The sequence below is a fragment of the Oncorhynchus masou genome, chromosome 16 (genome assembly GCF_036934945.1).
Source record: "Oncorhynchus masou masou isolate Uvic2021 chromosome 16, UVic_Omas_1.1, whole genome shotgun sequence".
Lineage (NCBI taxonomy): Eukaryota > Metazoa > Chordata > Actinopteri > Salmoniformes > Salmonidae > Oncorhynchus > Oncorhynchus masou.
In genome coordinates, this window is record NC_088227.1 from 7,678,498 (window position 1) to 7,930,603 (window position 252,106).

The following is a 252,106-nucleotide window of genomic DNA, read 5'->3' on the forward strand; positions in this document are numbered from 1 at the left end:
GTGTGTTTAACTAACTTTCCAGCGAGCCTTGCGGTGTGGACTAACTAAGTCTCGATAGCTAGCTGTATACTCAAAGCAAAACTTTCCTTTTGATCAGTACTCAACACCATCGACAGGAGCTGAGGCCCCAAGTTTTGCAGTGTTAACCTTACTGTTCGCTTGAGAACAGTTCAGTAGGAAGACTTTGAGTGAACATAGTGAGCATAGTCTCTTCCGCAAGGAAGAGGCGAGAATGACCAGTGGGCGGGCGAGTGGCGCCTTATAAGGAGACCTGTCTGTCTCCAACAGACATTGTGTGATTGCTCGCCTGATCACTGGGCTCAAAGAACCAAAGTATTTGAAAAGTATTTGAAATTAAACCTGCTTTTCAAATGCATTTAAGCTTATCCAAAGCCTAATTTCAACCAAAACCTGGAAAGGTATATCCTACAAAAAAAAAGACTTTACAAAATGTAATGAGGGTGTTTTTATAATGTAATGATAATAACAATTCAAGTGCTCACACATAACAGAGACTCATATCTTTGGTAGAAGCACCAAATAGTGTTTTTAGGGCCCCATGAATGGCTGAAAATCAAGTTGATTAAGATTTTCCTCCTATCAATAGCCCATCATCAGCTGTTGGAATATCAAAACTGACCAGCGGATCAGTAGTATTTCACTCTATTATGGTTAGCTTTGACCAGAAAGATCAGTGAACACAAACGTTGGTCAATAGAGAGCTACAGATCACAGGGTTTTGTTCTAGCCCCGCACTAAGTTAGGTAATTAATTTCAATAAGATCATGAAGTTGATTGGTTGAATCAGGTGGGCAGGAGATGACATGGTAGGCTATCTGCCAGAGCCTACTGTGAGTATACAGTATGTGGTTCAGTGCTGGGCTGCCCCTCCACAATGTTTGGCCTCTGAGGTCCCTCTCAGGGCCCGCTCCTCCTTTAGGTTAGCCTCCTTTAACTCCTCTCTGGCTCTCTGCAGCAGTTCTGGGCACAGCAGCACATCCAGTGCTGTCATGGCCAGGGCCTTGGCCGCCCGCAGGGTGTAGAACTGAGCTTTATCATCACCTAGACGATGTATTCAGAGACACACACAAGTAAGCCTATGTGAAAAATGTTTGAATACCAGTCAAAAGTTTGGACACACCTACTCATTGCAGGGCTTTTCTTTATGTGTACTATTTTCTACATTGTAGGATAATAGTGAAGACATCAAAACTATGAAATAACACATATGGAATCATGTAGTAACCAAAAAAGTGTTAAACAAATCAAAATATATTTTATATTTGAGATCCTTCAAAGTAACCACACTTTGCCTTGATGACAGCTTTACACACTCTTGGCATTCTCTCAACCAGCTTCATGAGGTAGCCACCTGGAATGCATTTCAAATAACAGGTGTGCTTGTTAAAAGTTAATTTGTGGAATTTCTTCCCTTCTTCATGCATTTGAGCCAATCAGTTGTGTTGTGACAAGGTGGGGGGTGGGGGTATATATAGAATTTAGCCCTATTTGGTAAAATACCAAGTCCATTTTATGGCAAGAACAGTTCAAAAAAGCAAAGAGAAATGACAATTGATCATTACTTCAAGGCGTGAAGTCAATCTGGAAAATTTAAAGAACTTTGAAAGTTTCTTCAAGTGCAGTCGCAAAAACCATCAAGCACTCCGATGAACGGCTCTCATGAGGACCGCCACAGGAAAAGAAGACCCAGAGTTACCTCTGCTGCAGAGGATAAATTCATTAGAGTTACAAGCCTCAGAAATTGCAGCTCAAATAAATGCTTCACAAATTCAAGTAACAGACACTCTTTGCATCAAGATTGTTACACACTTTTTTGGTTACTACATGATTCCATATGTGTAATTTCATTGTTTTGATGTCTTCACTATGATTCTAAAATGTAGAAAAAAGTACAAATAAAGAAAAACCATTGGTGTCCAAACTTTTGACTGGTACTGTACCTATATTTTCACTGGACAGCTACTGTTAGACAGGGGTAGGCAAACCTGTTTTGGCTTTTTCATTATGGGGTATTGTGTATAGATTGATGAGGGGAAAAAACAATGTATTCAATTTTAGAATAAGGCTGTAATGTAACAAAATGTGGAAAAAGTCAAGGGGTCTGAATACTTTCCGAATGCACCGTGTCTACTGTGTTTCTAATTGATTCCAGGTGTATGACAAAGACATACCAGCAGCTACGGTGTATTCCTCTGTGTGGTTGAGAGCATCTGAGCCAATGTAAAAGTAAGGGTGGATTCCGGGAACAATAAAAGACACATTGCCAAAGTCCGTGGAGCCTGTGGAGACAAACAATCAAAGGTCTTTCATTCTACATTACAGTATTACAGTTTCATTGCAAGAACATTTCCTTCTTGTATTTCCAATGACCACAATACGGCCTGTGGAAAGCACAGTGAGGGATGCACCATTGAGTTGCTGTCTTACCAGAGGTGTTTTTGAGGACATCTTCATCTGTAGTGAATTCCATCCCCAAAGCCTTGCCGTTTACCTCATACAACCCATGCAGGGTGGGATTCCGCAGGACATTGTGAAAGGTATTCCTTGCGAACTCCAGTTCAACCTTTTAAAAAAATATATATTTTTGGTGAATCGCTTTGGATCAGGGTTAGGGTCCATTTGGAATTTCTGTATTGAATTATATTCAACTCATTGGCCCAACAGGAATCAGAATTTGAATATCCTGTAAAAGTAACTGCCTCTTTACTGCCGCATCATGTCCCCTAATCTTTTGAATGGGCTTGATGACTATATTAGCAAATTCGTGAAAAACGCAGTCATTGATATACAGTGCCTTCGGAAAGTATTCACAATTCCCTACTTTTTTCTATATTTTGTTGTGTTACAGCCTGCATTTTTAAATGGATTTTTATTGAGATTGTGCCTCTGGTCTACACACAATACCCCATAATGTCAAAGTGGAATTTGGTTTGTAGAGAAATTTTGAAATTAATGTAAAAAAATGTAACTTAATAATCTTGTGTCAATAAGTATTCAAACTCTTTGTTATGGCCAGCTTAAATAAGTTCAGGAGTAAAAATGTGCTTAACATATCGCATAATGAGTTGCATGGTCTCATTCCGTGTTCAATAAGTCCAGAGCATCTTATCTGAGTTTGACAGTCGTTTCACTGACTTTGCATCACTTGAGCCTATTGCCACTTATATGTGCTTTCCATTTGGCACAGACATAAATGTGGAAGTCATTGCCTCCAAAATCTGATCACATGTTCAGTCGGACACAACTATAGCAGAAACTGAAATTCTCACCCTCCAAAATGACATTAAGCTGAACTCCAGGGCAACCACTGAGATGAAGGAAGAGTTCTGGAAGCTACTGCTAGAGAAGTATCCAAACATAAGAAGATGTGCTCTCAACTTAACAGCCCCTTTTGGATCAACCTACCTCTGTGAGTCTGCATTTTCTCACATTAAGTACAGATCTACTATGACTGATGACCACTTTGTGGCCTGCATGAGACTTGCAACAAGTTGCTACAGCCTTGACAATGAAAAACTACTAGTATCCACCCAATGCCAAAAGTAACACTAAGGTAGGAAATTAAATTAGTTGCACTTATTTGTGGAAAACATGTTATTGGTCCACATTATATTTGGGTATCAAATAGCAGCAGGTCCATGCTCAGTGGTGTGTTGCGTTTGATACATGTTGTTGGTTGGTTTAGATTTAGAGACTGGTAGATCTCATCAGACTGACAAATGAAAAAGTAGATCTCACATCAAAGAAGGTTGGGTACACCTGCTCTACAGAATAAAAATATTCCAAAACATGCATCCTGTTTGCAACAAGGCACTTAAGTAATACTGCAAAAAATGTGGTAACGAAATGAATAGAAAGCGGTATGATTGGGGCAAATCCAACACAACACATCACTGAGTACCACTCTTCATATTTTCAAGCATGGTCGTGGCTGCATCATGTTATGGGTATGTTTGTCATCGGCAAGGGCTAGGGAGTTTTTTGGGATAAAAAGGAACTGAATACAGGCAAAATCCTAGAGGAAAACCTGGTTCAGTCTGCTTTCCAACAGAGACTGGGAGACAAATTAATCTTTCAGAAGGACAATAACCTAAAATAAATCTACACTGGAGTTGCTTACAAAGACGATATAGAATGTTCCTAAGTGACCTAGTTACAGTTAACATAAATCGGCTTGAAAATCAAGACTTGAAAATGGCTGTTTAGCAATGATATTCAAAATAACTTGACATAGCTTGATTTTTTTTAAAGAATAATGGACAAATATTGTACAACCCAGGTGTGCAAAGCTCTTACTTACCTAAAAAGACTCACATCTGTAATCGCCGCCAAAGGTGCATCTACAACAAAGTATTGACTCAGGGGTGTGAATACTTCTGTAAATTAGATATTTCTGTATTTCTATTTTCAATAAATTTGATAGAATTTATAAAAACATGTTTTCACTTTGTGATTATGGGGTATTGTCTGTAGATGGGTGAGAAAACTAAAATATTTAACCAATTTTGAATTCAGGCTTTAACACAACAAAATGTGGAATAAGTTAAGGAATATAAATACTTTCTGAAGGCACAATTATATTTGTGTTTGTGGATATCATTCAAAAAGCCTACACCAGTTAAAAGACTAGGAAAATGATGCATCACTTGCTTAGCATATTAGCATCACTTGCATATTGAATTTGAATTGAAGGAAGTAGAATTTAATTCAAACCAATTCAAAGAAATCAATGGAGACATGAAACATGAGTCTCAATTTTTTTTTCAAACATTTTGCCAAAAGCATCTGCCACTTATTACTGCAAAGAATATAATGTTTGTTTTTTTACCATGATGTGTTAGGTTGCACCCTTCAATTATAGAGTGTTTGATCTAACGCATTCTGGGAAATTATTTTTCCCCATAATATTTTATAACATGTAAGTGAATTATGAATTATTACAGACAACCTACAAAATGTTCTTAGAATTTTTCCAGAGGACTGTAATTATTTAAATAGACTTTAGGATGAGTTTTAAATATGAAATGTTTCAAGAACATGTTAAACATAGTATTGGTAACCATACATGATGTCAAAATAAACATGTGCCTAATGATGTATGCAATAAATTATCCATTTTAATTTCAATGAATTTCATTGTCTTAAATTCTACTTCCTTTCAATCAAATTCAATCAAAAAAATGCTGCTTCCTGTGGAGTGAGGCCAATTAGAATGTAATTAAAATTCAAGAATTTAATTTTAATTATAGACTAATTCATAACTCAATTCAGAATTTAATTAATTTTCCTACTCTGGAAAATTATGTTGAGGAAATTTGTTTGTTAAATATAACAATAATTTGTGTGACACGCAAAAAGAAGTTATTCACATATTTCTCTTAAATTATTATTTTTCCTCTTTGTGGTGATTTTGTCATTGTGCTTACTTCACAGCCAGTTGCCATGGCAGCGGCTCTAAAACACATCTCAGCCTTGGCCTTGATGGTGGGCAAGTCTTTACGTAAGGGAGTTCGGAGATAGTACTCCAGCTCTGTGTAGGCAGGGATGATGTTGGGTTTCACCCCTCCATGCTTGATGATACCTGCACAGGACCACACAAGGAAGCAGTGTAGAACTATATTTGGTAAATGTTTGCTGCATAGAGTTTGCAGGCCTCCCATTCCTTCTGCGTAGAGTTTAAAATGGCTCTGAAGTTGTTATTGTGGAAATAAATATTGCTCTTGAGGACAAGATCAGGAGGAACATACAGTACGTGTTTATGTTAACTGAGCTGTCCCTCACCGTGGATTCTCCAGTCTGGCTTGAGTTCCTGTCTGAGCACTGAAAGGTTATTGTAGGCAAGGACAGCAGCGTCCAGCGCGTTGACCCCTTCCCAGGGATAGGCTGCAGCATGAGATGCCTTGCCATGGTATCTCACTATGAGACTGGAAATAGAAAAATTGTGCCAAAACGTTGGTCTTTACCCATAAAATATTGGGAGCATATTTAGAGTGTGTGACTATCTGAATATATATTTTTTTTTTTACACAAGTTTACTATTCTATTAGTCAGTACCACTTACAACATTTTTGAGTGCGTATCAACTTATGCCTTTCACTGGTAATGAAACAAGAAACCAGACCTAGGCCTCAGAGTCATGACGTTGGTCTGGTTTATTCTGAGATTCATCAGCGGTATCTCACATGTTGCAACTGGTCTGACTGCAGCCTGAAATAGCACTGCAATGCAGCTAGGGGCCCCAGTACAGAGTTCATGCATATTTTACAAGAGGTTCTCTGCCAACAATGGATTGCACTCTACAACATGGATCTCTACCTAATATGTTTTCCGTTCTAGCAGCCATTAACTATGACAAGTGGGATTATGAAAGATTGCGTACGTTTCCCAAATGTACCCTTTTAGTAGTGCGCTATAAAAGGAATGTGGTGCCATCGGGTGCCACAAAAATACAATTAGACTGTTGTGTGTGAGCCCTTGAAATAACCTTACTCGTGTTCAGCCACATCTGGCAGCCAGGCAGCATCCTCCTGTGAGGGATGAGCCATGAATACCACGTCCATGCCATCAAACGCTCTCTCCCTTATCAGGTCGATTTTACCCCCTCCATTCTCTTCTGCTGGGGTTCCCAACACTGTCACCTGTGGAGGAAGAGTTGGCTGGTCAATGTGTCCAGAGCATTAGCTTCATGCAAATCCTATTTTACAATGCACTCAAGAATGATGCTTCAGGTTATTGTTGGATGTGTAAGGGAGGTTACCCTAGAGTTGGGGGTTTCAGTGAGGTGGCAACAATGCAGAGCTGATTTTCTTTCCCAGCGTGAGGCTTTTATTTGCATGTGGAGATAACAGCCAGCTATATTTATAGGCAATTATTTTTTATAAAGACTTCCTCATATGCGTTCTCCTGTTCTATTGGTTTTCTTTCCACGTTCTTTCATTGTCAAGCAGCCAAAGGCATTATCCTACTCATATTTGCAACCCACGATAGTTGTTGTATCTTCAAATCCCTCCTCTTTCTAACAGATATTTCCATATCTGTCGATGAAACCGCTTGCATGTGCGGTGCGCATTTTAGAACATGTTTTCCCGCAAATTGCATTTTTGAACATTTACGTTTAGGCCTACTGCCGTGTGTACATTGTTGCGCCTAAAATGTGAATAAATAATAGTTTATCAACATTATTTGTTCTATCAGCCCTATTAATTGATACAGCATATACCTCCACTACACTACATTGATGCGTATCAGTGGAGATTAAGAAGTGAGTTTACACAACGCCCACTGAAAAATAAGTGGGTATACAGTGTATAACTGCATATACCCTCCACTACACCAGTGACAGCATGGTGAGTACATAATAATAAACATCATGGCAGCCTATTTTGACTCACTTTAATATACACTCAATGGCCAGTTTATTAGATACACCCATCTATACTGAACAAAAATATAAATGCAACATGTAAAGTGTCAAAAGATCCCCAAAATGTTCCATATGTACAAAAAGCTTATTTCTCCAATTTTGTGCACAAATTTGTTTACATCCCTGTTAGTGAGCATTTAGCCAAGATAATCCTCCCACATGACGTGTGGCATATAAAGAAGCTGATTAAACAGCATGATCATTACACAGCCGCCAACCACGCGTAACCACACCAGCCCAGGACCTCCACATATGGCTTCTTCACCGGCGGGATCGTCTAAGACCAGCCACACGGACAGCTGATGAAACTGAGGAGTATTTGTCTGTAATAAAGCCATTTTGTAGGGAAGAACTTATTCTGATTGGCTGGGCCTTGCTCCCCAGTGGGTGGGCCTATGCCCTCCCAGACCCACCCATGGCTACGCCCCTGCCCGGTCATGTGAAATTGATTGGATATTTTGTGTTTGACGCACCATTCTCTTGTAAACCTTAGACACAGTTTTGCTTGACAAACCCAGGAAGCCCGCCAGTTTCTGAGATCCTGGAGCTGGCGCGCCTGGCACAGACGATCATACCATGCTCAAAGTCGCTTTGGTCACTTGTTGTGCCCATTCTAGTGTTCAACCAAACAGTAACTGAATGGCTTGATGTCTGTCTGTCTGCCTGCTTTAGCAAGTCACGGCCACTTGACTCAATGTCTGTCGGAACAAACCATTTTCGTGAACGTTTGAGTAGCTAATAAACTGGCCACTGAGTGTACATTATATAACACACTCAGTACCGTTTCTTTACAATAAATATGTTAAATGACTAACAGCAGACTCCCAGGAGGAGAACATGCACCCTCGGGCAGAGGTGGCACCACAGGTCCCAGGGTGGTGGGGCAAAAAAAAACGTGGCCCAGAGTTTTTCCTGATCTGGTATACATCCAGACCCTATCAGGTATAAAAGATTGATAGGACCAGAGTTTTTCTAATCAGAGCACATTGTTTAAAAAAAACCTCCTGACCCTAGGGAGGATGAAAACCCTGAATTATATTTCAAAACTAGACTAAGGGGGGGGGGGTTCCTTTACACAGAGAACCGGACAATAGAACTCACAGGGCTGAGCTTGCATTATGCAGGTTAACATCTTGTGGGAACAAGGCCTGTAGCATATGCAGCTGCGGTTGTAATCAGTAGCCTACAGTTGATCACAGTAGACTACAGTTGATCAGACTGAAAAATCACCATGTTTCCATCACATATTTTTTTAATTTAACTAGGCAAGCCAGTTAAGAACAAATTCTTATTTACAATGACGGACGACTCTGGGCCAATTGTGCGTTGCCCAATCAGGCCGGATAGGATTCAGCTTGGATTCGAACCAAGGTCTGTAGTGACGCCTCTTGCACTAAGATGCAGTGCCGTAGACTGCTGCGCCACTCGGGTGCCCCATGCAGCATGTCAGATCGGTAATGTTTAGCTGTAGGCTGATGCAACATTTCTGTGAAGAGTTTGCGCTTGTGTAACTCTGGCGGGAGTGAGGTGTTTTCACTTTTGCTTTATTCACGGCCGGGGAATTTATCTGAGGTCGTGCAACCCGATACAATTCATGGTTGCTGCGTTCACGTCGTTAGAACATAGCAGGGTGAAATGTAGGTGCAACTCGATATGATATGTGCCTCTGTTCACGACAGGGGAACTGAGCAGGAGTTAACGACTTCAGTGAAACTCCACGTGATTATTGCATTCATATTTTCTGGTGTTGCACTTGCATTCAGTAGTGTCTAAGAGTCACGTGATTATATGAAGAAAGGACACAGATGGTTCCTGATGTGAGAGATTCACTGTGGTGTTAAACAGAACAACTGGTGCTGTGAGATTAGGATATCAGGACCTGTAAAGCAAAGGATCGCAATATATGGGGAAATGGGATGGCTGCAGTTTTGTCGTTATGAGAACATGATGAATGGAATGCTAAGGCATAAATGTACTAAAGTGTGTATTCTTCTTATTCTCTCCTTTTGCTGTAGGCTTATCAATGTTATGTATTATGTCATGCTTTCTGTTTTGTGTGTTCCCCGGAAATATCGCTGCTGTAGCTAATGAGGATCCTAATAAAATACTAAACACTCAAATGAACACGAGGTAAGTGGAGAGCGTGCTTTGCGGCCGGCTCGCACGACCTGTTATGTCGGTGAGACACACAGACCTTGTTTCCAATATGGACTGCTAAATTGTGCAAGAGTTGACAAACCATGAAGCAAAACAGTAGGCATACTTTCTCATTCTTGTTAACGCTTTTGAATCAACATTTTCATGAAACTGTGAGCATGCACGTAAAATATATCTTCAAATATTTTACCTGTACAGGGACGGGGAAATCGGGTGTGTGTTCTACCAAAGCTTTTAATCCGATGGCTGCAGCGGCTCCTATTTCCGCAATGAGGTTATGGCCACATGCATGTCCAATGCCTGGCAGTGCGTCATATTCACTCAAGAAACCAACATTTATGACATTATTGTTCTCCTTGCCACCGACAGGTCCCCATATGGCACGGAATGCTGTCTCGAGTTTAAAATGACTGTCCACAGTCCATCCCTTCTCCTCTGAGAAAAATGTAACTAACCTGTCGTGGGACTTTCTTTCTTCATATGCGAGTTCTGGGCAACTCCATATGTCTTTACTAAGACAATGAAGCCTGTCCTTGGCTTCGTCGATACAACTGCCAACTTTTTGTTTTAGCTCCAGGAGCGTATCTGTAGCGTGCTGAGCCATTTATAACGAGTCGACTGAGTCGGCACTGGACTGCAGACAGTAGGGAATCTTCATTTGCTCAGATTGACTGGAGTGACGACTGCATTTCAACACATTTTGGCATGGTGCATTGAAAACAATGTGCTGTTTTATAATGCTATTCTATACATTTTGTAATGAGGCTAAGTCAAAATGCTGCCGTTTTAAAGCACATTTTCTGCAATTATACAGTTTTTGCCATGGGGCAGAGATTTTTTTGTTGCTATTTTATAGCGCATCTCGTGCTTTAGTTCACATTTTGCCATGAGGCTGGGAGAAAATGTGGCAGTTTTAAAGTTAATTTCCTGCTAGTCTACACCTTTTGCTATCATATCTGCCCCCCCCCCCAAAAAAATAGCTCTATAGTCGTGGCCATAAGTTTTGAGAGTGCCACAAATATTAATTTTCACAGAGTTTGCTGCTTCAGTGACTTCAGATATTTTTGTCAGATGTTACTATGGAATACTGAAGTATAATTACAAGCATTTCATAAGTGTCAAAGGTTTTTATTGACAATTACATGAAGTTGATGCAAAGAGTCAATATTTGCAGCATTGACCCTTCTTTTTCAAGGCCTCTGCAATCCTCCTTGGCATGCTGTCAATTAACTTCTGGGCCACATCCTGACTGATGGCAGCCCATTCTTGCATAATCAATGCTTGGATTTTGTCAGAATTTGTGGGGTTTTGTTTGTCCACCTGCCTCTTGAGGATTGACCACAAGTTCTCAATGGGATTAAGGTCTGGGGGGTTTCCTGGCCTTGGACCCAAAATATCAATGATCATTTGTTCCCCGAGCCATTTAGTTATCACTTTGCCTTATGGCAAGGTGCTCCATCATGCTGGAAAATGCATTGTTCATCACCAAACTGTTCCTGGATGGTTGGGAGAAGTTGCTCTCAGAGGATGTGTTGGTACCATTCTTTGTTCTTGGGCAAAATTGTTAGTGAGCCCACTCCCTTGGCTGAGAAGCAACCCCACACCTGAATGGTCTCAGGATGCTTTACTGTTGGCATGACACAGGACTGATGGTAGAGCTCACCTTGTCTTCTCCGGACAAGCTTTTTTCCGGATGCCCCAAACAATCGGAAAGGGGATTCATCAGAGAAAATGACTTTACCCAGTCCTCAGCAGTCTAATCCCTGTACCTTTGGCAGAATATCAGTCTGTCCCTGATGTTTTTCCTGGAGAGAAGTGGCATCTTTGCTGCCCTTCTTGACACCAGGCCATCCTCCAAAAGTTTTCGCCTCACTGTGCATGCAGATGCACTCACACCTGCCTGCTGCCATTCCTGAGCAAGCTCTGTACTGGTGGTGCCCTGATCCCGCAGCTGAATCAATTTTAGGAGACAGTCCTGGCGCTTGTTGGACTTTCTTGGGTGCCCTGGAGCCTCCTTCACAACAATTGAACCCCTCTCCTTGAAGTTCTTGATGATCTGATAAACGGTTGATTTAGGTGCAATCCTACTGGCAGCAATATCCTTGCCTGTGAAGCCCTTTTTGCGAAAAGCAATGACGGCACGTGTTTCCTTGCAGGTAACCATGGTTGACAGAGGAAGACCAATGATTCCAAGCACCACCCTCCTCTTGAAGCTTCCAGTCTGTTATTCAAACTCAATCAGCATGACAGAGTGATCTCCAGCCTTGTCCTTGTCAACACTCACACCTGTGTTAACGAGATAATCACTAACATGTCAGCTGGTACACAAATGTAGTGACTTTTTCTTTTTGGGGGGGGAAATTCAGTTCATTTGCATGGCAAAGAGGGACCTGCAATTAATTGCAATTAATCTGATAACTCTTTAAAACATTCTGGAGTACATGTAAATTGCCATCATACAAACTGAGGCAGCAAAATGTATATTTGTGTCATTCTCAAAACTTTTGGCCACGACTATGTGCCAGATCAAATGTTCTTCAGGCTGAGTAAACATGTTGGATAATGATATGGTCAGAGGAGGCACTCTCATCCATTTACTTCAGTCTAGAACAGCAATTCAGATACATTCAGCCTGGTTGAATTAAACAAGGTTAGTTGCACTGTTCAAAATGGGCACACTGCATTACATTGTCACTAGTTTATTTTTCACTGTTGTGTAACTTATCCTCAACCACTACCATTAATACTGAAACTAGAGTACTACTCATTCTCTGATGTTGTATACAGATGTAGGATCTTCATTTGTGCAGGTTTGCTACAGCAGGAAAATAATGCTGCAGCAACAGGAAATGTGAATTATAATTAATGGACATTTTGTAAGGGTTGATACATTTTCATAAGGAAAAATCAAGTCTAAAATTTCAAAGTGGAAATTAAACTTCAGAAGCCTTTTTAAGCCTAAAAAAAAAAGAAAAAACACATTTAAAAATTTACTGCCTTGGAGGAAAGTTCTCTTGCAACAGGGTGATCTGATTAAGAGCCTACATCTGTAATATAAATTAGATTAATATAACACAGATGTAGTGTAATAAACCCATACATTTATGGAAGACTGACTGGCATTAAGAAGTTTTTGCCATCAGCCTTTTCAACCGAGACATTTCTGGTGAGAAACAGACATACAACATATTGGGGGTAGACAATATTTTAATGTCAATTTAGATATTAAATGCACCCCAAAAAATGTTTTTTCCCTAACTACCATGTGTGTGTGGGGGGGGGGGTTTAAAAAACATGAATACAAATTTAGTGACTGGACTAAAATCACTTTTCTTTTAACAATTGCAACAACATGAGTCGATCTTCAGTACAGTAATACAATTTCATCCTTGTGACATCACTAAGAGGCAAGGAACACGAACTAGCAGCTGCCTGGCTCCAGAGGTCAAATCACCTATCTTGGTCAATGAGAGAAGATTTGAAATAGACAAGATGGCGGCATACACACTGATTTAAATTTAATAACGGCACACTTTCTAAATTCAAACAAACTCCCTGCAACTAGACATGGATGTTTAGAAGACACTGTTTGTCAGGAATTGAGGAAGTGTCGCCACGTTAAGGTTGGTCAAAAATTCTCTGTGTTACGCCAAACAGTACCTAATCTGTAACAGCTAATGGACCATCAGGATCTTATCACATTAGTCCGTTACAATCTGTTAGCTAGGGTCAAAGGTGTTACATAATAATCAAGATCACTTCGGGTAAATATAATTCTGTGCTTTAGATGGGAAAATGAAAAACAAGAAATAAAAACACAAAGCATTTAAAAAAACAAAAACAGAAATGAGTCAGTGCTAGAGATTTAAAAGAATAAGCACTCAGTGCTGAATGTCTTTTCTGCAGCAGCAGTTGTCCTCTTCAAAGGGAATCACTGATTCTGAGACTTTCACATTGCCACTCTTCTTAATCTCGCCCACCCAGCCAGCTCAATCGGCCGTTGAGCTGGCAAGATTACTTTTGTATTACAGGACGAAAATGTGTACTGTAGTACAGGAGTTGTGAAACAATCTTCCTTCTAGAGAATTCTGTCCTCTACAGTGCTTTCAGGGCAATAGCAGCCACAACAGGTGGGGTGAGGTTCACAGAACCCCAAACCGTCACAACTCTATGCTCGCCGCTATGGGGACCCATGTTTTGTTATTCAGTCTTGTGCAAATTTGTAAAATGTTTTCTTATGTTCAATGCCCCTTAAAATGGGCAATGCAGCCCATTATTTACAGTAAAAAAGTGCACCAGTTCATGGTGGACATATTTTGGGCTTCAGTAACAAAACTATACTTTCTGTTAAAATAACATGAAAAAGTCATTACATGTTTACAGAAGTTCATTAAAAATCAAATAAAAACAAGCCTGCTTGCTCAAAACTATGTGAAATTGTATTACAGATCAAAAACTCATTACATTCGGTTGCTGTTAAGTTATCGGTCCAGTTTTTCAGTGCCAAATGTGTTGTCATTGAACGGGTATAGAAGGATCGTTCCAGCTTTTCCATCCATTGTGATCATGGTTTATCTTGAACCTTCAGCAAAGACTTCAAATGAAAAGTCATTTTCTCACGGCTGTGGTCGGAATGTTGGGGGACAGTTTCACCAACCCAGTGACTGGGTGGTTTGGGCAGGACACTTGGAGACGGGGGCTCGCTGAATTTAGCTCCAGCATAGATCTTCTCTCCGTCTTTGAGCTCCTCCTCGGGTACAAGCTCAGCTGGGGATACATTCACGATCTTGGCACTGTCAGCTGAGTTGAAGGACTTCTTCTCCTCTCGACAGAGGAGCTGGAAGGTAGCAGAGGGTGGCTTCTGGTGGCAACTGCTGTGGTTTTTCATTACTGAGAGAGCATTGCCAGGTGCATTAGAATGCCTACCCCTATGGCTCCGGGTGTTCAGATTCTGGGCATCTTGATTGTGTCTATTGAGGTTGTGGACAGACTGGCCTGCTGGTCCTGTGGCTCTCTCCACTCTCCCACTTTTTGACTTCAGTAGCTGGGAGGAAAGAAAAACTAAATTACAATCTCACAAGGGTCAAAACCATTCTAACACTTATGCAAATTGATTGCTAAGAAGAACACTTGAGGAAAGAAACAATTGCCAGTTACATCTAATTTGTTTTTTTTGTGTCAATGCCTTTTGCTAACATCTCAGGAAATGGCACATCGCCAGCATATTGAAATCCTTCAAAACAAGTAACCTAAATACCTCTAACACGTCTATTCTGGTCAAAAATGTTTTTAAACAGTGTACAATGTGAACCTTATTCCTATAGGTCCACTGGTAATAATACCAGTGCCCGATTCCAAACATGTACACGCCGTTAGAAGTGGAGTTAACGTACGTCATTTTTTCCATTCAAAGTTGGCAGGCAGTCTCGTTTGACTCTGCCTAGTTGTCATTCATAATCACTCTGGTACGTTAACCTTGTGAGTGCACTACATTAGAACGGGGTCGCTGGTTGAATATCAGTGTAAATATGCAAACGTTGAGTTTTTAGCCGTCAAAAATAAAGTAGGGGAAGGACTCCATCCCACTGCTTCAAGCGAATTTGTGTAATGTTTACACTATGAATGGTGGTTAATGGATACAAAGCGGCATACTATTTCATTAAGAATAAACAAATAAAACGACATACAAATGTACACGCACAGAATAAGAACGAAAACAATCTCGTTCTCAAATAAACTCAATTGTATACCTCTTTCTTTGTTCCCTGTTTAAGATTGTGAAGGGTCAACGCAGTCGCCTGGGTCCGGTTGGTCGCGAACTCGGCACTCTGCACTGGGGATTTCGAAACTGCGACATTGTTGTCTGTCAGGTGCATGGGGTTGATCCTCATCGGTTTTTGCTGGTGTGTCCGCTGTAACCCCAACGTTGTCGAACGCAATTTTCTCCCACCTTTCTTCAACATTGCTTGCTTTGGTTTGCTTAGGCTGGCCCCGACATGGTGGGATGTCAAAACGGATGGCTTATTGTTTTTAATAGGGTGACTTAGTGATTCGCCCAACATGACTTCAAAGTCCCGTGAAGGTGGCGAGGGAGGACACATCGACGAAATTAGAGAACTTTTGAAAAATAGTCAGGCAGCGTTAAGTTATTTACCTTACCACTTCGCCATCAACAGCTATAACATTAGTCTCTAGCTCGTCGCTGGCGGAACTGAAGTCTGTCCAAAAACCTCTCTGCAGTGTTTTTGATAATACATTGAAGACGAGTTCAACGATGTTGATGGCGTAGCTAGTTTCCCAATTCTATGCGAGGTTTTAGAAGACTCGAGATGGCGAAGAAGCGATGGACATCGCGCATGACAACTTCCTAACTATACCCGCTACTCGCAAACCCCCGGATGTAGGTAGCCTCCACCATTTTAATTGGATAATGCAGGAGAAGCACGAAATTGCAGACATCCCACGTTGGAAATTATTTAACGTATGTTGTCATTCATTCTCATGATGGGTACTTTCCGAGCCTGGGGATATCTATCTGACTGGCCGCCTGCCTCTCTGTATGTCAATGTAACACAGCAATATAATCATTTTCATTACACATAGAGATGTTTTCCAGACACACATGATTGTTTTATTCGTGTGTCTGTCCTCTGAGCCAGGCAGCCAGCACTGTTTTAGTATTCAGATCCCACCGAGGGAGGACATACAAGCTGTTGCTGAGCTCTTGTACATCTGCTTGCCTGGTTGGATCCAGCAGCATCAAATCCGCTAGGCAACAGCTGCTGCCTGTGTTGCTGGGCGGGGGGAATGTCTCATCACATGAGCAGACCCTCTGTGATTGGTCATTCTGATCAACATTTTTTTCCATCAAATTTTCTTTTCACACGTACATACACAAATATTATACAATGAGTGTTAAGATGTGGTGGTCTGATGTACACTCATAGTATAGTAGACAGCTGTCCTGGTCACATTTCCCCTAAATTAAATGGAATTAAAATTAATCCTACATGTTTCAAGCAGACCACCATAGTCCCTATGCCCAAGGAAGCGAAGGTAACCTGCCAAAATGATTACCGCCCCGTAGCACTCACGTCGGTAGCCATGAAGTGCTTTGAAAGGCTGCTTATGGCTCTAAACAGCATCCTCCCAGATACCCTAGACCCACTCTAATTTGCATACTGCCTCAATAGATCCACAGATGATGCAATCTGAATCATACTCCACACTGCCCTTTCCCACCTGGACAAAAGGAACATTGACTACAGCTCAGTGTTCAACACCATAGTGCCCATGAAGCTCATTACTAAGCTAAGGACCCTGGGACTAAGCACCTCCCACCGCAACTGGATCCTGGACTTCCTGGTGGGCCACTCCCAGGTGGTAAGGGTAGGCAACAACACGTCGGCCACGCTAATTCTCAACACTGGGGCCCCTCAGGGGTGTGTACTTAGTCCCACCCTGTACATCCCTGTTCACCTACGATTGCGTGGCCAAACAAGACTCCAACACCATCATTAAGTTTGCTGATGACACAACAGTGGTAAGCCTGATCACCGACAACGATGAGACAGCCTATAGGAAGGAGGTCAGAGAACTGTCAGTGTGGTTCCAGGACAACAACCTCTCCCTCAATGTGAGCAAGACAAATGAGCTGATCGTGGACTACAGGAAAAGGCGGGCGGAAAAGGCGGGCCGAACAGGCCCCCATTCTCATCAACGGGGCTGTAGTGGAGCGGGTCGAGAGTTTCAAGTTCCTTGGTGTCCACATCACCAACGAACTATCATGGTCCAAACGCACCAAGACAGTCATGAAGAGGGCACGACAAAACCTTTTCCTCAGGAGACTGAAAAGATTTGGCATGGGTCCTCAGATCCTCAAAAAGTTCTACAGCTGCACCATCGAGAGAATCCTGACCGGTTGCATCCCCGCCTAGTATGGCAACTGCTCGGCATCTGACCGTAGGCGCTAGAGAGGGTAGTGTGTACGGCCCAGTACATCACCGGGGTCAATCTTCCTGCCATCCAGGACCTATATAATAGGCGGTGTCAGAGGAAAGCCCATAAAATTGTCAGAGACTCCAGTCACCCAAGTCATAGACTGTTTTCTCTGCTACCTGCATGGCAAGCGGTACCGGAGCGCCAAATCCAGGACCAAAAGGCTCCTTAACAGCTTCTACCCCAAAGCCAGAAGACTGCTGAGCAATTAATCAAATGGCTACCGGACTATTACATTGACCCCGCTCCATTTGTTTTGTACACTGCTGCTACTCTCTTTTTATTATCTATGCATAGTCACTTCACCCCTACCTACATGTACACATTACCTCAACTAACCTGTACCACCGCACACTGACTCAGTACTGGTACCCCCTGTATATAGCCTCGTAATTGTTATGTTATTGTGTTCATTTTTTATTATTTTTGAATTTTTAACTTTAGTTTTTTGGTAAATATTTTCGGCGCATGTGACAAAGTTTGATTTGATTTTGATATGCACAACCACACTATTGCACTCAGGTGAGCAACATTACATGATCAGACATGGCTACATCTATGCCTGTCATGAGCTAGGTCATGAGGGATATGGGCAGGATATCTTATTTACATTGTATAATTTATGTGTTGAATGGATCAGATATTGTATTGGAATCCCTTTTGTATCTACAGTATATGGTAACATCAGACCAATAATATATAATTAATATTCAAATTCATACATATGATATGAAGGATTGCATGGAGAGCTGAATGGATGAGGCATGTAGAGATCCTAAAACGGAGAAAGGTTCTCCCTTTGTTGGAAAGTAGTTGGTTGACATTGTTTCAGATTGAGTGGAAAGAAAGAGCAATGAAGAGACACATTTCAATCTTCATAATACAACTATATTGTGTCTTAGAAGCAATACATGATGACAGACCATCCCACCTGTTTTGTTGTGTCCCGAGAAGCCAAATCTAACTAATGTAGCAACATTTGTTAATATATGTCTGTGCAGTGGTGGACCCAATTGTCATACTTGAGTAAAAGTGGGATGACCAGGGATGTTCTCTTGATAAATGCGTGAATTTGAAATGTTTTCTGTCCTGCTAAGCATTCAAAATGTAACTAGTACTTTTGGGTGTCAGGGAAAATGTATGGAGTAAAAAATACATGATTTTCTTCGGGAATGTAATGAATTAAAAGTAAAAGTAGTCAAAAATATAAATAGTAAAGTAAAGTACAGATTTGAAAAAAACGACTTAAGTAGTACTTTAAACTATTTTTACGTAAGTACTTTACACCACTGTGTTTGTGTCATATTTTATTGCGGTTGTACAATTTCATCATTTACAAAATATTCTTCCACACATTAAACAACGAGGAGTTTTGGGGTTAGTCTACCACCTAATGGTTATTTTAAGTAACTGCCATCTAATGGCAAAACAGCGCGGTGCACACTGGGAGAAATTGAGAATTAGATTTTAGTTCGTTCATGGACATTTATTTGGGTTCTTGAGAAAACGGAGAATTACCTCGACATTTGGACATTGAGCAACCGTGAGTAAAAAACTACACGTGGATAAATGTTCGTATTCCTGTATTAGACCATAAGGACTGGGTTAGGCCCTACATCTAACAAAATCAACCTCATTTTCAAGGCCCCAAATCCGCAGAGCATTGGCGCCCGAGAGCTCGCGGTGAAGGGTGATCACCCAGGAAACGTTACACCGATGTTCAGCTGACGGACTTGCTGTGGCTAACGTTAGCTACATCCTCCGTTTGTGAAATTACCGTAGCCACTCTTGGGCAAAATGTCACACACTGGGCCTCCCCCTCGATGGAGGAATTGTCCTAGAAGAGGACAACCTGTAGCAGGTGAGTTGCGAAAGCTTGTTGTGTTGCTACAACGTTGGCTAACGTTAGTAGCCACAATACTGGTGTTGTGGCGCACAAGCTACCTAGCTAACATTAACTGTCTCACGTTGTATTTACACAAGTCAACGATTCAGACCTTTTCAAGGCCTTTCGTTTGATCTACTAAGTATGTACTGGACGAGAACCACGCGTTACCTTAGACTAGAGACCAAATCCCTATGCTAACACTGTTAGCTAACGTTTTGTTAGCCCTTGTAGGCTAGTAAATTACATCACGTGTCACAACAAACCAGCATACGCATGTATTCATGTTAAAATGACTTGCCCAACAAGAAAAACTGACTAAACATGAAGCTAAAGTAAACAATAATGGTCGGTGTTTCTATAGCTACCCCAGCAAAAAAAGGTGTGTGGTTTTGTATTTAGGATTAGCCAGCCAGATTAGGCTACATGAAACGTCACATGCCATTCGTTTAGAATCATAAAAATGAATCATGCTTCTAGAAACCACATCTTCACAAGACGAGAGATGGGTCATAGTAACTGTTAAACTTGACAATGCTATTTTCATCATATGTAATGTATACGGACATAACTCACATGCTCATAATAAGACCCCTTTACCCAATTTAGCAGGGAAAATACAGGATTTAAGCAACAAATACTCAGAGGCTTTTCTAATTATTTCAGGGGATTTTAATGAAACACCTGATTCATCTGCTGATCGTTTTCCTCCTAGAACGAGTCAAAACCCTCAAAATAGTAACATTATCATTACATTATGCAAGGATCTCTGTGTTGAGGATGCCTGGTATTATTTCAACCCTGATGCTAAGGGTTTTACCTGGACCAACAAAACTGTCACGTAAATCTAGAATAGATTTATTCCTAATTTCCCCTTTTTTGTTACAGTTTGTTATAATGTATATCACTAGTTGGCTCCCATTTCTGATCATCACTTGATTTTCCTGAATTTACAAGCTACTAAAAAATCAAAAGTTACTCGGATATTGGAAATGAAACAACACACTTCTTAAAGATACTACTCTCATTGAAAACATCATCATTAGCTAAAGATATTTTTGCAAGAAAATACTTGGGTCATGGAAGTAGATGGGAATTTTTCAAATATGAAGTCAGAGTGGTAGCCATTAAACGCACCAAAGAGCTGATGCACTTCAAGAACCTTAGAGAAAAGGAGATGATGAACAAGCTTGACAATTCTCTAAAGAAAGAAAATCTATCTGAAGAAGAGGAGTCTGTATTCAAGTCTTTACAACTAGAATCTGCCAAAGGGTGCCTTTGTAAAGACAAGAGCAAAATGTATTGAAGAGGGGGAAAGAAACACTAGTTACTTTTTTGCACTTGAAAAGAGAAACTACAAGAGAAAATCTTTTACTGCACTCAAAATTAAATGTTTTATGCAAAGATCCCATTACAATATCTTAATTTGTCAATTCCTTTTATGAAAACCTTTACAGCTCTCAGTTTCAGGAAGATGGTTGTGAAAGCTACATATGCCACATACAGAATTATGTCCCTGTAATTGAGGATGATTTCCACTCAGTTTGTGATTCACCTGTGTCAATTGAAGAAATTAGAGAGGCTCTGAATTCAATGAAAAAAGGGAAATCACCCTGATGGCCTGTCAGTTGAATTCTATAGACAGTTTTGGGAGTTACTAGAATACCCGATTTTCAATATGTTTCAAGATTGCATTAAAAATGGGGAAATGGTCTCCACTATGAAACGGGGCCTTATTTCATTGATTCCAATGCCCGATAAAGACCCTTCTCTCATTGACAATTGGAGACCAATTACTTTATTAAATGTTGATTACAAATGGATTGCTCTGCTTTATGCCAAAAGATTACAGAAAGGAATAAATACCATTTATAAATTAGACTCAAACAGGATTTATGAAGGGCCGTCACATAAACTCTAACATTCGTTTAGTCTTGGACCTTATATATTATTCAGATGCAATTGACTCAGTTGTCCTATTTTTGGACTTCTGTAAAGCCTTTGACACAATTGAACATTAATTTCTCTCTAGGTCTCTTAAACTTTTTGGATTTGGTGGAAAAATGTTATTAAAGTAATTTGCATGTCTTACAAAGATATAAATAGTTCTGTGCTACTAAACCTTAATATTTCCAAAAGATTCAGTATCAACAGAAGTGTATTACATGGATGCCCAATTTCCCCATTTTTATTCATTTTGGTTGTAGAACTTCTATCTCTAGATATTCTGAATAATGCAAATTTGTGTCGTTTAACCATTTTTAACAAAGAAATCAAAATGTCCCAACTGGCTGATGATACTACTCTTTTCTTAAGAGACAAAGACCAGGTCGCCCATGCCCTTAATGCTATAACTGCATTTTATATTGCATCATTCAGGATTAATATGTTTCTAAATGTGAAATCTTATATTTATTTGACTCTGATGATGAAGAAATATAAAATATTCCTGTAAAGGACTGTGTTTAAATATTTAGGAATACATCTGTAAAAACAATTTAGTCAGACATTTAAATTTCTCTCCTAAAATTAAGAGAACTAAAAATATATTTAATAATTGGCTACAAAGAGATCTTTCTATTCTTGGGAGAGTACTTCTGTCCAAGGCAGAGGGACTATCGTTTTGTGTACACCTCATTATCGTTATGTGTAAATCCAGATACTTGTAAAGAGATCAATAAGTCCTTTCTTGACTTAATCTGGAAAAATAAGTCTCACAAACTGAAGAATCAGTCCTTTCTAACCAAAGAGCTGAAGGCGGTCTAGAAGTGTTGGATTTTGTTGACATAAATAACACTTTCAAGATAAACTGGTTGAAAAAAATGTTTGATCAATACTGATTCAATATGGTATTTCATTCCAAATAATGTGTTTAATAAATTGGGAGGTCTTCAATTGTTACTGAAATGTAATTATAGTCCTGAAAGATTACCTGCCAAATTGGCTAGGTTTCACCAACAAGCTTTAATGGCCTGGAAAATATGTTCCCTGTACAATTTTTCCCCACATAAAGGTCTTTTGTGGAATAATTCAGACATAACTGTAAGGAATAAGTAATTGTTCTACCCCAGCTTGCATGAGGAATATTGACTTTGTTCTTGATATTTTCTACAACGATGGTAATATTCTCACATATGAACAATTTATAACATTGAAAGAGTTTCCAATACCTTTCAGAGAGTTTATTTCTGTGATCAAAGCCGTTCCCAGTGGTCTAACTACACTAATGAAAACTCATCTTAGCTTTGGTAATGATCACAAAGTTTATCCAGAACTCAGATTGGAAGGTGTGGTCTTACTTGAGAGAGCTTGTTGTAATAAATATATATAAGACACATTTCTCATTCACAAAACCAACTTACACCGAGAGGAAAGTTTTTCTGGAACACGCTTATTCCTGACATTGGCTGGAAAAATGCATGGTTAAGGCCTTACAAATACTGTATACCAAACAAAGTTATGGAAGTGCACTTCAACATTTTACACAAGATATATCCATGTAATTCTATGATATCCAAATTTGTGGCTATAGATGATATCTGCATTTTCTGTGAAAAAGGTGAGAATTTGTCTCAGTTGTTCTTTGAATGTAAATGTGTGTCAGAATTTTGGGATAACCTTGCAAAATACTTATTTACCATTATGAACAATGCCTATGTTTTTGACATGAAAGATATAATATCTTACTATTGCAATGACAACAAGACCACTGAAATTATTGTACATTTTTTATTCTTGTTGCCAAATACTTCATACACAAACAAAAATTCCAAATTTCTATACCAAAATTACACATTTTTCTGATTGAATTCAACTATCTAATTAAAACATTAACGCTAGTGAATAACAACAAGAATAACATTTTCCTTAATCATTATAGTAAGATTTTTTTCAGAGTGAATACAATTGCACTAAAAATGTTTATTTTTTGTATGTATTTTCTTGTTAATACCTGTGTTTTGTTAGACATGTTTGATGTAGCAATGTAAGTTGATTTTTGTATTATAAAAAATAAAATATCATGCTTACTAGGGGCACTCCTTTTTATGTTTTATTTAATGCAAATTGGCCATTAACGACATATGTGAAACACAGGGCAGTGAGTGTAGATACATGAGTGGTACTGTTTTCATGGTGTCTGCATATGTTGTGACCTGTCTGCAACCCCTCTTACTTTCACTGTCTCACCAGGTAAATTCCTGCCAATGAAAACTATGTTGGGCCCCAAGTATGATGACAAAGTGCCAGAAGAGAACCGGTTTCATCCAAGCATGCTTTCCCAGTATTTAAAGAGTCTAAAGGTATGTCTTTCCTGATCTTGAAATGTGTTTATTAGTAATTTGTCTCGGCTTGGGAAAATATACTGTAACGACCCTGGGTTTATAAGAGCGGATATCGAGTCTGCCGCTTGAGCATGCTTTTGGGGCACGGTGTGCTGAACTTGGGGCTGGAAGGTTAAAAGTTCGAGACATGCTCCCTGCCTGTTTCATTACATTGGTGTTAGAAGTGATCGGACTTTCCATCCATGAACGTGCGTGTGCATGGCCAGTGAGTCCATTCCTATCAGACATTGAGACGCAAACTAGTGCGAGGCCGTGCTCTTTGAAAAGAGGGAGTTGTGTCGCGACTCCGGGTTTATAAGCGCAGATATCGACTCTGCTGCTTGAGCCTGCTTTTGAGGCACAGTCGATGGCGCGCTGGACTTTCGGCTTGAAGGTTGAGGGTTCGAGACCTGCTCCCTGCCTACTTCATGACAATACATTTGTGCTCAATTCATCACTGTAGTCTAACCTGTTTTGTGTCTTCTCTAGGTTAAAATGGGTTTGCTTGTTGATCTAACAAACACTACTCGCTTCTATGACCGCAACGAGATCGAAAAAGAGGGTGTTAAATATGTGAAGCTTCAGTGCAAAGGGTATGTATGAGTGACCTGTTTTTAAAACTCAAGATTAATTGTCTATGTTTACACATACAAATGCCACGAGCTCAAAATAATGTTATAATGTCTTGATTGAATATGTTGTGATGAGTTCCTTCCTTGTTTAGCCATGGAGAGTGTCCTTCAGCGGAGACCACTGCGATGTTCATCAGACTATGTGAGAACTTCATGGAGAAGACTCCAACTGAGTTAATAGGTAAGGAATGTTTGTACTGGACCTGTACATTTCTTCTGCGTTGTCAGACAATGTCCCAGGGTCTGGCGTGTTCTTCATGTGGAAAAACATGTTATTTTAGAAAAAAATGTTTGTGTCGTTTTGGTAAGAGTTGTGAGGTGTAATTAATTTACGTTTTAACCTGGTGCAACAATATCCCGAAGAACAGAAGTCTCCTCTTTGGGGGCGTTGTATTATAGCATATGCCTTCATATCACTACAAAACAGAATTTCAAAGTAAGAGTAGGTCCAAGTTTGTACACTAGGGGGAGCCAGGAAATAACTACCAACAATTTCTCATCTTATCAGTCACCTTCTCTTCCCAATATTCTTTCAGCTCTTTATGATATGATGCATTTTGTGTTTGTAAATACTATAAAACAGGTTCGCAAAATGTTAAAAGTAATCCGATCTAGGTCCTCCCGAGTTGGCGCTGTGGGTTCGGTCCCAGGCTGTGTCACATCCCAGGCTGTGTGTCATTAGCCAGGCGTTGCCCGGTTAGGTGAGGGTTTGGTTGGTGGGGTCTTTACTTGACTCATCGCACTCTAGCGACTCCTTGTGGTGGGCCGGGCCCCAGCAGCCAGACTTCTGGCGTTAGTTGGACTGTTTCCTCTGACACATTGGTGCGGCTGGCTTCCGGGTTAAGCAGGTGGTTGTTAAGAAGTGCATGTTTTGCATGTTTCAACTATCACAAACAGATGTTTAAATGATTCTCCTGATGTCTAAATTGTTGCACTGCACTGTTCCCATGGACACTATGGCCGTGTCTGAAATCTCGCTTACTATTTATTTACACTGCAAAATGTGTACCAATTGTACTACATACTATTTAGATCGTACTGTTTAGTGATTAAGAGTGTTGGGCCAGTAACCGAAAGGTTGCTGGTTTGAATACCCGTGGTAACTAGGTGAAAACTCTGTCGATTAGCCCTTGAGCAAGGCACTTAAATGACAAATCTAAATGTAGTGTAGTAAAAAACGAATACAGTAAGCAACAAATATCAGCATACTAGGATAATCCTACTGAGAATGCGTAATCTAGTGTGCCATTAAGTTAATTCCTGCCACTCGTTCATTTTGGTACAGTGCGTCTCCTCCGCTGATTATAAGCTGTTGTCAGACACACGTGGGTCTCTAAAGACGATTCCCTTCCTCAGTAGTGTGCAGCAAATTCTAATGGATGAAAAGCCGAAAGGAGTATGACATCCTGGCATTTATAGCATACTACATTTAAAATATTTCACATATTATAAGTCTTTATGTTTTTCGGATACCCAAAATGCGTACTATTTAGAATGCAAGTACGGGTATTCAGACATGGCGTCTTTTGGCAAAGCTCTGTCCAAGGCTACTGGAGCACCGAGGTGTACTTCCAAGCTGTGACCAGCAGGGGGCTCTGTGGCACTCTGTTGTGGCCTCTGGTAGTGCAGTTCTACAGCAACCTGTGTTCCGGCTGCTCGCCCCTCAGTGCCGTGTTGTAAATGAAATTGTTGGAACCCCAGGGTAGAATATATGAATGTCATTATAAAAATGTCGTCTGTCGGCCACCCATTGATATTTATCTGTTCTCTCTGGTATTAATGCAGACGTTGAAATTAGACAGCAGGACTGGTGAATGTAACCCTATTTTTTTTGGGGGGGGGGGGGTAGATCAGCTATGAAATTAGCAGACAAATTTATCATCAAATAACATTTCCTTGCATCATTCCTCCTCAAATAAAAATCCTCATCGTTACCGGAGACTTCATCTCCATTTCCATCTTCCCCTTTAAAGTTGATAGAAACCGCTGAATAACAATGGCCCGAGGGAGATGCTTCACAGACTGACAAGGCCTAGAGTCTAAAATCCAACCTGTCCCCCCCCCCAAATCACATATAAATGCTGATAGATGCTCTGGCACTGACATAAGTTTTAAAGAGTGAAGATTTTGTTTGCCCCTATTATACTTCCCTGCTTTGAAAAATAAATTAACCGATTCCCTGTGTGCCCTGGCTGTTTCTCTGTCCTTCACCCCTCCCTTAACGTTAGATCGGGCCTGCCGTTCGTATTCGCAAAGCGACTCAGTGTAAGAATGCTGATCTAGGATCAGGTTCTCCCTGTCCGGTCATTATCTAAAAAAGGCTTAAACGGATCCTAGATCAGCACTTCTACTCTGAAATGCTTTATGAATACGGGACCTTTGTGTATGTAGCACAAACTCCATAAACCCCCCCCCCAAAATGGTAATTAAGTATGTTAAAAAGCTGTTTTTCTGTGTTGAAATGGTGTGGGCGTACCCCAACAACAGAATGGTCTGGGTATATACCGGTCATTCAAAATATTTATGCAAGTAGACCGCTGAATGGCCAGCTCATCTTTCTCTAGAGCTCTTATTTGCAAGCTGGTCCTCCTCAAGAAGATGACATCATGTTCTGTTTGATGAGGGGATATTTGTAAGTTGTTTTTTTCCCCCATGCAATTTATGCTTTGGCCATAAATGTGTTTTGACCCCTTTCTGTGTTTGCAAACGTTGCCGCGCAAGGGCAATGCTCGCAAGTTGGTGGCAGAACACGGAAGGGGATCTTATAGGATACCAGCATAAAAAGATCATGAGTGCGTATCACACTGCTTTTGTATTATAATTGGATTTTAAGGCTTGTATGAATGTACTGCTTAATATAATGTTTGGTCATTGAAAATCAACTGCTTTATACTTTAAAAACAAACACTTCAAATAGGTTTTTTACAGCCTATTTTCAATTAGCATTCTAGCTAACAACTACTGCATCCCACATTTTTATTTGTGAAAAGGTCACAACCAAATATAATCTTAGCGACTGTTCAAGAAAGAATCAAAACTGTGTAAGCGTATCAGAACCCCAAAAAGGCATTTTGTTTAGAAGTAATGCAAACGTAAATCTAGGGTGTGTTGAATGGGCGCAGATGACGATGGCTTTGTTACGGCAGCCAGGAGTCGCACGCATCTCTGCGTGACGTCAGTGTGTTGTGTACTGGAACGAGGTCTATAGGACGAGTCAACATTATTTGGATGTGAGTTACAAAATATGACCTTTTTAAAAGTGAGATTTTCAATGGGCAGTTACCTTAAAACCCCTTAGAGTCGATTGACGCACATTATACAAAATCTCCAATATCCATTAGTTTAAGCTAGAGAGATCTGCTGATGTCTCACTTCTGCATCTTTAGTGAAAGGTGGCAGAGCTAGAGCAGTGTTTGTCAGTCTGTGAGACATCCCGAAAATCGATCTTCTCATGATTTAATAAAATCTATGCTAGTGTAGAGAGTTGTGCCTACCCCAAGAAAGGTGTTAAATATGTAAATAAAACAACAAATATATCTCCTAGAAATTAGACACTTTTTTTTTATGACCTTTTGTTTTGCCATTCTATGAATGTTATTCAATGCGTTTCAATGGGATTTGGTACTAAAGGCCAAATTGAATATTTTATCAATTGAATCAATAAAGTTTTTTTTTTTTTTAAATGATCCATGGTATGACCATCCCCCACCTAGAGAAGCATCACCCAGCAGACAGTTAGGGGTCTCAGACCCAGTGGGGATTATGCGTCGCCAGGCCACCAGTTCCACCACCTCCTGTCTTGACATATAGGATTCACGTCATGCATGTAATAAGATGGTTAGAAAGTGACAGGGTTATTGGACTGCCTCATTTGCGTTTTGTTGAATACAAGTGTGTGTGTGTGTGTGTGCGCGCGCACACCAATTGTAGTGACAGATGGGCACTTTGCTTTATTGACATGTGCAGTGTCTTTCTGTCTTCTCCCACAGGTGTCCACTGCACGCACGGCTTCAACCGGACAGGCTTTCTGATCTGTGCTTACCTGGTGGAGAAGTTGGACTGGAGGTAAGGCCTAGCCATCCCGATCAATCAACACCCCACAGAACTGTGTTTATCACACATGACTTCTGTGTATCTCACTGCCAAATCACATGTTCACATATTCCAACATTGACCACACAACCAACACAATTCCCAGAGTGGTTTGGCTTGCATCACTTCTGTGTGTTCAGGATGGACCCCTACAGTCCCCTTAGGGGTGGAGCCATGCTGCTGTGGATGCAGACTTAAGCCTTGTGGTTGACCGGGTTGGGTTCTATCAGAGACTTCTATTACAACTATTTCTACCTGCACAAACCATATGATAAGCGCCAATACAAAACTGGCCACTTCATTGAAACAGCTCTGCAATAGAAGTCTCTGAGTTCTATATACAGTACCAGTCAAAAGTTAGGACACGCTGACTCATTCAAGCTTTTTCTTTCTTTTTTAAAAATGTCTACATTGTAGAATAATAGTGAAGACATCAAAACTATGAAATAACACATGGAATCATGTAGTAACCAAAAAAGTGTTAAACAAATGAAAATATATTTTAGATTCCACAAAGTAGCCACCCCTTGCCTTGATGTCCCAAATGTAATGTCACAAGGAGGGATGCTGTCAGTGTCAATAAAGTAGCGCTTGGGGAAAGACAGGCTCCCAGGCTGGTGGTGAGGAGTCAACTCCACACCTGACACCAGAGGTGCTGAATCATTTACTGCAGCGGAAAAGAAAGGCAGGGGATGATTGTGTCTTTAGGCAGGAAGAGAATGTGTATTTGTAAATGGGTCTAGGAAAGGTTAGCGGAATCTGTAAATTCCCTTGGGCTCAGTGTTGGAGGTATAGGCAGGATGAGGATGAACAACCTCATTCCCCCCCTCCCCCATTTCCTCTGGTTAAATAGTCCCACAGTACACACAGACAGAGGGAGTCTGAGATGTGCATCAGTTCTGGTTCTGGATGACAATATCACATGTGGTTGATATTTCCTTTCTCACACTGTCAGCCACACAATCAGTCAGCAGACATACAATAACTACTCTGCTACTTAGCAGCGATCTGATCAGATACGTTTGTTGAAGGATTTTTGACAGGGTTGGCCACTGGTCAGATAGGACTGTTGAGCTGAGACGTCTAGTACACTGATGGCTCATTGACGTCCTGTCTCTGAGGTCTGCTGTGAGGCTAGAGCGCCTGACTGATGTTTTTTTTGGGGGGGTAAACAATTGTTTTTATTGGATCAAGGTGATGTGGTGGCAACCAACGCTGAACAATAAGTTTTTTGGCAGCTGTCAGCGCAGCCAGCCAAACCTTGCATTGTTTCTCATTCAGCTGCGTACCGCAAGGCCCTACCGTGCGACCATTTTACTTGCATATGCGTCTAAATGTTTTGCTGTGCGACCTGAAATATTAATTGAGGAGCATTAGTGCGCCTAGAAAAATGAAGCATTCTAACTTTAATACTTCCAAATATTTTTAATTGTGCTCCTGAATTTCTTTGAGTGCGCCTTCATTTTTCTACTTAGGTGCCCACGTGCTCCTTGTAACACATTTTTAAAAAGCTCAGCGTAGAGCCCTGTACCTGAATCATCATTAAGTAGAAGAGGAATTGGTTCAAGGGGCACAGTTTTCACAATCATGTCAGACTGAATAGGTTACACTTTTCAAATCTCATGACAATCCAGGGCCTGACTAATGCTCTGTTGTGTTTCTCTGTTTGTCTCTTGATGTGGGTCAGTGTCGAGGCGGCAGTGGCTGCTTTCGCCCAGGCCCGTGCCCCTGGGATCTACAAAGGCGACTACCTTAAGGAGCTCTTCCGTCGCTATGGAGACGTTGAAGATGCACCCGCCGCCCCCGCGCTGCCAGAGTGGTGCTTCGACGACGACGACGGCGGCCAGGACGACGATGGCAACGTGATTGGCCAAGAGTCTCAGTCGGGTCCCTCCTCTGAGTCGGCGCCGGGGAAACGGAGGAAGGAGAGACTAAAATTTGTGAGACTCAGACTGACTGAGAAAAGAGGGCACTGGGGAAATGGGCTGTTTCCAAGTAGAGAGGGTGTGTCCCTAATGGTAAACTAACCCCTATATAGGAATTGCCATTTGGGATGCAGTCTGAGAGTGACCGAGCACTGGGGAAATGGGCTGTAGCTTAGGAGCTGAGAGAGGATATCCATTGGTTCTGCTCCAGATGACACATAGGTCATGTGGTGTGACTGAGAGCCACGTGGGACCCTCTGATATTGGCGCTCTCCAAATGTACATCATATGCCTCTTAACTCGGTACAAGAGGAGACTCCTCTGAAGTGATACAAACAAGGGCAAATTTGCTTAAATCCCCAGAAAGATATAAAAAAAGATACGGGGCCCTCATCTATTTTTCAACCTGCATCCCAAATGGCACTCCTATTTAGTGAACTACTTTGGACGAAGGCACATAGAGCTCTGGTCGGAAGTAGTGCACTATTATAGGGAATAGGATGCCATTTGGGACATAGTCTGTCACATACCCAATGAGTGCACCACACCATGGAATGATGGCATTAGATAACAGAAAATCTTCCCCTAATGTAATTTCTTGGCTGTTTCCCCGAGCTGTTAGGATTGTGTGTTTTGAATAGGACGTCAATGTATTTTTTTAATGTCTTCTACCAAATGTCCAAGTCCCAACCTGTTGTGTGCTCTCTCTTTCTCAGGGTGCTATATTCGTGGAGGGGGTCACAGTGAAAGGCGTCACACAGGTCACCACACAGCCTAAATTGGCCGAGATCCAACGGAAGTGTCAGGAGTTTGCGGAATGGGAAAAGTGAGGATTCTTTCTCTCTACTGATCTCTTTCTCAATCTCTCTCTCTTTGTCATATATTCCCTTCTCGTAGCACTGTGTGTGTGTGTGTGTGTGTGTGTGACTCACTCTTACTGGAGATTTTTATAGGCTTTGTACTATTATAGGCGTCCGCATGCTTCCCATCCAAAACAGTTTGTGCATATTTTTTTCTGTGTATTTTTAGTATATATATATTTACTTACCCCTTTTTCTCCCCAATTTTGTGGTATCCAATTGGTAGTTAGTCTTGTCCTATTGCTGCAACTCCTGTACGGACTCGGGAGAGGCAACGGTAGAGAACCGGTGCGTCCTCCGAAACACAACCCAACCAAGCCGCAGTGCTTGTTGACACAATGCTCACTTAACCCGGAAGGCAGCCGCCCCCAATGTGTCGGAGGAAACACCGTACACCTGGCGACCGTGTCAGCTTGCACTGCGCCCAGGCCGCCACAGGAGTCGCTAGAGTGCGATGGGACAAGGATATCCCGGCCGGCCAAACCCTCCCATAACCCAGACGATGCTGGGCCAATTGTGCGCCGCCCCATGTCTCCTGGTCGGCTGCGACAGACCCTGGACACAAACCAATTTGTGCATATTTTGTGACGTTTTTGTTCGTTTTGGTCTTCAAGGGTTTTTTCGGCTGTTTGTGCACTCACCATTTTTTCTTGTGGCATGCCGAAGGGTGGTAGCCGAAGTCTATGGCCCTTCGTTGGTGATTGGTCAACAGTAAGGATTCTTCAATTAAGTGTTTGTCATTCAATGAGACTCGTTTTCATTCAATTGAGAATTACTGAACCAAACATCTTAGCTGGAAGTAAAATTGTGCGGCTAAGTCCGCGGAACAAAATAACTCAAGAAATCAAATATATTTTTTATAATCTTAGATGAATTTGGACTTTTTTGATGAAGTGTACACTGGCTACGGTGTCTTGAGGGCGAGACTACTATTGCCCCTGTTTGTCTCGTTTTTCAAGATAAGGTCTTAAGGGAGTATGTGAGGCACAGACATTCACTTCGCCAAGCTGAATTCTGCTAGGAGCAAACCGAACCTAGTATGCAGACGCCTTAAGCGGTACAAGGGTAGGAAATGACTGTTCTGCCGTAGGTGTCTTTTTTCTTTACTGGCGATATGGAGGAATTGTGGTGTTTCAGCTCTACAGCATCATGTCTCATATAAGAGTAAGAGAGGAGTTTCATGTAAGAGTTTTATAAAGCCGTCTGAATTTCCAATCGCTGATGTTCTCACCAGGACATTGTTGATAAAAAGGGTATTTTGTGTGTGTTCTAGGTCCGGGTTTCCAGGTGCTCAGCCCGTGTCCATGGACAGGCGGAACCTTCGCTTTCTGGAACAGAATCCCTACAAGGTCAGCTGGAAGGCCGACGGCACACGGTGAGTCCCTGTCCTCTCTCCTCCTATATGACCACAAAGGGCTCACAACAGGTGGGTTAACACACTTGTAGAATTCCTATCCAACTGTGCTTCACTGGAGGACTTGAATATGAATCAATTTGTGCAGTGGATTTGGCTATTTAGCTGTTTTCTCTCCTCTCCCTGGTATTTAGCTTCTAGTCCTCACTGACAATATGCAGGAATATTATAGTGTGCAGCACATGCCTTTTTATATGGCAGTATCTGACTGGGCACTCGGCACTGATCCCCTGGCTTCATTTATCATTCATTTTCCTGGCCTTTTAGTCAGGGCTGTGAGCTGAATACTAACATTGTTCCCGTACACTGCAAACATGGATTTTAATCGTCTTCGATTAGTCCAGTGCACTTGAGCGGCAGCGCTACTCTGTTTGTGTGGAGGTTGGCTTTAATTGCAGATTGGCTGGATGGAGGAATCCACAGGAGTACCCAGGGGCTGTGGTTGTCTCCCACAAATCTCCTTCCCACTGGAATAAGACTCCCAACAGACTAACACAGATCATCTTTCCAATCACTTTTCAGTGTGAATTGTTTTGCCTTCCCATACCCTGGAGGCCAGCGTCCTGTCCAGGGGCTGTACTTGTTTTTAGCATTCTGGCGGCCTGTGCTGAAACACTTCCTCTCTTGATACGCTGGTGAATATTTCATGAAGCAATGCAGTGAATTTGAGAAATTTGACATATCAGTGCTTTCATTTCCTGAGGGAGGGAGTGAGGTGAGTGGTCAGTGGAGACCTGGCACCCATCCAAGGAACTACCATGTCCAACCAGCTCTCTTCAGCTACCAACCCTTGGTCAATGTCACTGATGGGGGTCCTTGGCGCTCTGGGTCTTTTCGAAGAAAGGCCCCAGACGCTCGTACTTATATAAGTGAGAAGAATCAGGCCTGCCTCAATCATTTAGGGGCAATTTCCTTCGTCGGTACAAAGGCGGTCCATAGGCTGATGGCAGGCCGTGCTTAGAGCAGATTTAGGTTTTCCAGAGCCGAGATGGGTTTCCCATCTAAAACTCCTGTCTGTGTCCCAAATGGCACACTATTCCCTACATAGTGTGCTACTTTTGACCAGGGCCCATAGGGCTAGTGAATTATATAGGGAATAGGGTGCCATTTGGGACGCAGGCCCCATGTGCTGTTCAGATAAATGAGAGTAACTTGTTTTCTCCTGAGGGCCCAGCCAGGCCTTTTTATTCAATTTGCAACTGCTCGCCTGTGGGGGAACCACTGCCTTCCCGCCCACTGCCTTCCCACCCACTGCCTTCCCGCCCACTGCCTGCTTGCCTTTCAGCTTTCCTCCAACCACTTCTTACAATGTTCCTTCATCTTATTGCCACTTTAATGCATCTCCAATCGCTTATTGTACAGGAGATGAAACAAGCTCACTCTATGGCTTTTTGCTTATCTGTTTCCCCTGGCCTGCATTCCAAAGTACATTATGAATGAGCCCTTGTGGGTTGGAAGCCATGGTAAATGTTCAAATTGTTGCTCTGTAGTTTTTGTTGTTGTAATATCAATTGGGATTGAGTCGTGCCAGTTCATTCATGCATGACCGAGTAGCGTCATCATGAACAGGTCCCAGTCGTTGTTTAAATGCCCAGTTGGAAGGGAAGCAAAGATAATGGAAGTGAAAGTAGTGGGAAGTCATTGAATAAATGCAAGTCTGTCAGAAACTGACGTTCAGCTGTCCTTTGCTGGAGCAAATTGAGCCCTTCACACCAGATAAAGATGTCTTATCACACAATGCACAGTACTGCTCCATCAGTACACCAATAACAGGGCTTAGAGATATCGAAGCAATGATACTTCCTGAGATTTGCCTTCGGGGATTGCTTTCTGGCTGATGCAGCTGTCTTTCTTTTTTGAGTTTACTTAACCTTTTAACATGCTGTCTGGTATCTATCCAGGTTACAGCTCAATGCTACAAGCACTCTGAGACTCCATTCTCCCCATCCCTCAGAGCTTCTCATCACTCAGCAAGAGACCTCTTACCTTAGGTGTATTCATTAGTTGGAAATCTGTTGCTGAACCGTTTACTGTTTGCCGTAGGAAGTAAATGGAATGAAACTGGGAGGGACCTACCTGAATTTTTTTCAAATAAACTCTTGTCTTTGTTGCAAAAAAAAAATCTGTTTGAAGTAAACTGATGTAATCAGACTAATGAATACACCCCTTGACATCTCTTACAGAAGGTGTGGGCAACCCTGGTCTTGGAGTACCGCAGGCACTTCATATTTTTGTTTTAACTGACCTGGAAGACCAGGTGTGTTGAATTAAGGCAATCACTTAACTGGTCAATTGACCAGGGGTGGTGCCCACTTTGGAACATAATCCTGTAGTACCTGTGGCACTCCAAGACCAGTTTTTCCTACCCCTGTCTAACAGTAACTGTCCAGTGAATATATGTGTACAGTACCAGTCAAAAGTTTGGACATCTACTCATTCAAGGATTTTTCTTTATTTGTACTTTTCTTTTTTCTTTTTTTTATAATAGTGAAGACATCTAAACTGAAATAACACATGGAATCATGTAGTCACCAAAAAGGTGTGGAATTTCTTTACTTAATGTGTTTGAGCCAATCAGTTCTTGTGACAAGGTAGGGGGGTATACAGAAGATATCCATATTATGGCAAGACCAGCTCAAATAAGCAAAGAGAAACGACAGTCCATCATTACTTTAAGACATGAAGGTCAGTCAATCTGGAAAATGTCAAGAACTTTGAAAGTTTATTCAAGTGCATTCTCAAAAAACATCAAGTGCTATGATGAAACTGGCTCTCATGAGGACCGCCACAGGAAAGGAAGACCCAAAGTTACCTCTGCTGCAGAGGATAAGTTCATTAGAGTTACCAGCCTCAGAAATTACAGCCCGAATAAATGCTTCACAGAGTTCAAATAATAGACACCTCAACGTCAACTGTTCAGAGGAGACTGCGTGACTAAGGCCTTCATGGTCAAATTGCAGCAAAGAAATCACAACTAAAGGACACCAATAAGAAGAGACTTGCTTGGGCCAAGAAACACAAGCAATGTGTAGACCGGTGGAAATCTGTCCTTTTGATCTGATGTGCCCAAATTTGAGATTTTTGGTTCGAACCGCTGTGTCTTTGTGAGACGCAGAGTAGGTGAACGGATGAACACTGCATGTGTGGTTCCCACCTTGAAGCTTGGAAGAGGAGGTGTAGGGGGTGCTTTGCTGGTGACACTGTCAGTGATTTTATTTAGAATTCAAGGCACACTTAACCAGCATGGCTTCCACAGCATTCTGTAGCGACACACCATCCCATCTAGTTTGCCCTTAGTTTTTCAACAGGAAAATGACCCAACACACCTTCAGCCTGTGTAAGGGTTATTTGACCAAGAAGGAGAGTGATGGAGTGCTGCATCACATGACCAATTAAGATGGTTTGGGATGAGTCGGACCGCCGAGTGAAGGAAAAGCAGCCAACAAGTGCTCAGCATACGTGGGAACTCCTTCGACTGTTGGAAATGCATTCCAGGTGAAGCTGGTTGAGAGAATGCCAAGAGTGTGCAAAGCTGTCATCATGGTAAAGTGTGGCTATTTGAAGAGTCTCAAATCTAAAATATATTTTGATTTGTTTAACACTTTCTTTTGGTTAATACATGTTTCCATATGTGTTATTTCATAGTTTTGATGTTTTCTCTATTCTACAATGTTGAAGATATAAAAAATAAAGAAGAAGCCTTGAATAAATAGGTCAACTTTTGTGTGTGTGTGGGTGGGGGGTTAAGCATTCATTTTAAGAAAACACTCAGTAAAACCCCACCTCCTAAACTTGATTTGGAAACAACTTTTCCTTTAAACATCGTGTCATCCAGTAGCTTTTTCCTTTTTCTCCCCCAAATTCTCTGGTGGGGAGAAGGAGACTAGGGAGGGCTCAGGACTGCACACTGCACAAGCTGGTTAGAAATCCACAGCCAATGTTAGTTGTATAGGCTTTTGTCCATTTTGCTATCTCGCAAGTCACTTCCATTTCAAATGATGTGGTTTGTAGGAGACTGCTGGCTGTTTAGAAGCAGTTATCAAGCTAACGTTAGTCGGCATGTTAATGATACCTATCGTGGCTAGCCAACAAGAATAAAGATCCTCCACACAACAACCATCTCTCCTTTCCTTCTATTTTTAATCCTATGGTTTGTAGCTAAAAGTTGGATGTCAACAGGACACCTAGTTAGCTGTTGTTGACTGATCAAGGAAGCACCAGTTCGTTAGCTAGCTTAGCTGTTAGGGGCACTCATTATTTGCAAACACAGTATTTGTTGTGTTTAGTGAGTCTGCCAGATCAGAGGCATTTAGGGATGACTACGCGTGAAATTGATAGGTGCGTGAATTGGACCATATTGCTGTCCTGCCTGAGCATTTGAAATGTAACAAGCGCTTTTGGGCGTATGTTGAAAATGTATGGGAGTGAAAATTACATGTTGTGGAGTAAAGTTGTCAAATATAAATAGTAAAGTATAGATACTACTTTAAATATTTTTACTTAGTTACTTTACACCACTAGTTTTGATGTATCTTTTGTTGCAATTACTGTTTTTGTGGGGGCAGGTCTCCAGATATTTTTTTCACAAATGCATTTAAAAAAAAAAACGTTCTTCACAGTAGACCAACAGACTTACAAAAAAAAAAATAAGACAGCCAAACCCATTCCTAAAAGTTCCACCGACATGGTCTGCCACGTGGCATAAGTAATAACTGTGTGCACTGCATACAATTTCATGCTTATAATAGGCCCTGAAGCCTTCTGAAGTCTTCTGAAATATACGGCTCTGTGTAATAGAGCTTAAATAATTCCAAATCGAAAGGAGGAGTGAATCATTTTATGGGGCATTCAAAGGAGCTAAACTCTGTACCTGTGCAGTTTTGGAGGGAATGGCATAGGGGTGAACACCCCAGTAACCCAATAGGAGCTCATCATTAGCAACTCGGAAGAGTCTCACCGCAAGTTGCTTGTCCAATATCAAAAGTAGAACCCTGCTGCAAATAAAGCTCAACTTCCGCACAGAAAAACTCACCTGGTGACGTCCGACTCAGCGTCTTCTTAAGTTTACGTTCCCTCTAGCAACCACCAGCCTTCCTCCTTTTTGTTTTGACAGCTTTTAGAGACGAGAATACATCAGTTAGATTATGCTCCGCTGCCTCAGCTAAACTGACATTTTAATGGCTTAGTGGGTTTTTCTCACTTTTTTTTCTTCCTATTTTTCTCCAGTGTGCTAAGCTGACAACAGTAATGCCGTAGTCATTGTTCCTTTAGGCCTACATCTTATTCTTCTATTTCTATCCAGGTAGTGTGGAAGGTTCACACTGAGTTGAATGTTGGACATTGGTTTGGGATGCGTGCAGAGCATATGGGATTATTCAGCAAGTTATTTTTTATTTTTTTGTGTATATTTGCATGATTAGCTGTCTCTTCTTTGGCGGCGGTAGAGCTCAGGTAATGAGTACCGCTGCTCTTGTCACTGGAGGATGATTGACATTTTTAGGTCTCACGATGATTAAATGAAATTGCGCCTATTTTGTCAATCGGGGACATTTTTGTTCCGACAGATCGTGTCCGGATATCTTCTATTGTTTGTGGGGATGAAAAATGGGGCCCATTTGGAAGCCCACTAAGTGGTCATGGGCAATTTCACAACATTTTCAGGGCCATTCATATAGCTAGAAGTTGTAAAAGCTCCATTTGTAGCAAGGGATTTTTTTTTTTAAATGTGAGAGGTTGTTGTCAGATAAGGGAAATATTTATTTCAGAGACATGCTTTGCTGGTTTTCCTGTGTTTTTGTTTGCAATTTTTCTTTCACCTCACACAGTTTAATATACTAATATATGCTATTTAGCAGACACTTTTATCCAAAACTACTTATGGTAATGCTTAAATTTTTTCATTGGTGACCCCATAACCTCGTTTGAAGCCCCAACCTCTATTAACTGAGCCACAGGACCACCAGTTTGATGTGTTTGCCTGTTTAGCAAATAACAAGTTCAATATGTGAATTGTGTGTCTGTCAGGTGCGATAAACACGCAGGTGCTGAATAAGGAGCATTGATGATATTGATTCACCCCCCCTCCTCCCTGGGCCTGGTTAAATGTCCTCTCGAATTAACGATGGTGATGTTCAACTACATAAAGCCTGAAAAGCAGCACCTCTCTGATCGCCTCCTCTCTCAGGATGCTTCCCACATGACGTCCTATTCTCGATATAGTGCACTTCTTTTGACCAGAGCCCAATGAGCCATGGTCAAAATGGTGCACGATAAAGGGAAAAGGGTGTCATTTGGGACAGATGGACGCACCCTGGGTCAATTGCTTGTGTGGCGGCGTTGGAGGCGTTCGCTGAGCTGCATATGCTCCCGTGCTATGATGATGAGATTAAAAACTAATCTCCACCACCTTCGGCCATAATTAATCACCAGAACGGTTTCGTAATAATTAATAAGTGTCCACATTACTGAAATATGAGCCCTCAATGCCAGAAGCAGTTAGAGCTGGGAAATTATTGCCACATGTTGGCGATACTATTTAATTGGAATTTCAAGGATGCTCACGCATATTTCTTCAGGAAGGAGATTTACTGATTGATTGCCAAGGTGCAGTTTGATCTTATCTTCCCCAGGCCCCTCACGGATTATGCAATGAATTCCTGACTCTTATCTCAGTCATTACGTATCCCGCATGCTGCCTAGCAGGGCACATTTTAGCTGCTGTATTGGAAATGTGTCTCTGGACTCAAGCTGGTCCTGCACGATTGGTCAGCAGGAGTGACGGACCGCTGAGGGGGGTCTGAGTAGTTTGGGACATAGTGGTCTTGGTGGATGGGGTTCTCCTGGCTGTCAGCGATGGTTTGATCCTTGTCCTGATCCAAGGGTTGGAGAAGAGGGAGAGTGACACTAATCAATGTGGTCCCTGGGTCTCCATTATCTCAGCCCAACAGTGGACAAGAGCTTAACTCCTCTTTTCTCCTTCCTCGCACCCCCTTCTCTACCCTAGCCACAGTCATTTTCTCAAAATGAGCAATCAATGGGACTGATGGTGTTTAGTAAAAAAGAAAGAACTGATGGTGTAAGGCGTTGGATTAGATTGTATCTCTAGGCTTGCTATTGAAGGAGACTTCAACACTGGTTGTTTATCTAATATTGGCAGTTATTATGCTATGCCTCTCACTAACTTTTTATTGTGTTGATCTGACAGATTTTCAATATTCAGATGTAGGATCTTAATTTGAAATATGAAGCTAGAATCCTTAATAGAAACAATAACAAAGCGGTCACCCCCACCTCCCAGTTTTGGTAAAAAGCCTGTCCCCCCCCAAAAAAAATGTTGGTTCGACCAAGAGTCATCTTTTAAATGTGTATTTTTCCATATATAGACACATCCCATGTGTTTTAATCAAATCAACTATATTCACTGAGCTTGTCTGATGCTTTTAAGAGAACCGTTTGATTTAAATAATTAAGACACGCACACACAAGCAACTAGAGAGAGTCCGACCGCAATTGATTTGATTGTGCCGGGGCTGGCTCAGACTAGCTGCGCTGTGTTAAAAAAAAATGTTTTATTTTTATTTATTTATATTTTATTTTTTACAGCGAGTGACTGTGTGACCAGCACCAGTTCACTCCCTCTTCCTTGCTGCACAGAACATCAACAGTGTTTATTGCGCTGTCTGTGTTGCTGAAGCTGCAACATACTTAGACATTTCGGACTAAAAAATTGTTACCGAAATCCTTCATTTGTTTAGGAAAAACATTCCCTCAACCCTCACCCTCTTTATGTGACACATGAATGCATCGCATGCACGTGACCAATAGGGCCTGACCTATGGCACATCACAATCGCATCAATAAATTGGTTATAACAAACTCTGAACACCGTGACACTTGTGGCAGCAAAATGGATGCAGTGAACTTGGTTGCACAGGAAGTGAAGGGGAAGTCAGATGTGTGGGATACATTTGACTAGCTGTGGGAAATACCGGAGATCAAGAAAAGGAAGGTAAGGAGCACTGTTCCAAACAGGTGCTGTTAGATTACAATATCATTTTCCTGACCCTTTGGAACAATTTGAACAACACTAAATAAATGATAAAGCGTATCAGAGAGTGTTGTAAAGCTTTTTTTTGTAAAGCCTTTATTACAGCAAAGAACCAAAACGGTCACTTTCATTCGTGAATGCAATTTCTGAAATGGAACCGTTTAGGCCTATTGTTTACGTAAATCTTTTTATGGTCGCTTTGTCATTTTATTGACTTGAATGACTCATATGCTGTGATGACATGAACAAATAAATTGTTGATTGATACAGTAGCATCATATATATATATATATATATATAGTGTATTGTACATTCGGAAAGTATGCAGACCCATTGACGTGTTCCGCATTTACATCCGTATTCGAAAATCTACGTTTTTCCCCCCTCATCAATCTACACACAAAGTAAAAACAGGTCATTGGAATTTTTTGCAAATGTATTAAAAATTCAAAACTTTGACATTTACATAAGTATTCAGACCCTTTGGCAGCGATTACAGCCTCAAGTCTTCTTGGGTATGACGCTACAAGCTTGGCACAGCTGTATTTGGGGAGTTTCTCCCATTCTTCTCTGCAGATCCCCTCAAGCTATGTCAGGTTGGATGGGGAGCATCGCTGCACAGGTATTTTCATGTCTCTTCAGAGATGTTTGATCTTGTTCAAGTCCGGGCCCTGGCTGGGCCACTCAGGGACATTGAGAGACTTGTCCCGAAGCCACTCCTGCGTTGTCTTGACTGTGGGCTTTGGGTTGATGTCATGTTGGAAGGTGAACCTTTGCTCCAGTCCCGGCTGTTGAAAAACGACCCCACAGCATGATGCTGCCACCACCATGCTTCACCGTAGATGGTACCAGGTTTCTGGGGCTGCTGTCGCTCAGGCCTCAGCCGAAACAATGGCCGTTTGTGCATCATTAGGATCAAAGCGCTGGAGAAATAGACAAGGGAGAAAAACTGCCTTTTATAACTTCACTGGAGGACTGGGGCTGCAGGTGGAGAGGGATTTCTGCCAGTATGGATAATAGTTAATTTTGAATTGTAGTAGGGCCTACATTTTGGGGATCCATGATAGTTTGGCACCGGGTATACAGTGTCATTATGATGGCCTGAAAGAGGGAGTGAGAGAGAGAGAGTGGTGGTGGGGGGTGGCTTATCCTTGACTGATGAGGAAGGGCCCTTCAGAGAGTGACAGCAGAGACATGGCTAACTGGCCAATTAGATGGCAGGTGGACCACTTTGGCCCTGCAATAAATGTTTTTTTCCCTCTGTGGGTGTCATCTGCCCACTTCCAAAATATAGCTACACTCAATCTTTTGTTGTTTTTCCAAGAAAATTGGCCCAGTTCAGAGAAAATATAGGGGTGGTGTCTTTTTGAAATTGTACTTGTGTAGGAGAGATTGTCTCGACTCCTCAAACTTCATGTTTTCTGAAGCCATTGTATGCAAGGCCATGCAGAGCTGCATTAAAATCAGTCATTTTCAGTTCACCATAGGGTTCTTTGTCACCTCCCTGACCAAGGCCCTACTTCCCCAATTGCTCAGTTTGGCCGGGCGGCCAGCTCTAGGAAGAGTCTTGGTGGTTCCAAACTTTTCCATTCAAGAATAATCTAAGCCACTGTTCTTGGGGACCCTCAATGCTGCAGAAATGTTATGGTACCCTTCCCCAGATCTGATCCTTGACACAATCCTGTCTCTGAGCTCTACGGACAATTCCTTTGACCTCATGGCTTTGTTTTTGCTCTGATACGCACTGTCAACTGTGGGACCTTTTATATAGACAGGTGTGTGCCTTTCCAAATCATGTCCAATCAATTGAATTTACCACAACTGGACTCCAAGTTGTAGATACATCTCAGGGATGATCAATGGGAACAGGATGCACCTGAGCTCAATTTCGAGTCTCATAGCAAAGGGTCTGAATACTTATGTAAATAAGGTATTTAGAATACATTTGCAAAAAGGTGTAACCTGTTTTCGCTTTGTTATTATGGAGTATTGTTTGTAGATTGAGGATGCACCTGTACACACTGCCCTATCCCATCTGGACAACAGTAATACAGTTGAAGACGGAAGTTTACATACACCTTAGCCAAATACATTTAAAGTCAGTTTTTCACAATTCCTGACATTTAATCCTAAAAATTACCTGTCTTAGGTCAGTTAGGATCACCACTTTATTTTGAGAATGTGAAATGGCAGAATAATAATAGCGCTTTTATTTCTTTCGTCACGTTCCCAGTGGGTCAGAAGTTTAAATACACTCAATTAGTATTTGGTAGCATTGCCTTTAAATTGTATAACTTGGGTAAAATCTTTCGGGTAGCCTTCCACAAGCTTCCCACAATAAGTTGGGTGAATTTTGGCCCATTCCTCCTGACAGAGCTGGTGTAACTGAGTCAGGTTTGTAGGCCTCTTTGCTCGCACATGCTTTTTCAGTTCCACCCACATTTTCTATAGGATTGAGGTCAGGGCTTTGCGATGGCCACTCAAATACCTTGACTTTATTGTCCTTCAGCCATTTTGCAATGACTTTGGAAGTATGCTTGGCATCATTGTCCATTTGGAAGACCTATTTGTGACCAAGCTTTAACTTCCTGACTGATGTCTTGATGTTTCTTCAAAATATCCACTTAATTTTCCTCCCTCATGATGCCATCTATTTTGTGAAGTGCACCAGTACCTCCTGCAGCAAAGCACCCCCACATCATGATGCTGCCACCCCCATGCCTCACGGTTGGGATGGTGTTCTTCGGCTTGCAAGCCTCCCCCTTTTTCCTCCAAACATAACGATGGTCATTATGGCCAAACAGTTCTATTTGTTTGTTTCATCAGACCAGAGGACATTGTCCCCATGTGCAGTTGCAAACCGTAGACTGGCTTTTTTTATGGCGGTTTTTGAGCAGTGACTTCTTCCTTGCTGACCGACCTTTCAGGTTATGTCGATATAGGACTCATTTTACTGTGGATATAACCACGACTGTGGATATACCCACGGCTCCAACTCAGTCAAGTTTGCAGACGACACAACAGTCGTATTCCTGATTACCAACAATGATGAGCACCTACAGGGAGGAGGTGAAGGCCCTGGTGGAGTGGTACCAGGAAAATAACCTCTCCCTCAACGTCAACAAAACGATGGAGATACTTGTTAGATACTACTGCACGGTTGGAGCTTGGAACACAAGCATTTCGCTACACCCGCAATAACATCAGCTAAATATGTCTGTGACAAATAAAATTTGATTTGAAATGGCATAATTTTCCCCAAAAGTAGTGCACTATTTAGGAAGTAAGGACATTTAGGATACAGCCCTAGAGACCTGGGTCGTTCTCACTGCCCAGTATTGATCCCCTCCAGTGGAGTAGAGATGTGGAGGACTATTACAGCTCCACTTTCCAGGGCACACCTGGAACCATTTCAATGTAATGATTAGAATGAGATTATACGTCTGGCCCCGACAGTGTTCTAAAAGCAGTCCGTTTACCTAGATGGGTTGTTCGCATTTTGTAAATGATGTGTGAAAGAGAAGGTCTATAGCCTACATCCCAACCAAGGCTGAAGGCCTTGGGGTAATCATGTGCGCCCGGGCCTAAAATTAACTTTTTGGTCCACCAACCACTGTGGCAGGTTTAGTAGATTTATTTTAAAAAATAAAAATAATAAATAGACCAGACACTCAGATTATATCAGTCAAAATCCACCCCAAACAAATGGATGACCGTGCTTTATTTTTATTTGCAGATAAATTCATTAAAAATCCTACAATGTGATTTTCTGAATTTTTTTTCTTCTTATTTTGTCTATCATAGTTGAAGTGTACCTATGATGAAAATTACAGGCCTCATCTTTTTAAGTGGAAGAACTTGCACAATTGGTGGCTGACTAAATACTTTTTTGCCCCACTGTGTGTATGTGTGTGTGTGTGTGTGTGTGTGTGTGTGTGTGTGTGTATATATACACATTAAATAATCGGCCGATTTAATCGGTAGTGGCTTTTTTGGTCCTCCAATAATCGGTATCGGCGTTGAAAAATCATAATCGGTCGACCTCTAGTTTCCTCCAGCATCTTCACAAGGTCCTTTGCTGTTTTTCTGGGATTGATTTTGCACTTTTCGCACCAAAGTACGCTCATCTCTAGGAGACAGAACACATCTCCTTCCTGAGCGGTGTGACAGCTGCGTGGTCCCATGGTGTATATACTTGTGGTACCTTCAGGCTTTTGGAATTTGCTCCCAAGGATGAACCTTGGGAGCAAATGTCTACAATTTTTCTTCTGAGGTCTCGGTTGATTTCTTTTGATTTTCCCATGATATCAAGCAAAGAGGCACTGAGTTTGAAGGTAGGCCTTGAAATACATCCACAGGTACACTTCCAACTGACTCAAATTATGTCAATTAGCCTATCAGAAGCTTCTAAAGCCATGAGATCATTTTCTGGAATTTTCCAAGCTGTTTAAAGGCACTGTCAACTTAGTGTATGTAAACTTCTGACTCACTGGAATTGTGATACAGATTATTTCACTGTCTGTAAACAATTGTTGGAAAAGTTACTTGTGTCATGCACAAAGTAGATGTCCAAACTGACTTGCCAAAACTCTAGTTTGTTAAAAGAAACTTGTGGAGTGGTTGAAAAACAAGTTTTAATGACCTAAGTGTATGTAAACTTCTGACTTCAGCTGTATCTCTGTCACCACCACCAGTCTCCTCTCCCCCGGAGAGCTGTTCATCTGTCACTGCATTTTAAAATGGGTTCACATCGCCACCCAATAGGCCAGGCCCACCTTTTGTGTTAATTTAGTAGTTTGCATAATAAGCCGGGTGCCATTAGCATTACATGATTGCACTATTGTCATAAAGTGGTGTAATGGGGAGGCAAGCTAATTTGCTCACTGGTTTAGGATGCGTTGATTAGGATACTTAACCTTTTTAGGAATAAAACAGGAAATGATAGAGTTGCTCATTTAAAACATCTTGCTTCACTCAATGCTTGGCATTTGCCGATGGAGAGAGAGAGAGAGAGCGGCGGCCAGTCGGCCTCCTGGAAGCATGTAACTGGATTCGTCGACTCTGTCACGTAATCATTGCAGAGCAGATTCTTTTGTGTGTTGATTGTAAGAGGAAATGTGTGTGCGTGTTTGATCACATCCCCTCAGCTCCCCTTGGGAACCTCCATACCCCTGGAATCAGATCAGGCATTTTCATGTTCTGCTGTTGACTTTAATTTCGTTTCATTTTACGCATAAGTTTTCCTGTTGACTGTAGATTTTTTTCAATTCAATTACCCAAACAGGAGCAATTGGCTTGACAGCTTTTGTTTGCTCTTTGTTCTTTGCCATGCCCCCAATAAAATGGAATCCAATCTGTGATTGCTGAGGTTGTTGGTGCATGTAGCCATTTTTCTATTTCAAACCTCTAACTGAAGGAGATTTTGATGAGCTTTGTGTTCGCACCAGCGTTTTGCCCCATATCTTGACAACACCTCTAGATCAGGACTCGCCAAACTCCGTTCCTGGAGAGCCACCATCCTGTAGGTTTTCGCTTCAACCCTAGTCTAGCACACCTGAATCTAATAATCAGCTGGTTGATAAGCTGAACGAGGTTAGTTCCAACTGGGGTTGGAGCGAAAACCCACAGGAGGTTAGCTCTCCAGGAACAGGGTTGGAGGGCCATGCTCGAGACTCAACAAGAGCAGGTCTTTCCACCTCCAGTCTTCCAGTACCCCCAACGGTACATCTTTTTGTTGTGGTCCCGGGCAAGAACACCTGATTCTACTTGTCAATTAATCACTAAGCCCATGACAATTAAATCAGATGTTTTTGTCTGGGCCTGCAACAAAAATGTGTGCTGTTGGGGGGTACTTGAGGACTGGAGCTAGGAAACACTGAACTAGAGCACTCAGACTTTATCCCCTTCCACTGCCTCTGTATCTTTTACCCAGATACCCCCACCTTAGTGTCTGTGGACTCTTCCATTCTCTGTGTGTCTATGCTATGGGTGATACCATGGGTATCATAGGGGTTGTCCCATCCTTAACATACTGTACGTCCATCCCAAGTCCCCTTTGTCATCACAAACTTCTAATTGGTCTCCACCACCACCACTGTTACCAAACAGACATCCTGTCGGAGGCGGTGAGTAAGTGACTCACTGTCCTCCCTTTTTTAAAGTAAGAGTTTGTCTGAGTGTGAAAGCTGATGTTTGCAGGTATGTAATTCAAGTAAAGCTTTGTGTCCTCCACTTCATCCCTCCATCTGGGTGGTGTGATGGAGGGATCAGACAGTAATCAGGCAGAGGTGTGACAGACTGCTAGCAACATAAGTTGGTCTTCCTCTTCACCACCACATTCCACATCTCTCTCGTGAATCAGCCATTTTAAATATGTAGACTGGAGCAAGAGAGCCTGGGTCCTATCATATTTGCTTAGCAGCTTCTTAAAAAACCCAGAGATGCACTGCAATGTCCTGTCTTTCACTCCTCTCTTTCTTGAGGATATTCTAATTAAACAAAGTTCAAAGCAGTAGGATTATCTGGTGTGGCACTGTGGTGATTTGAATGAGGACCGGTGTGTGTGTGTCCTATTGTGGCATTGAAAAAGTACTGTTCAAGAATCTGCAAGGCCAAAGAGAAGGAGCGAGATAAGGACACCACTCCTCCTGAATGGCTGGATCAGTGGTGTATGTCTTGTAGTGTAGATGTAGTCAAAGAGCTTTCTCAAATTTTCTCAGAATAAAAACATTAATATGCATCCACAGTATCTTGATAAAATGGTGAAGGACTGTGTTTGTACTGCAAGCTTATGTGGTCTTCCTGAGGCCAATGATAGTGCAGTGTATTTCTTAATGCAAACTAAGTCTTGTATCTCACCTGCAAATGCCCAAGGAACTAATTCGGGATTAGTGCCAAAACTTCCTCTATCAGTGAAACAACTCGCCTCGCCACTGCCTGTGAATGTAGCAGCACATTGTGCTATTTGAAGATAGAGCCATGTCTAACTGGAGGCTGGCACATTTGCATTGAAGCAGAGGTGCTTTAGGACATAACATCACAATATATCAGAGCCTGTGATATTTTTTTTGTCATTCAGTTTTGTCAATAGAGGAGAGAATTGGTTTGGAAGTGTCTACGTGCACTGGAATATAATGAGGCTGTTTTTGTAAGTGGAGTTTGAGGTAAGTTTGGAGTTTGATTCTGTGTTGTTCCCCAGATACTCCATTAAAGGTGTAACCATTTCCTGGTTGCAAAAATTATAATAGTTCACTTAATTTCAGTTTGTGACAAAACAAGCAGTTGTTGTGTAGAGAAGTATTGTACCATCTAAACTGCTGTGAAATATATTTTCCATAATTTAAAAATATAGTATTTTCAGCTGTTTGAAGCTGGTGTACAAAACCGAAAGTAAAAGACCCCAAAAACTAAACATAACTGGAAGCATAGAAATATGCACATAGAACTGATCTATCGCTTCTTAGACTTGCTTTCAAGGAGAATGGCAGATCTATAACACCTTTCTATGTGAATTTGCTGGGGTCACCCAAAAAGTTGAATATTTCCGCTTTAAATATTTAACCAATAGCTACCAGGACTATCTGCTTTGACCCTTTTTGCACAAACTTTTTGACTCATCACATACTCTTTGTGAATTTGGTCGGGTTGCCAAAAAGTTATATATTGCAGCATTAACCCAACAAAGTTTTGTTTTTAACTGTAAGAAATGCAGTTGAATCTGCAGCTCGGAGTAATCCAGATGCAGCTGTTTGTCTGCTATAAAATGGCTGTCTGACTTGGTTTTTAATCCATGTAAAAAGCCAATTCCAGTTGGAGTGAAACTTTGCCATCAATTTACAGCATTCAATATGTATACTGCTTCTGCTTTGTTTGTTGAATGTTTGCTACTTACTAGTAAATAGTTGTTAACTTAAAAATGTTAAGTTAACTTATTAAAGAGGGTTTCTTTGCTCTATTTTCCACAGGTATATGATGCTGATAAATGGGAAGAATGAGGTGCACATGATCGACAGAGACAACTCGGTGTTCCACATAGCCAACCTAGAATTCCCTTTTCGGAAAGACCTCCGCGTTCACTTAGCCAACACACTACTTGACGGGGTAAGTCCTTCACTCTGTGTGTGTGTCCTTTATCTTCTCCCCCCCCCCCCCCACAGGTGATGGGGTGGCAGGTAGCCTAGTGGTTAGCCTAGTGGTTAGAGCATAACCAAAAGGTTGCTAGATCGAATCCCAGAGCTGACAAGGTAAAAATCTGTCGTTCTGCCCCTGAACAAGGCAGTTTAACCCACTGTTCCTAGGCCATCATTGTAAATAAGAATTTGTTCTTAACTGACTTGCCAAGTTAAATAAAATAAAAAAGTCTCAGAATGGTGATTCATACTGTCTTTATTCTTCCCGCCCGTTGTCCCCTGCCTGGCCCCATACCCCTATTCATATCGCCCTGCTGCTCCACCTACACATGACTGACAGCAAAAAGTACCTGTTGTCAGCCTCCTTCCACACCAGGAGAACCCTGTGGCTCCTATCAACACCAAGGCCTAGAGGAGAACAGTGAGAGCAGTGAGCCTTTCACCCAGTCCGCCATCACATCCACTTTTACAAGACAGGAGGGGAAACACTGTTTGTAAATCATACCAGAAATACCATAGATTCATCCTCCTTTATCCTGCTCTGTATTGTACTGTACTGCGTAGATGCCTTCCTCCCAGGAGGCTAATTGTTAGTGGCTGTCATGTCTTCACCGTGTAATAACAGGCCATTCCGGGCTACTGGAGTTTTTGTACTAGAGAAGGTGTTCATTCCAAATATAGTGATATTCCCTGTTGGCCCTGGTCAAAGGTAGTGCACTACACAGGGAATAGGGTGCCATTTGGGACTTAGCCAGGTCCCACCACTCCCCAAGCAGCAGGTGCACAAGACACCAGTCATTATCACCCTCCCTAATCGGAACCGGGAGAGAAGAGGCTGAATGCCATTATGCGTCATGTCGGTGTACAATGCCTGGTCTTCTGTGCAGCAGCCCAATTATGTGGGGGGCTTGTTAGAGAGGTGAGTTTGCTTAGCCATCTTCACTTTTCTCTAAGACGGACGTGTCTTTCATGCTCTGAGCAATATTATTCTCAAGCATCTTCGGTAATACAGTGACTGATTGAGATGGTGGGTTGTCTCTTTGCTTGTGCCTTTTGTGCAGGGAACACATTAGCAGGCTTTTGAAGCAGCTCCACTCTGCAGATGTGACAGTCTGTCTAGCCTGTCAAGGCTTCTTGGTGTCCTTTTTGTTATTGTGCCTTTTTTGATGACAGGTGCTAACAGAGTCCATGTCCAGAAAGAACCAGTGGCTGAACCATGACTCAGCTATGCTCAGTTTCCTCCATAGATTATTCATAGAATCTTACTACTTACACAAAATCTGCCTCTGCCACAAGGCTTCTCTTGTGTGTTTGGAATTCATGTCATTGTTTTCAGTGAACTCTACCCAGAGACCTAAAATGTATTTTCATGTTTGCAGATTGATCACAAGCTCTTCTGTGGTAGTGGCTCTGCTGCTAGTCACTTTATCTTATTCATACACCCCCACACACAATACATAACAGTTACTGCCTCAGTGTGCTGCACTGCTGCATGTACAGAGGTCAACTCACAGAGATACAACTATATTCATCCCCCAGAGCAATTCACTCAGTGTTGTCTTTTATTTGTCTGTTTGTACACTCACAATGGAGTAAATATTTTGAGTATGATCTCTTCAAAGGACAAAAACTGGAGTGATATTGTACCATATTAGCTGTAAAGCAGTAGTTCCCTTGATGTTCCTACAGGTAATGTGTCAGAATGGTGATGCGTACTGTATGATGCTTAGCCTACGATATGATACTCATTGGGATATTATTAATATATTTTGTTCTCTCTCGCTCGTTCTCGCACTCTCTCGTTCATTCTCGCTCCTTGCACTATCACTCATTCGCCTGTTCTTGAGATCGCTCGTTCTCGCACTCTCTCTCGTTCATTCTCGCTCCTTCTTGCACTATCACTCATTCGCCTGTTCTTGAGATCGCCCGTTCTCTCACTCGTTCTCGCGCACTCTCGCCGGTTCTCCCGCGCTCTCGCCGGTTCTCTCGCCCGTTCTCGCTCGTTTTCGCGCTCTCTCGTTCGCGCTCGCTCGTCGCTCGTTTTCGCGCTCTCTCGTTCGCGCTCGTTCGTCTCTCGCTCGTTCGTCTCTCGCTCGTTCTCGCTCTCTCGCTCGTTCTCGCTCTCTCGCTCGTTCTCGCTCTCTCGCTCGTTTTCGCGCTCTCGCTCGTTTCGCGCTCTCGCTCGTTTTCGCGCTCTCGCTCGTTCTCGCGCTCTCGCTCGTTCTCGCGCTCTCGCTGGTTCTCGCTGGTTCTCGCGCTCTCGCTGGTTCTCGCGCTCTCGCTGGTTCTCGCGCTCTCGCTGGTTCTCGCGCTCTCGCTGGTTCTCGCGCCCGCTCTCGCCCGCGCCCGTTCTCGCCCGCGCCCGTTCTCGCCCGCTCTCGCCCGCTCGCCCGCCCGCTCTCTCGCCCGCTCGCTCTCGCCCTCGTTCTCGCGCTCGCTCTCGCGCTCGTTCTCGCGTTCGTTCTCGCGCTCTCGCTCGTTCTCTAGCTCGCTCGCTCGCTATAGTTCTCTCTTGCTTCTCACCAGCTCTGAAGTCCCTGATTCTCAACTCCACAATGTTGAATGATGAATGTGTAAATATATTGCTCTCTCTGGTTCTCTCTCTTGTATACACACTACCGTTCAAAAGTTTGGGGTCACTTAGAAATGTCCTCGTTTTTAAAAGAAAAGCATATTTCTTCCATTAAAATAACATCAAACTGAACAGAAATACAATAGACATTGTTAATGTCATACATGACTAATTAAGCTTTAAAACGGCTGATTTAATTTTTTAAATGGAATATCTACATAGGTGTACAGAGGCCCATTATCAGCAACCATCACTCCTGTGTTCCAATGGCATGTTGTGTTAGCTAATCCAAGTTTATCATTTTAAAAGGCTCACAAAGTCCTCAACTGGCAGACACCTAGTTGCATAACGTGGCTGTGAAACCCAGTCATGTGTCAGTTGGGCTTTTCACCAGCTCTGAAGTACTTGATTCTCAACTCCACAATGTTGAATGTGTAAATCTATTTCTGCTGCCGTTTCCCATTCCTCTCCCTGGTACTCATCTCTGATGTGTGCCGCAGTCTGCCGTATGTATCCCACAGGAGACACAGCCAGCCACTTTTTTAAGAGCGCTCAGTTTAAACACCCCCCCCCATCGTTTGATGGGCACTTTCCAGCATGCTCAGCTCCTCTCGCTCCCTGTCTGATTGGACCACAAATTTTGAATTATTTCTCTTAGAATGTGTCTCCCGTACACGGTTTTAGCATTATGCCCCCCCATCTCTCTTTCTCGGCCTCTGTCTCTCGGTGTCTTTCTCCCTCTCGGTTTCTGTCTGTCCTCATCACCCCCTCTGTCTCTTGTTTCCACAGGAGATGATTATCGACAAGGTAAACGGCCAGCCCGTCCCGCGCTACCTGATCTATGACATCATCAAATTCAACGTGAGTAGTGCCATGCCCGTTCAGCAGAGATCTTGTTGCCCATGAAATCACCCTACATCCCTGAAGAGGTGCCAGACCTATCAGGTTGCAGTCAGTACGCTCAGGGTCAGTCAGTCCCCCATAACCACCAGGCCCATTAGCAGCCACTCTGCCCCCTGTTTTGACCTCGCTCTGGTCCCCTGTCTAGTCCACAGTGTCAGTCCCTGGTGATCCTGGTTAAGGACAGAATATAAATAGATCATCAGACCAGGGCTGGGCGTGAGAGAGAAGCCCTGAGATAAACTGTCTGTTGAGTATTTCGCTATCACCATTGTCAGTCCTGCCACTGTTCATGGTGGCAGACAGCAGCCTGTCTGTATGTCAGACTGATTAGTTCTGCCCGAGAGGGGAGAGCAGGAGAGGGGAGCAGCTCAGACTGCCCCCCCCAGACCTCTCGGCTCGCTGGTCAGCCAGATCCATGACACTGTCTGAGACTATCACAGGTGCTACGGTCTGAGGACTGAGCAGCCATTCTGAAATTGCTAAACAAGTTTGCAAAACCATTTTGTATATATCTCCCTCAGACAGCAGTTTGAGTGGCCTCTGACCGCAAGCCTGTTTTATGTTTTGGCGGGCCTGTGACTTTTTGAATGCTTAACTGCATCCGTAAACTACATATTTGTTTTTCTATCTCGCAAGTTCCGTTGTATGGACCAACTTCTGAATACACCCAGCTAAGGATCATTGAGCTTGATTTTCTTCTAAACTGAAACTAATTATTATCAATTTACCGCTAATTAGTTGCGGGGGGGGGATAATTGCCACAGATCAATTTTCTGAGAATATTTGGTATAGAAGTGTAAGACTTCATCCTAAATGGCATCCTGTACCCTACAAAGTGCACTACTTTTTACCAGTGCCCTATGGGCAGTGCAATATATAGGGTAATATTCAGAACGCACCTTGATTATGTATTCTCTGGCTTCATCCTCAGAACTCATTTTCACTGAGCTGTGAGATTGCTGCTGTTTTTTCTCATGAGAAATGTTCTGTATGCTATTTTAAGAGCCCGAGTAAAACAAGGTGGTGGCAGATAGTGTTCCTACAACAGAAGGTTGGTGGATCATTAATTGGGCAGGACGGGCTTGTGGTAATGGATGGAGCGAAATAGTTGGAATGGTATCAAATTCATCAATCGCATGGTTTCCATGTGTTTGATGCCATTACATTTGCTCCGTTCCAGCCATTATTGTGAGCAGTCCTTCACTCAGCAGCCTCCACTGGTTCCTACTGATGTCTAATGAACTTATAGCTAGTGCTGATGCCTAGGGCTGGGCAACATTGCATATATTACACACACACACACACACACACACACACACACACACACACTACCATTGAAACGTTTGGGGTCACTTAGAAATGTCCTTGTTTTTGCAAGAAAAGCAACAACAACAAAAATCCCCCATTTAAAAAAATTCATAAAATAATGATCAGAATTAGTGTAGACATTGTTAATGTTGGGGCGGCAGGGTAGACTAGTGGTTAGAGCGTTGGACTAGTAACCGGAAGGTTGCAAGTTCGAATCCCCGAGCTGACAAGGTACAAATCTGTCGTTCTGCCCCTGAACAGGCAGTTAACCCACTGTTCCTAGGCAGTCATTGAAAATAAGAATTTGTTCTTAACTGACTTGCCTAGTAAAATAAAGGTAAAATAAAAAAAATATTTAAAATATTGTAAATGACTATTATAGCTGGAAACGGAAGATTGTTCATGGAATATCTACATTTATCATCACTCCTGTGTTCCAATGGCACGTTGTGTTAACTAATCCAAGTTTATCATGTTAAAAGGCTCACAAGTCCTCAACTGGCAGCTTCATTAAATAGTACCTGCAAAACACCAGTCTCAATGTCAACAGTGAAGAGACAACTCCGGGATGCTGGCCTTCGAGGCAAAGTTCCTCTGTCCAGGGTCTGTTCTTTTGCCCATCTTTTTCTTTTTATTGGCCAGTCTGAGGTGACTTTTTCTTTGCAACTCTACCTTGAAGGCCAGCATCCCAGGGTCACGTCTTCACTGTTGACTTTGAGGCTTGTGTTTTGCGAGTACTATTTAATGAAGCTGCCAGTTGAGGACTTGTGAGGCGTCTGTTTCTCCTCCTTCTATTCTGGTTAGAGCCAGTCTGCGCTGTTCTGTGAAGGGAATAGAGTACTGTGTTGTACAAGATCTTCAGTTTCTTGGCAATATCTCGCATGGAATAGCCTTTCTCAGAACAAGAATAGACTGATGAGTTTCAAAAGAAAAATGTTTCTGGACATTTTGAGCCTGTAATCGAACTCACAAATGCTGATGCTCCAGATACTCAACTAGTCTAAAGAAGGCCAGTTTTATTGCTGCTTTCATCAGGACAAGAGTTTTCAGATGTAATTGCAAAATGATTTTCTAATGATCAATTAGCTTTTTTTAAATGATAAACTTGGATTAGCTAACACAACGTGCCATTGGAACACAGGAAATCAGCCTGTTCTAGCTACAATACTCCCTGTTCTAGCTACAATACTCATTAACATTGTCTACACTATTTCTGATCAATATGACCCCAAACTTTCGAACGGTTGTTTGTGTGTCACAATATTTTTGTTCACATTTTTGACAGGATGAGAGTATTTTATGTTTTTGAGTAATACAAGTTCTAAATTTGCTTTGAGTTGTGTATGACCCTCGGGTGGCAACACATACATTCTAAGTGTGTTCAGTGGGGCTTTCTCTGTTTTTCCGTCTGTTTTATACTGTTCAGTCACAATTCATCCAAAAGTTGATCTCATTTGATATAATTTCCATGTAGGACTGCACGATATGGGCAAAAAGTATAGGCCTTATTTTTAACCAAATATTGCTATTTGACTTTCGATGTAGCTCAAAACACTAGGGTTAACTGTTGTAATCGTTGAAATATAAATATTATTTTAATTTTACAGTTAGAATGTAAAAGTGGGACCCTTTGAATAGTGTTTGACATGAAAACGAATAAAAATGCCATGGAGGTGTTCATAGAATTAATAATTAGAATACAAGTAGGATCTCTATGGAGGTGTTATTGTGACAGGGTAGGAACCAACGTGTTGGTCAGTGTTTCCCAGGGGAATGGGACCCTATAATCTTTGTCTAACATATTCATGCTTTGCCTATTCATCTGTGATTTAGAACATACTGTTACACAAACGGCATGCTAATTTAGGCCTACGCCAGCGCTGGTATAAGGCTGTGTTTGCTAGCTACGTTTGCTCTGACTCAGTACATTTTATTATAGCCAGCCTACTTGCGATTAGCATTAGCAGCTAACATGATTTATTTTAGCCACAATTTGCTAAGAAAAGACACTAGCTCTTTGCAGACAGTTCTGTACACAAACTAATTGTGTAATTATAGAACACTTGTGGATTTATATTAAGAAGCAAAGTGGAAAGTAACATTGTTGTCGTCAACATGTTGTTGCATCTGCTGCATTGACCATGCAGACTGAAGCGGGAACCATCGGCAAATGATCTTGTGGTCGAGCAACACCAACTGCACTCCTTGAATGACAGGGTGGGTTTGGTGAGGGAGGGAGACCACTGAACTATCGGCGTAAACTATAAAAACAATGTGGTGTATCACATTTAACAAACCAAACATTGAAATGCTGTTTTATAGAAGGTAAAGTAAAAACCCAAACTGGTCCGCGCATCAATACCGGTGCAGTTGAAGTCGGAAGTTTACATACACCTTAGCCAAATACATTTAAACTCAGATTTTCACAGTTCCTGACATTTAATCCTAGGAAAAATTCCCTGTCTTAGGTCAGTTAGGGTCACGACTTTATTTTAAGAATGTGAAATGGCAGAATAATAGTGATTTATTTCAGCTTTAATTTCTTTCATCACATTCCCAGTGGGTCAGAAGTTTACATACACTCAATTAGGATTTGGTAGCATTGCCTTTAAATTGTTTAACTTGGGTCAAACGTTTCAGGTAGCCTTCCACAAGCTTCCCACAATAAGTTGTGTGAATTTTGGCCCATTTCCTCCTGACAGAGCTGGTGTAACTGAGTCAGGTTTGTAGGCTTTCTCAGTTCTGCCCACAAATTTTCAATAGGAATGAGGTCAGGGCTTTGTGACGGCCACTCCAATACCTTGACTTTGTTGTTCTTCGGCCATTTTGCCACAACTTTGGAAGCATGCTTGGGGTCGTTGTCCATTTGGAAGACCCATTTGCGACCAAGCTTTAACTTCCTGAATGATGTCTTGAGATGTTGATTCAATATATTCACATAATTTCCCCCCTCATGATGCCATCTATTTTGTGAAGTGCATCAGTCCCTCCTGCAGCAAAGCACCCCCACAACATGATGCTGCCACCCCCATGCTTCATGGTTAGGATGGTGTTCTTCAGCTTACAAGCCTCCCCCTTTTTCCTCCAAACATAACGATGGTCATTATGGCCATACAGTTAGAAATATTCTCCAAAAGGTACGATCTTTGTCCCCATGTGCAGTTGCAAACCTTAGTCTGGCTTTATTATGGAGGTTTTGGAGTAGTGGCTTCTTCCTTGCCGAGCGGCCTTTCAGGTTATGTCGATATAGGACTTGTTTTACTGTTGATATAGATACTTTTGTACCGGTTTCCTCTAGCATCTTCACAAGGTCCTTTTGCTGCTGTTCTGGGATTGATTTGCACCTTTCACACCAAAGTACGTTCATCTCTAGGAGACAGAACGCATCTCCTTCCTGTGCAGAATGATGGCTGCGTAGTCCCATGGTGTTTGTACTTGCGTACTATTGTTTGTAGAGCTGAACGTGGTACCTTCAGGCATTTGGAATTTGTTCTCAAGGATGATCCAGACTTGTGGAGGCCTACAATTTTTTTTCTGAGGTCTTGGCTGATTTCTTTTGATTTTCCCATGATATCAAGCAAAGAAGCACTGAGTTTGAAGGTAGGTCTTGAAATACAGGTACACCTCCAATTGACTCAAATTATGTCAAGTAGCCTATCAAAGCTTCTAAAGCCATGACATCATTTTCTGGAATTTTCCAAGCTGTTTAAAGGCACAGTCAACTGGGCATGTAAACCTCTGACCCACTAGAATTGTGATACAGTGAATTATATGTGAAATAATCTGTCCGTAAACAATTGTTGGACAAATTACTTGTCATGCACAAAGTAGATGTCCTAACCGACTTGCCAAAACTATAGTTTGTTAACCAGAAATTTGTGGAGTGGTTGAAAAACAAGTTTTAGTGACTCCAACCTAAGTGTATGTAAACTTCCGACTTCTACTGTATAAATTAAAATACAGTATAACCACAAGCCTTAATGATACCTATTGCCTATCTTCATCTTCATATACAAGACGAGCTTAGAGATGAATGATCCGGCAAGAATCAGGCACAGAGGTTAGCAGCACTGCGTGTGTCCCGGAGCCGTCACTAAGTGCTGCAGTATTGATCCCCAGTACCTAGCCCATTATTGGCCTCCTCCATTATCCTAGTCAAGCCGCCCAGACCTGGCTCCACACTGAGAGGACCACCTAGTGTCCTGCCTGCCTGCTGCCCTGTGAGGGTGTTACAATCAATCACCAGTCGCTACTTACTTGTCTGCTTTGCTGCCGGAGTCATTGCTCCTTGTTGGAAGCTCTTTGTTGTAAAAGAGAATGTGTTCTCAATGTCTTATCTAACCTGATTTAAATAAAGGGGAAAATATAAGTAAAAAGACAAGCGATTTTATTTCTATGGATGTTTCCCTTTGACCTTATGTGGTGGCTATAGATCGAGGTTACACAGATTTTGTTGAAGGGTTTGTGCAGTAGGGTTGAGTCGATTTGGTTACATTTACAATTTTTTATTTCTATGGATTGATTTATAGCTCGTGCTTCATTACTTCATTACGGTTCATAACATCAATAGTCATTCTACACAATGCCACAATGCTGATCCATTGTGTATGATTGGTTGCCTCTTGAAAAATGTAATTTCTTGACCCTAACCACCACCTGGAGTCAAGGAAAGAATGTTTCTATTTTATGTTGTTGCCAGGGGTTTTTAAATACGATTTTCTTTTTTTTCCTGGAAAGGTCCTGTCTGTCAACCCCAGAGTTAAACCCTGCCACTCACTGTCAGCCACCAACTGGGGAGGAATCCAAGAGCTGTGTCATGATAAAGACGAAATGTCACAGTAGACTCATCTCCATATTTAATATTTTTCATTTCCTGACAGCGCATCACTGTTTATGCTTAATTGATTTTCTAATGGAAGACATTAAATTGAAGTTAAAAAGCCAATGGCCAAGTGACTTATGTAGTTAACATTATGCTCAGATGAGGTCAGGTGTGCCATTAGGTGTGATAGAAGAAAAAAAATGATGTTCTCATTATACACTGCGTGTGAACGCTGAGTGATACCGTTGATATTAGCCCGGTAGTCCTTATTGCTGTGTCGTGCCTGCTGAGATAACTGTTCTGCATGCGTGTTAAGCCTTGCCATACCTCCTGTCACCCAGAGGCTTCTGTGTGTGTGTCTGGGTCTGTCTGTTCGTGCGTTTGTGTGCTCCCCTGCAGTCACCTTGGAGCGTTAGAGCCAGACTGGCTCTGCTCTGCTGCACACCAGCCTAGGGCCACACTGCTATGGTCTAAGTTTTGACCATGGGGATTTCCAATGCAGAGAGTCTGGTCTTTGTTGTGATGTCACTGATCACTGCCGTCTCCCCATAGTTTGTCAATACTACAAGACATTGGTCTGAGTGGACTGTGCAATTGCGGAGGCAGTGGGGATGGCACAGTCCAACAGTCTGACATTTGCTACTGAAATTGTATATGGTTATATTATAAGAACAATGGTGCAACAAAAATAAAAATATTATTTTATAAGAAAGGTGCTTTCTCCCACGTTGGATAGTGTTCACTGTCCGCAGTTCTGAAACATATCAGTGCACTGTTGTATTGGCACCTTTTCTTAGATGCGTTGCTTTATGTTGCTTTATACATAATAGCAAAGTTAACCAGCATATTGGTGTTGAGAACAATGCGGCGGAGGCAGCAGTGGAGTTAGGAGACGAGAAAACAGCCGTTGCCTTAATTGTCTAAGAATAGTGAGGAGAGAGGAAACCCCAACTTAATTAGGTCTAATCTAGTGATGCACCGATATTTAATATTTTCCTTGCCAAAAGAAAAACCCTATAACCGATATTTATAATTTTAGCGTTCTCCTAAGCATTCTAGTACAATTAAATAGTTAACACACACACATGGACGCAGTGGTCTAAGGCACTGCATCTGAGTGTAAGAGGCATCACTAGAGTCCCTGGTTCGAATCCAGGCTGTATCACATCCGGCCGTGATTGGGAGTCCCATAGTGCCGTGCACAATTGGCCCAGCATCGTCCGGGCCATCATTGTAAATAAGAATTTGTTCTTAACTGACTTGCCTAGTTAAATAAAGGTGACCCACGCACCACACTGACCAAAAAGTTATTTTGTTGGCATTTACGTATGTCCCCATTACCAGTAAAACATTATCAAAACCTATTTGTTTCACTTACTTGCTTTGCTGTTTTGTTGTTAATTTGTTCAGTCGTTTCATTCTCAACCAGGATTTCTATGGAACGCTGTTTGGGTGTTTGCGTGTCCATAAAGATAGATACACGTCAAATCACACTTTGACGTGTCAAATAACACAACATAATCTGTTTCAGTAGCTATAGTTAGCTAGCTAACTGTATAGTTAGGTGTCGTCTAAAATAACCTTCAATTATAAGACCGTTCTTATTTGATTAATGGTGGGCGGACCCATCTATGTGAAGCTAGCCACAATAAGGATTAGCCACAATAGTGGACTTTGAGGTTAGCTGTCAAAACAAAAGTATGGCATAATTATACTATTTGTATTCATTTGCATTACTGTCAATGACACTTTTTTACTTTGAAGGATAACCGCACATACCACTATTGTGCCTAATCCTTATTGTGGCTAGCTTCACAACACATAATCCGGTGCGGTCGATGAAGTTAGCTTTGGGAAACAGGGTTAAGTTGCTGACTAGCTATTTATTTTCATGAACTGAAGTTCAATTTCAATAGGCGAACAACAAGTGGCAACCTAGCTAATACTAACTCACAAGGATTCCGAAATAATTGCTAAGAATAATGAAAATGACTGCAGGTTCTACTGATCATTGTTTTCAGGCTGTTTGTATTGGTGCGAGCGAGGGACCAAGCTAAAGTTAGCTACCCCAGAAGTTGCGGTCGAACAAATTATGCTTTATTACCAACGTGGTATTGTAAATATAATTTGTGTCCGGTGTTTGCTTGTTTGCAGACTTTTTTGTACAGCTTTGACGGTGCTACTGTATCTTTTCTGACTGTGAACGGATCTTTCCCTCTTGTCATTTGTGGGTTAATTATTACATCAAACAGTTTGCTTAAAGCATCAGACAAGCTCAGTGCATATAGTTGAGATTTGATTAAAACGCATAGGATGTGTTTATATATTGGAAAAATATGTTTTAAAATTTTGATTGGTCAAAAGAACAGATGACTCTGTCAACCAAGATTTATTTTTGTCGGGACAGCCCTAGTGAATACACAGCTATAACTGTCCCTACTCCCCAGCGTTCATTGGAAATCTAAAATGCTTTTACGACGTAGATGCCTTTCTCCGACTGTTTTATAATTCTTCCTGCTTTTTTAAAAAGCTTCAGAGCCCACAACAACTGTAAAACACTGGTGAGGTCCCATGGGGAACCTAATCATTACGCTGCTAGTGACAACAGGTCACGACTCAGACCATTTTAATGTGTTTCATCCCAGATTAGCCAAGAGAGTAGCAAAGTTTGAGTCTGTTTTTGTTGTTGCTGCTTCTCTGAATTTCCACTAATTACTGTATTCCCGCTCCTCACTTTTTTTTGTTTGGAAGACATCTTAATTTGTGGTGGTGCACTTCCCTGGTGCATGTTATAGATTTTATGTCCGTGTATGTATAGATTCCTTACAAGTCCCTCTGTTGAATTGCTCGCTAAGAGCTCGTCTATAATGCACTTGATTGTGGCTTGTCTTGTTCTCAACAGGCTTTTCCTTTTCCACACATCATATTTCCTTCATTGTATCAAATCCAATCAAATGTATTTTATATAGCCCTTCGTACATCAGCTGATATCTCAAAGTGCTGTACAGAAACCCAGCCTAAAACCCCAAACAGCAAGCAATGCAGGTGTAGAAGCACGGTGGCTAGGAAAAACTCCCTAGAACGCCAAAACCTAGGAAGAAACCTAGAGAGGAACCAGGCTATGTGGGGTGGCCAGTCCTCTTCTGGCTTTGCCGGGTGGAGATTATAACAGAACATGGCCAAGATGTTCAAATGTTCATAAATGACCAGCATGGTCGAATAATAATAAGGCAGAACAGTTGAAACTGGAGCAGCAGCACGGCCAGGTGGTCTGGAGACAGCAATGAGTCATCATGTCAGGTAGTCCTGGGGCATGGTCCTAGGGCTCAGGTCCTCCAAGAGAGAGAAAGAAAGAGAGAATTAGAGAAAGCACACTTAAATTCACACAGGACACTAAATAGGACAGGAGAAGTACTCCAGATATAACAAACTGACCCTAGCCCCCGACACAAACTACTGCAGCATAAATACTGGAGGCTGAGACAGGAGGGGTCAGGAGACACTGTGGCCCCATCCGAGAACACCCCCGGACAGGGCCAAACAGGAAGTATATAACCCCACCCACTTTGCCAAGGCACAGCCCCCACACCACTCGAGGGATATCTTCAACCACCAACTTACCATCCTGAGACAAGGCTGAGTATAGCCCACAAAGATCTCCGCCATGGCACAACCCAAGGGGGGGCGCCAACCCAGACAGGATGACCACATCAGTGACCACATCACTCAGGTGACGCACCCCTTCCAGGGACGGCATGAGAGAGCCCCAGTAAGCCAGTGACTCAGGGTTAGGGTTAGAGGCAGAGAATCCCAGTGGAAAGAGGGGAACCGGCCAGGCAGAGACGGCAAGGGCGGTTCGTTGCTCCAGAGCCTTTCCGTTCACCTTCCCACTCCTGGGCCAGACTACACTCAATCATATGACCCACTGAAGAGTTGAGTCTTCAGTAAAGACTTAAAGGTTGAGACCGGGTTTGCGTCTCTGACATGGGTAGGCAGACCGTTCCATAAAAATGGAGCTCTATAGGAGAAACCCCTGCCTCCAGCTGTTTGCTTAAAAATTCTAGGGACAATTAGGAGGCCTGCGTCTTGTGACCGTAGCGTACGTGTAGGTATGTACGGCAAGACCAAATCAGAGAGATGGGTAGGAGCAAGCCCATGTAATGCTTTGTAGGTTAGCAGTAAAACCTTGAAATCAGCCCTTGCTTTGACAGGAAGCAAGTGTAGGGAGGCTAGCACTGGAGTAATATGATACAAACATTTGGTTCTAGTCAGGATTCTAGCAGCCGTATTTAGCACTAACTGAAGTTTATTTAGTGCTTTATCCAGTTAGCCGGAAAGTAGAGCATTGCAGTAGTCTAACCTAGAAGTGACAAATGCATGGATGAATTTTTCTGCATAATTTTTGGACAAAGTTTCTGATTTTTGCAATGTTACGTAGATGGAAAAAAGCTCCTAATGAAGCCACTCCTCAGTGTACTGAGGCTATATGATACATTCTTTTGTGGGATGAATTCATTCATTTGTTTTGATTTATTAATTCATTCATTTGTTTTTTATGGGACAGGTCCCAAGACTCTTGTTATAATTTTTTTTTTTTAAATCTATTATTTTCCAATACAAAAAGACAGAGATATGAACATTTACTGTAGTGTTGATTAGAATCACACATTTGGAGGCCCAAACAGAACTTAACTCATATACAGTACCAGTCAAAAGTTTAGATATTTCTACTATTTTCTACATTGTATAATAATAGTGAAGACCTCAAAACTATGAAATAATACATGGAATCATGTACTATCCAAAAAAGTATTTAAAAAAATAAATAAATGATAATAATCTAAATATATTTCATATTTGAGATTCTTCAAAGTAGCCACCCGTTGCCTTGATGACAGCTCTGCACACTCTTGGACTTTACCTGGCATGCTTTTCCAACAGTCTTGAAGGAGTTCCCACATGCTGAGCACTTGTTTGGCTGCTTTTCCCTCAGTCTGCGGTCCAACTCATCCCAAACCATTTCAATTGGGATGAGGTCGGGTGATTGTGGAGGCCAGGTCATCTAATGCAGCACTCCATCACTCTCCTTCTTGGTCAAATAGCCCTTACACAGCCTGGAGGTGTGTTTTGGGTCATTTTTCCTTTTGAAAAACAAATGGTAGTCCCACTAAGCGCAAACTAGATGGGATGGCGTATCGCTGCAGAATACTGTGGTAGCCGTGCTGGTTAAGTGTGCCTTGAATTCTAAATAAATCAAGACCATGTCACCAGCATAGTACCATCACACCTACTCTTCCATGCTTCAAGGTGGGAACCACACATGCGGAGGTCATCCGTTCACTACTCTGCGTCTCACAAAGACACGGCAGTTGGAACCAAAACTCAAAAATTTGGACTCATCAAACCAAAGGACAGATTTCCACTGGTCTAATGTCCATTGCTTGTGTTTCTTGGCCCAAGCAAGACTCTTCTTCTTATTGGTGTCCATTTAGTAGTGTTTTCTTTGCAGCAATTCAAACATGAAGGCCTGATTCACGAAGTCTCCTCTGAACTGTTGATGTGTCTGTTAATTGAACTCTGATGCATTTATTTGGGCTGCAATCTGAGGTGCAGTTAATTGCTGATTTCTGAGGCTGGTAACTCAAATGAACTTATCCTCTGCAGAAGAGGTTACTTTTGCTCTTCCTTTCCTGTGGCGGACCTCATGAGAGCCAGTTTCATCATAGCGCTTGATGGTTTTTGTGACTGCACTTGAAAGTTCTTGAAATTTTCCGTATTGACTGACCTTCATGTCTTTAAAGTAATGATGGACTGTCGTTTCTCTTTACTTTGTCACAACACAACTGATTGACTCAAACACATTAAGAAGGAAAGAAATTCCGCAAATTAACTCTTAAGAAGGCACACCTGTTTAATTGAAGAGTGTGCAAAGCTGTCAAGGCAAATGGTGGCTACTTTGAATAATCTCAAATATAAAATCTTTTTGGATTTAACACTTCTTTTGTTTTGGTTACTACGTGATTCCATAATGGTTGTTTGATAGTTTTATTGTAAAATAAAGAAAAATCCTTGAATGAGTAGTTGTCAACTCTTTACTGGTACCAGTCAAAAGTTTGGACACACCTACTCATTCAAGGGTTTAATCAGCACAGTTCCTAAGTAATTTCAATGCAGTGTTATGACTGAAAGAAGAGTCTTCAACTATAACGTGCTTTTTTGAGATCTCCTGGCAGTGCTGTTGAGGAACTAGAGCAAGCATGCTTGTTTGGGTTTTTTTTTGGACCACAACCCTGCAACATAATTACTGTTGTTCCAACAACAGTCTATTATAAATTGCAATCTGGGTCAGGTGGGCGTAATTTGAAAGCTTGTTGTATGGCCGACATGACTAGCTAAGTTATAACATACAACATTAAAGTCTTAAGCTTTCACAATGCATTTCAGGGACATTTTGGTGTGCATTGAAAGGGGTCATGAGGGCATTCAGGTGCTTGTGCCACTGTTCAGAACAAGTCAGGGTATTTTTATTTATTTTTTAACCTTTATTTAACCAGGCATGTCAGTTATGAACAAATTCTGAAAAACATCCCCACAGACTGATGCTGCCACCCCCATGCTTCACCATAGGGCCAGGTTTTCTCCAGATGTGACGCTTGGCATTTTAGGCCAAAGAGTTCAATCATGGTTTCATCAGACCAGAGTCTTATTTCTCATGGCCTGTGAGTGCTTTAGGTGCCTTTTGGCCAACTCCAAGCAGGCTGTCATGCCTTTTATTGAGGAGTGGCTTCCTTCTGGCCACTGTACCATAAAGGCCTGATTGGTGGAGTGCTGGTTGTCCTTCTGGAATGTTCTTCCATCTCCATTTTCCATCTCTTCCAGCATGGTTTGCCACATCTGTGGATTCATCCAGTTGCAGGGCATAGTAGTCATTTGCTATGCACTCTGTGGTCTGGCACGTTCTGTCCTCAAGAACGCTCTCATTTTATTGGATTAGTGCGTATGGCGTAAAAGCTCAGAGTCAGAATGTAGCTATCACGGACACACAGTGTATGTGTAATGCCAGCAACAATAAGCAATGCACTGCACGCCAATGTGTAGCAGTAGTGTTTCAGAACAAAAGTTTAAAAAATATATATAATACTAATCTTCACAAATGTTCTTTGAAAACCTCATCCATAGAATAATTCACGACATATCCGAGGACCCAAATTTGGGTCGCAACTCACCATTTGAGAATCGCTGGTCTAAGATCCCTCCCGATGTGTTCTCCAATCACAAAAAGTATTTTGTCGTTATCCTTGCAGCGGGATTGAAAAGAGTGGATCCAATATTTTGTATTTAGGAGGATCCAAAATACAGTTGAAGTCGCCGCTCACAATAACATTTGTATCCAATATATTTGTTTTGGACTTTAATACCCTTTGGAAAAATAATGGATCATCGAAGTTGTGACCATATAAATTAACCAAGGTTATTGGTATCCAATTCAGTGTACCAACCGCAATAATATACTGACATTAGGATCTGAAATCAAGGATGAGTAAATAAAAGGAATAGCTACCCTCCTCGCTTTTGCATCAAAATTTGACTGGTATATCTGACCAATCCAGCCGACTTGTAGTTTGGTCCGAGCCATGCCTTTTTAATGAGTGTCCTGAAGAAACACCATGACACCGGACAGTGATTGAAGATGGGGGAGAAAACCTTAACTCTTTTAACGAACTGACCTAAGCCATTACAGTTTCAACGTACTATCTTTATTCCATATGGGGACAGTAGATGGTTATCTTTATGGGGACAGTAGATGGTGATCTATATGGACCTACTCTGTGCCCGGTCACGATGTGCCGTTACTTGTTTTAGAACAAATAGTTTTTGTCATAAAACCAAAAATGTCCCACCATCCTGGAACTTATCATACCACCTGTACTGAAACTAAATATAAAACACAGACACCCCCCCCCCCCATCCCAACCTTAGTTCAATTTGATCTGACTACTGAGTGACTTCCTCCAGCAAAGCACCGCTTGACTATCACACAAACCTTGTGGTGCCTAGACATATAACCTAACTTAACTCCGCATCTATAGATGCTCTGCAAAGCAAAACAAAAAATACATCTTAACTCTCACAGAGATGATGAGTGGGGCTAAACAATGTTATAAACAATAACATCTCACCAATCATAAGTTCCAATGTTCATCGTAATGAGCATCGGCAAGAAATTCAAACACAGTACTGGCCTATATTTGGCCATTTAGCCGTCTGACACGACAGGTTTGGTTCCTCAGCCAGAGAGCTTGCTTGCCAATAACAATTTGGCTTCTTTTGGAGTATCAAACAAGCGCGATGATCCCTCGACTGTCACCTTGAACCTGGCTGGGAAAAGGAATCCATATCGGATGTTGGCTGCCCTGCCTTTTTTGCGCAGCTCATCATAATATTTCAGTTCGTTCCTCACCTCCAAAGTAAGATCTGGGAAGAAGGACACCCTAGCTCCATTATAGTTGAGTGGATCTGCAGGTGTGCGATGAATGGCATTGGTGGTGCGCCCTTGACTGGCTTTGGTGCGGATGATCTGTGTGTGCGATCGGTCAGGATGTGTGTTTTGAAGTTTTCACTCCCCAGCAGTGCCGGTATCATTTACAAATTCAGTGGGCCTCCCTTTCTCTTCCTGTATCCCAAAGGTTTGGATGTTCTGCTATCGTGAATGCGATTTAAGCATTTCCAGGCAGGTTTTCAGCAGAATTTTTTTTTTTTTCTCTCTCTTCAGTTTAACGTTTTGCACTGTTTCTCAATGTCCTGTAGCCTGGCCTCGTGATCGTCTGCTCGACCTCATGCACCTTTCATTCACAGTTCCGGTCATAGTTCCAATATTCTTTGAGATAGCAGCCAACTTTGTGTCTACCTCCTCACTTAATTTGTTTATAGCAACCAGTAGGTTGCTCTGAGTGAGTTCTGAGGGGGAGCTCTTGGGAGCAAGCATCTTCAGCTAACTCCTTGTGGGTCGGCGATATTAGCATTGATTCCTAGTCCGTCTTGTCCAAAGTACCTTGTTTAGTTTTTTTTGTGCCTTTTCATCTTGTCAGATAATGTTTGAATTTATAGGTCGTGAGAGATTAAGATAAATATGCATTTATTTATTTTTTCAAAATTAAGCAGAGCTCTAAAAATCCACATTTATCCCATAGCATGCTTTCTAGTGTTTATTTTTTTTAAACCTTTATTTAACTAGGCAAGTCAGTTAAGAACAAATTCTTATTTTCAATGACGGCCTAGGAACAGTGGGTTAACTGTTCAGGGGCAGAATGACAGATTTGTACCTTGTCAGCTTGGGGATTTGAACTTGCAACCTTCCGGTTACTAGCCTAACGCTCTAACCACTAGGCTACCATGCCGCCCTGGCAGGGTAGCCTAGTGTCCCTTGGGATTAATTAAATTGGGTTATTTAACTTTGTGCATATATTTGTCATGCTTTGTTTAATCTGTCCCTTGTATCATTTTTGGCTTTTCTGGCTGTATGAACAAAATGCCATGGCATTAATTATGTTAATTGACTCCTATTGATCTTTGTACTTTGCCTGGTCAAGTGAATTTGAATGCGCTTTTCAAACTTTCAAAAGGGCTCCCTTTGAATTTCGATTTTAAGAGCACAAATCAAAACGTAAAAGGTAAGGTTGGAGAAACTTGGTATTTCTTAGTCTAGACTATCTCTGGCAGCAGGCATACTGTACCCAGTGAACTGTACCTGAACAGTCTCGAGGACTGCACATGCCCAGAATAACTGTTTTGAATCACTTGTAGCTGTCTCACACACTTCCACCGTGTTCTTCCCCCTATGACACACAGATAGTGTAAAATTGTTTGGCTTTAATACCAGTTGTTGTTCCAGGAACATTACGCTCTGCTTTGAGTTGCTGTGAATTGGTTAGAATTCAATCATCCAGTGACGCTGTGTTGTGAAATGCGCAGGAACTGCTTCAACGAGCCAAAGTCTAGCCCAGGGATGGGCAACTTTGATGAGGGTGGGGCCCAGAAAAATCTAAACTCCCCATGACGGTCCGCGGTGGCTCGCGGGTCTGCGTAACCACATCCATACCCACACATGCAGTCAGAGCCCCCCCCCCCCAAACAAAAGTGATGGCTAGACTGAGTTGTCAATCTAAAAACAATTATCTGACATGGGCTAATTGACTGTCAGTGACTGACATAACAAGATAAAAATCTGTTGATGCACAACCAAATGTTGAAATTGCACCATAAGTTAAGACATCGAGTGAATCCCCCCAAAAATTAAAAATTCTGAAAGCTGCTGTAGTGTAAACACATTCTTAATTGTAATGGAATCGGAAACTTTGAGTCTGAGCATAATTGCACCTTGAGTCTGAGCATAATACATTTGAATTCAAAAAGCAATAAATCTTCTTAAAAGAAAATTACTAAACTCTCGCTTTTCGCTCACGGGGTGTTTACATAATCCCCTCTGCCCACCATCCATTCATAATAGTAGTAATTATATTTGTCTTCACAAAGCCCAACCAAAGTTACTGAAGCCTAGCAGGCAGGCGCGGGAGTCGTGCATCCCAAATGGCACCATATTTCCTATGTTGTGCACTACTTTCGACCAGAACCATATGAGCTCTGGACCAAATTAGTGCACTACATAGGGAATAGGGAGCCATTTGGGACACATTGGTTGTCTTTCGAGGTTGTGTGTGAAGATTTCCAGAGTTGGAGGTGAGCCATGTCACCAAGGCGGCTGCGTTATACGGCTGCTGAAGTGTCTCATTCTCTACAGTTTTATCAAACAGCACTGTAATAAGCCCTCAGAGCAGAACATTTTGAGAAGTGAGGTATTAATCCCTGAGCTGTTTTATAGAAGTTTCAGTTGATGGTCCTCTGTCCCTACACAGTGATGTTCTACTCAGCTATGATTCCTACTAGCACCCAAGAGGCATAGCCTTTACATAACGGTGCAGCATATAAATATACACCAAGTGTACAAAACATTAGGAACACCATCCTAATGTTGAGTTGCACCCCTGTTGTCCTCAGAACAGCCTCAATTCATTGGGGCATGGACTCTACGAAGTGTCGAAAGCGGTCCACGGGGATGCTGGCCCGTGTTGACTCCAATACTTCCCACAGTTGTGTGTAGGTAGCTGGTGGACCATTCTTGATACACACTGGAAACTGTTGAGCGTGAAAAACTCCTGCAACATTTTCAGTTCTTGACACACTTCAAACCGGTGCACCTGGCACCTACTACCATACCCCATTCAAAGGCACTAAAATCTTTAGTCTTGCCCATTCACCCTCTGAATGGCACACATACACAATCCATGTCTCAATTTTCTCAAGGCTTAAAAATCCTTCTTTACTGGTTTGAAGTGGATATAACAGGTGACAAGGGATCGTACAGTAGCATTCACCTGGTCAGACTATACATGTATACTGAGGTAACAGCCTTTATTTTACTACTTGATGGTTCCCCGTAGATTAGCAATGTATTGATTCAGAGTCCCCCGGTGTTGTGTGGCCACTTTATAGATGATGCCGTCACATGCACGAGCGTCCCATGCAGCCGATTGGCTTGCAGAGAGCGTGTTTTCTTCTTGACGGGGTGTAAAGAAGCTTTAAATGTCAACCAGTTGTTACCCGCATGCGTTTTGTTCTTGTGAAATTTCCCGAACATGAAGTGCTAAAGGAAAAATCCATTCCTTCAAAACCCACTCATTCCTATAATTTACATTTGTGAACAAATGTTTAATTTCGTTGTTATAAGGTTGGTAGCAACTTGTGGAAGTCTGTTGCAGCTCAAGTCGACTACAAAACCTACATTGCAAAGCACTCTATGGGCTGGCTAGCTAGCTAGCGAGCAAACGTAGCTGCACACAATAATACCAAAGTCAATATCAGTAGTTAGCTATAACATCGCCTCAACAAACTGCACTGTCAATTTAGGAGTCTACAATCTCACCATGTTCAGTCTGACATTCGCAACATGCAATGCACCCTGGACTGAAGAGGCAGACAAATAGGAGAAATGTGTTAGACCCTCTGTTAAATGACATGTATCATAGTAGGAATATCGTTATGACGTCGGCCAGTATTGAAATCTGACATGTATCATAGATGTTTTCGCAATCTAAAAGTCGTATTCCTATTGACTTGTGTAGTAAGAGCAGCTTTATCAGTCAGTTTTCTGCCTGCGTGAACGGCAATAGCTCAGATAAACATAAAATGATCCAGTGAATCGATAGAACATCGCTCAGAAATGCAAAAAAAACAATATAACCGTCATAATGGGTGACTTTTTACTTTAAGCATTGAGCTGCTCCCCTGGGGCACAAACATATGTATGGCCCTGCAAATGACTCCCTATTTAGTGCACTACTTTCGGCCAGGGCATAGGGCTCTGGTCAAAAGTAGTGCACTATGTTGGGTATAGGTTAAAGTGCTGCAGCTTTATCTCCAACCTTACAGGCTAGCTTCAGGCTTGCATTTCATTATTTCTCAGTTCTGCTGAAAACATTATGTCACAACAATCTTTCTCTGCAAGCTTCTGTCTCTCTCTCTTTCTCTCTGTGGGTCTCTTTTCTTTCTCTCTTTTTCTCTCTTTCATTTGGCTTCTTGGAGTGTAATTTCAGCAAGATCTGAAAAGCCACAATCTGTGTCAATGCTGTTTGCATGTAGGCTAGGCTACATCAAAGCCTTATGAGAAGTCCAAAGAAAGTAGAATACTGTATATGGCTTAGTCTATGATCATGAGGATGATCATAGTGAATGTTGAAAATGATGTATAGGCTGTGCTGCAATTAACGCTCATCAGCCGCCTGTCAGCCCCTCCAGCAGTCCGTTCCTGCTAATGAATGACTGTAGTTGGTGTTTTTTAATGAAGCACATCCAAGCAGATAAGACTGCCACTGGATTGCAAATGAAGGCTGCTATTGTCATTCTGCAGCGCTCTAATCTGATTACTACGTCATTGTTTATTTTCCTTCTATTTCGTTCACTTTAGGGAAAATTATTCTCTGTGCGCTTTTCTTGCTGCAGAATTTTGGTGGCGTTTTGTGTTCTCTTTGCTGTATGAATAACTATGGGCTTTGAAATTTGAATTTGGACTTGACTTGGATTTGACTTCCCGGAACAAGAACTGAGATCAGTGCCTTTCTTGCTGTATGAAGCGATGGTTGAAGACCACTAAAGTGCTGTGCTTATTTTACTAACTGTCAGTCTCGGCTACCTCCACCCTGCCAGACTGGGAAGTGGCTGGGCTGGCTAGGCTGTGGTGAATCGTTGACATAACGATTTGAGCGTGTAGAATAGATTTGTAGTTGTAATAGCGTTGGCTAAGTTGTAACTTAATATTTGTGAGCAATAATTGCATCTGCATTGCTTTAGCTCCCTACCGTGACAAAAGCTTTGTAGATGTGCAAACAGTGATTTGCAAGGAGAGAGGGAGAGAATGAGCTCTTGGAGGTGGATCCTGTTTCTTCTAACCAATCAGATGAAGTTTTCATAGACCACCAAGGCTCGATATTAAGGTTTTTCCGCTTGTCCGTGGCAAGTAAAAAAAATATATATATATATTTTTTAAAGTCAGACGACCAGAATATAGATTTCAGTTGTCCGAATGGATGGTAACAAATCATAATATCAAACGATTACTCCGATCAGAATTGTATCAGGCAGCACACAGCAGGGCAATGCACGGTTGACATTGAGTAAATTGCCTATATTCCTATTGGCTATAGCCTATTTTAATAAATATGTTATTTATACCAAGCAACAGAACAATGTAGACGGAGCTAAGAGTCTCACTAAAGCAGCCAAAATATCCGGTCAGAAAATGTTTTTTTATCTCTCACACACACACACACATATGGCGGATGATCTGTGCCAATAGCCCAAGTTTAATTTTTTTTTTTTTTTATAGTGGACACTCCAGTGTCTTATTGTTATAGACGCCTAAATGTTCTATTGTCTCTCCATTTCATATGAATATGACTTGGCCTACTAAACCACTGGTTCAGTTTAATGCATGCTGGATTACTCCTTTTCATTAAACTGTCCCCCTTTTTTGTGTCAGATGGTCCAACACCATCCTCATACAATTTCTTTAATTTTTATAATCTTAGGTTGTAAACTAATTCTCATTTCTGGAAAAGGCATCAAATAAAGGTTCAAATCCAGGTTGTGTGACATCATTAACCAAAACACAGGTTCCTTATACAGAGAATGGGACGACAGACTTACTTTCGTAAGTATTAATTGATGACCCAGATGGAGGCACGCACTCGTGATATCTGGGCACCAGTCTACATTTTTCTGTTTTTCAAACACTATATACCTCTTGATTATGATTTATACCTGAATTGGGGTAGAGTAACACTGTTGATATCAAACTAGAAGAAGAAACTACTACTGAATAGTAGCACAGGAGACTTCTGAAACCAACTCTTGCCAGCCACCACTAATGTATACAACTCGGAAAGCATTAAGATACTTTCACTAAGCGATTGCCCGAAAACACTTGTTTGAAGTTGAAATCACAGCAGGAGACTTGTACTTTTGAGTTACAGCAGCGCACTGACGATATTCAGAGGAAAAGCAAGGGGTCGAATGGGCCTAAATGAAGGGTCAAATAATACATTTTTTAGAAGGGGTAGGGGCTGTCTGTGACCAACTTTGTGGTCTTGTGGTTAGTGTCTGCCTTGAGATTGGAAGTTTGATCCCCGTCTGAGTTAACCAAAGACTGTAGACCCAATGTGTCTCAGCATGGCACTCAGCATTAAGGAGATGCTGTTCCGGCTCGCACAAGCCAAGGCTCGTGAGACGCTACTTAATTAATTTACTGAAGGGCTGTCTGGCTCTCCTAGGCCTCCAGGTTATGCCGTTATTGGGTCAGTTTGTACTGAGCTGTTTGGTCCCCCAAGACAGGATGGTGCTCGTGGTCAACTGGTAGGTCCACAGGAGATGTTGCAATCCCAGTCCAATATAGTGCGTATCACACAGCTTTTTTGGATCTGCTTGCATAAAGACCAATTTATTGATACTGTTTTAACCCCTATTTAGGATGCTTTTTGTTTGACTGTCCTTGGTACAGCTGTCTTACCCCATTATGTAACTCCAAATAAAACGCTTTGACCCATTGTTTTTGTTGTCATAAGTCGTTGTATTGCTTGTACCGACTGAGCCATATATTTTAAAACATTGTCCTTGCATCCATAGTTTAGATAGCATAGTAGCCCACACATGTATAGTCATTTTTCTCCTAATTGTATTGTCACGGTCTTAGTGTCACTACTTAAAAGGCTTTTGAAAACAATGAACACTATTGGGATGCAAACCAGGTGCTTGAAGGATCTTCTGGGCCTTTCCCAGTCATGGTGGACAAAACGTGCATCTCACCGAATACCACTTCTGAATTGGGTTAGGATATGGTGGTAGTACTTCATGGGAGTTGGTGGTGCAGAGGGCCTAGTAGAAGAGAATGCGGCCATTCTCACTCAGTAGTCTTTTGGAAGCAGGAACAAAGCTTGGTCCCTTTTGGTTCTCACTGGCAAATACTGTGTCCTGCACCCTGATGGTAGGAAGGTGCACAGGTCAAATATTACGATACTAAAACCCATAGACAAATGTCTTGAAACAGAGCAATTACACATAACTTGGGTTAGTGTTGATATTTCATGTTCGACTCACCAATACCAATCTTCCCCAAAGATAGTAAATTAACACATTTTAAGCTTATACCCACAGTGCCTTCGGAAAGTATTCAGACCCCTTGACTTTTTCCACATTTTGTTATGTTACAGCTTTATTCAAAAATTGATTAAATTGTTTCCCCCCCCCCCCCCCGCAAATCTACACACACAATACCCCATAATGACAAAGCAAAAACAGTACTTTGTTGATGCACCTTTAGCAGTGATTACAGCATTGAGTCTTCTTGGGTATGACGCTACAAGCTTGGCTCACCTGTATTTGGGGAGTTTCTCCTATTCTCTGCAAACTCTCTTCAACACTGTCAGATTGGATGGTGAGCGTTGCTGCACAGCCACATACTTCTGTGTATTGATTTTAAGAAAGGCATTGATGTTTATGGTTAGGTACACGTTGGAGCAACGACAGTCCTTTTTCCGCGAATGCGCACTGCACCGATTATATGCAACGCAGGACACGCTAGATAAACTAGTAATATCATCAACCATGTGTTGTTAACTAGTGATTGTTTTTTTTTATAAGAAGTTTAATGCTAGCTAGCAACTTACCTTGGCTTCTTACTGCATTCGCGTAACAGGCAGGCTCCTCGTGGAGTGCAATGAGAGGCAGGTGGTTAGAGCGTTGGACTAGATAACTGTAAGGTTGCAAGATTGAATCCCCGAGTTGACAAGCTAAAAATCTGTCGTTCTGCCCCTGAACAAGGCAGTTAACCCACTGTTCCCAGGCCGTCATTGATAATAAGAACGTGTTCTTAACTGACTTGCCTAGTTAAATAAAAGTATTTTTAAAAATCGTCCAAATCGGTGTGTCCAAAAATACCGATTTCTAATTGTTATGAAAACTTGAAATCGGCCCTAATTAACTGGCCATTCCGATTTAATCGGTCAACCTCTAGTAGGGATGGTGCCAGGTTTCCTCAACGTGATGCTTGGCATTCAGGCCAAATTTCAATCTTGGTTTCATCAGACCAGAGAATCTTGTTTCTCATGGTCTGAGAGTCCTTTAGGTGCCTTTTGGCAAACTCCAAGCAGGCTGTTATGTGCCTTTTTTACTGAGGAGTGGTTTCCGTCTGGCCACTCTACCATAAAGGCCTGATTGGTGGAGTGCTGGTAGTCCTTCTGAAAGGTTCTCCCAACTACACAGAGGAAATCTGGAGCTCTGTCAGAGTGACCATCGAGTTCTTGGTCACCTCCCTGACCAAGGCCCTTCTCCACCGAATGCTCAGTTTGGCAGGCGGCCAGCTGTAGGAAGAGTCTTGGTGGTTCCAAACTTCTTCTCTTTAAGATTGATGGAGGCCACTGTGTTCTTGGCGAATAGAGCCCTTGCTGTGGTACGTATTCAGACAAGAATAAATTCTCAGGTCTGGACAAATACACACGGAAGTAACTAGGGATGGATGTGAAGCTAGCCCGCTAGCCAGAGGTACTTTGTGCCTAAAGGTACTTTCGGCCAGTGCCGAAATTCCTGATGTTCCATCACTGAAAGTAACCTTACTGTACCATCTATAGACCACTTATTTTCCCCCATTTGTTTAAGAAATTCATGCTGATGCGACAAAAGGGGGTATGGTTTACCTATATGATAACTGGAAGACTATGAATGGCTCCGTATCTACCTGGAAGATAATCAGCCTCTGGCTCCGCCTCTCCCGAGTCCGTTCGCTAGTTGCAGGGATGAGACAAGACTGTAACTACAACCAATTGAATACCATGAAATTGGTAGAAAGTTGTGATTTGGACTGGTGCCCTGATATCACTGATGCTCCATGAGTCCCAGTACTGACTTGCCTTTGTAGGTATTAATTGAGGACCCAATTAATGTGAGACATTTTGTTGGCCGTCAGGTCCTCTGCAGCCAGTTCCTGTACCCTCATGGACAGTGTTGTAGCAGAGCTTGAAGAACCTGCCACGGTGTTTGTGGAGAAGCACTGCACCAGTGTCACTGCTCACTCTTGCCTACAGCCTTGCCCATGGCGCGCTGAAGCACTATCCACAAATTCTTGGCCAGGTTGTCCGACAGGCCCTGCACCTTGCCAAAGTAGTTTCGCATGAGGTTAATGTTGTGCATGATCTTGCTGCCCAAGCGACACCGACTGTACATGAGGTCATTCCATGAGCACTCCAGGGTCCTCCGCTTGTGATGGCCCCCCAGCACCTCTGCTTGCTCTATCATTAACGGAGTGTCTGCCACCCTCTCAGGCACATCCCAGGAAGGGAGGAGAAATATTAATAAATATATTAACTGTACATTGTCATATCAAATACAATGCAAGCCATCAATAATAGTTCCCATTCAAGTGTCATTCAATGGTGCAGCGGAACATACCTGAAAATATATATTTATTAATATATACGTTTTCCACAGCTGAGGCTAGCTGACTGTGTTGCATCCCTGCTTATTTGACATCCTTCAGGTTCCTAATGATGTTGATGCTTTGCCTCCAGGCATTGCTGACTTTTGTCAGGGAGTTCTGGATGTCCATCCCGTCTCCCAGGGCATTGTGGAGCTGACGGAGGCCTGAACGGACCCTGTTTAACCCTGTTTAACTGGGAGTGGATTGCATTAATCAAAGGGCAGTAGCTACAGAATGCAGTCAATGTCTAAAGCTAAACAAATGAGTTTCTACCTTCAGTCGTGCTTCTACTAAAACTTCAGATCTAACTGGGTGATCAATATTCATGGGATTTATGTCCGTTTTTTGGTCTTAGCAGATTCATGATTACTTTTCTAATGGTTGTGCTAGCTAGCTATGGCTCCATACAAAATCAAGCTAGCTAGTTAGCTTCAAAATTGTTTGCAAAATAACTTTACCTAATCAATTTTGGAGAACTCTTAATAACAATGACTTTAACAATAGCTTCCAAAAACAATATTACAGAAGAAAAAAGCTTGCTAACTAGCCATAAAAGAATGGCATTTAAACTTACCTGCCATGACAACTAACAGCTTGGCTTCTTTGATGAACAGTCTTTTGGTGGATACAAGTGGTAACCTGGTAATGTATGTCTTGATTGACAGGTGTTTGTGCCAGACAACACGGCCCCTTGTGAGCTGTCACCAACCAACCACTGTAGAGTATACTGGTCTGTGTTAACCTCATCTGATTGGTTAGAAGAAAGAGGTCCCACCTCCAAGAGCTCCTGCTCTCTCTCACTCTCTCTCCTTGCTTGTAAATCTCTGTTTGCACATTTACAAATCTTTTTGTCACATAGGGAGCTAAAGCACTGCCAAAAGTCTAAGGCCGTGAAATTGACATGTACATATGCAATTATTGCTCGCAAATATTAAGTTACCTGTAGGAGAATGTGTTTACAACTACAGATTATTCTTTCATCTTCATAAGTCATCAGTTGCACACTAGCAAATTGTGTGTACAACTACAAATATATTCTACACGTTCAAATCGCTATGTCAATGATTTACCCCCATAAATCATATTCATTAGGGCGCAAAGAAAAACGATTTGGCAAGTTCGGTAGTGTAGTCCATCCCCGTTTCTGTCCGTGTTCAGGGTCATATTCATTAGGCACCAAACGGATGAGAACGGACTGACCGTTTAGTGCCTGACGGAAGATTTGTGATCCCTGAGGTTTGGGAGACATACTGCTGTCAGTCTGAAGTGAACCTATCCTTTTCTCAGAAGCTCTGTGTGAAAAACAGGAGTGGAGGACATTAGACGAGACCCGTTGGCATGGCGACCTCACTAAAACGTTGATTGAATACACAGACACTCATTACCTGTGACTTCTGGCTGCCTTAGCGATGCTCTTTATTTGATGGCCCTGGCTGTAGCTATCCCAAGAGAACTCAACAATCTCAATCTCTCTCTGTCTCCGTCTCATCTTCTCTCTGTCTTTTTGTCTCTCCTTTCTCTCTCTTCAGTTCAGCTCATGATTATTCAGACCTGTACACTGTTGCCATGGCACTGGATTGGCAGCTCGTAACCTTGTCATATCTAGACCAATCTATTGAGAGGAAGATATGAAAGATTGGATTTCGTTTGAAAATATCAACCAAGTAAAAACATCCAAATGCGTTCATATTCACTGTACCATTGAGCTGTGGGGAAGATATTGGCAATCAAAATTGCCTTTGTATTAGCAAGTCAGGTTTTGCATTAGTTCCTTCTCAAATGAATTATAGAAATGCAAAGCCTCACGCTGTGTTCAAAGATGATTAATTTGTTTGTCTGTTTTGTCTTTCAGGGTCAGCCGGTCGGTCAGTGTGATTTCAATATTCGGCTGTTGTGCATAGAGAAAGAGATCATCTCCCCTCGGATGGAGAAGATGAAGACGGGACAGATCGACAAGACAAAGGAGCCCTTCAGTGTCAGGAACAAGCCATTCTTTGACATCCACGCAGCACGAAAGGTAATACACGCATGCATGTGCACAAACTGTGCCAGGGCCAGATCATCACAAGTCTGTGGTGGTCTGACATTCTAGCCGTACATGTTACTAATGCATTATTTAACGTTTCCATCAGTTCAGGGACTCGTCTAAGGCCTAATCAAAACAACAGGATAGATCAACTTTAAATGGCTTCACAGTCGCCCATTTTGTTTTCTCACTTTGAAACAAATATGTATTATTAATCTTGAAGTATGAATGTGCTCTCATAAAAGGTACATTGCGTTTTCTTCCCACGCTGTGCTTTTACTGTAGATTGACTGCTTTTGACTGCCTTCGTACAAAGGGCATTGTAGATTCCTCTGTCACCATTAAAGGAAAAATACATGTGATCAAAGCTTTTTTAATCAGTGAGAATATTCATAAAAACAATAAATCAACAGAAAAAAATGATTAGCCCTGAAAATGGCCTATGTGGCTCCACTATTTACAATCTATAATTGATTATTCACAGATCATGGAGGTATTCTAAGGAGCCTTTATATTAGGAATCCCGGCCTACCTCTATACAGAGTTATTTGTGTTTGCAGATCATGTGCTTCTACTGACAAGGACAGGAGTGTTTTTATTCTCCAAAAGCTATTAAAACTCGACAGCAAGGCCCTGCACCCTCAGTCTCATAATGGGTCCACCGAAGGACATTGCACAAAAAAACTAGATCTACACTGCGCCAGATCAGTGGGAAACTGTAGCTCTGTACGTTCCATTAAATGCCTGATAACAGAGTAGCGGGAGCAAGGGTTTATGGCAGTCTTCACATTTTTCCCACCACTGTTCATATGGCAGGTCTGGTCATGGCGGAAGCATGGAACAGCTCCAGTCCCAGCTCCTATCACTGATCTCTTTGTGCTGGAGCATGTTTTGTCCTGCATGAAATGTTAGCGATGAATGACTGGGTTACCCCCCTGGTAAACCCTGTTCCAACTTCCAACCCCTCCTGTCTGAGGCTTTTATGACAGATTGCCCACTGTCTTGTTAGCAGGATGTAGATTAAGATATTCCAGAAATGAAGTCATTGGAATTACGCCTGCCTCATTCGCTATGTCTTTGTTCCGATGCTGAGGCCATCTGCTCTGCGTACAGCCATATCTCTGTTAGAGACATCATGAAATGGGGGAATAGGAATCTGGTTTATTCATTCGCGGTGGCGCAGCTTTCCACTTTATGGCATGTTTGCCGGAAATTCCTTTTATGCTATTTCAATGAGGCCGAGGCTGTGTGATGGGTTTTCTTCAAGTTTCCATCTCCCCTGAATTAACACTAGAACTGCCATAGACCAACGGCCATTGACATTTGATTGTGTAATAAAAGTAATCCGCAATTAAAGTCTACGTCCTGCTCTTTCCCTGACCTTTCCTAAATGTTTGTATTTTACATTGCTCAATTTGTCTGAATTTAGAAATCACAGAGAAGTATTTAGAGCCCTTTGACCTGCCCTTTGACCTGTTTTCTTTACACCTATTCCCAACGTAACCCTCCAAAACAATGCGCTGTAAGACGTTGGTACCCAGCCAGGCGCTAATGCGTCTATATCTCTCTCCTTACTGAATGAATGAAAGGATGAATAGGTGATAATTGTGCACGTTGGTTAACAATTGAAAATTTAAATTAGGCCCAACCAAATGATGAGGGTGAGCAGGTCGATTTAATTTAGAAAGATAAGTTTCTTATGCCTATTTATCAGCGTTGGCGCTCTTGTTTATAGCACATCATTTGACCGCGATCCTTGCGGATTGATTTCATTCTCTTTTACGTTTTACTTTGTAAAAATAAGATGCTACCTGGACTGTTTTATTTACAATAAATTAGATTAGTAATAGATTTATTGTAAGGGAAAATGAAAACATGCTAAGTGTTGCAGTAGGCCTTTAGAGTAATGCCAAACATATCATTGACTCTATCCGAGTTGATACGCAATGGGAATCAAACGATGCCATCCCACTGAATGAATGATAAATGGATGAATGGGCGATAATTGTGCACAGTACTTCACATTCAAATTTAAATTATGCCTAGCAATGATGAGGGTGAAAAGTGTGATTTAAATTTAGTGCAACAATAGTGTAAGGGAAACTAAAACATGCTACGGGTTGCAGTAGGTCTTTTAGAATAGTGCAACACATATCCTTGACTTTGTCCAAGTTGATAAGCGAGGGGAAACCATGCCTGTCAGCCTGCACAGCCGGCCAATCAGAACTATACCGAAACCTATTTCACACATAAGACGTAGCCTATAGACAGGATGAAATGTACAATAGTCTGATGAGGGACAATATTATCAGTTGTTAAATTGTAAATGAAGAGATGGGCAAATCTTATATTTGACAGGTGCAGGGAAAGAAGCATCAGTTTATCAAATCCTCCTTCAGAGTCACATTTCTATATAGTATCAGAAAGATAATATTTTGCAGTTTCTATGACACTTACCTTTGTCACATATCTCTACAAAATTCAAGAGGTGGAGCTCGATTTCCAAATTTCACTTTTTGCAAGAATATCTGGGCTATCCATGCATTCAGCACATGACCACACTCGCGGCTACATTGCTCTGGCTACTAAGCAAAGACTAGTAACGTAATAAACTTACTTCTGTCCCCTTTTAAATACATTTTATTTCAACAATATTTCTTTAGACTTGCTCAAACTAAATTATGGACTTCTTTGTGATGGACTTGAACTAGTGCTTTTTCGTTTGTACTTGTAGCCTAGACGAACATAAACTAATGAAAATGCTGTTATGTTCCTTGAAATAATAGTTTTTCAGTATTCTGTTACCTAAGACCTTTATAAACACAACCAAATTATTATTCATCAGATAGCATAAATTAAATGTATTTATTTGACTGTTAGACTGTTGATGGGTCATTGGCTTAACTTCTTGACGCTACACATCCCGTTAGCGGGATAATTGTCATCAGCAACCGCTGAATAGCATAGCGCCACAGTCAAATAATATTACAAAAAGTATTAATATTCATGAAATCACAAGTGCAATATTGCAAAACACAGCTTAGCCTTTTGTTAATCCACCTGTCGTCTCAGATTTTGAAATTATGCTTTACAGCGAAAACTTACAAACGCTTGGATTGCTTATCGATAGCATAACATAACATTATGTACACTAAGCATTAAGTAGCTAGGTCACGAAAATCAGAAAAGCAATCAAATTAATTGTTTACCTTTGATCTTCAGATGTTTTCACTCACGAGACTCCCAGTTACACAACAAATGTTCCTTTTTGTTCCATAAAGATTATTTTTATACCCAAAATACCTCCGTTTGTTTGTCGCGTTATGTTCATAAATCCACAGGAAAGAGAGGTCATGACAACGCAGACGTGTATTCCAAATAATTCCATTCCATAATGTCCACAGAAACATGTCAAACGTTTTTTTATAATCAATCCTCGGGTTGTTTTTAAAATATATATTCGATAATATATCAAACGGGTGTGTAGGTTTTTCAAAAACACCGGGAGAAACAATGGCCGCTTTACTCTGTAGCGCAAAACTCTCTCTGAGAGCCCCCACCTATCCACTTACGCAATGTGATCTTTCACGCTCATTTTTCAAAATAAAAGCTTGAAACTATGTCTAAAGACTGTTGACACCTTAGGGAAGCCATAGAAACAATGAATCTGGTTGATATCCCTTTAAATATAGGATAGTCATGCATAGGAACAGAGGTTTCAAATTAAGAGGCACTTCCGGATTGGATTTTCCTCAGGTTTTAGCCTGCAATATCAGTTGTTATATTCACAGACAATATTTTTACAGTTTTGGACACTTTATAGTGTTTTCTATTCTAATATGACAATTATATGCATATTCTAGTTTCTGGGGCTGAGAAATAGGCTGTTTCAAATGGGTACGTTTTTTTTTTAGCCAAAAAATGAAAATACTGCCCCCTACACGCAAAAGGTTAAAGTGTTGAAAATTGGCTTTAGGCCTACATTTTTCACTAGGACTTTTGTAGAGTAAAGGATATGTTTTGTATTATTCTATCTAAACAAATAACTATTGTTATATTTTTACATGGATATATTTCACTAATTTCTTTATGCACTATTTATCAATCGTTGGTTCTTATGTTTGCTCATCACGCGGGTTGATATTAATCTGATGCATATGCTAAATGAGACGCCCGGCAGCGTTCTCTAGCGGTTCTCTTTTCAAATTGGACTATATAGGATTATCTATTTTATTTTGTTTGTGAAATTGTTTTGAATCGGCTGCAATAGCTGGTCTGCTGTTGGAATACAAAGGACTTATAGTTCCTCTGTTTTATTTTATCGTTTTGCCTTTTATTCAGTAAATTGGACGTTGATGGGACTGGTAAATTGACCCCTTGGAGGCAAAAAGTATGTGCTGAGTGGAAGATGAGGCTTTAGATTAGATTTACCTTAGCTCTGGTCTAAGTTAAGGGCCCATTAGCAGACTGGAGTATGGGAGAGGGTTCAGATGGAGAGCCCTCTTGTCATTTGAAATGACTGGCAGTAGATGAGAAAAAGATCTGGGCTTAATGAATAGTGTCACTGAATGCTCTTTACATCAGCTAAATGTGCTCACTCAGTGGGGTTTAATTAAGCTTTGTGCAAGAGCCCACAGTCAGCCCACAGTCAATCACATTTACATTTGAGTCATTTATCAAACACTCTTATCCAGCTCAGTAATAGCTTTTATTAATAGCTTTCCTTATATTTCTCATGCAACAAATACTAACTTACAGTGCATTCAGAAGTATTCATACCCCTTTACTTTATTCACATTTTGTTACAAAGTTGGATTAAAATGGATTTAATTGTCATTTTTTGTACACAATATACACACTGTCAAAGTGGAAGAAAAATTCTAACATTCATCTCCCAGTGTCTGGTGGAAAGCATACTGAACCAGGTTTTCCTCTAGCATTTTGCCTGTGCTTAGCTCTATTCCATTTCTTATTTTTTTTATCCTGAAAAATTCCCTTACCTTAATGATTACAAGCATACCCATAACATAATGCAGCCACCACTATGCTTGAGAATATAAAGTACTCAGTTATGTGTTCAGGGCAAAAAGTGAATTGCTTTGCATTCTAACAGTGTAATTAATCCATTCATATATGCTATCACAAAGATAATCATTTTGTTGTGTTTATGAAGGCTTTGGATAGCATTAGAATACCTATTTTATTTCAAATAACACAAAGCATTTTCACTAGTTTATGTTACTATGGTAGGCTATACATATAAAAAAACACTAAGTCAAGTGTTCAATCAATTTTATTAGTGGAGTGTCTTTTGTTACAACTATGAAACAGAAAGCATATGTGTTGGAACACGGTAACAGCTTTTTAGAACTACAAAATAAAAAAAATACCCCAACCACCAAGACACACAGTCAGCAAGGCGTGTGATCCAATGATGAAACATCAGTAGCCTAAACATCATTATAAATGTCCAGTGGCCTTGATGAATAAAGCAATGATGGCATTATAATATGTGTCGATGTGACAGCAGTCAAAAATAGGCAATTATTGTCAGCTCGTGCTTACATTGTGCATCTTCAGGCAATGGCGTCAGTTGAATTTCATTTATCTGCAGTCCATTGTGCTAACAGTTTACACAAATCTTCGTAACTTTCACTTCCTTGACATACTTTGACATACATTACCTTTTGTTTGGTTGTAGTGCGTAATAGTCTCCAGGCTTTCTCTTTGTGTCCTGTTGTCTTGCCATTCTTCAGCACCGTTGTGGACCACAACGGCTGTGCAGGTGCCTTATTTTGCGCAGAGGGAGGAAGCTCCCATCTCACTTTGTTCATGGTGCCAGCCAGGCTTGTTTTCTTTGCAAGCAACATGTTCGCCAATGACAGTGAAGTGAAGAAATTGGCCATGGTGACATTTGTCCCCTTGTCAATGTCAGATTCCGCAAGCCTCATTACAAGCCTCATCTCCGACACTCGCTAACCTGCTGCCCAATGTGGATCTTTTCCCAGATATTGAAAGCCTTTCAGCATGAACAATTACACGCTCTTACTGTGTAGCCTACTTCAAGTAGGTCAGAGTAGACTGATAAGACTGCTTGGATTTGGTGGACTGATATAGGGTACATACCTTTTTGAGATTATAATTCCAATAGATCAAAACAGTACAATAGCCTGCCCTGTTCTTCTTTCACAATGGGTGATTACCAAATGATGCATTATTTGCTTCCTCACTCAACTCACCCCCCCCCCCCAACCTCATACTTTAGTTAATGTATTTAATTAGTTTAAACATTTACTACTTTAGCGCTTCTAGTGTTAGCCGTACCATTGGTCTCTTGGTGAATATGTGCCGATAGGTGCCCTTCTTTGTGAAGTGTTGAAAACCTCCCTGGTCTTTCTGGTTTAATCTGTTTGAAATTCACTGCTTGACTGAGGTACCTTTTTAAATTATCTGTATGTGTGGGGTACAGAGATGAAGAAGTCATTCAAAAATCTGTTTAAACACTATTATTGCACTTAGTTTAAAGTGACTTGTTAAGCACATTTTTACTCCTTATTTAGGCTTGCGATAACAAAGGTGTTGAATACTTTTTGACTCAAGACATTTAAGCTTTTCATTTTTCATTCATTTGTAAAAAAATATATATATATATATATATATCTGAAAACATCATTCCACTTTGATATTATGGGGTGTTGTGTTTAGGCCAGTGGCCTCTGACTGTATTGCCTGGCTGTATTGGCCCATTGTTGTTTTTGTTGTACCTCAGGACTCATCCAGCCAGTCACAAGTTAATGGATGGTGACGACCACATGACTGCCTTTCTGTATCCCATCATGGTTGCATCACAAATGGCACCCTATTCCCAATTGTGTGCACTACTTATGACCAGGTCCCAGCTCTGGTCAAAAGTAGTGCACTATATAGGGAATAGAGTGCTATTTCAGACCAGGGTTTCCATTAGGAAAATGTGGCGTCGTACATTTGACCGGCAGCATTTTAATATTACCTGCATTGGTTGCGTAACCTGATTAAAACCTCTTAAGGATCCGCCCCTTTTTTTTTAAATGTTTTTGCTTAAAATGACATATCCAATCCTGTAGCTCAGGATATGCATATTCTTGATACCACTTGAGGAAACACTTTGAAGTTTGTAGAAATGTGAAATGAATGTAGGAGAATATAACACATTAGATCTGGTTAAAGATAATACAAAGAAAAAAAATGTTTTTTTAGGACGTTTTTGTACCGTCTTTGAAATGCAAGAGAAAAGCCATGACCTTAGCTCTGGTCTAAACATTTTAAAGGCAATGCTACCAAATACTAATTAGGTGTATGTAATCTTCTGACCCACTGGGAATGTGATGAAAGAAATAAAAGCTGAAATAAATCATTCTCTACTATTATTCTGATATTTCACATTCTTAAAATAAAGTGGTGATCCTAACTGACCTAGGACAGATCATTTTTGCTCTGATTGAATGTCAGGAATTGTGACAAACGGAGTTTAAATGTATTTGGCTAAGGTGTATGTAAACGTCCGACTTCAACTGTATATGGATCAGACAATGTTGGTCAGTGTTGGCAGAGTAGGTTGCCCTGCCATTTTTGTTGTATTAAAAAAGATTCTGCTAATGTCTCCGGTCATATAAGGTTTGGTAGAATTGCATGAAGTGTATTTATCAAAGGCTGACGTTATCCGTTGCAAATTAAGGAGAAGAAATGTAGGCCGTCTGATATAGCCTATAGCCTAGGCCTACTCTATGCCACTACTCGCTGCATTGAACAGTCTTTTTTGCGAGCAGTGATTAAGTTATATTATTAGCCTTTAGGAATCGAAGGCTAGAAGTCTGAAAATGCGAGAATGCTTTGTTATAAAGGTTAATTTTTATGATGATAAATTAGCTTCCCCAAACATGAAACCCACACGCCATGTATGTTAGAGCAACTGTCCACATTTACTTAGGCAGTAAGACAAGTAACAAACAGCACAATCACGAGCCTATGTCAATCTACTGTACTCCATAGTAGGAAAGTTTACCTAAGCTTGTCGGTCTGTGCGAGAAAGAAATAGCCTAATCCAAACAGACTCTGGGACAGTTGTGGGACGATAGATCCTAAATGCATACAACCAGTAGGCCTAGGCTTCATCCCCCAAAATATAAAAAAGCAATGAGGCTCATGCTGCAGATCAGAATTTTAGCATACAATTTAGATAAACTGTTATTGCTTCACATTTTAAGGCAGTAGGCTACATGCGAATGTTCATTCCATAATGCAATTAGCAGGAAAACACCATTTGTGAGGGGTTTCATGTGACAGATGAAAATATCCATTAGACATTTTGAAAGAGGGGACATTGAAGTATGCAACAACTAGCATGGCTTGCTAAAATGACTAGGATTGTGCTTTTGGCTACTGGACAATAAAATACATTTGATTTGAAAACCAACAGAACATGAGAGGAAAAAGGCCACTGGTTTCAGTGGCATATGGAAGTGTTTCTAAAATAATTGCCTGCACGTTTGGTTGTATTTTGCCTAGGCTACTTGGAAGCAAGGTAAGACATGCCTCATATGTAGTAAAACCTTCAGGTTTCAAACAATTAAGGATATGTTTTCAAAATGCATACTGCCTCCAGCTCATTGCAAAGTGGTGTGTGACGCACTGAAGCCTGCCTAGTTGCCTATACACTTGATTGGCGAATGGGAACTGTACTTTAATTACCTGAGAAATAAAACATTAAGCTCTTTTTAATCATGGCCCGCCTAGCACCGCTTGCCTGCCCTCCAGCAGCTCAAGGTGAACATGGTGGGGCCTGGGAGGGAGTCGCAGTCCGGGGATGGAGAAGGAGCGAGTCATGAGGATGGTGGGGGGGGTGTGTGTGCTCAGGAAAGGTGTTCCGTCCTTCCCTTATCTAGGTGGGCTTATGTTAAGCAATTCTAAGGTCTTGTCCAGATTTGCCATTTTTTTATCAGACGTTTTAGACAATGTTCATTGTTTTTGTTTGTTTTCGTGTTCATGAATGTCATTGGAAGGTGTTCTGTCCTTCCCTTATCTAAGTGTATTTAACAAATTCCAAGGTCTGTCCAGATTGCCTTATTTGAATCAGAAGTTTTGGTCTGTGTTTTTTGTGTTTTTGCGTGCAATAATCAAGGCCTTGTCCGGATTGCCATCTTTGAAGTTTTCGAGAATGTTCAGTGTGCCATTTTGTGAACTCAATCATTACAGAAGTGATATGACCTTTTATTTAATGTAATTAAAAATGTTGATGCTGATTAAATCCCTGCTTCCCCTTATCAGTATTCAATTAATAGCAAACTGTAGAAGAGCGTAATCATTCATTCGCTTGTAGCAAACCTAAAGCAAGTAACCTTTCAGAAATGTTTTTCTCCAGCAAATTTGTGTTCTCAGAAAATGATTGTACAAACTTCTCCTGTATTAAAACTTTGAGACTTTGTCTGAAAAATAGGCCAAACACAACCAAAAGAAAATGCGAAGAATGTATTGTTGACACTGCCTTAGAACATTCCATCAATACCACCCCCTCCACACCATACTGCAAGTGCACTCAAACACACCATCCACAATGCTCTGCAACACTGTCCTTGGTAACATCGCAGCAATTACCATGGTTGGATTCAAGGACTACATGCATTCTCTCTTCCCTTCAATGGTGCCTTACAAAGAGAAACATGTTGCTTACCTTCTTTTATAAGGGCGAAGAATTGCCAGATCGATGATTAAAAAGGTGTGTTTACCTCCATTCTTTTGGGAATTAGAAGCTTTCTTCAAGGCCTCGTCTGAAAAAGAATTAAGCAATATGTAATGACGCAGATAAATGAATGTAGTCAATGGTGTATTCTGTGGAGTGCTGAGTGTGTGATTGCCATAACAATATATTTTTTGTCTTTAGTTTGGCACTCCATTACATGCCCTCCAGGCTTAGAGAGAGCTTGTACACTACAGTTAGAGAGAGCCTTGAGCTCACTGAGTGAAGTCAGCAGGTGTCAGTCAATCTTCAGATGTGCTCAGAAAGCCTGGCTCTCGGTGGTGTTCTGAGCTCTTTTCAATGTTTCAGTCAGACACCACCTCGTCAGACAGGCCTCTGCTCAGCCGCCCTCAGCGGATGACTCATAACGCCCTCCTGGTTGCATCCCAAATGGCACCCTATACCCTTTATACCACTTTTGACCAGGGCCCCTAGGGCTCTTATATTGGCGTTAAACCTCTGAAAAAGACAGGCTCTCTCTCTCTGGCCAAAATCTGTCTTGCCTACTACTTACTAAAACTACGTACTAATTGTACTACCTACTATTTAGAACATACATTTTTGTAACAACTAATGCAGTAAGCAACACATACTAGGCTTACCCATCCAGAGAATGCGTAATCTAATGCACAATTGCGTTGATGCCCGACATTATCAGCTATTGTCGAACACGCGTGAGTCTAGAAGGATGATTCTCTTCCCCTAAAGTGTGCAGCAAATTCTACTCTATGAAAATACTAAATTAATATAACATCCTGACATTTAAAATTTTATATGAAGTGAAATTTCAAAAATATCTTATTTTCGCATACCTAACATGCATAGTATTTTGAAGGCAAGTATGGGTATTCGAACATGGCCACGTTCTTTTGACTGTTGCTGTGAGCTCTGTCAGACAGTCGTGTGTGAGGACCTTCGTGTCGGGTGCTTTCTGGGAAATGATGCAACAAGCGTCATTATCCCTATCATTACCTTTTTCATATGTTAGTTGAACGCACGTGACACACCAGACTCGCCACAAGCTCAGCATTACAGAACTTGAGTGTGCATTGGACCCGAAGTGCTAATTTACTGCTGAATTACACCAGACAGAATTAAGTCCTTATTGGTACCTCCGGCTCCCGTTGCATCCCAGATCGCTTTGCAGTTGTGTGAAATTCAGTGTAGTGTTTTCATTCATCATTAAGCTTATAAGCCAGCAACCATCCTGCCTATATGTAGGCTACATATCTACCTCAAATACCTTGTGCCACTGCACATTGATCTGGCACTGGTTCTCCCTGTATATACTGTAGCTTCTTTCTTGTGTATTTTTATTCCTCATAATGTTGTTATATTTTTTACTCTGCATCGTTGGGAAAGCGCTCGTAAGTAAGCATTTCATGGTCAAATCTACACCTGTTGTATTTGGCACGTGACCCAAATATGTTTTATTTAATTTTGATTTTAGGTATCACTTTAGGGCTGGAAGAGTGGAGGGTTCAGGCACTGCTGGGGGATATGTTCAGAGGCATAATGGAAATGAACTCTTTGCTCTTATGTTGGAGGGAGGGATCGGCTCCCTGCCTACACTCATGTCTGCAGTAAGTGGAAGTGCCACTGCCACCACCTTCAATTGAATTTGCAATACAAAATAATCACTCATCTTGAATACTGAACTGTTTGGTATAAAACTCATCCTGAGTCAGCAAGTCTTGGAGAGTCACTGGCCCAAGATCAGTTTTGGATACACACGGTGGCATATCATCACTTTCAGTGATGCTACACTGAACTGACCAAATCAAATATGGCAGTGTGTATACAGCATCTTGCTCATGAATTTCTTTAATTTGATGATGGTTTTATTGAATCCATCCATCAAAGCCAAAAGTCCTCCGCCACAGCTTCATACAATCTAACCTTGTTTGACTCGAGTCCAGCAGGCAGTAAGTAGCCGTTGTTAGCCTTTCCCCATGCTCTCTCATGTCAGCTTGTGTATTTAACAGGGAGGCTTAACCAACTGAGTCTATATTCTTATATAGCAAATGGACTGCCATACCAATTGAGCCACAGGGACCCCATCTTAGGCTGCGTCCCAAATGGCAGTCCAATCCATTTATAGCATTTATAGGGAGTGGAGTGAAAGTTGCAGTTATGGAAAATTGCAGGTATGGAAGAAATGATGAGGCAAAACAGTATCGCAGTGTTATGAATTCTCCCTCTGTATGCTCATGATGTACGTGTCGGGATTCTGTGAAAACCTTGGTGGTTTACTCACAGCCGTCAGATGGCTTTTAATGCTGAACGTGATTTACTGTGCTTTTACTGATACAGTAATAAATAAATAAATCCCCCTCATTGTACGTCTGGATACGTAGTATGTCTCCATATACACTTACAACACTAGAGAAAAAGTTACTTTCGGTTTTGTACACCAGGTTCAAACAGCTGAAAATACAATATTTTTGGTTATTGAAAATGTATTTCACAGTGGTTTAGACGGTACAATGGTTCTCTGAAATTAGGCGATCTATTCAAATTTTTGCAACACGGACACATTTTTGCACCTTTAACTAAACATTTGGCAGTCTTACGGCTTGGGGGTAGAAGCTGTTCAGGATCCTGTTGGTTCCAGACTTGGTGCATCAGTACCGCTTGTCATGCGGTAGCAGAGAGAGCAGTCTATGACATGGGTAGCTGGTGTCTTTGAAAATGTTTCCGCCCTTCCTCTGACTCCACCTGGTATAGAGGTCCTGAATGGCAGGGCTGTACGCCCTACCCTCTGTAGATTAGAGTGAATCTCAGTTTTGCAGTGGGCCTGTGCCACTGAACTACGACCACTATTCTATGGAGAGTTTATCTTGTGTGTCTCTCTATAAGACTGTCCCCTAATCTGACATAGCCAGTGCAGTGCTCTGGAAGCAGCCATTTGGAGCTGCTTTTATGCGCTTCAGAGGAGATTGAGTAATTTGAAAGAGAATAAGGTGTCACTATTCTGTGGTAGATGTGAGCAGCTTGTTTCCATTCCTAAGCTACTGATTTGTGCTCAGTGCAGATATCTCATAAACACCCCCGTTTAACACTTTTTATTTTTTTTTAATACTTAGGTGTGATTTTGTCACTTCAAATGTGAGATTCTCTGAGAAATTCAGTTTTTTATCAGATAGTTAATTCATTAATGTTTTAGGCTGATTCTGCAGTTTCATCTGAGAATGATCCATGATCAATCAGGTCAGGATTAAGAAGGTATTTATTAAGAAGGTGGTGCTGCTGAGTACGGCCGGGGGGAGTTCCCAGAGGTGGGCAGTGCTCCCCTTTTGGAATCAGAGATTTCTGAGTTTTTGAACACATGTAAATACCATTAAAAAAAATGTTTTATAAAAATGTACATAGTGGCACAGTCAGTCCACATGGTGGCACAGCTCCTCTCTTACCTGCGTTGGGGAGAACCCTGCATAATGATATTAATATTTTGAGTGAAAGATTCTCAGGCGATAACAGACCATTTACATGCAACAGCATTTTTATCATATAGACAGTCACACCAGCTGTGGCTCTGAAATGAAATCATAGCCTTTTTGTTAATTGTACATTATTTATTGAATGTGTTATATCAAAATCCTCCAACACTTTCACTACTTAGTTCAGAGGCTGGCTGCCAGAGCAGCTTCCTCTGAGAGAAGGCGGGGCGGGGCAACTAGGAGCAGGGATGTGATCTTGAGTGCGTCCCAAATGGCACCCTACCCCCTACGTAGTGCACTACTTTTGGAATAAGGTTTGTAGGGTGCCCTTGTTTTATCTCTAGAATGTTTGCCAAGCACCATTCCCGGCTCGTTCCCTGTGATTGTTACCTTCACAGCCTTTGTAAAACATGCTTTTATTATATCTGGTACAGCGTAGGAGTTCAGGGTTGATGAGAACCAAGCACTCAGGGACAGATCGTTCAATAAAGCATGGAGGTTGCAGTGGTAGCAAAAAAAATGTTTTTATGGGAAATGGGTGTGAAGAAGAATAGTAAGCTAGGCATTGTAAATACTACAGATTATCAAGCGCCTTACATGACATTATCACCCACCATTGTATAATATCAATATTAAATGGACCAGCAGGATTGTTGATGGTAAGTTCTTCATATGCGATTTGTTGCGAAGGTGTACGCTGATATCAGACCTGTGGTCTGCAGGGAGGGATAGAGAGAGGGAGGTGAAAGAATGCAGGGAGGCCATGCAATTCAGTACTCATCTCTAAAACAAAAGCAATTTCGGTCAAAGGAGTCCATACTAACAAAGGGAAACAGAACCGATAGATCCCAATAAGAACCGTACCATAGAGGCTCAAAATAAGGAAAAACAAAAAAATGTGACTTATTCAACAAAGATCAAGTGTAATATATTAGAATAATAAAGCAAACTGGATGGAATATGGGGGGAAATGCACCAAATTATTTTTTTAATCTTCTGCATAGAAATGCAACCAAAAATAATTTACTGAAACTTGTTACAAGTGACGGAGTCACCTATGATTCACCAAATTATATTTTGAAAGAGGAAGCTAAGTACTTTAAGCATATGTTTTAATTTCTCCTCTAACTGAAGCTAATTGTATGGATTTTTTCCTATTAATAATGCCAAATTAACAGCCGTACAGAAAGACTCATGTGAAAGTACAGAGGAGGAACTTCTTGATGCAATTACAGCCTTTAAGTCTAGGAAAACTCCAGGGCTGGATGGCATACCAGTGGAGGTATACCAAACCTTTTTTGATGTACTCAAAGGACCATTATTAGCATATTTTAACCACTCCTTTGTAAATGGTAGATAATCAGACACTCAACAAGGTCTGATTTCATTATTACTGGAACAGGATACAAGCGGGAAATATAAAGGTTGGAGGCTCTTTACACTTCAGTGTTGTGATGCAAAGAATTCTAGCAAAATATATAGCGCATAGAATTAAAGGTATTGTCGGACATTATTCATTCTAATCAGACAGGTTTTGTACATGGATACATTGGAGATAATATAAAGCAAGTACTGGAAACAATAGAACACTATGATAAATCTGGGAAACTAGGCCTGTTATTAATAGCAGACTTTGAAAGGCTTTTGATAAAGTACGATTGGAGTTTATATATAAAATGCCTGGAACATTTCAATTTTGGAGAATATCTTATAAAATGGGTTAAAATCATGTATAATAACCCTAGGATTAAAATAGTAAATAATGGCTACTTCTCGAACTGTGAAGAGGAGTAAAACAAGGTTGTCTACTATCAGCATATCTATTTATTATGGCCATCAAAATGTTAGCTATTAAAATCAGATCCAACAATAATATCAAGGGATTATAAATACAGGGCTTAAAAACAGAGTTGTCATTGTACGCTGATGAATCATGTTTTCTTTTAAATCCACAACGTGGATCCCTCCACAGCATCATTGTGGATCTAGATAATTATTCTAACCTTTCTGGATTACAACCAATTTATGATAAGTGTACTATATTACCTATTGGATCACAAAAAAATGCTACTTTTACTTTACAATGTAGTTTACCATTAAAATGGTCTGATGGTGTTGTGGATATACAGTACTTGGTATACATATCCCAAAATAAATAAACGATCTCACTCCAATAAATCTTTATAGAAAGTTAACAATAATTCATAAGATCTTGCTACCATGGAAAGGTAAATACCTTTCTATTTGTGGAAAACACTTTAGTCATATCCCAGTTTACCTATTTGCTTATGGTCTTGCCTACACCTTGCGAACAGTTTTAATCATATGAGAAAAACATATTCAATTTTAACGTCAGACAAAATTAAATGGGCCTGTTTATATAATGAATATGAATTCAACGGGCAAATATTATTACATATTAAATCATTAGACCTCTCACTAAAGGCTTCAGTCATTCAAAATATATACATAAATCCAAACTAGTTCTCTAGCAAATTAGTAAGAATGTCTCACCCTGTGTTCAAGAAAGGCCTTTTCCCCTTTATTCAGATAACAACCTCTCACTTTCAGTTACTCATCTCCCAAATATCGCTGTTTTTAAAACAAGCCATAGAAAATGGGTTGCAATTTCAATTTCATCCACCAGAAAGACAGAACAAATAATACAACAAATATTGTGGTAAAACTCAAATATACTAATTGATCAAAATTATATCATAAATTATATCATAAATACGACTGTTGGAGTGCAGCTAACTAAAACATGTCTGCTCTGCCCAAAATTACAACCAACTAGTTGCAACATTACCGCAAAAATGGAAGAGGAAAGTGGAAGGGAGAAAGTAAGGAACTTGTCTGTCGGCCCTTCATTAAAGACCATAATTGGTTAAAGAAAATGTTGATGAATAAAAAGTATATCAGTTTCATTTAAGGACCAAAAATGACAGCTGTGCCATATAGATTGCAATATAGTATGGAAGAGATTTTTGACATACCGATTCCATGGCACATGGTTTATAAACTGATATGCAAAACGATGCCGTATTCAAAACTTTGAATTTTTCCATTTAAATTATAACACAGAATTCTTGCAACCAATCTAATGTTATTTATATGGGGGATGCAGCCTTCACAGCTCTACAGATTCTGTTGCGAGGAGGCAGAATCATTAGGTAATTTGTTTTGGTACTGTCCATATGTAGCTTGTTTTTGGTCACAGGTTCAGGAATTGCTGAAGAATTGCAATATTTACCTGGAGCTAACTGGGCTGATAGCACTACTGGGCATTCTGTAAAGTCATACTCAATCAATTAATAATGTATTACTTTAAGCAACAACAAAAAATATTTTCAATTTACAATCTGTAGAAACCATGAGAATAGAACGGTTCAGAACTTTTGTGAAACATCACAGCACAGTTGAAAGATATATGGCAAATAGAAATCCAATATGGATGGTGTTAAAAGATAGGTGGGAGGGGTTGAATGGAGCTGAAGTTTGGGACTAACAACAAGAACTAATGTAAAACATACATACTGTGCTCGTAAAACGTGCATAGGTTAAAACGGGACTTCTTTAGACTAGTTGAATATCTGGAGCATCAGCATTTGTGGGTTTGGTTACAGGCTCAAAATGTCCAGAAACAAAGAACTTTCTTCTCAAACTCGTCAGTCTATTCTTGTTCTGCGAAACGAAGGCTGTTCCATGCGAGAAATTGCCAAGAAACTGAAGATCTCGAACAACACTGTGTACTACTCCCTTCACAGAACAGCGCAAACTGGCTCTATCCAGAATAGAAAGAGTGGGAGGCCCCGGTGCACAACTAAGCTAGAGGACAAGTACATTATGTCTAGTTTGAAAAACAGACACCTCCCCATTCCTCATCTGGCAGCTTCATTAAATAGTACCCGCAAAACACCAGTCTCAACAGTGAAGAGGAGAGTCCGGGATTCTGGCCTTCTAGGCAGAGTTGCAAAGAAAAAGCCATATCTCAGACTGGCAAAAAGAAAAAAGATTAAGATGGACAAAGAACACAGACACTGGACAGAGGAAGATTGGGAAAAAAGTGTTATGGACGAACACATCTAAGTTTGAGGTGTTCGGATCGCAAAGAAGAACATTCGTGAGACGCAGAAATAATGAAAAGATGCTGGAGGAGTGCTTGACGCCATCTGTCAAGCATGTTGGAGGCAATGTGATGGTCTGGGGGTGCTTTGGTGGGGGTCGAGTGGAAGATTTGTACAGGGTATAAGGGATCTTGAAGAAGGAAGGCTATCACTCCATTTTGCAACACCATGCCATAGTGCCCATCAAGCCAATTCAACTTGTGGGAGGTTCTTCAGGAAGCATGGGGTGAAATCTCTTCAGATTGACAACTAGAAGGCCAAAGGTCTGTAAGGCTGCAAATGGAGGATTCTTTGACGAAAGCAAAGTTTGAAGGACACTATTATTTCAATTAAAAATCATTCTAACCTTGTCAACGTCTTAACTGTATTTCCTTTTCATTTCCTTTTCATTTCATGTATGTTTTCATGGAAACAAGGACATTTCTAAGTGACCCCAAACGTTTGCGAACTGAACAATAAATTAATCATATATTATAACTAGGAAAATATATTTCATTGTATAAAAAATATTAATGCATAAACCAATGGCGTATAAATTCACTTGTAGTTGCAGTGTGGAAGTTGGAGAGGGATAAAGTAACGATTCCTGTGGCCACTGACAACGCTAGAAATATCGTAAATGCAGTTGCACTAGCTGAATTGGGGCCACAGATGGGATGCTTTGCTCATGTTATTAATCTACATCTCAAAAAACTATGTCAGTGAATCCAATCTCTCGCCTCCTAGCCAAGACCAGGAAGGTGGTATCCTTCTTTCATGAAAGCACAACTGCTGCTCATGGTTTCAATACACAACAGGAGATGTTGGAGCTGCCAAACCACAAACTAATCCAGGATGTCCCTACTAGATGGAATTCAATTTAAGGGATGTCAAGACTGCTATCAGAGTTAACCTGGAGCCTAGATATGCTGACCCTGGTGTCCAAGACTTCTGACACAAGATCACCGCTTTGGACCCCCGGTTCAAGTCCCTGCTGCACCTGGATGCTGCTGCTCATCTGAGAGTCTACAATGAACTCACAGCAGAGATTGTGACCAATATACAACAGGTATTTGTATTTATTTTGTTAATATGACATGTATTATTTTATTAATTAGTGATTCAACAATTAATTATGAAGTAATAATTGTAATTGTCATAATAATGTCTGATTTTATATATTTCTAACAGCAAATTATATTTTTAAAGCCACTTCAGAGAGAGTCATTTTCATCTAATTTAATTCTACAGGGTCAAGCCCTCTCCAGAAATGGCAGATGACAGGGGTTGTCCTCCAGAAAAGAAGTCTGCCATGGCTGAGCTTTAAGAGGAGTTGTTCACGACCCAAGAGCAGGGAACCAAGTCAAAGATCAAGGTCGTAGAGGAGCTGGTGACCTCATACAGGGAAGTGGACTGTATTCCCCTGGATGCTGATCCACTAAATGTTGGAAAACCAAAGAGTTAATATACCCTCATGTTGCCATGTTAGCAAGGTGCTACCCGGCTGTGCCTTGGACCTCTGTTCCTAGCGAGAGGGTATTCTCCACAGAGGCTGACATTGTCACAGCAAGCCGATCTGTGCTCACTGCAGATAATGTATATAGACTGATCTTCTTAAAGAAAAACGTGAAAGTCTGAGTTTTAATTTTTAATTGTTTTCAAGTAACCAGTCTCAAGTGGTCCTATTTTGTTTAAGGCACTGACTGCTATGTGACTTAATGTTGATATATGCTGCTGGACTATGCACTCTTGTTGAAGTTCTGTTTTAAATGACTATTTTATTTCATGTTTTAAGGCAGGCACTGCTGTTTTTTGTTGTCCCTTTGTTTCCATATGCTCCTGGGAATTCAAGCTAACCATGTTTACTATTATAATAATGGAAAATCTAAATACAAATGACATATTTCTTACGCATTTATTTTGTCGATGTATCAAAACCATACCGAACCGTGACACCACTGTACCGTACCAAACTGTGAGTTTTGTGAACCGTTTCACAAAAAAATATATGGGTGATTGGAAGTGATGCAGACAATTACATTGATGGAAGCTACAATCTATCTGCAATATTAAAGCTGATCTACCCACACAACAACAAAAAAGATTGCAGGGTGGATGATATGCTCGTTGTTGTTTTAATGTTACTCAGCCCTTCTCCGACCCAACTATGATTCATTACTGTGCCACTATGTGAAATTTAACCTTGACGTTCAATTGTAGGGGAGAAAAATACACTGACTTCCATTCCATCACCATGGCATGAAGATGGGTACTCCATTTTACCTTTTGTCTCTCCGCCGAGTGCAACGCTAGTCATCAGCTACAGTAGTTAATCCCTCCTTCCGCTTGACGTCTCCTGTGGAAGCCTGATAGATCTCCTAATAGGACTGTGTGATTTCATCTTCTCCGCAGGCCTTCCAGGCGAAGGCTTTGTGAATCCTGCCTTAACAGGTTTAGCATGAAAGCCTGGGCTGCGGCCCCCTCTCTGTAGCTTCCAAGCAACCATAGCTCCAAGGGAACTTCCTCTATGGAGGTGGGTGCGTTGGTGGAGGTCTCCCTTGGCTCATCTTTCCTCCACCTCGTGTTCACCTCTCCCTGTCTCCCTCATTCAATCTCTCTCTCAGATGGCTTGGAGATGCATTGGAGGTGGTGGGTGTACTATGGTGTCAAAGAACTGAAAGGGAACTCCAGATAGACCAGTGTGCCGCCTACATAGAGTTGCATCATAAAGACAACAGCAGTTATTTTTTGTCTGGCTGGAAGCAGAATAATTGTGTTCTTTATATGGAAAGTAGAACTTCAGTATGGAACCGGAATGACTCACTATTATTCCATTCCAGGTTGCCCTGATGCTTCTCTTTAGTGGTAATAGTCACTGTCAAGTACTGTTTTGGGTTATCTACTGCCAGCTGAAGGAACCATTACCACTACTTTATCTAATTTTCCAACTGTGGCAATTGGCAGGTCTTCACCACTTAGCCACCGAGCAGCCATTCTGATAGAGGCTTATTTCATTATTTCCCCCTAACACATTCTTTGCATCTTAACGGTGTTTGACATTAGAGAATTTGACTCCCAAAATCAATTGCGCCTCACGATAAAAAAATCTGGCTGGTGCAGGTCTTTTGTGTGTTTAGCTCCATTGTGATGAAACATTGTTTCTAAGTAATAAGCGGATACCTCACATTTCCTACGTGTTGACTGTGCCTCGGCTTAGGCCACTTGTTGACAGCCTCCTAATCTCACCTTTCCGCTCATCTGTGTTGTTCCATGTCATTTCAGCAAGCCATGACACCCACCCTTTCAGATTGTTCTGAAATCGTTTCTGTAATTAGAAACGGTAAGATTAGCATACCTGCAACATTATTTTGTTGAAATATAATTTGATTTGGGAAATTAAGCTAATTGATTGCACCCAAATTGGCATTTTTTTAATTATAGGATTCATATAATATTCAACAAAGATGGTACATAACATCTGATTTGGACATGCATTTTTTTTTACAATGAGTAAGACATGAGGATTCCAAAGAAATGGTTCAAAGCCACCAACCGACTCCCCCTTGCCAATCCCAACCCAACAATGAATATACAATATCAGTTCACTATGTTTGACAAGTAATATGGAGCTACGGCTTGGAGTATTGTTTCTTCATCTTATGTAATGCATTCTCTGTGAACTTTTTTTTTTGTCAGAAATTAGTCATTGAAGTTCAGTTTATGTCCCATCCTGATCCTACATCCTTATATTACCACCTTCTGACCACTAGATGGTGCTGCTCCTGCTATTAGGTGATTTCTTATTTTTTAATCACCCACATTAGAACATTTAATTTTGGTTTCATTAGCCTGTAAGCAGTCTATTGAAAAGGTATGACAGCAACCCATGTTTTGGTTATGTTTACCTGGCCACTGTTTCAAATGCTAACTTTGTAGCATTTGTTGCACAAATCCAATGTAAGTCAATGGTACCTTCAAAACAGTGGCCAGGTAAACAAAATCAAAGCATGGGTTGCTGTCGTACCTTGTCCATAGACTGCTTACAGGCTAAGGAAACCAATATGTCATTTTGTAATTTGGGTGAACTATCCATTTAACATTGAGGGGGTGGGGGGGATTCTTAAAAAATAATAAACTAATAGCAGGAGCAGCACCCTGTAGTGGTCAGAACCTGGTAATGTCAGGATGTAGGATGGGACATAAACCTAACAACTTCAATGACTTTCTCTGAACAGGGAAAAAACCACCAAATTCATTGAGAATGCTTTACATAGGATGAAGAAACAATACTCTGATCCGCAGCTCCATACTACTCGTCAAACAGAACTGATACTGTATACTTGTTTGATGGGTTGGGATCGGCGTGGGGGACCCGTGTGTGTGTGGCTTTTGACCCTTTCTTTGGAATCCTCATGTCTTACTCATTGTTAGAATTTTTGTGTACTACGTTTATTTAATATTATATGAATCCTATAATTTAAAATGGCCAATTTGGGTGCAATCAATTGACTTAATTTAACAGAAATAAAATTATATTTCAACAAAATATTGTTAAAGAAATGCTAATGTTATCTGTTTCTAAGTACAGAAATGATCTCAGAACGATCTGAGATGGTGGGTGTCTCAATCATCTTGTGCTTTTTGAGGTGGAACGACCTCTCTCCTTTCTTCTCATTCCTCCTCCTGACTTCAGAGTGCAGAAGCGCCATCTGAAGTACCTCTGTCTCCTAGCTACAGGCTCTTGTACCATGCACACAGCCTAATCTAAATTAAATGTCAGATTCTGACAATACAGAGAGAAAGACTCTTCATTCTCCATGATTAGACATGATGACTAAGTGTCACTGACTCCAGTCACTCGGCAAGTTTGATACAGTGATGACTGTTCTGTATTAATATGATTGTTGTTATGTTCCTGCCTTGTATAATGCTGTTTGTATTTCAGCTCCGTCTCCTCTCTCTCCTAGTGGATATGATACCTTAACCTGCCTTCTGGCTAATGCAGGACTGTACTTATCGAGGAGCAATGGCATTTTTTGTCCATTATCCCGTTTACCACTCATGTTATAGCACTTATGGCACATGGAGAAAAATAACTCCTGGCTAATTGTTTGTAAACCATTGAGATTGTAAAACTATGGATACGAAAGAGTGGCAAGAAGGACTCTTATGATCTTCCTTTGTTGTTCATCTCTTGGTTGTTTTCATGACTTACGTTGGCATTAATTCACGCTCTGGTTGTTGTAAAGAGACTGCAATGTGACATTTGGAGATATTTTAGCAGCCACGTTGCATTGCTACCACCACCCGTGGTGACATTTTGAAATGTGTCACGCATTTTCGACTGTTTTCAGCATTTGTTCTGTGTTTGAGTAAAATGCTGTTTGCATAGATAATGAGTATATGATGAGCTGCCATGGCAATGAAATTGAACTCCACTTTAATTTATATTTCACTGTTATTTATGGACATGTAAATGTAGTTTGTTCACAACAATGGTAGTGTTTGCATGCAGGGTACTTTGTCTGTCTGACTTGTCTGAAAGAAAGAATCAGTGGTGGGAAATGTACCCTATTTTCATACTTGAGTAAAAGTAAAGATCCCTTAATAGAAAAGGAAAAATAAGTCACCCAGTAAAATACTACTTGAGTAAAAGTCTAAGCATATTTGGTTTTACTTATACTTAAGTAAATGTAATTGCTAAAATATACTTAGAATTTTGATACTTAAGTATTAAATACTTAAAAAAATTATTTGATACACTGCCGATTTTGCAGGTTTTCCTACTTACAAAGCATGTAGAGGTCTGTAATTTTTATCATAGGTACACTTCAATTGTGAGAGACGGGATCTAAAACAAAGATCCTAAAAATCAGATTGTATGATTTTTAAGTAATTCATTTGCATTTTATTGCATGACATAAGTATTTGATCACCTACCAACCAGTAAGAATTCCAGCTCTCACAGACCTATTAGTTTTTCTTTAAGAAGCCCTCCTGTTCTCCACTCATTACCTGTATTAACTGCACCTGTTTGAACCCGTTACCTGTATAAAAGACACCTGTCCACACACTCAATCAAACAGACTCCAACCTCTCCAAAATGGCCACGACCAGTGAGCTTTGTAAGGACATCAGGGATACAATTGTAGACCTGCACAAGGATGGGATGGGCGACAGGACAATAGGCAAGCAGCTTGGTGAGAAGACAACAACTGTTGGCGCAATTATTAGAAAATGGAAGGAGTTCAAGATGACGGGCAATCACCCTCGGTCTGGGGCTCCATGCAAGATCTCACCTCGTGGGGCATCAATGATCATGAGGAAGGTAAGGGATCAGCCCAGAACTACACGGCAGGACCTGGTCAATGACCTGAAGAGAGCTGGGACCACAGTCTCAAAGAAAACCATTAGTAACACACTACGCTCCCATGGATTAAAATCCTGCAGCGCACGCAAGGTCCCCCTGCTCAAGCCAGCGCATGTCCAGGCCCATCTGAAGTTTGCCAATGACCCACTGGATGATCCAGAGGAGGAATGGGAGAAGGTCATGTGGTCTGATGAGACAAAAATAGAGCTTTTTGGTCTAAACTCCACTTGCCGTGTTTGGAGGAAGAAGGATGAGTACAACCCCAAGAACACCATCCCAACCGTGAAGCATGGAGGTGGAAACATCATTCTTTGGGGATGCTTTTCTGCAGAGGGGACAGGACGACTGCACTGTATTAAGGGGAGGATGGATGGGGCCATGTATCGCAAGATCTTGGCCAACAACCTCCTTCCCTCAGTAAGAGCATTGAAGATGGGTCGTGGCTGGGTCTTCCAGCATGACAACGACCCGAAACACACAGCCAGTGCAACTAAGGAGTGGCTCCGTAAGAAGCATCTCAAGGTCCTGGAGTGGCCTAGCCAGTCTCCAGACCTGAACCCAATAGAAAATCTTTGGAGGGAGCTGAAAGTCCGTATTGCCCAGCGAAGCCCCGAAACCTGAAGGATCTGGAGAAGGTCTGTATGGAGGAGTGGCCCAAAATCCCTGCTGCAGTGTGTGCAAACCTGGTCAAGAACTACAGGAAACGTATGATCTCTGTAATTGCAAACAAAGGTTTCTGTACCAAATATTTAAGTTCTGCTTTTCTGATGTATCAAATACATATGTCATGCAATAAAATCCAAATGAATTACTTAAAAATCATACAATGTGATTTTCAGGATTTTTCTTTTAGTCTATCTTTCATAGTTGAAGTGTACATATGATAAAAATTACAGACCTCTACATGCTTTGTAAGTTGGAAAACCTGCAAAATTGGCAGTGTATCAAATACTTGTTCTCCCCACTGTATTAAGCAAACCAGACGGCACCATTTCATTTGGTTAGTTATTTCTTTTTTACGGATAGCCAGGGGCTGTCTCCAACACTCAAAACATAATTTACATATTAAGCATGTGTGTTTAGTAAGTCCGCCAGATCAGAGGCAGTATGGCTGACCAGGGTTGTTCTCTTGATAAGTGTGTGAATTTGAACATTTTTGTCCTTCTACATAAGTGCTTTACACCACTGGAAAGATGAATGAATGAACTGAACTGTGAGTTGAGTTTATTCGTACTTTGAGGCTGATGTACAGTGCCCATATTAATAGCAGATTGGTATTTATTGGGATGACTCATGTACTGCAGGCAGCTCTGTAGGGTAGTCACTAGCTGGCACATTCACAAAGTCATACAATCTTATTTTAAACCTAAACCTAACTTTACGCCGAACATTAACCGCACTGCTAACTTTATGCCTAACTTCAAATTAAGACCGAAAAGCATTTTTTTGTTTTCATGAATGTTTACAATATATTGCACATTTTTACTTTGCCACTGGCCCATCTAGTAGAAATCGCTCTGCCTCCAGGATACGATTCATCCCAATAAACTGCATATTCATATTAATACCCGCTCCCTGATGCCCCTATGCCTAGCTTTGGGCTGTATCTGTCTCTCCCATCTGGCAGCTGTCTGGCTGGCTGCTTGCGTCCCTCCCTTCCTCCTCTAGGCTTTTTACCACAGGGCCCCAGCTTGCTGCTACCTCCGCATCAGGGCCAACATCACTAATAATAATACAGCCAGCCTGCATGTCGCCACAGGCTGCTCCAACTCCGCTCTTTTATATTAGGCCACACAGTGAAACAGCTGATTGTGGATCTTCTACAGATGCACCTTTTGAGAGCCTTCTGTCGAGCAGCATCACCGCCTGGTAAGGCAACTGCACCACCCTCTACCTCATGGCTCTCTAGAGGTTGGTGTGGTCAGCCCAACGCATCACCGGTGGCACACTGCCTGACCTCACAGGACATTTACAGCACTCTGTCCAAGGAAGGCCAAGAAGATCATTAAGGACCTCAGCCACCCGAGCACAGGCTGTTCACTCTGCTACCATCTAGCAGACAGAGACCAAAAGACTGAGAAACAGCTAGAAACAATTAGATTATTATTTTTTTATCAATCTTCACACAATACCCGATAATGACAAAGTAAAAACAGGTTTTTATAATTTTGTTCTAATGTTTTATAAATAAAACTCTGAAATATCACATTTACATAAGTATTCAGACCCTTTAATCAGTACTTTGTTGAAGCACCGTTAGCAGTGATTACAGCATTGAGTCTTCTTGGGTATGACACTACAAGCTTGGCACACCTGTATTTGGGGAGTTTCTCCCATTCTTCTCTGCAAATCCTCTCAAGCTCTGTCAGGTTGGATGGAGAGCGTTGCTGCACAGCTATTTTCAGGCCTCTCCAGAGACGTTAGATTGAGTTCAAGTCCGGGCTCTGGCTGGGCCACTCAAGGACATTTAGAGACTTGTCCCGAAAACACTCCTGCGTTGTCTTGGCTGTGTGCTTACGGTCTGTGTCCTCTTGGAAGGTTAACCTTCACCCCAGTATGAGGTGCTGAGCGCTCTGGAGAATCTCTGCACTTTGCTCCGTTCATCTTTGCATCGACCCTGACTAGTTTCCCAGTCCCTGCCGCTGAAAAACGTCCCCACAGCATGATGCTGCCACCTCCATGCTTCACCGTAGGGATGGTGCCAGGTTTCCTCCAGATGTGGCTCTTGGCAGGCCAATTGTGCGTCGCCCCACGGACCTCCCGATAGCGGCCGGTTACGACAGATCCTGGGCGTGAACCCAGAGTCTCTGGTGGCACAGCTGGCGCTGCCGTACAGCGCCTTTAACCACTGCGCCACTCGGGAGTCCGAATCTTTGTTTCTCATGGGCTGAGAGTCATTTAGGTGCCTTTTGGCAAGTCCAAGAGTGCTGTCATGTGCCTTTTACTGAGGAGTGGCTTCCATCTGGTCACTCTACCATAAAGGCCTGATTTTGGTTGAGTGCTGCAGAAGAACCTTCCAGAAGGACAACCATATCTATCTCCAAAGATGAACTCTGGAGCTCTGTCAGAGTGACCATCGGGTTCTGGTTCACCTCCCTGACCAAGGCCCTTCTCCCCCGATTGCTCAAGTTTGGCCGGGCAGCCAGCTCTAAGAAGAATCTTGGTGGTTCCAAACGTCTTCCATTTAAAAATGGTGGAAGCCACTGTGTTGTTGGGCACCTTCAATGCTGCACAATTTTTTTGGTACCCTTCTCCAGATCTGTCTCATGAGCCCTACGAACAATTCCTTCGACCTCATAGCCTGGTTTTTGTTCTGACATGTGCTGTCAACTGTGGGGCCTTACATAGACAGGTGTGTGCCTTTCCAAATCATCTCCAATTAATTGAATTTACAACAGGTAGACTCCAATCAAGTTGTAGAAACATTCATGAAAACAGGATGTACCTCAGTTCAATTTTGAATCTCAAAGCAAAGGGTCTGAATACTTATGTAAATAAGGTATTTCTGTTCTTTATTTTTTGCAAAAATGTCTAAAACCTGTTTTTGCTTTGTAATTATGGGGAATTGTGTGTATAATAATGCTGTAACACAACAATATGTGGAACAAGTCAAAACGACTTGTAAGTCGCTTTGGACAAAAGCGTCTGCTAAATGGGATATATTATTATTATTATTATAAGAATAAGTCACTGTATCTACTTTAGATTGTGATTTTTTTTTCTTCTTCTTTTTCTTCTATTTGTTGCTAGCCATTCTACTGCACCGTTGGAGCTAGTAACAAAAGCATTTCTCTTCACCTGCTTTAACACATGCAAACCTGTGTCGAGACCAAAACTTTTATTTTAGTTCAAATGTTCTGCAATTGTTGTCACGGTTTTCAACGTGAGACTTAGCAGTATTGTGCAGACTTGGGCTTTGTTGTCAGCCAGTGTCACTTCTGTACTTAGATTCATCCCCACAGTGTTTGATTCAACATGAACTGGGTGCTTCTCATCCTCAGGATACAAAGCCTTAAACTATTAGGTCATATTCCCCACTGCACGATTAATTTTGAGTTTAGGCTATATGCTTACTCTATAATGTACGCCATGGTCAGATTAGTACTTCAAGGTACATTTTACATTCTTACTTAGTCCTCTTTGTTCCTGGAAGAACATAGGGTCTGTACGGAAGATTTCCAATGCAAATTCTGTTGTGACCATAAATCTTAAACTAAACTCTCTGGCCCTGAGCTTTAACGCCTAATTTATACCACTCTAAATGTTCTGCTCTTGGCTGTCTTTATTTGAAGACCATATTCAACTTGCTGATTATGTAGTACAGCTTAATCTCAGATGAATCTAGTTTTTACAGTAGCCTATCGAAGTCTCCTCTCCTGGGGATGCCTCAGCCCATATGGTACTGTAGATTGTCTTTCGCTGAACACCTGTCATCCTTAATCGAGGAGCTGAACAAGCCTCTCTTTTCCTGCCATCATGAGCTTTTATGTTTTTATGTGGTCTGTGATATTTCGGTCATTAACCTAAGCCTAAACTGTCAAATGGTGTGCAACTGTGCATTGATGTTTCCAGCTTGATTGATGTGATATCAATCACTGAGATGAGTGCTTGATACTGATACAGTAACACGATAGACAATACATTGTGCGTTACTGTATATTGATAGCCTCCAGCATAGTTCTACAAGGATTGCTTTTCTATCTTATAATAGAAACCAAATGGCACCCTATACCCTACATAGTGCACTACTTTTGACAAGATGGCCAATAGGGCCCTGGTCAAAAGTAGTGCACTATAAAGGTAATAGGGTGCCATTTGAGGTGCAATTCATGGTTATTTTGTGTGAGCTTATAGGAGGATATAGATGTCATTCTATTAACCAGACTCCAGCTTGTTATTTCCATTCCTTGCTGTACAGTAACTGTCTGTCTGTCCTGTTGCTGATGATATCTCCTGTTGTGTTTTTCCAGCTCCTGGAAGGCAGCTTCACGTCCCAGGTCAGCCATGAAGTCGACGGCCTTATCTTCCAGCCTTGCGGGGTGAGTCTGCCTTAAACACTGTTATTTGTGTCAAAGCACTGGGTTATGTCTACAGGCTAATTGCACAGCAGCACCAAGTTTTCATCGACCTCCCTCTAATAATAAGGCAGCGGGGTAGGACTCCACCTCAGGTTTCTGGAGCAGGTTATTTGTTAGGCTCACTCTTTGTCAGTCACCTCTACCTGCCCTCCTGTCACTGTGAAGGAAGGAATGCCCAAAACTGCACTCACACAGTCCACAGGTCAGACACGTGTGGAACAGCCACTGTCAGCACTGTAAAAGGGTCAAGGTAGGAAGGCCATCTCTGCTTTGTGTTGGTGGGAAATAGCCTTCTCTACCAACACTACTCTTACAATGTTGTGATGATATTATTACAACAGCGGTCCCGGGGAAGATTACCCTTATATGGGGAATGAATCGTGGACTTACATCATCTGCCTCCTTCAAGGAGGGACAGTGTCCCCTATTTGGATAGTTTGCAGAGACGTGTTTTTCTCTGGAGAGATACAACATGGCTCTGTACATAGTAAATTAATTAGCACAACATCACCTCAGATAACCGATAGTGTCTGCACAGCGTAACGGAAGGGGTGGCATTTAGAGAGAGATATGTGGTGGAGGTAAGTAGAATCAGAAGTGGTGTGCAGCTGTGCACACCTGCAGACGTTCAGGTTGATTGGGCGCAGGGAGGCAGAGTGTTTTACATACAAGTTGCTATTCCGATCTGACTCAACGTCTTCTCTCTGATGCTGCACATTGCGCGGCGTGCATCAACCCCGTCTCTTCCAAATACCGTCGGGGTACTACCTTCACAAATTCTCTAATAAAAAATATGCTTTACTCAGTCTGTGCTTTAGTTAGCTGCTACGGTAGGTGTCAAACAAACTATCAAGCAGTGTCTATGTATTTAACTACTTTTCCCTTTCTTGTGTCGAGGGCTGTTTTGCCCTGACCTCCTCTCGGAGTTCTCATTTATTTGCCATCAGGAGCCTTGTCGTCTTCCTTATGTCTGTGTGTTACAATATTGATTTCATATCCCTGGTCCAGCTGTAAATCATTGAGTAGCAACAAGAAAGTGATTGATCATCACTGAAATAGCCAAACCTGGAGATGGGACTATTTGACAAAGACAACACGGATCAATAGACAGGCATAGAAGGGAAGTAAAATACGTAGAACCTTTCCCCTAACTAGGAAATGAGGGTAGATTTGGACTCCAGCTAAAAATCCAACCTGTTTGCCTATATCCCTTGAGATGAATGTTCATTCGATCAGTTGTAAGTTCACAGGTGAAATATTTATATTCCTTCTTTGGGCTGGAGAGAGAGCTTGTCCAGCCATGCACCTGCTAGAAGAAAACAGCTTTTCAACCCCTGTTGTCATTTCCCTATGGGCAAAACAATGGCCATGGCTTTTTATTATGATCCAAGTTGTCAGATTGGATTCTCACTCAAGTGACTGTGCATCAAGGAATCAAGTTTTGCCTCAGTAATAGCACTAGCCATTTAAGTCAGTCTATTTTGTCTGAAAGCAAGCAGCAGCCTGAGATCACTCACCTGGGTTAATTCAGAACTTTCCCCCAGCGTCTACAACTCATTATTTTGGTTTGCACCCCCCCCCCCCCCCCTCGCCGTGAACAGTTTTGGTTTTGCGTCGCTCTGTAATTTTAGAAATAATGATTGAAGAATAAGAAAAGCTCAGTAGCTGTCAGGTAGCAGGAGCCAGTTTCCTGGGTGTGCTGGGCTGGGAATGAAATTAGGCTGCAGAGTGCAGGTTTGGCGCGGCTGCAGCAGCCCTGCACTCCACCGGAACTCAGAGTGGCTGGCTCTCCGACGGGAATAGGCGTCTCTTTCAGGGGAGCTAATTGATGTGTCGTTTTATGTTATTAATATCACAGTGGTAATTTCCTGTTCCCCCATTATAGCCAGGTACATTGGATACTCCCAAATGTCACCTTATTTCCATTATAGTGCACTACCTTTGACCAGGGCGCATAGGACTCAAAAGTAGTCCACTATATAGGGTGCCATTTGTTACGCAGACACCGTGTTTGCCTCTTTCCCACTTGGTTCTTACCCTTCTTGTTCTCCCTCATAACAATTCCATTGATCAATGATCCTCGCATATTTTTTGAACAGTTCTGGCTTGGAAATTCTTCCATTTTCTCAGAAGCCCTTTTTATGATTGGCTTTGGAGCATAAGCCCCACTTTAGGAGTAAGTAGGGGCTGTGTGGAAAATACTAATTACGGTCCATTTTCGGTGTATATCTTTTTGCTATTAAAGTCAGGAGTGTACATTGTTGTAATTTATGGCTGTATTTATTTAAAAAACATGTTAGCTACATTAGGTACTGTGCTGAGAAAGCCTTCGGGCACAATATGTTCCACATTTAAATAAACATAGAATAAAGAATATGTTTGGGAGCCATCATTGACTTTTCGTCTGTAGAAATAGCCCTGCCTGGCTCCCACAATAAGGTTGTGTCCCAAATCGCACCCTATTCCTCACATAGTGCAGTAGTTTTGACCTGAGCCGTATGGGCCCTCTTTAAAAGTAGCTCACTGTGTAGGGAATAGTGTGCCTTTTGGAACACAGCCTAAGCCTCTGTCTGCATACCCAATATTTGTGATGCTTGTTGATTGTTGTAGCCTAGCTGAGGGTCAGAGTGCCCTCTGTGACTGATGGGGTGCACCTGATAAGTTTTCAGCTCTGACTAAGAGGCGGATTGGATGCATACTGGCCTTTTTCGAGGTTTGGACGCTTATGTGGTGGTCTGATGTAGGACTCGAAATGGCCGAGCTGTCTATAGGCTTGCTGGAGGAGAGGCTGCCAGGCCGGATAATGTTGCTGAATGACCTTCCTCCCTCCTCAAACCAACAGCGAAGTTCACAGTGAAGGGGCCGACGTGAGTAAACACTCACTGCTGTCATCATGAAGTGCTTTGTGCGGCTAGTAAAGGACCATATCATCTCCACCTTACCCGATTCACTAGACCATAACAATTCGCATATCGCCCCAACAGATCCACATACCACGCAATCGCCATTGCACTGCTCACTGCCCTATCCTACCTGGACAAGAGAAATACTTACGTAAGAATGCTTTTCATTGACTACAGCTCAGCCTTCCAACGCCATAGTACCCTCCAAGCTCATCACTAATCTCAGGGCCTTGGGTCTGAATTCCTCCCTGTGCAACTAGGTCCTAGACTTCCTGACGGGCCGACCCCAAGTGGTGAAGGTAGGCAACAACACCTCCGCCACGATGATTTGAACACGCAGGCCCCACAGGGGGTGCGTGCTCAGCCCCCTCCTGTACTCCCTGTTCACCCATGACTGTGTAGTCACGCACGTCTCCAACTCAATCATCAAGTTTGCTGACGACACAGTAGTGGGAGGCCTTATTACCAACAACGATAAGACAGCCTACAAGAAGAAGGTGAGAGCCCTGGCGGAGTGGTGTCAGGGAAATACTTTCCCTCAACGTCAACAAAACAAAGGAGCTGATTGTGGACTACAGGAGACAGCAGAGAAAGCACGCCCCCATCCACATCGACAGAGCTATAGTGGAGAGGGTCAAAAGCTTCCAAGTTCCTCGTCGTGCACATCACTAACAATTTGAAATGGTCCCTTCATACAAAGAGCGCAACAACACCTCTTCAACTTCAGGAGGCTGAACAAATTTGGCTTCGCCCCTAAGAACTTCATTAATGTCTACAGATGCGCCATTGAGAGCATCCTTTCGGGCTATATCAATTGCACCGAAAGCGACCACATGGCTCTCCAGAGGGCACACTGCCTGCCCTCCAGGTGTCTACAGCACCCGGTGTCACAGGAAGGCCAAGAAGATCATCAAGGACTTAAGCCACCCGGGCCACGGCTTGTTCACCACGCTACCATTTAAAAGGAGAGTCCGTAGAGGCCAGAGTATGTGAGCTGGAAGTCTCGCTTTCCAACCTCTCCGCTAAAAACCACTCCGCGCTTCCGCTCCAAATTCGCTCCATTCATTAAATTCACAATTTAACCAACATCCATCTATTTTTGTGACTATCTGGACCTACCATTTGGTTTTGAATTATTGAAAGCAAACGATATGGATTTGAATGTAAAATATTTGAATAAACATGAAAAGGTGAATGTAAAAAGCAAACATAATTTCAAATAGGCTACATGTCATATTAAACAGCATATAAAAACTCTTAAATAGGTCAGGAGCCAGACAGGGAGCCTAAGAAAGAACGTAAATTAATTATTTAGGCTCTATTATTTCAAGGATAAAGCCAACAAATAAATGCATTGTGAAGCATTTGCGTGTGCGACACAATAGGCTGGTAGGGGCATAAAGCAATAAGCATTTAAATGACTTTTTCGTTGTATTAAATCATTATAGTCTTTAACTTGCGCATATAGCCTGACTCAGAATTAAATAAAACATTTAACAAAAAATGACTTGGTGCCTTTGGCCAAATTCGTGTTTCTAAAAATGAATTCAGTCTGTGGCTTCAGGCTCATGTGATGGTGCCTGGAGAGCAGGCCAGGAGTGGAGAATATCCTCTCCCATACTTGAGGAGCCACTGGGGATGCTAAACACTTCTTGGGCCACTCTTGCCAAGCTGAGCAGAGATGCAGAGTTGTTTTTATTTATTTAGGTAGGCCTAAAGGTTTTTGGGCAAAATAAGCCAATCAAAATGGAAAGTCCTTGAATATGCTACGCCTATTGGGCCATAATCAATTATGGCCAATTGTATAGAAAATAGAACAATAATGAACTAAACGTTTTAAGAGCTCATATTTTTTGTTTATTATTTTTGCTACAATGGCGAGCATGGTTATCTACCCACCTCATTCCTTGCTTTTAGCATGTTCACGTACTGTAGTAAGTACACCATCATGCTTTCGTGTTACGTGTCTTTTCAGATTCCACAATGATTCTTGAGCTGTTGACACGACAATCACCGCACGCCTTCTCTTGATTTTGGTCGTCATCTTTGTAAGTCACCTTGATTTAGCATCTGTGTGTTTTATCAGTTTCTTTATTAAAATATTTAACTCCATGACAGTAGCTAAAGCAAGGGGGCCATAGGAGCGCACAAGTAGACTACACATGCATGCTGGGCGGGCATGCCCTGAGCTCTTGAAGTGAGTGCTTACTGGAGTGAAATTAGAGCGGGAGCGAACGCCGAAGCACCAGGTTTTGGGAATCTCGCTCCGCGCTCTAGTCAAGTTGGGCACGATCCACCCCAGCTGCTCTCTGCTCACATACTCCGGTGCAAGTGCTTCAAAGCTGGGACGGAGAGACTGAGAAACAGCTTCTATTTCAAGGCCATCAGACTGTTAAACAGTTGCCCTGAACCTCAGTCTCTGTTCTAGCGGCTTACCCCCGATACTCTACCCTGCACCTTAGAGACTGCTGCCCTATAAACACTGGTCACTTTAAAAATGTTTTACGTACTGTTTCCCCCATTTAATATATATACATACTGTATTCTAGTCATGGCTCATCTTACAGTATCTCACTTTTTTTTCTGGGTTGTTTTTTTATTTTATTGTTAGGTATTACTGCACTGTTGGAGCTAGAAACACAAGCATATTGCTTCACCTGCGAAAACATCTGCAATTAATTTTAATATATTGAGAAACATTCAGTTCAGTAGAACTCTTGATAGTTTGTCTTGATGGGCTATTTTGGAGCATCTGTACTGCCTTTGGTGAACAGCCTGCCGTGATTGCTTTTCATCATGTGCGAATCAAACCTGTCAGTGTGTTTTGAAGCTGTGGGCTGTGTGAAAATGTTCAAGACAAGTACAGGAAACAGGGAGACAGCTGTCCATACCATCCATCTTGTCATCAGGTCTCTTTACCTCTCTGTATGTTACTTAATTATCAGTTAAATTTACAAGTTATCACAGCATGATATAAATTGCTTTTCTTATTCAGACTTACCTCACACGTTTAACCAGGGGGCTAATACATATTCCATGTGTTACTGCGTCAAAGCGCCTCTGTTCAAAGAGAGAGAAATGTTTAAGTAGTGCACTATAAAGGGAATAGGGTGCAATTTGAGGTGCAGGGTGTGTTCTCCAATAGTGCTCTGCCTACAGTGGTTCTTCAATTAAAAATTGCATTCATACTGTGGTATAGCATGCGGGACACCGTGGTACAGTATGGTGCATGACCGTGCATGCCGTTATTGCTCGTTCGTACCACCAGACGGGAACTTTGAGCATATCTACTCCATTTATTAATCACGGCATTTGAAGTTGAGCAGAGCTCATCGTACCATGCAATTGTGAATACACTTCATAATTACAATTTCATAAAACATCTGTTAATGCAAGTCTTTCAAAAATATAAATATTTGCACAATATTGTGTGAAATAGTCGGATGGTTAAAGGCCAACATTTGGTCATTTCAAATAAACCTGGTCGTTTCAATTCAAATTTGACTGGTTCCATTCTCTTTTATTTACGTTTATTTTTGTTTTTAAGAATTAATTTTCTTCCTGAAGAACACCAACCTCTCCTTTCATTCAATTTAGTTTTGATCACCAATTAGCTATTATGAGAGCTTTGGCTGACTATTGTCCAATTTAATGGCTCATCAAGGCGTGTACTGTGGCCAATCACTACCATCACTACTATAAGCCCAGTACTGTATTGTAAAAATAAAAACACAGCATCTACAGTAGTAGAAATATATTATTGAATTAGACGAAGTGCAGATGTTGATTAAGCTACTGTACAGTGTCCCTCGCTCTTTTCAATGTATCATTCTCTGCCAATGCGGCCTGGCACGCCGTCAGTGCCACCTGGCTCTGAACCAATGCATCAGCCATTGCCCGTATCTCTGCCCTCAGAGAATGTTTCTCTTTCTGCTTGTCTCTATTCAATGCCCCAAATAACTCTACATCACAGTTTCTGTTAGCCGGTATTAGCCGACTGTTGTCCAATTTTAAAAAATGTAGAAACCAATGAATAAAATTTGCGCCGACCAATTGTCCGTGAGAAGAAGAAACAATCCCATTGCGAAATAATGCTTTTTAGCCTATTCATTGGTGGAAATACCAGTCGCTAGAAATACATTTGACTGATCATGCTTATTGGTCTATAGGTTAATTTGCATAATTTTGTGGAATAAAATTGGCGCGTGTGTACAGTAGATTTGTTATGCATTTTATTTATCAAACGCATACAGATACAGAGCCTTGGAGTAGAAAATATGTCAGACAGCGCCAGAGTTGCTGCTGTAGCATCTTATGGTGCTTCCAAGATAACAGGGAACTGAGAAAAATACATGGTCAAATCATGACATCAGTGATCTTCAGGTTGGAATGTTGGAGCTCTAGAAAGAGGCCTGAGTTCCCAAGTTGGAATTCCAAGTTGGATGACTGGACAAAAAGATTTTTCCCAGTCGGAGCTCGTTTTGTTCCGAGTTCCCATTTCGGAAGTTAGATATTTCCGAGTTCTCAGTTGTTTTGAATGCTGCATCAAGCGGCAATTGAAGGTAGGATTCATCAGCACGTCACACACCACTTTGCAATGTGCTGGAGGCAGTATGCATTTTGAAAGCATCTACACCCCTTCAAATTAGTGGATCCGGCTATTTCAGACACACCCGTTACTTACAGGTCTATATGTATATAATCGAGCACACAGCCATGCAATCTCCATCGACATACACTGGAAGTAGAATGGCCTTGTTGAAAGTCTGAAACGTCTAGGGAGCAACAATGGCTCAGCCGCAAATTGGTAGACAACACAAGCTCACAGAATGGGACCGCTAAGTGCTGAAGCGTGTAAAAATCATCACCACTCACTACTGGGATCGACAGCCGCACAAGAACTATTCGTCGGGAGCTACATGAAACGGGTTTCCATGGCCGAGCTGGTCTGACTCATCCCAAACCATCTCAATTTGGTTGAGGTCGGTGGATTGTGGAGGCAAGCTCATCTGATGCACCACTCTGTCACTCTCCTTGGTAAAATAGCCATTACACAGCCTGGAGGTGTGTTGAGTCATTTCCCTGTTGAAAAACAAATGATTGTCCCACTAAGCCCGAAGCCGATGGGATCACATATCGCTGCAGAATGCTGTGGTAGCCATGCTGGTTAAGTGTGCCTTGAATTTTAAATCCCAGACTGTGTCACCAGCAAAGCACCCCCACACCATAACACCACCTCCTCCATGCTTCACGGTGGGAAATACTCATGCGGAGATCATCCGTTCACCCACACCACGTCTCACGAAGACACAGCGGTTGGAACCAAAAATCTTAAATTTGAACTCCAGACCAAAGGACAAATTACCACCGGTCTAATGTCCATTGCGAGTGTTTCTTGGCCCAAGCATGTCTTTTCTTCTTATTGGTGTCCTTTAGTAGTGGTTTCTTTGCAGCAATTCAACCACGAAGGCCTGATTCATGCAGTCTCTGAACAGTTGATGTTGAGATGTGTCTGTTACTTGAACTCTTTGAAGCATTTATTTGGAATGCAATTTCTGAGGCAGATAACTCTAATGAACCTATCCTCTGCAGCAGAGGTATCCTCTGAAGCAGAGGTCCTCATGAGAGCCAGTTCCATCATTAACGCTTGATGGTTTTTGCGACTGCAATTGAAGGAATGTTCAAAGTTCTTGAAATGTTCCTTATTAACTGACCTTCATGTCTTAAAGTAATGATGGACTGTCGTTTCTCTTTGCTTATTTGAGCTGTTCTTTCCATAATATGGACTTGGTCTTTTACCAAATAGGGCTATATTCTGTATCCCCCCCCCCCCCCTACCTTGTCACAACACAACTGATTGGCTCAAACACAGTAAGAAGGAAAGGAATTCCACAAATTTACTTTTAAGAATGCACACCTGTTAATTGAAATGCATTTCATGTGACTACCTCATGAAGCTGGAAGAGAGAATGCCAAGAGTGTGCAAAGCTGTCATCAAGGCAACAGGTGTCTATTTGTAGACTCTCAAATATAAAATCTATTTTGATTTAACAATAGTAAAAAAAAAAATAGTAAAAAATAAAGAAAAACCCTTGAATGAGTAGGTGTTCTAAAACTTTTGACCGGTAGTGTAGGTCTCCTGATTTTGAACCTGATCAAACTTGTTTGGCATCATCTGAAAACATATATTCCTAGCTCTGCCAAGCCTACAAAACAAAGATCAACTTTTGAATGCCATCAAGACGTTTTGGCTAGACTAACTAACAATACAGCAATGCAACAAATACATTGATGATATCATGGTCTTGGCGCTGGGGGGAAGTGCAACTAAAATCTAGTTGAAGTAAACATCTGCATTTTGTATCATTCTTTATTAAGAAAAACCAAAGAGCTTGATAAACAAATACAGTAGATACTCCTTTCTATTGAATATACTGTATATAAATCATGACCTATTATAAAGTTGATTTGCTTCATTGTTTAAATTAGAAACTGTTGGCCTTATGTTGTCTGTAGACACGGAGGCACAACTTGTGGCAATTGGGGGGAATTTTTCACACACAGGCCAGGCTAATGCGGCTAATTGATTACCGGTATTTTTACTTTGTCACACTATTGTAAAGTGTGAAAAACTATAATACTGTTTGTTTGCCTGGCTGAGTGAATGAGCTGAAATATTCTGAAACTAATGAAGCAAATGAGGCTTGGTCTATTTAGAAGGATATTTTGCAGCATAAAGCTTTATTTGTGATTTGAAAACCGAGAACAGAAGAGATACTAGTTTCAATGGCATATGAGGAAGTGTTTATAAATTAATTCCCTCAAGTTTGAATGGTCTGGTTTTGCTAAGCTATTGAAGCAAGGTAAGAAATTCCTCATAAGGTCTATATGGAGTAAAACGTCCACGTTTCAAACAATTAATGGTTTATATTCTGTTTCAGCTTCATGATTTGAAAGTGGCGCATTATTCCCAACAATTTATAGGCCTACAGCTGAGCTGCCCAACCCTCTTCCTGGAGATCTACTGTCCTGTAGGTTTTCAGTCCATCCCAAATTTAGCATATCTGATTCAGCTAGTTAAGGTCTTGTTGAGCAGCTAATTAGTAGAATCCGGTGTGTTAAATTAGGGTTGGACTGAAAACCCTCAGGACGGTGGATCTCCAGGAAGAGGGTTGGGCAGCCCTGGTTTGCAGTATGCATAGCCAAATCACTGATACCATCCTGTATTTAAGATTCCTGCCCCTCAGCCCTGCCTCTTTTCTTTGCTCGTTGTCTGGAACTTTGTTGAACTGGTATAAATTGCTAGTTGGGCCATGGTGTGGGGGCATTCCAATGAGTTGTGTCCGGGGCTGTTGGAACCCGGATCTGTTGTGTTTATACCCAGCTTAAACTACACATTCTTTCTGATCGTCTTTGACATACGCAGTTTGTCTCCTCTCGCTGCAGCTCGTCTCTATTGAGTTATGATGTGGATTATAATAAATTGACTTATTTTTAGGAGGTAGATGCATTTTTAGTTAGGGCAAATCAGGTCTGTGATTCTGACTTTACGCGAATGCAGCCTGGCACTCCGTCAATGCCGCCTGGCTCCGGATCAATCCATCAGCCGTCGCACGTCTCTGCCCTCAGAGTTTCTCTTTCTGCTGGTCTGCCTTCAATGACTCGATCTTTGAATCTGATCCATCTGCACCAGATGAGCTGAATGTTACTGCCCTGGGCCCCCGATCTTTGCTGTACTGAAGAATTGAAAAAAAAAATCTTTAGAACAGACTAGCTGGGATTGATTAGAATTTGTTTGTAAATTATTATTGTATTTGTGTTTACACTGTTCCAAACGGTCAGAAAAAAGATTGTAATCAAACAGCAACTGTTTGACACATACTGTAATAAGGACGCAGCGCTCGCTCCTCCTACCCTCCTTGATTTCCTTATTATTGTTTTTACTATTATCATTATAGTAATAAGTCATGTCATTATCATTCGTGGGCATGGTAGACTCTATTCTACCTTCGTTCAGAAGACTGACCGCAGCATCTATCTGTAGCCTAAACTGTGGCACAAGTTGGGGGATTTTTCACACCTAGCCAAGCTATTAGACTATCCTTTTGTAAATTAACGGAGGTGTGAATGTTTTGTGCAGAGTCTCTCTCTCTCCTCTCTCACTAGAGTCCTGCATTAAAACAAATGTTGGGTAGTCCCAGAGTTGAACTTGAATAATAATGGCACAATTACACTTGACATGTTGACTGAAGATTTCCACCCCAATTATTTTTAAGAAATTGGAAGAAGTCCGAGTGATGAATGGACTGTTTGAAGTTATTGTTTTAGTAGCTTTATTTGTTGGCTAATTCAGTCTTTCATCGAAGTAATGACTGGAATATTTGTGCAACTTAAATGGGCTAATTCTTTGCAAAATGTTCTTGTTTTAGTATGTTTATTTGTTTTCTAATTTAGGCTTTCATTTATAGACCATACGCAGGCCATATAGGAGTTTAGACCAGTTAGTCCGGATAAGAGTTGAGTAGGCCGATTCAAAATAAATGTAGGGTTTTTTTAAGCCTATATTCAATTCTGGGACTTGATTATTTAGGTTTAAATTAGAAGGCTCTTTCAAAGCAATTTGAGTTGTCAATGTGCCACGTTGCATTTTGAAAATAAAAATAAAAAATATAGAAAAATATATAATTTCCTCCATAGCATGGTTTCTTTTTATCAAAATGTTGAATATACATGCAGACAAATTAAGTCATGCAGGAAAGCGGAATAATAGCCTACTGTCTGGATTCATAAAAACAATTATTCTAAATAAATGTGTTATTTTTGTCATTTCAAGGATCGGCTCTCGGGAACTCATAAGAGGCACTTTTCTTTCTTCAACATAATTCCTTCATTCAGAAGGTTAAACCCATAGGTCTTAAGCCATCAGTAAATTTCAATTAGATTTACCAGGTTCAGTTTTCAGTTTTTTTCACTGCCTATAGCAGAGAGTGATGCCGAGGTAGAAATGTCATGTTTTATGGGATTTTGTTTATACTAATTTCAATCTGTCAGCTCCTCTGACTGGCTAGTATTCACCTAAAAATATGTGTTTATGCAAATCATTAGTTAGCTAGATAGCTATCAAATTAATTGTGCAAAAATATGATGGCTAACATCAGTGGCGCTGACAGATGTGTTTCACTCTATCCCATAAAACATTACATTGCTACCTAGGCTTCAATTAGTTAACACAATTTTAAAGTTTATTAGGAAGTTTAATTATTTTTATTTATTGTTTTACCCCTTTTTCTACCCAATTGTGGTATCCAATTGGCAGTTAATCTTGTTTCATCGCTGCAACCCCCGTACGAACTCAGGAGAGGCGACGGTCGAGGGCCGTGCGTCCTCCAAAATACAACTCAACCAAGCCGCACTGCTTCTTGGTACAATGCCCACTTAACCCAGAAGCCAGCCGCACCAATATGTCGGAGGAAACACCGCATACCTGGCGATCGTATCAGCGCGCACTGCACCCGGCCCGCCACAGTAGTGGTGGCAAGTGCGCGATGGGACAAGGACATCCCGGCCGGCCAAATCCTCCCCTAACCCGGACGACGCCAGGGTCTCCAGGTCGCGGCCGGCTACGACAGATCCTGGACAAACTCAGAATCTAGTGATCTAATCATTGCGATGCAGTGCCTTAGACCACTGCGCCACTCGGGAGGCCCAAAAGTTGAAATCTTAAGTTAGACACTCACAAACAACTTTGGTAGGTAGCTAGCTAGATAGCTTGGTTTCCATTTTCCATCAGATTTTTTTGTAATCCCCCTGATTGGTCATCAACGGTTACTTGTCTTAGAACTCATGTGTTCACCAGAAACGGCTTCTGGTGAACTGTTTGCCACTGGTGGCAATCAATATTGTTGCCACAGACTCAAATGGAACCTCGAGAGAATTGTTTGTCAGAAGAGAAAAAAACTCTGGCGAACTGTTGTGGCAATAAATATTATTGTTGAAAAAGGTCTGCCTCAGATTCACCATTACTGGCAACATTTTCTGACACACTATTTAAATTGCAGCAAATTTGGTTTGCAACAAAATACGTTTTTGTAAAAAAAGGTTTTCACAATGTGCATAAATGAGGCCCATTCTGATGACTTGCCTGTAGGTTTTTTGTCGCTGTAGTCCACTCTTTTTCATTCAGTTTCTTAATTACATCTGCAAAGGAACTCACTTTATATAAACTAGGGCTATCACTCTCTTCACACTTAATTTCAGAATTCATTCTTTGTTGTTTTTTTTAGGGAGGAAACCAAAAGCATAATCAGCGTTCTAACTCCCCCTTGCGATAGTCTGGCGCTATGACGGAAATACGCTGCATCATAAGTTCTACACTTTTAATTGAGGAACCACTTCTCAGTCTACGGTCACCTGCCTCCCCTGTTTATCCTATCACCACTGTTTGCCCTCAGTCTGAAACATCAGCTCCATCAGTGTGTGCATCAATCACCTCCTTTCTCTACAGGTGGCACGGAGAGCCAGGCCCCCTCTTATCCTCCCCCTCATATCTTTGTCACCAGGAAGGATGTCTGTCCGTTCGATGTTAACTGGCTCCCCTGCGGTAATGCTTCCCAGTGGGACTGTTATCTGCAGCCGCTCAGTCGGCTCATAGCACGGCCACTGCCTCAGACACCCCACTGGACCACATATCTATCTGTCACACTGGGGCTACTGACCAGAAGAAAATCAACAGGCCCTACACAGCACCACTAACTGACACCAAGTGTGTGTCCCAAATGGCACCATGTTCCTTCAAACGTGGTGCACTATAGGGAATAGGGTGCTACTTGGGACGTGTCCGATGCCTTGTGTTAATCAGGGATTATGATTTGTGTCTTTTCTATTCTTAGACCAGTCCCTGTCTGTCTCGGATGTAAATTAAATTGTGTTTTGTAATGATTGTGGGATGGGGCTTTCCAAGAAGCACAATCATGCCTGACCTCATTACTGATTATACAGTATGCCATATCAGAGATGGGTATTTTCTTATTTAGACTTTTCTCTCTCATAACTTAGCTTCTTGAGGTGTAGATTGACATAAGCAGATGGTCTGTTCACAATTTATCTGATGTACTGCCAACCATTTGGAGTAAGGTTACTGAGTAAGGTCGTAACGTTGATGTACTGTCGGAAAGATGTGTGTTTTGTTATGTGTGATGTCTTGATGCTAGCTGGTGTGATGTCTTGGTTAGAATCACCTTTATTATTTTACACATACAAAGAATGTGGTGGTCCATGTGAAAGCACATTCTCCTCTTGTGCATGACAAGCAGCCTGTCAAACCTGCTGTTCTCTGGAGGTGCTACTGCAACAACAGTCTGTGCTTCCACTGAAAAGGACACTGCAAAGTACTTGTTTTTGTTTAATTGCTTTAATTTGCTTCAAGCCAACAGTGTGTAGAACCTTAAATGGTTAGAGTGAGACTCTAACAATAAAGCCCTTTTTCTACTTACCCAGAGTTCGATGAACTCGTGGATACCATTTGTATGTCTATTCGTGCAGAAGTTGGAGATAGTTTTGTGAGCCAGACCAGCTTATTTGCCAGAATCTCACACACTATCCCTTTAAGAACAATAAATGTACTTTTAGAAGCTTAACCCCCAGGTGTGGGAGTTTTTTTCATTAGCTTGAACTAAAGCGAGCAGAAGGCAGGGAAGAGTAGTAATTATTACCATGGTGTTATTTACTCAGCGTAGAGGGATACAACCTCTAACTGTGTTAGCCAATTAGGAGACATCCATCAGAACGATAAGCTTAATAATATGCCATTAGCAGACATTTTTACAAAATCAACTTTGTCATATACGCATATGTTTTTGTCTATTTGGGTGGCCCCAGGAATCGAACCCACAATCCTGGCGTTGCAAGCGCCATGCTCAACCAACTGAGCAATACCCCTCCAAACAAACAAATGTCAGGTAGTGTTACCTATGCCCAGTAGAACAGAGCCCCTCACACACACATCCGTGTGTCCCAAATAGCATCCTATTCCATATTGCTCTGGTCAAAAGTAGTGCACTACATAGGGAATAGGGTGCCATTTGGGATGCACACATTTTGACGATGAACAGAGTATTAATGCCAGTCGGTGCTTGGATCTGACTGCTAGATGTCCAGGCAGTAATATAATCACAGCAGTGGTTCTTACTCACTGCTCTTCGGTTATCTTGCCCAACACAGTGTTCTTGGGAAATGTTTCTTTGTGTGGGGGGCATTAACAGAACAGGGTCATCGTCACAGATGGCTAAATAGCAAATGGGCCACCGCTCCAGATGATCTTTGTACAGAGTGTACGAAAACCCATAATACCCCCCCCCCCTTAATAATACTTCATTTCCAATGGAGAAGAAAATAAAATGACGCAAATATATCATGGTGCGGACTCTGGTCCCAATGTGGGAGGGCTGTGGTAGATTGGAGTGATTTATAATGAAATATTGTTACTTGGATATGATTATAGCTAATCTTTCACTCAGTGGATAACAGATGAATTTGGTTTTATAAATGAGCCCGTGCATCCCTTTAAACATCACTTCCTCCTAATACACTCATTCTGCTCATTTTGGGAAAATTGTCCCTGAGATAACTGATAACTGATACTGACACTCCTCCTTTGTCTCTTAAATGATATCATCAATTTAGATGGAATGTTTTCGACTCTGGGCTTATAAATGTATACGTCGGTATCTTTGGGCGGTGGCTGTGGACACTTCTCTGCAGGGTGTTTGTTGCATGATTTATGCTGCACTTAGGTTATGCGTGCGTGCTTGCGTGCATATCTGAGCACTGACAGAGGCGGCTCCTCTCCTGGGAGGGGATTTAGTGGAGGGCTCCCTCCTTTGTCTCTATTCCTCAGCAACACTAACAAAGAGCCTGCCGTGGAGCAAACAAAAAGCTGTTATTCAAAGAAGAGAACTCTCTGTGAATATTACTGTGATGGGAAGGGAGTGATCTCTAAGCAATAGATCGTCATTTGACTTATGCTATATTTGAAATGTACGCTATATAATATCATTCACAATTCAGCCTTGCCATTTCTGCACTTGTGTCAGATGATTGATTATATTGTAATAGCAGAATACAGCTCTGTATCTTTGCTTTGTAGTTGTCTCAAACGGCACTGGGCACCCTGTGTTCTCTATGGGCACCAGGAACACCTCATTCCAGAGTGACACGTCACCAGAGTCCTCTGATGATCCCCCTGACTGTTCCGTCATATTGGCAGTGTGGAGAGGTGATCTTTACATCCCAGCAGGCTAATCGCAGTATAGTGGGCATCACTGGTGCTACTCCTCCACAGTAGGTCCAGATGGCATGAAGAACCGGACAGAAACAGGCCGGAGTATACTCAGCCTTCAGTGCCTTTCCACTGGGCAGCACCACCCTCGTGTTGTCTGTCCTACTATGGCAAACCCACTGATTTCATCGGCAGTGACAGTTGGCTGTTTATATGCAATGTGCGATCGATCACATATATAAATGGAATTGCTAGATGGAGTGCTATGTGTTCACGTCGAGTGTCTGTTTTGCACTTTCATAATGTAGACACTCCTGCGAAACAACAGTAATAAAACATTTTAAAAGTACTTTTCCTTCAGAGAATCAACTCGAAGGTCTCCCAGGAGTCTAGAGTCTCGAGGGGTAAGTTAGTCGCCGTGGTTTTTATTGAGGACAGCATAATTCCTTACCTGTATTCATCTAAATCCTTCGCCCATCCAATGTGTGTGAGGGAAATGTAGGTTCTTCTTAGGTATATCTGTGTTCCTTCTGTTCCTGCTGTTATCATTTGTCTACAGGACACCACTCAAGTATGTCCAATATCTGTTGTCCTAAATCATGTTTGGCATGACAATTAGTGACAGAAGGAATTGGCGTGATTGCGCAAACTGACTGGCACTCAGACTAGTTATAATGGAGATGGCTGTCGTTTTACTGGCTCCTAACCAACTGTGCTGTTTTGTTCGTTTTTGTCACATTGTTTGTAACTCATTTTGTATATAATGTTGCTGTTACCGTCTCTTATGACAGAAAAGTGCTTCTGGACATCAGAACAGTGATTACTCACCTCGAACTGGACAAAGATTTGTTCTTTTAATTAGTCCGACGCGAAGGATATATACTGCTTTTTCTTCACCGTCATCAGTGTGAAGAAAAGATGGAGGAAAAGGGGGAGTTGGGCTGGGGGCCCAGTAATAATTCATCAACGAGTAGGTAAACTACCACTTCCCTCTATTATTGGCCAACGTGCAATCATTGGAAAACAAACTTGAAAACAAACTTAATCTACTAGTAAGACTATCCTACCAACAGGACATTAAAAACGTTAATATTTTACGTTTCACCGAGACGTGGCTGAACAACGACACAGATCATATAGAGCTGGCTGGCTTCTCCGTGTATCGGCAGGGCTGAGGAGCTACTTCTGGTAAGCCATGGGGTCGGAGGGGGAGTGTCTATTTGTCAATCACTGCTGGTGCGCGATGTCTAATATTAAAGAAGTCTCGAGGTATTGCTCGTCTGAGGTTACACTAGACCACACTATCTACCAAGAGAGGTCTCATCTATATTATTTGTTGCCATCTATTTACCACCACAAACTGATGCTGGCACTAAGACCGCTCTCAACTAGCTGTATAAGGCCATAAGCAAACAAGAAAATGCTTGTCCAGAAGCGGCGCTCCTAGTGGCCGGAGCCTTTAACGCAGGCAAACTTAAATCAATTTTTCCTCATTTCTACTAGCATGTCATGTGCAACCAGAGGAAAAAAACTCCTTTACCACCTTTACTCCACACACAGAGATGCACACAAAGCCTCTCCCTCGCCCTCCATTTGGCAAATCTGACCAGGATTTCTGCTTACAAGCGAAAACTAAAGCAGGAAGTACCAGTGACTCGCTCAATAAGGAAGTCGTCAGATGACGCGGATGCTACGCTATAGGACTGTTTTGCTAGCACAGACTGAAATATGTTCCCGGATTCTTCCAATGGCTTTGAGAAGTATACCACCTCAGTCACCGGCTTCATCAATAAGTGCATCGACAAAGTCGTCCCCACAATAATGTACATTTCCCAACCAGAAGCCATGGATTACAGGCAGCAACTGCACTGAGCTAAAGGCTAAAGCTGCATCTTACTAAGAGCGTGACACTAATCCGGGCTGCCCAGTGACGTGAGCCTACCAGACAAGATAAATGCCTTTTATGCTAGCTTCGAGGCAAGCAACACTGAGGCATGCATGAGAGCACCAGCTGTTCCGGACGACTGTGTAATCACGCTCTCCGTAGCCAATGTGAACAAGAACTTTAAACAGGTCAACATTCACAAAGCTGCGGGGCCAGACAGATTACGAGGAAGTGTACTCAATGTATGTGCGGACCAACTGGCAAGTGACTTCACTGACATTTTCAACCTCTCCCTGACAGTCTGTAGTACTTACATGTTTCAAACAGACCACCATAGTCCCTGTGCCCAAGAAACCTGCCTAAATGATTACCGCCCCGTAACACTCACGTTGGTAGCCTTGAAGTGCTTTGAAAGGCTGGTCATGGCTCACATCAACACCATCATGCCGGAAACCCTAAACCCACACCAATTCGCACACCGCCCCAACAGATCCACAGATGATGCAATCTCAAACTCCAGTGGCTTATTTTTCAAATTGTCATGTTTTGTTTCTAAGTGTTTGCACAAGACTGAAGGTTTCCCGCTAGTGAGTAATGGTTAATGTGATTGGATATTAGTTATTTGACTAGGCTACCTGTATTTTACAATTTGTTGTTATTTCGCTCAACACTAGATGGCTTAATTTTATTTTGGCAGTGGAACAAGGCTACTCGGGCGAGGAAGAGAAACTCACCCAAATGTATTTTTTTTTTAAAGGAAAGACAAGTGAATCATGGTTTAATTTGTCATACCCCCGACGGCATTGCGCGTATCCCCACCCCATTTTGGGAATACCTATAGTGCATGAAATGGAGTTTGCAAAAGAAATGGCCACAGGAGTGATGCATATAATCATCATGATATCATTCTGACAGGTAGGCATGGGCCATCTGGGCTACCATCTAGCAGAACACGGTTAAGCCTATCGCATCGCTGTATCTTTCCCGGTCCTTAATTGTTTCAATCCTGTGACGTTTTACTTCATATTATGAGGCATGTCTTACCTTGCTTCAAAGTAGCCTATAGCCAAAATCCCACAATAGAAACATGGAGGCAGTTATTTTTATAACGACTTCCTCATATTGGTTTTCTTTCCACGTTCTTTCATTGTCTAGCAGCCAAAGGCATTATCCTAATCATATTAACAACCCATGATAGTTGTTGCATCTTTAAATCCCCCCTCTTCCTCATGGATATTTCCATCTCTGTCCATGAAACCTCTTGCATGTGCATTTTAGAACAGTGTTTTCCCGCAGATTGCATTTTTGAACATTCACGCATAGGCCTACTGCCGTGTGTACATTGTTGCACCTAAAATGTGAATAAATAATAGTTTATCAACATTTTAAGCTAAACATTCCAATCTATCAGCCCTATTAATTGATACAGCATATACCTCCTCTACACTACTTTGATGCGTATCAGTCGGGATTAAGAAGTGAGTTCACGCAATTCCCACTGAAAAAGGTGTGATTCCTCCTACTATGTAAAGTGCTGTGACTACCTCACTTGGTAGAAAAGCACCATATAAATCCAATCAATTATTAGGTATTGTACACAAATAATAATGATCACGTCTTTCTATTATGCCTAGGAATATTTGGGAACAGATTTCGAAAAATGTAAATCACTTGGAGCTGAGATCCTGTTTTTTTTTACAGTCTTATGTCCAATAATGAACATTAGACAAAAAATATATATATGTATGTATGGGGAACTCTTCCCTAAGCTAAGAGATGGTTGTAATTCTGCATTGATGTAGCAAGGCTATATTGCAAATATCTCCAGAGCAATTTAGAGCTATATTTGTTACGTATGTATTTTACATGTGGTTGTGACTTGAGCTGCAGTCAGACAGAACCTTACAGCCTAGCTGTTGCCACTTCATTCGTATTGATGTAGGCAAATGTTTTTGTAGAGTTGCAGCTGCATAGTGTTAAAGTGCTAAAGTCTGGGGACAAATACACATTGTTAAAATTTGACTCAAGTTTTCTTGCTCGTCAAACATCTCATTCCAAAACCATAGGCATGAATATGGATTTGGTCCCCCTTTGCTGCTATTATAGCCTCCTCTTTTCTGGGAAGGCTTTTCACTAGATTTTGGAACATTTGCTGCAGGGACTTGCTTCCATTCAGCCACGAGCATTAGTGAAGTTGGGCAATTAAGCCTGACTAGCTGTCGGCAATCCAATTCATACCAAAGGTGTTCGATGGAGTTGAGGTCAAGGCTCAAACTGTTGCCACAAAGTTGGAAGTACAGAATGGTCTAGAATGTCCTTGCATGCTATAGCATTAAGATTTCCCTTCACTGGAACTAAGAGGCCTAACCCAAACCATGAAAAATAGACCCAGACCATTATTCCTCCTCCACCAACCTTTACAGTTGGCACTATGCATTGGGGGCAGGTAGCATTCTCCTGGCATCTGCCAAACCCAAATTTGTCAATTGGACTGCCAGATAGTGAAGCGTGATTCATCACTCCAAAGAACACGTTTCCACAACTTGTTTCCAAAGTCCAATAGCGGTGAGCTTTACACCTCTCCAGCCCACACTTGGCATTGCGCATGCTGATCTTAGGCGTGTGTGGCTGCTCGACCATGGAAACCCGTTCATGAAGCTCCAGACGAACAGTTATTGTGCTGGCGTTGCTACCAGAGGCAGTTTGGATCTCGGTAGTGAGTGTTTCACCGAGGACAGATGATTTTTACGAGCTTCAGCTCTCGTCAGTCCCGTTCTGTGAGCTTGTGTGGCCTACCATTTCGCAGCTGAGCCGTTGTTGCTCCTAGACATTTCCACTTCACAATAACAGCAGAGTTGACCGGGGCAGCTCTAGCAGGGCAGACATTTGATGAACTGACTTGTTGGAAAGGTGGCATCCTATGTCGGTGCCACACAAAAGTTATTGAGATCTTCGGTAAGGCCATTCTACTGCCAATATTTGTCTATGGAGATTGCATGGCTGTGTGCTCAATTGTGTACACCTGTCAACAACGGGTGTGGCTGAAAAGCCAAATCCACAAATTTGAAGTGATGTCCATATACTTTTGTGTGTGTGTGTGTGTGTGTGTGTGTGTGTGTGTGTGTGTGTGTGTGTATTTCCCTTTTTTTGTTCAGTTTGGTGAACTATGTGCCCTCCAACAGAATTGCAGAGCCTTTTATACTAGTGATCGGTTCTCATTTTTCTCCACTGACCACGGTACAGAGTTTTCAGAACGAATAATTCACTTTGCTGAGACTTGTATTGCGTTTGTACCTTAATCCTGTTTATCCACCGTACCACATAACTGCCTTTATTGAAGAATGTTCAGAAGAACATATGTTGGTGGGGTGGAAGTCCTTTAAGAGCGCGGTGCCCTGTTTTTCATGCTCTCTGGCAGCCTCTGCTGAATGGCCATTGTGAAGGAAAGCGCTGGTTTAGGGAAGGCCTCCGCCTACGTGCAGCGCTAGATCAGGGACACAGGAAAAACACTGTTCTCTGCTCTATTTTCATTCTCTTTGGACTGAATGAGACAGGCTTTCACTTAAGTGAACCGAAAATTGCAAAAAAAGTTTGCCTCACTGAGCTCCTCTATCAATAAGCTTATTTAATTAAGGTAATGCCTGAATAGCTCAGCACACATGTTGATGGGGGCTTGGCATTGGAGTGTGTGAGCTGGATAACATAGATCAATTGTCATTTTAGTTCCAACAAAGTTCAATCTTCTACAAGTTTTTTTTTTTGTTATTCCTATGTTGAAGATGTGAAGAATATTTGCTGATCTGTTTGTGTGTAATGATGAGCAACCAGTTGACACAATTCTGAATTTGCGCATTCAGTTACTGATTAGCATGCGCCCATTAAAACACTGACTTTTAAAACTACTAAACCCTGCATCTCGATGAGAAATTGAAAAACTGTATGGTTGAGAGGGACGAGGCAAATGGAATTGCAAATAAATCTGTCTGCACAGCCGATTGGCAAACCTACTGTAAATTGAGAAATCGTGACTAAACAAAAATAAAGAGAAACTGTACTATGAATTAATTAATTATATAATGGATGATAGTAAAATGCTTGTGAGTACCTTAAATGAAATTTTGGGCAAAAAGGCTATTCATATATATCCTTCATTGAATCAGATGGTTCATTTATCACAAAACCCTCTGATATTGACAACTACTTGACTGACTTTTTCTTTGGCAAGATTAGCAAACTTACGTATTTCATTCCGACAACAAGCTCTGAACATTCATATCCATGCGTCTGACCAAATAAATGTAGACCAGCATAGTAATTTTGAATTCTGTGAAGTGAGTGTGGAAGAGGTGACAAAAATTTGTGTCCACTAATAATGACAAAGCCCCTGGTACTGACAACTTGGATGGAAAATGACTAAGGATGGTAGAGGACTATATTGCCACTCCTATTTGCCATCTGTTCAATCTAAGCCGATGGGAAAGTGTGTGAGATCAGGCCTGGTGGGAAGGAAAAGTAATTCCGCTGCCCAAGAATAGCAAAGCACCCTTTACTGATTCAAACAGCCGACCGATCAGCCTGCTACCGACCCTACATTAACATTTTGGATTAAAATATAGTTTGAAGGGTCTCCCGGGTGGCGCACAATTGGCCTAGCGTCGTCCGGGTTAGGGAGGGCTTGGCCGGTAGTGATGTCCTTGTCTCATCGCGCACCTGTGGCGGGACGGGCGCAGTGCGCGCTAACCAAGGTTGCCAGGTACACAGTATTTCCTCCGGCACATTGGTGCGGCTGGCTTCCGGGTTGTGCGCTGTGTTAAGAAACAGTGCGGCTGGTTGGGTTGTGTATCGGAGGATGCATGACTTTCAACCTTAGTCTCTCCCGAGCCCGTACGGGAGTTGTAGCGATGAGACAAGGTAGTAGCTACTGCAACAATTGGATACCACAAAATTGGGGAGAAAAAGGGGTAAAAAATATATATATATAGTTTGAAATTGCAGAATGACTTTTTCCACATTTTGTTAATTTACAGCATTATTATATAAAAAAAATCCCTCATCAACCTTCACACAATTATTTACACAAATTATGGGCAAACCACCAATAGTTTGCCCATAATGACTATTACTATTCAGACCCTTTACTTAGTACTTTGTTGAAGCATCTTTGGCAGCGATTACAGCCTTGAGTATGACGCTACAAGCTTGGCACACCTGTATTTGGGTAGCTTCTCCCATTCTTCTCTGCAGATCCTCATCCTCTCAAGCTCTGTCGGGTTGGATGGGGAGTGTCGCTGCACAGCTATTTTCAGGTATCTCCAGAGTTGTTCGATTGGATTCAAGTCCGGAACCTGGCTGGGCCACTTGACATTCAGAGACTTATCCCGAAGCCAATCCTACGTTGTCTTGGCTGTGTGCTTATGGGGCGGCAGGGTAGACTAGTGGTTAGAGCGTTGGACTAGTGACCGGAAGGTTGCAAGTTCAAACCCCCGAGCTGACAAGGTACAAATCTGTCGTTCTGCCCCTGGACAGGCAGTTAACCCACTGTTCCTAGGCCGTCATTGAAAATAAGAATTTGTTCTTAACTGACTTGCCTGGTTAAATAAAGGTAAAAAAAACATTTTAAAAAATGGTTGTTGTCTTGTTGGACGGTGAACCTTCACCCCCAGTTTGAGGTCCTGAGCGCTCTGGAGCAGGTTTTCATCAAGGATGTACTTTGCTCCTCGCTGTACTTTGCTCCTTTCATCTTTCCCTCGATCCTGACTTGTCTCTCAGTCACTGCTGCTGAAAAACATCCCCACAGCATGATGCTGCCACCACCATGCTTCACCGTAGTGATGGTGCCAGGTTTCCTCCAGACGTGACGCTTGACATTCAGGCCAAAGAGTTCAATCTTGGTTTCATCAGACCAGAGAATCTTGTTTCTCATGGTCCGAGAGTCTTTAGGTGCCTTTTGGCAGTCGTGCCTTTTACTGAGGAGTAGCTTCCGTCTGGCCACTCTACCATAAAGGCCTGAAGCCAGGCTTACCAACATTTTTTTAACAACATTTTTTTTTTTTGTTCTTTCGTCTCTGTTTCATAATTTTCCTTCAATTATAAAAAGGCTGAATGTATCTCACTGTAGAAAGCATCCGAGCGAACGAAACGGCGCCCCTCTGTCTCTCTACAAGTTGGCAATTACCTGATTTAGAAAGAATATGACATTGTTGCAGCCCATAGCATTGGATGCAAGGGAAGCCAGCGAACATTGATAAAAAATAAAAAAAAGTATAACAAATGTGCTAATCTGAGCAAGCTCAACTGTGAATGGTCTTGGTTCACAACAAAAAAAGTGTTTGAGTTTCGTGTCACTCCTGTTAAATCGCATTGAGTGCATACGTCATTGACAACTTGAATTGTTGCATCTCGTTGTGGTGTTGTCCTCCGGTGGCTGGCTAGCTAGATATACAATTGGCACTTTCCAAAATTAGCCATGGATGGAGATAGGGATTTGGACTTGTGGTTTTACTTAATTCTCCATGCTGGCAAGTGGTGTACCTCTTGGTGGTGCAAAAAGACACAACACAACTCTAAACAATACATTAATTGCACCATACCACTGCTACTCCTGTCTATCAGTGGAGCCTTGTCTGGCAGTGACAGTTAATTCAGCCTCATTTACTGCCTTCTAAAAAAAACATAGCTGATTTGGCTGACTTGCTTCAACAAATGTGGTTTCTACTGACAATTGAGATGTACAAAGTATGGCATGATGAGGGGACGACAAGCGGATAAGAGGCCATCCGTAATTATGATTAAGACATTAATGAGCGAGCATCGGACGGACATGGTCAATATAACTATTTGTTCAGCACTTTTGAAATGTACAGCGACAGAATTCAGAACATGGACCGTTCTTATTGTGTTCTCCTTGTACACCAAGTCAGAATCGTAGGATAAATAAAAAGGGCATATAAGCAGACATTAAAAGCTCTTACAATATTCAATTATTACATTTCTCAAAAACAGGTTATAGGCTACATGTGCACCATGAAGTCAGAACAGTTGGCGAAATTCAGAGGTGAAAATAGACCAAATTATTAGGGTGAGGCACTAACGGCTTACTACACAACATACTTACTGTAGTATTACTTTCTTAGCTACAGTATACATATCTCCCTGACATATTACATCATTTATGCAGGAGCATACATTACATTTTTGGACTCACCTTGTTGTGCTGTGCTCACTTGAACAGGAAGGTGGCACAGAGGTTCTTCATGGGCAAATTTTGTCATCACACTTTGTCATCAGTCTGGTGTTCTCTGTATTTATTGTGCTTTCAAGACAACTGGGAACTCTGCCCCACCTGCCCTGAATGACGGGTCACCACTGATACTGGCCAATGATTTATTACTGCGATTCTGATCCAACCATTCATTCATACATTGTTGTGCCCCTGGCCTGAGAGAATGGAAGTTCAATATGTAGCTAGATGTAGAAGGCTAACGTTGCCCATAAATGGAAGTTAGGCTAGCGAGGAAACATTTTAGCCAGGTAGCCTAGGACAACAAAAAATAAGTGTGTACTATATGACAGAGTGATAGACCGTTTCATCAATATGAAAGAGAGGGGGATGGCATTGGCGTTTCCCTACAAGTAGGGTGAGTCGACATGTTTTTCTACTTGCATACGCTCACCGAAATCAGAACCATGGTAAGCCGCATCATATTTAGCTTATGTTCATTGGACTGAATTGTTTTTGGTGTCTTAGTTGTCACCGTATTAGCATAAGCACAGGTAATTTGATGTTGGTATTTTATTAGGATCCCCATTAGCTGTTGCAAAAGCAGCAGCTCCTCTTCCTGGGGTCCCACACAAAACATGAAACATAATACAGAACATCAATAGACAAGAACAGCTCAAGGGCAGAACTACATACCTTTTTTTTGTTTTAAAGGCACACGTAGCCTACATGTCAATGCAAACACACAATATCTACTTCAAATAGGAATGTTGAAGTTGAAACAGTGCTGGAATAGTGGAGGAAGCTCCTGTTTTCTTTGTGACTTTTTAACTCTTTGTAACTCTGTGGTTCTAAGTCAATAGTTGTTTAGTGGTCAGAAAATGTCAAAAAAACATTAACTTGACCATGCTGTAGATTGTTTAACTGTCTGTTAAATGCAGTATGCTTTGTGGCCTTCCCCCGAACAGAGGTTGCTATCCGGTTTTGTGGTAAAACAAAGGTGTGGTTGAATTTACTCTGCCCCGCTGTGTCCTCTTATTGTCTCGGCCTTTAGGGCTGTATATATCACGGTCGCAAGGCACATGAATTAACAGTTTATAGAGCAAATAATGCCGTTATCACAACACACAGGTTGTAATATCCATGAACCTATACTGTATAGAGAATCCTAAATATATAAAAAACTAAAAACTGTGCTTAACCCTAAAATAAATATTGTATTGAATAATGGGGCAATTGAGCAAGTTGGGGAGAGTGAACTGCTTGGTGTTACCCTAGATTGTAAACTGAAATGGTCAAAACATATTGATGCAATGGTTACTAAGCTTGTCCTACAGGCTCAAGTTTTATCACACCTGGACTACTGCCCAGTTATATGGTGAAGTGCTGCAAAGTAGGACATAAGGAAATTGCAGTTGGCCTTAAACAGAGCATCACTGCTGGCCCTTAAATGTATCCTGAGGGCTAATATCAAGAGCTTGAGGAAAGATTGACTGCATCACTACTTGTCTTTGCGAGAGGTATTGATGTGTTGAAAGCACCATACTGTCTGTTCAAACGGCTAATGCACAGTTCAGACACCGATACATATCCCAAAGGACATGTCACCAGGGGTCTCTTCACAGTCCATAAGTCCAGGACAGAGGGCTAGGAAACACACAGTACTATATAGAGCCAGGACTAGGTCTGTGGCGGTCATGAAATGTTGTCCGCCGGTTATTGACATGGAAATGTCTGCCGGTCTCACGGAAATTGACTGTTAATTAACATAAACACGTTTAGCATCTCCAGGACTCTGCATACAAACGGCATACAAGCTGCTGATGCGCGTGCCTTTGGAACATTACATTAAGGTATAATGAATACATTTTATATACACCATCACAATAAATCCTTTTTTTTTGTCAGGTCTAAAGAAATAATATCATATGAAGAAAATGTATTTCAGAAGAACAGAATATGAGTTGGCCTACTGTATGTTATCTGGCTATGCTCCATGCCATATGCTGTAGGCTTGTTCAATTAGCTGACAAAATTTGCTTGTAAGTCCCATGGCATTATTTTATATTGTATTATTTTTTAGTAAGAAGAATATAATTGAATTTAGCTGAATAAAATAGAAAGGATATTTTATCCAATTCTGGTGCGCATATGAATGGCTATGTTGACGGCAAAAGTGATAATTTGAAACAGGTCCTATACGCTAGATTTAGAGGTATTTGTCAATTTGACTTGTGAGTGATACAAACCTTAGAATGTCTTTAGAAATAAAAACATATATGGGCTGCGACTACAGGCTATTGGCGATTTCAGAAAGTCGCAAAGAAAGCTTGCGCTCTTGTCCCTTGCCTCAGGCTGCAGAGCTGTTCTCTCAAGTGATCATATTTTTCACCCATCAAGCTATACTTAATTTCATCTTGTCTTTGCAAAATTTCCTAAAACCTGATTCAGATTGAGGCTTTTTTATTTATTTAACAATTTTAGAATAAGTCTGTAACGTAACAAAATGTGGAAAAAGTCAAGGGGTCTGAATACTTTCCAAATGCAATGTATGGGTGGTCACAGGAATCGAACCCAGCACCCTGACGTTATTAGCACCATTCTTTACCAACTGAGTGACATTATTATTATTATTATTATTATGTATTGTTTTATTTATGATGTAGGCTATAGTGGGGCGGCAGGGAAGCCTAGTGGTTAGAGCGTTGGACTAGTAACCGAAAGGTTGCAAGTTCATATCCCCGAGCTGACAAGGTACAAATCTGTCGTTCTGCCCCTGAACAGGCAGTTAACCCACTGTTCCTAGGCCGTCATTGAAAATAAGAATTTGTTCTTAACTGACTTGCCTAGTTAAATAAAGGTAAAATTAAAATAAATAATTAAAAAAATTGTAAATACTCTACTCTAGTTTAATACTGAGGAACTCAGCTTGTGCCATCAAACCCCTACAATTTATCCAGAACGCTGCAGCCTGCCTGAGGTTCAACCTTCCCAAGTTCTCCCATGTCACCCCTACCTCCTTACCCCCTTAATACTCGCGCTAGATTTTTTTTAACTTACCAGCTTTGACCTTGCTGATAGCTACTTTATTGAGGAAACATTTATTTGTTATGGCGAAATGGGATTTGTTTTGGTTTCTGTCTATATATTCCTATACTTCTCCTTTTAAATTCTTGTTGAAATCCTTGTGCCATCCTTTCCCATGGGGATTGGTTTCTTGGAAATCTCTACTGTACATTCTTCCAGGAAATGCTTTCCTTTCCACGTTCTCTCTGGAATGGTGAGAGTGGGTGGAAATGGAGATGGTGGCACTATGATGCCCATGTGATGCCTTCTTCCAGGAAATGCTTTCCTTTCCACGTTCTCTCTGGAATGGTGAGAGTGGGTGGAAATGGAGATGGTGGCACTATGATGCCCATGTGATGCCTTCTTCCAGGAAATGCTTTCCTTTCCACGTTCTCTCTGGAATGGTGAGAGTGGGTGGAAATGGAGATGGTGGCACTATGATGCCCATGTGATGCCTTCTTCCAGGAAATGCTTTCCTTTCCACGTTCTCTCTGGAATGGTGAGAGTGGGTGGAAATGGAGATGGTGGCACTATGATGCCCATGTGATGCCTTCTTCCAGGAAATCCGTGGAGGCATAGTTCTGTTACCGGGCAATCTGACACTTACACCATTGACACATCTGTTCCTGCCCCGTCACACTGTATGGCTTTACATCCTAAATACCACATTCACACTCTTTACACTAGTTGCATATGAGTTAGATTAAATAAATGCCATGTACCGTATGTATGTAAATCTATGTCATGCTAATTTCTATGACAACATGTAGCCTAATCATCAGAACAGAATATATGGCTACTCGTTGTAGACCTCGTCGTAAGACCTAAAAGCAACGTTGAATTTGTACTTCCATTTGCAGCTTTTAATTGGATTCTCCAGAAATTAATTTCTGATTAGTTATGAATTCATGTAGGCTACTCCCGCCCTTTCAATATCTATCTATAAATTGCTCTTGACAAGCTTTCTCTTTTTTAACTACAATATGAGCATCCTATTTTAGACCTGCCATGGAAGCTTAATTATTATCCATTATGTATAACCTGACTACCTTACTACTCATTTTTAAGACAGGATTTTTACCCTAAATTGGAAGTGGAACAAAGTCGATGTTCAAGGTTTTGAGCCATTCCCTGAATAATATGTAATTTTCAGCTCTCCAAATCGATTACGAACAGAGCTTACCTTCAGACATATTGGCTGCCTTTTGAAAAACGTGGTGATTTTCTGAAGGGAGCCGTGTAAAATACTTGGATTTTCAGTCAATTTCTCTTAAGAGTGTGAAGGTACATACTGTACCTCATGTTATTCTGCCTTTTTAGTCATTTGTTCATGGATCAAGAAATCATTGAGATGAGATTGTACTTTATTAATCCCCAAGGTGACATTAGGATGAAAAAAGCTTGCTAATGTTTGAACGTGCCCCAGCACTGAGTGTACAGAATATTATTCTTAATATTGAGTTGCACCCCCTTTTTCCCCACAGCCTGATCGTTACACAGGTGCACCTTGTGCTGGGGGCAACAAAAGCCCACTGGAGTTTTGTCACACAATGCCACAGTGCTACTAAGGAGTATTTCTGCCCAGTCATGGGAAATCCATAGATAAGGGCCTAATGAATTTATTTCAATTGACTGATTTTTCTTCTTCTATGAACTGTAACTCAGTAAAATCTTTGAGATTGTTGCGTTTACATTTTTGTTCAGTAATAAAAGCAATTCAAAACATAGAACACAGACAACAAATAAAAGCTAAATACAGGTGATGTTCTGAGTGCATGCCAGTGTGTTGTGTGTTTGGAATGAATGATCTGACATGTAGCTTCCTCCTTCGTGCGGGTGTAGGGCAGGGGTATACTATTAAATCTGACTGTCTACTGTTGTTTGTTTCCTGCTGTGGTCCTATGTGTATTATGCGTGAAATGTGTGCGCTGTAGTAAGCTTTTCCGTTTGTATGACAATGAATGCCAATCGGATCTAATATCGGTCTCTCTCTTTGTGTGTCTGCAGAAATACAAAGCTGGGCGATGTGATGACATCCTCAAGTGGAAGCCGCCCAGCCTCAACTCTGTAGACTTCCGCCTCAAGATCACCAAAGTCGGAGGAGAAGGGTGAGTCACTGTTGCTAGGGAAACGCTCTGGCTGCGTGATGATTCCACTGCAAGAACAAACCCCCATCTCTTAGACACATGCGTGTAGTTTGAGACATCAAACCCAACCACGTACTATAGTAGTTTTGAGTGAGTGTCAGCTAATCGCTTTGAACCATGTTTTGTCAATTTTAGACATTTCTGATTTGTTTTTGTTTGTATCGTTCTTATTATATAAGATGTTTTTTTCTGTATGAGCTATACCTTGAATCGCCCACAACTACTGACATTATGTTCTGCCACGGGCCCTTATTGAATTCAACTGCAATATCTGCCCAAGACACATTGGTATTTTGTTGCCACTTCCGATAATGAAGACGGAATAGAAGTCAGCAGGCTTTGCCATTGCCTGAACTGCAGACTTCCATTCCTTTCATTGTACATATGAAAGTCCACAAATGAATCGGATGTTTTCCTACTGATAGGCAATTTCCATCTAGCTCTCTTTTACTTTCTCCACCTGTATTAGGTTAGAACACCATATTTATCACCAACAGATTCTCATCTCATCTTGCCAGCCTGCTCCTGAAATGGTGGGAGTTTTTCCCAGAAAATACCTTTTTGATTAAATTGACCCATTATTCTCAGTTCCTCTGTACCTTCTACCTACCCCAGGCACTGCTGTGCTGTACTGTACTTTACTGGGCTGTAAAATGTTTCCTATAGGTCCACAGCTAATACATCAAACGTGCTAAATAAATCATGTTGGGAGTATGCCTGTTTGCTACCTCGTTCCCTCAGCACCTTCCCAGGTACTGCTATGCTCGTCTGTGAGATGAGGTTTCTTAGTTGGTGCTCTAAGTAAGACTCACTGCAGTGCGCACGGCCATTCAGTTCTTTTTTTGTTTTTTTAAGGAGACCAGAATTCCAACCACCTTATTTATTTATTTTCCACAGTAGGTTAGGAAAATCAGAGAGGGAGATGAACACAGAGGGGGATAGACGGGAAAGTGTCTGAGACAGGGCCAAACACTGTCGCGAGCGGGGCATATAGTCCGTCTTTTTCTACATATTTGGACAGATGGATATGTAATGTAATCTTCACTTCAACACTATTGACAGATAAAGGTAACCTAATTTAACAAATTGCACTGAAAGATTATACTTCGCAATCATTTATTAATCAAAAATCAACAGAAAAGCAATTCCATTGTGCGGATAAATGAAGTACCCCCCCCCCCCCCTAGCTTCAATAGCTGGTGTTGCCCCGTTTGGCTGAAATAACTTAATGTAGCCATTTCTTATCACTGTTGATCAGTCTCTTACATCAACTGGGAGGAATTTTTGTCTGCTCTGCTTTACTGTACTGCTAGAAACGTGAGGGCTTTCTTGCATGCACGGCCCGCTTCAATTTCGATAGGATTATTTTTTGAGCCATTCTCTTGTAGCTTGGCTTTTGTTTTGGATCATTGTCCTGTTGGTTCAGCTTCAGCTCTTTTGACAGATGGCCTCACATTATCCTCAAGAATTCTCTGGTACAATATGGAATTCATGGTTGACTCAATGATGGCAAGTTGGCCAGGCCCTCAAGCAGCAAAGCACCCCAAACCATGATGTCACCGCCTCCATGCTTTACTGTTGGTGTGAGGTTCTTCTGTTCAAAGGCAGTTTTTTGTTTTTGCCAAACATGGCGTCTGGCATTGCGGCCAAACAACTCGACCTTTGACTCATCTGTCCAGAGAACATTGTTCCAGTAGTTTTGGTCTGTAGATCCCTTGATGTTACTTCTATGAGCATCTTTCGGTAAGCTTTGGGCTAAATTTGTTGGAATGACGTGTCCTAGGTAGATTGCCAGTGGTCTGGAATTTCCTCCATTTGTAGATGATCTGTCGAGCAGTGGAATTATGTTATTTTAATAGCTTGGAAATGGATTTGCAACCCCTCTTAGACGCATGGGCATCAATAATCTGGGATAGTATGTTGGCATGATGTGTAGCCACACACCCATTTGTTAAAGACCCAACCAGACCAAGTTTCTAATCTTTATGGAAGGCTAGAACCTCGCAAGTTACTCTCTAATGATTTTATAATCATTTGTACCTGTTTTGGTGCACCTGATTCTAATTTTTTCGATTTATGTGATGGTAAAGCTAGGGGTGTACTAACTTTTTCTGCAAAAGTATATTGCGTTTTTGTAAGTAAGTACACACCCTGTTTATTTGAATTACTTAACATGATCTAAGTTTACTTTTTTGTGTGATTCTTTCCAGGGTGTGTACTTACTTTCTCACATGACTGTATTTGTCAGGAGCTAAGACCGTGACAACGAACTCTGGCACACCAATGATTTTATTTCAGCTCGTGAAACATGGGACTAACACTGTACATGTTGCGTTTATATTTTTTTGTTCAGTGTAGTTCTGATAGTGCTGTTAGCTGGCAGAGTAGCGCTCCTCTGTTTCTCCTCAGAGCCCACTAGTGGTGCAGGTCATTAAGTATGTCTTTGTCTCAGTTAGAGAAGACAGAGAAGGAACAAGTGCTTGTTTATCTGCCCACTCCATCCCTCAGCGTGTCTCTGCTCTCTGTGCTACAGAGAAGAAGCAGCTCACAGTCTCACGACTTTCATCACCTCAACTGAAAAACAGGAGGAGAGGCCGAGAGAAAAGGATGTTTTGGTGGAGGGAGGAAAGGAGGATAGAGAGAGAGGGAGCAGGAAAAAGAGGGAGCGTGAGAGAGAGAAGAAGACAGTTAGCGAAATAGACAGCAAGTAATTAAAGGAGTTTTACCATGTGGGGCATGGAAGAAGTAGTGCTTTGGTTTCTGACATGGCGACTTGATTTATGGATTAATCGAGTTCGGTTTCTCTCTGAAGAGGTTACCTCTAATTGGGCCAATAAAACATGTTCTGCATGCGTCATTGTAAATTCAACCAATCGGGGTGAGACCTGACTGCAGTGCAGCCCCTATTAAAGCGATATGTGGATATGAATCACGGCAGCCCAGGTGGACTGGACAGGGCCACTCCACAGGGTGCCAGACAGACGTATTTGATACTGCACCCCATTACAGTGGATTACCTGCTGAATGCTCACAGCTGAATATCAGAAGTCGCAATTAATAAATGTAGGGAGAGAATGCAAAGCAGAATAACATTCCATTAAAAACACTGTGTGAATATGAATTACCAAAGCTGAGGCGGAGTGGACATGCTCCACGGGGGCCAGCCATGTCTGGGCCTGTTCTGACTCTGCCTGGCCTCTGTCATATGGGACACTGGTGTTGTTACACCAACTGACAGGTCTGGGCGGAGTTACAGCCACACACTTGCAATAGAACTCGCCAGCTTGTAGTCCTAAAAACTGGAAATGAGTTACTTCTGGTTCGTTCAGCCATTCCTAGGGGACTATTCATGGGGAAAGAATCGGGTTTTTGTATAAATACCAAAAATAAAGTCTGGGGTTAGTTAACGGGCTTAGCCTACAGGGTCTGTAGTGACGCCTCTAGCGCTGAGATGCAGTGTCTTAGACATTTTTCCAAAACCCCTAAAAATCTCAACTTCCCCCATAGGCTTTGGCCAATGAGGCATGGCGGCATGCCTCATTGGGTTAGTGCCTACAAAAAAACACTGTTGCTATTGCTCTCTATTAACAGGTCTGTTGTCCTTGGAAAAAGCTTAGCTCAAAACTTCCCACCTCAGTACAGTATATGCATGCCAAATGTTCCACCTCGGTAAGCAAAAGGTGAGTAATCTGTGTCCACTTTTATCAGCTACTGAACAGGACTCCAGGGAGAGTAGGCTTGATGGCCCTGCAGGAAAGCAGCTTACAGCAGGCAGGCAGGGGTTAGAGGCTTTAGTTTACGTACCCCCCTCCCAGCCAGCTGCAGTGGCAAGAGAGGAGGCTGAGTCTTAAATGGCACCCTTTTCCCTATCTAGTGCACTACTTTTATGCCCTGGTCAAAAGTAGTCCACTATGTAGGGGAAATACAGTAGCATTTGGGATGCTGCCAGAGATCCATCTGGTTCCATCCTTCAGCATCTAGAAGGAGATCTATCAGGGCAATACATGTTCCTTTGGGACTGTATTCTCTCTGTGAAATGACTGTTGTACATGTCGAACAAGTTATCTGAAATGCACTTGTGGCCCACAGCCCTTGCCGGCAGCTCAGCCCCAGTCCATTTGAAGCTTGTCGGACGCAGGCCGTTTCAATACACTGGAGCTGTATCATTGACTGTGGCTCTCTGTGATTTGGGGATTCAAAAGTAAGTCCTGTTCCCAAATGTGTTTGATTCCATTTGGGTAAGGTAGGCTATAAATGCACGTTATCACCTTTACTCGGTGGATTTTAGGTCGTTTGTACCTCAATTGAGCAATTGTCAAACGTGAAACACTAAGTAACACGGAGTAACCTATTCAGATTGCAGCGGAACGTCAACTTAGCGTCTCGCGTAAAGATCCAGAAATTGAAATGACAGAGGCCACAGGCAGACTGTCATTTCACAGTATCAGCCTTAATGACTGTGATACATTCGGTTATTTTCGGAGCACCATGTCAATAGAATTGTACATTTTGTCATGGTTTACTTTTTTGTCAGTGACGAGGGCTTGGTGAATACACAGCCATGCATTTTAGGAGAGCAAAGTATGCTATTTTAGGAAAGTTGGACGTCGGACAGAGGTTGGGTAAATAAGCGTGTGAGAGACCTTTTGGCGGGCGGGTGTGGTGTGAAACTCTCAGGGTTGCTCTCCAGTTGTTTCCATCAGTTCATGGAAGGCCGGAGGGTTCAATGGCAGTGTTGACGGCTGCTTCCTGCCTGCCCTCTCTTCACCAACGGGTTTTAACAAAGGAAAAGGGAATGGAGAGGCAGGCCCCTCCCCTTAATGTGTGTTCTGCTCACCCAAATCCATGTATACCCAATAGGTGGTCTCCAACAGGATGACCCAACATGGTGGGTGAGATTAAATCCACCCACGGTGGTTTGAACATCAGTTCCGCTAGCCCCCTCTTCTCCGCCGGTGCGTCTCACTGGTTAAGTGATGCTGTCGGGACAAGCAAGAACAGGAAGCCAGTGACAGTATCGTCAGAGACCGTGTTTAGGTCTGGTGGGGGGAGGGTTTGTGTGCGTATAAACTGCAGACGATGGCTGCCCATGGTTATCCTGAAATAAACATGGGCAGCCAGGCTGGGGGGGTTTCATTAAGGCCAGCTGTGGGGTGTGCTCCCTGGAATGAGACCCGAAAAGCACATGGCTACAGGAACAGGGGGGGCAGCGAACCACTTGTTTGGGGACTCACACACACACACAAACCCCTGATAAAGCCACATTACGGTTGATTAACTGCTGAGCACTCACAGCTGGTGATCAGAAATCATCATTAAAATAGCTGACGTAGAGACAGACGGATGATGTATGGAGAGGATGTAAAACCGTTATAACATTCCAGGTAGAAGGTGCTCAGTTTGATGCCTGTGGGTTTTGGGCATAGCTATAATTACCCCCCAGATGTGGCATCGTCACCGTTGTGTGTTTGCACTCAGTACCCTACATGTTGAACCTCCAGATGCTCTGAGAAAAAGGCTACATTCCAAACATCTTTCCTTCCTCCCAATGTCTATACCTGTTCCCTTCACTGAATTGAAAGGAAATGATTGGTATAAGAATGAGTGCACACTTCAGTACAAAGCCGATATTATTGTGACGCACCCAGAGATGGGAGGTGTGATGGTGGATGTTGGCAGCATATCATTCTGTTACTAGCTGGTAATCAGCGGTGTGCAGTAGTAGGCTAACTCTGTTGTCGAGGGAGCCATTGTTCCCTCTCTCTAACGAGCAGAGCGGAGGGTGCTCTGTTGCATTTGACGCTCAGGGTGACCTCAGGGATTCTTGGGGTGTTAATGAAGATGTTTTGTCTTTGCAGGTTGCTTCCCCAGACTGTTGGATTGCTCTACGTCGGCAGCCATGACATGCCCTTTGCACAGATGAAGGTGAGACAAGAAGCTGGATGTGTTGCTAAATTCAACCCAACACCCACACAGAATGCTGTAAGCCCAGGCCATGAAAAAATATCTGCCTAACAATTCCAAGTGAGCCTGCACCATCTATGACCGATCTGTTTGTCAGACACCACCGGCGTTTATGGTGAAAACAGCAGGTACCAGTGAAACGAGAGGAGCCTTTAATGGTGTACACATTGACATACTCCCACATCACCTGCCCAGATAGTGATCAATTTCCCAGGGGAGGGACAGTGTAATGCAACTCAGTCTCATTGTATTATACTTATGTGTGGGTTAATGGCAGTGGTTAAGTTTATCGGGATCCGGCACCTCTCCGTTTTGGACTGTTTCGTATCGGTAGCTCTCCTGGCATGAAAAATTATTTTCACTCTTTGCAATGTAAAACTTCCAATAAAAGCGATCAGTGTAAATTCGAGTTGCTTCTTTTCTAATTCTCCTGCCCCCTAAAAAACGTTAATGTGAAAACATGCTTGATATTCTAAAAATGGATTTGTGTTGGGCCCGCCCGGGTTAATAGTCTGCGCAACATTGTAGCCCAGAGACAGACAACCGCATGGCCGTTAACGTGGTATGAGAGGGAAGGACGCCTGAATCTCTCACAACGAGATTCACTGAAAATAAATAATTCAGAATACTACACCAGGAGTAGACTTATAATTTAGCCACAGAGGATCAATAGCTTATTTTATTTTTTTAAATGGTGTGTAGCCCAATCACGAGGCATGGCCTACAGTCAGGAACGTGCGCAAGTCTGTCTGAACAGCATGCAGCCAAAACAGTCCTTTCGCAAATATTTCAAATACAATCACAGGAGAACACAGGTTGGAAAGAAAATGGCTCCTGCTGAAAAGAGAAGACTAATCTGCCTGTCGGCTACCAAAAATGTGTTATCTTCCAAATAGGCCTATTGAGCGAACAGCACTGTTTTACAAAGTAAAATAAGAGAGCTAAGCTTTTGGCACGAACGCATCTGCCATCACAGGTGAGTGAGCGGCGCGTCATTGGGTGAGTCAGTGAAATTGGAAAGCTGTTTTAGGGCTATAATTTCCTCCTCATATCGTGCAATATGTCTGTCTTCACACACCTAGGCCTAGGCAATTATTGGTGGATTCAAGACATGGTGGTTTTTATTGATCTCAGATATTCTTAGTTTGTCAGTAGCCTGGCATTTTGATCATTTGTGCAGCGTTCAAAAAAGATTCAGTCATGTAAAATGATGTTGAATTGCATGAAATGCGTTTATAAAAGGCCACATTATTCCCGGACCCAAAGCTACAAAAAAAAAACGTTCCCCCATGTTTGAAACTTCTGCAAGCACCTTTACTCTACTGCTCTATGCCACTGCGCAAAATTGATGATACTGCATGCAATGCTTTATTAAAAAGGGGATTTTTCTTCTTTTTTTCATGAGTTCCGGTACCTCAGCTCAGAGCCCCCCTCTCTCCTTCACTTTTTTTTATCCGGCAACTCCAAATTTCCAAATGAAGCACTAGTTAATGGGACACATTTTATGTATGCCTGTTTGCCTCTAGATTGTTTCGGTAATTTCAGACTCAATTCTTTAGTAATTTTATGGAGAATAATTGACATAAAAGATCTTGATTTGATTTGCTTGTTAGGAGTTCTATTTTTGTTCTGTACAGAAGCAACTTCTTATGATTTGCCCGTTTTGTCTTCTTTTAAGGCCCTGGATATTTTCCAAGTAGATAATTGACTGCTTTAATGCAGACAGAAATCAATATACCCTTCAATCTCTCTCCAAAACAAAACCAATTTGCATCTGTTAATAGTTTTCCGTGGAAACAACCGCATCTCCTCTAGTAGCCAGACATTGACCTCACTTAATGGCACAGTGCGAGACTGTTAACACTCTTCCCATTTAAAAGGTGGCTGTGTAGAGGCGTTAAGGCACTGCTGTTGTTCTTAACGGAGTCATGTTGTTTATGAGTCAATCAGTCACAGCTGTGACACTATGATGAAGCACAATATCATTTTTTTCCCCATAGCGGAGTTGCTGGTCCTAAACTCTCCATGATTGGAAGAGGGGGGCATGGAGGACAGATTGACGTAGTTATTATATAGTCCAGTTGAAAACACAGAATAATAGATTGGGGTGATAGTGAGTTTTCCTTTGCACGGAGTCTCCTGGTAGATGGCTGCAGGAGTGAGACCATAATGAAGTGGATTTGGACGGATTAAACACCAAGCGGTGGGGAGACGAGGCAGCCAGCATTTCACACACAACTAGGATGGGATCCCAGCAAACAGGACAGACTCCACTCCCTGCCTGACAAACTTGCCTCCTGCATTGTTATTTGTCAGCTCGCCCCGCTTGCCTTTGTGTAACACATTTCTTCGCCCCTTCTGTCACTCCTCCTGAGTTTAGTCTCTCAGCTATTCTTAGGAAGGGCTGGGGGAAAAATGTGTTTGGTTTGGAAATGGAACCTAATCGACAGATCACGACAGCTAAATGTGTGCGTGTTCTCATTTTAATAACGGCGTACTGCGACTTGGCTCTGAGACACTAGTGATACGGCTAGTGTGAGAGAACGTGTACTCCCTGAGTCTTAAAATGTGTGATTTTGGGTTGATCCCACTTTTTTTTTCAAGGTCATGCTCTCTGTGGTGTGATGTCCACCTGAGCATGTCCCCTCTGTCTCATTCAAACAAACCCACTCTCAACACCCTTTTTTTTCTACACACACACGCACACACAGCTACCTCCCTTCCCTGTTGAGTACCCAGATGCCCTTCTCCAAGAGCAATCGGGCTCTTACTTAGGTCTTGGTCTTGCCAGTCAAGGTGTTGTGCTCCTGGCAGGGCTGCCCACTCCCTTGGCGTCTGCCGCCCCTTCATCTGCTCAGGGGCAGCCTGGCAGCGGGCCCACACCAGTCATCTGAGCCCCACCCAGCTTGGCCCTAGAAGTGTGATCTCTGCCCCACTCTCCCTAGCTTCTTAAACACCACCTCACCCATGTAGATGGATATTAAATCATTGAACAGTCAATATCAGTGGAACTTAAGACCGAAGCGATGAGAGCTTGGTACTGAAGTTTGGCTCATGCGATATCACCTTTGACTTTGCATTAGTAGAAGGTGCCTGTTTAATTTGCTGTTAATGAATCCAGCTCTAAATAGCACAAATGGTAGTTTTTTAAAACAGAATCTAGGTAATTAAGCTCATGACAAGTGGGCAACAGATGACACAAATACCGGTCCTGATATGCAGTGTTCAATTGTACATACAGTGTACACACTGTCAAACTGTTACTGCTGTATAATGTAAGTCCCAATATTGTGACCGGAGGACCAGAATTATTGTAGTCAATAATATACTATAAATGTTGACCTTCTAAACCAACCACCTTGACTCTCCTCTCTCCTTCTATAGGCCTCCAAGGAGCTGAAGCAGTACGACAACAAGATCATTGAGTGCTCCTTTAACAACAACACCTGGGTGTTCATGAGACAGAGGGTAGACAAGAGCTTCCCCAACTCCTACGACACAGCCATGGGTGAGTGAGCAGGGTGTTCCCCAAAATGTTTGCCATACAAAATCAATGCTATTTGGCTGCCAGCTGGTGTTTATTGGACACACTGGGTGAGAGCATGCCTGCCTGTCCTACCTGGCTGCCTGACTGACTGCCTGGCTAGCCCTGGAGCAATCTGTATTAATATCTGCAGCCTCTTTATCTCTGTCTACAATAAGACAATTACTGGGCCTATTAGATTAATGGCTTAAGTTAATCTATATTTCAAACACACATCCTGTCTTACTTTTGTGTGTGTGTGTGCGCGTGTGCATGTGTGTGTTGGTTCTTCTATCCTCGTGAAGACCTGAAGACCTCACGAGTATAGTAAAACAAGAAAGAATGTCCCACATCCCCATGAGAACAAAGGCTATTTTAATCTTAGGGTTGATGGTTACAATTAGGGTAGTGTTTAGGGTTAGTGTTTAGGGTTATGGAAAATATTATTTTGAATGGAAATCAATTTTAGGTCCCTACGAGGATAGAAGAACTGTGTGTGTGCGCCCAAGAGAAAAGAGATTACACTTGCATGTAAGGAGAGCAACTTATTCTCTTTGTATATGTTGTTCATTATTCTGTTTTTCTTTTATTGTAGCAAAGTCCACCGATGGTATACCATACTCTTTCCTTTTGCCTTCTCGGGTTCGACTGTTTGTCGAATGCTTGAATTCTGCCAGCCTTCTAGCTGCAAATGTCAAGGGAGCCTAAACATAGAAAACATATATTTTGACGTTCCTGAAACTCCCTCAAAGGAATCTGAGTATTTTTGGAAGGTTACCGTGTATTAGAGTTGCTGTAATATCGGTTAACCCAGAACTGAAATCCTGTGTACTTGGTCAGTTTCTCGATTGAATTTGTTGTCCAAGCGTGTTTAGAGAAGAGGTAGAACCCGAACGTAGAGCTCCACCCTCTCTCTTTGCAAGTCTATGGACAAAATGCCCCCCGTCCCCTTTCTGAAATTTGAAAGATCCTAAGACGTGCGAAATCGTGATTTGTCCAAATAACCAGTGACAAAAAACCCAAACGGAACTAATGTTGCTCGGTTTCTCAAGCATCCAGTTGTATCATGAAAGATCTATGGTACCATTCATGTTTATGTGGTCTGTCCACGAGAGATGAGAGTTGCTGCTGTACACTTGTGCCCTGGGGTAGGGCATAAAAGGAAAAGGTTTAAAACCACCTGGACTTTTTTGTCTGTGTAGCTGCAGAAACGGCCTGATTTCGAGGTGGACCAAGCCCAGGAAGAGTCCATCATCATGTCTGAGCTAACTTCCTGTCTGTGTCTCTCTCTTCTCTTCCAGCTGTGTGTAACAGCATCAAGTATCCTGTCACGAAAGAAAACCTCTATGAGTTTCTGGACCGCTGTGCCCTGGGAGCCCAAGGACAGAACCGGAAACGCCCCTCTGACCCAGACACGGAGCTCATGCCCCCTCCCGCTCCAAAGAGACCCAACCGGGCTGCACCGTAGAGCACCACACAGCGGGAGTGGGCTGGGCCAGTGTAGAAATGTGTGTATGTGGCTTGCAGAGGAAGGTCCTTCATGGCTACAGCCCCCCCCGCCCCCCGCCCTCGTCCCGTCGCCGTCCCCCTCAGTGACACAGACATTTGGAAAGCCCCTCTTATCTCTGACCATTTGTTTGTCGGCCTCGAAAAGGCTTTCTTAATTAAAGACTTTGATTGAATTGCTTAGAGATCCCCTTAGGTATCCCCATGTAGCACCCCTTCTCACTGTAATTGCTATGGTACTTTAAAAGGATTTAAAAGAAACATAATGTTGAATTTTGATTTTATTTTTTTATTTCCCTTTTCTTAAGGATCTCCCAACTAATCTATTGGTCAACAACAGACGAATTGGTATTATGACTACAGCAGCACCTGACTATGCAGATCTTGTAATTGTTTTGTCTAGCTATTTGTATTTGGGAGGGTGGTAATCAGATGGGAAACAAACAATCATCTGATGCCTCCTCTCCACCCTTTCTTGATCTCCCAACAATGACGTGAAGGAACTCACAAGCACATATTTCAATGTATTGTTTTAGTAGCAAGAGAGGGCTATTCCTCTGACTTATTCTGACACGTTTAATAGTTGACAACATTAGTAACCATGACAGGCATTATCCTCAGTGGGTGTGTAACAAATGCACCGTGCCTCCACGTTGCGTTACCATGCCGTCAGACCCCAGAATAAACTCGGCAACCGCTTGGGAAATGTGATGATAGAAGCACGCCGCTCCTCCTGTGTTTTTCCATTTGTATTTTTCTTCTCTAATGTGTGTAGGACAATATTTCAACCCTTGACCCCAACCCCTGCTTTTGTAACAGCTCCTCCCCTTAAGGACTGCCCTGGTTCATAACAGAATATGACTGGTTTACTGCATTTGTTGTTTGGTTTGATCCATTAAAGCAATACTTGTGAAAAGGGAACATATTTTCATCAGAACTTGTTCATACTCACTTATTTCCTACTGATTACAGACGACTGATTCCATGTTGCTCGATCTTAAAATGAAATAGCATTTGAGGAATATTCCTTTGTGTTTCTGTCTCTCTGTGTGACTGCATGTGTATGATGTTTTGCGTATTTCTGGTCTATTTGGTTGTATTGTTGTCTGCCTAGTGTGTGTGTGTGTGCGTCTGTCTTTCTGAATGTTTCTGTCTGTTTGTGCCCTTCTTGCAGCAGGGGAACAGACAGAGGGGGGTAGATGAGTTGTACTGCCAAGGCACTTTCCCCTCTTGCAACACATGAAAGCTGCTCAATCCTCATCAAAACCACACTACCTTTTGTCTTGTATTCGACTGCCTCAGAGATGTAGTCCTTCACATACAGCTGGAGGCCCACACACACACACGCACATAAATAATCATTAAGAGGCTTGATTTGGAGGTGATTGTGCCATGGACTATAGACTGAGAAAAAAACCAATCAAGTTGCATTTGTCACATGCTTCGTAAACAACAGGTGTAGACTAACAGTGAAATGCTTACTTACCAACAATGTACAATGTTTTCTTTTTTATGAAATAGTGGCACAAGGAATAAATGCATGAATAACGAGTAAAAATAAAATGGGTATAGGCCGTATAGGCAGTACCATGTCGATGTGCAACGATACGAGGTAATTGCCGTAGCTACAGTGGGCCAAAAAAGTATTTAGTTAGCCACCAATTGTGTAAGTTCTCCCACTTAAAAAGATGAGAAAGGCCTGTAATTTTCATCATTGGTACACTTCAACTATGACAGACAAAATGAGAAGAAAAAAATCCAGAAAATCACATTGTAGGATTTTTTATGAATTTATTTGCAAATTATCGTCCTGGTCCCTTTGCAGAAAAACAGCCCCAAAGCATGATGTTTCCACCCCCATGCTTCACAGTAGGTATGGTGTTCTTTGGATGCAACTCAGCATTCTTTGTCCTCCAAACACGATGAGTTGAGTTTTTACCAAAAAGTAATGTGTGTGTGGAGTCTGTATGCATGAGTGCGCGTGTTATTTGTGTGTCCACTACCATTCAAAAGTTTGGGGTCACTTAGACATGTCCTTGTTTTCCATGAAAACATGCATGAAAGGAGTTGCAAAATGAATAGGAAATATAGTCAAGATGTTGACATGGTTATAAATTTTTAATTGAAGTAATTGTGTCCTTCAAACTTTGCTTTCATCAAAGAATCCCCCATTTGCAGCAATTACTGCCTTGCAGACCTTAGGCATTCTAGTTGTCAATTTGTTGATGTAATCTGAAGAGATTTCACCCCATGCTTCCTGAAGCACCTCCCACAAGTTGGATTGGCTTGATGGGCACTTCTTATGTACCATACGGTCAAGCTGCTCCCACAACAGCTCAATGGGGTTGAGATCCGGTGACTGTGTTGGCCACTCCATTATAGACAATACCAGCTGACTGATTCTTCCCTAAATAGTTATTGCATAATTTGGACTTGTGCTTTGGGTCATTGTCTTGTTGTAGGAGGAAATTGGCTCCAATTAAGCGCCGTCCACAGGGTATGGTATGGCGTTGCAAAATGGAGTGGTAGCCTTCCGTCTTCGAGATCCTTTTTACCCAGTACAAATCTCCCACTTTACCGCTACCAAAGCACCCCCAAACCATCACATTGCCTCCACAATGCTTGACAGATGGCGTCAAGCACTCCCCCATCTTTTCATAATTTCTGTGTCTCACGGATGTTCTTTGTGATCCAAACACCACAAACTTAGATTTGTCTGTCCATAACATTTTTTTCCAATCTTCCTCTGTCCAGTGTCTGTGTTATTTTGCCAATCTTAATCTTTTCTTTTTATTGGCCAGTCTGAGATATATGGCTTTTTCTTTGCAACTCTGCATAAAATGCCATTCTCCCAGACACGCCTCTTCACTGTTGATGTTGAGACTTGTGTTTTGTGGGTACTATTTAATGAAGCTGCCAGTTGAGGACTTGAGGCGTCTGTTTCTCAAACTAATGTTCTTGTCCTCTTGCTCAGTTGATCACCAGGGCCTCCTACTCCTCTTTCTGTTCTGGTTAGAGCCAGTTTGCACTGCTCTGTGAAGGGAGTAGTACACAGCGTTGTATGAGATCTTCAGCTTCTGGGCAATTTCTCACATTGAATAGCTTTCATTTCTCAGAACAAGAATAGACTTACGAAGTTATTTGTTTCTGAACATTTTGAGCCTTTAATTGAACCCGCAAATGCTGATGCTCCAGATACTCAACTAGTCTAAAGAAGACCTGATTTTTGCTTTGTTTCTTTAATCAGCACAATTGTTTTCAGCTGTGCTAACATAATTGCAAAATGGTTTTCTGATGTTCAATTAGCCTTTTAAAATTATAAACTGATTAGCTAACACAATGTGCCATTGTAACACAGCGATGGTTGCTGATAATGGGCCTATGTAGATAGTTCGTTAAAAAAACAGCCGTTTCCAGCTACTATAGTCATTTACAACATTAACAATGTCTACACTGTATTCTCTGATCAATTTGATGTTATTTTAAATGGACAGAAAATGTGCTTTTCTTTCAAAAAACAAGTACCCCAAACTATTGATCAATAGTGTGTGTTGGGGTGTCAGTGGAGTATGTGTGAGTGTGTGGTAAAGATAAATGGAATAACTTTATAGAGTCCAGGGTGTGAGAGACCAGTGCAAGAGACCCCAAATAGGGTCATTGCAGGTAGTCCGGGTGGCCATTTGATTAGCTATTTAGCAGACTTGTTTAGCAGTCTTATGGCTTGGGGCTATAAGCTGTTCAGCGTCCTGTTGATTCCAGACTTAGTGCACTGGTACCACTTCAAGACAAATTGTATTTGTCACGTGTGCCGAATACCGCAGGTGTAGTAGATCTTACTGTGAGATGCTGACTTACGAACCCTGTCCCAACAATTCAGAGTTAGAAAGTATGAAAAATGTGCAAAAAATAAAGAAAATATCAAATCTAATTTTATTGGTCACATCGGGTGGTGTAGGTGTCCTGGGGGGCAGGTAGTTTGCCACCGGTGATGCGTTGTGCAGACCTCACTACCCTCTGGAGTGCCTTACAGTTGTGGGCGGAGCAGTTGCCGTACCAGGCGGTGATACAGCCCGACAGGATGCTCTCGATTGTGCATCTGTAAAGGTGTGAGTGTTTTTGGTGACGAGCCAAATTTCTTCAGCCTCCTGTGTGGGTGGACCATTTCAGTTTGTCTGTGATGTGTACGCCGAGGAACTTAACTTTCCACCTTCTCCACTACTGTCCCGTCGATGTGGATAGGGGGGTGCTCCGTCTGCTGTTTCTTGAAGTCCACGATCATCTCCTTTGTTTTGTTGACGTTGCGTTTGAGGTTATTTTCCTGACACCACACCCTGAGAGCCGTCTCGTCGTTGTTGGTAATCAAGCCTACCACTGTAGTGTCGTCTGCAAACTTGATGATTGAGTTGGAGGCGTGCATGGCCACGCAGTCGTGGGTGAACAGGGAGTACAGGAGAGGGCTGAGAACGCACCCTTGTGGGGCCCCAGTGTTGAGGATCAGCGGGGTGGAGATGTTGTTTCCTACCCTCACCAACTGGGGGCGGCCCGTCAGAAAGTCCAGGACCCAGTTGCACAGGGCGGGGTCGAGACCCAGGGTACCGGTGTGGTGGGCCGCTGGTAAACTGTAGTGCGTGTGTTAACTCCAGGGGTGGACGATGATCACACTTGGTTCAGGTATGTGTGTGCCTTTTTGGAATTCTGTAACTCAAACACACACTCATATCCCCACAGGAGAAGAGACCGAATGACAGTTCTGCTCGATATGTATTGTGATCTTGAATATTGCATTTGTTGAGAGTGGTTTGGCATTGGGAAGAAGAACCGTAGTCTTTTATTGTGAGTGTGCATGCGTGCTGTGTGTACAATCATTGTTATTATTTAAAAGGGAGCCCAAATCACGTCTTTGATAAAGCAGGTGAGAGGAGCAAGCAGGTAGCTAATAACAACCTAACTTTGAATATGATTAGAGATGTGAAATGCCCCGTTTAACCGCTCTCCCTAACGTCACAATACATCTGTCTTTGTAGAACTGATTCAACAGGGCGGTTTGCACTAGCTTTAAATCAGTCTGATCTGACCCAATTACCCTCCTGAAATTAAACATTTAATTGCATGTCGGTGGCCATCTGAAAAATGAGTCGGCCCCATTTTGAACCTACTGTACAGTATGACTTTCTCATCAGACAGACTGCAGTGTCACGGCCAGCCGTTCAACTGGCACAGGTAGGTGGAGTAGATCCTGGGCATCAGAATCATAGGCATGGCAGGGCCCTTCTGCTCCTGTCACAATGTCTCGACCTCACGTTTCTATCAGCCCCATGCATTCCTTGGCCCTCAGATGTCTGTCTGGTCTGCCAATGCCCAGCCTGGTTGCCAGTCTGTTTCTGCTCATTTGCCAACTCTTGATGGAATTGTCATGCCAGCTTGACAATCACAATGGAGTAGGCCAGAGCACAAACATGTTCTGGGTCCAGGCTATCCAAGTCCTCCAGTCCAGAACAATCAGTCCTTTGTATCTTTTCTGGCTTTCGTAACATGATGAGCCATACAAATGGGTGGGTGCTCATATTTGTCCTATTTCCCACATGTACAGATGTAGGATCTTAATTTGATCTCCCTGTTGCAGGAAAACTTTCCAGGTTTTTTTTTTTTACTTGTACTATATTCAAAGTTTTAAAAGGCTTTTAAAGTTTGTCATTCCCTCTTAAAAAAATATCCATTAATGTTATCACATAATAATTCACATCTTGTTGCAGCCAAATTTTCCTACTTTGAGAAATTGATCAAATTTAAGATAGTACTTCAGTAGGATCTCATCTGCCTCCTCCTGTGGAACTTCTACATTCTCAACTAACTTCATGCTGAAGAATAGGTATCATGAATCACTCTGATGCCTAGTGTTATGTTCATCAACAACAACATAAAAAAAGCCTTGATTGGTACAGATGCAATTAAACCCTAACGAACGTATTTGCATGGTAAAGAGATTAGCTCTTGATTACACCAACTGTTTAACTACCGGAACGGACATGGTGCGCTGCGATGCAGTCAGTGTCATTTAGAGTATTTGAGATGAGTCTTGGAAAAACATGGACCTAGAACTGAAGACAGACTCTCATATCCATGTCACTTATACACTGGCAAATGAAATGCTCTGAGGGCAATTTGACTGCAAATATTACAGAATGTGCACTCCAAATCAAATATACTGAATCAAAATATAAATGTAAAATGTTGGTCCCATGTTTCATGATTTGAAATAAAATAAATGTTACCCACAAAAAGCTTATTTCTTTACAAAAATGTGTTTACATCCCAGTTCGTCAGCATTTTTCATTTTCCAAGATAATCCATCCACCAGACAGGTGTGTCATATTAAGAAGCTGATTAAACAGCATAATCATTCCACAGGTGCATCTTCTGCCGGGGACAATAAAAGGCAACTCTAAAAGAGAATGCAATTGGCATGCTGACTGCAGGAATGTCCAGCTGCGCAGTTGCCAGAGAATTGAATGTTCATTTCTATACCATAATCCATCGCTGATGTTTTAGAGAATGGGGCAGTGCATCTAACCGGCCTCACAACCGCAGACCATGTGTAACCACACCAGCCCAGGACCACCACATCTGGCTTCTTTACCTTGAGGGATCCCCTGAGACCAGCCACACGGACAGGGGATGAAACTGTGGGTTTGCACAACCAAAGAACTTCTGCACAAACTGTCAGAAACCGTCTCAGGGAAGCTCATCTGCTTCTCTCCGCTGTCTTAACCAGGGTCTTGACCTGTCTGCAGTTTGGCGTCATAACCGACTTCAGTGGGCAAATGCTCACCTTTGATGGCCACTGGCACGCTGGAGAAGTGTGCTCTTCACAGATGAATCCCGGTTTCACTGTAGTGGGCAGATATCTGACAGCGTGTATGGCGTTGAGTGGGCAAGCGGTTTGCCGATGTCAACGTTGTGAACAGAGTGTCCCATGGTGGCAGTGCGGTTATGGTATGGGCAGGCATAAGCTACAGACAACGAACGCAATTGCATTTTATCGATGGCAATTTGAATGCACATACCGTGAGATACCGTGACGATATCCTGACGCCCAGTATCATGCTGTTCATCGTCCGCCATCCCCTCATGTTTCAGCATGATAATGCACGGCTCCATGGCGCAAGGATCTGTACACAATTCCTGAAATTGTCCCAGTTCTTCCATGGCCTGCATACTCACCAGACATGTGACCCATTGAGGATGTTTGGGATGCTCTGGATTGACGTGTACGACAGCGTGTCCCAGTTCCCGCCAACATCCAACAACTTCGCACAGCCATTGAAGGGGAGTGGGACAACGTTCCACAGGCCACAATCAACAGCCTGATCAACTCTATGTGAATGAGATGTCGCGCTGCATGAGGCAAATGGTGGTCACACCAGATACTGACTGGGTTTCTGATCCACGCCCTTATCTTTTATTACTATTTTTATATATGGTATGTGACCAATAGATGCCCACCTGTAGTCCCTGTCATGTGAAATCCATAGATTATGGTCTAATTATTTTTTTTCAATTGGCTGATTTCCTTATTTTCTATTTATTTTTTATTTCACCTTTATTTAACCAGGTAGGCCAGTTGAGAACAAGTTCTCATTTACAACTGCGACCTGGCCAAGATAAAGCAAAGCAGTGTGACACAAACAACAACACAGAGTTACACGTAGAATAAACAAACGTACAGTCCATAACACAATAGAAAAGTCTATATACAGTGTGTGCAAATGAGGTAAGATTCGGGAGGTAAGGCAATAAATAGGCCTTAGTGGCGAAATAATTACAATTGAGCAATTAAACACTGGAGCGAAGATGTGCAGAAGATGAATGTGCAAGTAGAGATACTGGGTGCAAAGGAGCAAGGATGAGATAGTTGGGTGGGCTATTTACAGATTGGCTGCTCTGACTGCTGATGCTTCAAGTTAGTGAGGGAGATATGGCGTCTCCAGCTTCAGTGATTTTTGCAATTCGTTCCAGTCGTTGGCAGCAGAGAACTGGAAGGAAAGGCAGTCAAAGTAGGAATTGGCTTTGGGGGTCATCAGTGAAATAGACCCGCTGGAGCGCGTGCTACGGGTGCATGCTGCTATGGTGACCAGTGAGCTGAGATAAGGCGGGGCTTTACCTAGCAAAGACTTATAGATGACCTGGAGCCAGTGAGTTTCATATTACGAATATGAAGCGAGGGCCAGCCAACGAGAGCATACAGGTCGCAGTGGTGGGTAGTATATGGGGCTTTGGTGACAAAACGGATGGCACTGTGATAGACTGCATCCAATTTGCTGAGTAGAGTATAGGAGGTTATTTTGTAAATGACATCGCCAAAGTCAAGGATCGGTAGGATAGTCAGTTTTACGAGGGTATGGCAGCATGAGTGAAGGATGCTTTGTTGCGAAACAGGAAGCTGATTCTAGATTTAATTTTGGATTGGAGATGTTTAAAATGTGAGTCTGGAAGGAGTTTACAGTCTAACCCAGACACCTAGGTATTTGTAGTTGTCCACATATTCTATGTCAGAACCGTCTAGAGTAGTGATGCTAGACGGGCAGGCAGGTGCGGGCAGCGATCGGTTGAGGAGCATGCATTTAGTTTTAGTTGCATTTAAGAGTAGTTGGAGGCCACGGAAGGAGTGTTGTATGAAGCTCATCTGGAGGTTAGTTAACACGGTGTCCAAAGAAGGGCCAGAGGTATACAGAATGGTGTCGTCTGCATAGAGGTGGATTAGAGAATCACCAGCAGCAAGAGCAACATCATTGATATATATAGAGAAAATAGTCAGTTTGAGAATTGAACCCTGTGGCACCCCCATAGAGACTGTCAGAGGTCCGGACAACAGGCCCTCTGATTTGACACACTGAACTCTGAGATGTAGTTGGTGAACCAGGCGAGGCAGTCATTTGAGAAACCAAGGCTGTTGAGTCTGTCGATAAGAATGCGGTGATTGACAGAGTTGAAAGCCTTGGCCAGGTCGATGAATACGGCTGCACAGTATTGTCTTTTATCGATGGCGGTTATGATATCGTTTAAGACCTTGAGCGTAGCTGAGGGGCACCCATGACCAGCTCGGAAACCAGATTGCATAGCGGAGAAGATACGGTGGGATTCGAAATGGTCGGTGATCTGTTTGTTAACTTGGCTTTCGAGGACCTTAGAAAGGCAGGGTAGGAAGGATATAGGTCTGTAACCGTTTGAGTCTAGAGTATCTCCCCCTTTGAAGAGGGAGATGACCGTGAGAGCTTTGCAATCTTTGGGGATCTCAGACGATACGAAAGAGAGGTTGAACAGGCTAGTAACAGGGGTTGCAACAGTTGTGGCAGATCATTTTAGAAAGAGAGGGTCCAGATTGTCTTGCCCAGCTGATTTGTAGGGGTCCAGATTTTTGCTGCTCTTTCAGAACATCAGCTATCTGAATTTGGGTGAAGGAGAAATGGGGGAGGCTTGGGAAAGTTGCTGTGGGGGGTGAAGAGCTGTTGACTGGGGTAGGGGTAGCCAGGTGGAAAGCATGGCCAGCCGTAGAAAAATGCTTTTTGAAATTCTCCAGTGGTGACAGTGTTTTTCCTAGGTTCAGTGCAGTGGGAAACTGGGAGGAGGTGCCTTTGCAGTGTCCCAGAACTTTTTGGAGTTTGTGCTACAGGATGCAAATTTCTGTTTGAAAAAGCTAGCCTATGCTTTCCTTAACTGCCTGTGAATATTGATTCCTAACTTCCCTGAAAAGTTGCATACATATACAGTGTGGCAAAAAAGTATTTAGTCAGCCACCAATTGTGCAAGTTCTCCCACTTAAAAAGATGAGAGGCCTGTAATTTTCATCATAGGTACACTTCAACTATGACAGACAAAAGTAGAGAAAAAAATCCAGAAAATCACATTGTAGGATTTTTAATGAATTTATTTGCAAATTATGGTGGAAAATAACTTGCACAATTGGTGGCTGACTAAATACCTTTTTGCCCCACTGTATGAACTGTAACTCAGTAAAATCTTTTACATTGTTAAATTGAAATTGTTGCATTTATATTTTTGTTCAGTGTATGTGATGAATAATTAATACTAGCCTCACCCCTCTCCACTGTGTGCTAATATGTTATATTTGCCATGTTACTGGCTGTGTGCTTGTGTACATAGATGTAGCTTTATAGCTATGTGGTTTCAGTAGGTGGCGTTAGCATAATGTTATAGCCAATCCGTGTAGTGATTTGAGATGTCAATTATTGTCTTAATGCGTTTCTAATGGGATGGATGATATGGGTCAGATTGATTGCTGTAGTGTGACTGACAACCACTGTTGATTTGCCTCCGGTCCGCATGGCAAGAGATGATTGACAGGAGAACAGTGTGTTTATAAACTCAGCAAAAAAGGAACCTCCCTTTTTCAGGACCCTGTCTTTCAAAGTTAATTCGTAAAAATCCAAATTTCCTCACAGATCTTCATTGTAAACGGTTTAAACACTGTTCCCCATGCTTGTTCAATGAACCATAAACAATTAATGAACATGCACCTGTGGAAAGGTCATTAAGACACTAACAGCTTACAGACGGTAGGCAATGAAGGTCACAGTTATGTTAACTTAGGACACGAAAGAGACCTTTCTACTGACTCTGAAAAACACCAAACAAAATATTCCCAGGGTCCCTTCTCACCTGCGTGATAATGCCTTAGGCATGCTGCAAGAAGGCATGAGAACTGCAGATGTCGCCAGGACAATAAATTGCAATATCAGCTGATCGTCCTCGCAGTGGCAGGCCACGTGTAACAACACCTGCACAGGATTGGTACATCTGAACATCACATCACACAGGATGGCAACAACAACTGCCCGAGTTACTGACCGAGTTACACCAGGAACGCACAATCCCTCCATCAGTGCTCAGACTGTCCCCAGTAGGCTGAGAGAGGCTGGACTGAGGGCTTGTAGGCCTGTTGTAAGGAAGGTACTCACCAGACATCACCGGCAACAACGTCGCCTATGGGCATAAACCCACCTTCACTGGACCAGACAGGACTGGCAAAAAGTGCTCTTCACTGACGAGTCACGGTTTTGTCTCACCAGGGGTGCTGGGCGGATTTGTGTTAGTTGTCGGAGGAATGAGCGTTACACTGAGGCCTGTACTCTGGAGCAGAATCGATTTGGAGGTGGAGGGTCTGTCAAGGTCTAGGGGGTGTGTCACAGCATCACCGGACTGAGCTTGTTGTCATTGCAGGCAATCTCAACTCTGTTTGTTACAGGGAAGACATCCTCCTCCCTCATGTGGTACCCTTCCTGCAGGCTCATCCTGGCATGACCCTCCAGCATGACAATGCCACCAGCCATACTGCTCATTCTGTGCGTGATTTCTTGCAAGACAGGAATGTCAGTGTTCTGCCATGGCCAGCGAACAGCCCGGATCTCAATCCCATTGATCACGTCTGGACCTGTTGGATCGGCGGGTGAGGGCTAGGGCCATTCCTGCCAGAAGTGTCTGGGACCTGTTGGATCGGAGGGTGAGGGCTAGGGCCATTCCTGCCAGAAGTGTTCGGGAACTTGCAAGGGCCTCGATGGAAGAGTGTGGTAACATCAAGAACTGACAAATCTGGTGCATTCCATGAGGAGTTGATGCATTGCAGTACTTATTGCAGCTGGTGGCCACACCAGATACTGACTGTTACCTTTGATTTTGACCCCCCCCCCTTTGTTCAGGGACACATTATTCAATTTCTGTTAGTCACATGTCTGTGGAACTTGTTTCGTTTGTCTCAGTTGTTGAATCTTGTTATGTTCATACAAATATTTACACATGTTAAGTTGCTGAAAATAAACTTAGTTGACAGTGAGAGGACATTTCTTTTTTTGCTGAGTTTATGTGCTGTTCTATTCATATTCCGGTTAAAAAAACACGTGTTTTGGCACAGGGCAGCTTTAGTGATTTATTGAGGATGGTACAACAGATACTACTTAACTTTTATGCATTATCTCCATTAAATTCCCCCATATTAAATTGCAAAAATTATATAATTTCCTCAAAGTGTTACATTTTGTTATGCTCTAGATGTGTTATGAAAGGGGTGGGGTGTGGTGGTACATCAAAAACAAAAAGTACAGTACTTTCATCCTGCATTTTCTAAAAGACTAATTGATGTATTAGCATGAAAAGAGGTCCCTTTCACTCATTTTAAACTGGGTGTCAAGCGTTTCTCTCTGAACGTGTTCCTGGTGAAGTACCAGAAGGTAGTCATCGTCGCATAGTTTTTCTGTCTTTCTTTTCTGCTGTTTTCTGTGAAAAATGTGATGTAGTGGTTCCAAGTGTGAAATATTTATGTGTACATATGAAACAGCTGTTACTGGACTTGAGAATGAAACTGAAACACACTTATGAGCCTTATTCGGGGGGGTTGTAGAATAAGCTCGTGATTTTACATATGTCCTGCATTAATGCCGGCTCTTAAGTGGCAAAATACTTCTGTGGAGACCTGTGGATAATTATTGCTCTCTTATGTTTACATACTCATATATATATATATATACATATGTTTACAGTGCATTCAGGAAAGTATTCAGACCACTTGACATTTCCCACATTTTGTTACGTTACGTCCTTATTCTAAAACAGATTTTTTTTTATCAATCTACACATAATACCCCATAATGACAAAGCAAAAACAGGTTTTTAGAAATGTGTGCAAATATATAAAATAAAATAACCAATAATGACAAAGCCCCTGGTACTGACAACTTGGATGGAAAATGACTAAGGATGGTAGAGGACTATATTGCCACTCCTATTTGCCATCTGTTCAATCTAAGCCGATGGGAAAGTGTGTGAGATCAGGCCTGGTGGGAAGGAAAAGTAATTCCGCTGCCCAAGAATAGCAAAGCACCCTTTACTGATTCAAACAGCCGACCGATCAGCCTGCTACCGACCCTACATTAACATTTTGGATTTAAAAAAAGTAGTTTGAAATCACAGAATTTCAGCATGCTTATATGGAATGGTGTCTATATACGCTGATGGCTTAACGTTATACAGTGCATTCGGAAAGTATTCAGACCCCTTGACTTTTTCCACATTTTGTTACGTTACAGCATTGTTATATAAAAAAAAATCCCTCATCAACCTTCACACAATACCCCATAATGACTAAGCAAAAACAGTTTAAAAAAAATCATAAACATAAACTGTTATTACATTTACGTATGTATTCAGACCCTTTACTCAGTACTTTGTTGAAGCACTTTTGGCAGCGATTACAGTCTTCTTGGGTATGACACTACAAGCTTGGCACACTTGTATTTGGGTAGTTTCTCCCATTCTTCTCTGCAGATCCTCTCAAGCGTTTTCAGGTTGGATGGGGAGTGTCCCTGCATAGCTATTTTCAGGACTCTCCAGAGATGTTTGTTCGAAGTCCGGACTCTGGCTGACTCAAGGACATTCAGAGACCCGTCCCGAAGCCATTCCTGCGTTGTCTTGGCTGTGTGCTTAGGGTCGTTGTCCTGTTGGCAGGTGAACCTTCACCCCAGTCTGAGGTCCTGAGCTTTCGGGAGCAGGTTTTCATCAAGGATCTCTCTGTACTTTTCTCTGTTCAACTTTCCCTCAATTCTGACTAGTCTCCCAGTCCCAGGCCGCTGAAAAACATCCCCACAGCATGATGCTGCCACCACCATGCTTCACCATAGGGATGGTGCCAGGTTTCCTCCAGACGTGACGCTTGGCATTCAGGCCAGAGAATCTTGTTTCTCATGGTCTGAGAGTCCTTTAGGTGCCTTTTGTCCAAGCGGGCTGTCATGTGCCTTTTACTGAGGAGGGGCTTCCGTCTGGCCACTCTACCATAAAGGCCTGATTAGTGGATTGCTGCAGAGATTATTGAAATTCTGGAAGGTTCTCCCATCTCCACAGAGGAACTCTGGAGCTCTGTCAGAGTGACCATTGGGTTCTTGGTCACTTTCCTGACCAAGGCCCTTCTCCCCCGATTGCTCAGTTTTGCCGGGGGGCCAGCTCTATGTACCCTTCCTCCGATCTGTGCCTCAGCACAATCAAGTCTCGGAGCTCTACGGACAATACCTTCGACCTCATGGATTGGTTTTTGCTCTGACATGCACTGTGGGACCTTACATACACAGGTGTGTGCCTTTCCAAATCATGTCCAATCAATTGAATTTACCACAGTTAGACTACAATCAAGTTATAGCAACATCTTAAAGATGATCAATGGAAACAGGATGCACCTGAGCTCCATTTCGAGTCTCATAACAAAATACATTTTTTGTATACATTTGCACAAAAAAATGAAAAACCTGTTTTCGCTTTGTCGTTATGGGGTTTTGTGTGTATATTGATGAAGGAAAATGTAATTTAATCCATTTTAGAACATAACAAAATCTTGAAAAAGTCAAAGGGTCTGAATACTTTCCGAATGCACTACATGCCTCCTATCTTTATATTGTATACACTATGACAGCAATCCTGAGGAGAGGTAGAATATCTTGCTACATAAAATGGAGAGCTGGGGGGCATTTGTTTCCAATTCCAATCCAACCAAATTCACATTCACAGTTTCAAAATCCCAAATCCCTCTTATGAGCTCTACCTGAGCCAAGGCACACCGAGTCCGGGAGGCACCGTTTCAAATAGACAGCCATTCTTATTGATGTTAATAGTAGTATGCGGCACTGCTTCCAAAGCAGGAATAATAAGAGAGGATGACATCTGTAATGGGACTCTGTAGAGATAAACCAGATATGTGTGCTAATGGCAAAGACCAGCCAATAGGAATGATTAAACAATTAAAAACCTTATAGCCCGGCACAGTAGCATACATATAGAGCTCAGTAATCAGGTGGAGCAATGCCACGTTCATGATGACAAAATACACAGATAACAAGGCATCACTGTGTCAATCCAAAAGCTAATACAGATGGATTCAAATGATATGGATTCAAATGAACTTCTACCACCTCTCATTTGTGTCTTGATTTCTCTGCCCATTACTTGCAGCTGTGTTAATAATTCACTTTTTTTTAAATCAGCTTTTGTTTTCCCTGTCCTGCTTTGGAGCTTTGAGTTTGAGAAAATCTCTTTATTAATATAATGTATCACTATTACATTAGAGGGCTTGTGTACTGCTCTGCTAGAGGAGATGAATGAGATGCTTGAGATGCAGAGTAATAGTTATGTTATTCATGTTACTTCATAGAGATTGCGCCCTATTCCCTTATAGTGCACTACTTTTGTCCAGAGCTCTATGGGCCCTGGTCAAAAGTACTGCACTATATGGATAATAGGGTGCCATTTGGGACACAGACAGTGGGCTTCAACAGGGGCTTGGTAACCAGACGGTTATGTCTTACAGTCAACATACCCATCTCTTTTTCTCCTCCTCCACCCCAGCCTGTGAGCTCAGGGCTACAGCAAACAAGCATAAGCACAGATATTTATTGGAATGTGCGTGTGCACAAAACCTATGACTCACGTTTGGCTTTGGGTCTTGTCTCAGACTGATGTTGTCACTGTGACAGAGTGTGATAGGGTCAATTTTCTCTAGCTCCGCAGCTAAGACAACTGGCTCTGTGTCCACACCGCAAAACATTCCTTACTTACACTGTGACCCAATCTCTATGTCCTCGGGGGGGGGGGTCATTTTTTATAATGTAAAACATCAGGTGAAGTATGAATATTTACACCTTGACATTCTGGGGTATATTACACAAGACATCTATTTTCTTCAGGTCTAAGTCAGAGAGGCTTTCAGGTTACTTTGCACTCATTCACAGGCTTTCCATCTTCAGCAACAAAACCTGGTTGTTGTCCTGTTGGCAGGTGAACCTGTAGATTTTAATTTGTCTGAGCCTAGGAGCCCCACCACTCTTCTGTTAGCAGCCATTGTTATGCGGCAAGACTCTGTGTTGCCTGAGGTTCATCTGATCTCAACAATCACACACTTTGAGAGACAACACTCCGAGTTCCATTTGTCCAACAATGTTTCCTTCTTTTCTTTTCTTTTCAAAGTTGGTATGGTTTTCAAAGCCTCTTGCAAATTTAGATTAACATGTTGAAGGTCGAGGGGAGTATTAGAACAATATCCAACTCTGAATCAAGGTATCAACAGAAAGATTGTTATGTATATGAAATTGTGGACAATGATAGCAGTGATCCGTACAGTATACTGCAAGTCTCTGAGATACTGTGTAATGCTGAGAGTGAAGAGAGACAGATGTTTGAAATTGCCCTCTCTGACTGACATATTTGTAATGATCTATTCCAAGGCTGTGGGGAATTTCCAGTCATGTTTGAGTCGGGGGTTCTTAGGGTGCACGAGAAAAATGAATTTAGAGAGAAAGAGGCATTGTAAAGCCATGTGCAGTGCTTTTGTGTAATTCTGAGCAGAGGCGGCATCAAGCCCTGTGGTTCTGAGTTATGGCATTATGCTATAATAAGGAATTGGACCTTGAATGCCCTGCTATATTGCCCCTACCCACATCAAAGAGCATCCTCGTTCTAACCCAATAGCACAGAAAACATATTACTAGTGCAGCGTCTTTGGTGGTGCTGGTATAATATTTAACGCCAGGTACTGATAAATGTCCCCTGATCATGGGGTATCATGGGAGAGCAGTAACACCTCCCTAAAAAACAACCGATCAGAAAGATGAAAGGAAAATGGAGGAGCCAGGATTTTCTTGAGTACTCGGGGAACACAATCACCTAGTGATTTGAGCTAAAAGAAGATTAGCCAACGGGAACAGAATGCAGTCTGAAAATAATGTCATCATTTGTACAATTACAATTTTTTGGATTCCCAAATTTCAACCTCCGTACACCTCTGATGAATTATAATTTTAGTGGCAAAACAGAATAAAAAAAATCTAAATATGAGTTAAAGTCCAATGGGTATATCCTCTGGCGTGTTGATGTTAATGTGTTGATGTTCTACGTATCCATAGACAGAATGATTTTGCACTGAATGGTGATCGAACATGTTTCCTGTCATATTCATCAAATAATTTTTTACAAAAACATGCACACAACAGAATTCATACCTTGGTGTCTGTGGTAAATGTAAATTTAAAAAACTGTTTTGATAGTGGTTTTCATATACATACCTTGTCCATAATGTCGAGGCCTATAAGATATTTATTGAAGAGGTAAGGGGGGAGGATGGTAAATGTGATCCCCATAACTAATCCCCATATCAAATCAAATGTTATCTGTCGAATACAACCGTAAAATGAGATGCTTACTTACAAGCCCTTAACCAACAATGCAGTTTTAAGAAAAATACATACTAAAAATAAATAAGTACCAAATAATTAAAGAGCATCAGTAAAATAACAATAGCGAGACTACTTTATATTACAGGGGGTACCAGTACAGAGTCTGTGTGTGTGTGTGTGTGTGGGGGGGGGCGGCACCGGTTAGTCGAGGTAATGTAGGTAGAGTTATTAAAGTGAAGATGCATAGATAATAACAGAGAGTAGCAGTGGTGTAAAAGATTTTGATTAGATTAGATGTTCAGAAGTTTTATGGCTTGGGGGTAGAAGCTGTTTAGAAGCCTCTTGGACCAGTACTGCTTGCCGTGCGGTAGCAGAGAGAACAGTCTCTGACAATTTTTAGGGCCTTCCTCTGACACCGCCTGGTATAGAGGTCCTGGATGGCAGGAAGCTTGTCCCCAGTGATGTACTGGGCCATACGCACTAGCCTCTGTAGTGCCTTGCGGTCGGGTTGCTCTCGATGGTGCAGCTGTAGAACCTATTGAGGATCTGAGGACCCATGCCAAATCTTTCCAGTCTCCTGAGGGGGAATAGGTTTTGTCGTGCCCTCTTCACGACTGTCTTTGATGTGCTTGGACCATGTTAGTTTTTTGGTGATGTGGACATCAAGGAACTTGAAGCTCTCAACCTGCTCCACTACAGCCCCATCGATGAGACACAGACACAAAAGTGAGCAGTTCAGTCACCTGCACCCAATACAGCTTGCCTTCAACATATTATTATAGCCTACATATTCTTGCCTCTTTGTTGATTGATATCCATTGAATTGTGTCCATTTTCTGTCTTAATAAGATTTGCACAAATATGAAAAGATAGATGATATCATCATAAAACAATATTAATTTAGATCATACTACAATGGACAAAAATTACCTTAAATTGAGGAGATCTTTACATTGTTCAGTTAAGTTTCTGCACCTGCTGTCCTTTCAAATCCAAATGTGTCATTTGGGCAGTTAGGTTTCTGCAAGAACCCCCATCAACTAAGGAGATTCCTCGATGAACCCCACCTCCTTTGGGGTTCTTGGAATAACCTTTTAGGGGCAATTTTCAGGATTTGAGGATCTTAGAAAAACCCTTGTTGAACCCCTAATGTTTTGAGTGTAGGACATACAACTATTTTACAAGATACTGGACAAACCTATGGAGATATGATGCCATTTGTGCATCATAAATATCACTGTTCATATTGATAAAAATTAAGCTGTCATTTACAAGGCTTTTATGACAGTGTAATCTGCCATTCAGAAATTCCCTCAAGATCGCAAGGGGATTTTCCCTATATGAGCTATTTATTTATTTTATAGATTTGAGTCTCATCACTTCTGCACCATAAACCCTGACACATAGAGTTTAGAGTTTTGAGCCTTAAAGACCATACGCTCCACGCGCTGAGTACTCTCTTGTAGGCAGACAGGTTGCCTCGCACATTAACAATGTTCAAGCATACACCCTAGGTCTGGGATTTCTGAGACGACGCACGCTTTAGTCCCTGTACTGCTTTGTCCCTGTACAGCTTGCTCCTCAATCAACACTTTCCAGAAGCCCCCTGTCATTAGCTAGGTTTCCATCCAATTGGCAACAGATTGTCATGCAAATATTCTAGAACAGCATAAAAACAATATGCGCATTTTCCCACCAGAGATGTGTTCCCATCAAATTCAATTATGCATAAAAGGATGTGCGCGTTGACGTAGTGCACATAAAATACATTTTGCTGTTAAATTCCCATATACCGAATATAAAATACAAGTTAAATGGGTTTCCTTCGCATTTTCAAACCTACTGGTGGTTTTCTCACAACAAAAACGTTATAGCGCATGCCCACTCTGGTATCGGCACGTACGCTCTAGTCAACAGTTTGCAGATACGGTGCGGGTATAGTTTACATGATGAGATTAGTATGAACAAAAGAACGAGATAATTTTTATTTGCAAACCGCAGCCAAGCATCAATGATCATGTCACCATAAAACCCTCGATATTGATTGGAAATGAGCACCAAGCCCATCAACGTACGCTTTCACCACTCAGTGAAGTTCATCATAATAATTTATGTAACCTAATAAACTGCATACGCAATATCATCCAGTGACGACAATTTTACTTTATGTGTTATTATATCAATATTTTGCGCATAAGGCGTTTCCACCGCAATGTCCCGCATAATTAATATATTACCAACATAAAAAGATCCCACCGTGAGGAACAAACAAATTAACTGTCAGCATTTATAAAATTCTACCGAAACTTCCTATTTCCATCACAGCTGTCGTGATCATTTCTATATGGTATGACTTTTATACGGCATGAAACGTGGTTAGCGTGTGTGATGGAAGAACATCAACACCTCATCTGTGGCACTCCTGTCTGGCACCAGAGCTTGGTTGGTCTGTAGTTTGTTTATGCAATGGATGCTGATGTTTTTTGCTGTGCTTCAACCTTAGTGCTTCGATCGTATTCCTCTGCTCAACAGCACCGTCACTATCAGTGCAAAATACAACCACTTCACATTGTACTGAAAGAGTGTTTCCTTGAACATGTTGGATGTCTTTCAGACTTCTGACATAAGACGTCTTGTAATTGGCTCTTATTTTCGGAACATTGCACTCAAAGACTTCCCTGTGAAAAATATATTGTATTTCAGCTCTATAATGCGTTTCGTCCTCGTGTGTGTCGTGCAACCAGTTGTCAGAATCCTCTGTGGTTGTCATGCCAACAACATATTCTAGGCGGTTGGTTGAGTAAGCTTGTGGAGTCAAGTGGTGGAGGGTGTCGACAGATATATACAGTACATGTGGAGAGAGTGAGGAAGAGGTGTAATGGCTGGCGTCGCTCCTCAGACTGGTCTCATAGACTAGACGTAATATAATACATGTATAATCCGGGACATCCAAATTAGTATATTTTACTTTTGGTATGGTTACATAAGATACAGTGCATTCGGAAAGTATTCAGACCCCTTGACGTCTCCCACATTTTCTTTAGGTTACAGCCTTGTTCTAAAATAGATTTTCTTTTAAATATATACAGTGGGGAGAACAAGTATTGATACACTGCCGATTTTTCAGGTTTTCCTACCTACAAAGCATGTAGAGGTCTGTCATTTTTATCATAGGTACACTTCAACTGTGAGAGACAGAATCTAAAACAAAAATCCAGAAAATCACATTGTATGATTAAGTAATTAATTTGTATTTTATTGCATGACATAAGCATTTGATACATCAGAAAAGCATAACTTAATATTTGGTTCAGAAACCTTTGTTTGCAATTACAGAGATCATACGTTTCCTGTAGTTCTTTACCAGGTTTGCACACACTGCAGCAGGGATTTTGGCCCACTCCTCCATACAGACCTTCTCCAGATCCTTCAGGTTTCAGGGCTGTCGCTGGGCAATACGGACTTTCAGCTCCCTCCAAAGATTTTCTATTGGGTTCAGGTCTGGAGACTGGCTAGGCCACTCCAGGACCTTGAGATGCTTCTTACGGAGCCACTCCTTAGTTGCCCTGGCTGTGTGTTTTGGGTCGTTGTCATGCTGGAAGACCCAGCCACGACCCATCTTCAATGCTCTTACTGAGAGAAGGAGGTTGTTGGCCAAGATCTCGCGATACATGGCCCCATCCATCCTCCCCTCAATACGGTGCAGTCGTCCTGTCCCCTTTGCAGAAAAGCATCCCCAAAGAATTATGTTTCCACCTCCATGCTTCACAGTTGGGATGGTGTTCTTGGGGTTGTACTCATCCTTCTTCTTTCTCCAAACACGGCGAGTGGAGTTTAGACCAAAAAGCTCTATTTTTGTCTCATCAGACCACATGACCTTCTCCTATTCCTCCTCTGGATCATCCAGATGGTCATTGGCAAACTTCAGATGGGCCTGGACATGCGTTGGCTTGAGCAGGGGGACCTTGCATGCACTGCAGGATTTTAATCCATGGCAGCGTAGTGTGTTACTAATGGTTTTCTTTGAGACTGTGGTCCCAGCTCTCTTCAGGTCATTGACCAGGTCCTGCCGCGTAGTTCTGGGCTGATCCCTCACCTTCCTCATGATCATTGATGCCCCACAAGGTGAGATCTTGCATGGAGCCCCAGACCGAGGGTGATTGACTGTCATCTTGAACTTCTTCCATTTTCTAATAATTGCGCCAACAGTTGTTGCCTTCTCACCAAGCTGCTTGCCTATTGTCCTGTAGCCCATCCCAGCCTTGTGCAGGTCTACAATTTTATCCCTGATGTCCTTACACAGCTCTCTGGTCTTGGGCATTGTGGGGAGTTTGGAGTCTGTTTGACTGAGTGTGTGGACAGGTGTCTTTTATACAGGTAACGAGTTCAAACAGGTGCAGTTAATTCAGGTAATGAGTGGAGAACAGGAGGGATTCTTAAGGAAAGAAAAACTAACAGGTCTGTGAGAGCTGGAATTCTTACTGGTTGGTAGGTGATCAAATACTTATGTCATGCAAATGAATTACTTAAAAATCATACAATGTGATTTTCTGGATTTTTGTTTTAAATTCCGTCTCTCACAGTTGAAGTGTACCTATGATAAAAATTAGACCTCTACATGCTTTGTAAGTAGGAAAATATGCAACATCGGCAGTGTATCAAATACTTGTTCTCCCCACTGATTGGTGTCCACCTGTGGTAAATTCAATTGATTGATGATTTGGAAAGACACACACCTGTCTATGTAAGGTCCCACAGTTGACAGTGCATATCAGAGCAAAAACCAAGCCAGGAGGTCGAAGGAATTGTCCGTACAGGTCTGAGACAGGATTGTGTAATCATGGAAGAAGGGCCTTGGTCAGGGAAGTGACCAAGAACCCGACTGTCACTCTGGCAGACCTCCAGAGTTCCTCTCTGGAGATGGGAGAACCTTCCATAAGCACAACCATCTCTGCAGCACTCCACCAATCAGGCCTTTATGGCAGAGAGATCAGACGGAAGCCACTCCTCAGTTAACGACACATGACAGCCAAAAGGCACCTAAAGGACTCTCAGACAATGAGAAACAAGATGCTGTGCTCTGATAAAACCAAGAATTAACTCGTTGGCCTGAATGCCAAAAGAGAAACTCCCCAAATACAGGTGTGCCAAGCTTGTGTCATACCCAAGAAGACTCGAGGCTGTAATCATTGCCAAAGGTGTTTCAACAAAGTACTGAGTAAAGGGTCTGAATACCTATGTAAATTTGATATTTCCGTTTTTAATACATTTGTAAAAATGTCCTAAAAACTGTTTTTGCATTGTCATTATGGAGTATTGTGTGTAGATTGATGAGGGGGAAAAACAAATGTAATCAATTTTAGAATACGGCTGTAACGTAACAAAATGTGGAAAAAGTCTAGGGGTTTGAATACTTTCTGAATGCACTTAAGGCAAAACCTGAAAGGAGATTGTTGGGGTGGAGGGGTAGCCGTGTAATGTGAACGTCTAGTAACCCAAAGCTTGTGTATTTGAATCTCATCATGGACCACCTTAGCGTTTTAGCAACTTTGAAACAATTTACTACATTCTAGCTATTTACAATTACTTAGCATATTAGCTAACACTTCCCCTAACTCTTTAATATAACTCCTAACCTTAACCCCTAGGCTGGCTAATGTTAGCCACAACAAATTGGAATTCGTAACATATCATACATTTAGCAAATTAGTAACATATTGTTTGTTTTGCAAATTCATAACATATTGAACATATTGCAATTCGTAGCATATCATACGAATTGTAGTTCATAACATATCATACGAAATGATGATGATGGACATTCACAAGTTAATACATACCATACGAAATGTAACATAAACTACATGACCAAAAGTCTGTGGACACCTGCTCTTCTAACATCTCATTCCAAGATCATGGGCATTAATATGGAGTTGGTCCCCCCTTTGCTGCTATAACAGCCTCCACTCTTCTGGGAAGGCTTTCCACTAGATGTTGGAACATAGCTTCAGGGACTTGCTTCCATTCAGCCAAAAGAGCCTTAGTGAGGTCGGGCACTGATGTTGGGCGATTAGACCTGGCTCGTAGTCGGCGTTCCAATTCATCACAAAGGTGTTCGATAGGGTTGAGGTCAGGGCTCTGTGCAGGCCAGTCATGTTCTTTCATGGACCACCTCCATTCCTGTCATTATTGAAAGAGATCATGATACCTCACATCTCAAAATAGGGCTACTTATGGTTAGATCCCTTACTTCAAAGGCAATTATAGTCAATGAACTAATCACTGATCATAATCTTGATGTGATTGACCTGACTGAAACATGGCTTAAGCCTGATGAATTTACTATGTTAAATGAGGCCTCACCTCCTGGCTACACTAGTGACCATATCCCCCGTGCATCCCGCAAAGGCGGAGGTGTTGCTAACATTTACGATAGCAAATTTCAATTTACAAAAAAATAATGACGTTTTTGTCTTTTGAGCTTCTAGTCATGAAATCTATGCAGCCTACTCAATCACTTTTTATAGCTACTGTTTACAGGCCTCCTGGGCCATATACAGCGTTCCTCACTGAGTTCCCTGAATTCCTATCGGACCTTGTAGTCATAGCAGATAATATTCTAATCTTTGGTGACTTTAATATTCACATGGAAAAGTCCACAGACCCACTCCAAAAGGCTTTCGGAGCCATCATCGACTCAGTGGGTTTTGTCCAACATGCCTCTGGACCCACTCACTGTCACAGTCATACGCTGGACCTAGTTTTGTCCCATGGAATAAATGTTGTGGATCTTAATGTTTTTCCTCATAATCCTGGACTATCGGACCACCATTTTATTACGTTTGCAATTGCAACAAATAATCTGCTCAGACCCCAACCAAGGAACATCAAAAGTCGTGCTATAAATTCACAGACAACACAAAGATTCCTTGATGTCCTTCCAGATTCCCTCTGTTTACCCAAGGACGCCAGAGGACAAAAATCAGTTAACCATCTAACTGAGGAACTCAATTTAACCTTGTGCAATACCCCAAATGCAGTTGCACCCCTAAAAACTAAAAACATTTCTCATAAGAAACTAGCTCCCTGGTACACAGAAAATACCCGAGCTCTGAAGCAAGCTTCCAGAAAATTGGAACGGAAATGGCGCCACACCAAACTGGAAGTCTTCCGACTAGCTTGGAAAGACAGTACCGTGCAGTACCGAAGAGCCCTTACTGCTGCTCGATCATCCTATTTTTCTAACTTAATTGAGGAAAATAAGAACAATCCGAAATTCCTTTTTGATACTGTCGCAAAGCTAACTAAAAAGCAGCATTCCCCAAGAGAGGATGACTTTCACTTTAGCGGTGATAAATTCATGAACTTCTTTGAGGAAAAGATTATGATTATTAGAAAGCAAATTACGGACTCCTCTTTAAATCTGCGTATTTCTTCAAAGCTCAGTTGTCCTGAGTCTGCACAACTCTGCCAGGACCTAGGATCAAGAGAGACGCTCAAGTGTTTTAGTACTATATCTCTTGACACAATGATGAAAATAATCATGGCCTCTAAACCTTCAAGCTGCATACTGGACCCTATTCCAACTAAACTACTGAAAGAGCTGCTTCCTGTGCTTGGCCCTCCTATGTTGAACATAATAAACGGCTCTCTATCCACCGGATGTGTACCAAACTCACTAAAAGTGGCAGTAATAAAGCCTCTCTTGAAAAAGCCAAACCTTGACCCAGAAAATATAAAAAACTATCGGCCTATATCGAATCTTCCATTCCTCTCAAAAATTTTAGAAAAGGCTGTTGCGCAGCAACTCACTGCCTTCCTGAAGACAAACAATGCATGCGAAATGCTTCAGTCTGGTTTTAGACCCCATCATAGCACTGAGACGGCACTTGTGAAGGTGGTAAATGACATTTTAATGTCATCGGACCGAGGCTCTGCATCTGTCCTCGTGCTCCTAGACCTTAGTGCTGCTTTTGATATCATCGATCACCACATTCTTTTGGAGAGATTGGAAACCCAAATTGGTCTACACGGACATGTTCTGGCCTGGTTTAGATCTTATCTGTCGGAAATATATCAGTTTGTCTCTGTGAATGGTTTGTTCTCTGACAAATCAACTGTAAATTTCGGTGTTCCTCAAGGTTCCGTTTTAGGACCACTATTGTTTTCACTGTATATTTTACCTCTTGGGGATGTTATTTGAAAACATAATGTTAACTTTCACTGCTATGCGGATGACACACAGCTGTACATTTCAATGAAACATGGTGAAGCCCCAAAATTGCCCTTGCTAGAAGCATGTGTTTCAGACATAAGGAAGTGGATGGCTGCAAACCTTCTACTTTTAAACTCAGACAAAACAGAGATGCTTGTTCTAGGTCCCAAGAAACAAAGATATCTTCTGTTGAATCTGACAATTAATCTTAATGGTTGTACAGTTGTCTCAAATAAAACTGTGAAGGACCTCGGCGTTACTCTGGACCCTGATCTCTCTTTTGAAGAACATATCAAGACCATTTCAAGGACAGCTTTTTTCCATCTACGTAACATTGCAAAAATCAGATACTTTCTGTCTAAAAATGATGCAGAAAAATTAATCCATGCTTTTGTCACTTCTAGGTTAGACTACTGCAATGCTCTACTTTCCGGCTACCCGGATAAAGCACTAAATAAACTTCAGTTAGTGCTAAATACGGCTGCTAGAATCTTGACTAGAACCAAAAGATTTGATCATATTACTCCAATGCTAGCCTCTCTACACTGGCTTCCTGTCAAAGCAAGGGCTGATTTCAAGGTTTTACTGCTAACCTACAAAGCATTACATGGGATTGCTCCTACCTATCTCTCTGATTTGGTCCTGCCGTACATACCTACACGTACGCTACGGTCACAAGATGCAGGCCTCCTAATTGTCCCTAGAATTTCTAAGCAAACAGCTGGAGGCAGGGCTTTCTCCTATAGAGCTCAATTTTTATGGAACGGTCTGCCTACCCATTTCAGAGACGCAAACTCGGTCTCAACCTTTAAGTCTTTACTGAAGACTCATCTCTTCAGTGGGTCATATGATTGAGTGTAGTCTGGCCCAGGAGTGGGAAGGTGAACGGAAAGGCTCTGGAGCAACGAACCGCCCTTGCTGTTTCTGCCTGGCCGGTTCCCCTCTTTCCACTCGGATTCTCTGCCTCTAACCCTATTACAGGGGCTGAGTCACTGGCTTACTGGGGCTCTCTCATGCCGTCCCTGGAAGGGGTGCGTCACCTGAGTGGGTTGATTCACTGATGTGGTCATCCTGTCTGGGTTGGCGCCCCCCCTTGGGTTGTGCCGTGGCGGAGATCTTTGTGGGCTATACTCAGCCTTGTCTCAGGATGGTAAGTTGGTGGTTGAAGATATCCCTCTAGTGGTGTGGGGGCTGTGCTTTGGCAAAGTGGGTGGGGTTATATCCTTCCTGTTTGGCCCTGTCCGGGGGTGTCCTCGGATGGGGCCACAGTGTCTCCTGACCCCTCCTGTCTCAGCCTCCAGTATTTATGCTGCAGTAGTTTATGTGTCGGGGGGCTAGGGTCAGTTTGTTATATCTGGAGTACTTCTCCTGTCCTATTCGGTGTCCTGTGTGAATCTAAGTGTGCGTTCTCTAATTCTCTCCTTCTCTCTTTCTTTCTCTCTCTCTCTCGGAGGACCTGAGCCCTAGGACCATGCCCCAGGACTACCTGACATGATGACTCCTTGCTGTCCCCAGTCCACCTGGCCGTGCTGCTGCTCCAGTTTCAACTGACCTGAGCCCTAGGACCATGCCCCAGGACTACCTGACATGATGACTCCTTGCTGTCCCCAGTCCACCTGACCGTGCTGCTGCTCCAGTTTCAACTGTTCTGTCTTATTATTATTCGACCATGCTGGTCATTTATGAACATTTGAACATCTTGGCCATGTTCTGTTATAATCTCCACCCGGCACAGCCAGAAGAGGACTGGCCACCCCACATAGCCTGGTTCCTCTCTAGGTTTCTTCCTAGGTTTTGGCCTTTCTAGGGAGTTTTTCCTAGCCACCGTGCTTCTACATCTGCATTGCTTGCTGTTTGGGGTTTTAGGCTGAGTTTCTGTACAGCACTTTGAGATATCAGCTGATGTACGAAGCGCTATATAAATACATTTGATTTGATTTTGATTTGATTTGATTTCACACCGATCTTGACAAACAATTTCTGTATGGACCTTGCTTTGTGCATGGGTGCATTGTCATGCTGAAACAGGTAAGGGCCTTCCCCAAACTGCTGCCGCAAAGTTGAAAGTACAGAATAGAATGTCATTGTATGCTGCAGCATTAAGATTTCCCTTCACTGGAACTAACAGCCGACCATTATTCCTCCTCCACCAAACTTTACAGTTGGCAATATGCATTGGGGCAGGTAGCGTTCTCCTGGCATCGGCCAAACCCAGATTCATCCATCGGACTGCCAGATGGTGAAGCATGATTCATCACTACAGTGAACGTGTTTTCACTGCTCCAGAGTCCATTGGCGGTGAGCTTTATACCACTCCAGCCGACGCTTGGCAATATACATGGTGATCTTAGGCTATTGTGCGGCTGCTCGGCCATGAAAACCCATTTCATGATGTTACAGGTCTGGGTGTAGCTGGTGCAGAGGAGTCAGGCACAGGACAACAGAGATGAGTAATACACATACATTTACTCAAGACTTTCAAATACAAGTCGATCATACCGAGCCCACAATACGGACTGTAAATACAACAAACAAACACACACAAAAACCATTTGGAAAACAGAGGGTTAAATAATGAACATGTATTTGGGGAATTGAAACCAGGTGTGTAAAACAAAGACAAAACAAATGGAAAATGAAAAGTGGATCGGCGATGGCTAGAAGGCCGGTGACGTCGACCGCCGAACATCGCCCGAACAAGGAGAGGGACCGACTTCGCCGGAAGTCGTGACACATGAAGCTCCTGACGAACAGTTCTTGTGCTAAAGTTGCTTCCAGAAGGAGTTTGAAATTCGGTAGTGAGTCTTGCAACCGAGGACAGACGATTTTTGTGTGGTCTACCACTTCACGGCTGAGACGTTGTTGCTCTTAGACATTTCCACTTCACAATAACAGCACTTACAGTTGACCGGGGCAGCTCGAGCAGGGCAGAAATTTGACGAACTCACTTGACAGTGCCACTTGGAAAGTCACTGAACTCTTCGGTAAGGCCATTTTACTGCCAGTGTTTGTCTATGGAGATTGCATGGCTGTGTGCTCAATTTTATACACCTGTCAGCAACGGGTGTGGCTGAATAACCAGATCCACTAATCTGAAGGGGTGTCCACATTCTTTTGTGTGTGTATATATATATATATATATATATATATGTGTATCATACTTAATATAGTATCTCGGATTTACAAAAAGATTAATACGAAATGCTCTGAGGCCACGTTACTCTGCTGCCTGTTAGGGGGTAAGCGAGGGCCTTGCCAAAAGTGGTGCACTGTATAGGGAGTAGGGGGCCTCGGGTCTGTCTGGGACATCTTTACACCTCCACTGCTGTTGTTCCATTGGCAGTTTGGAACTGCCAAGTAGCCATATGGCAAAGGCAATACTCTCCTCTGGTGAGACATGTCTGGCATGAGAGCGGAGGACATGGATGGAGGAATGCAATTAACCATCATACACATACTTTCAACATTGTCTCTTAAACCAATCAATTGATCCCCTTGTATAAGTAAAGACCTGCTTTTTAATAGTTGGTTTCCTGTATCTAACCATTAATGGCACTGACTGAATTTGATATAGGCAGAGCACTGGGATAGACAACAGGCATGGCTTCATTTTGGCTTTGTTTTGTAAAACATAAAAAACATATATATATTCTCTTGTCAATGCAATTGGGAATATTGAAATGACCCCATTTGTCACTTTGACTGAGGATTCATAAAAGTGTGTAAATTAAATTTGTGGAGAGGTTGGGGAAATATGTTTACATGCACTAAGGGTGCATAGTGGTGTTCATTCATCTGCAAATCCAATCAGTTTTAGCTTTAAGCACTAGCTTTAAGCACCAGCTGTCAGAGCAGCTCACAGATCACTGAACCTGTACATAGCCCATCTGTAAACAGCCCATCCATCTACCTACCTCATCCCCATACTGTATTTTTTTATTTATCTTGCTCCTTTGCACCCCAGTATCTCTACTTGCATATTCATCTTCTGCACATCTACCATTCCCGTGTTTAATTTCTATATTGTAATTACTTCGCCACCATGGCCTATTTATTGCCTTAACTCCCTTATTTTACCTCATTTGCACTCCCTGTATATAGACTTTTTGTTTTCTTTTGTTCTACTGTATTATTGACTATGTTTTGTTTATTCCATGTGTAACTCTGTGTTGTTATATGTGTTGAACTGCTATGCTTTATCTTGGCCAGGTCGCAGTGGCAAATGAGAACTTGTTCTCAACTAGCCTACCTGGTTAAATAAAGGTGAAATAAAAAATAAATAATAATAGCATTAATTCAGAAAAGCAGGTAGGCGTTTTGTGGCCATAATGACACCGGGGGGGATTGGTGCATGCAAATAAAATATAAATGATATGTCACGTCATCGCAATTGTACCTTGAAGTTCTTCCGGACACAAACATATACATTTAAAATGCACTTGGCAGGTAAAAATAGGAGATATTGCAGGTTACTTGCATCATTTTACAACCGTTTGAAAATACTAAAGTTGTCTAACAAACACAGCATCTGTACTGTAAAATGACGCAGAGATATTCTGGTGGACTACAGCAAGCTGTTGGATCAATCACAGAGTTGTAGAAACAGTTATTTATCAGGAACTGCATAACTGTAAATATACCATAGCTGAAGTGACTATTTATGGACGCCCCACATATCAGCAATTTGTTCCTTAGTTCTCATAATTTATGCGTAAAACACATGATTAAATTTGAGGAGAAAAAATGGTCATGGTCACCTTTACTGCTTACTGGCAAAACAAGACAGCAATGCATCCATTTGTTACCAACTTAACAAACAAATGATGAAGCGTTTAAAAAAAATCACATTTGACTTGTTAACAAACCCTTTATTAGCATAACGTTTATTATGCTCCACAATGATTGCCACAATCACTGCATTTAATTAACTGTCATTATGGTGTGTTCTGTTCCAGGAAATGTGCTGTTTCACTTGGAAGAGAGGAGTGTGGCAGGTTTCCATGGCTACGTCCCAAATGGCACCCTGTTCCCTATATAGTGCATTACTTTTGACCGGAGCCCTATGGGTCCTGGTCAAAAGTAATGCACTATATAGGGAATACTATGCCATTTTCGACACACAGCCCATGGCCCAGGCTGGGATGGAGGGCTAATATAATTCTCCCCATTAGAGGGAAATCAGGTTGGGGCTGATTATGCAAGCTGCCCGGACAGATCCTGTATGTCAAAGGCTCAGTTAGGCTGAGAGAATGATGAGGTGCTTACTGATGCATTAGGAGGCTGGCACAGTGGAATAAATAAAACTGGGCCTGCCAGTGTAGGCCTCAGCTCCTCCCACACAGAGAGGCTGACTGATCAGGCTGGAGACTGCATAGCAGTGGAACCCTATTCCCCATATATACTGAATAAAAATATAAACGCAACATGTAAAGTGTTGGTCCCATGTTCATGAGCTGAAATTAAATATCCCAGAAATGTTCCATATGCACAAAAACCTTATTTCTATCAAATGTTGTGCACACGTTTGTTTACATCCTTTTTAAAGAGCATTTCTCATTTGCCAAGATAATCCATCCACCTGACAGGTGTGGCATATCAAGACACTGATTAAACAGCATGATCATTACACAGGTGCACCTTGTGCTGGGGACAATAAAAGGCTGCTCTAAAATGTGCAGTTTTGTCACACAACACAATGCAGCATATTTCCACCAGATCTGTTGCCAGAAAATGTCATGTTAATTTCTCTACCATAAGCGGCCTCAAACGTCATTTTAGAGAATTTGGCAGTACGTCCAACCGGCCTTACAACCGCAGACCACGTGTAACCACGCCAGCCCAGGACCTTCACATCCATCTTCTTCACATGCGGCATGGTCTGAGACCAGCCACCAGGACAGTTGATGAAACTGTGGGTTTGCACAACTGAAGAATTTCTGCATAAACTGTCAGAAACAGGGAAGCTCATCTGTTGCTCGTTGTCCTCAACAAGGTCTTGACCAGACTGCATTTCGGGTCGTAACCGACTTCAGTGGGCAAATGCTCACCTTCGATGGCCACTGGCACGCTCGAGAACTGTGCTCTTCATGGATGAGTCCCGGTTTCAGCTGTACCAGACAGATGGCGTTGTGTGGGCAAGCGGTTTGCTGATGTTACCATTGTGGACAGAGTGCCCCATGGTGGCGGTGGGGTTATGGTATGGGCAGGCATAAGCTACGGACAACAAACACAATTGCATTTTATCGATGGCAATTTGAATGCACAGAGATACCGTGACAAGATCCTGAGGCCCATTGTCATGCCATTCATCTGCCGCCATCACCTAATATTTCAGCATGATAATGCACGGGCAGCCCCATGTCACAATGATCTGTACACAATTCCTGGAAGCTGAAAATGTCCCAGTTCTTCCATTGCCTGCATACTCACCAGACATGTCACCCATTGAGCATGTTTGGGATGCTCTTGATCGACGTGTACGACAGTGTGTCCAGTTCCAGCCAATATCTGGTTTTCTGATCCACGCCCCTACTTTTCTTTAACGGTATCTGTGACCAACAGATGCATATTTGCACTCCCAGTCATGTGAAATCCATAGATTAGGAAATAATGAATGTATTGCAATTGACTGATTTACTTATATAAACTGTAACTTATTCACATCTTTGAAATTGTTGCATGTTGTGTTTCTATTTTTGTCCAGTGTAAGTTATGACCAGAAAACTAGTATACTTTGTAGGGAAAAGGGTGTCATTTGGGACACAAAAAAATAACCACTGGCTACAGATGGCAATGGGGAAATACATTTCATTCACTCAAATCAACATGATTGATTCTTATCCTGCATGTCACCCTAACGATTGTGATCGCAACAGGACGTTTCCAGGTCATGAGAGCAGTTCATGAAGTGCACTCCACTGAAAATTATATAAGGAAAAGTTCATTCCCTGGTGATAGGGCCTTGAATATCTCATTCCAAGTTCTATGTTGTGCTGTGTGCTCATCTGAGCCCTGACAGGAACAAAATGTATGACATGGTGTGAGACTCAGACCGCAATGTGTTTCGCTTGTGTCATCTGATTTGCAAACTGTATTGACCAAAAGGATCACACTATATACTATATTGTTTACTCATTCCTAAGAAATGATGTCGTTCATATGAAGGTTTAGCAGCTTTTTAAATATCACAAAAGCCTGTGTGAGTTGGATAAGGGATGAACAATATTAACATTGTAGATCATGTAGGTACAGTAGTTGTGCGTAGAGAGGGCTTAAAAACCTTAGCGTCCATAGATGCTTTTGTGCAAAAATATTGGCAGAGACTCTCTTCAGTAGTCCATGTGGAAGGACCACCAGAGGGAAGGCTGCTCACACGGACAGAAGCCCAGCTCAGCATGTGAGTCAAGGTGATCAGAGGCAATTAAGCACAGCTGACGGTACTAATGAGCTATTCTCTTTCCCCTACAAGAGAGAGGAGGGAACAGGCAGAGAGAGGAGAAAGAAAAGAGTGTTTTCTTCTACAAAGGAGAGGACGTGCCTGTCGGAAGGGAGAAGAAGGGGACACACCACCTCTTGGGAATGGCCACCACGGATCCGGACGACCACCCGATGGGAGCTCTCCACCGATGGATCGTTGAGGCAGTGACACTCCCGTGATTTATGCTATAGTTTAAAGATACTCTCCTTATGTTCCTTGCTCTTGTAAAGAAGGAGATGTGTGTTTTCCTTGGGAGATCATCCTTGATTGTGTTGGAGTGTTTGAGAAGAAAGAAATACCTCAATAGAGAACTTTGGTCAATTAAGAAAACCTGCTCCTGACTCGTTTACTCCACCTTTCCGCTTTAGAGCAACCTCAAAGTACTTAGTCCACATTGGCAGAGATTGGAGAATGCGGGCATTAGGTGGACGAGTGACACAAGGATAAGTGAGGAAAACAAAAATCTACCTGTAGTCACAGGAACCATTCAAGAAGGATGGAGAACACTCTACTAAAACAGTTGATCACGGCACAGCAGACAAGCAAAGAACTCATGCAACAACAGATGAGCCGGCGAGAAGAACCGAGAATGAAGCCGAGTGCGGTTGCTCGCACCATCTTACCTCACCTCTCAAGGGAGGATGATATTGAGGCTTTCATCATGACGTTCAAAAGGACGACCACCTTAGTTAGCTCCTCTTTTGACTGGGATTGCCCAGAAAGCTTACTAATGACCTGGACCCCCGCGAAGTTGCTGACTATGGGCGATTAAAAACCAAGATTCTATCCCGGTACCAGTTGACCGCCCGAGATAGAGCTGTAAAGTTCCATCAATGGACCTATGTTGTCGACCAACCCGTCCGTGCCCAGATCTTTGCACTCGTAAGACTAATGAAACAGTGGCTGGAGCCCGGAAAGGGAGTAGGACATGCCGTAGAGACGCTCGTAGTGGACAAGATTTTAAGGGAATTACCCAGGGACTTAAAAATAATCATGAGGCAAGCAAACCTGTCGTCAGCCGACGACATAGCCCAGGCTGTGGAAACATACTGATCTACATGGGAGTTGTTAAAAGGAGGACCGGAAGGACTCTGCCAAGCCCATTCCCCGACTAACCCCGGCACGATCGTCACCGAAACCCACTCCTGACGTGGTAGAAGTCATCATCCATACAACAGGGTCGGTGCAATAAATGCCAGTCTCCAGACCATTATGCCTCACAATGTCCCAGAAAGGACGAGTCATTGCTACCCGTCCCCACGCACCCCGGGCCGAGAGGGCAGGATCATCTCTGTTGATTATTATTACCCCACCGTGAGTCTGTCCATTCTCACCCTGAAAGGAAGGTGTACAGTCAGGACGGGGAATTTACCTCAGCTGAAGGTGCCATTATTGGTCGGGAGAGACTGTTCCCTATATATGGAGCTTTGGCAGATGATGTTATGCACCGGACAAAGGGGATCAGGTCTCTATCACACGCCAAGTGCTGGGCCACCGCAGGGGGGCAGGAAAGCAGAGAAAGAAAAAACCCAAGTCCATGCGCGAATTGGTCGCCCTACAATAAAACATAGCCTCGGCCTCGTCCTTTGGGGCAGAGGAAGAAATACAGACCCAACGCCTCCGACAACTGTTCCAGGAAACCTCCGATGAAGACACCTGCGAAGGGTTATACACGACGGAGGAAGGAAGGAGCAACCAGAGGCTAAGGGCTATATTTGAAGCCCCATCAGAGGAGGGAACATGGAAGGGATTCTCCTCGGGCACCCCCGACCGGGATGGGGAACAACCTCCCCACCCCTCTACCGAGGTCGATCTGCCACAATAATTAAAGAGACAGTTTGGGACCTCTCAGCATAGAGACCCAGACCTACGGGATGCCATGAGGAAGGTGAAGGTGATCAATGGGAGAAATGTTGATGGGAAGATGAGCCCTCTCTTCCCTACTATGCAATCAGGTGGGGTCTCTTGTATTGGGTCGTGCAACGAAGGGGGGAAAAACAGGAATTAGTAATGGTGCCTAGACCCTACAGGGATACTGTCCTACAGCTAGCTCATTCCCACGTCCTAGGAGGACACCTGGCACGGGACAAAATAATCAACAGAATCATGCAGAGGTTCTATTGGCCTCGTGTCACCCGAGATGTGCCCAGGTAGTGTAGGACGTGTGCTCAATGTCAGTGTACGGCCCCACGGCCTCACTTGCGTAATCGTTTGATTCTTCTCCCCATTATAGAGACCACCTTCAAACGCATAACTATGGCCCTCGTGGGACACCTCCAGAAATCCGCCAGAGGACATGAGTACATCCTGGTTGTCGTAGATTACGCGACCAAGTTCCCAGAGGCCATACCCCTTCGCAACATGTCGTCAAAGGGAATCGCCAAGGAATTGTTTATGCTGTTCTTCCGGGTGGGCCTTCCCAAGACGATTCTAACCAACCAGGGAACCAGGGAGTTCACTGTGGGAGAGAAAGTGATGGTACTCATGCCCACGTCTGAACTCCGCTTGCTGGCGCAGTGGAGGGGGCCCTGCGAGGTAACGGAAAGGGTCTCAACGGTCAATTACCTCATCAAGCAACCGGACAGGAGGAAGAAGGTCCAACTCTATCATATCAACCTGCTGAATAAGTACCATGGGAGAGAGTTAGTGTAGCTTTGATGACCGTGGAGGATGAGGAAAAAGAGGAGGCCCTGCTACAGGTGTGCCATGGCCGAACTCTCCTGCCGGAGCAGTTGAGACAGCTGGACAAGCTGATTGCGCAATTCGGCAGGGTATTCTCGCCCTTCCCAGGACAAACAGATGTCCTGTTTTATCAGCCCGGCAAGAAGGTGCATATCCGGCCTTACAGGATTCCTGAGGCCTGCCAAGTCATCGGAAAGAACAAGGTAAGGGAGATGTTCAGCCATCTACGAGTGAGTGGTGTTCGAGCCATCTACGAGTGAGTGGTCCAGACCCATAGTCCTGGTCCCCAAACCCGACGGTAGTATGCGGCTCTGCAACAACTTTGGGGGTGTAAACACCATCTCTACGTTCAACGTACATAGACAATGTCGTCATCCACGCCGAGGACTGGGATAGCCACCTCCTGCTACCACAGGCGGTGCTCGCGAGCCTGGAGGCTACAGGGCTGACAGCCAATCCCAAAAAATGCTGCCTCACAAACATCATCAAGAAAAACCTGCCAAACTGTGTAGTGTGGAAGGATGAGACTTCCAGTTGCTAAAAGATAGCCTGTGCTCTGATCCCATCCTGCAGGCTCCTGACTTCTCCCAAGAGTTCATTGTGCAGGTAGATGTCTCAGATACGGGGCTTGGAGCCATCCTAGCTCAGGGTGAAGGCAAAGCAGAGAGGCCTATTATCTTTATAAGTAGGAAGCTCAGTGATCGGGAACAGAGATATGCTACCTTAGAGAAAGAGGCCCTAGCTATTAAGTGACCTCTCGATTATCTCCGGTACTACCTACTCGGGCGTCGGTTTGCCCTCCTTACTGACCATGCTCCCCTCACGTGGTTGGCCGGTAAGAGAAACAATAACAACAGAATAGCGAGATGGGGACACACCACCTCTTGGGAATGGCCACCACGGATCCGGACGACCACCCATAGGGAGCTCTCCATGGATGGATCGTTAAGGCGGTAACACACCCGTGATTTATGTTATAGTTTAAAGATACTCTCCTTTTTGTTCCTTGCCCTTCTAAAGAAGGAGATTTGTGTTTTCCTTGGGAGATCATCCTTGATAGTGTTGGTGTTTGAGAGGGGGGAAAAAACCTCAATTAGAGAACTTTGGTCAATTAAGAATAGCTGCTCCTGACTCGTTTAGTCCACCTTTCCGTTTTAGAGCAACCTCAAAGTACTTGGTCCGCTCACATCTATGAAAAACCACATATGAGAGTAGCTTTTTTGATGGTCCACCACAGTGGCGGTTGGTTCCGTTTAAGATGAAGGAGGACAATTGTTTTTTTTAATGAGCATGGCCTTATTTCTATTACAGCATATTGGTGGACTGTCATTCATATTCCATTCACCTAGTTCAAAATAACATTGATAGGTTCAGGCTACTGCAAATTTTCCCTATACCCATCATAAGGTTGCCACAACCTAGCTTGTGGATTAACGTTTACAACGTAGGTGCACACAGGTCCTCTCACATTTTCCCTTGACTTGTGGACTTCAGTGCATAACAAATCAGATATCCGTGACCAGGCGAAAAAACCTTTCCAGGGCAAACCTTTATATCTGTAACGGCTCTCGTTGGTAGGAGACCAAGGCGCAGCATGGTAAGCATACATCGTCTATTTATTGATGACACCAAAATAACAAAGACAAAAAAAACGAAAGCGCACAGTTCTGTAAGGCTAAGAAACTAAACAGAAAACAAGATCCCACAAAACCCAAAAGGAAAAATGACAACTTATATATGATCCCCAATCAGAGACAACGATAGACAGCTGCCTCTGATTGGGAACCACACGCGGCCAAAAACAAAGAAATAGAAAACTTTCCCACCCGAGTCACACCCTGACCTAACCAAACATAGAGAACAATAAGGATCTCTAAGGTCAGGGCGTGACAATATCATAAACGCTACACACAGCCTATATCGTTGTCACAATATTAGCTAAAGTAACATCATAATCACATAGCTAATAGAACTAACTCGTTAGTAAACCCGCTACAATCATGCAGCACCATGTACAGCCAGTAAGCAGTTTAACAGTTACACCGGCGGGCCCCGGTGGTCAAACCAAAAAGCTTACCTTGCCTGGGAAGAGTTCCGGTGTTGGATAGTCATAGCTAGCTAACATAGCATCCATCTATTTGAGCCGGGTGTTTGAGTAGGCTAAACTAGCTAGTTGCATTTGATAGCTAAGTAAGTAAAAAAACTTTTTTTAAACAAATTATAGCTAGCTCTCTCTCTCTCTCTTGTTCCTCCTTCATTTTTGAAGGAATGACTGTTCAAAACTGTTCAACGATTGTCTTTCTCTCTCTTTGAGTCAGCTCTCACCACATTTTATGCACTGCAGTGCTAGCTAGCTGTAGCTTATGCTTTTAGTACTAGATTCCTTCTCTGATCCTTTGATTGGGTGGACAACATGTCAGTTCATGCTGCAAGAGCTCTGAGAGGTCAAAGGAGGTCTTCTGGTAGTTGTCATAATTACTGTGTATGTCCATGGAAGGCGGTGAAAACCACGAGCCTCCTAGGTTTTGTATTGAAGTCAATGTACCCACAGGAGGACGTAGCATAGCTGTCCTCCGGCTGCACCATGGTGCTACCCTGACTGCTGTTGAGGCTTCTATGTACCTTTGTTGCAAAAACAATGTGTTTTAATCCATTATTTGGTGAAAATATTTTGTATAGTTTTCTCAAAATATCAACTTTTTAAATGTTTCACAATCTTTAGGAAATTCACTGAGGAGGATGGTCCTCCCCTTCCTCCTCTTAGGAGCCTCCATACTCCACTAAGGCTCTACCACAATGTCACGAATGTGTTTAATGAAATGCTTAGTACTTACTTTATGTTTAGTTCAATAAAGTTTTGAATTCCGTCTCATAAAAGTTTGACGAGCACACTGGTCACCCTGGTCCAGAACATCAGGTACTTCTTGTTATATATGTGTGTATAATGAAAAAAGGAACACTAGTAAATGGGTAAAATGAACAATTATAAACCAAGAGCTCATTTTTTATTTCAGCCTGTCACGGCTAACCTAGCTGTCACCTGCCGCCCACAGCCTATTAAAACATCATTTAGAACTGTGTTGACTGTAGAGAACATTGTGGACACTCACTACAGTCTCCTGGCCCAACCACATTTATGATTAACCCTGCTGTCACAATACTGAGAGAGCCTCTCTCTCTATCTCCCTCTCTCTCTCTCATTGCTGAAGTGGCAGACAAGGTTGTCACGGTCTGGCGAGGCTGCCTATGGATTCGATGTCCAATACTGTTTTTGTTCTGTTTTTCATGTCTCCAACCGACCATTCAATTCATTCTTCCGGCTGGCTTAGGATGCAGAATAAAATATAAAATTCCACGCATAAGAGGTTGGTCCACTCAATGATGACAATGGACAATGAAATGGAAATGAATTGTCTGTGCTTATAATCATAAAGTCATAAAGAGATAAAGAGATAGATAAAATTAATTGCAGTTAAATATGTTTTAGATTTCTAATTTTGCAGGCTGTTGAAATCACAGTGTTTCCTGAAGGAATTTCAATCCTTCTGAGACTCTGTTACAGTATTCTTCCCTGTGCTCAGACCCATTTTAGATGTATGCCCTTTGAGGTCAATATCTACATAAATTGACCTTAAAGACAGACTGAAAATGTGCCCTCCCACCAGCAATGTCCTTAACCAATAACATGACTGTCTGAGAAGAAACAGATCATGTACCTGAAGAATGGCAAAACATGGCCTAATGATGCAAATAGCCTAATGATAGTTTGACATGCTGTGCTACTGAGGAGGTCATTAACAGTGCTCCTTCATGAACACACACTGACTAGGTTACAATGCATGGTCATTTATATGCAGGTTGTTCCACTGTCTTTAAAACACCCCAACAGATCACTCACTGGTGGGATTCACAATCAGCTTGTTTAATCCAAGATTTTCATTTGATAAAGATAGTAATGTACAATGGCTTACCAAATCAACCAAGTTAAATTTCAAGAATATTGTAAATGCCGTTTTTCATTATGACATCAATGACAGTGAAATGATGTGAAAATGACTGATTGTCTAATACAAAGCCTATCTGTAAGTGAACCTATTTGAGCCATAATGCACGGAACCTGTAACAGTAGGCTATGTACAGCTGTCCTTTTGTCCAATGGCATGGGCTTTGGGGACTAAAATCCCTGTTTTTATTGTGTCTGCATGCTCCCTTGTTCTTGCACTTGACGGCACCAAAATCCCTGCACTTGGTTATAGAAATCTATGCATAGCGCGTTTCATAGCACGTGATGTGGCTTTCTAAAGCAATGCTTCATAAATACGCACATAAGGAAAAAAACTCAGACATCGCAGCAACCAGAACTTTAGACCAGTGCGAAGGGCGCACATGAGAGCGCGGATGCCAAAGGAAATGAGCGCCCATCAAGAAACCTTATAAACCAATAAATTACCACTTAGATACTTATATAAATATATTTTCTATATAATGTTAAATGTTTTTACCTTTCCTTGTTTCGATGATTAAACGTATATTTATTTAATCAGATACAGCGCGTCAAGGTTGGATTAATGATTGGAGACAGTTTGCGTGGAAGGAAGTCAACACCTGAGCGAGCGATGTGAAGGTAAATACATGTTTTTGTTGTATTTCATTTACCGTTTTAATTTAATAAGGAATTATTTCCCCCCAAATTACAGCGTCATGTATAATTAAACGTATTGCGATTTATTCGGCTAAAATAAATTATTTAGGCCAATGTGTCCTAATTCAAGACTCTCATTCATTTCACAGTACAAAAACGATACAAACAAAAAACATTTGTATTGACATCAACACATTATCCTAAACGTTAACGAAGCCTATACAATGACATTGAATAGTAGATCTAGAATTAATTTGAAAAATAAAAGGTGAAACCCATTGAAAGAATAATAACCAATTTAAGGGAAGCCTATGGTGGTGAAAGTGAAACTAACGTTTACAAAGTAGGGCATTTAGCCTATTAGTCTAATATTGTGAAATTGTAAATGCAGTTAAAAGTTAAGATAATGAATTTAGGACTCTTGAAATACATTTAGTAAAATTTAAACCAACGTTATAAAGGCTTCATTCACTTTTAGATAACAGTACACCCCATCAGTATACCCCATCAGCTTCGGTATGACTGCACCTGTGTGCCCCATCCTATGGCGACCGCTAAGCGTGAGGACGATAGCACAGAAGAACAGTAAAGGGAATGTATAACAGAAACCGTGTTTAGTGATCTCATGTATTCAAACATGAACAAAATCGACTGTCTCCTGTTGCACATGAGTTATCTGACAGGAGTGGAATTATCTCTCTGTGTGACATGCAGGGCAATAGCTTATCCTTTGCCCATCCCTAATGGTTAGCATACTCTATCAATTTATTTGTTATTTTTAAGAAGGCTGCCCCTCAGGCTAATGATTATCATTAGATAATTATAAAGTAATACAATTTATAGAATGAGATAAAGCAGGTTGGAGTTAAAACACCCTGATGATTTTGCTCATTCATTCAATGTGAGAAAAACCCAATCTAAGACATGGTTTCATTTTGGCCACGGAATATGTGATTCAGTGCCATTCAATGCCAGTTAAACTGTCATAAAAGAGTATCAAATAACATTCAGCTCAGACACCCATACATACCCCACAAGACATGCCACCGGGGGTCTCTTCACAGTCCCCAAGTCCAAAAAGAATTCACGGCAACGCACAGTATTATTCAGAGCCTTGATCGCATGGAACTCCCTTCCATCTCCAATTACTCAAGCAATAAGCAATAAACTACCATTACAACATCTCATGGAACGGCGGGGACTGTCAGGGGGCACACACAGACACTCTAACACACACATCATTGGTTGTTGTTGTATTGTTTGTATTATTATTTTATTTGTTATTGTTTTATTTATTGTGTGTGTATATCATGGTATTTTTTATTTGTGTGACTGTCCTTGTCTATTAGTGCACCAGTGTTTTGTTACTTGTCATGTTCTGTGTTTTTTGTGGACCCCAGCAAGAATATCTGCTGCCTCTGCAAAAGCTAGTGGGGATCCAAAGAACAAAAAGAAAAGCATAATTATGTCTGTCCACAAATATTTCTCTCATCATTTCATAGGTTAACCAGGAATCATCTTAAACCGCAGTGTTCACCTCTCAGGCCCAGTCATGAAGTCTGTGCTAGATGGTGTGGCTGACACCACCTTCCGGACTATAACATCTGGACTGCAGTACCTGGGCTCCAACGATGCCATCTATGATGACACCACCATCAACGCTGACTTCACTAAGGGTGGATTGTCCGTCCAGAAGCCTCTCTCTGCTTTCCTCAGTAACTCTTTCCCAGACAAAGTGCCTGGAGATGAGGAACTCATCCTCAAAGGCATCCCATTCTTCCCTACCAATGCCACAGACCTGTTTGGCAACCGGAGTGGCTTTGGAGATGAGGGAACCGGAATCCAGTGTGGGGAGAACTTCATGGATATGGAATGCTTCATGATCCTTACCCCTAGCCAGCAGCTGGCTGTGGCGGTGATGTCACTCACCCTGGGCACCTTCACGGTGTTGGAGAACCTTATCGTGCTGTGTGTGATACTCCAATCCCGCACCCTGCGCTGCCGCCCCTCCTACCACTTCATAGGCAGCCTGGCTGTAGCCGACCTGCTGGGCAGCGTCATCTTCGTCTACAGCTTTCTGGACTTCCATGTGTTCCACAGAAAAGACAGCCCCAATGTGTTCCTCTTCAAGCTGGGCGGAGTCACCGCCTCGTTCACAGCCTCTGTGGGAAGCTTGTTTCTCACTGCTATAGACCGCTACATCTCCATCCACAGGCCCCTGGCCTACAGGCGCATCGTCACGCGGACCAAGGCTGTCATCGCCTTCTGCGTGATGTGGACTATCTCCATTGTCTTCGCAGTGCTCCCTCTGCTGGGCTGGAACTGCAAGCAGCTCAACTCGGTCTGCTCAGACATCTTTCCGCTTATCGACGAGAAGTACCTGATGTTCTGGATCGGGGTGACTAGTGTGCTCGTCTTCTTCATCATCTACGCCTACATGTACATCCTGTGGAAGGCCCATCACCACGCCGTGCGCATGATGAGCCGCACCTCCCAGAAGAGCCTGGTGGTGTACTCGGCGGATGGGACTAAGTCGCAGACCATGCGCCCTGAGCAGACGCGCATGGACATCCGCCTGGCCAAGACACTGGTCCTCATCCTGGTGGTGCTGGTCATCTGCTGGGGCCCTGTGCTGGCCATCATGGTCTACGACCTGTTTTGGAAGATGGATGACGATATTAAGACAGTGTTTGCTTTCGCCAGCATGCTTTGTCTGCTCAACTCAACCGTCAATCCAATCATTTACGCCCTGAGGAGCAAGGACATGCGACACGCCTTCCTAAACTCATGCCAGGCGTGCCGGGGCAGTGCCCAGCAGCTGGACAATAGCCTGGAGTCTGACTGCCAGAACAGGCACATTGCTGCCAACAGGGCTGCAGAGAGCTGTGTGAAGACCACTGTGAAAATAGCCAAAGTGACCATGTCTGTCTCCACTGAGACATCTGCAGAAGCTGTCTAGCTGGTCATCATCATGTCACAGCGATATTGCGTCACGAGATGGGGATGGACCTTCCACAGGATGTAATGAATTACACACATAGCTAAATGCTTCAGCGGTTCATTTCTTAATTGTTTTATGTTTACGAGGTGTGCCAGTATAGTGTTCCAGTGCCTAAGTGCCAAATATATTTTTAAAGGTGATGAAGACTGTGGGATGGGGACTGTTGGCCATAGACTTCATGATGATCAAACTGTAGAAGGCTTAGCATATTTTTTTGTACTGTGAATTCAGGTTCTGAACCAATGATATATTCATTCATGGGATAAGGGGCTAATTAAGTTTTTGAGATTTGAAGTATGTTTCAGTATGTTATCAAGATGTCAATATGTGTTCCATAAAGAAGATAAATAATTTAGGCTTTGAGAAGCCAGAACAGGCATTGGCTTTGTCCAGGCGTTATGTACAAATATACAGTGTTGTGTGAAGAGTTCCATTTTATTTACATAAGGGTCTAACTTTAATTTTAATTTACTTAAGACATGTATGATCCATAAAGCGACAGAGGAACCGTTGCCTTTGTATTTTCTTTTTATATCGACCGGTCTGAGTTTATTTTTTTATACAGAAATAACTAACAGGAAATCAAATCTGACCTGACTTTGTGTAGACAGCTCCATTGACTGTTTGAGTCATCTTTCATATAGAAGCTGGATGAATCTGAAAACCACAGTCTTCAATTTAATGAAATAAATGTGCCATTTGAGGCCACAGTAAGCTAAATCTGCTTTAAATACTTATGAGATGTGTTCACGAAGTCAACAATCTACAATGTCATTATAAGGTATTGTGCCTTTCATATCTTTGTCTCTATTCTTGGGTATAGTGGTATGTTTTCAATAAAAAAATGAATGTATACCAAACAATTTTACAGTGTTACATACAATGCAGTTCCAAAAAATGATTTCATTATGAGTCTGTCTTTAAAACAGTTTGTCAACGCAACAATGTATTGTATGGCTAAAGCTTGAGCACAGGTAAAATCTGGTTGCAGTGTGCTGGCCACACTACCATAATAATCATAGAACTACATGCAATGTATTGAATTCAGATGACTTGTAAGTGGATGGATTTAATTGAATTCAGTACATTTGTGAATAACTTTATAACTTGATAAAAAATATAAAAAAATATCCCTTCTGTTCGACACCTCATCAAATTGTGTCAGTGTTACCGTAAACATAATTTAACTTGATTAGGATTATTTTGCTATTTGAGGAGATCACAATAGCTACCCTAGAGTAGACATACAGCACAGCTTTTAGATAAACAAAACAAGAAGATAGCCTGTCTGTCAGTTTTTAGGTTGACTGCAGTTAATTCTTATCAAAGGCAAGCCTTTCATTCGTTAGCAGACAAAACATTAGAATGAGTCTCTTACCAGTGTTGATGAAAATTGTCATTTTCAATTATATTATATAGGATTTTTAATCTAGAACTATCACTCAGTTAACATTGTTCTTTAGACATTTATCTTGGTGTTAAACTACTACCGACAGCTGTTTACCAGTATGCTTTGCTGCCTCTTGTAATGTTGAGTGTTGGAAATCAAATGTCAAACTGTTAAGTGGCTTCTGTACTGTGGTGGCATCTGAGAAGTCTTTGGGGGTGGGGGGGGGGGATCTGCGGTATTCAACAGTTTTTTTTCATATTGCAATGTAATGTTTCCAAGCTTTTGAATAAAGTCACAGCTGGTTATCATGTCTTCTGCCCAAGTTCGTGATTATTTGATGAAAAGCTGTAGGCTACTAGGTATAGTGTGTTCAGCCTACAAAAGAGAAGAAAATCGCAATAGAACAAATTTGATCAACTGTAATAAGTGACCCCAAGGTCTTGTTCGAATAGCACCCTTCCTTCCTCTTTTCTTTGAAGTAATCTCTGATAACAAGGCGTGAGATCTGTCACAAATAGGTGTAAGCAGAGATCCACTCATATAACCTATACAACCATACACCCATAGCTTATACACCTACACCAACCATGTCAGGTACGGTATGTTATTACTCCACTCAAGAAGGCAATAAAGGAAGGACACTGAACAGAAATCTATTTTTTCCCAAGAATAGAACGCTATGATGCAGCCTGCAGAAGTCAGAGAAAATACACCTTTTGGCTTCGTGGAGCAGAGCTGTTGTGAAGGAAGTTTTCAAGGAAGTGCATTTGTGTTTATACAGGACCTTCCGCACCCACCTACCATCAACCAATTATGTCAATGTGGAGCTATACAGAGCCCTCCGCATTGTTACAAAATTCCAGAGGGCACAGTGATGCGGTATGGAGCTTGATTTGGCCTCTGCACCCCTCTAGAGGTGTTGGAATCGCATCACACCCCCATACAAAGCTTATGACCACATTTTTGGATAAAGTATAAGTTGGCTTCTAAGGGAAGCATGGACTCCTGACGCTTTCCCGCCCTCTTGTGGACGATATACAACACTGCCCTCACTGTCTCACATCCACAGGATGGGAATTTCCCAGCAACTCTGCATTGTCCACTTTATAGGCCTTTTTGGAAGATAGTTAATCAGAACAGGCCTGCTGGGATTACAATCCTGCAGGATGAATAATTATAATACAGTTGTTATAATACAATACAATATAATACAATACAATTGTTATAAACTGAGGGCTTTATGGTTGTAAGTATAAAGCACCTCCGATTGAGCATTGATCTCCAATCAGTTCCCACTCTCCATGTAATCTCATCCATTGTGATCTAAAAATGGCAAAACGTATCCTTAATTAGCACTCATACGCTTGATACATAGGGCCCCCTACGTGGGACTTTGACAGTGCTAATAGCAGTGCTATGCATATTATAAACAGACAATACTTTTTTTGAACAGTTCAGATTTACAGCTGAACAGAGACACATGAAAGAGGCAATGCTATGAACATGATGTCATAGGCTGTCAGTTCAGGTATAATCTCTCGTGGACAGATTTTGCATGCCAGCAAAGCCACTACACAACACAACACTAAATAATACATTAATTACACTATAACGGTGACAAACGGTGCCCGCAAACTGTTAGGGCTTGCATACAGCTGTGTCGTGTCAGTAGTCCCAACAGCTTATCACTGCTACACCTGGCTATCAGCGGAGCCATGTCTGGCAGTGAAATGTTATTTCTACTGACAATTGAGATGTACATGCTGTTATGTACCATCACTCATTCATATATCTTTATGTACATATTCTTTATCCCTTTACACTTGTGTGTATAAGGTAGTTGTTGTGGAATTGTTAGGTTAGATTACTTGTTAGATATTACTGATTGTCGGAAATAAAAGCACAAGCATTTCGCTACACTTGCATTAACATCTGCAAACCATGTGTATGTGACAAATAAAATTTGATTTGACAAACTATGGCATAAGGGGACAACAAGCAGATAAGAGGCAATCCGTAATTTCGACTAAGACATTATTGAGCGAGCTAGGACGGACGTAGTAAATATAACTATTTGTTCAGCACTTTTGAAATGTACAGCGACAGAATTCAGAACATCGGCCATTCTTACAGTGTTCTCCCTGTACACCAAGTCAGAACCGTAGGATAAATAAAGGGGGGCATATAAGCAGACAATGAAAGTTCTTACAATATTCAATGATTACATTTCTCTAAAACAGGTTATAGGCTACATGTGTACTAAGAACAGTAGGCGAAATGAAGAAGGGAAAATAGACCAAATTATTAGGGTGAGGCACATGGGCTACAAACAGCTTACTACACAATATAGTAATTAGTATTACTTTCTTAACTACCGTATACATATCTCCCTGGCATATTACATTATTTTTTTATTTCACCTTTAACCAGGTAGGCTAGTTGTGTCACAGATCTGCCAGTCTGGTTGACTGGCAGATCTGGAAGAGTCTGGCTGACTGGCGGATCTGGAAGAGTCTGGCTGACTGGCGGACCTGGAAGAGTCTGGCGGATCTGGAAGAGTCTGGCTGACTGGCGGATCTGGAAGAGTCTGGCGGATCTGGAAGAGTCTGGCTGACTGGCAGATCTGGAAGAGTCTGGTTGACTGGCGGATCTGGAAGAGTCTGGCTGACTGGCGGATCTGGAAGAGTCTGGCGGATCTGGAAGAGTCTGGCTGACTGGCGGATCTGGAAGAGTCTGGCGGATCTGGAAGAGTCTGGCTGACTGGCGGATCTGGAAGAGTCTGGCTGACTGGCGTATCCTGGCAGACTGATGGCTCTGGCTGCTCTATGCAGACTGACAGCTCTGGCTGCTCCATGCAGACTGACAGCTCTGGCTGCTTCTTGCAGACTGGCAGCTTTGGCTGCTTCATGCATACTGGCAGCCCTGGCAGCTCCTTGCAGACTGGCAGCTCCTTGCAGACTGGCAGCTCTGGCTGCTCCATGCAGACTGGCAGCTCCGGCTGCTCCATGCAGACTGACAGCTCTGGCTGCTCCATGCAGACTGACAGCTCTGGCCGCTCCATGCAGGCTGGCAGCTCTGGCCGATCCATGCAGGCTGGCAGCTCTGGCCGATCCATGCAGGCTGGCAGCTCTGGCCGATCCATGCAGGCTGGCAGCTCTGGCCGATCCATGTAGGCTGGCAGCTCTGGCTGCGCTAAACAGGCGGGAGACTCCAGCAGCGCAGAAGAGGAGGAAGGCTCTGGCTGCGCTGAACAGGCGGGAGACTCTGACAGCGCTGTAGAGGAGGAAGGCTCGGGCAGCACTGAACAGGCGGGAGAATCCGGCAGCACAGGAGAGGAGGAAGGCTCCGGCAGCGCTGGAGAGGCGAGGCGCACTGTAGGCCTGATGCGTGGTGCTGGCACTGGTGGAACTGGGCCGAGGACATGCACAGGAAGCCTGGTGCGGGGAGCTGCCACCGGAGGGCTGGTGTGTGGAGGTGGTACTGGGTAGATCGGACCGTGCAGGCGCACTGGAGCTCTTGAGCACCGAGCCTGCCCAACCTTACCTCGTTGAATATTCCCGGTCGCTCTGCCAGTGCGGCAAGGTGGAATAGCCCGCACTGGGCTATGCAGGCGAACGGGGACACCGTGCGCAAGGCTGGTGCCATGTAAGCCGGCCCAAGGAGACGTACTGGGGACCAGATGCGTAGAGCCGGCTTCATGGCATTTGGCTCGACGCTCAATCTAGCCCGGCCGATACGCGGAGCTGGAATATACCGCACCGGGCTATGTACCCACACTGGGGACACCGTGCGCACCACTGCATAACACGGTGCCTGCCCGGTCTCTCTAGCCCCCCGGTAACCACAGGAAGTTGGCGTAGGTCTCCTACCTAGCGTCGCCATACTCCCTGTGAGACCCCCCCTCCCAAGAAATTTTTGAGGCTGACTCTCGGGCTTCCATCCGCTTCGCCGTGCTGCCTCCTCATACCTGCACCTCCCCGCTTTCTCCGCCTCCAGTTCTTCTTTGGGGCGGCGATATTCTCCAGGCTGAGACCAGGGTCCTTCACCGTCCAGTTCGTCCTCCCATGTCCATTCCTTCTCTTGCTGCACCTTGGGGCGGCTACACTCCCCTGGTTTAGCCCAGGGTCCTCTCCCGTTGAGGATTTCCTCCCAAGTCCAGAAAGTCTTGTCACGCTGCTCCTGCTGCTGCTGTTGCCTGTTACCACGCCGCTTGGTCCTGTTGTGGTGGGTGATTCTGTCACGGCTTTCGTCTGTAGAAGGAGAGGCGGACCAAAATGAAGCGTGGTTGTTATTCATTGTACTTTAATAATGAAACCGTACACGAATAAACTAACAAAACAACAAACATGCGAAAACCTAAAACAGTCCTATCTGGTGCAAAACACAGAGACAGGAACAATCACCCACAAACACACAGTGAAACCCAGGCTACCTAAATATGGTTCCCAATCAGAGACAATGACTAACACCTGCCTCTGATTGAGAACCATATCAGGCCAGACATAGAAATAGACAAACAAGACATCCAACATAGAATGCCCACTCAGATCACACCCTGACCAACCAAAACATAGAAACATACAAAGTAAACTATGGTCAGGGTGTGACAAGTTGAGAACAAGTTCTCATTTGCAACTGCGACCTGGCCAAGATAAAGCATAGCAGTGTGAACAGACAACACAGAATTACACATGGAGTAAACAGTTAACAAGTCAATAACACAGTAGAAAAAAAGAGAGTCTATATACATTGTGTGCAAAAGGCATGAGGAGGTAGGCGAATAATTACAATTTTGCAGATTAACACTGGAGTGATAAATGATCAGATGGTCATGTACAGGTAGAGATATTGGTGTGCAAAAGAGCAGAAAAGTAAATAAATATAAACAGTATGGGGATGAGGTAGGTAAAATTGGGTGGGCTATTTACCGATAGACTACGTACAGCTGCAGCGATCGGTTAGCTGCACAGATAGCAGATGTTTGAAGTTGGTGAGGGAGATAAAAGTCTCCAACTTCAGTGATTTTTGCAATTCGTTCCAATCACAGGCAGCAGAGAACTGGAACGAAAGGCGGCCAAATGAGGTGTTGGCTTTAGGGATGATCAGTGAGATACACCTGCTGGAGCGCGTGCTACGGGTGGGTGTTGCCATCGTGACCAGTGAACTGAGATATGGCGGAGCTTTACCTAGCATGGACTTGTAGATGACCTGGAGCCAGTGGGTCTGGCGACGAATATGTAGCGAGGGCCAGCCGACTAGAGCATACAGGTCGCATTGGTGGGTGGTATAAGGTGCTTTAGTAACAAAGCGGATGGCACTGTGATAAACTGCATCCAGTTTGCTGAGTAGAGTGTTGGAGGCTATTTTGTAGATGACATTGCCGAAGTCGAGGATCGGTAGGATAGTCAGTTTTACTAGGGTAAGTTTAGCGGTGTGAGTGAAGGAGGCTTTATTGCGGAATAGAAAGCCAACTCTAGATTTGATTTTAGATTGGAGATGTTTGATATGCGTCTGGAAGAAGAGTTTACAGTCTAGCCAGACACCTAGGTACTTATAGATGTCCACATATTCTAGGTCGGAACCATCCAGGGTGGTGATGCTAGTCGGGCGTGCGGGTGCTGGCAGCGAACGGTTGAAAAGCATGCATTTGGTTTTACTAGCGTTTAAGAGCAGTTGGAGGCCACGGAAGGAGTGTTGTATGGCATTGAAGCTCGTTTGGAGGTTAGATAGCACAGTGTCCAAGGACGGGCCGGAAGTATACAGAATGGTGTCGTATCCGTAGAGGTGGATCAGGGAATCGCCCGCAGCAAGAGCAACATCATTGATATATACAGAGAAGAGAGTCAGCCCGAGAATTGAACCATGTGGCACCCCCATAGAGACTTCCAGAGGACCGGACAGCATGCCCTCCGATTTGACACACTGAACTCTGTCTGCAAAGTAGTTGGTAAACCAGGCAAGGCAGTCATCTCAGACGATATGAAAGAGAGGTTGAACAGGCTGGTAATAGGGGTTACGACAATGGCGGCTGATAGTTTCAGAAATAGAGGGTCCAGATTGTCAAGCCAAGCTGATTTGTACGGGTCCAGGTTTTGCAGTTCTTTCAGAACATCTGCTATCTGGATTTGGGTAAAGGAGAACCTGGAGAGGCTTGGGCGAGTAGCTGCGGGGGTTGGAGTAGCCAGGAGTAAGGCATGGCCAGCCGTTGAGAAATGCTTGTTGAAGTTTTCGATAATCATGGATTTATCGGTGGTGACCATGTTACCTAGCCTCAGTGCAGTGGGCAGTTGGAAGGAGGTGCTCTTGTTCTCCATGGACTTCACAGTGTCCCAGAACGTTTTGGAGTTAGAGCTACAGGATGCAAATTTCTGCCTGGAGAAGCTGGCCTTTGCTTTCCTGACTGACTGCGTGTATTGGTTCCTGACTTCCCTGAACAGTTGCATATCGCGGGGACTATTCGATGCTATTGCAGTGCGCCACAGGATGTTTTTGTGCTGGTCGAGGGCAGTCAGGTCTGGAGTGAACCACGGGCTATATCTGTTCTTAGTTCTGCATTTTTTGAACGGAGCATGCTTATCTAAAATGGTGAGGAACTTACTTTTAAAGAATGACCAGGCATCCTCAACTGACGGGATGAGGTCAATGTCCTTCCAGGATACCCGGGCCAGGTCGATTAGAAAGGCCTGCTCACAGAAGTGTTTTAGGGAGCGTTTGACAGTGATGTGGGGTGGTCGTTTGACTGCAGATCCGTAGCGGATACAGGCAATGAGGCAGTGATCGCTGAGATCCTGGTTGAAGACAGCGGAGGTGTATTTGGAGGGCCAGTTGGTCAGGATGACATCTATGAGGGTGCCCTTGTTTACAGATTTAGGGTTGTACCTGGTGGGTTCCTTGATGATTTGTGTGAGATTGAGGGCATCTAGCTTAGATTGCAGCAGCATACATTACATGTTTGGACTCAATGTCCGGCATTCTCTGGATTTATGGTGCTTTCAAGACAACTGGGAACTCAGAACAAAAACAAGATTGAATCATGATGACGTCAGTGATCTTCAAGTCGTAGCTCTAGAAAGAGGCCCGGGTTCTTGACTTACAATTCCGAGTTGGATGACAGTTCAAAACGTATTTTCTAAGTCGGAGCTCGTTTTTTCCCGAGTTCTCAGTTGTCTTGAACTCACTGAAGTCAGATTTCCCAGATCCGAGTTAACAGTTGTTTTCAGCGGGCCAGAAATCATGCTGAATTGACAGCATGGCCAATGGTGAATGTTTATAATTTTAAGCTTGGAAAAAGAGACCCTTAATCCCAGACTTGGGACCACACAGCCACTCCACTGAATAGCAGGCTAGTGATTTCATTGCAATGCTTGCAGTTAGCTACTGATTCCTTCCAAACCACTAAGTTGTTGAATTTGCGATTTCCAACTTGTTTATGTCCAATAGCAGATGAGCACCGATACGTTTTATCTATAATTTCTCGTTGTTATTTCTCTTCATATGGCAAGGATTAAAAATGATTTGCCAGTAGATTGTAGACTTGATTCATGATGATGACTAGCTAAGATTTTGAAAGTATCAAAGCTAACGTGATTTGGCATCCATTTATCTGTGGCCAATTACCTTGAGACTTCTTGGATGGGCACTTCTAATGTAACTCTATGTCAGCACCCAAGGTGCTTGAATTTTCAAGCTCTACCCTTAGATTTGGTGGTGACATAGAGTCCCCATGAGTGACAGAACACTGAGCCAATCACGTCACAACTAGAGAACATTACCAACCCCTACTCTCAGTATTTACCGTTTGCTGCGCCACCACCACAGAAAGCACTAAGCTTGGCTGAAACACCTGCATTTTGGAGCTGCCTTACTCAAGGGAGCAAAAAAAGAGACAATGTTTGTAAGTGGCTTTACAATGAATTATTATTATTTTTTACATTGTTTGCAAACTGATATGTGACAGGTAATAATGCTAAAATAACATGCAACCCTCCCCCCCCCCCATATATATTTATTTTATTCTGCCCTGAATGAAGGGTCACCGCTGCCTATATAGCCAATTTATCTTTACTCATATATTTGGGAAGATCACGTAAGTAAACACTACACCTGTTGTTTACAAAGCATGTGACAACTACAATTTGATTATAGTTAGATTTTTCGTCACTGGTTTCGACAACTCATGGTTTTGCTGGTGTTAGCATCTTTCGAATTTCAAAAGAGAGAACATTCGGCCTGTAATTTGCAAAGAGAGAGCTTTTCTGCTCCTCCTCGTCTCTTATTTTAACACATATGAACCAGGAATTTAATCGAGCAGCTGATGTATTACGTGAGATTTTAGTTCTGGTTTAACCGACATTAGTTCAGGTATATCTGAAACTGGACATAAACAACATCTAAACAACATCTAAATAAGGAAGTGCACCTTAAACACAATTGGTCCTAAACTGAAAGTATGTAGCCTTCTGATTTGGGGATGTCCCATATGAGCGAGAAACGTTTAAGGAATATTTTACTTTGTCCAATGAAAAGTCTGTGGGATTAGCTGTAATAATAGATTTCCTGCAAACTTCACGGGCTGCGTTTAAACAGGCAGATCTTTTTTCTCTACTAATTGGTCTTTTGACCAACCAAATCAGAGCTGAGTAAAAAAAATAATCAGGATTTGGTCGCCTGTCTAAACGCAGCTCATGGTTCTTTCTTCCTGCTGGTAAATAAGTCACATTGCAGCACAGAACAATAGAGAATATATCTAGCAAAGGAATGTTACTTACAAAAACAATAAAATAAGTTGAATCAAATATGCACATTCAGAAATGAGACAATGACTGGAGGACACGTTTCAAACGTTCTGTTATTCGTTAGGAATTAACTAATAGCTTTATTCCAATTCTGTAAATAATTTGAAAGTACTGTGGCATTTAAATTGGTCAGTGCTAAGTGGAATCCTTGGGACGTCCCTACCCGAAATCCTTACCCTAAAACTTGAACCCCTACTCTTAGCCTAACCCTTACCTAACTCTAACCCTTATCTAAACCTTAACCCTTACCTTAAACATTTTACGTTTCAATTTCAATGAACGTCCCAAGGATACCAGATTGCACACACCCATTTCAAATTGGCGAGTGCTTTTGGCATTCACGGTCTATGTGGGGAATGTAGTGCAAAGGCGCCAAGTATTGCATATGAACAAGTATAAACTGTATACAAAAATAAACTACATTAACTAACACGAGATTCGTTAAGTGCGCATGCCCATTAGCTCAGAATTTAAAATGAACGTTGTTTTGACGCCATGTTGGTTGTCATCGAGGAGAGAATTTGACAACGGCGCTGGGAGAAGGAAATATTTGTCCGAAATCTACTGTCATCTGGTTTTATATGATCATTCACATACAATAATTGATTGGATGAATTTCTACTAACACTAGGCCATTACAGGGTCTGCGTTTTGGATGGTATTAAGACTCGAGAGGTGAAAAACGAAGCCATTTGTGCATAACCTGAATTTTCCCTTGAGCGTAGTCGAAGAAAGCCAGCGGAGGGACCCAGTCACAGGAGCTCTAGTGTGCCCTCTGATATCGAAAACCACAGCTTTCTCGTTTTTATAGATCCATAATATTGCCAACGGAATGGCTTGTGGGGCTACTTTGAAAAGGACTATGGATTTCGATCCATTGATGAACCAGGCGTCCCCCAAAAGGAGGAGGTGCACCCCAATGTCTCAAGCCGCCTCGACTTCATCACCCCAGAAATATCTGCGTATGGAGCCCTCACCATTTGGAGAAGTGTCGTCCAGACTCACAACGGGTTAGTAACAGTTAATAGCTACTAGATTTTAAGGCAGGAGTGGGAATCTATGAATTAAAGGTGTTGTTAGGGCACCTTGATGAGATATGCTATGTTAGCGTAGCTAACTACTAACTAGTTGGCTAAGCAATATCAAATGCATGACTAGTAGCTACAGTAAGTTACCGATAAACTTGTAAACACTTCTTGCATTTGTTGTTGAAACCTGTGACTTAGGCACAACTGTTTGTTCAACTAGCTTGCTAACTAACGGCAACTAGAAGGCCGGTGCTAAACCTTCAAGCTAAACTAGCTAGCATATGTCTTATAAATGAGCATTTTACATTTAGCCAGACATGTATCTGATAAATACTTCTTTAACAGCAACAGGATGATGGCATGTAGCCATATGGGCAATATATTAGTCAAATACTGGTGTAAAGTACTTTAGGTTTAGTAAAACTACTTTACATTTTTTTAATGGGTATCTTTACTATTTTATATTTTTGTTTACTTTTACTTCACAACATTCCTAAAGAAAATAATGTGATTTTTACTCCTTACATTTTCCCTGACACTTGTTATAGTTTGAATGCTTTAAAGGACAGGAAAGTTGTGTAATTCACACACTTATCAAGAGGTTATCCCTACTGCCTTTTGATCTGGTGGACTTGCAGTTTGTAAATTATGTTGGAGTGTGCCCCTGGCTGTCTGTAAATTTACTTAATATAATGAATTAGGAATTATTTATACTTTTCATACTTGGGCATATTTTAGCCATTACATTTACTTTTGGTGCTTAAGTATATTTTAAACTAAATACTTTTAGGCTTACTCAAGTTGTATATTACTAGGGGACTTTTACTTGAGTCATTTTCCATTAAGTTATCTTTTACTCAAGTATGACAGTTGGATCCTTTTTCCACCACTGGTCAAACATGGCCTAGTCTGTGCAGTGGAATTGCTTCCTGCAGGGGTTGGGATGGGGTTCTCGTTTGCTACGGAAGTGGATAGCTCGTGTTTTGTAGCCTTTGTCCTTGAATTAAGGTCATATTGTTGTTAGTTACTTAGTCAAGTATCAAGATGACTCACAAGGTATATTGTTTGAGTATGATGTGCAATTTCTTATTTGGAATGATTGATTAGCTTGCCCTAACCACATCTTGCCCTTGTTTTCCATTCCAGAGCAAATCCTGCACAATATCAAGCAAGAGTACAAGCGGATGCAGAAGCGAAGGCACCTGGAGAACAGCTTTCAGCAGACCGAGGGCTGTTGTCCCCTGGAGTCACAACCCCATAGCTCCATCCTTAATGGATCCAGTCTGCCAGGTATGTCCAGTCTGCTTTTACTCAGGAAGGACATCAGGAGGAATAGACACATTTGAGGGGGTTCATCAAATGGAAACCATTGGTTACCTCACAACAATTGTTATCCCTTTTGTTAGCTTGCAGTTTTATGTCGCTTGGCTTCATTTAATGTCATCATTTTTTTGGTCAAGTTTCACATGTGATTTTGAGAATGTTCTCTTTGATAATGGATACTTATTCTCTATATAGGAACATCTTCTGGTGCCGTCTCCCCATCTAGAAAAGAGCAACCTCTATTTACCTTGAGACAGGTTGGGATGATCTGTGAACGACTACTTAAAGAACGAGAGGAGAAGATAAGGGAAGAATATGACGAAATATTGACAACAAAACTAGCAGGTGTGTTGGAGAAACTGTTTCTGTGACCTCTGCAGAATATGTAGCACTCTATTTATTGTCAGACCTTTTTCTCTCTTTTTGCAGAGCAATATGATGCTTTCGTTAAGTTCACTCACGATCAGCTAATGCGGCGATTTGGAGAGCAACCTGCTAGCTGTGAGTAATATCCTTCCCTCTGTCAGTGCAGTGTTTCCCATGTTATTTTAGCAGCATCGCACCGCCGCTGCTAAATTGTTGCCACCACACCCCTACAATTTGACTGTGGGAAATATATAGCGACTCCAATGTCTTGGTGGATGGAAAGGCTTTCCCAAAAACCTTCTCAATTAAATGTTAACTTGCTATAAAGTAGCCTATGCCTACCTGGTAAAATTATATCATGATTATTTCCATCAATCCAATGGGCAATTGTTTTTCAAATGCCATCACATGTGCTACAGAAACATTGCTAACCAAACAGTCCTAGGTGCGTGAGGACTTGAATAAAAGGGTAACATTAAATCTAAATATCTTAATGTTTTCCAGACCTCGAAGATAGTCTCCTGGTGTGGTTTTAGGATTTCTGTGTACTTAGAAAAGCAACACAATTGGATTTTCTATGTAAAAAATAGTGATTGGAGAGTGAACCTGAACACCCCCCCTTTGTGACTCTTGCCACTGCGGAAAGAAAAAAAATACCTAGGGGAAACACTGACATGCTTTCTCCCTTCTTTATAAAGACCCCTGTCACTTCTGTATCAGGCTTAATGTATTGTGAACTTTGTTCCATGAATCTATATTCATAGCTGCTCTCTCTTCCTCCCCAGATGTTTCCTGAGTGAAACTTCATATTTGATGGAATACCAATTTCCCGTTTTATTATTGCTGAAAGCTTCCCATTTGATTATCTGCCAACCGTATTCTCCAGAGACTCACAGGCTCTATTTGGACTTGTAGCAGTGCCATATCTCCCCTGTGGGCTTAGGATGCCTCAAGCTTCTGTCAGTGGCAACTACGTTCTCTTCAGCGACTGGTATTTGTGCTGCGGCTTAAATGGCACCCAATTTACTACTTTTGGCCAGCGCCCATAGAGCTACGGTCAAAATTAGTGCACTATATATAAAATAGGGTGCCATTTTGGATGAAACCTTGGAGTGCTTCCTGCTGTCAACACATATATATATATGGACCTCTGCTACCTATTACTCTACCAGTGGCCTCCGTTGTTTTAATTGCTGTACTGATATTTATTAGGCCTTTTTATAAAGTGACCTGCCATTCCCAACTCTGCTAACCTCGTCTTAGATCTGTTTGTGCTCTTTCCAACTACATTGTTGTCCTTGTCAAGCTAAGACAAGGAGTTGGCATTATAGCCCAAACAGACTGGCACTCAGGCTATGACTCTGCCACCACACATTTAGATTTATTTTGTTCCATAAACATGTTTCTTTGTTTCAAAAATGGCGAGACACAACTATTTTATTTTTTATCAAATCAACTTATACAGTTGGGAGGGGTGGTCCACTACAAAAGAGCAGATAATCCAAGGAAGCTTCTGGACTGGACTCCAGGAGAGGACATCCTATGATATATCAGCTCTGGTTACATTGTAATGGTAAATGGCCTGTGTAAATTATGTTGTTTTGTCTGACCTTTGTTACAGTTCTCCTTTAAAAAAAAAAAAAATCTACAAAAAAAGTGCTATTTTTCCCCTGTTTATATTATTGCCTATGTAGCTTAATGGACATGGGTTGGGTAAAGCTAATGAATAATAGGTTTACATTAAAGGATGTTCTGGTTTCACATTGTCTTTTTCATAGTAAAAAATGCTAGAATAGTTGACATCTTTGTTCAATTTATCTCTTCCAAGTGTGCCGGAGAAGGTTCCACTTCAGTGATTGCTTTTGATGGTGTTGATTTTGGACTGTGTATAATCCATCTCCTCCGCCATTTGAGAAGGAGTACTTTGAAGGTATTTTATCTTGTCCAACCACATAAATGTTCATAGTAGCTAGGTTTCCATCCAATTGGTGATACATTTTCAGGTGAATATTGTATAATCTGCATAAAAGCAATGTTAATTTTTCCCACCAAATGTGTTTTCATTGAATTGACTTGTTATGGATAAAAGGCTGTGCGTGATGACGTAGTGGACATACAAATGCATATTGTGGTTAAATTCCCATGTATCAAATAAAAATGTTAAAGTTAAATGGGTTTCTGTCACATTTTCAGCTCTACTGATGGTTTTCCAAAAAAATAAGAAATGTATGTCGTGGTGCTCATTGATATTGGCATGAGCGTTCTAGGCAACAGCTCGCAGATCCAGTGTGGGTACATGAGATTATTATGGACAAATTAATGAGATTAATTTAAAAAAATTCAAACGGAAGCCAAGCGTCTTGTGTCACCAGAATAAGACCCTCGATATTTATTGAAATGGAGCATCAAGCCCATCACCTTGCATTTTCACCACCCTGTGAAGTTCATAATTTGTTTAATCTGTAGCCTAATAAACTGCAGGCTTTCCCAACTAGTCAAAGTGGGATGGGAAAGGGCGATACCTAGTCAGTTTACAACTGAATGCATTCCACTGAAATGTGTCTTCTGCATTTGACCCAACCCCTCTGAATCGGAGAGGTGCGGTGGGCTGCCTTAATCGACATCCACGCCTTCGGTGCCCGGACCACGTCATTGTGTTTACTTTATGATTTATTATATCAATAAAAGCGCTCCATTAAAATTTCTCACATTTTACCAACACACAAATATCCCACCTTGTCCAGCATATTTAGATTTTTTGAAATTTTACTGACACATTTGTTTGTCAGGCCTGTCATGACATTTTGTTATCCAACATGTACTTGTATAAAAAGGTTGGATGGAAACCTAGTTAGCGGAAGGAACATGAAGCCTATGACTTCATGTTCTCAAACATAAAACACTGATAGGCTACCCTGAAAGGTCTGTTTTATCTGTTGAGTTATTACTTACTGGTCAAATAATCACTGCTCTCAGCAATTGTGTGGTTACAGTATCAGGTGTATTATTGACTTTAGAAATATACATGTTCTTAATTCTTATTCTATGGTATTGGAACATATCTGACCTATTTAAGCCAATTCATTTAAGAAAATGTATCACTATGAATACAAAATAAATGAAAAAGTTAGTACTGCATAAATATATCATTATTTGCAAGAGCATATTTCATTTTGGTATCACAGTCTGTGTGACGCCAGAGAGCGTCGAAGTGGAAATCGAACGTGCCCACTCTTCTATGACGTAGTCGGCAAATACACCACTACGATTGGATGAAACGTGTGAGGTTGAGTTCAAAGATCACTTAAGCAGGAAATGAGTGTTTGAATGTCATCAGCTGCAAAAGCACTCATGAATGTGATATGGAATAATCTATTTTATGACCATTGAATGTAATTTATGAAAACACGGCATTGATGTCGACGTATGCACATGGCTTGTTATTTCAGAAGAAGTATTGCATCGAAGGTAGTGCATGTGTTTTGTATAATTTGTGTAGTTAGATAACGTTAGCTATGTGGGGTTTCATTTCGTGCGTAATGTTAGCAAATAGTATCCGCATGCTTGTGCCTGTCATTATTCTTACCAAGATGCCTTCGGTTTGTTTAAATTTATATCGGCCAATTAACATTGATAGCGGAGTATTCTGAATATTTCAAGCTGGTCAATGTAGGTAATCATGACTTCAAAACATACCAATAATCTATGCTATGGGGTTCAATTGACACAACAACAATGTGTATTGCAGTTTTCATATTTGACCTCTCTTGGTTTAGCTCTCAAGGGCTTTGGGGCGGTCTGAAGATGCCTTCATTTCAGCTCTCTGTGCTATCCCAGTCTCCAAAAAACAGTTAAGTGTGAGTGTGCAGTGGTGGAAAAATACCCAATTGTCATACCTGAGTAAAAGTAAAGATGCCTTAATAGAAAATGCCTCAAGTAAAAATGGAAGTCACACACTACTTGAATAAAAGTATCTGGTTTTAACTATACTTAAGTATTAAAAAGTAAATGTAATTGCTAAAATATTCTTAAGTATTTAAAAAATACAAGGATGAATAATTTCACATTCCTTGTTTTAAGTAAACCAGACAGTAACATGTTCTTGTTTTATTATTTTACAGATGGCCAGGGGCACACTCCAACACTCAGACATAATTTACAAACGAGGGACCTAAATGTTCTGTCCTGCTTAGCATTCAAGATGTAACTAGTACTTTTGGGTGTCAGGAAAAATGTATGGAGTAAAAGTACATTATTGTCTTGAGGAATGTAGTAGAGTAAAAGTCGTAAAACACATAAATAGTAAAGTACAGATACCCCCCCAAAATACTTAAGTAGTATTTTAAAGTATTTTTACATAAGTACTTTACACCAGTGTGTGTGAGAGAGGGAGAGAGATCTACTGAATGAAGTCTCAGTCCTAGTCTGGTACTTACAGATCCCTCAATCAAACATGATTATCACTACACAGGCACCATGTTTCTCAATAAATCTTCTGATATTGTTCATCTCAGGCAATCCCCAGATTTCCGGCTGTCCATCAACACTCTGCTGAGGAATGGGATCCTGCCAACTAATGGAGACCTCCAGGCACAGACAGAGGCTCTGGCCAGTCAGGTGGGACCAATAGTGTTGTAGTCTAGATGCAGATCTTGGGTCAGGTTAACATTTTCCACACTAATTGGTAAGGGTTTGATTGGGGGAGGAGAAACTGATCCTAAATCGTTACCTAGGGGAAACTTCACCCTGAAACGTTTAGTGGTCAGTCACATACTCACACTTTGCTGATATTTAGATTTCACCCTCCTGTCAGAATTACATTGCATGCTATTTCCTTTCAGTTAAAGCAAGACAGTGTGGTGGAAGAAATATTTGCTGGACGGGGAGTGATACACTTTAGAGTTAGTCGGAATCTGTTAGTACAGGTGAATATGCCTTTTTCCCTTCTCTTTTCATTTTGATCATGTCAGTCGGAAAACTGCACACTCTGGTTGAAATATTTTTATCAACCAGAGTGTAGAAATAGAATGTATATAATAAATGAACAAGAACCATCTGGAAAGTCTACACATTTGTTTTTGTTTTGTTTCAGAAAGTTTTAGAGCAGTTGTGCCAAGAACGTCACAAATTTGGTGTGAAAAGTGAACTTTTCGATGGCCTCAAAAAAGGAACAACTGTGGTGGAGTTTAGGTATTGAAATATGTTCTCCTCAAACTTCCATTCTTTTGTATTGTTTCAGAGTCTAGGATGTTGAGGCAAAGTGTTAAGAGGCAAGCTCTAAAGAAATAGCTACCTTCTTTTTATGAATTTATTGACAATATTTCCCTTTTGTTTTTCTTACAGTTCTCCAAATATTGCCAAGAAGTTTCACGCTGGACATCTGCGTTCCACCATTATTGGTGAGACTCAGTTGAAGTTCTTTAACGTACCAGGAGAGGGCAGATTTAATTTTTGATATTGTTCCTTACCTCAGGCTAAATTCAGGATGTGTTTGAAATATTGTATCTATTGTGACTGAAAAATGCACAATGTTATTTTTTAGGTAACTTCATTGCCAACCTGAAAGAATCCTTGGGAAATAATGTCATTAGAGTGAATTACCTAGGAGATTGGGGCATGCAGTTTGGTGAGTAAAGCAGAGAAGAAGAGAGTAAAGAATTACACTGAGAAGCTGTAAAGGTAGACTCAGTGAAATGACGTTGCTGTGAGCATCAAAGCAGATACTGCGACGCGTGAGATGCAAGACTTCGCTCCCACAACGTCACACACATCTGTCTTTTATTATTGGATCAGTACACCTGGGGACAATCATTTCCTCCCCACTAGATGGACGTCATATTGTACAATTTGTGTCTTTTGTTTTCGTAGATCTATGTTAGATGGTTGCATTCAAGACAAGGTCGTATTTACTGATCTGCTTGTCAGTATCAGCAGAGTGAGCTGCTAATTTGTGTCGTATTAAAAACATGTTGATTGTCTCCAGTCATTTAAAGTGTAGTAAAATTGCATGAAATGTGTTTCTAAAATGCCAAATTCTTCCCATGCAAAGAAACATCTCTAATTAGGCCTACTCACTGTGTGCTCAGGCATGCGCTGTTCTGAACTGAGGTTTATTATTAGCCTAAATTATGACTATGCAATCACATTAGGAGTAGTAACCTATCTTGCATTATTTTGCAAATGGAATGATGGATGCATGCGATCCTTTAGTGTAAAAAAAATTGGCCTTGATGTGACTTGATAGGTTGTATTATGCATCTATTTTACATTGGAATATATGCGCCTTTCCTCAGTTGAGTCAATTTATGAGGAGGTTGAGTAGTGGTTGACATTGTATATGCCGTTCCAAAGACCTTTAAACCTAATATTGTGGTGATAATTAATGGCTGAGTTTTTTTATTTATTTTTCTCCAAAATATCATTTTAGAGTATAAATTGTTTACAAATGCAGTAAACGAGCTTCAACTTCCTTTGGGGGATTTTACTTTGGGCACCTACGTCATATCACTGAGTCTATCTTTAAGCAATATAAATCTATATGTGATTTGATTACTTTTTGAAAATAAGAATGATCGTTTCTGCTGCAAGGTATAGTAAACCATTGCCTTGGGAAATGGGACCAGGTTTCCATAACCTCTTTTTTGCCTGTGGATTTTAGGTTTGCTGGGAGCTGGCTTTCAGCTCTTTGGGTGTCAGGAGAAATTGAAAAAGAATCCCTTACAACACCTATTTGATGTAAGTTGTGAGAATCATAGTAGTTCTGAGAGAGAACTTGAACCACTGCCCTCTTGTGTTGTGTTTTTTTATACAGTCATGTCAGCAGGTGTGAACACGTCTTTGGCGGCCTTCCCTTACAAGTTTGTTTGTGTGTATACATGTCCTGTAGGTTTACGTTCAGGTGAACAAGGAGGCGGAGAACAATGAGGTCATAGGACAGGCGGCCAGAGAGTTCTTTAGACAGCTGGAACAGCAGGAACACCAGGCCTTGTTACTATGGAAACAGTTTAGAGAGATCACAGTGGAGGAGTACCAACAAGTCTATAAGGTATTGACCCGGCCCGCACACCTCTGACCAACTAGCCAAAAGGCTTTTGTAGGACTAAACTTTTGCCTAAACTGTTTTATTAAATGAAAACAGTAATGTACACTACTCAAGCAAAACCTGTTTGTATTGATGCCCATCCACTGCCTAACATGGACTCAGACAGGGTTGTCATTCCAGGGAAGTGCACAAGACGTCAGCGCCTTTGTAACACACAGTTTTGTTATCAGATGTCAATATTGATGCAATGTGTTTCTGTTTCTCAGCGCTTAGGGGTTCACTTTGACATCTACTCTGGAGAGTCTTTTCACCAACAACAAGCCCAGGAGGTGGTGCAGCAGCTACAGAGACGAGGCCTGCTGAAAACCACAGAGTATGTCATGGAAGCAAACATCCTGAGTTATGAGTTATGAAAGAGCATTGTGTAAAAAGTCTGGGTAAATGTCATACACTAAGCAAACTGTCACCACATACCTTTAAGTAAACATTCCCACCCAACATATAGTACTACTACGTGTTAAATTAAGTAGAGAAATAATCTATGGATTATTTATAGGTAAGTATGTAGAAATTAATAAGAAATAAAACAAAAGTGTGCATTGATCACAGGTAACAGTGATAGTATATGTAGAATAAGAGTGTCCAATTAACAAACAAAAGTGATGTGTGTGTGTGTATATACACTGCTCAAAAAATAAAGGAAACACTAAAATAACACATCCTAGATCTGAATGAATGAAATATTTTTATTAAATACTTTTTTCTTTACATAGTTGAATGTGCTGACAACAAAATCACACACAAATTTATCAACCCATGGAGGTCTGGATTTGGAGTCACACTCAAAATTAAAGTGGAAAACCACACTACAGGCTGATCCAACTTTGATGTATTGTCCTTAAAACAAGTCAAAATGAGGCTCAGTAGTGTGTGTGTGTGTGGCCTCCACGTGCCTGTATGACCTCCCTACAACGCCTGGGCATGCTCCTGATGAGGTGGCGGATGGTCTCCTGAGGGATCTCCTCCCAGACCTGGACCAAAGCATCCGCCAACTCCTGGACAGCCTGTGGTGCAACGTGGCGTTGGTGGATGGAGCAAGACATGATGTCCCAGATGTGCTCAAATGGATTCAGGTCTGGGGAACGGGCGGGCCAGTCCATAGTATCAATGCCTTCCTCTTGCAGGAACTGCTGACACACTCCAGCCACATGAGGTCTAGCATTGTCTTGCATTAAGAGGAACCCAGGGCCAACCGCACCAGCATATGGTCTCACAAGGAGTCTGAGGATCTCATCTCGGTACCTAATGGCAGTCAGGCTACCTCTGACGAGCACATGGATGTCTGTGCTGTCCCCCAAAGAAATGCACCCCACACCATGACTGACCCACTGCCAAAGCGGTCATGCTGGAGGATGTTGCAGGCAGCAGAACGTTCTCCACGGCATCTCCAGACTCTGTCACGTGCTCAGTGTGAACCTGCTTTCATCTGTGAAGAGCACAGGGCGGATTTGCCAATCTTGGTGTTCTCTGGCAAATTCCAAACGTCCTGCACGGTGTTGGGCTGTAAGCACAACCCCCACCTGTGGACGTCGGGCCCTCATTTTGATTTGAAAAAGACAGTTTGATTTCACAGAAGTGTGATTGACTTGGAGTTACATTGTGTTGTTTAAGTGTTCCCTTAATTTTTTTGAGCAGTGTGTATGTATGTATGTATGTATGTATGTATATATATATATATATGTTAACAGGAAGGGGACAGGCGTGGTGGATCTCTCTTCAGCTGGAGACATGTCCAGCTACTCCACAGTACTACGCAGTGATGGGACATCTCTCTATATCACCAGGTCTGTGCTGCTTTAGAAGGTTGACAGTGTTGTTGACTGGTGTGCAATACATTAGTAATTATCAAGTGACACGTGAGTCTTGATTATCATTTCTGTCTTGTTGTGTCTTTCCAGAGATCTTGCTGCAGCCATAGATCGAAAGGAAAGGTACAATTTCGACGAGATGATCTATGTGGTAAGCATTCGGCCAAACTGCTCTAACACTCAGCAATGGCTACAAAAAGCAGTGTTATATGAACTTTTATCTAAACATATTATCATTTGTTTCTTTGTGAAGACAGACAAAAGTCAAGGGATTCATTTCCAGCAGCTGTTCCAGATCCTCTTGGCTATGGGCCACTCGTGGGCTGAGAGGTAACGCTGTGTACACAGCTGTCACAATACAAACAATCGATTTGTTTCTACACATAATCCCATACTAAATCTATTTGGTTTTATGGTTTGGTGTGTCCCCCCGCACTGTTATGCAGTTGTTTTATCCGTTATGTTTATCCTATGTTATATTTATGTAAACTCAGCAAAAAAAGAAACGTCCATTTTTCAGGACCCTGTCTTTCAAAGATAATTCGTAAAAATCCAAATAACTTCACAGATCTTCATTGTAAAGGGTTTAAATACTGCTTCCCATGCTTGTTCAATTAACCATAAACAATTAATGAACATGCACCTGTGGAACGCTTGTTAAGAAACTAACAGCTTTCAGACGGTAGGCAATTAAGGTCACAGTTATGAAAACTTAGGACACTAAAGAGGCCTTTCTACTTACTCTGAAAAACACCAAAAGAAAGATTCTCGGGGTCCCTGCTCATCTGCGTGAAAGTGCCTTAGGCAGGCTGCAAGGAGGCATGAGAACTACAGTTCTCATATATTGCAAGGTCCGTACTGTGAGATGCCTAAGACAGCGCTACAGGAAGACAGGAGTGACAGCTGATCGTCCTCGCAGTGGCAGACCACGTGAAACAACACCTGCACAGCATCGGTACATCCGAACATCACATCTGCAGGACAGGTACAGGATGGCAACAACAACTGCCCAAGTTACACCAGGAACGCACAATCCCTCCATGAGTGCTCAGACTGTCCGCAATAGGCTGAGAGAGCCTGGACTGAGGGCTTTTTGGCCTGTTGTAAGGCAGGTCCTCACCAAACATAACCGGCAACAACGTCGCCTATGGGCATAAACCCACCTTCACTGGACCAAACAGGACTGGCAAAACGTGCTCTTCACTGTTGCGGTTTTGTCTCACCAGGGTTGATGGTCAGATTTGCGTTTATTGTCGAAGGAATGAGCGTTACACCGAGGCCTGTACTCTGGACAGGGATCGATTTGGAGGGTCCGTCATGGTCTGGGACGGTGTGTCACAGCATCATCGGACTGAGCTTGTTGTCATTGCAGGCAATATCAACGCTGTCAGCTACAGTGGTACCCTTCCTGCAGGCTCATCCCAACATGACCCTCCAGCATGACAATGCCACCAGTCATACTGCTTGTTATGTGCATGATTTCCTGCAAGACAGGAATGTCAGTGGCCAGCAAAGAGGCCAGATCTCAATCCCATTGAGCACGTCTGGACCTGTTGGATCAGAGGGTGAGGGCTAGGGCCATTCCCCCAGAAATGTCTGGGAACTTGCACGTGTCTTGGTGGAAGAGTGGGGTAACATCTCACAGCAAGAACTGGCAAATCTGGTGCAGTCCATGAGGAGGAGATGCACTACAGTACTTACTGCAGCTGGTGGCCACACCAGATACTGACTGTTACTTTTGATTTTGACCCACCCTTTTGTTCAGGGACACATTCAATTTCTGTTAGTCACATGCCTGTGGAACTTGTTCAGTTTATGTCTCAGTTGTTGAATCTTGTTATGTTCACATAAATATTTACACATGTTAAGTTTTCTGAAAATAAACACAGTTGACAGTGAGAGGATGTTTCTATGTAGGTATTGTTTTATCTGTTTGGCTGCAGGTGCCAGCATGTGCCGTTTGGCCTGGTGCAGGGTATGAAGACGAGGCTAGGAGAGGTGGTTTTCCTGGAAGACGTCCTGGATGAAGCCCGGGCTAGGATGCTCAGGAACATGAGCCAGTCCAAGAGTAAGGACACGACATGGGATTCATTATAGAGATTTTTGGCAGCGTCCCAAATGAAACCCTAAGTAATAGGAATTTCCAGGTGAACAAAAGAAGGGCAGCCCCAGATAAAAGTCAATCAAAAATGTATTACAAGTTGCAACAGGGAGATGCCACCCAGCACAGAGGCAGAGAAAATGTCTATTTGGCCTTCATTATACAGTACCATAAGTAACTGTTCTGTAAACACCAGCCCAATAGGCTTGTAGGAAGTCAAAACAAAAGGCATGACTTCCTCAGCTGCTAAAGAATCGCACAACGTTTCACAGAATACCAAAATATTCAGTGAGTCCTTGTACCTCAATCACTATCAACAGATATGAGTTGAATCCATAACATACTGTATTGAGTCTAGTGACCATCAACCCGAGTGTCACAAGCAGAACACTGTAAATCATGTGTATTACAGAAAGGGAAAATATATGAATATGCTAAACTATGTACCACTCTAAACTGAATACAAACTTTATTCATCTTAAATATTCCCATTACGCCCTATTTCCTATATAGTGCACTACCTTTGCCAGGTGACATAGGGCTCTGGTCAAAAATAGTGCCCTATGCGGGGAATAGGTTGCCATTTGGGATTCAGCCTAGGTGTATAGTTATTAGTCATTAATAATCTGTCAGTTAACATTCTTTATCTCCTCAGCCACCAAGGAAATGGTGTATCCAGAAGACACAGCTGAGAAAGTGGGGATCAGCGCACTCATAGTTCAGGTGAACAAATTTGGCCCAACCTTAAAGAATATGACATACCAACCAAACATCCTATTCTTCAAACTTACCTACCTGCTGTATGAAACGAAGGGCAAACAAAGGTTAAGAACACTGTGGGTCTGTAGGTGTAGTGACAGCTGTGTCTTTGGAAATAGGTTATTGAAGCATGAAAACAATGGAAGATTGCTCCAGGTTATGCTCAGGCATGACCCTGTTTTGTCTTTCTCGTCTCAGGACTTTAAAGGGCCTCTAGGATCAGACTACAAGTTTGACTGGGACAGGATCCTCCAGGCCCAAGGTGATACAGGGGTGTTTCTACAGTACACACATGCCAGACTCTGTAGGTGAGTGATGGGGAAGCATTCATCATTTCACAAACTGCAGGACTTTCAATAATATAGAACGTTAGTACAATACATGAACTGACTCTTGATTAAGCAACTCATTGTCTGACTTCTCACCAACTGTCGTCATTTCAGTTTAATACATCGGTATGGCGACGGAGAGGAAGGTGCCTTTGACCCGTCACTTCTTCTAGATCAGAGGAGTGTTTCGATACTCCAGCACCTCCTTCGGTAAGCGAATGCCCTCTAACCCAACACATAGGAGAATGGTCAGGCTTACTCTTCACTGATTAATTGTTGGGCCTGGATGGTTCCCTAACCAGGAACTATTCTGAGCCCTAATTACTGTGTACTGGAAGCCAATTAAATAACCTGCTCTCATTCCTGTTGCATTTGATTACATCATATAGGAATGTAAGCATGTGTAGGTGGGGTACTCACAGATGAAACGGTTAGTGTAGCTAAATAAATGCAGTCACACCCGAACATGCGGTTTTCCATTGTGATGAAAATATTTATCCTACATCATTCACTATCTACTTTCAGCTATGACGAAGTTCTATACCAGTCTGTACAGGATCTGCAGCCAAAACATCTTGTCAACTTCCTTATGACACTGAGGTAAGGAGCAGGGTGTTTAATGTCTGACATCCAGGCAGTGTGGACATGATTATATTATATTACCTAATCATAAAATGTCTTTGTTCTCCTGCCTGGCTAGTCACCTGGCTGCGTCAGCACACAGGGAGCTGCCAGTGAAGGGAAGCCCTCAAGCTGTTGCACAGGTAGGTAAACACTGATCATTTGCTCATATATCTTATTCAATACAAATAGCCTGAGACCCAAGGTAGGAAATTCCACAATGTGCATAAGTGTCATTTCAGTCAATGGATGCATTTAGAGCCTGGTGTATTTAGATTCAATGCTATCCATTAATTGTGAATGGCCTTACCTTGGAAAATGTATTTTATACAGGCATAGCCATATAGATTACAAATCTACTTTTGACCATTTGCTAACAGGTTTTAGTACCGTCCTTTGATAAGGAACATGTTCATGATGTAAACCGTTGAGATGATGATTCAGATCACTTGTTCATCCTCGTCGATAGGCTAGGCTGCGGCTCTTCAGTGGTGTCTGCACGGTTTTGGCCAACGGCATGAAAATATTAGGCATCACACCAGTCGAGAAAATGTGACCAATCAACGCCTGCTTGATCAATGTTCCTGTGTATGTAACTGTTATTGAATTAATGTAAATAAATGTCTTGATTAACACTTCCACATGATAAATGACTGGTTTCTGGTTGCATCAAATCCAATGGTCTTTGCTTTGACAGGTTAGGGAACTGGCCAAATATCTGATGATATATTCCTGACAGATCTCGTTTTGCAACTATGCTGCTGTCAATCCAACCACACTGTGCATTCCACACTGTTACAGCAAGGCCTACAACAGACGATCCCTCCGAGCATTTCTCTGTACTAAACTTACTGTAATCCTCAATATGCAAAAGTTGTTTGACAGCCTGTCCTACCTGTGTTCCTTGTTGCCCAACCACTTAATGCAGGGTTTTCTAATTATTTGCATCTACTCAACACTAACTATCAACGTCATCACATCAGCAACGGCAGATTCTTATCGTAAGCAGCGGAGTTACTGCACACATTAAGGCGGCGTTTCCCAAACTCTGTCCTCGGGACCCCAAGGGGTTTTTAAATAACCAACGAATCAAGCTTTGATCATTTGAATCAGCTGTGTAGTGGACAAAAAAAACAAAACGTGCACTCTTTGGGGTCCCGAGGACCAAGTTTGGGAAATGCTGCCTTAATGTTTGCAGTAACTCAGTTGCTTACTAATCAGAATTACAAGTGATCTTCAATTTTTATGCACAAGCGGATGCATCCGGTTTTCAGGGATGCAACCTAGCTTGTGAAGAAGCCGGATGTGAAGGTCCTGGGCTGGCGTGGTCTACGGTTGAGGCCAGTTGGATGTACTGCCAAATTCTAAAACTTTGGAGAAATGAACATTATCTGCCAACAGCTCTGGTGGACATTCCTGCAGTCAGCATGCCATATGCATGATCCCTCAACTTGAGACATCTGTGGCGAAACTGCACATTTTAGAGGGGCCTTTTGTCCCAGGCACAAGGTGCACCTGTGTAATGGTCATGCTGTTTAATCAGCTTCTTGATATGATACACCTAGCAAGTGGATGGATTATCTTGGCAAAGGAGAAATGAACACTATGGATGTAAACAAATTTGTGCACAAAATGAGAAAAGCTTTGAATATGGAAAGTGTGCTCTTATTTCAGCTCATGAAAAATGGGACCAACACTATGTTCCGTTTATATTTTTGTATTCAGTATATACATGGACAAAGACAGCCACACCAATAACATGACTTAACATGTAACTGTACAGGCAGTTAGTGCATTCTCGAAGTATTCAGACCCCTTAACTTTTTCCACATTGTTACAGCCTTATTCTAAAATGTAAAACAAATTCTAAAATGTAAAACAAATTCTATCTACACACAATATCCCATAATGACAAAGCAAAAACTTTTTCTGAATTTTTTGCAAATTTATAAAAGCCACTCGGACATTGACTTGTTCCGAAGCCATTCCTGTCTTGGATGTGTGCTTGGGGTCATTGTCCTGTTGGAAGGTGAACCTTCGCCCCAGTCAGACATCCTGAGTGTTCTGGAGCAGGTTTTCAATGATCTCTCTGTATTTTACTCCATCTTTCCCTCACTCCTGACTAGTCTCCCTGCCTCTGAAAACATCCTCACAGCATGTTGCTGCCACCACTATCCTTCACTGTAGGGATGGTGCCAGGTTTCCTCCAGACGTGGCGCTTGGCATTCAAGCCAAAGAGTTCAATCTTGGTCTCATCAGACCAGAGAATCTTGTTTCTCGTCATCCGAGTCCTTTAGGTGCCCTTTGGAAAACTACAAGCGGGCTGTCAGGTGCCTTTTACTGGAGTGGCTTCCGTCTCTACCATGAAGGCCGTTCCAAATTTCTTCCATTTAAGAATGGAGGCCACTTTTAATGAGGCAGATTTTTTTGGGGGTACCCTTCCCCAGATCTGTTTCTCGATTACAATCCTGTCTCAGAGCTCAACGGACAATTCCTTCAACCTCATGGCTTGGTTTTTGCTCTGACATGCACGGTCAACTGTGTGCCTTTCCAAATCATGTACAATCAATTTAATTGACCACAGGTGGACTCCAAATCAAGGACGATCAATGGAAACAGGATGCACCTGAGCAAAGGGTCTGAATACTTATGTAAATAAGGTATGATTTTTTATTTTCAATACATTTGCAAACATTTCTAAAAACCTGTTTTCGCTTTGTCATTATGGGGTATTGTGTATAGACAGAAATAATTGAATCAATTTTACAATAAGTCTGTAACAAAATGTGGGAAAATGGAAGCGGTTTGAATACTTTCCGAATGCACCGCAAATGCTCTCCCAGGTGAGATTCTGTCAGCTGTGTATATACATTCGGTACTTTGTCAATAGTGGAGTAGTTGACATTGACAGTGGTTCAACAAAAATATTGTTGTCCATTACTAAACAGCAGTCCCACAGTAAACAAAAAATAAGGAATAAAAACCCAAATGGTATTTATTTTCTATGTATACATTCTGCCTCAGCGCCACACTTCCCTTACTTTATGCTCCATCATTACTGATATAATGATTCATCTAGATTGACGTTCCTTGCCGACGCTCTTACGGGACAACAGTAGACCGCAGTGTGAAAGAGGGCCTCATGGGCAGCTCCAACACAGAGGTCAGGAAAGACCATAAACCTTTGCTATTCCAGACCCAGGCTTCAAACAGTGATCAGTTTCTGCCTGGCCTCCTTGTCTGTGTCTGCTCTTGGAAGCTTGGTGGTGTCTTGTTTCGGAAGTCCATAAAGGTATATGGAGACACACACCAGCATTGCTCCACAAGCAAAGGTAGCAGCTGCATGAAAAGGGAAAATGGTTACTGAAAACCTGCCATGGACTATTGATGAATTCACTCAAATATTTTCAGATTTTTTCACTTCTAATCAGTGTTTCCCCTATATTCATTAATTTAGAAATAAAGATACATTTCTGCCACGACACACAAATGGATAGTAGTTGACTTAATGACTGGAAGTTTATGGGAACAGGTAGCATATCATTGCGCTAGTAGCAATGTACCCCCCATGACCTTTGCCACAAAGGCTGAAAAAAAAAACAATTATATTAGTACTCGAGTGTCAGAGACCACACAAAAGCCTAGTGGCTGAACAGTAACTTATGATAGTCCATGCCCACAAAGATGTGAATGATTTGACTCACTTATCTGTAGCCCAAACAGAGTGACGGATGCCACAGTAGAGAGAACGATGGCGGCTGCAGCAGAGAAGCCTTTCATGATATTGTCTGTGTACTTCACCACCACTGATGTGTACAAACCACCCACACTGGCCAAAACTGGAAGAAGAAAATACCAAATGTAAATGCAATGTTCCGCACATTTAGGTTAGGACATTTTTTTTTGCATTGTAGAAAATCAGGAATATGTTCATGTATCAATATTGAATTTTGACTCACAGACTACAAAGCACACCCAAGGCGTGTAACCGTAGAAGAAGCCTTTCTCCATGACCTGAGCGCCCTCAGTCATGTAAACTCCAGCGAGGGTGACCACAATGCCAGACAGGTACATCTGGATGTTCCTCACCCATAGGGATGTGTCTGAGCTCTTTAGGACCTTCTCAAAGTACACACCTGCTCAAACACACAAAAAGGGACACCATTAGATTACCTGCCATTATCATCATCATAAAATATTAAAAAAGGTATAGAAGATAAAGCAAGATTACCTGCAAACCCGGAGCACAACACAGCCACAGCAATGGCCATAAACCCCAAAAATGGGTTCTGCTCCACCTAAAAAAAAAGATTAGAACATATCGAATACACCGTACATACCAAGACATTTAGCCCCCAACTTATTGACGCTTTTCTTTAGATCTGAAAAGGTATTGCCAGTAAACAAAGGAAAGCCTGTACTTTTAATTCCGCCAACCGACCAATTCATGATTGCGGTAAAGTTGTCTACGGCTTAGTATGAAACGTAGCCGTAATGCAGAAGCGGCATTGGCACAAACTACCATAGAATTAAGAATACTAGAATGGACATGAACCTTCTTATGATGAGATGATAAAGGTCAGCCAGTATAGTATAAAATAATGCATTTCTGCACTAGCCAGACAGTTTTAGAGGAACTGGCAAATGAACTGCCAATATTCCATTCAAACAACACAGTCATTCTACAAGCTGAAATCAGTCGATGATAGACAACTTGTAAATGCAACTAGTACTGATATTGCATATAATAGCACTCACAAATAGAGACATTTATTTGCTAGGCAGCATCCATTACTAGGCTGTAACCATCCCATCACTTCACATAGTGCATGCTTAGTGGTGGGCTGTTCTCTGAACCACACCTGGATGAATCCATTAAGAATTACTGTGGGGTTGAATACCACTGAATGACGAAAATATTGGAATAAAGTAGGCGAATGCAAAAAGTCATGTATCAAATGGCTGCTTACTGAAACTCCCCGCCATCCAATCGCTATAATATATTTACATCAGGCTGATCTTAAATTGGTCAGAAATATTGAAAACATTACGGGATAATGCATCAACTTCCCCAGCTTCACATTATAGTAATCAGCATTGTGTAAGGGATAATCAACAACAAGTTGAAGGTGTGTTCCATGATGTCTAGAGGAGTGGAACTCACCTTCCAAGGAGTTGCATTGTTTTCCAGATAACAAGTTGCTTATCGTTTTTATACCATGGCTATGATGTAACACATTTGCCGCTAGAAATGTGTTCAACATCCACTGAAGTAGCTAGCAAGTTCACTAGATAGCGACAGTAGTTGCCTTGGTAGTCAAACAAACAGACTTGCTAGTTCCGCTAACAAAACCATCAGTACTAGCTTGCTATTATGAAAATCAAATTCAACAATGCCAATAATGTTTAGCCACTGAATTCTACCATGCAAATATACTGTGCATTAGAGGGAAATAATAAATGCTCTAGAATGTCCTTCAAGCCAATCAGAAACAAGTATTCAACAATGCCATGGTATAATTAAGTGAATGTCCGAGAAGCCAATGTTTGGAGGATATATTGGCACGGGTGTTGTTAGTCCCGAGACAAAGTCGATGGCTGGCAAACCGGGTTTTTTCCAACATATTGAAAAAATGATTGATAGTTTAATTTAAAAATATATTTTGATTAACTTGTTCATACTATTTCATCCTTACACAAGATATAGTCCTGACAAAACTAGGGTTGCTACCCAAGCTGGCTGGTTGTTCGTTCTATCGGTCCGTTTGCCAAAGACACGACCCAGCCGTTCAGTCTTTTTGTTCTGTATCTTTGGACACAACCCAGTCGTTCGTTCTAAATGTTCCATTACTGTCTGGCAATGTTCTTATCCCTTGCTTGTTAGCTAGCCAACTACTGCTAATTTACAGTCGCGTCAAACAGTGCATTCAGAATAACAGTGTGATGGCATTTGCATTTGTTGTTTAAGCTGTTTTCTAGTGACATTTATTTCGACATCTATAACAATGAGCTAATGAGGCGTGATTTCTCCTGGCATAGAAAATGTGCTCTCTCCTCAGGACACTGTTGTTCAGAGGAGCTGGCCAACAACACATCTAACAACCTTTTCAAACTGAAACGGGAAAGACTGGAAAGTAGCTGCACTTCATTTCGTTTGACCATTTTTCAATTGACATTTCTTTGTACACACACACAAAGGTTGGGGTCACTTAGAAATGTCCTTGTTTTTGAAAGAAAAGCACATTTTGTGCATTAAAATAGCATTACATTGATCAGAAATACAGTGTAGACATTGTTAATGTTGTAAATTACTATTGTAGCTGGAAACAGCAGATTTAACCAGAACAACAGTTTTCAGCTGTGCTAACATAATTGCAAAAGGGTTTTCTAATGATCAATTAGCACAAAGTGCCATTGGCACACAGGAGTGATGGTTGCTGATAATGTGCCTCTGTACGTAGATATTCCATTTTTTTATCTGCCGTTTCCAGCTATAATAGTAGAATAGAAATCAAGTGTAGACCTATTAGTTTGCTCGATCGGCGTATTGGCAAATCCAAAAAGGTTGATATGTGAACACAATGCTTTGGAAAATATAAATTGCTATTTTATTTTCTAAGGTTTCTAAAGCACATACAGGGAATCTTAATGTGTCTTGTCTGTTTAATGAACAAAATATTGATTTAATTTGCAAGGGGCAGCCATGTAGCTTATAGGATGCACAGACCAGTAACATAATTAAACTCAAAATATGATATTCTATTCATGCCATTGGATGTATTTAAAAGGTTTATGCTGGCAGTAATGTGGTAAAAATGGGCCTGTTTTGAAAGGGGGTCATATAAACATTGCACTGCCCCCAATTTTAAAAAAACAACAACATTTTTACAGGCAACATTCCATAAATCCTATGTGAAAAGTGTATAAGATTCTTAATAAATAGACAAGGCAGAGAATTCCAAACCTCAGACTTGGGTTGTAAACAAGCCATTAGAACATCAGCAACGAACCAGTATACACTTTACAGGCCCATTGGCCAGGTCTCCCTTGTAAAATAGGTATTCTGACCTCAAATGGGAATTCCTGGATAAATAAATGTTAAATAAAAAGCCAAAACAAAAACACCAAGGGTACCTGGACTTTAGTGGCCTCTGCCGGTTTCCACTGGACCAGTGTGACGCCCAAACACAGCATAAAGACTGAGAACCACTGCAGCCTGCTGAGAGAGCGGTTCAGCATGAGGACCATGCACAAGGCTGTGCACGGGATCTTCAATTGATAGGTCACCTAGATAAGGAAGATAGAGTGAGAATATGAGCCAGAAGGGAAGTATAGATACAGTACCAGGCAAAAGGTTAGATACACCTACTCAAAAGGTTTTTCTTTATTTTTACTATTTTCTACATTTTAGAATAATAGTGAAGACATCAAAACTATCAGTTGTGTTGTGACCAGGTAGGGGTGGTATACAGAAGATAGCCCTATATGGTAAAAGACCAAGTCCATATTAATGGCAAGAACAGCTCAAATAAGCAAAGAGAAGATTACTTTAAGACATGAGTCAGTCAATACGCAACATTTCAAGAACTTCTTCAAGTGCAGTCTCAAAAACCAGGCGCTACGATGAAATTGGCTCTCATGAAGGCCGCCATAGGAAAGAAAGACCCAGAGTTACCTCTGCGGCAGAGGATAAGTTCATTAGAGTTGCCAGCCTCAGAGATTGCAGCTCAAATAAATGTTTCAGAATTCAAGTAACAGACATCAACTGTTCAGAGGAGACTGTGTGAATCAGGCCTTCATGGTCGAATTAACCACTACTAAAGGACACCAATAAGAAGAGACTTGCTTGGGCCAAGAAACACGAGCAATGGTCATTAGACTGGTGGAAATCTGTCCTTTGGTCTGATGAGTCCAAATTTGACATTTTTGGTTCCAACCATGTCTTAGTGAGACGCAGAGTAGGTGAACGGATGATTTCCGCATGTGTCGTTCCCACCGTCAAGCATGGAGGAGGTGGTGTGATGGTGCTTTGCTGGTGACACTGTCAGTGATTTATTTAGAATTCAAGGCACACTTAACCAGCATGGCTACCACAGCATTCTGCAGCAATACGCCATCCCATCTGGTTTGGGCTTAGTGGGACCAACAGGACAATGACCCAACACCTCCAGGCTGTGTAGGGCTATTTGACCAAGAAGGAGGGTGATGGAGTGCTGCATCAGATGATCTGGCCTCCACAATCACCCAACCTCAACCCAATTGAGATGGTTTGGGACAATTTTGACCACATGGTCAAAGAAAAGCAGCCTACAAGTGCTCAGCATGTGGGAACTCCTTCAAGACTGTTGGAAAAGCATTCCAGATGAAGCTGGTTGTGAGAATGCCAAGAGTGTGATAAGCTGTCATCAAGGCAAAGAGTGGCTACTTTGAAAAATCTAAAAAATATTTGGATTTGGGTAACACTTTTTTGGTTACTACGTGATTCCATGTGTGTTATTTCATAGTTTGATGTCTCCACTATAAATTCTACAATGTAGAAAATCTTTTTAAAATAAAAACCCTTGAATGAGTAAGTGTATCCAAACTTTTGACTGGTACTGTACGTCCAGCCTTAATGTGACATGTTCTGCAGAAATCAAGAAATGTGTAGTTTATACCTGATACACAGCTGCATCAAGATTGCTCAAGGCAATAAAGGCCATGTTATTCTGAACTGCATAGACCACAGAAGGAACACTCAGTTTCAGCAGCTCTTTTGGACTCCAAAATACATGTTCAACTATGGACGCTTTTAACCTGCCAAAGCTGCCAGTTTCTCTGCAAGGTGAAAATGAAGACAAACATGTATAAAAGCTGAGCTACTGGGACATTTATATTCATTCAACAAAATACTCAACACAAGGGTGTTCTACAGTATTTCTTCAAGGCAGAGACCAATGGAAAAAGGCTATCCAAGTGCATTTGGAACATGTACGGTCATGAAAACGGTAGTACATTGGATATACTTACTTGGTCAACATCCCAAGGCTCAAGAACAATTTAATAACTTCCGTGATGCATACTGCTGTTGTAGAGAAGTACATAGCTGTTGATGATACTGTCCTTGTGTATCGTAATACCACGGTGTAAGTTGCTGCCACCAGTGTCATCACTGACAGACAGTAGACCTTGAACATCACACTCACTGGCTCTGTAGAGAGAGGACAATGATTCATGACAGTGTGAAGTTCACAGAAAGTAAGACAATGAGGCAAGGAACCGAAAATCAGTGTGGACGGACACCCACTGACGAGATTCGCATTCGTTACAAGAACAATCTATATAGCCGGGGGATAAGTTTAGACAGTCACCTAGCTAGTTGTATCTGGACTCAGCAGGTGGCTAACTAGCTACTTCGCATTGCCCTTCCGTTCAGAGAAGCTGTCTTTTTTTTTAGCTGGATAGCAAAATACCGAAGACAATTTGTTTAGTTCAGTGTATTATAGGCTAACTTGTTGCGTTAAATAGTTCCCGAAACAGGAACTAGTAAATAACATAGCAAATAACGTTAAGCAGAGCTAGCAGATTTCACTTACCGTTAGCCATGGTTAACTTGATTGTGGACAGACGAATGCTTGGGTACTTAACGTGATCACCTACCGATGTGTCTGACTGAACATCACAAGTATGATTATCAGATATGAAATCCTGAATAGGTCTTCTTCTTTGGTATCATGGCGTTCGCACATTTGTTTGTGCATGCCGCCACCTAGAGTGCGGGAGTGTGGTGGCCGCTCACGTTACATTTTGTGATACAAAAATAAAAAGGAAATAAATTGCACCACTACACCTATATACCACTATTCGGCGGTGGAAAATGAGGTTTGGGGACGTTGCTCTTGCTATCCCTCTTGCACTGGCACGCACCATCTTCGGGGAGGTAGGTTTGGGTGACATTATCCTTCCTCCTGTGAATTAGATTAGAGATATTTTGAGATAGATTAGCCTGCATTGAGTTGGCTACTTTACTATGAAGATTGTCTTGAAAAAAAAACGTCAGGACATAAGACTGTTAAAAGGTTTCCCTTCTTGAATAAAAAAAAAAGATCCAAGCAAGAAGACCATGGTAACAGTACACTCAACAATGAGCCAATTAAATCACTGACCAATTTGATTGCTTTTCTCCTCAGCTCCCACTCATTCCACTCGTACGAGTTCACAATGTTGGTTTACAACAAATAAGTGTCCACCTGAGTGCTGCTGTTACCAACAGTCTCTCCCCTCACTGGATCTGCAGAGACAGAATTTCAGTGCACCGTTGGTAAAAAAAATATCACTGCCAAGTTCTGAAGATGGAATTTAAGAATTATGATATTGTAAGTGAACATACCTCAGAATGTGGAGTGACACGGGCAGTTGGAGGAGCTGGATAAGCTCAGGGGACCGCTTTGCTTTCTCTGCCACACGGGCTATGTACTCATCTGGTTTGGATCCAAATCTTAAACATGCCTCCTTGGAGCTGAAAACATAGTATTTCTCCCTATGTTTCAGGACTCCTATGCTTGGGTTGCATGAAAAAACATAGTCACTTCTTTTGAATATTTTTAATAATAAAAGGGGGGAAATGTATTATTTCTACAACAATGTAGCAATATATACAATTGCCACCTCAAAAATCTACACACCTGGCCCATCCTTCACGAGTGTACTGTATAACAACGACTGCTGAGGGGAGGAGGGCTCACAATAAAGGCTGGAATGGAGTCTATGGAATGGTATCAACCACATGGGCAATCACATGATATGTGGTTGATACCATTCCATTGACTCCATTCCAGACATTATTATGAGCCCTCCTCACCTCAGCAGCCTCCACTGGTGTATAACCACAAATTCCCTTGTATTGCAGTGGTCATTTGTCAAATTCAGCTGTTATCTCAGGCAAGAGCCACTCTTGTGTTTTGATCTCAAAGGGGGTCAATATGGTTTTGAGCTAATGATAGAGATGTAAGAAACGCAGAGCTATACTGCGGGTGAATGTGAGGGTGTTAACACAGTACTTACCTGAAGACTTTCTTCTCGTTGTTCTTGATCTCCGACACCAGTATGTCCTCCAACTGAACATCAGGGAAGAGCTGGGACTAAGCAACCACGAAGGGCTGCAGGTTCACCATCATGCTACTGAGGCTGCTCAACAGCACCATCTCATCCTGAAAACCTGATCAATACTTTGCTGGAGCTGTGAAATGGGTCTGGAAGAGGATATAGAGTATGAGAGTTGAGGTCTAGAGATTAAGGGCCAGTTTCCCAGACATACTGTAGGTTAGGCATAACCCTGGACTAAAGAGCACTTTCAATGGAGATTCCCTTGCTTTTTAGTGTAGGACTAGATTTAATCGGTGTCCGGGAAACTGCCCTGTAATGGGAATATTTAAGATGACTAAGAGTGATCAAATGTATATTTCTGTAATACACATGCTTTCCATTGTTGTGTTTGCGACATTTTAGTTGCGGGTTGATGGTTACTAGACATTATGATGAATGTTATAGATTGTTGTCACTTGTTCTCAGTGGAGCTGTTGCTCCTTGACCTTCTTTATGAGGGACAAGAAGGTTCCCAGCTCCAACTGGGAAAAGATGATTTGTAAGGCAGCTGCTAAAAACACTCGCGCACACACACACACACACACACACACACACACACACACACACACACACACACACACACACACACACACACACACACACACACACACACACACACACACACACACACACACACACACACACACACACACACACACACACACACACACACACGTGAGCAAAACAGGAACAAACTGATCAATGGTGGAAAATGGGATGATTCCCAAATTGTAAATACTATCACTTCCATGGCCAGTGTAATTACAATTTACCATTTTGCACTTTCCCTTCTTTGTGAATAGGGATACCTTAATTGAAACAATAACAAAGCATACTCCCCACCTCTGTTCCGGTAAAAAGCTGAGGGATGGGCCTGGAGAAATGTAACCACTCAAATTCATAGACAGCGCTATGGGTTTAAGGATTGACCATCCGTGATATCAACATTATAGTTTTAATAAAGTTTTTAGGCTTTGCAGTGTTTGTTTAATTGTACTTTTATTACAAACACTGAAGAAAAACAAGCTTGTATTTTGGTTTCTGATGGGGTATGACAAGTTGAACTATGCTCATAAGTCATTTATTTTTATTGAAAAATCAATGGGTAAATATAATTAATTTATTAGTCCAAAAAATTGATGTAGCAACTAAGGATGGCCACTTTAACTTGTTATACAAAATGAGAATAAAATAGTCCTTGTGAGTACCTGTAGCCTCTCGCACTGTTGTGATGTCTGTGGGGGAAACCAGACCTGAGCTCAGCAGAACATTACTGACAATCTTATTTATGGTAAAGGCCCTCCAGATCCTCACGTGTTTTCACTCGGCTGTCAGGGATTTCTCGACTCACTGGGCCTAGCTTCGACTGAAGTACCTGCTGGTGATCCTCAAGGAACTCACCTGGGACACAAAACACGACCTTTGAGGCTAAACTGATGAATAGGTACAAGACCAGTATGCCATGTCTTTAGAAGGTACTTGACAATGGCCTCATGTCTCAACATAGAGTGTTTAGTTAATAGACCATATGAATAAAACATTGGTTCATGCATCCTTTGAGCATTTTAAAGCCCCCAATTACGTCGAGACTTGTAATTCATGTCAAAGTAGGCTTGCTTCTTGATCGTGTCAAGGGCAGGGCTCCCCTGGTCCATGAGCTTGTCCACACACAACTGCAAAGGAAAAACAACACTGATGACGATGAGCCCATTGCTCGAAGATCTCAGGCATGATACCAGCCAAACCTGGTGGTTATAATGAAATGGAGTGAATCTACACACGTCCAGAAGTTCTAACATCTTGCTGGGTAACAGTCCGATCAACTTTGAATAGAACTTGTGGGTCCAACACAACATTTTTACCGAAAAGGAAAAACATTGATTTAACAAAGTAGCTAAACACTGTCACTGACACTGCTTGCCTTTATCACACAAGGCTAACTAGCTAGCCACGTTATTAATTATACTGAAAAGAATATATATAAATGCAACATGCAACAATTTAAACGATTTTACTGAGTAACAGTTCATATAAGGAAATCAATCAATTGAAATAAATAAATGATGCCCTAATCTATGTATTTCACGACTGGGCAAGGGCACAGCCATGGGTGGGCATAGGCCCACCCGCTTGGGAGCCAGGCCCAGCCAATCAGAATTTGTTTTTCCCCACAAAAGGGCTTTACTACAGACATAAATACTCCTCAGTTTCATTAGCTGTCAGGGTGGCTGGTCTCAGACAATCCTGCAGGTGAAGAATCCAGATGTGGACGTCCTGGGCTGGCGTAATTACACGTGGTCTGCAGTTGTGATGCTGGTTGAATGTACTGCCAAATTCTCTAAAATGACATTGGAGGCAGATTAACAGCTCTGGTGGACAGTCCTGCTGTCAGCATGCCAATTGCACGCTCCCTCAAATCTTAAGACATCTGTGGCATTGAGTTGTGACAAAACTGCACATTTTAGAGTAGCCTTTTATTGTCCCCAGCACAAGGTGCACCTGTGTAATGATCCTGCTGTTTAATCAACTTCCTGATATGCCACACCGTGGCAGGTGGATTAATTATCATGGCAAAGAAGAACTCATTAAAAATGTTAAATTTCTTTACTCATCTATTGTTTACCTGATACCTGTTTTACTTAATAATTGCACTGCTGGTTCAGGCTTGTAAGTAAGCATTTCACTCTAAGATTGTATTCAGCACACATGACAAATAAACTTTGATTAGATATGTTTATAATTTTTGACAGTATTGTAATCCAGGGACCCATCAGGAAAGCCACTAACGTTGCCGACACCATACCCCACTATGCCCCATTCTTGAGCAATTTCTCTAATTATGTTTTTTAATTACACTTTCTGGTCGAGTATGAGACATGTTTTTAGCCTGCAAGCTATACTAGAGATCATGCAAATTCCCCACCTCTGCATGGTTGCCAAGGTAATAAATGTAACACTGCATGAGCCACAGGATGTAAAAGTTGCAATGTTGTAACTGTAGTAGCTAGCATAATGCATTGATGCACACATCTTACTGGCCTTCTCATTTATTTCATGTCATTAAATGCTCATTAATTATTTTTTTAAACTTTGCATAACATTGTCATGCAGGACTGTCACGACTTCTGCCGAAGTCGATGCCTCTCCTTGTTCGGGCGGTCGAAGTCTTCGGCCTCCTTGCCATCGCCGATCCATTTTTCATTTGTTTTGTCTCGTTTTTCCACACACCTAGTTCTCATATCCCTCATTATGTGTTGTGTATTTAACCCTCTGTTTTCCCATGTCTTTGTGTGGTATTGTTTATCTGTTCATGTATGCACACGAGGCTGGTTAAGCTGGGTTATGTTAAACCCTTATTTGTATTTCGTGTTAGTTTGTGCCGTGTGCTTTTGGGTCGCCAAATAAAAGGCTCCGTTTTGCTACCAACTATCTGCTCTCCTGCGCCTGACTTCCTACAGCCCTTCACGCATATCCTGACAAGGACTTAATGGAAACATACATTTTGATAAAAGTATTTATTATAAAAACAGACATTACATACACAACTTGGTCTAGATGAAGGTAGCAAATCTCAAGCATGGAATGTACAGTTCAAAAAGGAGAGGCTGGAACTTCAACTCAACCTCTGACCAAGAACTAACGTCAATGAGCCGAGTATTCATCGGTCTCCATATTTTAGCCCTTGGATAAATAAGGCCTTTCCATTTCACAGGGGTTGATTACGGACTTCCACTTAAGACCTGAGATTAAGTTCACATGGCAACCCCACTTCTTTAGAGTAGGAAAACACATGGCAGTTCTTAGAAAAAACACTGAAGACTACATGTTAAAATGGTGCGTCAAAGACTGGGTTAAGTAACACGTGAATCATACACTAGGTAGTAGGTCTACTGTCAACAACATGGGGTTGATACTCAGGTCAGGTTTATCAAAATGCTGCAAGGTCCAAACTAATAAGGCCAATTGTGTGTCCATATGAACAGGCCATTTTTTGGAAGGGTACAAGGTAACCGTCAAATGGGAAAGTCATAGCCGCAATGAACCAACATACAACGTTCTCATCAAGTTTAGGTATTTGCTGTCAAAACACGTTTATAGTAGAAAAACATGCACTTAACAGATGTGTCCCATTCATTACAAAACATAGAACGATTTATCAATACTTGTAAGTCAGAAAAGTCTATATTGTGAACAAACGTGTACCCGAGTCAAGAATAGGTGACGTTGTGAATTGAACCAAAGGGACCCTTCACACACAAAAAAATGTAGGTTTAAAAGATCAATGCACATTATTTTTTATTTAACTAGGCAAGTCAGTTAAGATCAAATTCCTATTTTCAGTGACGGCCTAGGAACAGTGGGTTAACCGCCTTGTTCAGGGGCAGAATGACAGATTTTCACCTTGTCAGCTCAGGGATTCGATCTTGCAACCTTTCGGGTTACTAGTCCAACGCTCTAACCACTAGGCTACAGGACTTGCGTTATAGGCCTTCATTGTGGGACATGCAACATTGAATGCGGTTAAGTGGAGAGTCAAGAGGGAAAACTCACAATGGAGAAGTAAAATGAACAGTCAGTCTACCATTTAGGTGTGGTTTAGCTACAGGTCATTGATTTAGCTACAGGTCTTGGAGGGGAAACTACAGTAACTTACCTTTCACCAAGTTAACACTGAAAAGATGAACATGCACATTTTAGGTTGAAGTTATTTCAAGATAAAATGAAGAAAGCTAATAAAATGCACAGAAAACTATTACAATTTGGCCATCATGTCATGGACATTGGCAAAACCATGGCATATGTAGTAGTTTCTCAGAAACGGAGAAGACTGATCAAATGGGCCTTTAAATAAAGTAGATTGGTTTTCCTACCATTACCAAAATACCTGGTTCACCCCCCAAAAAAAAACAATTTGAAAAGAGGAGAAAAGGGTGGGAAAACAAACTAATATTTCAAGAGTCACACAGAGAAATATGTTCAAACCTGTTCTGAAGCGCGTACAAATCTGTAATGTTTCTTTACATATTGCCAGACCCTGATAAGAGGATTCTAAGTAAATCTTTGGACATCCTCAGGACATCTTTGACAAAGGCATCAATTTAAGGAATGCAACCGTCTTGAGTCAGGATTGATGTCACTAAGCATAAATCAGAACATTCCCAACTATTGTCTGATCTGCCTGACAACAGTAGAAGAATGTTATATCACACTCAAAGTAATAGAGCGTTGGAAGCTTCAAGCTGAAATGTCCTCTGGCATTATGCAGTAGAGCTATATTGCACCATCCATTTCAGGACCATCCAGTCCAGATGATGAGTCCAGCTCAGAAGCACTTCCTGAAGACAATCTGTGGGCCATGTTCCTCATATTCCTCTTGGCTGTTCCAGGTGAAGTCAAAGGATGACAAGTTAGCTAGCACTGCACCTCCACTCCAAACAGATACACCTGTGTCCTTAGGGCTGGTCACACGCACACACTCCCTCAAGTCTGTAGGCACCGTGGTTCTAATTTCACTCTGAAGCCGCTCATGTTCCCCAAAAAGCTCCGCCGGAGGTCAATGTCTGAAAGGAGGATTGACTTGAAAATACTCTCATGCATCCCGTAATGGTCTCGTCCAATCAGATCTGGCTTACACTGTGGATGGAAGACATCACTGATTAACAGATCAAAGCTGACTCCTGGTAGCCATCCATTGACTTACTTGGTATATATTACCATAACCATAATCAGAAGCTGTTGGTAGAGTTAAAACACTTGCAGTTCTTAGTCTCAATTTCCTCAATACATAGCAGCAGATCACTTAACCATCACCACTCATAAGGGTGAGTGTTGTTTAAAGTGGGGATACAGGGGGTCGGTTAGAGGCTTACCTGAACCGCTCTGTGCTGAGGTGGATGACCTGTCCATCAGGCATGATGTAATACATCACTGCTAGCCCTGGGCCACCTGGCAGCATTTCTCCTTTATCTCTCTCACAATCTCCATCTCGGTAAAAGTGTGCATGCACACTCCCTGCTCCTGCAGAAGCTGGGACACAGGATAGCAGAAAGCAAAGGTGAAAATAACTCTGTTTTTTTTACCAAATTAGCATATTTAACAGAGTCCCTGTAAAAAAAAACAACATAAACTGTTAACATCAAATACCATTTTAAGGTGCATTGTAACATCATGGCCAGCCACTGCGTGAGGTAGACAGTATCCCTCAAACACTGGCACCCTATGACTCGATCCATCCCCAGAGTCAAACACTACACCTATTAGAAGACAAAGGCTACAATGATTAGCAATCTTATCCATTATTAAAGCTAAAAATACAACATTTCTCTCCTAGATTTTTAGCAATCTCCTAGATTTGAATCTTTACTTTGAACAAGAGTGAAAGAATGCAATCCTTTACTCAGGAATATAATCACTGGATTAGATGGATTCATATATTAACTGAATCTAATGTATATTTACTTACATTTAACAGAGTAGATAAAAGTTAGTTTACCTGTGGACCTCCCTGCTGCGTAGAGCGCCAGCACTGCCTGCATGGTCACATAGGCGAGGGGAACGTTAAAGCAGTCAAACATAAGTTCCATCATGCGCTCGCGGTTCTCCAGCGGGTTCATGGCTGCCTCGGTCAATAGGACAGGGTGGTCGTCTGGATCGACCTGCAGCTTGCTGGAACGTGTGCCAAATCTGAAGCGAGACCAGTGAGGTTTAAATCCTATAACCGCCAGGTACTACAGCTTCATCAGAACATCAATGGGATAGAATTATGTCAACAGTAGACAACACTTCTCCATTTCCTCCCAGTTGCTTATAATTCCGTTTTTCATGGGATACTTCAGTACCAGGACTCCTCTCATGTGTTGAGCCTCATGTCCAATGAAAGTCTCCCGTTCAAAGTTGCCATTTATTATTTCCTGTTGACAAAACAATAGGCAAATCAGAAAGCCAGTCTCCATGTTGGGAAACGTATGGTGGCGGACTAGCATATGAATAGCCACACGACCGAGGACAAACACCAAATAATTTGCTCATACAATTACCTCATATTTAGGCAGCCCAATGATATTTGGAAATATAGTATTTGGGATTTCCTGATCAGCAAACCCTGCTTTCATCAAATCAGATCCTGTGTCCAGCACTGTTGGAGTATTGAAATTGGTCATCTGTAAATACAAGTTCAGAGAGATATAATCATTCCCATTTAACTGAAAGAACGTATAATATTCAAATTGTGAATGTCTTTCCAAACAACTACTAATCCTTACGTCTCTGGTGGTTATTTGGACATTGGGTTGATTTACAGGTGACCTAGAGATGGCCGTCCTTGCAGTCCTACACCTCTGAAACCCATCAGGGCTCTACTTCTCTCCACTCATCAGCTCCGCTTGGTTCACATGATCCAGATATCGCTTCAGCAAACATACGAGGAAGCTCTTCAGAATTAAACCCAGAATGTGCCATTGAAATATCCTCAGATTTCTGGGAGAAGTTGGATTTCTGTCTGGATTTCTATCTGAACAACGGCAGAGTCAACAGGTGTTAATGTTGATTCAACAGAGGAATTGTCTAGAGAGGACTGCTCACGGGACTCCAAAGGGTTATTGCATAAAGATGCCTGTTGAGCTGTGAGGGGTTTGTTGTTGTGGCTATTGCTGTGGTCCTTCACAGGTTTGAGGCTTTGCCCTTTAGGCTTCGGATGAGTGCTGAACTCTGGCATGACTTCTGGTGCGAGTCTGGGGTCAGGGTCTGAATCACTATCAGGGCAGAGGGTTAAATTACATGGTTTCCATTGAGATGTTGAGTTCTAGCCCATTGTCATTCACAGGAAGTGATGCCTTTCTTGGTTTAGGCACTGGGGGGGGTTGTTATAATTCCAACTCGGGTCAAATACTCCATGTTCTGGGCACATTTCAGGTGTGAAGGTGGCCTCTTGGGGAAATTGCAAGTTGTACACCAATCTGAAATCTAAGCCTTCCTCATCTGTACTCTCTTGGTGTTGGATTCCAACCTCTTCAATAAATTCACTGGGATCAGAATAGCTTTGTGGTAGAGTTAAGACTAGTTGTGATGCTCTGGGCTCCAAAAACTCACTGTGGCAGGGAGCATCTACTTCTACCACGGCATCACCACAGCCAGATATACTAGAGTCCGCATGTGGATACTGACCATTTACACTTTGAACAAAGTCTTGTGATACAGGCATTATGGTAGAAAAGGTTGCAGTAATAACAAGGGATTCATTAGGATCAAGGTTTATGGTGTGTTTGGGCAGGATTGGCAAGTGCTTTACGTTGAGGTGTTGGCTTCTATGGTCTGATATAAGATCGTCGCAGAGAGCACCAACCTCCAAGTTATTCAGTTTAGAAGTCCTGTCCATTATAAAGCATTTCACTACTTTCTTGGTTCTGCTTATCCTCTTTGTGAGTTGACATCTTTTAGTCATCTCTTTAGCTAGGTTCATTTCCATCCTCTCCACTTCCCTTTTCTCTCTTTCTAGTTCGAATAGAAACGCCTGCCTCTCCTTGCACGTACTTCGGGAGCCCGTCGATTGAGGGGGCTTTTCATCAAGGCTCTCGTTCTCAGCTTGTCTGAGCTTGTGGATCTTGAGGTTCTACTCCACGATGAGCTTATCTAGAACGCGCAGTCCTTTAAGCTCTTTCAGGAACTGTATTCTGTTGGTTTGAGGGGGCCTCAACCCCGTCGGCCCGTTCTTCATTGGCCTTCCATTGTGGCTCATGCTGCATTCTGATGCCTCAGTTTCACTGGCTGCCTCTGATGACCGGCATTCACTATGGTTGTCAGTGTCGGCAGAGTCAAGACTGTCATCAAGACCCAGAACACGCGCCGCTCTTACATCACTGGAGGACATCTGGAAACCAGAACAATAACATTTTTATTGATTTAACAATAACAGTGGAGATAACCAGCTGATGACGTATCTATTATGATTTAAAGGCCACTAAACAAGATAAACAATTGTCTTGCGTTAAGTTAAATCCCTGTTCAATCTTGTAAAAACAATACTTTCTTACCAATGTGCAGGGAGTCGAAAATAGTACAAATGGTTGTTTGTTGACCAGTGCATTTTGTAATTGGAGGAAAAAGCCACAATCTAATTTATGGAATCTAATTTGTAATGTATGGGCAATGGTCTACTTTGTAGTTCACCAGCTTAAGTGGTCCCATGATCCAAGTCTGACATACAGGAACACATTTACAGTGCCTTCAGTAAGTAGTCACACCCCTTGACCTTTTCCACATATTTTATTGTGTTATAAAGTGGGATTAAAATGGATTTAATTGTAAATTTGTCAATTATCTACACAAAATACTCTAAGGTAAAAAAAGAAGAAGATATATATATTTTTTTACAAATGTTAGAATTTAACAATAAAACACTAATACATACTATATGACAAAAAGTATGTGGACACCTGCTCGTCGAACATCTCATTCCGAAATTGTTGCTCCGATACTTTTCCTCTTCACAATAACAGCACTTACATTTGACCGGGGCAGCTTTGCAGGGCAGAAATTTGACAAACTGACTTGTGACTCCAGTGTACATTTGTGTTTTTGTTTTAAGTTATTGTCCTGCTGAGGGGTGAATTCATCTCCCAGTATCTGGTTGAAAGCAGACAACCAGGTTTTCCTCTAGAATTTCGCCTGTGCTTAGAGCCATTGTTAATTTTGAGCCTGAAAAACTCCTTAACGATTACAAGCATACCAATAGCCTGATGCAGCCACCACTATGCTTGAATTTTTTTTGTGTTACTCCGTAATATCTTGTATTGGCTTTGCCACAAACATAACACGTTGTATTCAGGACAAAAATTGTAATTTATTTTCTGCAGTTTAACTTTAGTGACTTGTTACAAACAGGATTGCGTGTTTTGGAATATTTTTTATTCTGTACAGGCTTCCTTTTCGCACTGTCAATTAGGTTAGTATTGTGGAGTAACTACAATGTTGTTGATTCGTCCTCAGTTCTCCTATCACAGCCATTAAAGTAACCGTTTTAAAGTCACCATTGACTTCATAGGGAAATCCCTGAGCGGTTTCCTTCCTCACCAGCAACTGCGTTAGGACGGACGCCTGTACCTTTGTAGTGACTACACCATCCAAAGTGTAATTAATTAAACTTCACCATGCTCAAAAGGATATTCAATGTCTGCTTGTTTTTTTAAATTTAATGTATTGATTATTCAAAAAATTATACACCCATTTACCAAAAGGTGCCCTTGTTTGCGAGGCATTGGAAAACCTCCCTGGTCTTTGTGGTTTAAATGCACGGCTTGACTGAGGGACCTTACATGTAGTTGTATGTGTGGGGTACAGAGATGAGGTAGTCATTCAGAAATCATGTTAAACATTATTATTGCACAGAGTAAGTTCATGCAACTTATGTGACTTGTTAAGCAAATGTTTTTTTCCTGAACTTATTCAGGCTTGCCATAACAAAGGGGTTGAATACTTAACTCGTGGCATTTCATTTTGAATTATTTGTAAACATTTAAAAAAACATAATTCCACTTTGACATTACGGGGTATTGTGTGTAGGCCAATGACAAACATGTAATCCATTTTAAATTCAGGCTGTAACACCATTTTTGGGGGAAAAAGTCAAGGGGTGTGAATAATTTCTGAAGGCACTGTATATCATCACGACCTACCAAACCTGTCTGCTCCTCGCTGCCCCATGACGCCCACACTTTGCTTGAGCTCCCAGTATTCAGAAGAACATTCCACATCTGCTCCTGTGCCATCACATTCTCTTCCACCTGTACAAAAAGTGTTTACAAATGCAAGGTATTGGCCTAAGCCAATGTGATTTAAGTCACTATTACCAATCTTGGTAATGTGCAAATCTAATGCTCCGAACTATTTACTGCTTTGGCATGAAAACAATCCATTGAACATTTGAGTCAACCTGCCTCCAGTATTTCCGCCACCTCCCTGAGACCCCACTGTTCCTTTAGGTCCCAGTCAATTTACGAGACTTCAGTCATATTGTCACGTTCTGACCTTAGTTCCTTTGTTATGTCTTTGTTTTAGTATGGTCAGGGCGTGAGTTGTCTATGTTCGTTTTCTATAATTTGGGATTTCTGTGTTCGGCCTAGTATGGTTCTCAATCAGAGTCAGCTGTCAATCGTTGTCCCTGATTGAGAATCATACTTAGCCTGGTTTCACTTTTGAGTTGTGGGTGTTAATTTTCCGTGTTAGTGTCTGTGCCACACGGGACTGTTTCGGTTATTCACGTTTATTGTTTTGTTCCAGTGTTCTGTTGTGTTTGATTAAACATTATGGACACTTACCACGCTACGCATTGGTCCTCCGATCCTTCTCACTACTCCTCCTCAGAAGAGGAGGATGAGATCCATTACACATGGAGCTTGTAATCCTACAAACACAAACAATATAAGTGCTAGGCACAATTAGCGGCTATGTGGACCATGTCATGAGACAAGAGCATAAATGTGTCATTACCTTTCACAGGTGTCCCGTTTGGGGTTATGGAAGTCATACGTATCCCAGGGAAGAGTGGGAATGCTCTCTGCAGTGTAGTTGGGTACGTCTCCTGCATCGGTGATGGTGCTGGAGAGGGAATTACAAGTGGGGCTCAGTTCTGACTCCTCAAAGCTGTCCTGTGCCTATAGGATACTGTCACTGGGCTGTGCCCCTCTGCTCTGAGGACTGGTGTGTACCACCGTCTGTGTGGGCTGGTCTCGAGACCGATTGGATAATTGGTCGGTGTGGTGGGAGCACTCTGAGGGGTTTGGGCTCTTGATGTCTTGTTGATGTGGTGAAGGGTTCTGGGTGATGGTGACCATGTAAGAGTTCTCCAGGTCATCCACAGGCAGACTGAGCCAGGGGTTCTGGGGCAGGGTAGCCGACTGCTTCAGTTTGATTTCAAAATCTAGCGAGTCCACCGTTATTTTAGGGATAATCTGAATGTTGGCCATGGAGGTATTGCCCACAGAGCCAAAGTCAAACTCCTCCCTACAGTCCTCCCGAGTCAGACACGCTAGAGATGTTCTCCTCGTGGATCTGGGGCTGCCTTGTGGCTGGTACCTTGGACAGCACTTCCCATCCCTCCCTCTCTCCCTGCCCCAGTCTCCACATGGCTGCTTCCTGCTCCATCAACACCAGAGGAGGAGGAGCTGAGAGAGAGAGTATTCCCCACATTCCCCAGACAGAGCCCCAGAGACACTGGAGGGGGACGTACCTAGAAGGACTTGGTGTTTGAGGTTAGAGAGGGAGCCACGGCTGTGAAGGTTGTCAGTCTGATCTGGAACCAGAGGTTTTTTGGAGACTACATAATGCCCCGCCTGGACTGTTAATGGCCTCGGGGCCTCCGCCCACACCCAGGTTAGTGGGTGGCCCAGGCCCTTTCCTGTGGCGGGCTCTCAGAAACTCATACTGCCACTGCAGTGCCGACTGGAAGTTGTTGATAGGTACTGCCCCTGGAGAAGTCAGGAGTTTTCGCAGGGTCATGCACCTGGAGAGAAGGTGGCAGGGCCAACTTGGCTGTGAACAAGTATTCAATAGAAATACTGCCATACAAGTTGCCAAATCAAATAGCAAATAGAAGTTAACTAGTTAATATCCTCCTAAAGCATTTAAACATGATTATGCAACAGAAGTTTTCCAACACACAAGCTAGAGTTTCTCACCTTTGTGACAGCTGTTTGCCCTTCTGCTAGAGCTGGGCGTCAGGGATGACGTTAGATTAAATAGACCACATTATGCATCATGCATGTCACGAGGAAATAAATATGAAACGTAAATGTAATTTCAATAATCTTCCTAATAATCTTCAATAATTGTTGTCAATTTCAATTACCACTTCAGTATTATATAGAGACATTTCTAAGTTAGCATATACACTCAGAAATCATAAAAAGGTCAGTCCAACAGAATACCTACTTTGTTGTAGTAGTGGTCGAAGTCGGCGACTGCTCTGAGGGTCTGATGAGGGCGCTCTACAGCAGAGTGGAAGTCCTCCTTCAGTCTGTCCGGATCCTGCACCCACTCTTCCCTGGTCTGGGCATCACCAGGAAGCAGAGTGTCAGCTAACGTGTGGATCACATCCTCAGCACCGCGGCCTAGAGCCTGGCAGCAGGGAGAGAAGACATGTAAACACAACACCGCTGTTGTTCAGGATCCATACAGCAACTTTAATACTTCAATGCACCCATCTTAGGAGGAAAAAATCAGAGTAGCCTATATTTACCATGGCAGGTGTATAGATGGATGCCTCAAATTCAGATGTTAACGTCTCAGCCTTCCTCATCTTTACGTACGTCTGGAGCTTCTCTTTTTGATAACTGAACAGATTAAAAGCTATCTGCAAGTGGAGGTAAATGAAACAAAAATAAACAAAAAACGCACGAAGGGTCATTTTCATTGGGCACCAAATGGAAGAAAAACGCACTTAAAACAGCGAGGGACTACCTGGATATTTTGCACAAATATTTTCTGTTGCGTGTCCTAATGAACACAACCCTGGAGTAATTGTTATGTATTATAACCCACCTGCTGTGCCTCATCACACAGCTGGTAGACCTGCACCTGGAGGTGGGCCTTAGAAAAGGCCTGTTGCCACAGCAACACTATTCTTTCAGCAGCCTCAGTTATCCTTTCAACAAAGACAAGAGACCTTAAACCTGTGGAAAACACTTGTTGTAGAAGACTACGATGCTGAACCTTGAAATAGAACAGCATTATGTATCTGTTGACAGCATTGCATAGAAAGTTAGAAATGTGTGTAAAATGCGTAATTCGTCTCCTCAACAATACATTTAAACTCACACCATACTCCTCCCTCTAAATGATTGGTCAAAATGTACTGGTTAAGCACTCGACCTGGGCCTGGTTTTCCAAAAGCTACATTGAACAACAAAAAATCTACAGAACATGTAAAGTGTTGGTCCCATGTACATTTGTTTACATCCCTGTTAGTGAGCATTTCTCCTTTCCCAAGATAATCCATCCACCCGACAGGTGTGGCATAGCAAGAAGCTGATTAAACAGCATGATCATTACACAGGTGAAACTTGTGCTGGGGGCAATAAAAGGCCGCAGATGTCTCAACTTTTGAGGGAGTGTGCAATTTGCATGTTGACTGCAGGAATGTCCACCAGAGCTGATGCCTGAGAACACAAGCCAACTACGTCGTCGTTTTAGAGAATTTGGCAGTACGTCCAACCGGACTGATGTGTATGGCGTTGTATGGGCGAAACGCTGTCAAAGCTGTGAACAGTGTGCCCCATGGTGGCGGTGGGGTTATGGCATGGACAGGCTTAAGCTACGGACAACAAACACAATTGCATTTTATCGATGGCAATTTGAGTGCACAGAGATACCGTGACGAGATCCTGTGGCCCATTGTTTTCTTTGAAGATATCTGTGACCAACATACGCATATCTGTATTCCCAGTCATGTGAAATCCATAGATTAGGGCCTAATTCATTAATTAAAATGAATTTCCTTATACGAACTGTAACTAAGTAAAATCTTTAAAATTGTTGCATGTCAAGTTCACATTTTCTCAAAACCAGCGTTACCAATGTTGCTCTTGAAAATGCTTGTTATTTAACGACTGCTTCAGACCAGTTGTGGAACAGTGAAGCACGTCGCTTGATGCTTTCTTTGGCCTTCCACGTCACTTTATACACAGAAGATATCCGCTAAACGCAAAATCAAAATGTTCATCCGTCTTTGTGACCGCTGAACCAAATTTGACTGACTACAAATAAACTTGCCCATTTTTTTGCCTAACATGGCAAAGGATATAAAGACGCTGCAAATTAAACAAGAGGACTGTATTAAAAGATAAACGGTATAGGCTACAGACCTACAGTACCAGTCAAAAGTTGACACACCTACTCATTCAAGAGTTTCTGTATTTTTGCTATTTTCTACTTTCAAAAATAACACATATGGAATCATGTAGTATCCAAAAAAGTGTTAGAAAATATATTTTGATTGGTTTATTTGAGATTCATCAAAGTTGCCCACCCTTTGCCTTGACAGCTTTGCACACTCTTGGCATTCTCTCAACCAGCTTCATGAGGTAGTCATTTGGAATGCATTTCAATGAACAGGTGCGATTTGATAAAAGTTAATTTACGGAATTTCTTTCCTTCTTAATGCATTCGAGCCAATCAGTTGCTTTGTGACCAGGTAGGGGTGGTATACAGAAGATAGCCCTATTTGGGCTCCCGAGTGGCGCAGCGGTCCAAGCCACTGCATCTCAGTGCAAGAGGCGTCACTACAGTCCCTGGTTCGAGGAGTCCCATAGGGCAGCGCACAATTGGCCCAGCGTCGTCCGGGGTAGGCTGTCATTTAAAATAATAATTTGTTCTTAACTGATTAAATAAAAGGTTCTTAACTAATTAAATAAAAGGTTAAATAAAAATACAAAAATTGGGTAACACACACCTCAACAACAACTGTTCAGAGGAGACTGCAGCAATTCGAAGGCCTGATTCACGCAATGAAGCTGGTTGAGAGAATGCCAAGATTGTGCAAAGCTGTCATTAGGGCAAAAGGGGGCTACTTTTAAGAATCTAAAATATATTTTGATTTGTTTGACACTATGCTGGTTACTACATGATTCTGTGTGATTTCATAGTTTTGATGTCTTCACTATTACTCTACAATGGGGAAGGATAGCAAAACAATCCTGCAGCATTGATGGTCCCCAAAAACACATAGGCCTCCATTTTTAAATGGAAGAAGTTTGGAACCACCGACACTCTTCCTAGAGCTGGCCGCCCGGCCAAACTGAGCAATCGGTGAAGGACCATGATCAAGGAGGTGACCAAGAACCCGATAGTCACTGACAGAGTTCTAGAGTTCCTCTGTGGAGATGGGAGAACCTTCCAGAAGGATAACCATTTCTGCAGCACTCCACCAATCAGGCCTATATGGTAGAGTGGCCAGACAGAAGCCACTCCTCAGTAAAAGGCACATGACAGCCCGCTGGAGTTTGCCAAAATGCACCTAAAAACCACGAGAAACAAGTTTATCTGGTCTGATGAAACCAACCAACTCTTTCGCCTGAATGCCAAGAGTCACGTCTGGAGGAAACCTGGCACCATCCCTACGGTGAAGCATGGTGGGTATGTCATACTGTGGGTATGCTATTCAGCAGCAGGGAGACTAGTCAGGATCGAGGGAAAGATAAACAGAACAAAGTACAAAGAGAACCTTGATGAAAACCTGCTAGAGCGGTCAGGACCTCAGACTGGGGCAAAGGTTCACCTGCCAACAGGACAACAACACTAAGCACACAGCCAAGACAACGCAGGAGTGGCTTTAGGACAAGTCTCTGAATGTCCTTGGGTGGCCAAGCCAGAGCCCGGACTTGAACCCAACATTTCTGAAGAGACCTGAAAATAGCTTTGCAGCAACGCTCCCCACCCAACCTGACTGCGCTTGAGGATCTGCAGAGAAGCGCGGGAGAAACTACACAAATACAGGCGTGCCAAGCTTGTAATGTCATACCCAAGAAGACTCGAGGCTGTAATTGCTGCCAAAGCTGCTTCAACAAAGTACTGATTAAAGGGTCTGAATACTTATGTAAATGTAATATCTATATATTTCTCTATATATATATATATCTATATTTTTTTTGTAAAAAAAATAAATCTAAAACCAGTTTTTGCTTTGTCATTATGGGGTATTGTGTGTAGATTGATGAGGGGAAAAAACAATTTAATCCATTTTAGAATAAGGCTGTAACGTAATAAAATGTGGAAAAAGTCAAGTGTCTGAATACTTTCCGAATGCACTGTAGGTGATAATACAGTGCCTTGCGAAAGTATTCGGCCCCCTTGAACTTTGCGACCTTTTGCCACATTTCAGGCTTCAAACATAAAGATATATAAAACTGTATTTTTTTGTGAAGAATCAACAACAAGTGGGACACAATCATGAAGTGGAATGACATTTATTGGATATTTCAAACTTTTTTAACTCATCAAAAACTGAAAAATTGGGCGCGCAAAATTATTCAGCCCCCTTAAGTTAATACTTTGTAGCGCCACCTTTTGCTGCGATTACAGCTGTATGTCGCTTGGGGTATGTCTCTATCAGTTTTGCACATCGAGAGACTGAATTTTTTTCCCATTCCTCCTTGCAAAACAGCTCGAGCTCAGTGAGGTTGGATGGAGAGCATTTGTGAACAGCAGTTTTCAGTTCTTTCCACAGATTCTCGATTGGATTCAGGTCTGGACTTTGACTTGGCTATTCTAACACCTGGATATGTTTATTTTTGAACCATTCCATTGTAGATTTTGCTTTATGTTTTGGATCACTGTCTTGTTGGAAGACAAATCTCCGTCCCAGTCTCAGGTCTTTTGCAGACTCCATCAGGTTTTCTTCCAGAATGGTCCTGTATTTGGCTCCATCCATCTTCCCATCAATTTTAACCATCTTACCTGTCCCTGCTGAAGAAAAGCAGGCCCAAACCATGATGCTGCCACCCCCATGTTTGACAGTGGGGATGGTGTGTTCAGGGTTATGGGCTGTGTTGCTTTTACGCCAAACATAACGTTTTGCATTGTTGCCAAAAAGTTCAATTTTGGTTTCATCTGACCAGAGCACCTTCTTCCACATGTTTGGTGTGTCTCCCAGGTGGCTTGTGGCAAACTTTAAACTACACCTTTTATGGATATCTTTAAGAAATGGCTTTCTTCTTGCCACTCTTCCATAAAGGCCAGATTTGTGCAATATACGACTGATTGTTGTCCTATGGACAGAGTCTCCCACCTCAGCTGTAGATCTCTGCAGTTCATCCAGAGTGATCATGGGCCTCTTGGCTGCATCTCTGATCAGTCTTCTCCTTGCATGAGCTGAAAGTTTAGAGGGACGGCCAGGTCTTGGTAGATTTGCAGTGGTCTGATACTCCTTCCATTTCAATATTATCGCTTGCACAGTGCTCCTTGGGATGTTTAAAGCTTGGGAAATCTTTTTGTATCCAAATCCAGCTTTAAACTTCTTCACAACAGTATCTTGGACCTGCCTGGTGTGTTCCTTGTTCTTCATGATGCTCTCTGCGCTTTTAACGGACCTCTGAGACTATCACAGTGCAGGTGCATTTATACGGAGACTTGATTACACACAGGTGGATTGTATTTATCATTAGTCATTTAGGTCAACATTGGATCATTCAGAGATCCTCACTGAACTTCTGGAGAGAGTTTGCTGCACTGAAAGTAAAGGGTCTGAATAATTTTGCTCGCCCAATTTTTCAGTTTTTGATTTGTTAAAAAAGTTTGAAATATCCAATAAATGTCGTTCCACTTCATGATTGTGTCCCACTTGTTGTTGATTCTTCACAAAAAAATACAGTTTTATATATCTTTATGTTTGAAGCCTGAAATGTGGCAAAAGGTCGCAAAGTTCAAGGGGGCCGAATACTTTCGCAAAGCACTGTATCTCTAGGATCTGTCAGTATTGTGGAATCATTTGAACGTTAAGGAGAGATTGGAAAGGGAGAAAACTGACAATTTATTTCGATCTGACCAGTATCAACATGCCTCGACGCACTTAGCAAACGTTCTCTCTGCGTGGCGTTTTAGGAAACGCATTCAACATTTTTTGTTGGAAAGCTGCATCGTTAATAAAAACAAAAAAACACTCGTAAGCCTTAGTTCCATCACTATCGGGAAACCGGGCCCTGCTATACAGTACCGTACCTGCTGTAGTTCTGCAGCATATTGAAAGCTGTGTGGGTGTAGAGGGCCGTCCCAGCCATTGTCTGATAGCACGAGTCATTCTCCGGGTAGCACAGCTTCTCCACCACAGTGCCTTAGCAGCTCTTCCAAGCCCAGCTCCCTACATCACAAAAACAGCCATTCCAACAACTTTATAAAACACACAGGCACTCGGTCAATACAGGGGCAGAGAACTTAGATTCATGGAACTACACAGGTAGATCATTCACCAGGCGTTGCAACTTGAGAGGCAGGTAACTTAAGCCCTTAAAAAGCGCCATTACAGTAGGAAGTATGAGGATTCTGTGTTATGCACTATAGCCCGTTACCATATATGTGATTGAATATTATCTGCTGTTAGCTTGTGTGGATGTATGTATGTGTTATGCAACATAGCTGACTTGAAACATTGTTAACAGTTTCAGGGCCATGGGCCTTTCTCATGATGGAAAAATACAGAATAACATGAAGACAGGACCTGTGCAATGAGTTGGGGGGCACATTCAGAAGATAGTGTTGCGAGAACAGATAACAGGAGCCAGGTGCGAGATAACGGTATTGAGCATGAACGCATAGATACTCTACACAGCAACAGTTACATCTCTCAACTGGAGCGCCCGGGGGCGGGACCAGCTAGGCACCAACAATCAACGATAGGCTGGGTGAGTCTAAACCACGCCCGGTCTTTACTCTGACAGGCCGGCTCAGAAGCAGGAACTATTTCTGTCAGAGTATATTTATAATATCTTTGTCAAGAACAAGTCAGTTCTCTGTTTTGCCCTGCGAGGTGGGACAGAGAACCCGTATATACGAAAATTGCATTTGCAAATACATAGCATACAATCGGTGACTCATTGTCATATTTATCCTGATACCAGATTCAAATTGACACAACCCTGACAGAAGTGAGCAGCGCTATAGGTGCAGATCAACTCAGCTTACACCTGTACTACCCAAAGTAGGCCCTTGTCATGTCCAACTGAAAGAGAGCAGTGGTGAAAATGGAGACCCTCACCTCGGCAGCAGTTGGAACTTGGCTTCGCTGCTGTAACAGAAGTCACTCAGTTCGGTGAAGGCAGAGGGCTGTCTGGAAAGTGTCTGCAGGGTGGAAATACACCACGAGAGCCTCTGGACCACTGAGAAAAACTCTTGGACAAAGGCATCAATCTCCTGCATATACAACAGTCCAAGAAGAGACGTTAGAGGGAAAAATCAGAGGTGGATTATAAAGTAGGGGGAAAAAAAATGTTTGTCAGTCCTGTTGCATCAGAAAAGCATTATTCATATACTTGTCCAAGTTGTACAACCACAAACCAATTACGCAAAATACAACCCAAATATACAACCATAACCTGCTAAAAATATACAGATTGTTTTGCCAAGAATGTGCAATACAGCGTCCCAAAACAGACTACCCTCAAAGTACTAATGAATACTGTCAACATGGATGAATGCCCAGTCGAACGAGTGAATATGACCAAATGGTGAGAGGGGGCTGCCTTTCACTTGGTAATGAGGTCAACTGATTGCAGTCTTGAATTCTGCAAGCTTCACCAAGGTAACAAACAATGGCTCTGGGGCTGCATCACTGAAACACATGAATGGATTAATGAATGAAAGATCTCCATACAGGATGACAGTTGAATCACTGGCCTTTTCTCAATTGGATTTGCTCAACTCCTGTCTCCTCTCCTCAGTCCTCTCTCAGCTCCTTTTGAAAAAGGTAAATCGAGAAGAGGAAACGTGGACGAAAATGCGCTTGTGCGAGTGAAGGAGTCTCATTTCATACGTCAGTAAATTCCATTTACGGGGTGAATCCCAAAATAAGTGTAATGTGATAGATGTGCAAGACATTTTAAACAATTTGCTACTTATCGTTCTAAATGTGTACATACTTTTCTCCTTAGAAAAAACAAAAGAAGATTGAAAGGGGGTGTGGCAGACTTCAAAACTATTCCACAAGAACCCACATGACGATACTGAAAGGTGGCTAGAGGGGAGGACTCGTCCGTTCACCTACTAACGAATTGGCATCTCTTCGACCACTCGGTTTCACAGAGAGAGGACAGAGAGAGGGTAGAGGGCAGACTTTTTCCCCAAATGAGAAAAGGACACTGACTGCATACTCCTCTCTCCAGATAGATTCAGTTAATCTACCATGGAACACCTACCATCACAGAACGTTTCTATAGTTAGAAACTGAACATTAGCATTCATGCAGCATTATTTTGTTAATTTAATCTCAGAAATTAAGCTACTTGATTGTGCCCATATTGGACATTTTAATGTATAGGTTTCACATAGTCATGGTCATGAGGTGTATGTGGACACCTGCTCGAAAAGATCATTCTAAAATCATGGGCATTAATATGGAATTGGTCCTCCCTTTGCTGCTATAACAGCCTCCACGCTTCTGAAAAGGCTTTCCACTAGATGTTGGAACATTGCTGCAGGGACTTGCTTCCATTCAGCCACAAGAGTATTAGTGAGATCAGGCACGGCTGTTGGGCGATTAGGCCTGGCTCGCAGTTGGCGTTCCGATTCATCCCAAAGGTGTTATGATGGGATTGAGGTCAGGGCTCTGTGCAGGCCAGTCAAGTTCTTCCACACCGATCTCGACAAACCATTTCTGTATGGACCTCGCCTTTCCGCACAGGGGCATTGTCATGCTGTAAAATGAAAGGGCCTTCCCTAAACTGTTGCCACAAAGTTGGAAGCACAGAATCATCTAGAATGACTTGTATGCTGTAGCGTTAAGATTTCCCTTCTGGAACTAAGGGGCCTAGCTCAAACCATGAAAAACAGCACTAGACCATTATTCCTCCTCTACCAAACAATTGGCACTACGTATTGGGGCAGGTAGCGTTTTTCTGGCATCTGCCACAATCAGATTAGTCTGTCTGTCAGACTGCCAGATGGTGAAGCGTGAGTCATCACTCCAGAGAACATGTTTCCACTGCTTCAGAGTTCAGTGACGGCAAGCTTTACTCCACTCCAGCAGACGCTTGGCAATGGAAACCCTTTTCATGAAGCTCAAGACAAACAGTCCTTGTGCCGACGTTGCTTGCAGAGGCAGTTTGGAATGCGGTAGTGAGTGTTGCAACAGAGGACAGACGATTTTTACGCGCTTCAGCACTCGGCGGTCCAGTTCTGAGAGCTTGTGTGGCCAAACCACTTCCCGGCTGAGCAGTTATTGCTCCTAGACGTTTCCACTTCACAATGACAGCACTTACATTTGATCGGGGAAGCTCTAGCAGGGTAGAAATTTGACGAACTGACTTGGAAAGGTAGCATCCTATGACGGTGCCACGATGACGGTCACTGAGCTCTTCAGTAAGGCCATTCTACAGCCAATGTTTGTCTGTGGAGATTGCATTGCTGTGTGCTCGATTTTATTCACCTGTCAGTAACAGGTGTGGCTGATATAGCCAAATCCCCTGATTTGAAGGGGTGTCCACATACACCATATATACAAAAGTATTCAATAAATATGTCTGTCAATGTTAACGCTTTACATTACTGTTTATGCTTTCATGGAGGAATTCAATTGTGAGGATGACCAGACTATTTTATCAAGAGCAAAAGCTAGTGGGTTTTCTACCCAAAGTTGCAAAGAAAACGTGTTCCATTTAATAAAGTACAAGCAACCATCAAATTTGATTAAAGGGTGTGGCAGTAGGAGGAGCAGTGGCATATACTGGGCAAAACCTGTGTTTGTCACATATACATGGTTACATGGTTAGCAGATGTTAATGCGAGTGTAGCAAAATGCTTGTGCTTATGGTTCCGACAGTGCAATAATATCTAACAAGTAATCTAACAGTTCCCCAACTACTACCAAACACACACAAATCTAAAAAGGGTGAATGAGAATGTGTACATAAAAATATATGGATGAGCGATGGCCCGAGCGGCATAGGCAAGGTGCAATAGATGGTATAAAATACAGTATATATATAGTTGAAGTTTACATACACCTTAGCCAAATACATTTAAACTTAGTTTCACAATTCCTGACATTTAATCCAAGTAAAAAGTCTCAGTTTTTCACAATTCCTGATATTTAATCCTCTTTTGGCCCATTCCTCCTGACAGAGCTGTTGTAACTGAGTCAGGTTTGTAGGCCTCCTTGCTCGCACACGCTTTTTCAGTTCTGCCCACAAATTTTCTATAGGATTGAGGTCAGGGCTTTGTGATGGCCACTCCATTACCTTGACTTTGTTGTCCGTAAGCCATTTTTACACAACTTTGGAAGTGTGGGAGTCATTGTCCATTTGGAAGACCCATTTGCGACCAAGCTTTAACTTCCTGACTGATGTCTTGAGATGTTGCTTCAATATATCCACATAATTTTACTCCCTCATGATGCCATCTATTTTGTGAAGTGCACCAGTTCCTCCTGCAGCAAAGCACCCCCCCACAACATGATGCTGCCACCCCCGTGCTTCACAGCTGGGATGGTGTTCTTTGGCTTGCAAGCCTCCCCCTTTTTCCACCAAACACAACAATGGTCATTATGGCCAAACAG

General features: G+C 42.1%; 8 protein-coding genes and 1 pseudogene across 9 annotated transcripts; 4 read left to right on the forward strand and 5 right to left on the reverse strand.

The window, feature by feature from the left end:
* Positions 1-448: 448 nt before the first annotated feature.
* LOC135557400 (xaa-Arg dipeptidase-like) lies at positions 449-10,283 on the reverse strand. The gene is made up of 7 exons (XM_064990628.1): positions 9,792-10,283; positions 6,511-6,659; positions 5,803-5,945; positions 5,448-5,602; positions 2,449-2,584; positions 2,193-2,300; positions 449-1,062 (listed from the first exon to the last, which is right to left on the reverse strand). The coding sequence occupies exons 1-7, from the start codon at positions 10,203-10,205 to the stop codon at positions 872-874; spliced, it is 1,296 nt and encodes a 431-aa protein (XP_064846700.1). The 5' UTR covers positions 10,206-10,283; the 3' UTR covers positions 449-871.
* Positions 10,284-12,790: 2,507 nt separating this feature from the next.
* On the reverse strand, positions 12,791-15,965 carry LOC135557401 (proline-rich nuclear receptor coactivator 2-like). Its single transcript, XM_064990629.1, has 2 exons — positions 15,352-15,965; positions 12,791-14,645 (listed from the first exon to the last, which is right to left on the reverse strand). Exons 1-2 carry the CDS (start codon positions 15,700-15,702, stop codon positions 14,166-14,168), a joined length of 831 nt encoding a protein of 276 aa, XP_064846701.1. The 5' UTR covers positions 15,703-15,965; the 3' UTR covers positions 12,791-14,165.
* A 3,061-nt stretch (positions 15,966-19,026) lies between these two features.
* On the forward strand, positions 19,027-149,801 carry rngtt (RNA guanylyltransferase and 5'-phosphatase). Of its 2 annotated transcripts, XM_064990631.1 has the most exons (18): positions 19,027-19,142; positions 19,244-19,460; positions 23,676-23,785; positions 24,296-24,399; positions 24,531-24,619; positions 28,428-28,503; positions 30,218-30,470; positions 31,172-31,281; positions 32,589-32,690; positions 48,741-48,876; positions 52,267-52,338; positions 78,442-78,606; positions 107,274-107,342; positions 137,738-137,838; positions 143,736-143,802; positions 147,226-147,349; positions 148,666-148,872; positions 149,179-149,801. In XM_064990631.1, exons 2-17 carry the CDS (start codon positions 19,397-19,399, stop codon positions 148,830-148,832), a joined length of 1,809 nt encoding a protein of 602 aa, XP_064846703.1. In that variant the 5' UTR covers positions 19,027-19,142; positions 19,244-19,396; the 3' UTR covers positions 148,833-148,872; positions 149,179-149,801. The 2 variants fall into 2 exon arrangements, with proteins under 2 accessions (XP_064846703.1, XP_064846702.1); XM_064990630.1 differs by having other exon boundaries at positions 148,666-149,801.
* Positions 149,802-188,812: 39,011 nt separating this feature from the next.
* Positions 188,813-193,690, forward strand: LOC135557166 (cannabinoid receptor type 1A). Its single transcript, XM_064990374.1, has 2 exons — positions 188,813-189,090; positions 190,611-193,690. Exon 2 carries the CDS (start codon positions 190,661-190,663, stop codon positions 192,065-192,067), a length of 1,407 nt encoding a protein of 468 aa, XP_064846446.1. The 5' UTR covers positions 188,813-189,090; positions 190,611-190,660; the 3' UTR covers positions 192,068-193,690.
* A 9,082-nt stretch (positions 193,691-202,772) lies between these two features.
* Positions 202,773-207,182, forward strand: LOC135557403 (akirin-2-like). Its single transcript, XM_064990632.1, has 5 exons — positions 202,773-203,304; positions 204,469-204,612; positions 204,841-204,990; positions 205,075-205,146; positions 205,797-207,182. The coding sequence occupies exons 1-5, from the start codon at positions 203,127-203,129 to the stop codon at positions 205,805-205,807; spliced, it is 555 nt and encodes a 184-aa protein (XP_064846704.1). The 5' UTR covers positions 202,773-203,126; the 3' UTR covers positions 205,808-207,182.
* A 1,146-nt stretch (positions 207,183-208,328) lies between these two features.
* Positions 208,329-218,369, forward strand: rars2 (arginyl-tRNA synthetase 2, mitochondrial). Its single transcript, XM_064990633.1, has 20 exons — positions 208,329-208,479; positions 208,788-208,861; positions 209,526-209,628; positions 209,853-209,936; positions 210,104-210,201; positions 210,355-210,410; positions 210,554-210,637; positions 211,670-211,746; positions 211,898-212,056; positions 212,320-212,426; positions 213,802-213,897; positions 214,012-214,072; positions 214,175-214,251; positions 215,865-215,989; positions 216,678-216,745; positions 216,980-217,089; positions 217,225-217,320; positions 217,636-217,710; positions 217,811-217,874; positions 218,201-218,369. Exons 1-20 carry the CDS (start codon positions 208,438-208,440, stop codon positions 218,285-218,287), a joined length of 1,743 nt encoding a protein of 580 aa, XP_064846705.1. The 5' UTR covers positions 208,329-208,437; the 3' UTR covers positions 218,288-218,369.
* Positions 218,370-219,432: 1,063 nt separating this feature from the next.
* On the reverse strand, positions 219,433-227,424 carry slc35a1 (solute carrier family 35 member A1). The gene is made up of 8 exons (XM_064990634.1): positions 227,307-227,424; positions 226,741-226,921; positions 226,389-226,548; positions 224,866-225,018; positions 221,963-222,029; positions 221,691-221,867; positions 221,436-221,570; positions 219,433-221,070 (listed from the first exon to the last, which is right to left on the reverse strand). Exons 1-8 carry the CDS (start codon positions 227,314-227,316, stop codon positions 220,937-220,939), a joined length of 1,017 nt encoding a protein of 338 aa, XP_064846706.1. The 5' UTR covers positions 227,317-227,424; the 3' UTR covers positions 219,433-220,936.
* Positions 227,425-227,560: 136 nt separating this feature from the next.
* LOC135557149 (cilia- and flagella-associated protein 206-like) lies at positions 227,561-234,579 on the reverse strand (annotated as a pseudogene).
* A 142-nt stretch (positions 234,580-234,721) lies between these two features.
* Positions 234,722-235,709, reverse strand: LOC135557150 (uncharacterized). Its single transcript, XM_064990360.1, is given in 5 exon segments — positions 234,722-234,795; positions 234,798-234,882; positions 235,000-235,109; positions 235,349-235,583; positions 235,695-235,709. Coding segments are annotated over 5 exon segments (519 nt in total).
* Between the last annotated feature and the right edge of the window lie 16,397 nt (positions 235,710-252,106).

Bases quoted from the DNA above. Each gene is read 5' to 3' on its own strand.
- LOC135557400 (XM_064990628.1), bottom strand. From the start codon at position 10,205: ATGGCTCAGCACGCTACAGATACGCTCCTGGAGCTAAAACAAAAAGTT. The intron at 6,660-9,791 runs GTAAAATATTTG...CTTCCTCCACAG, and splicing joins ATTTCCCCGTCCCTGTACAG to GTGACAGTGTTGGGAACCCC. The intron at 2,301-2,448 runs GTAAGACAGCAA...TTGTCTCCACAG, and splicing joins TGTCCTCAAAAACACCTCTG to GCTCCACGGACTTTGGCAAT.
- LOC135557401 (XM_064990629.1), bottom strand. From the start codon at position 15,702: ATGTGTCCTCCCTCGCCACCTTCACGGGACTTTGAAGTCATGTTGGGC. The intron at 14,646-15,351 runs GTATACAATTGA...CTTTCCTCCCAG, and splicing joins AACAGGGAACAAAGAAAGAG to CTACTGAAGTCAAAAAGTGG.
- rngtt (XM_064990630.1), top strand. From the start codon at position 19,397: ATGTCACACACTGGGCCTCCCCCTCGATGGAGGAATTGTCCTAGAAGA. The intron at 78,607-107,273 runs GTAATACACGCA...GTGTTTTTCCAG, and splicing joins ACATCCACGCAGCACGAAAG to CTCCTGGAAGGCAGCTTCAC. The intron at 107,343-137,737 runs GTGAGTCTGCCT...GTGTGTCTGCAG, and splicing joins TTATCTTCCAGCCTTGCGGG to AAATACAAAGCTGGGCGATG.
- LOC135557166 (XM_064990374.1), top strand. From the start codon at position 190,661: ATGAAGTCTGTGCTAGATGGTGTGGCTGACACCACCTTCCGGACTATA.
- LOC135557403 (XM_064990632.1), top strand. From the start codon at position 203,127: ATGGCTTGTGGGGCTACTTTGAAAAGGACTATGGATTTCGATCCATTG. The intron at 204,613-204,840 runs GTATGTCCAGTC...TTCTCTATATAG, and splicing joins TAATGGATCCAGTCTGCCAG to GAACATCTTCTGGTGCCGTC. The intron at 204,991-205,074 runs GTGTGTTGGAGA...CTCTTTTTGCAG, and splicing joins ATTGACAACAAAACTAGCAG to AGCAATATGATGCTTTCGTT.
- rars2 (XM_064990633.1), top strand. From the start codon at position 208,438: ATGCACATGGCTTGTTATTTCAGAAGAAGTATTGCATCGAAG. The intron at 210,202-210,354 runs GTATTGAAATAT...TTTTTCTTACAG, and splicing joins ACAACTGTGGTGGAGTTTAG to TTCTCCAAATATTGCCAAGA. The intron at 212,427-213,801 runs GTATGTCATGGA...ATATGTTAACAG, and splicing joins GGCCTGCTGAAAACCACAGA to GAAGGGGACAGGCGTGGTGG.
- slc35a1 (XM_064990634.1), bottom strand. The intron at 226,549-226,740 runs GTAAGTATATCC...TTCACCTTGCAG, and splicing joins AGCCTTGGGATGTTGACCAA to AGAAACTGGCAGCTTTGGCA. The intron at 222,030-224,865 runs GTACCCTTGGTG...CTTTTTTTTTAG, and splicing joins CAGAGGCCACTAAAGTCCAG to GTGGAGCAGAACCCATTTTT.